Source organism: Mixophyes fleayi, chromosome 1 (assembly GCF_038048845.1).
Source record: "Mixophyes fleayi isolate aMixFle1 chromosome 1, aMixFle1.hap1, whole genome shotgun sequence".
NCBI lineage: Eukaryota > Metazoa > Chordata > Amphibia > Anura > Limnodynastidae > Mixophyes > Mixophyes fleayi.
The window spans coordinates 430,211,169-430,487,348 of record NC_134402.1 but is presented as its reverse complement, the minus strand read 5'-3'; the positions used below and the strand labels follow the sequence as shown (position 1 = coordinate 430,487,348).

Sequence of the window (276,180 nt, the reverse complement as noted above, 5' to 3'; positions counted from 1 at the left end):
TGTCCTGCATTGCAATAGATGCTTCTTCAGCGAATCCATTGTCCACATTGATAAGTGTTCTGACACCCTCAGGCGGTATTCCGTGGGATGGGGGTGCTGGCTCACCACGTAGCTGTTGGGCCTGTTAAAGGATCCTTGCACAGTCCAGACTCTGTCAATCCCGACTGGGGTCTGGATGCGCACAGTCTGCCCCTGGGACAGCGGTCTCAACTGATGAGAGGTTTTGTCGTGATTGGCTTTGAACCGTAACCTAGACTTCTCCAGAGCACTCTGCATATTGGTCTCAATGGTTGGTGTAAGCTTGGCTTTGGTGGTAGGAATGATAGTGCGAGTGCATCTGGACAGAAGGCGTTGAAAAGGAAAAGGGAGCTCATCCCTTGGGGTATTTCTCAAATTAAGGAGTGCCATGAATACGTCTGAACCACCTCTGTAGCATTTGTCTAACTGGTGCTTTGCAGAACTTACTGCTCTTTCTGCTAGTGTGGATAGCGCAGTGACATGTGAGATGTCCCATTCATTGGTGAAGGACTGGAACTCACCACTCATAAACTGCATGGCATTGTCAGTGAGAAGCTTGCGTGCCTTTTGATTTTGTTAATGACTGTGGCACTTGTCAATTTAGGAAGATAGTCTATCTCAAACAACCGGAATATGAGTCCACTAACACAAGGTGCTCTTTCCCCCTCCACACAAAAAGATCTGCAGCAACGATAAACCAAGGGAGGTAAGGTACCTCATGGACAGTGAGCGGTTGTTTGCCATGATAGGGCCATAGAGCATTGCAGGGGGCACAAGCAGAGACTACCCGCTCAATGTCAGCAGGCTTAGAGGGCCAATACAGTGCATCCTTAACCCGTTGCAAGGTGGCCTGCCACCCGGGTGCCCCTGGGCATAAAATCCTTGGAAGCATATGGGTTTACAAACCGCTGACCTCACAAGAGGATGCCCTCTGATACAGTCAACTCGTCCCGGAAAGCAAAGAATGACTTAAGGTCATGAGGCAATTCCCTGGAGGAAGATGACCAAACATGCAGGATGACATGCGACAACCATTGGCAAAGGTCATCCCTGTAACATCACGCAGCTCTTCCATGCGCCGGGTGTAGAGGACATCAAACTCCATAACATCCATGTCATCGTGAGCATTAGGGACACCTGAGTTTGGAAGGTGAGTATGTGATAAAGCATCAACTACGTGAAGGTCCTTTCCAGGCTTGTACACCATATCGAGATGGTATCTTTAAAGCTTTAGCATGAATTGCTAGATACGTGTGCATAGGTTTGCGGAGAATAGTGATTAGTGGTTGGTGATCTGTTTCAACCACCACTGGACGTCCATAGATAAACTCATGAAACTTTTACAGGCAAAGACAAGGGCATGCAGTTCCTTTTCAATCTGAGTGTATCGTGACTCAATGTCTGTAAGGGCTCTGGATGCAAAACTGATGGGTTTGTTGTGCTGCAAACACCAAGACCATGCTGGGAAACATCAGTAGAGATGACCACAGAAACATGTACATAAAAAAACTGGAGCACTGGGCTAGAAATGATCAGGGGTCTTGAGAGCAATAGCATCAGCATTACAGTCAAACCAACACCATTCATCGTCATTGTGTAAAAGGTGGTGGAGCGGAGTTGTGACATCACTGTAGTGAGGCAGAAATTTTGAAAGGTAATTTCTCCTTCATCCACTCTGGGGGACACTGCTACCATGGGGTTGTATGAGGGTGGATGGAGTTGGCACTTAAATAGTTAACAACTAAGTTTGCTGCTGACTCCTCCCCTCTGCAGTCCCACATACATCAGTTTTGTTTAAGTGCCCAAGGAGTTGGGCTGCATTTAGTACTGCTTAGCAGTACCTGCTGCTTAGGTTTAGATTTTATTATTTTTATTACATTATTGGTATGAGTGTAGATGAGGATGGATGTATTTAACATTTTTTTCCTCACAGATTTCAAATGGAGCAATGCTCCGTTTTCCTTTTAAAAAGAAGAAGAAGAAGAATATTTATAAAAGAAAGACCGCACAGCTCAGTGTGGTGTTTATTGATCAAGAGCAGAGACAGCGCTAAGCGACTGTTACTGCACTGTCCCGACGGGTCCGGGACTTGGATCTCTTATAGCCCTAGGAAGGATTCCGAATGGGCATTGATACAGGAGAACAACGCAGTGTGGCAGCCTGAGCTGATAGAGGCTTCCTATGGGCGTTTGAACCATCAGACAGCGGGGAGTGAGTGAGAGACTCTCCGGCTGTCAGTGGTATGCTCCGAGGCGGGAGATATTCGCACCTTTTCCTGTCATCGCAGTCAGACTTCAGAGGCACCTCAGAGAGTTCTCCTGCTGCTGGCTTCTCCTCACAATTCCTCCTTGTGTCAGCTATGTACCTCATAGGGGATATATATTAAAGAAAAAAAAAAAAAAACCACCAGTGCTGGGAGTGTAAAGGAGACCCCCCCCCCCCACCCTCCTGCTGATTGGTGCACTCCAAAGGCGGGAAAATTCAGCTAGAGTTTACCTCAGAGGTCTCCTGACTGAAATAGTGGAGAATCCATCTTCTGCTGACTTCTCTTCATTGTCAGTAGCACTAAGTACCCCAGTTGTTTATGATATAAGTCAGCAGAGTTTTTGTATGTATATATATATATATATATATATCTACTATATAAATGCCTAGTGGTGTGTGTGGGGAAAAAAAACAAGCTGCAGCGGTACCTGCTGGGCAGAGTTATACACTGACCTATATATTTCTTGAAGGAGAAGTGACAGTTGGGAGTGGTTGGTGGTTGCCGGGGGTGACAGTGGGGAGTTTTTAACACCTTAAGTAGCTTGATGAAGGATGTGGCGATGAAGATGAAGGATGAGGTGATGGAGAAAAATGATGAGGTGGTGACATGTGGACAAAACCACGTTAAAAAAGGGCGCTTGCGTCGGGAAGTAACGCTCTTCCCCTGAGGAGGCCTGGGCTAGGCCCAAATGCATGACAAGAACCTTTTTAACACCTTAAGTAGCTTGATTTGACTAGAATGCATGAGTATCATGCACGGGTTAACTTGTATATATATATATATATGTGTGTGTGTTTGTTTATGTATATATATGTGTTTACAAAAGGCATATAGGGTTATAACTAGACTCTATCTGCACTTAGGTGATTTTATACAATATCTTCCACTTTTGTAGTATTATTACTGTTTTGAGGCTATTAGCCAGAGTCAGAACTGGTAATTATTTTACTGTATTTTTATCTGTGAAAGTTGCCTAATCTGTATTTCTTAAAAAAAAAATAAAATGTCTGATAAGAACAAGAGTTATTGTGCAGAAATTTATAGCTGTTCACAATACCTGTCAAATTACCTGTGGGGTAAAGAGACCAGGGGGTGTTTGTGCTCAGTGTGACACTGTCCTCAGCAGCTAAGTACCGAACTGGGGAATAACTAGTTAATGAGGTTTCTTGTGGTAATAGAGAGAAAACTGTAATATATATATATATCTACAGTTTAGAGTTTTATTATAGAAGGATCTAAAGTTAATGCAGACAGTATTTTACATGAGTGTTCAGTCAATGATTATGAGACATAATTTTATTATTCAGAGATTAATTTCCATACTGTTTTGAGGCATTAGCCAGGATCAAAACAAACGTGGTTATATTATCTATTATCTCTGTGGTCTGATTGTTTATGGCCTGTTTGTTTCTTTTTTTAAAATAATAACATATAAAATCTGAGGAGGATCATGTCATTTTCCTATAGGACTGCTCCCCCTTCACAAATTGGTCTGTTCCTTAAAGCCAATTCACGGAACTGGACAGTAGACAGTTGAAGAAACTCCTGAGCAGTTTTAATTCACACTGCTGGTTGCAGGACTGACTTTCTTTTTGTTCTTTACGAATTTCATAGGAGAGGTTGGCCATCCACCAAGCAGGCCATTGCTCGTCGGATCAGATCTATGATTAAGCTTGCTTATGTGTAGAAATCTACCTGTACCTCAGGTTCTTACGGTGCACTCTACTTGTACGGTGGGGGCTTCCTGGGCTGCTCACCATGGAGCATCTGCAGAGCAGCTGGGTAGGGTGGCGACCAGGTCCTCAGTTCATACCTTTACAAAGTTTTGCCAGTTCAACATTTTTGCGTCTGCGGACGCCAATTTCGGCCGCAGTGTTTTGCGAGCTAGTAGACCAGAGAATTCCCTCCCTTAGGGTCTACTTTAGAAGGTCCCCATGGTAGCAGTGTCCCCCAGAGTGGATGAAGGAGAAAAGAAGATTTTTGTACTTACGTTAAATCTCTTTCTCTGATTCAATCTGGGGACACTGCGTTCCCTCCCTTTTGCTGTTCTACAATAAGTTGTGTTGTTGAGCCCTTTTCTTGGGACTTTAGTATTACTGAGGTCTGTGGGATTGCAGAGGGGAGGAGTCGGCAGCAAACTTAGTTGTTAACTATTTAAGTGCCAACTCCATGCGCCCTCATACAACCCCATGGTAGCAGTGTCCCCCTGATGGAATCGGAGAAAGAGATTTAACGTAAGTACAAAAATCTTCTTTTCTCATACCTAGAAATTGCTGCTGTGACTGGATCACTTATAAATAATTTATAGTATAAATTTATTTAAAGAAAATAGCACAGGGCGCTTCTTTATATCATTGCAATGTACTGATTTTACTATATTGTGTGGCACTTTGTAGAGGAATGGCATTAACTTCTGAGGTATTCATTTCTGATACAATAAGCATTTATTGAGGAAGTCTTTTGTGTATTTTGGTGGAGGAAATGTCTTGTTTGGGGTTTTTGTAACTTTGCTAGAGGAAATCTCCAATTAGGCATATGTGAGGGGGGAGTCTGTTTTGGGGATAGCAGGAAATGCTAAATAAGGGAGCCGATGCCTGTTGCCTGGTTAAAGTGAAAGGAAATTTCCGATCAATGGGATTCAGGGTATCGCAGAAAAGTGAAAATTTTGTTAAGGATAAATTGCATTTAAATCCATGTTTGGGTAAACATATTGCATCCACTTACTAAAAATAACTCAGACTTCAGGGGGCTGGCTTACCCTGTGAGGCCGTGTCCAAAATTGTATAAAACAGCACTGGTTTGTAATGAATGTATCATTCTTGTTCCATCTGACCTGATCACTGGTACCTTCAACCAGTGTGAAAGCAAATAAACTTTACTTGCTTTAAAGACCTGCTTGAGAACCTCTCTATGCTGAAAATCATGTGACCTACAGATTAGACCCAAAATCTGATCCGTTCCCGGCTGTCTGAGGCTTGGATCCAGCTTTCCAGTACCACCGATCTGCCCGCTACCCAGCAGCTCTGGCCAGTGTGATAAGCTAGGGGGGATCCATCCATAGCAACCCTGATCCATAATAAGAGGTCAGGGGTACCAGCCCAGGTGTACCAGCAAGTGGGTACCCTAGCAGTGACAGTTAACCAGAAGGAACCCGGTTTTGGAGTCCAGTGGTGGCAGCATTTGTAAGCCCCTCCTATTGCGGTTAGAGAGCGCATTTGGGATAACGAAAGGGAACAGTGACAAAATAAGCCCAGACGGTTCCCAGCAACAACAGACAGGGTGGCATAGGCGGTCCATCCTGTCACAGCTGCAAGCTCAGCTTGTCTGTGGGGTTGGGCATTTGCTGGATAGCCCGTGTCTTGGCTACATCCGGCTTGAAACACTCTAAAGTTACAAGGTGGTCAACATATGGGACCTCAGTAACTCTGAAATTATACTTGTCAGGGTTTAACTGCATGTTGATTTCACAAATCCTGTGGAGGACTTTGCGGAGGCACATGTCATGTTCCTCTCTGGTGCGACCCCTCACAAGGATGTCATCAATGATGATTTCACAAGGGTATTCCTCAAAGAGGTGTTCCATGCTGCGTTGGAACACTTTCCTGTCACTACAGATGCCATAGGGCATTCGGAGGAAGACATGTCTGCCCAGAAGTGTCATAAATGTATTGAGTAAGGATGACTCCTTGTCCATTGTGATCTGCCAGAACCCGCACTTGGCATCCAGAGTGGTGAATATCTTTGCATTTGGCATGTCGGTAATGACTTGCTTCACGGTCCTGAGAGGGTGAAGCGGTCTCATCAGAGCTTTATTCAGATGCACAGGGTCAATGCAGATGCATACTGAACAATCCTTTTTAACTGTAGCAACCATGGCCGACACGGTAGCTTCTAACACTGGAACAATGACACCTAATGAATTATTTCCGCTATCACCTTATCTTTCATGGCCAACGGCACCCTTCTGGGAGCACACAATGTAGGAGGAACAGTCTCATCAAGACGCATGTGATATGCAACAGGGAGTTTTCCAATGGTCTCGCAAGCAACGTCTCTCAATTCTGGAATATCCTATTGCAGCACGTGTACGTCAGCATTTAACATTATTAACCCCAGTTTTATACTGTCCGGCAGACCTAGCAAAGGTTTGACATTACTATCCACAATATGAAACCGCAGCGGGACCACAGTCTTGATTATCTGGCCACCGTAAGCAATTAGATTCAACGTGTGAGAATAGTCAATAGGTGTCTTGGGGTTTTTACGCTGCAGGAGTTCACGTGACATGACATTGCAATTGGCGCCAGTGTCAGTTTTAATTTTGATGGCGTTATTTGTCTCCTTATCAACTATGGTGATAAATACCTTTGAACTGTCACGCTTCAATGCAGAAATCACAGCTAAGGAGCCCGGAATAGGGTGAAACACACAATGTTTATTGCAGTATGGTACAAACCGGATGGTGTAGATATAGAATAAGAATTGCAGGGAGATGCAGAAAGCAAATACCTGGAACATGGCTGATGCAGGAGAACAGGTAATATGAAGAAATCCCAGGGAACAGGTGAACCAGGAGCACAGCAGGGTGCAGCAACAACAACAATGATCAGCAAGGTATACTGGCAATGACAAGTATAAGTAGAGAGAGGTACAAGAGATAATTGGTGCAACAAGTTAACCCCTAGTGAAGAAAGGAAAGGCACAATAGGAGCACCTCTGGCAAACAGAGGCCCTGCAGATAATACATAAAATGCCAAGGTCCAGAAGGCAGGAGCTGCCAATGCAAGCAGCATGCAATGCAGAGGGCTGCATTGCATGCACTGCAGGCAGATCCTGACATCAGCCTTGAGGTCAACACTCTCACAGTGAAGACTGGTGTCAGGATTGTTTTGTGGCGGTGTATCTACCGTATGGACTCGGTGTGGCGGCCTGCTGGAACGTGCACTGTAGTCTTGTCTGTCATCAGCTTTGGGCTTGAGCCTGCACCAGCGTGCAAAGTGAATTTGTTTACCACAGGCATTGCAGCGTTTATTGAAAGCAGGACATTTGTGACGTTCATAGGAATGGCGACTGCAGCAATTCACACAGTGTGTTTGTTGCTGCTCGTGTTGCCGGAGATCAGATATATCAGGCTCTTTTTTTCAACTTGATTGCACTTTTGCGGGACTGCTCATGTAACATGCATATGTTACATAGCAGTGTTATTGTCTTCTCCCACAGGAGTTGCGTAAGAGTGACATCATCATAAGTCCCACACACAATTCTGTCCCTGATAAGCTCACTTGATACATTTTAAATATGACTGGATGCTTTCAAAGGGGCTCTGCACAGCAGTGTTAAATGCATGTCTGTTCATTATGACATTTTTCACTAGTAAGCATATCATCATCATCACCATTTATTTATATAGTACCACTTTTTCCGCATCAGTCCCTGCCCCATTGGGGCTTACAGTCTAAATTCCCTAACACACACAAACACAGAAGGACACACAGATTTGGGTCAATTTGTTATCAGTCAATTAACCTACCAGTATGTTTTTGGAGTGTGTGAGGAAACCGGAGCACCCGGAGGAAACCCACGCAAACACGGGGAGAACATACAAACTCCACACAGATAAGACCATGATCGAGAATCGAACTCATGACCCCAGTGCTGTGAGGCAGAAGTGCTAACCACTAGGCTACTGTGCTGCCCAACATCTCGTGACCATTTGCCAATATCTAATAAGTCATTACCAATGACCTTGCTATTTTCGTCAGTATCTAACAAAATCATTATCCATCACTCAGCTCTTTGTGATGTGGAACTCGGCTCGTCATTGGGATAGTATTTTCAAATCACAACCTTGTTCACCCAAACAAGAGTTGTTCGTTCGTTACCATCCTGTGTCAGTGGTAACAACAGTTTGCTGGTTTCCTATGATATTCTTGGACACAAGGGGCCTGAGTTATTAAGGAGAGCAAGGCAAAAAAAAGGTGTAAGCTTTCTACTGGACAAGCGATGTTACAATGCAAGGGGTGCATATTAGTATATTATTTTACATGTAAGGAAAATACTTGCTGCTTTTTCGTGTAGCACACAAATACTTGATAGCTTTATTTTTACACTGAAAGTTGATCTACGACATGCCCTAACCCAAATATAAATCTGTCCCCGCATTTTAAATTGATCTACTCCTCCAACGCAACATGGTTTTACCAAGGTGCAAAGTTACTCCTTTTTTTTTTTGCTTTGCTCTCTTTAACGACTCAGGCTCAAGGAGCCTGATTCCTGTTCAGTCCATTTGTGTGTTGTATCATGTGCGAAATAGCTCTACCCATGCTCAGAAATGGACCTTACCAGTTCCATCTTTCCACATGGGCATGTGGGGCAATTGCCTGGGGACCCTGCGAGCAAAGGGGGCTCCATAGGCAGGGCTCAGAGTCCTGGAAGAAATAAAAAAAATTCTTATCTCTTCGCGGCGGTGATCCTACTCCCTCCGTCCTCCCCTCCTCCTTGCTGTGCTCACACTGAATGTGACGTCAGCACACCCAACATTTTCTGTGAAGAGCGCACAGAGAGGAGCTGCGACAAGCAAGACAGGACAAGAGACAAGAGAATACTTCTGAAGAAAGGTAAGTAAAGGGAGAGAGTGAAATCGGGGAAAGAGAAGGAGAGCAAACGCAGCATAATGGAGAGCACAGTGTGAAATAGGGGAGACGGAGCAAAAACAGCATGGAGGCCACAGTGTGAAATAGTGGAGACAGAGCAAAAGCAATGAAATTTAGGACATAGTGTGAAATAGGGGAGACAGAGCAAAAGCAACAAAATGGAGGGCACAGTGTGACATAGGGGAGACAGAAGGGCAGCAAAAGCAGCATGTTTTTTAATGTTTAAACACTGGTGTTGTTGCCGGTAACAATAAATATAAGCTTAATTTTATTGATAATTTAAATTTTTTATTTCTGTGAGTGGTTGTGTACGTAGGGGCCCAGGTGCACTGCTTTGTCTGGGGGCCCATAATGGCCCATAATGTTGTTAAAATGGCCCTGGACCTTGTTCCAATTAATGCAATTCATTTCTGGACACAAGTGACACTGAAGACTGTCTACAACTTGAGAGGCAGAATGGGGCAGGGAAGGAGCAGATGAACATAGCCAATGTACAGTAAGGGAGCCAATGACAGGATGGTATCTCAGGTGCTCAGACCACGGCTGACAAATCTTCAGAATTGAGAAATTTGGAATGAAATAGATTCTGCACTAAGACATTTTAGGCTTAATGGACAAAAGTTAAACAAGATAAGACTTTATTTTATCATGATGCACTCAGTAATTAAAATATATCCTTTATTATGAACTGTAAACAAATGTAATTCATTATTTTGCTTATTTAAAATCTCCAGTGAAATATAAGTAAGTGATTAAAGAAGCCATAAAGAGTAATTAAAAATGCTGTGTGTGTTGTTGTATTTGTATATATATCTTATGTATATTCTGTAGCAAAAATTTTCTGTCTGTGCTTAATATTTTTGCAACTATAATATTTTTCCATCATGCCTCTGTTGCATTTCTATTCAAATGTATCTGTCACAAACCCGCTCCCAGCTTTCGTGGCTTTGGGGTGTTTGCTGTATGAGGTTACACACAATTCCAGCCCGCAGTCTCTCTCTCTACTTATTACAAAGGTTATAGACCTACTGAATCGCCCTCACACAGCGCTCTCACACCCCCACACACTTTAGGTTTGCCACCACTTATTGAATAGGGCAATAGGACCCCAATATACTGTCCCACACTGGCACACAAGGCTTCTCCCAACCAACAGGTTAGCAAGGCCCACCCCAGCAATCAAAGGGTTAACTCTTCACACCTCCAGACCATTACACAAATGTATAACCAAGCACACACTAAGCTTGTTAGTCAAATGTTTTAACAAATCACACACCGGCATTAAAAGGGTTAACTTGGTTGAGCTATATTCTTCTTAACAGGCTAATGGATTCATTAGAGTATCAAGGACGACAATTACTAAATTTGAATATTTAATATACAAAGGTACAGGACATTCAGATATAAAAAAAACAATTAATAAACAATTGACTTAGCATACACAAGCAAAACAGGGTTACATTCAGAGTATAACTTACATGAGTTGTATAATCTGTGCCATGGGAGATTGGCTTGGAAGATGTACAATGTGGAATGATTTTCTCAAAACACTGACAATTTGTCCCTTTACAACAGAGGTTTTTATGCAAACTCAAATGGGACGGCATTCACAGGGACAGTGTGGATTCTAATGTGGGGGCGGGAATGTCCCTTCGGTGTCACTTAAGGCTTGTTCAAAACTATTCCTAAGTTTTGACCTGTCTTAGCTTTTCTCAGATATTTGTCCCACAAACATAACTCCCCTGTCAATAAACCGGTCATAATCTCCCGCACATTTGAATACCAAACATGATTTAATCATAGCAATATGAAATACCTTTCCCAAAGACATGTGATTATAGCTCTTCCCGGGTAATGCTAGTAAGTATAATTCACAACCCGGGTGTGTTTTTTGCCTCTTAGTATTTAGTGGCACCCAGATGTCCTAAAATATGAAATATGAAGACATTTTCCTTTTGAAGTTCCTATTTCTATATACCTGTATAGGCAGCCTTTAAATGCTGCCTTTGTCTGCAGGGATGTCAAGCTGTGACCGGCCCCACAAAGTCTATTCAGGTGTCCAAAAAACTAACTTGTGTCAGGATATAGCTCACAGCAGGGGCCCTTTGAAGCTGTCCCAGGTGACACTGCTATCCTCTTAACACTGGGATGTGCAGAGTCACTGAATACACACACAGCAGACTTTGACTTCACATTTTACACTTTAGTTGCTCAAGTTATCAATGGATTCATTTGACATACCATATTTACACTGCAATTATGATTTAGGACGTATTCCATACAATTATGTGATGGGTTAACCATTATAAATAACTGTAAGTTCTCTATGTTCACGACAGTGTCTATTTAACATTGCTCTACAGAGCTCTTCCATTTTGTATAGATCTCTAAATATTCTAGTTTATTGCAGTGGCGGTTTCGAAAGTTGGGACATTATTAATAATTATTTCTGATCTGCCTACTCAAATTCAGTTATAAGTGATTACTCTATTTCCTCTGTTAACTAGTAGTATTATTTCTTTGTGTAGTTAGTATCACAATCTGTGGATCCTTATATTTATATTTTCATTATTCACAAGATTTTTTCACGTGTTCCCCCTTGTGTTTAAGTATAAATTAATGCCATATCTTCCCTAGTCCAACACATATATGTAACAAATCAAATTGTATATTGTTATTCTTTAGATTACTAGTTAGTTTCACCACTAAATATCACCAGACTGTATATCCTCCTTTCGTTAGAATTTCTGCATATAACATCTGTAACTGGGATGTTATTAATTATTTGGTTCTAATCTGAGATATATATTCAAATTCAATTATTAGTGATTAATCTATTTCTTTTATAAAATGATGTTTCTCAGTGTATGGTCAGTATCGCGTTTTGTGGACCTTTTAAATACATCTCTTTTATCTACAGGATTTTTTCATATCCTTTGTTCTATTTGAAATACATGAATATCTTATCTTCCCTTATCCCACACAGACATAATTCAAAGATCAAATCATGTTTCGGTATTACTTTATATTACCAGTTACTATCACCACCAAACAACTCCAGATTGTATTCCCTCCTCATATTAAAAGAATTATTGCTTATAATGTCCAAACTGTTTGCAATCGTGTCAGCAATTCCTATAAATGTTGCAAGCAGATAAAGATATTATAATCTTAACATAGTTGCACACCTAGTATTTAACTAATGCTAGGTGTGCAAGTTCTATATATTTGGTAAAAAGGATTTATTCCATTTTCTAAAATATTCCATCCAACTTCTTGGATTCTATATTTTGTTGCAGGCTATTGAACTATTGTCTATTAGATCATATAGTCTGATTTAAAATTATAAAGCATAGTTGTAGCTGATGTGCAGGTGATTTCTGGCCCTACTAAATGATAATAGGTACTTAAATAGCAATAACGGTGTTAAGTTCCCTATGTCCGAGCAAGAGATCAGGCTTGAATATGTGTGAAAGTGTATAAAAGAGGATTACGTCTTAATGGCCACTTTGGCTTGCAATGAGGTTGAAAACAGACTGATATTTTATATGGACAACGATGCCACATTATCTCCCAATATATAAAAAAGAATATTGGGACAAAATCTACACCTTGATGCACCCTGAATCTGCCAAAACATGCCCCCGTTTTACCAAAGTCATGTCTACATTCGACAAGTCTTGTTTCCTTTTGGGTCTGAAAATCAGGACTGTCTTGTGGATAATGGGACTATTAGGATATAGGTGCATTTATGCCACATTCTTAATTGTTTTCAGGACAACCAAATAGTTTTGTTGTGGCCGCCATGATTTTTGAGCATAGCAGCATAACTAAATAGATGCTCTGTAGTTGAGATTTTTCAGAAATCATATATAATATAAAAAACCCTGCACTTATAGAAATAGACATAATCTATAATATAAATGTCTAGTGGCGTGTGTTAGTCTGTGTGTGTGTGTGTGTGTGTGTGTGTGTGTGTGTGTTTGTGTGTGTGTGTGTGTGTGTGTGGAAAAAATAAAACCAAGCTGCAGCGCCACCTACTGGGCGGAGTTATACACTAACCTACTAAATTCTCAGTGTGTGTGGGAAAAAAAATTCAGAAAGGGGTGAAATTTGGTATACTAAGATGTTTTTAATTTGTTAATTTAATTTGTTAATTGTTAAAAGTGTTTATAAAGATTTTAAAAAAATATATATATATTTCTTGAAGGAGAAGTGACAGTTGGGAGTGGTTGGTGGTTGCCGGGGGTGACAGTGGGGAGTGGTTGCCGGGGGTGACAGAGTGAGAGGAGTGTGATACTCAGGACCGCTGAGAGAGATCCCTGTGTCTGGATAGACATCTGGATAGATGTGGCGATGAAAATGAAGGATGAGGTGATGGAGAAGAATGGGTGACATGTGGACAAAACCACGTTAAAAAAGGGCGCTTACGTCGGGAAGTAACGCTCTTCCCCTGAGGAGGCCTGGGCTAGGCCTAAATGCATGACAAGAACCTTTTTAACACCTTAAGTAGCTTGATTTGACTAGAATGCATGAGTATCATGCACGGGTTAACTTGTTAATATATAATTGTCATTACTTATATAATTGTATACTAGTGAACGCATATAGTCAAACAACAGTAAAATGGCATATGTAATTGACTGTTATGACTGTATAACTATACAGATATAGGATTGTATTTTCGTACAGTAGTTAACACATATAATAAATCAGATCAGTGAATTTGTATATGAATTTTACTGATAATTATAAGCAGAAAAAAACAGGACCCAAAAATTAGGTGTAATAGAAACAATGCTGAAACAAAATCAACCATAAATAAAAATGTCCCTGCATATAGGCTCAATAATGAACACTTATATGATGTACCAAATCTAATATGTAATGATAATAAAAAGTATGGAAAAAGAAGAGTCTTGTAGATTTAATTTTAAATCAGGGGAGATAACTCTGTAAAAGGTGTTAGCGTATTGTAAGTCTCAAATAAAAACTATTCAGTATCTTCTGATGTGGAAGTGATGGGTTTTCCGTCTTGGAAAGTCCCCAACAGGGCAGTCAAATCAATATCAAATAGAGACAGAGACAGAATACATTTGTTATCTTTCTTTGATGTTTAAGTGTTCATAAGGTCCCATATGCTCAAACCATCACAATTTCTCAGATTACTCCCGTATTCTATTTGCACTCAAGTCAATGAAGTAGTGGTGTAAAGATGAGGTCGATTCTGAGTGAGTTCTGGCTTCTTAATAATCAATTTAGTAAAGTTTTGAACTTGATTGTTGATGGCATTGAAGGATCTCACTTGTGAACACTAATTGTTGGTGTTCACTATGGGGTAGGCGTAAATAATGGAGATGGTATTGAAATAATATTGTCTAATATCTATATTTAGAATGCAGAGCTAATTTGATTGAGGAACAAATCCTTGTATAAAATGTTTCACGTATTTATTATAATACCAAGGTGATGGCAAAAGGGGGAAAAGCAAATGACAATACCTTATAAGAGTAAGAGGTAAGAGCAATTGAGGTGACACTTTGCAGAAACAATTAATTATAAATAACTATGTTACCCTTGACCTAGCTATTTGTCAATATCTAACATCACCCATGACCTCTCAGGTACTTCCGCCAATATCTAACAAGATCATTACCCATGACTTAGTTCTTTCCGTCAATATCTAATAATTCGTTATGCATGACATCTCATGACAATTTGTCAATATCTATGTGTTACCTATGACATCTCTGATGTTATTAAGTTACATCTCTATGCAACCTTCCCAAAACTATCGTCATGTACCACGACCAACCAGACAGAATAGACCTGGTTGGGATACATTAATGCACCACAGCCAGAAGTCCATAAGAGCTAGATATACAACTTCCATCTTTGACTAGGCCCTTGCCCCAGTATCACACATGCTTGAAAAGCCCTTCAAGGTAACTAAATATAGTATCACATTCCTTTATTAAACAGTACATATAAATACTTGTATACAATTCACATGTGATGTAATTCAACAGATAAAAGGATCATGTGATATTATTAAGTAATTATAAGAAGCGAGTTTACTGTTTATCTCCAGTAGTGTACTGTCCCTTTCTGTCCCTACGTGGTATTAGTTATTTCTTAAGTATATATGTTCCAGGGTTTTAATTACTATATGTGTTCGTGTATGCATGATTATGTGAGTGTAGAAAATTGAGATAAAATAGAAATAATGTATTTAAGTGAACTATCAGTAGGTCCTCTCGGTATATCCATGTATATGTTATTTAAGTGTGTGAGAAAGAGGGGTCATGCCTGAGAGAGAGCGAGGAGGGGAAGACAAAGATATTAATGGAGGACATGCCATGTGTGTGAAGACAAAATGGAGGACAGGCTGTGTGTGTGAAGACAAGATGGATGACAGGCCATGTGTGTGAAGACAAGATGGAGGACAGGCCTTGTGTGTGAAGACAAAATGGAGGACATGCCATGTGTGTGAAGACAAGATGGAGGACAGGCCGTGTGCATGAAGACAAAATGGAGATTAGACCGTGTGTGTGAGTGTGAAGACAAAAGGGAGGACAGGCCGTGTGTGTGTGAAGACAAATTGGAGGACATATTACACTGCACATTATAGTGAGGTTAATGTACAATATAATATAGATTATTGCAGTCTTAGGCAGTATAGATAATAGAGAGTAATACCCCTTTCACACAGAGGCATGGACCCGAGAATAACTCAGGTCGTGTCTGTGTGAATGGGGCTACCCGGGTCCACGACCCTGGTTGCGACCAGGGTTATTCCCGGGTTGGAGCCGGATATGCTTCTGTGTAAAAGGTGTTCCCGAGTTATTCGACCCGCGTTCACTTTAAAGCAGCCGATTTGGAGTGGCTCAACTTGAAAATGCAGGGCAGACAGGGTTAATCCCCGCTCCATGCCTCTATGTGAAAGGGGTATTAAGGGTTGCAACATGGGTTGAAACAGTGCTCATTATTCCTTGTCTGATCTGGGATTTTGATGTGAAAGGGGTTTAAGCCATGTAATATATTGCAGGAATGTATATATATAGTACAGTGTTAGATAAGATAGATTGCACAATAGTATAAATACACTATATAGATTGCAGGACAGTATAAATACAGTATATAGATTGCAGGATATATAGATACAGTATATAGATTGTAGGATGGTATAAACACAGGTTATAGATTATAGAACAGTATAAACACAGTATATAAATTATAGAACAGTATAAATACAGTATATATTGCAGGATTAGATGTGTGATAGCATATATTGCAGGATGTGTAGCACAATATAGTTAATAGCAGCAATTAGATATGAGAGTATATTGAAGGATATATTATATAATGTATGTAGTATATTGCAGGTTAATGTATAGCTGTTACAGTTGTAATAGTATATAATATAGATGTAGTAATATTGCTGTAGATAGATACCTATACAAGATGCAGAGTGTGCAGGAAAGCGTGACCTGGAGTCAGGAGCCAGGTAAGTTTTCTGTAGTGTGGTGTAAGGGGTCTGGAGAGGTGCCTGTATGATGCACGGGCTTAGAGGTTTTTTAAAGCCTCCAAAGCCTGCACTTTTCCAGCCCCCTATAGAGCTGCATTGTGTTCTACAGGGAACCGGCATGAAGTCGGTTCATATCTTGTAGTCCAGTCCTCGCAATTGCACAGCACGTGTCCTGACAGATTCCTGTAATGGTTGCCACGTCTGAAGACACGGCAACCATTACAGGAATCTGTCACGACACGTGCAGTGCAATTGCGAGGACGCGGCGGCCATTATAGGGAATCCCTCAGGGATTCCCAATGGCTATTCACACCCCCCACTCCAAAATGATCGCTAAAATTTTAAGTTACAGCTCTGACACTCCCTTCTGTCCTCTGCGTTCAGCCAATGAGAATCACCTCTCCTCCCCTCTGATCACCACGTCCCACTCCCGAATCCAAGATTTCTCCCGAGCTGCCCCCCTGCACTGGAATAACCTCTCTCATTCTATCAGACTCTCCCCTAGTCTGAGCAGCTTCAAACAGGCTCTGAAAACTCACCTATTCTTAAAAGCCTACCAGCCATCCACCATCTTCTTATGCCTGGTTACCTCACCCCCTCTAATCCTGCCTCCCTCACTGTGCTCCTGTTGCTCTGATCTTCTCTTGTGCCTCACTTGTGTCTGCTCTCTGTTTGCCCTCCCTTTAGTTTGTAAGCTCTTGCTAGCAGGGCCCTCTTCCCTCCTGTCTCTATACCTACTACTTCTGCTCCAGCTAATCTGATACTAGCTACGCTTTGGGCTTCTTGTAATTCTATTCATACTCCTTTTTGTCTATTGTTCTGTGTTGTCATATCTTATATGGTCTATCTTTGTAATCTGTACGGCGCTGCGGACAGTTTGTGGCGCCTTATAAATAAATAATAATAATAAATGTGCTAGCACTAATTTTAAACAAATATTGATATTATACCATGTGACTCCAAATACCAATTAAAGAATGCAGATAATTGTACATTAATAATAATAACAAAACGGTTATAATAATTACTTGTGGATTAATAAAATATACTAAATAATATAATCACAAACTGTGCAATTAAAATTTTGGTAATGATAAAACAAAAATCCAATAAAAGTACAATAGAATAACGATGTGGTGTTGATGCACCTATTTGGGCTGTTTGTTGCTATACTCACATCGTTATGTGCACAATACCAACAATCAGACTAATCTAGAAAAAGTTGGGTAACTAGTAGCTATTAGGTTACCTTCCCAAGATCAGTGTAGCTGTTAGGGTCAAAATGAAGACTGCTGGATCTCTATACTCTAGATGGAAACCGTTCCGTGCAGTGTGTGGACGTGTATAATCTGAGATGCGATACAGTGGGAAGGAATCTGACATCCGAGTATGGAAGCCTGCGAGGGAACAAATTGTGGCCCAGTGCGTTGTTAAAAAAGTTTGACAGCTGTGGTGTATCTACCTTACAAAGAATCCACAGCAGAAATGATGTAAAGAGATGTAAACAATATATCCTTCTACTACATACAGTGAATGCAAAATTTTGTGCAGCATGCTAATATAGATCATAACATGGCCAAACAGATCAGTAGATATCACTGAGGCATGGGTCACAAAGGGATGGCACTAGAGCCTAGTGATTTGTGAATATTAGTTCAGCCTACAAAATGACTACATATTTTCATATATACTTCACCATTGGAGTCCCCTTCTTTTTTTATTGACAGATAGGAAGGGGTAGGGGTAGGGGCTGTGCTCTCCAAGAAGAGTTCATCTGGTATGCTCAGGCCTTGTGGTTTTCTTTCCAAGATATTCTCGCCCAATGAAGCCAATTATAGTATTGGCTATAAGGAACTTCTGGCTATTAAAGTCGCCATTGAAGAATGGTGCTACCTGCAGGAGGGAGCTCTCTTCACTTCTCAGATCATAAAAACCTTACCTTTTTACAGTATGTACAATGTTTGAATCCTCGGCAGGGTCACTGGTCACTGTTTTTCAGCGGCTTTCAATTAATTTTGACATTTCGTCCGGGCACACTGAACTTCAGGGCTTATGCCCTCTCCAGATCCTTTGACCCCTCTGATTCCAGCTCTTCCTTGGCCTGTGCCAAATATAAGACTCCCAGACGTTCTCCTTCTTCCTCTTCCTGTGCCAGATTCTCCATGGACCAGCATTAGCATGAATTTCATTATGGATCTCCCCAACACTCCCAGCTATAACTTTATCTGGGTGGTGGTTTTCCAAATTCGCTCACTTTATTCCCCTCAGAGGTCTACCATCTGCTTCTAAAATAGCACTTTTTTTCATTAGGGACATCTTCTGTATCCACAGCTGTCCTTGTGAGATCATCTCCAACTGCAGTGTGCAATTTGTCTCCAAATTTTGGAGGTCATTTTGCAAACATTTAGGGATCAGCCTGAAATTTTCTCCCGGGTACCACCCGCAGACAAATGGCCAAACCGAGTGGGTCAATCAGCATCTAGAGTCCTATCTTCAATGATATTGCTCTGAGCAGCAATCATCCTGGAGTGAGCTTACACACAACAACCATCAACATGAATCTACTGGTCTTTCTTACTTCTTTATAATATTTGGGAAGCATCTGGTATTACCTGCTTTCTTGGATTTACCTGAATCCTCTGTAATGGCAGCTCAGAGTATGGTCTGCAATTTTTCCAAGATTTGGTCCAAAGTGCAGTCTAAATTGCAGCAGTCTTTGGACTACTATAAACATTGTGCAGACCACCATCGACTAAAGCTGCCGGTACTCTGTGTGGGTGACAAGGTATGGCTTTCCACCTGTAACTTCAAGCTCAAGGTCCTCTCCAAGAAACTTGCACCTCACTATATTAGTCCTTTCTCCATCACTCATGTTAACCCCCTCTCCCGGGTACATAATACATTCCACATCTCCTTGTTGAAGCCACTTGTCCTTAACGAATTTACCCATGGATCTTCTCCACTTCCTTCGATCAAGACCGCCCAGGGCAAAGAATTTGAAGTAGAACGTATTCTAAAGTCACGTATCCTTAGAGTCAAGGCCCAATTCTTGGTTCACTGGAAGGGTTATGGCCCAGAGGAGAGATCCTGGCTCAACAAAGAGGATCTGTACGCTCCCCATGGCCTTCTAAAAGCGGGGATGGGGGGACGGGTACTGTCAGGCACCGTCCCCGCACTTCTCTTATATGCAGGGGACAGAAACCTGTCTCTCCTTGATGTCTGCTTCCCGTTGCTAAAGCTATTAGGTTTTTCGGGTACACTATGCGCCCATGCGTGTTGGTATCTTGTCCCGTTGCTAGGCAACATAACGCTCTTTATCCCCAGCTGACCGCCGAAACTTGCATCATTCAATCAGGGGGCACTTCCTATTTTAAGAACACTCCAGCTCCACCTTTAAAGTAGCATTAATTTGCTGTCCCTACTTGATAAATGAGTTGTTTATTGACTTACTGGTAATATATTGTCAAACATGAAGGATCACAATTATATAACGTATCGAAGTATATAATTGACTGTTATTTTCTTACATTTGTTTGTAATATTATTAACATGTTCGTTTGTAATATAATTAACATGTTCCAAGGTTGAGATATTAAGTTTGCGAAAGGTCTTTCCAATGTATTGCATAGTGCCTATACAAGTAAACATATATATTATATATTCGCTCTGACAATTAATGAAAGCTTTAATCTTAAATACTTCTCTCATTGCAAAAGAACTGTGGTATTAGAAATATATGTACATGCTTGTAATGCATGCACTTGTAACAACATACACTTCCCTTTCCTATTTTTCTAACTTGCTAGGGCAAAGCATTTGTTTAATACTTGGGGTTCGTGTTTACACTATCCTAGGTTTTGGAGGTAGAGTAGATTCAATCCATTAGGAGTATATCCCATTGTTGCTGGTGTCACTTCTCAGCGGTTTTAATGTGAAGGATCTGGTTTCATGTTTGTTTGTGACTTTAGGACTCCCAAGGAATCCTCAATTTATTTTACCTTATTTAGCTTTCTATATCTTCTTCGTATAGGTGGTGTACCACAGATAAGTCTACTATTAAATTAAAACATCATTTAGTAAACCCATTCATTAAAATACAGTCATATATTTATCTACCTATATACCACACAGCTACCGAAAACATTAAAAATATTGAGTGAAATATGCAGTGTAAAAATAAGTCAAATAAATTTATTTTTTTATAAATATTAAAAAGTATATAGTCAAAATATAAGGCATGAAATGGTTAATTCTGATATCCCAGCAATATTTATGACTTCAGAAGAAAAGTATTACTTAGGGTGTAACAGATTTAAGCCATGTCATAAAGAGTTTATCTAGTAAAGAGGGAAATGTATTCGCCATAGGTCTTATATTAATGAAATTTTCAATTGCTCTTAAATATTTTATTAATACTCTTCTTCACAAGTAGTTTCTCATTTTATTCATTGCATTCACATTTGTTGAACACTTATATGTATTATAAACGCATAATTTCCCATTAATTAATTGCTCAATGATCTCTAAATGACCCTCATTATTATTGCTGCTCCTTAGCTCTATTTAATCTAGTAAACCTATTTGTTACATTAATGTAACACTTTATTATATTGTATCCTGTGTAGGGAGACTAATGTATACTGCCTAATTCATCTTATGACCTGAAATGACTATTAGCATCTGACTGAGTGCAGACATATAGTAATCTGTTTTTTGCCAGTATATTGACATTGGTGATTCACTTGCCGCTATCACTTAGATGCTTTATCTTTAACTAAGTAACTAATATTCTGCCACCCCCTTCCAAGGCTGGGTACACATTATGCAAATCTCTCCTGATACCATATATTTAATGATTTTACCAACCATTAAAAAACAAAAACAAAAACCTTCCTATCAGCAGCTGATTCATAGGTACACACTAAACATGTTTTACAAGATTTACCGTCAGATCTTTGCTCTTCATCTGTCGTAACCATCGGATGAAAAGATCGTGACTCTGCATACTCCATAGAGATCTATGGACACTGCCGGTCCTGAATGTGTACACACTGCAGGATTGAAACAACATTGTTCCATCGTTGAATGAAATTTTTAGTCCGGTTTAAAAATTAAATGAAACAAAACCATGTGCTTTGGAACTATAATCGTTCATCGTTGGAGTGTACACAGTAATGCAATATCTGGCCGAACGGTCGCTTATTGCGTGGTGGGCCCAATAATCGGCTGAAAAACCTGTAGTGTGTGCCCAGCCTTAGTCATGAATTGCTGAACTTTTTAGTCTGTATTTTGTTTCATTGTATGCTGCGGACGACTGTACTAGTAACACTAGTCACACTCACATTTAGCGTGTGCTCCCTTCCTTCTGATGCACATTCCCATAATTTGCCTCTGCCACAAGTGCCAGCACGCTCTGGCAGCCATGGGTATGCTGGCACTTGTAGTTCTAGTTGGCAATATTTTAATTTTAATTTACTTAATTCTGCACAGGGTCCCTTATATTGATAAGGATAAAATGTTGGGTCAGGTTTCAATGAGGAGGGTTTTTTCTCTTCATTCTCTACAGCAGTGGATCCCAAGCTTTCTCAGCTCGAGGCACCCTTAGGGTCTCCTTAACTTTTTTAAGGCACCCCTAAGCCAAAATAATTACTAAGTAGTGCCCTGCCTTGCTTACCACCGACCCTGACTGTGGCACCCCTGTGAGATCGCCACGGCACCCCAGGGAGCCATGGCACACAGTTTGGGAACAACTGCTCTACAGTCTGTACTGCTGTTGTTGTGGTTGTAGCTTGAGAGTACCTCCTAATGGTTAATTTTCCTTATAAATGCATTTAAGTCTACATAAACATTACATTTACTCTTTAGATTTGAAGTTGCAAAATGTAAACCTTTTGATAATAGATATATTTCATCCTATGAATATTGAGAAAAGAGTAAAAACACACAGTTGGCTCAATTTTGTACAACACAGCGTAATTGGTAGCGCCATATAAATAAATGGCGATGATGATGATTTTGTTGGGCCCTCATCTACGGGAATGGGCTGCCCACAGGAGAAAGAGGAAGTAGAGGTGGGTACAATATCTTTTGAAATTGATCTTTTAAACCTGTCCTTGTTCCCCTTTGAAAAATGAAATCCTGAATTGACATTTGCTTACCCTCTTTTGATTCATTTGAAACAATCAGGATTGTAAATTGAAAATCTTTCAACTTGTGATTACAAGACGCCGCAACTCACTCTGACCGACCAGTGCCTCCCGGCAGGGCCATCTTAACAACATTATGGGCCCCCGGGCAAAGCAGTGCACCGGGGCCCCTACATACATATATATATATATATATATATATATATATATATATATACATATAGATGTATAGAGATACAGATATAGATATAGATGTATAGAGATACAGATATAGATATAGATGTATAGAGATAGAGATAGATGTACTTGCTCAGTGACCCTTAAAAGTTTTTTTTGCAGGTTTTTTCTTTTGCAGGATTATTTATTCTAATTAAGAGCCCTGCCTATGGGACCCCCTTGCCCGTGGGCAGCTGCCCATCGTGCCCAATGGAAAAGATGGCCCTGCCTCCCGGCTGTCACCATACTGACCGGGATGTCATTTCCTCTTCCGTTCCTATCGTTGCCAGGACAACGGTCGGGACACTCTCTGCGTCGCGTCCCGGCATGATCTAACAGCTAGACGTGTTTGCAAGTAATAAACAATATATGTTTTGTGGTGCTGATTGGTGCAGGGATGTGTTCTGCTCCGGGTGGAATCCTGCCATTTGTGAGGGTTGCTGGTGTATTTGTTTATACATATTTCAGGGTATGCCTATGACCTATGCAATCCCTAATTAGCAATTAATTAGCAGCCTACTGAGGCTGATTTTCTGCCCGGTGCCTTCTCTTTCCTGATTGGCCCATCATAGTATTTAAGGCAGGGAGGGCTTAGCCTCCTATTCATTCTCAGTACTGGTAGCACCTATTACTGCTCTTACGCGTAAAGGTGCCGATACAGCTAATTGGTCGCCAGCAGCTTAAGCATTTTTTTCTACCCTTAAAGATGCCTTTACATCTGCTCCAGTCCTCAGGCATCCAAATCTGGTTTCCATTTATAGTAGAAGTGGATGCTTCAGATGTGGGGCTTTCTCAGAGGGATACTTGGAACCAAAGGCTGCATCCTTGTGCATATTTCACCTGAAAATTCTCAGCCTCAGAAATTAATTATGATATGGGCAACTGTGAATTATTAGCCATCAAATGGGCTCTGGAAGAGTTACCACACTGGTTGGAAAGTGCCACCCATCAAATCACCATCGTCATGGATCATAATAACCTTCAGTACATTCAGGCTGCCAAAACCTTGAATCCTAGATAAGCTCGATTGGCCCGCTTTTTTTACTCATTTCAAGTTCTCATTTACCTTTTGACCAGAGTCTAAAAAACTCTCTTGGAGCTTCATGTCCTGTTACACTCCGTCTCCGGATCCTCGGCCCATCATTCCGTCCTCCTTGATTCATGCTGGTTTGACCCAAGACGTTGGAATTACGCTTTGTCAATTTCAAAGAATTGCCCCTACTGAGACCCCTACCGACAGGCTGTTCGTTCCAGTGCATCTTAGAAATTGGTACTCGCTGAATGCCATGAAAACATATCTGCTGGGAATATAGGAATATCTAAGAACATCGACATCCTTTCACGTTGGATTTGGTGGCCCACCTTATCTTCTGATGTTCAGAGTTATGTTTTTTCCTGTGAAGAATGTACCAGAAGCAAATCCTACAGAAGCCACCCTTCAGGTCAATTGATGCCCTTGTCTATTCCAGCTAAACCATAGACACACCTTTCGATGGATTTCATTGTTGATCTACGATGGTCATCTGGTCACAATTCCAGATGGGTGATAGTGGATCGCTTTAGTAAGATGGCCCATTTTGTACTGTTATCTAAACTACCTGATGCACGAACACTAGCCTCGTTGTTCATTCAACACATTTTACGGTTATATGGTCTTCCTGAGGACAATGTCTCTGATTGTGGTTCCCAATTTGTCGCTAATTTTTGGAGATCTTTTTGCAGCCTGCTGGGAATGAAGGTTAGCCTATCATCCACTTACCATCTGCAATCCAACGGCCAGATGGAGAGAACTAATCAGTCCCTGGAACAGTTCCTTCGCTTGTATATCTCCTAATTTCATGATAACTGGTCCTCTCTACTCCTGGGCTGAATTTGCCTATAACAATTCTTGTCATATCTCTGTTTTTCTGCAACCTTGTTTTCCATCCCAGGGCGAATTCTCTCTAGTCTATAACGTCTCCTGGTGTTTCTGGAGCTTCTGCCACTGCCTAACAGCTCAGAGTTATCTGGAGGATGGTCCACTCTGCCTTGCTTCAGACCTCCTTCAGATCCAAGTCCTTGTCGGATAGTCATCGTAGTGCTTGCTTCATTACAGTCGGTGATACAGTTTGGCTCTCCACCGGGAACATCAAGTTCAAGCAGCATGGTAGGAAACTAGAACCCAGGTTAATTGGACCATTTACTATTATCAAGCAGCTCAATCCCATGGCTTTCAGACTTAATTTGCCTCCATCTTTAAAAATTTCGAAAACATTTCATTGTTCTCTATTGAAACCTGTTGTCTCTTCTAATAAGTTTATTTTCAAAGACCACACCGTGGCCAGTCAATGTAGATGGATGCCATGAGTTCATTGTGGAGAAGATTTTGAATTCCAAGAAAGTTCAGGGGGAGATTCATTTCCTTGTACACTGGAAAGGCTACGGCCCGGAAGAACGATCTTGGGTTCCACCGAGACGCCTCCACGCTGACAAGCTCCTCATGGACTTCATTAGAAAGTTTCCTTGGAAACCTGGATGTCAGGGTGTCTCGACCCCATCTTAAGGGGGAGGAGTAATGTTATGAGCTGCAGCGGTGCCCCTAGCCACCGCGACTCACTCTGCCCGATCAGTGCGTCCCAGCCCACACCATGACGACCAGGACATAATTTCCTCTTCCGTCCCGACCATTGCCAGGAAAACGGTCGGATGCTCTCTGTTAACTGCGCCGCGTCCCGGCATGATCTAGCAGCGTGTGCAAGTAATAAGATATGCTTTGTGGAGCTGGTTGGGGAGTGCAGAGATGTGTTCTGCTCTGGGTGGAGCCCTGCCATTTGTGAAGGTTGGTTGTGTATTTGTTTGTACATATTTCAGAGAATGCCTATGACCTATGCCAGCCCTAAATTAGTAATTAATTAGCAGCCTCCTGAGGCTGATTTTCTGCCCTTTGCCTTCTCTTTCCTGGCCCATCATAGTTTTTAAGGCAGGGAGGGCTTAGCCTCCTGGCCAGTTATAGTGTCCAGATGCTGTTAGCTTGACTGATCCTGTTGTTTGCTGAAATCTATGGATTGAGTTTCTGTGCATGACCCTCTGCTTGTTTCCTTGATTTTTGATTGTTTGCTTTTTGCCCTGACATCTTCTTAGTTATCTGGACCCCCTTTGATTGCTGCCATCCCAGACCACTTGCCTGTACCTTACCACGTTACCTGTTTTGGACCCTAGACCACAGCCTGTTGCTGACCACGCTTCCCTTTTCATCACCCGCTATCTCGTGCCGCTCTACATAAGACCTGGGGGCATCCAAGTACCTGTGAGCTCAACAAGCTCTACGGGAAAGGCGGCTGCTTAGGTGAAGACCTCTACATCCTATTCTGCAAGCTCATATTAGTAGCCGTTACCGATAACACTTGTTCCTTTTTATTTTACTCAATTTTATTATTTTTTTATTTTATTAGTATTACCAATTCCTGTCTTTTGTAGTGTCTCATTCTTCTGAACATAATCATTATTATCTCTAATGATTTTCTTACTCTCGAGACTCTTAATTTTATTCTTGTATAAGTTGTCTATAAATTTGACTGTAGAATTGACACATTTTTCTATCACAGATATTTTGTCAGCTTATTTCTTATTTTAGAGATCTCAGAAGACTATATTCTTCTTATTTCTTTCTTATTTTCTTGCACGTTAAACTAATAGGATTAAACGAACATTTAACTAAAATCAAATTCCATTCATCAATGAATTTAACTTCCATGGTATTATGTGTGGGCTGTCTGAGAATACACAATCCTCCAGGGACCCTTTATAATTTAGGTCTTGATCTAAAGTGATCATATCCCACCATAATTTTATTTCTCTCTCCAATTTTCGAATCAATCCTTTAATTTGGCTTTCTGTATCTAACTTATCATGATAAGGAACAGAAGATATATCTGAAGTCTTCAAAAAACTTGTTCTTTTAGTTTGTTCAATTCTACTCCCTAATTTAATAAGAAACAATAGGGCTGGCTAGCTTGATTACTAAACATTTAAAATAAAATGGTATCAGTAATTAAAAAAGGCTTAGTAAACTCGCCAAATAATAATTAATAGTTACTATATTAATTTAACTGCTAATGATATCTTAATAACTTGTGAACATTTGACTGAGATCTGTATGTGCTTATAATTCTTAAAACAGATAGTTCTAATGACATGCACAAATACAGTCCTGCAGGTCAGTCCGGTCATCCTGTGGAACATTGTGATATCCCAGTGAAAACTTCATATATTGAATAAAGACTTCCCTGCTTTATTGATGAATGTCAGCCTGTCAGGATCTGCCTCGCTTCCTCTGCAGCGTCGCCACAGGATGCTGCTTCATCTCGGCAGCTCCTGCCTCTGGGATTACATTGGATTATTGTGTTTACCTTGCAGGACTTGTGAACCACCAGAGTTGCTGCTATCGTGCCTTTCTCTTCTCACTACCAGGGGTTAACTAGCTGCACAAAGCTAATCACTCGCACCTAATTGTCTCCTAATTATGCCTGCCTCTCCCAGTTATCTGTGCTGGTCATTGTTGTTTATGATGCTGTTCCTCATTTTTGTGCTCAATTGTTTCTCCTGTTCTCTGGTACTCCTACAAGCTGCTGCCATCAACTCTGTATCTGATTTCTCTCCATTCAGCCAGTCCATTTGCATCACTTGTATTCCTTGTTACCAGTTCTCAGCATCACCCAGAAATCCTTGTTTATTGTCTGCAAAACTCGGTTCATATCATTTGCTGCATTCTCTTGTTCATACCTGTTCCAATAAATATTATATGTTTTTATCATATCCCGGGCTCCATAGCTGTCATATCCAGCGTACAGCATTGAAGTGTGACACAGCCGGTCAAAACATGTTCTTTATTACAAGCCTGTGTGAAGTGTGTTGTTACATTACTTGGAGAGGGTCTGGAAATATATTTCTTGACTGAAGTGCAACATACAGACACAGGGTCCAATTAAAAGTAAAGAGCAAGATCTAATCTCCACAAACACTGAGCTGTTGCAGAACTCCAGTTCAGTTTAGCAGAGAAAAGCACCTGTGAAAATGCAATCACTCTATACTATATTAGGAGCGCCTCCACTCTGCCCAACTCCCCTTTCTGCTTCTGCAAACTACTGCCCCTCAGCAAATGTCCCCATAGCGTGACTCAAACGTATGTGCCCCAGCAAAAGTTGAGGTACACAGTAGAGCCAGATCTGCATTTGCCCTCAGAATTGACTCTTTTCACACTGTTTAAATGACCTACTGTGTGCCTCAGCTAATTCGCTCTATCTTCTTTGGGCACATTGAGCCTAATGGCCCTCTAATGAGTGTTAATAGAATGTTCCAAAATCCAAGGTAAGTGAAAGGATAGAGGCAGGCAGCAGTGAAGTGTGATTTAGAATAACCCAAGTCAGGGCAGATAGACATAAAGTGAACTCAGGAATGGGGATGGGGGTAAGGGGGGTAGATAGATATAAATGGGAAGTGTCAGAATCCAATGTGTGAGGAAAAGCTGCAGTGAGAGGGAGTGAGTAGAGAGACTATCATGTGTGACCAGGGATAGAGAGGATTATACCGCTGCCCAATGTGAGATAGAGCCTTGTATGGCCACTACTGTGATAGAGGTGAGGAACATAATGGCAGAACAATCATGAAAGAATGTCAGATAATTCAATGTTATATATATTACTAAGTAACTAAGATTTGAGCTGGAGTGTAAATTGTTGGATATGTCAATGATGCTTACTGTTTATTTCCATCAAAGAAGAGATGAGCTGGCATCCATCATTACTATAGAGGGCATCTGTACACCGTTACACTTGCTGTTACAAAACCTGCATGTGCAGAGACTCTGGTATGCTGAGTTACCCCCAAGGACCTGAGACATGAAAGATTGAGTTAGATACCAGGTTGCAGACCCAAGTGCCCTGCAAAGGTCGGTGCGGAGAAGAATTTCACCTGTACCACACCACAGACAAGCGGGCGCGCTACACTAACAAAACCATTTAAGCAGCACATGGTCTGATCACAAACTTACAAAATTCTCCAAGTCATTTAGGGGTTAAAGAAAACAATACAAGATGATGTTTTTCCAACTCTTCACTTCTTCTCTCTCCTTGCCCTTTTACATATTTTAGTAACATCTTCCCCCATATATGTGTTATATTGGCCACACACTCTGCGACACCAGCAACAATAGCTGTGTGCATGCTCCCGAAAATACCCTAATGCCTGATTTAATTAGAAAAGTATTCAAACCTTAATCAGCTATGTCAGTAAATGTGGTCAGAAGACGGGCGCTATAGGCCGGTGTGTGCGACATGCTTGCCAACTTATGGCAAGTATGATCTGTGAGCTGCCGGGGGCAGTTGGGCGCGCAGGGGGCGGGGTTCCGAAAATCGCGTCGTTTTGGCCCCGTGACTCAATGACGCAAATGCATAATTTTACAGCTGGGGGCAGGGCCAAATGTCGCGATTCACCAGGAATTGCGGCATTTTGGAGTTAATTCTGCCCACTTCACTAGGAAGCGGGCAGATGTGGGAGACAGTCATACTCTCCCGGGAGTCCGTGAGACCCACCCAGAATTCCGGGAGAGTTGTCAAGTATGGTGTGCGATCAGCCACACAAACAGGACCTCTGGTAATGTCAGAAGTGATCTGGTCAATGATGCCGTCACTCAGGACTGTGGCTGGCTGCCTTTGTATGCATTTGTTTACATTGTTAGTCTAAATTAATTCAGACCCCTTCTGGTTAGTCCAAAATAGTCTGCTCCCAAACTTCACACTTATTGCAGTTACCTGTGCTGTATTAATGGATGTTAAAGGTGTTTGTTTTTGTTTTTAAAAGTCAATGAATTCCCTCTAGATTGTAAGCTCTCAGGGGCAGGGTCCTCTCTACCCATTGTCCCATGTCTGTTTACTGTCTGACTCCCTTGTACGTTCTGTCACATTTTGCTGTACTCTGTGTAAGTGTCATAGCATTAGTCACACTCATCTGTGCTACTTATGTGTATTACCTCATCTATTTGTTACTTGCTTCTGTATCCGGTGCTACGGAATTTGTGGCACCTTATAAATAAATAAATAAATTAATAAAAATAATTAATTAATTTAGCATAAAGGACTGCAGTAGTAAATTAAATGGGAAGTTTGGGAGCAGAGCATTTTGTACTTTTTGACAGCAAGGGGTCTTGTTATAGGGTCTGTGAGATGTATTATTAAGCGTCATTTATGAACTGCATGTAAAGTGTAAAACAGCAGAGCAATTGCTCTTGTGACAGGTAAATGCATTGGGCTTGTGGGCCAAGATAGCAGCGTCTGCAGAGGTGCAAAATGTTTAACCAATGGATGGAAGGAGTTGATGTGAGCGAGAGAGTTCTTTAGTAAATCTTATATATCTATCTTGTTCCTAAACTTATACTGAGATGGACTTTACACATATTAGTTGCACTACTGTGGAGAAGCACATTTCCAGGAGTTGTTCTACCAATGTAAGGAGAATAAGAAATACAGATAATAAACATTCTGAGCTGTCCAGGATTACATGTATGTAAAGAACGACCTCTAGTGGTGACTAACACCCACTTGTTTATATGGTCATGTACCACTGGATCTCACACACCCTGCATCCTAGAAAAAATGCTGCCTGACATTACAGAGATTATATAAAGAACAAGTTAATTAGTGACTGCAGATAAAAACTAGAGGACAAAATAGGCACTAAAAGTTACCACATATATAAGTAGGAACGGTGTAATAGCAGATATGCAAGTCATACGTTTTTTTTCAAGCTACCGGTAACCTGAAAATGGAGAACTAGGGGTTGCATTATTATTTGATTTAGTTATGTTTCTGCACAATTTTTGCCACGATGATGCACAAAAAAGGACATTATAGTGTAATAGACTTAACATTGATTTTCGTTTTCGCCTAAACACACCATGGAAGTCAGTTACTCAGACAGTCTTTGCCTATTTTGACCTACTCATAAATCATTCATGTGTCTTAATGCAGTTTTTTGCTGCCTGCTCAGACCATTACTCTCTACTGGGAAACTGGGAACATTGAAGGAATAAAGAAAAAAAACAGATTTAAATGAAATGAATGGTGGAACTTTTAAGTTATAAGAGAAAAAAAACATTACGTGGGTTCTTGTTGTTTATTTAAATTTTTTTAATTTAAGTCTGTTTTTTTTGCTTGCAAATAAAAATACATTTATTTTTCTGTGTGGACAATGAGTGCTAGTCTCTTTTAATTTTTTGTTATTACACTAGTTTCCCTGATGGAAAAAAAAAATAATGTTCCTGTCTGTCGCTGAGTTGTTTTGTTCAATTTCATTGACTCTATTGACTTTCAAGACCCTTTCATGCCTTTTAAATAGGCAGAAGAATAATTACTTTTTGGTGCAGTACACGATGAGCCATAATAATTTTAAAATTCATCATATGGTCTTGGGGTTTTTGATCACAATCTCAGGATCTTTCAGTCCAGAATCTTTACTGCATGTTTTCACTGACTCTACCCTGTTAGGGGTAGATTTACTAAAAATTGTGTTTGGAGTTGGTGGTTTTAAACTGACACACAAAACTCTTTGTGGCCAGTAAAACATGAGTTAATTTGATTTAATTGCCATCTTCCTGTGCATCACACACCCTGCTGGACACATGCCCAGTGTCTTGCTGACAAGAAGATTTCTTCACACCGAGTAAGTTAACTGTCATACCTGAGGATTCCCTGATAACTATGTAGAATAAGTTATTTTGTGTGGCTAGGGGATATGGACATGGAAAGGTGTTATTATTGTCAATTGGCAAAATGGTGTTGTCAGCTAAAACGGACCTCTTGGCTACAAGACTTAGAAGTGACAATTCCTGGTGAAGTGTGCTTGTGGCGATAAAGGAATGCGCTTGTTAGCATAGGAATAGTATCCTGTCCAGCAGCTGCGGCGCTGTCTAAGAAGCGTCTGCGGCGGTATACAGCACCACCGCGGATGCTTCTTTGACAGCGCCGCGGCTGCTGTATACTACAGTGCAGCCGAAACGGAGCTGCCGCGTATGTGCGGCAGGTCTCCAGGAATTTTTTTTTTTCGGGGGCGGAGGAAACCCCCCCCCGAAAAATCCTCCATGCGCCCCTGCTGTCAGTATCCCTCATAAGCTGCTTATGTATTTAGCTAGAAAATATAAAACCTCTAAACACTCTTCTTCATATTTTATGAAGTTGCATAAGGTGTGTTAATTATTAATAACCACGATTGAGAAAAACTATAGTAATCACATATCTTCCGCAATGAGGCTCATCCTAATATTTGATATGAAATTGTATGGGAAATTATGACCTTTTTATTGAATAGGGAATTATGACTCTGTGATGTGTCAGAGAAAAGATATGACAAGTATAAGCTTTTTTTTTCCCAGGTGTGAAGGTCCTCCCCATATTAGGATATATACTGATCCTCCGAGTGACCGTCTGGGTAACATGGTTTAAAACTCTCTGTATGTTATGAAAAATTATCAGTTTTGGGCATTCAATCGAATTGAAAAGTTGTATATTTCCCCTCTACCTTGTCCAAGGCATACTAAAATAAACATAACTGTTCTATTTATGTATTTTTATCCTATTATTTTCTAACTATATTGCATTTATTTTGTATATCATTTTATCATATGTTTTTTTTGTATTTTATCCAATGCCATGTGCCTTGTTATATTAAATCTAAAATGTAATAAGTCTGTCCTTGCTTGACTGTGTGCTACGGTATGATATGTTAACATTTGTGTGCTAGGGTTAACCCTTTGGCTAACAAAGAGCACAGTGTATGCTGGTATGTACACAAACGTAACAGAGTTTTTAGTGTCTTATTGCCTTAATACAGAGCCGTAACTACGGTGGTGCGGGCGGTGCCGTCGCCCAGGACGCAAGCCTACGGGGGCGCAGCAGCCGCCCGCTACCTACCTCTGTAAATTCAGTCATTAACTTCCACAGTGGAACGCATGTCTGTTCCACTGACAGGAAGTTCGGCATTTGGAACGTTTGCGTTCCAAATGCCGAACTTCCTGTCAGTGGAACGTTCCACTGCGGAAGTTATTTCTGCCAATACCGCAATCAGCTTTGGCAAATCTCAAAAAGTCTCTGGTTGTACCTTAAGGAATCAAGCAAAGATGAGACAGACAAGGTTTTGTTATCTTGCAAGCAGGATTATATTTAAAGAGTCTCTCTCTCTCGACCAATATATAATCGACTGCTATATGCAATTCTGAAAAGCTAACAGCAAAAATATACAATGAGCAATATTACAAAAAAAAATAATTAATAATCTTGACATTTATTTCAACTTGGTTGTGTGGAATGTGACAAAATTTTCAAAAGTGGTAGCCACACCCCCGAATTAGGTTGGCCACACCCACTTGGCAAATGTTACTCCCACTTAGATGGGGGGCGCCGGTGCGCTGTCTCGCAGCAGGGCACTAAAATGTCTAGTTACGGCACTGCCTTAATACAATAGGTGGAGGGAGCAATTAGGTGTGTACGGATGAGAGAGACCTGCTTTGAGGTGTTTTTCAGCTAAATCTGTAACCTGTGTGATAGGTGAGTGCAAGATTGAGTGCTGAATTCCTCTTTAACCACTTGCAGTAACATCCAAATCAGGGTCACGGTGAGCATGTTCGTGACAAACTGCGTAAAGTTTTAAAAAAAGGAGTACAAATTATACTCAATAATGAAATTGGTGTTCACAGTTATAAGTATTAAAATGTCTGTGTGTGTTTGTGTGTGTGATTGGGGAGGTTTCAGGAAACATAAAAAAGGGGGGGACAGTAAAAAATTGATTGTACTAAATGGGATTTGTTTGGCAGGAAAGCACACTACTTTTTAAATTCGAAATAAAAAACACATTTTCAAATAACTTTTTGAACGTAACTCAGTGTAAGGTTACTTTGCACTGTGTGGTGTATTTTTGGATATAAATGTCAGTGTGCGCTCTAATTCTGTTAGTATTGACAACTTGCCAGTGTCTCCTGTTCTCTGTGCTGGATATAATTATTATTATTGATTTGTAAAGTGCCAATATCTCCCACAGAGCTGTTAAAAGTGGTATATAGAGGGCATGATAACAATTACATAATTGTAACATTTACACAGCCATAAAATAGGAAAGGAAACCCTGCCTCAAATAGCTTACAATCTAAATGACTGTCATCATATCTTTATGTGTGGACAGTTGCAGAGTGCCACTACTCTAGTTCTGTAAGCTGTAAGCATAGGCTTCCCCGACATTTCTGAATGCAAAATCAGGGCAAGTAAGGCAAAGCCCAGAAAACATCATGGCGCATATAGGCCATGCCCCTCACAAGGCCATACAGCATTTACAGTAGTCTAAGCCATGTTGACTACCGTAAGTCTGGTATTTTTTAGGTATTTTGCTAGGGCTTTCTTTTCAACATAAATCTCCCCGGTCTAGAGAGAGGTAGCTTACAGAATAGTTTTGGGGTTTCTCTTATTGTCAGTAACCTGCCCTTATTGACCACCCTTACTGGTGGTACTTGATCACCTGACACTCACAGACTGTATGTGCCAACTGCACACTAATTGTAGGATAATAGCTGTTGCCACCATCAGGCTCCTTCACCAGCACCTGGAACCGCCTACTTCTGGGTGTTGTGTATAGCTACTGCAGTACCTCTTTGCTGGCAACTGTGGCTGGTTCTTCCTGACGGCATACTCTGTATCAGGACTGCTGGCTAGCAGACAAAGTATTGACTCAGGTCACTGGATTCAACGCAGGACAGTTCGGACATATTGGAGCTCCTATATTTATGTCACAGGAATAAAGATAATATAGACGTTGTTCAAGAATAGAGCAGGATCTTTAGGAATAGTAGTGTTTATTGCTCAATAGTAGTTCTTAAAAGAGCTGTTACACAGTACTGAGAGGTAGGGATGATATAGAGATAGAATACACACAGAATCAGAAAGTTGAAATGCTGAACATGGGGCTTTACTGCTGATTGTAGACAGTACTTACGCAACGCCTGGTAGGGGGTGATCCAACCCACTGTCCCTTTAATCAGTCCAGGATGATTCACTAATCTGGCACGTGAATCAGTCTGGACCATTTCATACATTTTTACCCACTCAGTGGTAGGGGTTGTGTTGTGTTGTACTCCCCTGTCCACACCCTGGTCCCTGTCCACTCTGGATCCACAAAATCTTGACTGGGATATTTAATATTTAAACCCACCACCCAATTTACTTCAAAGAGACCTGCTTCAGTGTCTATCTCCCCCTTGCAAGCCACAATCTGCTCCAGAGAGAAGGTGGCCAGATCAGGGGGCAGCAGCTTTCTTATTGCCGCTGCTGCTAAAGCCCTTCAAGTTCCAGTGGGGCAATTTGACTCCTGGATTCAATTAAAATCCAGGAGGTGCCATCAGAAGCCCCTGTGATACCGCTGTCCTGCTCTCCTCTGCCACATTACCCAGGGGCTGCACTGAGCCACCATGGATGGGGAACCCTTTGCCACCATATCACTTCGGTTCCCATGAACAGGAACCAGAGCACTGGCACAAGACCGCCAGAGATACCCAATACCCACTGAACCACCAAGGTAAAGTTAAAGCACATTTCCTTTATGAAATGCATTGAAACCATTATACATTTTTTACACCGTGCTGGGCATTTGACTTATAATTTAACACTCAAGACACTGGAGTGCTTCATATTAACCCTTCTGGCAGCACAGATCCAGATATTAGTTAAAACATGCTCCACAGCACATGCAGGGTTTGAGAGATGAGTAGACCCAGCACCAAAAATATTAACCTGACGCCTTATTTTAACAATCATAACAGGACATTAAAGTATATTTAACTACATAAAGTAACTACTAATATTATAATTTATTTATATAGCGCCAGCATACTCTGTAGCGCTTCACAATTAGGGTCAAAAACAGTAATGAAACAAGATTGGGTATTAACAGACAGACACAAGCTTATCACCCCTCACACAATTCTTCATGAGCAAAAAACTATTCCTTAGGAGAAATACTGCATGTAACATTTTATACAGTATATAGAGAACTGATCACACTCTCCCTATATCGTTATGATCTTGAACGTGCACCATCGCTGTGCATTCAAACAGTCCATTTAGCGGTCATTCATAGTTTTTGAACATTCTTCATTAATACTCAGAAACAGATCAAATATTGTGTTTATTCAGAACTTAAAAGCTCAACACATATATACAATGCATGACAAACTCTTATACCCTCTGAATCTTTTTTTTTTTTTACATACATTAATCGCCATTGAATAAAAGATCTATTTTGTTCTTGCAAAAATTAAAAAGTAAGTGAAAAATAGCAAATGACTTAAGTTTAGTATTTAAATTAATCTCAGGATATTCCACTTAAAGCATTAACTACACTCTAACACAGACGTATATGTTTTGCTATGTCAATGTGACCTCTTAACTTAGAAAAATAAAGACAAGCAGTACTAATGTCTGCAACAGCCTCATTGGTTTGTAGTAGCTTAAATGAAAGAATCGGGTCTACTCCAAGCTGACTTAATAGCCTCTTATAACAAACTGTTACATACAATTTTGATATGAAGGTCAAATTTTTTGGGGGTACTTTATTTTTCCTAGAATATTGACTACAATTGGTCTCAGGCCAACATTGTTGGACACCGCCTATGTTTTCTTCAGTTATATCCCACTAAAATATCACAAAAAAAACTTTTTTCCATTAAATATTAATTTACCAGCTTGATAAGGAAAGTTTTTGACTTTTGCTCTGACCATAACTCTGAAAATTTCTGCTGAAAGTGGCAGTAATGTAATTGTGTTTTCTAAAAACAAATTGCATATCAATAAGTTGTTATAAAAAGTATTTTGCTTAAAAAGTGGCAAACTTTTTTACAATGTTCATATTTACAACAATGTATTATTGGGTGTAGCATCCCTTTTCCTGGATGTGGATATGTAGAGAATGTAGTATTGTAGAAAGTTGCTGATGTGTAGCCAGGTATATTCAGTCATTATCATAAATACAATCTGTAAATAGAAAGAACATATATTATTAAGATAACCATTTCGTAGTAGCTTGCCATAGCATGCATGTTTTTATTAGAAGGTATATGACAGTTTAGTAAACGTTCACATTTCTGAATACTGAAGCTTTAGTGTCCTATACAGGGGAAAAATAACCTATCAGTAACCAGGAAAACTTTGTGACCAGGAGAATTTTATTAATTGGATGGGGGCGATAACAATGGACAATAATGTTGGCCACACACAGGTCATTCCTGTCCTAAAATGCTGCTAAAATAAAGCAGTGTTCTTAGCAGGAACATTGGGGTTTTTCCCCCTGCAAAAACTAAGATATGTTGTATCTTCATGTTTTCAGGATTTCTGTCTGTAGAAACAGGTGGGATAATTACTGACACAGCCAAACTGGTTAACTCACCTGTGCATGATTAAGGAAATGCTGAAAACATGAACTGTTGGTAGCTCTTGAGGACTTAGGGCCTGATTCACTAAGGATCTTAACTTGAGAAACTTCTTATTTCAGTCTCCTGGACAAAACCATGTTACAATGCAAGGGGTGCAAATTAGTATTCTGTTTTGTACATAAGTTAAATACTGCCTGTTTTTTCATGTAGCACACAAATATCAACTTTAAATGTCAGTGTACAAATAAGCTATCAAGTAATTGTGTGCTACATGAAAAAACAGTCAGTATTTAACTTATGTGCAAAACAAAATCCTAATTTTCATTGTAACATGGTTTTGTTCAGGAGACTGAAATAAGAAGTTTCTCAAGTTAAGATCCTTAATGAATCAGGCCCTTAGTTTGGACACCTCTGGTTTAGAGCAAAACCTTGCCTCTATGTATGGGTGAATAAAGAGTAAGCGGTGGGCATCGGGGAGCTGTTTTTGCTTTCTTATAGGTGCCATTTAACTTGACTCTTCAGATAGCAGCATGCCCACGCCAGCCCAAGATGCCAACAAGCTCCCGGTCCAATCTGAACATCACCCATCTCTACTAATGGTACTTCCTTCTGAATAACAATCTGCTGGCAAGACAAGTGCAAGTAGGACATAATGCCTTTGTTCTTCGTCATTGATGCTTGCCACCACAGTATTCCTGCCATGGTCTCTTAATATTTATATCCTGTATATACATTCGGTGGTCTTGATTATTTAATTAAGTATCTAACAGTATTATTACAACAGTAATAATTAAGGTCATTTTTCTTTGTGTTGTAGTATATTTTTATTATTCCAACGAGTTTGTGACAACATTTTTGCATCAAAGTAAGGGTGGTAGAACACAATATACATACCTCCTCCTCCAACATCATCATAGATTTCTCCATCGCTGCAATAAAAATAAAACATATGTAATGTTTTCTTCTCAAAATCAATGACAAAAATGGCATAGGCCAGGCTTGGCTAACTTGTGGCACTGCAGGAGTTGTGAAACTACAAGTCCCAGCATATCCTTCCAGCAATAAGCTGGTATATATTGGCAAAGCATGCTGGGGCTTGTAGTTTCACAACACCTGGCATGCCACAGGTTAGCCAAGCCTGGCATAGGATGTGTATAAAACTCTATGCTGTTTCTTATTCAATAAATGTAGTGTATGGAAGCCGATGTGAGCGCTACAGAAAACACAGGCGATGTGAGCACTACAGAGAACACAGGCGATGTGAGCGCTACAGAGAACACAGGCGATGTGAGCACTACAGAGAACACAGGCGATGTGAGTGCTACAGAGAACACAGGCGATGTGAGCGCTACAGAGAACACAGGCGATGTGAGCGCTACAGAGAACACAGCCGATGTGAGCGCTACAGAGAACACAGGAGATGTGAGCGCTACAGAGAACACAGGCGATGTGAGCGCTACAGAGAACACAGCCAATGTGAGCGCTACAGAGAACACAGGCGATGTGAGTGCTACAGAGAACACAGGCGATGTGAGCGCTACAGAGAACACAGGCGATGTGAGCGCTACAGAGAACACAGGCAATGTGAGCGCTACAGAGAACACAGCCGATGTGAGCGCTACAGAGAACACAGGCGATGTGAGCGCTACAGAGAACACAGCCGATGTGAGCGCTACAGAGAACACAGCCGATGTGAGCGCTACAGAGAACACAGCCGATGTGAGCGCTACAGAGAACACAGGCGATGTGAGCACTACAGAGATCACAGCCGATGTGAGCGCTACAGAGAACACAGGCGATGTGAGCGCTACAGAGAACACAGGCAATGTGAGCGCTACAGAGAACACAGGCGATGTGAGCGCTACAGAGAACACAGGCAATGTGAGCGCTACAGAGAACACAGCCGATGTGAGCGCTACAGAGAACACAGGCGATGTGAGCGCTACAGAGAACACAGCCGATGTGAGCGCTACAGAGAACACAGCCGATGTGAGCGCTACTGTCACCGTGAGTGCCTCTACACTGGTGCGAGGTTCTCCATTTTTTCTACCTACACCTGTGTGGAATCGTGGCCGCTCGCTATCCTGCCATCTACGCATGCGCAGGACCCGCTATTAACTTCACCTGTGTGCAGCTTTCTCATACTACAGCTTCCACGCTGCTCTCCTGCTCAACTCAGCGGCGGTTCCCATACCGCTACAACGCTATCACCCTGCTGATCGTGTCACAGCTTCCACGCTGCTTCCCTGCTCAACTCAGCGGTGGTTCCCATACCGCTACAACGCTTCACCTCTCAGCTGATTCCGGATCTACACAACTGGGTATGCTCTACTAACTATTGACTATTACCTATTTTGCTCACATACCAGTTGCATCCATTGTTGTTTGTTGCGCAGGGTACAGGTACCCATATAGACTGTGTTTCCGCATTGCTTCAGTTAGGACAAGCTTTCACTCAAGCTCAATATCTCCTCACGCTACTACTTGGCCTCATTGTGCATAATCTGCTGTGTTCAGCTTCTCCCCACTGCAAGGCACCAACTATATACAGACTAATCATTGTGCCTTCCATCCTTGCCTCTCAAGAATTTGCTCTACTCGCGCTGTTCCCATACAGCCACAGTTTGCCTTTCAACTTCACTCTCCTGCATCTGGACAAGTCCTCACTCCTTCACACAGCAGTGGTACAACTTGCTGCACACAGACCACTGACTTCCCTGCTACATACCTGCACCTGGACAAGTCCTCCCATCACAGCGGTGGTACAACTTGCTACTCGCAGACCACTGACTTTCCTATTACCTACCTACACCTGGACCCGTTTCCTCACCATAGCGGTGGTACAACTTGCTGCACGCAGACCACCGACTACCCTGCTACCTACCTGTACCAATTCTATTCTTCCCATCAGAGCAGTGGTACAACTTGCTGTATGCAGACCACTGACTCCTCCTCTACCTACCATCCCCGATCCACGTCCACTCCTCGTGTCTACATTATCTTCAGTCTCCAGTTTACAGCTCCAAGTCGTTGATTTCCTCAGACAATCTCTACTCTCCTGCTGTTGTGTCGCTCCAATCATTCACCTGCCTGCTTTGAGGTGCGTGCCATATCCCCGCCTCTCCAGCAGAGTTCCATCTGGTGAAACTCGGGTAGCAACTCCTAGTGCCCGTGAGAGTAAGATCAGGCCATGACAGACCCAGGATTGGAACCAACAACTAAGGAGATGCTGCAGCATCTGATCACTCGGGTAGAACAACAGGATGCTCGGCAGCAACATCTGTTCCAGTGTTTCCAGACTCTGGCCACCCGAGCTGCTCCCCCACAAAATGTTTCAGCGACTGTTGAACCTCCAGCACCATCTCCTCCCCCAGTGCCATCCCAGGTGTCTACTGCTTCCACGTTACACCTGCCTACCCCCTAAAAATATGACGGAGATCCAAAAACTTGTAGAGGTTTCCTTAATCAATGCTCTCTCCATTTCGAGCTTCAACCTCATCATTTTGCCACTCATCGTGCCAAAGTGGCCTACCTCATTTCCCTGTTTTCCGGACAGGCTCCGGTGTGGGCCTCCCCCTGTGGGAAAGAAATGACCCCTTATTGGAGGATAGCGCACTGTTCATCTTCACCTTTCGAAAAATATTCAACGAACCTGGCCGCGTTGTTTCTGCGGCTTCTAGCATCCTCCGACTTCGCCAAGGATCACGCTCTGTGGCCCAGTACGTTATTCAGTTTCGAATACTTGCCTCTGAACTGCAGTGGAACACCGAGGCCCTGATAGCTGCCTTCTGGCAGGGTCTAGCAGACAAGATCAAGGACGCTCTGACCACACAAGAGTTACCATCATCCTTGGACGACCTAATTTCCCTATGTCATAGGGTAGACATGAGATTCCGTTAGAGGGAGTCTGAAAGAACCAGCACCTCTAAAGGGTTCACTACTCCATCACCTCCAGTTCGTCAGCTCCCTCCTCCAGTGGAACCCATGGAGGTAGGCCGCTCAAAATTAACATCTCAAGAGAGGGATGGACGAATTAAAAATAGACTCTGCATCTATTGTGCTGACCCTTCTCACAGCTTGAACTCATGTCCCAAGAAGTCGGGAAATGCCAGGCCCTAACCTGTTCTGGAGAGGTAAGGTTAGGGGCCCTGGACTCCTCTCTATCTTCTATGGATGTCAAAGTGTGTGCGTTTGATGTGACTATTCTTTTTTCCTCCAAATCCTTTAGTTCCCAAGCACTTCTGGACTCCGGCGCTGCCGGTAACTTCATCTCCAGTGCTCTAGTCAACCAGTGGTCCTTACCAGTGGTCCCCTTAAAAACCGCCATAGCTGTCACCGCTATAGACGGCTCTCATATTGTCAATGGACTTATCACTAACTGTACGTCTCCGTTAATCCTCCAAGTCGGAGTGCTACACCAAGAGAAAATCTCTTTTCTGGTCCTTCCGGTTACTACCAGTCCGATCGTCCTTGGTCTCCCATGGCTTCAGCTTCACTCACCACAAATTGATTGGAATACTCCCCAAGTCACATCATGGGGTCCGAATTGTCATCACAGATGTCTAACCCGAGTGGTTCCACTTAAGATCAATAAATCTTCCTTAACACCTGGCCCTCCGGGCCTTCCTCCACAGTACGCCCCGTTCACTGACGTGTTCGATAAGGCTCGGTCTGAACGTCTGCCACCTCATCGGGCATGGGATTGTCCCATAGACCTGCTACCTGGCAAAAACCCTCCTAGGGGACGGGTATATCCTCTCTCATTACCAGAGACTCAGGCTATGTCTGAATACATCAAGGACAATCTACATCGCGGATTCATCCGTCCTTCCAGCTCTCCCGCTGGAGCGGGGTTCTTTTTCGTTAAAAAGAAAGATGGTACCTTAAGACCTTGCATTGACTATTGGGGGCTCAATGCCATTACCGTTAAAAACCGAAACCCGATTCCACTTATCACCGAACTCTTCGACCGTATAAAGGGTGCCCGGATATTCACCAAACTTGATCTCCGTGGCGCTTACAACCTAATCCGGATCAAGTCAGGTGACGAATGGAAGACAGCGTTTAATACCAGGGATGGCCATTACGAATATCTGGTGATGCTTTTTGGACTGTGTAATGCCCCTGCTGTCTTTCAAGGATTCGTGAACGAGATCTTCCGGGACCTATTATACGTATGCGTTGTAGTCTATCTGGACGACATTTTAATCTTCTCTCAAGATCTGTCCTCCCACCATCAACATGTGGCAGAGGTCCTCTCCAGGCTACGGAGGAACCTACTATTCTGCAAATTAGAGAAATGCTCCTTCGACTTATCCCAAATTCCATTCTTGGGATACATCGTATCCGGAGTAGGACTGGAGATGGACCCGGATAAAGTTAATGCCGTTCTACTTTGGCCCCAGCCAACTACTCTCAGGGCTATACAACGCTTCCTAGGCTTTGCCAATTATTATAGACGTTTTATTTTGAATTTCTCAGCTATTGCTTCTCCTATTGTGGCCCTGACCAAGAAGGGCCCCAATACTAAACACTGGTCCTCTAAGGCCCTTCAAGCTTTCCAAAGCCTTAAAGAAGCATTTTCTACCGCCCCTGTTCTTCGGCAGCCTGACGTAAACCTTCCCTTCTTTCTCGACGTGGACGCCTCCAATGTCGGACTAGGAGCTATTCTCTCCCAAAGATCTGAGCAACAGAAGTTCCATCCTTGTGCCTTCTACTCCCGGGACCTGCTACCCGCGGAGAAGAACTACACCATCGGTGACAAAGAACTGTTGGCAATAAAAGTCGCATTGGAGGAGTGGAGATATTTACTGGAGGGGGCTCATTATCCTGTAACCATCTTCACCGACCACAAAAATCTCCTCTACTTAAAGACAGCCCAGTGTCTAAACCCTCGACAGGCGAGGTGGTCACTTTTCTTTTCTCGCTTCGAACTCATTATAACGTTCAAACCTGCTACAAAGAACAGGAAAGCAGATGCTTTGGCCCGGGCATTTGCTCCTCCTTCTGACATCTTGGATTCTTCCGATCACCCTATACTGGATCCCAAATGTGTGACTTTGGCCACTTCATCCACCAATGTGCTACCATTTGGGAGAACTCTTGTTCCTCCATCTCTACACAAGAGAATATTGTCATGGTACCATTCTTCACGGTTCTCTGGACATTCTGGTGAACGAAAGACTTTTGAGATCCTTTCCCGGAGTTATTGGTGGCCTTCTATCAGAAAGGATGTCAGAGAGTTCGTGGCCGCTTGCGAGATCTGCTCTCAATTTTAGTCTTCCTGCAGAACACCAGCGGGATTGCTCCAACCACTACCTATCCCTACTAAACCTTGGACCCATATAAGCATGGACTTTGTCACCGAACTTCCTCTTAGCAAGAGATGTAATACCATCTGGGTAGTGGTGGATAGATTCTCCAAGATGGTTCACTTCGTTCCTCTAACCGGATTACCATCTTCTTCTACCTTGGCTCACCATTTTATTAAGGAAATCTTTCAGATTCACGGCTGTCCGTCCGAGATTGTGTCCGATAGAGGGGTACAGTTCGTCTCCAGATTCTGGCGAGCCCTTTGCAAGACCTTGGGTATCCGACTGTCTCTATCATCGTCTTACCATTCCCAATCAAACGGCCAGACCGAAAGGGTCAATCAAGATCTCGAGACCTTCATAAGAATCTTTTCCTCAGCCAATCAAGATAATTGGGTAGAATTACTCCCGTGGGCTGAGTTTGCCCACAATAACATGTACCATGAGTCTTCAACAAAAACTCCTTTTTTCGTGGTTTACGGTCACCATCCGTCTCTCCCAGAGTTTCCTGCCCTCCCTTCCACCCAAGTCTCTGCGGTGGAGAGACTCTGTCAAAACTTTAAAACCATCTGGACTCAGGTGAGATCATCCCTGAGGAAAGCATCAGCCAGATACAAATTCTTCGCAGATAAAAAGAGACGAGCCATTCCACCACTCAAGCTTGGAGACCGTGTATGGCTTTCTACTAAAAATATCCGCTTGAAGGTTCCGTCCATGAAGTTTGCGCCACGCTTCATCGGTCCATACAAGATCACTCAAGTCATAAATCCAGTATGCTTCAAGCTACTATTACCAAAGAACCTCCGGATCTCCAATGCCTTCCATGTCTCCCTGCTCAAACCTCTTGTGATCAATCGCTTTTCTGCTCCTCCTTCTGTACCTAAACCAGTACAGATTCACCAAGAAGAGGAGTTCGAGATCTCTCAGATCCTGGATGCTAAAATTTCGCGAGGATCTCTCCGATTCCTCGTTCATTGGAAGGGCTTTGGTCCAGAGGAACGCTCCTGGATTCGTGCTGATGACCTCAACGCTCCAGCCCTGCTTAAAAAATTCTATCTAAAATTTCCGGGCAAACCCGGTTCCAAGTGTTCTGTTTCCACCTTTAAAAGGGGGGGTACTGTCACTCACTGGACCGTGAGTGCCTCTACCCTGGTGCGAGGTTCTCCATCTTTTCTACCTACACCTGTGTGGAATCGTGGCCGCTCGCTATCCTGCCATCTACGCATGCGCAGGACCCGCTATTAACTTCACCTGTCCATGGAGGTGATTGACAGATCAATCACCTCACCCTATTTGAGGCACCTGCAACCCTAGGTAGGGGCCTGATCTTGAAGTCTCATTCCCAGTGAACTTCTATAGGTGTGTGCAGATTCCAAACTGCTTCCAGCTTTACTCGTTTGTACAGTTTCCAAACTGTGTGCAGCTTTCTCATACTACAGCTTCCACGCTGCTCTCCTGCTCAACTCAGCGGCGGTTCCCATACCGCTACAATGCTATCACCCTGCTGATCGTGTCACAGCTTCCACGCTCAACTCAGCGGCGGTTCCCATACCGCTACAACGCTATCACCCTGCTGATCGTGTCACAGCTTCCACGCTGCTTCCCTGCTCAACTCAGCGGTGGTTCCCATACCGCTACAACGCTTCACCTCTCAGCTGATTCCGGATCTACACAACTGGGTATCCTCTACTAACTATTGACTATTACCTATTTTGCTCACATACCAGTTGCATCCATTGTTGTTTGTTGCGCAGGGTACAGGTACCCATATAGACTGGGTTTCCGCATTGCTTCAGTTAGGACTAGCTGTCACTCAAGCTCGATATCTCCTCACGCTACTACTTGGCGTCATTGTGCATAATCTGCTGTGTTCAGCTTCTCCCCACTGCAAGGCACCAACTATATACAGACTATTCATTGTGCCTTCCATCCTTGCCTCTCAAGACATTGCTCTACTCGCGCTGTTCCCATACAGCCACAGTTTGCCTTTCAACTTCACTCTCCTGCATCTGGACAAGTCCTCACTCCTTCACACAGCAGTGGTACAACTTGCTGCACGCAGACCACTGACTTCCCTGCTACATACCTGCACCTGGACAAGTCCTCCCATCACAGCGGTGGTACAACTTGCTACTCGCAGACCACTGACTTTCCTATTACCTACCTACACCTGGACCCGTTTCCTCACCATAGCGGTGGTACAACTTGCTGCACGCAGACCACCGACTACCCTGCTACCTACCTGCACCAATTCTATTCTTCCCATCAGAGCAGTGGTACAACTTGCTGAACGCAGACCACTGACTCCTCCTCTACCTACCATCACCGATCCACGTCCACTCCTTGTGTCTACATTATCTTCAGTCTCCAGTTTACAGCTCCAAGTCGTTGATTTCCTCAGACAATCTCTACTCTCCTGCTGTTGTGTCGCTCCAATCATTCACCTGCCTGCTTTGAGGTGCGTGCCATATCCCCGCCTCTCCAGCAGAGTTCCATCTGGTGAAACTCGGGTAGCAACTCCTAGTGCCCGTGACAGCTACAGAGAACACAGCCGATGTGATCGCTACAGAGAACACAGCCGATGTGAGCGCTACAGAGAACACAGGCGATGTGAGCGCTACAGAGAACACAGGAGATGTGAGCGCTACAGAGAACACAGGCGATGTGAGTGCTACAGAGAACACAGCCGATGTGAGCGCTACAGAGAACACAGGCGATGTGAGCGCTACAGAGAACACAGCCGATGTGAGCGCTACAGAGAACAGAGCCGATGTGAGCGCTACAGAGAACACAGGAGATGTGAGCGCTACAGAGAACACAGGCGATGTGAGCGCTACAGAGAACACAGCCGATGTGAGCGCTACAGAGAACACAGGAGATGTGAGCGCTACAGAGAACACAGGCGATGTGAGCGCTACAGAGAACACAGCCAATGTGAGCGCTACAGAGAACACAGGCGATGTGAGCGCTACAGAGAACACAGCCGATGTGAGCGCTACAGAGAACACAGCCGATGTGAGCGCTACAGAAAACACAGGAGATGTGAGCGCTACAGAGAACACAGGCGATGTGAGCGCTACTGAGAACACAGCCGATGTGAGCGCTACAGAGAACACAGGCGATGTGAGCGCTACAGAGAACACAGCCGATGTGAGCGCTACAGAGAACACAGCCGATGTGAGTGCTATAGAGAACACAGCCGATGTGAGCGCTACAGAGAACACAGCTGATGTGAGCGCTACAGAGAACACAGCCGATGTGAGCGCTACAGAGAACACAGGCGATGTGAGCGCTACAGAGAACACAGGCGATGTGAGCGCTACAGAGAACACAGCCGATGTGAGCGCTACAGAGAACACAGGCGATGTGAGAGCTACAGAGAACACAGGAGATGTGAGCGCTACAGAGAACACAGGCGATGTGAGCGCTACAGAGAACACAGCCGATGTGAGCGCTACAGAGAACACAGGCGATGTGAGCGCTACAGAGAACACAGGAGATGTGAGCGCTACAGAGAACACAGCCGATGTGAGCGCTACAGAGAACACAGCCGATGTGAGCGCTACAGAGAACACAGGAGATGTGAGCGCTACAGAGAACACAGGCGATGTGAGCGCTACAGAGAACACAGCCGATGTGAGCGCTACAGAGAACACATGCGATGTGAGCGCTACAGAGAACACAGCCGATGTGAGCGCTACAGAGAACACAGGCGATGTGAGCGCTACAGAGAACACAGGAGATGTGAGCGCTACAGAGAACACAGCCGATGTGAGCGCTACAGAGAACACAGCCGATGTGAGCGCTACAGAGAACACAGGCGATGACGAACTGAAACACACATTTAGCTTGGTGGTCTTCATGAAGCGTTCCCTTACAAAAAAGACTTTGATAAAAAAAATAATTAAGCGAAAACTTACGTATCAATTAGGTTGTTTCTTAAAACGTAACCATCTGCAAAAGAGATATTTGAATTATAATGAATATTTATAATGATATTAAATCACATTCCTGATAAATGTATAAAACCAACAGTCAGTTGCTTAGGTCTGTGATATCAAACCCCGCTGGAAACTCTCAGCTTGATACATTTACCCCCAGGACTTTTTAAAAAACGTTTCTGAATAAAGACTTTTTCGAAAAACAAGGTTTCAGAATGTGTAAATGATTCAATTATTATTATTACTATTATTTTGAGCAAGAGATGTGGGTTAACAACGCTGACACACGGGCGGTTCAATGTATTCATTACTCACAATGCCACAGCGCAGAAGGGTTTTTAGAGTAGGGCTGATAACCTGTAGGCGTGGGACTAGTCTGGGAGCCGTGTATAATGGTAAGCGGGATCTCTCTCTGCTAACTTCTCCATAATAGTGTTAATATGCCCAGGCGGCTAGTGCTGGGATTAAATTGTATAAGGGGGCAGAAGGGTGGCTCAGTGGTTAGCACTTCTGCCTTACAGCACTGGGGTTATGAGTTCAATTAATGACCATGGCCTTATCTGTGAGGAGTTTGTATGTTATCCAGTGTTTGTGTGGGTTTCCTCCGGGTGCTCCGGTTTCCTCACACACTCCAAAAACATACTGGTAGGTTAATTGGCTGCTAACAAATTGACCCTAGTCTGTCTGTATTTGTGTGTGTTAGGGAATTTAGACTGTAAGCTCCAATGGGGCAGGGACTGATGTCAGTTCTCTGTACAGCGCTGCGGAATTAGTGGCGCTGTATAAATAAATGGTAATAATATTAATAATAAAGGGTGGTAATTCTGTCATATTTTATGAATTATTTATTGACAGCAGCAGCCCTATTTAAGTTGTTAACTCACAAATTTCAACATCACAACACAATACTTTGTTAGCAATACAGACGAATGAAACACATGACCTGTGTACATTTGTACTTACACTTTCCCTCACTGTTTTTACACAGAAGTATAGTATCGTTTGTGTTCTGTATTAAATCCAATGTTTCTCCCGGCTTTAGAGCTAAGTCTTTTGAGCCCCACTTCTTTGTCGTCAGGTTGTGTTTTACCTGAACCAATGAAAGCGTTCTAATTTCACCTGTGTACTGTGGAATCAAAAATATTATAGATTAATACAACAAACTTCAGAACAAATACAACGTTTTTCAGAAACTGCTGTTGTGATTACTATCTGATGAGAAAATACATTGGAAAAAATAAATAAATAAATAAATGTGCCTTAAATGGAAAATAATTTCTGATTAGAGCAAATCATGTTGGTTGTTAAATTATTTTATTTGCTCTTACAATATATAGTACCCAGCTCCCAGGCAGTAATGGCAGAAGAATGGACAATTACTACTAGGATTTCTGACTATTGCATTGTTTCTCCACCTGCTGCCTCTAGACCCCCAGGCTGGAGGACTGAAACATTTTTTCTACACGGTTCAAATCGAGAGGTGGTCCTCAGTTTTACAGATACCAAATGGAAGGTGGACCAATCCTAGCGCCAGCAATGTCTGAAGACATCCCTTTTAGCAAATTTGTATTTTTTTTGTTTCTGTTTTTTTTGCCCAGTAGTGGGTGGTTTTATAAATGCTAAAAATAAATGAAATTCCTTTGTAATCTTGGACACTGATAATGTCAAAGGGCACTTTTATCATTATGTAAAACATATAGGGATAAAGGTATCAATCCTTCTAAACAAGGAAAATTGGAGGTGTTGCCCATAGCAGCCAATCAGATTCTAGCTGTCATTTATCTATTATGTTCTAGAGAATAGATAGCTAGGATCTGATTGGTTGCTATGAGCAACACCTCCAATTTTTAGAAAGTTTGATACACCTAACCCGTAATCTTATATAAATGAAATATTTTACCTTGAATTTTTTCCTAAATTCTTTCTCTTCTTTCTCAAGTCTTTTCAGAGTCTTATAGTCTGACGATTTCCCGAGAGTGTTAGAGCTTGTAGAGGTAAAGAAAAATTTACATTTGTCATTATCCTCCGCACCAGTAATCAGTTATAAAACACACGCATTTAAATGGCAACTAATACAAAATGACAAGTCCTGATACCATGAAAGGAGTTTTGGTGTTAACATTATATTCAACATTATCTTCTACCTCACTACAAGCTACAAGCCCTTTTCTTTAGTATACTTACTGATAGGAAGTCTGGTGTGCAAGGGAAAAAGGCATCCTTATAATCAAATCTTTTTATAATATTAAAAACTATCCTCAGTCCTCTTAAGATTCTGAAACGTTCATATATATACAGTAGACCTGAGTCATTAAGGAAAGTAATGCAAAACAGGGAGTAAATGTTCTTCAGTACAAACCATGTTACAATGCAAGGTGTGCAAATTAGTTTATTATTTTGCACATAATTCATAGTTGCCTACTCTCCCGGAATGTCCGGGAGGCTCCTCCCAGACTCCTAGGAGAGAAAGTCAACTTCCTGGATCCTAATAATCTAAGTATTAATGTGGCAGGGGCAGGTCTTAGGACGCAAATCGCGCATCATCGTGGCCCAGTCCCCTGCTACAATTGGTCAGAACGGGTGATTGATGTGTAGGGGGTGGGGCCAGATGACGCAACACACCGAGCCCCACCCCCAACATTCCCACCTCCCCCTGATCTCCCGAAGCCCTCCTTGTGACATAAGTTAAATACTGGCTGTTTTTTCATGTAGCACACAAATACTTGATACTTTTACACTGAAATTTAAAGTTGATCTAGGACATGCCCTATCCCAACTATAAATTTGTCTTCACATTTTACATTTACCTCCCCCTCCAATGCAACATGGTTTTGCCCAGGTGCAAAGTTACTCCTTTAAATGCTTTTCTTTCCTCAATCACTCAGGCCCTATGTGTTTTGTAACTCTATATTAGACTTGCATCTAAATTTATATTCCCAAAATTATAACCCAAAAAATCTGGATCCCCAAACCCCAGCTACTAGTACATCCAATGTAAGGGTTTCCGCTCATTTATCCAGAATCTTGTAGTTGTCTTTGGAATTTACAGTTAAATTAACAAATCAGATTTACAAACAGTATGTGCATGTCTAGTTACCAAACGTCGATAATAAAAAAGACAAGCAGTGTGACCTCATGCCATTAAACTGATATTTCAATGACAGGGCACCGTCATCAAATCTGTATACAGTGTACAAGTTCATGATTAAACATAGCTTTTATAAGCATATCATTGGTGGTTCTGCAGCTGTATTTTACTACTACTACTTATCTATAATGTTTCACTATGCTGCCTATGATATGTAATTAGCATCATCATTATTTACATGGTAATGCTTTCTATAGCCTGTAGGGGGAGCACGTAGAAATGGGGTTAACGAAACATTGAATGCACTGATCGCTCCCTCTAACCATGTCACTCATCCGCAGTAACAGAAGTAAAAAAACTAAGAAAGGATTTAGTCCAAAAAAATACAGAAATTATTTTAGGACACAAGATACATTCTGGCAGAATTAGTGTTTGAAAGCTGAGAGATGCTTGGTACATAATGATCATATAAATGATCAATTATAAAGATAATTGTACTAATAACCCTATTATTATGTATCATGTAAGGTAGGGCAATTATATATATATATATAAAATAGAAATAGAACCCTTTTGCTATTGTAACAAGATTTCATAAAAGTAATTTACTAGTCTTACTAACCTGCCCTGTTGCTGGTGCATGTGATACCGCTAATAAACACAAACCTAAGAGATGTTTAGAACTTGAATCAGCCGCATGTGCCTGCGTCTGACCTCGGCACGCTCTTACTATACATTACCTACGTTCATCTTCTTCAAATCGTAGGCATGTCATTTGCGTGTGGACATGAATTGCATGCTATTGCTTTCACTGGCGTAAGTCCTGTTCTGGCGCATGTGCAGAGCTATTTCGCACAAGATACGGCATGACACGGGACTTATTGTACGTCCGAAGATGAATCAGACCCTCTATGTATAATCATTTTATTGGGTATAATCATTGTTACTATAACCAGTATCTCTAAGTCGAGTACATTGTTCAACATTAACTTCAGAATCTTTAGAGTTTTAGAGTTAGCGCAGGTACACCTTAACCTACATTCATCCTGATCCTGAAACAAAACACTATTTATTTTTTAATCATTCTAACCCCCCCCCCTTTCTGTCGCTCTAAACCTGTGGTTCTTAATCAGGGGTGCGTTCACTTCGGGGCTATGAGACAACATTTCTGGGGTGCGAGTGCTCGCGCTAGATTTATAACAGGACATAGTTTTTAACATCATCATCATCATTTATTTATATAGCGCCACTAATTCCGCAGCGCTGTACAGAGAACTCATTCACATCAGTGCCTGCCCCATTGGAGCTTACAGTCTAAATTCCCTAATATAGACACACACACACACACACTCGCTCACAGACAGACAGAGAGGGAGACAGACAGAGAGGGAAAGACTAGGGTCAATTTTGATAGCAGCCAATTAACCTACCAGTATGTTTTTGGAGTGTGGGAGGAAACCGGAGCACCCGGAGGAAACCACCGCAAACACAGGGAGAACATACACACTTCACACAGATAAAGCCAGATTTGTAGATTATCTAAGTAATCCTTAAACCCGATGTCCAAAATGATGGTGCGAGATGGCAGTGACTTGGGACAATTTCTCATTTGCACAATTGACAAAGACATATTGTATATACTGACACTAATTGCCCTTCACCTACCGATGTGAGATGGGATTTCATCACCTCTGCATATGAAAACAAAGGCCAGAATCTGCCTAAATGGAGTTATGACATGCATGGGGATATTTCTAAGAAAAAGAGCCCACTCCAAGGATATTATTATTATTATTATTATTATTATTAATAAACAACAGCAAAATAGTCATTGAGAGTTGATATTGTGCTTAAATTGTCATTTGAATTTTAATAAACATGTATATAAAAGTATTTTGCAATAAATGTATATTTCCCTGAAACACAATCCTGAACATATTTTTCATAGGGGCATGAGAAAATATTTTGAAAATAAAATGGATGCCAGCAACCAAAAAGTTTAAGACCCACTGATGTAAACTAATTACATGACTGATTCATGAAGATTTCTGCTGTACAAAATGGCTGCTTCACTGAGCCTGTACTCAAGCTGAGATATCCTTAAAACATGACATGCTGTAAATATTCAACAAATCCACATTGCTAATAAAGCATTTGGTCCTGCTGCAGAGTTTTCATAGTTCTACCTATTTTGGATCTCCTGCGATCCCTCGCTTATTTGAAATGCTATTTGAAATTGATCCAGAGGAAGCAACCGCTAATCTGTTTCAATTGTGAAAATCCCTCCAGACCCAATATCGCAGTCCTATTTATTCCCTATATCCATTACTATCCTTCATTTTAATTAACGGTCATATCCCTGGATACACTTTTCCACAAAAAAATTGTCCATCCCTTCAGTTTATTTAATTCCCTCTGTAGAGAAGCTACAAGAATCTTGTTCTGATTTTATTACCCTACAGAGTTTAGTGTCATCTGCAAAAATAGAAACATTACTCTCTAAACCATCACCAAGGTCATTAATAAATATATTAAAAAGGAGTGGCCCCAGCACAGAACCTTGAGGTACTCCACTTAAGACTTTTGACCAATTACAAAATGTTCCATTTATCACAACTCTCTGTTCCCTATTCTCTAACCAGTTTTTGATCCAAGTACAAATGTTGTTTCCTAGACCCAGTTCCATTATTTTGCAAACCAACCTCTTGTATGGCACTGTATCAAAGGCCTTTGCAAAATCTAAGTAGACCACATCTACTGTGCTGCCCTGGTCTATGTTTCCACTAACTTCCTCGTAGAAACTAATTAGATTAGTTTGACATGACCTATCCCTCACAAATCCATGCTGATTCCCACTACGGCCTAGGATATTCTACAGTGTGTCAGGTAACTTCTGTAGGCATAGACAAGTGCTGGGGGGTAGAGAGGAGGTTATACGTACCCCAATTAGGCCAGAAATACTGAGGAAATTATGAGCTGGATTTTGTAACATTTTATAATCTCTCTCCTGGGAAAAAAGATTTTTTTCTCGCAGAGTGCTCCAGAACAAGTGTATACATATTTCAGCTTTCACAAAGCTAGATAAAATTGAGCTTGATTGGGGAAGATAAAGATGGATTCCCCAATCCATAGTCCACCTCAGGTTTTGGGCTGCTGGTCTATAACTGGTGTATAGAAAAGTGTGGCAGTAAAAGCTCTCATATCGGGGGTGTCCAGGTTGTCATATGTTCGGGGGTGTCCAAAACACTGAATAAGTGACATAACGTCAGTAATCCAGTTATTTTAATGCCCCCTCGGGAACCACCTGTCACTTACATGAAGAGGAAGCCACCAGTAGCTTCTTACAGGTGAAGCTGCCGGCCGCTGTTCCTCTATGTCACTGTGGCGCTGGGCTATGATGTCACAAGTAAGCGTCAAACCTCCCAGTCTGGGGAGCCAAGGATGCTGTGCCCATACACCAGGCATGCCATGATCCGCCCCAAGGAAGTGATCTGCCCATCAGATCCGAGCACCAAACTACTGGATCTAGTCCAATTTGACCACCCACATAATAGGAGGGGGGGGGGAGGTCTCCCCCAGGTCTTGCACCAACCCTGGATGTGTCAGACATAGGAGCTAAGAGCTATGGCTGCAGAAATAAATACATAAATATAATAATTCTGGAATTTGGTAACTGTTAGAAGTTGCTTTGTCTCAGATGTCTGTTTATGAGGCGGAGGTATAGAGCTCTGTACGGTTGTTTAGTTAGTGCTTAGATGAGCAGGATTTATTTTATTTATGTCTTCTTTAAACACTGATCTGGGGCCTACCTGGACTATTTCATGTCACTGTTCTGTTGTGTCTTATTTCTGTTACAGTAACTGGCAGTATCTCAGTATGTGGGGTGTTATTCTAAGTCTTGAATGATAAACAAAGCTTTTATATATTTCTTACTTGGTGTCTGGTGGAGGAGGAGGGAAGTCTTCTTTGGAATCCACATCATCATAAACATCACTTTCTGCTCAAGGAAATGAGATAAAGTGTTTATTTCTACACAAATGATTAACAAAAACAGGAATACAATATATAATGCATAATATAATCCTTGCAGATGAATTCATCAGGGACCAGTGACATCACGCATGCCTCTGTGACATCATGCCTTCCTCCATGCCTCTTTGATATCACGCATACCTCTGTGACATCATGCATATCTCTGTGACATCACAAATGCTTCTGTGATTTCACACAAACTCTGTGACATCACACAAACTATGTGACATCATGCCTTTCGCCATGCCTCTTTGATATCAGGTATACCTCTGTGACATCACTGGTTCCTAGTGAATTAATAGGTTGTATTCTCATGAATATTGGTCCAGTCTAAAAAATGGCTGCTTCCACTGTGTAGGTGACATTTACACTGGTGCTCTTTAAGGAAAGTTCAATTAACTCCAGCATAGTGGTCAAAACCATAATTGAATTAATAAGCTACATTCTCAAGAACATTGGGACTGCCCAATAAATGGCAGAACAAAACAAAGCAAAGGAAGTGGTATTGAGCACAGACACCACTGAATCTAGTGAGCAACAACTATTGTATAATTAATTAAAAACATATATACAGTATAAAACTTGAAGGCTGACTCTGCCTTTTCAGAAATGTAAATATAACATTCATAATGTAACAAGTTCCTAATAGAAACCTCCTATTTATACAGGTGGCAATAGTGTAAACCAGTGGTTCCCAAACTGTGCGCCTAGGCTCCCTGGGGTGCCTTGGAGATCTCAAAGGGGTGCCTCGCCCAGGGCCAGTGGCAAGCAAGGCGGGGGACTACTTAGTAATTATTTTGGCTTAGGGGTGCCTTGAAAAAATTTTGGAGACTCTAAGGGGCATATTCAATTAGCTTTTGGATTCGCGGTAATGCGCCGGAACAGCCGCGAAACGTAATACACGGTACCGCAATAACGTGGATTTTCGTTCGCAGCCCATAGGGTTGCGAACGAAAATCCGCGTTAATGCGGTACCGTAATACCCGCAAGAACGCACACTTTTCGCGGCAACGCGCGTTACTGCGAATCCAAAAGCTAATTGAATATGCCCTTAAGGGTGCCTTAAACTAACAATTGTAGTCAGAGCATTGGTGGTCTGAGGTACTTTCTGCGTCTACCACCAACATTAGTGATGAATGCCAGTCTCTCTGTGTCTGTCATCTGACATTGGACACTTCATACTGCCAGCGGGAAATAACTATGAGGGGGGAAATCTTTTCCATGCATTGTGCTTTAACCAAAACTATCTATAGTACTCCATTAGAAATAGGTTATGCCGCATTTGAAAATTTGACACTTTAGAATACAATGATGGGAACGGTCTCATAAAAGACAACTTAAAAGTCTGAAAAGCGCATTAACGGCAATTAGTTATACATGAGTCCTCAAGATTTGTTTAAAGGTCTTCTAATATCACTTACCATGTATAGATGAATGTGACCTGTAAAATATAAACAAATCCTGTATTATAAACTGTAGATTGAGGTGTTCTCAGCAAAATTTGTAAATGATTCTTAATAAATATGTACTATTCTATACAAACACTAATGTTTTCAGGATAAAGTCCTTGTTTCCTACACAGTGGTGATAATTTACAATTAGCGCTGTGACCGTCTCAGTTTAGCTGCGTCTGGATGGTCTGCCCAGCTCACGTTCAGGTGCTCTCCTACTCTATTCTAGAGGCAGAAAACTCTACAGACGCACTGTGCCAAAGTGTAAACACTACATCAAAGTCCACCCTCGTACAACTTTAGTACCACCCCTTTGATCAAATCTCAACCTCACATCTGCCCTGAATTTGGCGGCGCAGACCAGATTTGTGGGAGCAGACAAAAAAAAGGGGGCAGAGTATAGTCAGAAAGTGGGCATTTCTTAGTGGATCCAGTGGGGATTTGGGTGGATCAGAGGCGGGATTTGGGTGGATCAGAGGAGGGGCTGATTTTGTATCAACTTTGCTTGTCTAAATGTTGGAGGTATGTGAGCTCTTGCACTGAGAGACGTTTTGCGCTTGGTCAATGATCTCCAGTGGTTCCGTCACTTTGGCTGAACCGATATATTCAATGCTGCCTATGACTAGAGACCAGAGCCGGATTAATAATAGGGCTAAAGGGGCTACAGTCCAGGGGCCTCGGGCATCTGGGGGGCCTGCCGGCATTCATCGGGTCGGGGGTGTCCCTGCCCCCGGCTCCGACTGTCACCTGTTCAAGTAGAATGGCAGGCAGCTAACAGCAAATATTATGCTGTTAGCTGCCTGCTGTCACTGTAGTACTTACGCGGCGCACAGGAATCTCCTTACTGAGGAGATCTCGTGAGAATGAGACTATGAGTCATAGTAAGGAAATTACAGCGCAAAGAGGAAGCACTACAGGGAGTGGAACAACCGAAGGAGGTAAGCTCATGGGGGGGGGGCCCTCACAGTACCTTTAGCCCGGAGGCCTCACTTCCCTTAATCTGACCCTGCTAGAGACTGGTGACATTGCAGAGACGTGAGACTACAAAGTGTGCCATGTAATACATTATATTACCAACTTTCATGACATGAGGGAAACTAGAACGAGCAGCATTTTAAGAGAAAAAAAAGTTGTAACTAATTGAGGAGGTGATTCCGAAGTCCCAGTTGGTGGCGCTTTCCATCCTGCACCTTTCCATCTCATCCCGCAACAGGTTGCACAACTGCTTGCATGGATTCACTGCCTAAAAGGGGGCGTACACCTATGTATGCGCTCAGATATACATGTTATTAAATTAAGCACACTGCACACCTGAATATTCTACCGCAAGGAAATGACCCTTGTGTGTAATTTACCGCAATTTGCTTCTCTTTCAGTGAAACTTTGATACTGTTATTAACAAATGCAATATATGCCTGTAGCATTTCCTTCTTCTCTATCTGCTCTAACTTGTAGCAAATTGATATAAAACTCACGATTTATACAGATATCTACAGAAGCAACAAATATTTGAGTAATACAATAAAATTGGGGAAAAAGCAGAATCATAAAAATAGTACAGTGTTACTGTCAAATCAAATGTTTCAGGAAAACAGAAAGATGATTTAATATTTTAATTATATATAGACAAGCAGCAGTTAGTAGAATCACAGAGAATTGTCACACTACTATAAGTGGATAATACAAAAAGTTATGAGCAGCTGTTATTATAGATTAGAATTTATAGTAGGTTTATAAAAATTCTAAGTACAATAATACTTTGTACATTACAGGCAGTGCTGAGTCTTCTTGTGCTCCAGGCGAAATGTTAATATCGGTAGCCTTCCTCTTTGCATGTGATGCAAGTATAGAAGTGATTGAATTAATTCAGGTATGAGGGACTATGGTCTTGGATCAAAGCTTGGATGGAAAAGGCACCTGAGACCCATTGCCAGGTGTAAAGCTATACATCATACCTTGCCACATTACAAATTGGCACAATATGTGTGTGCTGCCAAACAGGGGGAAGTGTTGGTTCTCAGATACAAAGGGGCTTCTGGTGATCCAGGCTGGACCCCTTTCCCCCCCCAAGGCAAAACACACAGGTGTCAGGTGTGTATGACACAACATGCACCTGTCTCGCTTCCCTCATCTCCCCATTTGTTGAGAACCTGTGCCCTGTTAGGCCTCCGGAGTTCACCGCTCCAGTTCGCCCATAAGTGAGTCTGACCCCAATTCCAGGTATCCCTAGGCAAGACTCTATATATGCGTCTCTGTACCTGCTTAAATTAGAAATGTTAGAAATAATTAGGGCTTTATGAAGGAGTTTGGTGGTTTGAATAAATAAGTGATTTGTGAATAAAATCTTATATATAAAAATCATTGGTCTGTTTGTCTGTCCAGTTATGCATTCGCAGACCCCTGCACCAACTGGGATGAAACCAATGCAAGGTGGTCCAGTTGGATCCTGGCCAGGTCTTAGGGGGTTTAGGGTCCTGGTTGGTCCTCCCATTGGTGTACGCTGGGCAGAATGTTGACCTGGGGGAGCCTGCACCAATTGGAATGAAACCAACTAAAGGTGGTCCAGTTGGATCCTGTCCAGGTTATAGTGGGGTTAGGGTCCCAATTGGACCTCCCTTTGGTGCATGCTGAATGGAACTTTGACCTGAGAAACCTATTCTGCATTCAGACACCCCTGCACTGATTGGGTTGAAACCAACAACAGGTGGTCCAGTTAGAGCCTGGCCAGATTTTAGGGGGCTTAGGGTCTCAGTTGGACTTCTCATTGGTGTATGCTGGCCAGAACTTTGACCCAGGGAGCCTGTTCTGAGCCTGCATTGGGACACCCCTGCACCGATTGGAATGAAACCAATGTGAGGTGGTCCAGTTGGATCCTGGCCAGATTTAAGGGAGGTTAGGGTCCCGGTCAGACCTCCTGTTGGTGTACACTGGACAGGACTTTGACCCAGGGAGGGTGTTCTGGGCCTTCCACTGGATGGATTTGGATGACATTTAATATAAAAACAAAAACGACACTGGGCAGACACCTAATGGGTGTGTTGGAAGAGCTGCTAAGATGCTAATTATTATTAAGAGGTTACATCCAACTCATTGTTAACTTAATAACTTGAAGATTTAAACCCGGACAACGCCGGGTACTTCAGCTAGTATCTAAATAATATTTTGTTACTTTTTTTTACTGACTCAATCTTTTCATGGTTTGCAGTTCAGCACTTTTTATTCTGAGTTTAGCCTCTATTAGACTAACTTTACATACTTTTTTATTCTCCTCTGTTTGGGTCTGTTCTTATTTATAATATGTTGTTTTATTAGCACTTATGGCAACTATCTTGGATAATCATATCGTCTTGCTTTTCCTTTTCCTTTTATGAACATATTGGACACAAAGTTCTGTTGCATTTAAGAATGCATCTTCCTGCTCTTCACCTATCAATTCCCTCTCTGTCAGACATATACATAAGTGATTTCTCATTAAAGTCAGCCTTCTTTAAATATAAAACCTTTGTTTTGGTAAGCTTCTACTTGATGCCAGATTGGACAAGCACTAATACAAATATGGTTACAATAACAATGATATTTCAGACTGAAAACAGGCAAAACTCCTTTTTCCAACTTACTGATTTTTTTTTTAGCTATTCATTCTGTTCTTATTGCATTTCCATTTTTTTTGCTTTCTAATAGAACAGTATAGACAAATGAAAATCATACTTTCCTACTCTCCTGGTACATTAAGGAGACTCTCCCTCATTCCCATCCACTTACCTAGTGAAGTGAGCGAGGTGGGGGCACGGTTATGTGATTCACTGTGAATCGTGTCATTGTGAATAGAAAGGAGGGGTGATAATGTGAAAGGCATCACCACAACCCACGCACTTCGCACTTGCCACTTAGAACTATCCCAAATGCAACATCATATAATTGCTGTATGCACAGCTCACATATAACATACAGATATAGATTCTGCACAGGGGCTGGTTGGGCTGGGGGGCAGGCGGGCGTCTGCCCCATGGGCCGGTCCCATAGTGGGCTACCTTGGGCTGGGTCACTGGACTAAGTGCATTTTTTACCCTTTATAATGTTCCTAATAGGCTGCTGACCCGAGTATTGCCCCCCAGGCTAAAATGTGTGAGCCAGCCCCTGATTCTTCCCAAAATGTGCCAGCGTCCAGCCCCTGATTCTGCCCTACCAGAATCTACAGCACGCATTGTGAGATAAGGGTACTGTTTAAATGCAAGGGTTTTCCCCACACCCACACGTGATTGTGAACCATGACATATCATCTAATCTAGCACCTACGTTCAAACAAGTCCATTGTTATGTAACAGTACAATCATTCTGTTAGTTTGTTTGTTAGGTATTGATCATTGAATTGAAATGATAAATTGAAGTTAATCTTTGATAGGAAAGCAAATAATTAATGGCAGATTGATTTGCATTGATTGGTAACTGGTAGAGCAGTAATGCCAGTGAATTAGTACTGCACGATTGCTGTTAGCAGAGGTGCTCTCCATGTAAAGGTTTTATCATCTTACAAATTCACAAAGTCACTTTCTTCACTATCTTCATGCTCTCCTTTATCCTGTGCATTTTTCTTTTTCTGTTCAGTCCCTTTTAGCTTCTTAAACAGACCCCACGACGACCATGAGCTGCTCTTCTCTTCCTCCTGTGGTACAGAGCTTTGCAGTGTGTAGAATATAGCGTTCAGTTCAGAAATACAGATTGGAGGTATTATGGTAAAAATGAAGACAATCTTAATATTGTAAATTACACCAGCTTGCTGGTTCTGTGTTTGCCTCCGTCCTCTCCAATCAGCTGTGGGAGGAAAGCCACACCCCCATTTCCCCCTACAGAAGATTGGACGGGTGGGAACTTGAATCCAAATAGTTGGTGAAAGTTATAAACTTTAGCAAATCACCTCTAAATATTCTGTAAACAATTTTAATTTTGTAAGTCTGTAAAAAAAATGTGAAGTGAAAATGAGGGAATAGGGTAGACTGTTGTAGTGTGCTAACCAGCCTAAGGAGCAGGATCAATGTAGCTGTGGAAAACAACAAACATTGTGCATATAAGATATAAGTTAATGAATAAATCATTCTATAGACGTTTCAAGCTTTCCAGATACAAAAGGACTTCTGTCAGGTAACCTCGAATGAAGAAAGGATCTTTGTGTCACAAATGTTTTCAGCTTCTATGCAATAAATCGTTAAATGTTATAAACTATATACAACTTTTGCTGTTCTGCATGACTAAAGGGCCGAGCCTGCTCAGCATAATGTCCAATTTGACCACACATGGGGCCTGATTCATTAAGGATCTTAACTTGAGAAACTTCTTATTTCAGTCTCTTGGACAAAACCATGTTACAATGCAAGGGGTGCAAATTGGTATTCTGTTTTGCACATAAGTTAAATAATTAAAAAATAAAAAATAAAGAATTTAACGTATGTGCAAAACAGAATACTAATTTGCACCCCTTGCATGGTAACATGGTTTTGTCCAGGAGACTGAAATAAGAAATTTCTTAAGTTAAGATCATTAATGAATCAGGCCCATGGTGATTAAAATAGATGAGATCTGGCATCGGTGGGGCAGTCGGGAGATGACTACATGCATCAACTGTTTGGAGCCATCTTCTGCCATCAGTCATACCGCCTGCGAGAGCGCAGAGTGTATGGTCAGCATAAACTCGCCTATTACCATGAAATGGAAAAAAACATGGGGAAATAAACCCATTCCACCAATAAATAGTAGCGCCTATGAGACACAAACATTTTTGAGATACAGTCACTGTTATCTGTGAGCCCCTTATCATTTTACATGGAACTCACTCTAGCAAACATCCAAGCAGTGGTTATAAGTGTCTGAAATCTGAGTTTTGTCCTGAAATACTGAATCCACCGTTTCAAATACATTGTCATATGCAAAAGCTGCAGCAACATAAAATAACTGAATATATTTGACAATCTTCTACGGCTCCAATGGCTTCTAGAGGCCATCAGGACAAATAGGTACTACTGTTTCTTCTAAGTTTGAGTGATCTGGAAATAGTACTTAAGATGCATTAAAACAGGCCACACACATTAAAATCTGATTTTAATAGCCATTTAATCAAATTGTAAGAAAATCAGAACTTGCGTGGCTAATAGTAGATATGATCAGATGGAGATGTTGGAATTGTTTGATAATGCAGTCGGGAATAGTGGCAAACTTTAACCTGACGTGGTCCATTTGTAGTTTTTTGAAGTTTTGGTATTGTATTGTACGATATTATAATGTGTGAAGCGTTCAACCATCCATTCTTAACACAGTATGTGTGCCGTGATAGAAAAAATTGTATCCGTATATAAGGCCAACGTGAACAACTGTTTTATCCACGGCGAACCTGACAGATTGCGGTTGCTCCGGATGGGATAGGATTTTGATAGTTTTGAAACCTTACACTTAGGAGTCTCAGCCCGTTTTAGACAAACGCAACCAAATTGGTTCACAAAAGCACTGATGTATGTGACGAGCTGAATATTTGCTGCGTTCGTCAACACCATGCTCAACATTTCATAATGTACACAGTCTGGTTTAATAAAATGAATCCAGGCTAATCTCAAACTAAAGGGGTCTTCTCTTTACTGAAGTAAGAAGCTATGTATTGATATTAGTAGAATGATACATACCTGTCAGAAGGATCCTCCTCAATGCCATCGTAAATCTCATCATCAGGACTGGGTGGAGGGGGGAAAACTATGGAAAGCAAAATATTTTAGCTTAAAGATGAAGACAGAGGTCACTAAGAAATGGGGAAAAGTGCAGGGTTTTCATGAAAGGGAGTATCTCACATCAGTGGAAAACGCAGGATTTGTTTATAGGGGAGTTTCCACACCACGCCACCAGTGGGCATGACCAGCATGCATGGGAGCGTAGCTATAATTTTAGACAGTGCTTGGCTGCTCTCCAACTCTTCCTATCCCCATAATATACATGGGCAATGCTGCGTGCACTACTATTAGTGCGCACAGAGGCGTGTGAAGCGTGGGCAGGGTCAAGCCATCTCAATTATACAGTGCCTCAGGCTTGGAGGGGGGTTTCCAGGCACTAGGACCCGCCTCCCCCCCCCTTGGTTTGCCTATGCACATTTATCTGTCTCCAAAGAGGGATAATGGTGAACTTCTACCAAATCCTACCCCCGCACAATCCCATGTGTTCCATTTACAAAATAAGGAATTATTGGAAGAAGTCAGTAATAAAACGATTTAGAAGATTAAAAGATGTTATACACTTACATGAGTTCCCACCAATGCTGTGACTGAAAACAATAAAATAAAGACAGTTATAGCAAAGCTGTAACACATATATAAAGTTAACTAATTATCAAGATTCAATACTATGGGGTAAATGTATCAAACCTTTTACAAAGTGAGAGTGGCTGTGTTGTCCATAGCAGCCAATCAGATTCTAGCTATCAATTTCTATAATGCAGTAGATAAATGATAGCTAGAATCTGATTGGTTGCTATGGGTAACACCTCCACTTAGAGGGTTTGATACATTTACCCTTATGTGTGCATGTGTGTTTGTTAGAACACTATAAATGTGTAAACCAATATCCTTAGCAATCATACATTTGTTTTCATAATATAATTTGTACAAGACTGATCATAGCTAAGAGAAAAGAAGTCACTGCTGAAGAAAAGCCTTATATATTGTGTTGCTACTTTATAATGATGAACATGACACTATGAACGGCACCACAGCCTGTTCCTGCAGCAGCCATAAACTAACACAAGCTCAGATTTTATTTGACAGCAGCTTGTTCACTATGTGTTAGCTTGAAATATACTGCAAACAGCTTTTTAAATGAAACCTCTAAAGGTGTCTGCATATATCAGTGAGGATGTTCAGACAGATTTGTTTAAATTCATATCTTCAAATTGATAAGAGGATTTGCAAACATGTTTTATTCATGTTTCTGCTCCTTTATAATTGAAAACACAATATATAATTATCAGCTTCCCTGCAGGACTAAGGGTTAAGTGTGGTGTCTTTTGACTTCACGTTTAAAGTGCAGCTTCGCTCCACATTGAGATCGTCCTTTTCTATGATTAAACAGGAGAGGATGTCACACAAGAGCGCTTTAATTACTTGATGGGTTTTCAACATGCTTACAGCCAAAGTGCTAAATGGAAGATTAATCTCTGGATTTATCACTCTTTCTGTAAATAAGGTATGTTTATCAACTTGAAGGTGGGTCCCCTTGTTCTGGAAATATTCTTATTTATTATTCTTATCATATCACCACATGCTCCTTTCTTCTCTCTAAGCTCTAAATGTTCAGCCCTTGAAGTCTGTCCTGCTAAGTCTTTGTTAGGCAGCTCATGCACCATTGTTGTAGCTCATTATTTCATTTTATTTTATTCATGGCTTTTGAGAGATACACAGTATTTGTCGGGGAAGTTTTACCAGTTACCTATAAAGTGGCAATATGACCTCCCCCGTTCTATTACAAATACCAATTCCTATACAACCAAGTGTACTACTGACTTTTTCTATTGCTTGATTACACTGCTTGTTTACCTTCATATCATCTGAAACTATAACCCCAAGGTCCCTTTTCGCTATTGTTCACATTATCATTATTATTATCATTATTATTATTATTATTATTATTATTAATTTTTATTTATAGGGCGCCACATGAGGTCCGCAGCGCGGTAGAGAGAAAAAACAACAAGACATCCCTGGTACAATAGTACAATACAGTAAACAAATAACACTACAATTCTCCAGGGGCAAACGCAGGATTTCTAGAGGGGGTTTCCATATATGTGCTTCTGGAGAAAAAATGATATCTATCTATATCTATCTATCTATCTATCTATATATATATCTATAGTATAAATGTCTAGTGGCGTGTGTTAGTCTGTCTGTGTGTGTGGAAAAAATAAAACCAAGCTGCAGCGCCACCTGCTGTGCGGAGTTATACACTGACCTACTAAATTCTTAGTGTGTGTGGAAAAAAAAATTCAGAAAGGGCTGAAATTTGGTATACTAAGATGTTTTTAATTTGTTAATTTAATTTGTTAATTGTTAAAAGTGTTTATAAAGATTTTAAAAAAATATATATATATTTCTTGAAGGAGAAGTGACAGTTGGGAGTGGTTGGTGGTTGCCGGGGGTGACAGTGGGGAGTGGTTGGTGGTTGCCGGGGGTGACAGATGAGAGAAGTGTGATACTCAGGACCGCTGAGAGAGATCCCTGTGTCTGGATAGACATCTGGATAGATGTGGCGATGAAAATGAAGGATGAGGTGATGGAGAAGAATGATGAGGTGGTGACATGTGGACAAAACCACGTTAAAAAAGGGCGCTTACGTCGGGAGGTAACGCTCTTCCCCTGAGGAGGCCTGGGCTATGGCCCAAATGCATGACAAGAACCTTTTTAACACCTTAAGTAGCTTGATTTGACTAGAATGCATGAGTATCATGCACGGGTCAACTTGTATATATATATATATATATATATATATATATATATATATATATGCACACAAAACTCCTCCCATGCTCATCGCCAGCCGATTTGCAAATCGTATTGCTACTATCATACTATCACACAGACTGTATTGTAGCCGGATGAAACCGTGGTACAGGAGGGCAGGGGCAAAAGAGGAGCTTTGTGGGCCATTTAGCAACATTTCAAAACAAATCACTACTTTTTGAAGACTTTCCAATAATCCCTTTATTTCAGCTCAGATCTCTCCTGCCAATCTAAAGGAGGTGTGATAATCCTTGGTGAAGGACCTGGTGGCAAGGGACATAATTAGGGACAGGGTGTTATCATCATCACCATTTATTTATATAGCGCCACTAATTCTGCAGCGCTGTACAGAGAACTCATTCACATCAGTCCCTGCCCCATTGAAGCTTACAGTCTAAATTCCCTAACATACACACACACACAGACTAGGGTCAATTTGTTAGCTGCCAATTAACCTACCAGTATGTTTTTGGAGTGTGGGAGGAAACCAGAGCACCCGGAGGAAACATTGCTTTATATTCTATTTTTAATTCTTACACTTACATTCTTGTTGTCTCCCCAATTCTTACATTATCCAGTCAGGTTATGGAACACTCAATAGAATATAATGTTTTATCTGTGAAAGGATGATGTAAGTAAATGGTGGCTCTTACTTGCTGATAGAGTCTTGTTCTCCAACATCATCATAAAAATCCTGGTCATTTTCGACTTTTATGGGACGGCTCATTGTTGATTGCTTCCTTTTCAGTGAATCATAGTCGATATTTACCATCATTGTTTTAATATAGCCATCTGGAAAAAATAGGTGTTAAGTACATACCTAGTGAATTTGCCCATATATTCAGATACTGGAAATCTGCAACTCTTTAAACCCTTTCAATTTTAATAACTATATTGCTATTGAGCTACCTTACTGCTGTTGTAGCAGCAACAGCCAAATCTTATTTTTTTCTTTTGTAAAGAGGCTTATTTGTCACAACACTTGTGGCTGGATCACTTATAAATAACTTATTTGTGGCTGGATCATGTAGAAATAATTTATTGTAGAAATATATTTCAATGAGAGGTGCAGGCACCAATGTATAATTGCAAATGCACTTATCGTGCTACATTGGGATGTGTTATGTAGGGAAATGACTTGTTTGGGGTTTTGTAACTTTGCTTTGGGAATTCCCAAGTTAGCAATAGAGTGGAGGAAATGTGTATTCTGCAACTATCTGAAGAAAGGAGCCCTGTTAATCTCATGTTAATTAGACCTTTTGATGCGTGAGTGTCCAACACACCTGCAGGGGCAAACGCAGGATTTTTAAGGGGGGGTTTCCTCCCCCCCCCAAAAAAAAAGAGAGAGAGAGAGCGCTGCTGTAGTACAATACAGCACCGGCGCGGACGCTTCTGTGACAGCGCCGCAGTTGCTGTACACTACAGGGCAATGTTTAGTGCCTGTTTGTTTGCGGAGAGGAGGGATTTCTGGAGAACCAGAAACCCCCCCTGCATGCGCCCCTGACCTGAAGGCACAGGAAGATTTAATTAAACTTGCTGTTAGATTTCCTATGTGTCTAAAACAGGATGCAGGAAATCACAGCAAGTTTTAGGATATCACAGATAAGTGTAAATTTTGTTAAGAATGAACTGCATTTAAATCTGTTTGGGGAAACATATATCGTATCCTGATACTAAAAATAGACGTTGTGGAACCATCTTGGATCAGGGGCTGGCTTACCCACTGACAGGAGTTATATCAGAACTGTATAAAAAGTGAGCTGTTTGAGCATGTAATGTATTATTCTTGTACCATCTATACTTATGGAAAGATTGCTAGTACCACAGACCGGTGTGTGAACTGTCCTTGTTAGGACTACTTGAGCTAATAAACCATCTTTTACTTCAAGAACCTGCTTTAACGACTACTGACCCTGCTGTAAATTCCTGTGACCTACAGATTAGACCCAAATCTAATCCGTTCTCTGGTTGTTCTGAGGTTGACCAAGCCTTGCAGTGCCAACGTTTTGCCTGTGTAATAGGCCAGGGGGGAACCATCCACAGCAACCCTGACCTGAAGGCAAGAGGTCAGGTATACCAGTCCAGGTGTATCAGCAAGGGGGTACCCTAGCAGGTAGAGTTACCCAGAAGGAAGCGGCTCTAGGTGCTGGTGTAGGAGCCTAGTGGTGGCAACAGGCTCCTCCTATTGAGACAGGAGTGGCGTATTTGGATAAAGAAAGGGAACGGTGGCAAAGTAAGCCCAGCCGGTCCCCAGCGACAATAGACAGGGTGGCATAGGAGGTCCACCCTGTCACACCATTCCTACAGAAGGAGAAGGATAGGTAACAGCACTGGTAGTCTGCAGGAACAGGCTGCAGACAAGGTTACATTCCCTCTGGGTTTCACCTACAGCACACAAACACACCGGTGCACCACAGGGGTATAATTGATTTGTTGTTTCTATGATTGGTTTGAAGTGCCTGGGTGGAGGATAAAACACTGTATTGTGCATGTGTGCAGTGCAACCAATGCAAGATAGTGGCCTGTGTCTAGACAGAATGACTGTGTCTCGTCAGAGTTAGGTCTCCTGGTATCATCCTATTTGGAAGTGTGCTGTTTATCTGTGATTTGAACAATTAAAGCACCATTTATTCAGCAAGAAGTTGTTTGAGTCTGATATCTGTCGTGTGTCAATATCCCACTTTCCTAACAAATGCAGGTGATGTGCAGGCTAAGTTGTATGTGTACTCATGTTTTGGGAGTTAGAGGGGTAGGTTAGATATGCCTGGAAAACCCCGTTTCCCACCCCAATTATTAATACCACTAAAAGCAAGCAAGTGGGCAGCATCTCCCAGTTTGTATTTCATGATGTCGCTAGATGGCTGTAATTTAGGACAGCTTTGTGCCCTACCTTTCACATAATCCCCTTTTCACACATATTATACAGTTAAAATCTTGTTACGGCAGCAGTAAATTACAAAGCAGTGTTATCACACTAAGGACAGAGTCCAGCTATCATTTCTGTAGCCATCTCTGTTCCTCGGTTGGTGATCGCAACAGTCTCTTTGTTGGCAGCAGCTGCCGCCACAACTTCTGTGACCATGGGGAACAGGTGCACTGACTCTGTGTCCTGCAATGAGCATGATGCCAGACACATATACCGGGCACACAGCTACGAGCTGGTGGATTATCACAAGAGTGTATATGCAGCAGAAAAGCCAAAACCTTTCTCCATAACCAGAACAGGAAAGAGGGTCGGTTAATGTAATTCATAGATCGAGGTCGCCAGCAACTGACTGTTTTTAAGATTTCCACCTTCCACTATCTCTCTTCATTCCAACTGCACCACTCCACCAGTATCTGCATAAAAAGCTTTAAATTGTGGGCTAATAATGCTTATGCCTTGCTCTAGCCACTTGCACTTTCCCCTCCGCCAGCTACAATTTTATTACGCTACTTTATGTATCAGTTTGCTCCCCACACCTCTGAGATTGTAAACTTATTTTAGTATAATAATAGATCCCAGTGAATTGATGGAAGAATATCTGTAGACAGGTGATGGGTCAATGAACACATACTTACAATTTCCTTTCATTCTACCCAGCCACTTTCCTTCGGGATTGTCTGTGAGGCGAATGACTTCTATCTGATCTCCATTTTTAAAGCTGAGTTCATTTTTACCACCTTTATAGTCCACGCATGCCCTGGCCTGATGAAGAACCTCAATCTTATCGGACAACTGCAGAGGAAAACAAGGGAGCACATAAGGAACGGAGATAATTTGCCCCGTGGAAAAATGTAAAACCGAGGTAGTAATGTAAGTTGATAATAGGGTTTAATAACCCCCAAATCAAACATATCAAACATAGGTACATTTATTAAAAAGAAACACCGTGGCCTAAGCTTTCCCCCAACACACACACACACACACACACACACGTTCCAACAAAAAGAGTATGTGTGCGATCATTGCAGAGGGTGGGATTTAAGCGCACATTGAGCATGAGCATACCTAGTACCACAAGATCATGTCTACTGTTACATTTGGCATGATCCTTAACAAATTTCAACTTTTCCATATGTATTTCATTATACTGCTCGACTGACTCTCATGTAGGTTTTATTTAACTCTTGGGGGTGTATATACTAAACTGCGGGTTTAAAAACCAATCTGCTTCTAGCTGTCATTTTGTAGAATGTACTAAAATAAATGATAACTAGAATTTGAATGGTTGCTATAGGCAACATCTCCACTTTTCCAAAACCGCAATTTAATAAATATACCCCTAAGACTTTTTTTACAAACTTCTGTAGCCAAATTATACTGATTTGGTTAATCCGGCACCATGCCCAACTGGATGACACTGTAGGAGGTGGCTCCTGCATTTCTAGATCCAATCACAATCCTGACAATAGAGGGGCAATCACACACAAACAACATTATAGGAAAACTATTATCAAAATAGTTTATAGATGTGTGAAATTAAATATAGATTAACTTTGCAATGTATTTATTTAAAATTACTCAGTTTTGATAATGTGTAGCAAGCTTGGACTGGCCATTAAGTTTACCATAGAATTATTCCGACAGGTTCAGGGGCTATAAGCCACTTTAGCATGTTTAATAAAAGCAGTAGACAAATATAACTTTGCGCTCTGATATCACAAAGTATTAACCGTGTAAGTCCATGCTATAGATAATTTTATACTTATTGTCAAAATGTGTGCTATAATATTATTTACAACCCTACATTAAGCTTTTTCAGTATAGACACATTTATGGGCCCTGCTTACCCCAGTAAACCATTGATTTTCAGTGATTTGTTCCTTATATTTGTGGGGGGGGGGGGGGTGTTTACTCTCACACTAACCCTCTACATTGACAGTTGTAACAATTTGTTGTATCATGATGCCTGGATTATACAAAGAAACTTACCAAACTACTAATTATAATACTAAAAAACTTTAAAGTATAAAGACACTTAAAGCTAATTTTATTTCAGAAGAAAATAAATTGCAAGTGCAGTTATACTAAATGTGGCAACACTTGTTTATAAAATCTATTTTGATTATCATCAATCAAGAGCAGTATTTTAGTGAATTGCTACTCTACAGTCACAAGATACAGACATTACTGACTTGTTGCACTTGTACTAAGTTAGGTGGCTTTTATCAATGAAGTTTTGTATAATATAAATGTAATGTACCCATCTAACCCTACAACTTGTCTAATTTGATCAGTAAGAAAAATGAGGTATTCATAAGTTATAGGTCAATCTATATAGCCGGCTTTGTAAAAGTTTTGGTGACGTAATTACTTTGAATCGTTTTCTTATCTCCTGCTCCTTCTTTTCTTTTTCCTTTTGCTCTTTCTTCCTCTTTTTATCATTCTTTTCTTGTTCTTCCCTATACGGAGCACAATAAAAAGAAAGGAAAATAAAGTTATCAAGGGTAAAGAATGATTCCAATTATTTCATCTGCCACCTAAGTTCTAGCATAGGGTTTAAGATAATGGAGCTGATTCAGAGTGGAACGTAAGCCTAACTTGCAACTGAAAAAGACGCATGCAAGTGTATGCGTATGCACGCTGTATTTAGAGTTGGAGATTCGTTCTAGGTCTGAAGGAGTAGCAGATGTATCCACTTGAGAGCAGACACTTATGTCAAACTATGAACTTGTACAGAAACTTTTTATTATATATGTTATTAGACAATTGCTATGTGTCACACACCAGATTCTCAGGTTCTGTCACTGTCGCTGCCTTTCTGAGTTGTCCCTGCTGTCCTCAGGCTCTGTTGGTTTCAGACCTCTCTGTAAGATGCTGTCCAATCTGTCTCCACTCCAGAGATTCCGTCCAAAACCAGTTCATGGGAGCTGCCATCTTGGATATAGTCACCTGATCCATCTCGGCATCTCAGAGTGCTGCTTCTGCCCAGCTGACTGCAGTCTCCAATCCGACATCAGCAACAACTATAAACGGACTTCCTGGAGCCCTTACCTGTTGCCATTGCAATGTTGTATTTCAGAAGCCAACCTGGTTCCCAGCAGTTGCAGTCTTGCTATCTATCTTGCTACAGCCTTGCTATTAATCCAGGTCTGACAGTGCAGTCTGCATTCTGGCTCCAGTCTTATTCCAGCATTCCATTGCCATTCCGATTACAGCAATCCTCTTCCAGCTTTCCGGTTTCAGTCCGTTTACAGCAATCCTCTTCCAGCATTTCGGTTCCAGGCCGATTGCAGCAATCTTCTTTCAGCATTCCGGTTACAACAATCCTCTTCCAGCATTCTGGTTACAGCATTCAGGTTAAAGTCCGGTCCAGCAATCCAGTTCCTGTTTGCTCTCCTCTGCCAGTGAATTTACCATCTGCACCAGTCCATTCACTACATGCAGAGGAACATTATCAGGCCACCCAGCTTTGTCCAAGTAGTCACCAGTCCAGTTCCAGAGACACAACCCAGTCTGGGTACAGACAGATCCTCAGGTGTGACACTACGAAGCATCATTTAAACTTGAATAACCTATTGACTACAGCAGGAACAACCTTCCGCCATGCGTACATAACAATAGTTTTTGTTTTTTTTTGCATCGACGCATTCTGAAATCCTAATCTATGACTGAGCGACTAATAAGTGTCTGGCGAATCGTTTGCAAAACTCCAATTAAAAGCATTTCACTGGTTTGGTTGTTAATCATCATCATTATCATCATTTATTTATGTAGCGCCAACATATTCCGTAGCGCTTTACAATTGGGGACAAACATAGTAAACTAATAAACAAACATTTTGCATTTCGGCCCAGCCAGGCTGTAAAGGTAAAAGTGACTCATAATCTAAATGATCCTGTCACACAACAATGTTGGTCAGGGGGTAGTTGTCTTGTGTGAAAATTGTGTAATGGGTGGTAATAGGGTAATGTAGTGAGGTTAAGAGGGTGGTTGAGGAATATTATAAGCGTGTCTGAAGAGGTGGGTTTTCAGAGAACGCTTGAAAGTTTGTAGACCAGAGGACAGTCTTATTGTGCGAGGGAGAGAATTCCATAGAGTGAGTGCAGCCCGAAAAAAGTCCTGTAACTTGGAATGGGAGGATGTAATGAAGGTGGATGAGAGACGCAAATCTTGTGCAGAACGGAGTTGCCGAGTTGGGAGATATTTTGAGACAAGAGAGGAGATGTATGTTGGTGCAGCTTTGTTGAAGGCCTTGTAGGTTAGTAAAAGTATTTTATATTGAATTCTGTAGCAAACAGGCAACCAGTGTAGAGACATACAGAGTGATTTGCCAGAGGAATAACGATTTGCAAGGAAAATCAATTTTGCCGCTGTGTGCAAAATAGATTGTAGGGGTTTGAGTCTGTTTTGGGGAAGACCAGTAAGGAGGGAATTGCAATAGTCAATGCGGGAGATGATAAGTGCATGCATTAAGGTTTTAGCAGTGTCTTGCATGAGATATGTGCGAATTCTGGAAATGTTCTTTAGATGTATGTAACATGATTTAGATATAGAGTCAATGTGGGGAACAAAGGATAGGCGTGAATCAAGGATTACACCTAGGCAGCGAGCTTGTGGGGTCGGATTTATGGTCATGTTATCAACAGAGATAGAAATGTCAGGTATGCTCTTGTTGGTGGGTGGGAAAATTATTAACTCTGTTTTAGAAAGATTAAGTTTGAGTTGGCGAGAGGACATCCAAGATGAAATGGCAGAAAGACAGTCAGTTACACGGGACAACACAGATGTCGAGAGATCAGGAGAGGATAGATAAATTTGGGTATCATCAGCATAGAGATGATACTGGAATCCAAAGGAACTTATTAGATTTCCAAGAGAAGCAGTATAGATAGAGAATAGCAGAGGACCTAGTACTGAGCCTTGTGGTACTCCAACTGATAAAGGAAGCGGAGCAGAGGTGGCCCCAGAGAAATTAACAGTGAAAGAGCGATTAGAGAGGTAGGATGAGAACCAGGATAGAACAGTGTCTAGAAGCCCTAGGGATTACAGTGTTTGTATGAGAAGAGAGTGGTCAACGGTGTCAAATGCAGCAGAGAGATCCAGGAGAATTAGGAAAGAGTAATGGAGAGATTTAAAATGTATTGAAAAGGCGTTTGGGGTTAGAAGCCTGAGCATACATAAGAGAATGGAAGTATGTTTGTTATGCAGTGTCCAGAGTATTTCGATAGGAGCGGTAGACAGAAGTATATCATCCGCTATCCGCTACTTACACCTGCCCCTGACTACAACCAAATAAGACCGGTTTTCAGCTGTATCTGCGACTATGTCCCAGTCTGCCAGTGCAATTTCTCTGATACACCTTTACTGTACGTTGCCCAAGTTAGAATACCCCTTCCCTTCCCATCACAGCTCTGCAGATCCCAATGTGTGCAGGCTTTACCCTAAGTCATCCTGAAAGGCGTTTATATGTTTTCTTTAGTACTTTTCTATTCCCCTTCAGATAGTCTTTGGGGGCACTTTTGTTGCAATATTCAGCCATATTGTAATATCCAGCTGTCACCCCTGAGAGAGCAGCAGAGTAGAACAATCTGAAGAAGGTAGTAAGTAGGGCATTTGGGCAATAGAATGGTCAGAGAAGCTGGGACCCAGGACCGTATCACTTTGTGATGTCACTAAATCTTAATGAATTGAAAGGCTGAATACTAGTGTAGCCCTAAGCTGGATGCCTTTGTGCACACTTTAATCCTGTATTTATATTGAAATCGCCACATACAAATAACAATAAAACCATATATACGTTCAAACCTTTGCTCATCAATCCCTTCATAGCATTCCCCGTCACTTTCTTCTCTCTGTGGAAAAAAAACCAAGGATTGTTCAGAATAAACTATTGTGTCACAGTGTGGGTTAAGTGGATGCTTTGTACCATATTCTATGTAAGTGTCTATCACATCAATCTGTGTCTGTATTGGAATGACCCTAGTTGTATGTTCCTGCCAGTCTTTGTCATGCCTCTTAGTGTTTTCTCTTTGTTTGTCTGTGTTCCTGTCAGTCTTTGTCTACCATGTGTCACTGTCTGTACCATCTGACTTCTTGTCTGTATGTTTCTGGCTATGGGTATGCTGCTGTCATACCCACGATGGTTTTTGGAGTAAACAAAAACATGCTAACATTTTCACCTGTAGCTCTGTTATTTTAAAGAGAATACAGGGAGGGGATCTTTTATCTATCAATTGTTTGACCCACTGTCTTCCGAAAACCAGAATAAGAAATTGCTTCTGTTCTGTGTTGATTTAATAGACACCTATCTTGCAACATTCCCAGAATCAGATTAATTTATACACACTGTGTGTGCGCGTGCGCATATGTGTGTTGCACAGATATAGAATGGGGTTACAGATTAATCCTGCCTGTGATACTGCTGGCTGCTACTCCTCTGTGATGGGCTTTCAGGCGCTCACCATGAGAGGGGGGGGTTCCGGTTGCCCAGAACACCCCACCCCCCCCGACCAAGGAATGTAACTAAAGGAAATACATTCAGCCAATGGGGAAGGGGTGTGTTTCATTTAAATCCTCAGGACAGCAGGTACAGTACAGGGGTGTATCAGGGAACAATAAAAACACTAAATGAGTGAGATGATGTCAACTCCAGTCACTATGAGGAGCAACACCAAGCACTTTCATGAGGAAGAGGATGTCAGGGGCCATATGGGGGAAAGATAGAGGTCAATTCAATTCATTGTAGCTAGGTATAGATTGGGCTGGTGTTACCATTAGCAGCTGCCTAGAGTGCCATGGTTTAGGGATGCCTTAAACTCTGAATGTCAGTGATGTGTTTGGAGTAAGGTGCTGGGCTCTGACGGGAGCAGAACATACCAGTGGTCCCCCTCCAACCTGCTAAGGTAAAAAGCAAGGGGGAAATGGGGAGTGGGGGAGGGGGCATGCATACGGCTCACAAGAAGATGGAAGTGGGTGTGGCAAGGGCGCACGCAGGGGAGGTTTCTGGGTCTCCAGAAAACCCTCCCCTCCGCTAATCCTCCCCTCCGCGGATGCTTCTTTGACAGCGCCGCGGCTGCTGTATAGTACAGTGCTGCTGAAACTGAGCTGCTTCTCTCTCGCTGTTTTTTTTTTTTTGGGGTGTTTATTTTTTATGAAAAATCCTGCGTGTGTCCCTGTGTGGGGGTGTATAATAGATCTCATGCCTGTATATATTTACTGCAGTTGACAGCTTTTAATGCAGGTAGACACAAATCACTATGAACTTTCAATATATGAAAACCAAAGCACTAGAAAACTGTGGTGTTGCCCGTAGCAACCATTCAGATGTTTGCTTTCTAAGTTGAACTACAAAAATGTCAGCTAGAATCTGATTGGTTGCTTTGGGCAACACAAACAACTTACCTGTGCACTAGTTACATAAATGTCCCCAACAGATGCTTGCAGAATGTCTCACTAGCTACCAACTACTACTGACTCTAGAAATAGAGGACAATGACAGCCGGCGATTCCAGCAATATGGCCAAGGCCCTGGCCCTTTGATCTGTTGCTCAATTTGTTTTCAATGTTACGAAAATAACCCTTATATGTAATCCTGTAGGTCCCAAACATAAAAAAAAAATTACTTGTGTAGATGAAGAAATGAAAACAACATTCTTCAGGAAAGTGAAACTTTGTGAAACCATGACAAAGGGTCTGGACTTGAAGGAGTTAAACATATGCCCATGTTGTAGATTATTGCATAAATTATGGTATGAAATATTTGTGCTATGTAAAATACATAACTCACAAAATTCCTTATTGGAAAATCGGTACATTTTAGGTCATGCCCAGAAATCATGAGAACACATGGACGTGCAAGAATATGACCTTTTTTTAGCCACAGAAATCAGTAATATCCTATGACAATTAGGGCTGTTGGAGCGCATAGGAATATATTTTTTTTAAATTATATAAGAGGCAAAATTTTCTGGTGAGAATGTATAACCACAGTTCAATATCTACCGCATAATACATACCTATACATGTAGTCATTTTTCATCAAGTACAAAAATTACTTACTATATCGTTATGTATGGGTCCTGAAAAACATAAATTTAAAACAAAGGTAGTATGATTTATTTGACATAAAGATAATGTTCATTTTACATAAGACATTTTACTAAACATCATTTCTCTTCTGTTCTGTACATTTGAAAAAAGAAAAGTGGAATGAAATTAAAGTTTTATCTCAATAATGTCACTGAAATCTTCAAGGCTAGTCCTGACCAGTAAGGACACCTGGATGTGTAGTCAGGTAATGAGAGTGCACAGTGTAATGTATGGACTTTCATGGTGTGTGTCTGCGTCCTTGGGTCCTATTTATCAAAATGCAGTGAGAATAAGAGTGATTTTATTATCGTTGCAATTTATCAAGGAAATAGCCCCCAATCAATAGATTTTGATCAATAGTGGTGTCAAATAATTGTGCTCTGTGGTTGGCATATTTTAAGGGGAAAGTGGGTGGCACAAAAATGATTGGGAAATTCTAAGAGGAACAAAGATATTAAGAGGAAATACGTTTTGCAATTAGGCTGCTTGTTTTGATAATATTTCTGGTGTTTGTATTTCGAACTGCGGTTGCAGAGCAATCATCTAAATGACAAATGCATTTACAAGAACAGTAATCCCTAAAGAAATACAAGAATTATTTCAATGGAGTATGTATGTCCCACTGCAGGATTAATGCCTCACTGAGTGACCATCAGCTCAATTTGAGACTGACCTGCCTGGTGAAGTGATGGTAAGGTAGAAGAAGATGGTCATATGGTATAGGATGGTGGTCTAATGACATGTGCGGATTGTGTTTCCATCACCAGTCCCCCTCTTGTACTGATCCCATTGTCCACCATAAAAGTATGTGGAATTAAATGTAGTACTCGTGAGGGATGAGGCTTGACAAGACACACATGGGGGACCAGGGGCCATTTAAACCGGCAGAGGGTATGGTTATTGCTTTGCATCCTGGAGTGGAGAGAAGAGGAAGAAGTGTAAACTGGAGAGTACATGGGTGATTAACTAATTGTCATACATGTGCATCTGTGCATTCCTGCACTGTGTTCATCAGTGTGTTTACAAAACATGTATGTACCTGTGTTTTACTGCATGGTCTGGGCGTATTACTGCACTGTAAGGGTGTTTAGTGGTCTCTGTTTCTTTTAAGAATTTTAATTAAGTGAAGCACCCATCCTTTTAAATTGTTACGAAACACATTAAGGATGAACTGTGTGCATCAGTGTATTGCTGAAATATGTGTGTATCTCTGTATCACTGCAGTGTATTTATTTAATAATTGTGTGTATCTCTGTATCAATTATTATTTATTATCATTTGTTAGGTGCCACAAGATTTCCGCTACAAACAGTAGACTATACAGGGTGAAACGGTACAGAAACAATAAACAAAAAATACCAATCCTTCAGGAACCCCAGGCAGGGTAATGCAGTAAAGACGGAGCAAAAGAACATGTATGGAGACAGGAGGGAAGAGGGCCCTGCTCATACGAGCTTACATCCTAAGGGAGGGAAAACAAATCAGGCACAAAGGGAGCCAGTTGAAGCATGAGGGAGAGTAAAGGGGGGCCGGGAGGAGAGAGGGGAGTACGAGCTAAAGAGATGATGAGGTTAGGTGGAAGGTTGGTAGGCTTTGAGGAACAGGTGAGTTTTAAGTGCCCGTTTCAAGGAGCACAGATTAGGAGAGAGACGGTTGGAGTGAGGGAGGTTGTTCCAGTGAAGGGGGGCCACATGGGAGAAGTCTTAGATACTGGAGTGGGAAGAGGTGATCCAAGTGGAGGAGAGTCGATGGTCATTGGCCGAGAGCAGGGAGCGGACAGGAGTGTGAATGGAGAGGAGGTTAGAGATATAGGGAGCAGTAGACTGGGAGAGAGCCTTGTTGGTGGTGGTAAGGAGTTTAAAAAGGATTCTGTAGGGGAAGGGGAGCCAGTGTAAGAGGAAGCAGAGAGGGGAGGCAGAGGAGGAGCAGCGTGAAAGGAAGGTGAGCCTTGCAGCTGCATTGAGTATAGAGTTTAGGGGGGCGACATGGGAGTGAGGGACACAAGTAAGGAGGAGGTTGCAATAATCGAGGCGGGAGATGATGAGTACATGGGTAATAGTTTTGGTGGCATCCTGAGAAAGGAATTGCCAGATGCGGGCGATGTTGCGTAGTTGGAAGCGACAGGCTTGGGCAAGGGATTGAATGTGTGGGGCAAAATAGAGAGAGGATTCGAGGGTGACACCCAGGCAGTGGAGTTGGGTGACAGAGGAGATGGTGGTGCTGTTAACAATGATAGAGAGGTCATGGTGGGAGGAGAATCTGGGGGGAGAAAAGACAATGAGTTCAGTTTTAGAGACGTGAAGCTGCAGTGCGGAAGACCTTTCCATTCGGAAGAACTTGCTGTCAGCATCCTGGTGCCTTCAGAGATGTGCAGCGTCGGGTTTCAGGTAAGTGTGTTTATTTTGCAATCGGATTTTCAGCAATTCGAATTTTTTTTGGAGGGCTTGTCGCTGTCCGATTTGTAGACATCGTTCAAGCGTACCCAACCCCGATTTAACAAGTTCCAAAAAGCCCTTTACACAGGGTTGGGTACGCTATGTATCTGCTGTTGAACAATAGTTAGATCTGTGGTTGATACCCAAAAACGGAATTTAAATAAAAAAAAATATTAATAAATAGGCCTCTCTATATCACTGCAGTATATTTATGAAATACTGTATGTGTGTATCTTTGTATTACTGCAGTGTATTTATGAAATATATAGTGATTTTTGTTAGTGTGAAAGAAGTTTTTTTTTAATGCTAATTGTATAATCTATAATTGTGTGACCATATGGTGGAATTGAAGTGAGAGATAACATACACAGTAGAGGGCCATGAAAGCGTGAATAAAATGAATGAAAGGAAGTGGATGGGAAAGAAAGTATCACTTGCACACACACTAGGTGAAGGCTGAAATTTTAATATTTAGTGTGCTGACCCAGGGGTAGATTTGTCAGACCATCTATAAAGGAAAAGGGGAGGTGTTGCCCATAGCAACCAATCAGATTCTAGCTATCATTTATCTAATACATTCTAGAAAATAGCTAGAATCTGATTGGTTGCTTCCACTTCTCCTTTTAAGAAGGTTTAATGAATCTACCACCCAATAGGAAAGTGAATGCAGTCTATCAATTCACAAGGAAGTCGCATTATCACTGAAGCACTGTGAGGTGAAAGGATGTATTCCAGGATTGGCTCAGCCCACAGAATGGCTGCCTCTACTGAAGTTAGGTTATCTGTACAGTTATACCCCTCCTACTTATCCAGATTATAACTTATAATTATTACTCAAAAACATTAAATATATGTAATGAACCAGAAAAATATTACATACAGTCCAAGATGCATACAGGAAATCTTATGCTGTACATACCAATGTCATCATATGTCTCCTCTTCAATTAGATTTCTGTGGATTAATGAAGCATATTTAGCATTTCAGTTTTTTCAATAAACATATTTATTTATTACTGACATAAATCAATATAGCACCCAACACAAATTAGTATTAGTATAATGCATTATCTAATAGTAAAATAGTATATATAATAGTAATTAATGGATACATTATTTTTCCTATTATAGACTTTATATACACCTATATTTACTTTATTATAGACCTATTTGTAATTCAGCAGGTCGTACTTTTGCTTATAGACAAATATACTACATGGTTGGAAGACAATGGGATTGAGTTAGACGCACTTAATTCCAAAACGCAGACGTAAAATATGTTCCAAAAAAAAAGTCATATATATATTCTTGCACATATTTTAAGTTATAGTATGTTAAATTCATCTGAATTATGAAAGCGTTTATTGCGCGCTACATGTATTATGATGCTGAGACATCAGTCATCATCATCAACTTGATATAGATATGATGATGCAGAACTAAAATTAAAATAATAATAATAACATTTTAAAAAAACCTCCTCTGCCTCCCCTCCCAAAAAAGTGATCTAAGCACCAGCACTTATAGCAAGGGTGAACTCGCGCTTTTCGTTCCCCCGCAATAGCGTCAACCAGCCCAGTCTATGAACGCTGATGCTTAGATCACTTTTGGAGGGAAAGCTGTTTTAAAAATAAAAATGTTTGTGATACAAAATAAGTCCGTGTTGATGATGATGATGATGATGATCGCTGCCCCAGGGGTGAAGCATCTGGCAAACACATATATCGCCTAACAGGTGTACCTGCAGCCGCGTACACCTCTTTTTTTGTTTCAGTTACATAAATATGTCTTTTCTGTACGTGGCCTACGCTTGCCCCCCCTTCCCTCCCCCATTCCACCACTAAGCGTAAGCAGTGATGTGTCTGAATCTACATGTTGACATATGCGCACCATTGTTTGCGAGCATGCTTAATGCAGAAAAGTGTATTGCACGTAAAAATACAGATGTAGGTCCAACACAGCGTCCGGACCATTATATTCAGATATGTAGGGCCTGAGTCATTAAGGAGAGCAAAGCAAAAAAAAAAAAAAAAGGTAACTTTGCACCTTGGCAAAACCATGTTGCATCATTGGAGGGGGAGGTAAATTTAAAATGTGGGGACAGATTTATAGTTGGGGCAGGGCATGTCCTAGATCAACTTTAAATTTCAGTGTAAAAATAAAGCTATCAAGTATTTGTGTGTGCTAAATTAAAAAACAATCAGTATTTATCTTATGTGCAAAATAATAAACTACTTTGCACCCCTTACATTGTAAAATGGTTTGTCCAGGAGCAAATTAACTCCTTTTTTTGCCTTGCTCTCCTTACTGATTTAGGCCTGTAGACAGTAAATACATGAACAAAAGTTTTTGTATCCAAGTAATCCTCAAGCAATGACTGTAAGTCTCAGTGAATACCTTAAATATATAATGCACATGACAACCTGGGCAAAAGATGACAGAGGGCAGACACACTCTCCCACTTCTCATCTATTGAGACATCAGGAACTGCTATTTACTGGCAAGTAAAGCACAGCGCAAAATTATAGTGCCTTTGTGATGCAGTTGTGCTAGCGTTTGGGCTTTAGAGTTATGTGCCAAGATTGCAAATTTACAGTTGCAGAAGAGGGTGTTTTACAGTAATAGAGCTCTGAGACCACTAAGTAGGGGCATTTAAAATACTGTAGATTTCATTTAAGAAAGCTGTTAGTCAGGAACCAAAGATATGTTCAAGATAATAGCAACCAAAGTGTGAAAAAGACCAAAAAAAAAGTGTCAATTTTAACACCATTGTATCAAAGAGATAGGAGATTGCGTTACAAAAATACACATCATGGTTTTAGAGTTCCTCTCTTATAAAATGTGAATTTGCAATGTTTAAAACTGCACATTGATTGTATGTCATATATACAAGAGTAGTGTGATGGTTAAAACAATTGGTAATAATGTGAAACATGGAAGCAAACATTAGATGGGGGTGTATTGTGTATTGTTCTATATAGACATTTCATAATACAAAATATGTAATTAGCAGCAAGCAAATACATATCTGAATATCATTATTATTAATTTTATTATAATAATTATCAGTTTCCAGATACACACAAGACTCAATGTTGTTTAACTGGATACACATTTTTTGCCTGAAAAAGGACACTTATTTTATCTTTATCTTACTTTCCATGCGCCTTGATAATTCAAGGTAGAGATAAGCAAACGTGTGGCAGAGTTCATTGTGGAGCAAGTCGTTTCGCAGAATTGTACAATTTAATCTTTGTGCTTTGTCTTTTCCCACCATCACACAGAACGTAATTCTATGTTTATTTGTAAATTCTGCCTTCCTTGGAATTTCTCGTTTACAAATAGATCTGGGACGGCAATCATGTTATTGTGCTTTGTGGTGCAGTTGGGGTAATCTAAGATGGAAGGCTAAGCGGAAAGAAAATGATCAGGGTAATTCCGCATGGAATACTTAAGGCCAAATTCCACCAATGAAATGTACATGATTCTATGCCCAAGTGCGGAATGAGCCAAATATTCCACAGACAAATTTTGAAAATCTCTAATTAGAGGCATAGGTATTAAGGTCTTAGACGGTATACATTATTTGACTTACTTCTAAACTACTTCTAACAGGCTATTTGTAAAAATAAGTTATTCCACAAGAAATAATGTTTCAGAAAAGTAATAGCTCCATTGAATTTTGGGAGTGATTTTCAGTGAAATTAAAGTTTCACACCTTTACTTGTAGGTATCATAAATGTTTTTTTTAAAAAAATTTTTTTTATTGAAAGACAATACAAAACATGTATAATAGATCAGTGACATTGTACAGAAGAAGGCGGGTGCTGTTTTATCAAATGGAGAAGAGCCCTATTGCCAGCAAAAGGATTAGGGCTTTTTATCACTTCTCCGTATACATCAAAGGGTTAACACTAGGGCTATCGGTGACAGTAACTCTCACCAGCGGTAAGATTTGCTAAATCTGAGTTTTCAGTTCCAATGAACATGTACAAGCCGCTAGTCAGCTCATATATTTGACTATAGGCAAAGATTGCCCCAAAGTGGTAATTTAACCCTTACTGGTCTGGGCCAGTATCACTGGGGCAACTGGGAGCCCTAACTGAAATGGCTTGAAATAGATAAATCAGCTGGGGAAACTGTTAATGTTAATTATTGCCATTTTACCAATCCTGAAGATAAAACGTTAATATTCAGACTGGCTCTAATTTTTGCAGCTAGAGGCTCTATGACAAGGACAAAAAATAGGAGGGGTGAGAGGGCATCCCTACCGGGTACTGTTCAAAATTTTAAATTTAGATGTGTAACTGTTGATAGAAACCACTGCAGATGGATTATGGTGGAGGTCTAGAGCACCATTTAGAAAAAGACCATCAAATTACACAAGGATAAGAGTCTGCATTAAGTTGCATCAAGCTCCAGCTCCTATGTCAATTGTCTTTTCGGCAGTGAAGATTTTTGAGGAGTAGGCATGATGGATTAGGCTTATCGTCATCATCATCATCATTTATTTATTTATATAGCGCCAGCAAATTCTGTAAAGCTTTACAATTGCGGCCAAACATAGTAATAAACAATACTGGGTAATACAGACAGACAGACAGACAGACAGACAGAGAGGTAGGAGGGCTCTGCTCGCAAGCATACAATCTATGGGTCAATGGGAGTCAGACACATGAGGTTAAGCCTACATACTGCATTTCGGTCCACCCAGATTACAAAGGTAAAAAGTGATTAGTATGCTATATGATCCAGTTACACAGCAATGTTGGTCAGGGGGTCAGAGTGTTGTTGTCTTGCATGAATTGTGTAAAGGGTGGTAATAGGGTAACCTAGAGAGGTTAAGCGGTTGGTTGAGGAATATTATAAGCTTGACTGAAGAGGTGGGTTTACAGAGAACATTTGAAGGTTTGTAGTCAAGAAGAAAGTTTTATTGTATGAGGGAGGGAATTCCATAGAGAGAGTGTAGCTCAAAAAAAGTCCTGTAAACGGGAATGGGAGGATGTAATGTGAGTGGATGAGAAACGCAGAACTTGTGCAGAACGGAGTTGCCGAGTTGGGAGATACTTTTTGACAAGAGAGGAGATGTATGTTGGTGCAGTTCTGTTGATGGCCTTGTAGGTTAGTAGAGGTATTTTATATTGGATTTGGTAAAAAACAGGCAACCAATGTAGAGACTAACAGAGTGAGAGATCACACCTAGGCAGCAAGGTTGTGGGTGGGATTTATGGTTTTATTGTCCATAGAAATAGAAATGTCAGACAGGAAGCTTCTGTCAGTGGGTGGGAATATTATTATTTTGAAAGATTCAGTTTGAGTTGGTGAGAGGACATCCAAGATGAAATGGCAGAAAGACAGTCAGTAACGCGGGACAACACAGATGGTGAGAGATCAGGAGAGGATAGATAAACTTAGGTATGATCTGCGTTCAGATGATACTGAAACCCAAAGGAGCTTATTAGTTTTCCAAGAGCAGTGGTGTAGATAGAGAACAGCAGAGGACCTAGTACTGAGCCCTGTGGTACTCCAACTGATAAAGGAAGCTGAGCAGAGGTGGATCCAGAGAAATTAATAATGAAAGAGCAATAAGAAAGGTAGAATAATGATAACCAGGATAGGACAGTGTCTTGAAGACCTAAAGATTGTAGCGTTTGTATGAGGTGAAAGTGGTCAACAGCGTCAAATGCTGCATAGAGATCCAGGAGAATTAGAAGAGAGTAATGGCCTTTAGTTTTAGTAGTGATCATTGACAACCTTGGTCAACGCAGTCTCTGTATAGTTTTGCGAACAAAAGCCTAACTGAAGAGGATCCAATAGGTTGTTTGTGGAAAGGAAGCATGTGAGGTGATTGTAGGCAAATCTCTCTGGAAGCTTGGAGGGGCATGGGAGCTGAGAGATGGAACTGTTATTTGAGAGAGAGTTTGGGTCAGAATTTTGTTTTTTCAGAAGAAGAGTAATCACTGTGTGCTTGTTTAATGATGGGAAGGTACCAGTAAAGAGAGAGATTACATATTTTAGTTAGAGGAGGAATGAGCACAGGAGACAGGGATCTATTGATTTGTGAGGGTATAGGATCAAGAGGACACGAAAATAAGAAGAGTGTAGAAACTTCCTCTTTGTGAGATCAAATGAAGAGATGATGTCAGAGGGGTGCTGGGAAGGAATTGAGCTGATGGCTTGTCGAGGAGGATGATACCATTTTTAGTCTGATCTTATCAATCTTGTACTTGAAGTAGGAAGCAAGATCCTGAGCACTGATAGTAGTTGGAGGGTTTGGGGTGGGAGTATTGAAAAGAGATGTAAATGTGTTAAACAGGTGTTTGAGGATAGAAGCCTGAGCATAGATGAGAGATTGGAAGTATGTTTGTTTTTAGGTAGGTTTAATATTTTCCTGATGTTATGCAAGACTATTTGGTCTAGAATAAAGCCAACATGTAACGGGGGAATTAAGGAGAAGATAATACTTCCTAGTCTCCAGAATATTTACAAATAATTTCAAATTAACATTGAGAAGAAAGATTGGTCTATAACAAGCACAGAAGCCCAAATGCTCGCCTGCCTTATGAACAACCATAATTCTGGGTCATATTTTGCTTCTTGTAAAAGGCAGTTAAAGAGGACTTGCACAATAGCAGCTGTGAATCCATCAGGACCAGGGGCTGAGGTTGATCTCAAAGATTTTATCAATTGGAGAGACTTCTCTATTAGGGAAGACTCTGAGCAGGGTAGTGCAGGGATTCCCTGGAACTGGGAGAAATGCTTTGGGAAGGAAACAATGAAGGCTGTAGGGATATTTGGGGGGAAATATTGGGCCATTTTATGGAGGGAGTCAATGTAGCTAATCAAATTCACAACCAGACAAAGTGTAAGTCTGGGAAGTCGGTAAAACTCCAAAAATATGGAACCACATAAGAGACACCATTGCGTATGACCCTGCACTTCGGATTCAACCGGACTGTTTTGTGAGCATGTCCTTAAATACAAACATTATCAATTAGAGGTCTGCTAGCATATACGTTACAGGGATTGAAATGATCCCTTCCCATGCTCTGATCTTAGTAAACTATTTATTAAGACAGAACAGGGATGGATTTTATAACTGTGTTCAAAGTATCCTGCTGGAATTAATAAGAGATTTAATAAGAGTATTGAGCTAAAACCATTTTATTGTTTAGTAAGAATATTTGTCTGATTGTATATTCTTTGATATTATTATGATTGTATGGCCTAAGTGTCCACTCATAATGATCGGGTCTACGATTTACTGTTTTTAATTGTGTGTAAGTAAATCTGTTAGAATGTATTATTGTAATTGTTACATCATTTTGGGGTTTTGGCTATAAAAGACATTCAATTTCCCTCTCTATCTACATTATGCTCTTGATGAAAGACCAATCAGCTTCAAACATTTAGAGACATCCTTTTGAAGACAGGGTCCCTATTGAAATTTGGTGGATTACTTTGATCATTGCCTGGTACTGCAGACAATGAATGATCCATTGCAGAATCTATAGTATTAATCTTAATATACTACAAACATATTTTTATGATTTTTTCTAATTAAATCAGATTATTCATTTTTTTTTCTTTATGATTTATGGTGTTTAAAGTGCGAACTAATCTGCATTTGTTTTGTGAATGCATGGATTCGGTTTCACTATTGTTAGTAGATGTTATTAAAAGAGTGGGTACCCCAAATGAGTGTTCACCTGAGAGGGGCACCTCATTCAGGGTGGCTATACCAGTTTATTGAAGCACAAACACACTATTGCAGAACATGAGGGAGCAATGCAATAAACATACACAGGAATAACAAACAAATCCAGGAATAGCAGGTAATAATCAGAACACAGTCCAGGTTTAGCAGAATATGGGTGTAGCTGTATAGAAATAAACAGTCTCTGAATGTAAACTGGATAACAGGTAATTTGCAGGTACAAGGAAGGAAGTAAACTTACAATGAAATAGATTACTAGACATAGCCAAATGCTGCAAACCAGATGCTGAAGGAACTAAACTAAGTATGGAACAATGGTAGAAGGTAGAGCCAGAGTTACACATGAACAAACAATGGTCAGCAGAATGTCCAGGGCACAGGATAAGGCAAACAACAAACAATGACCAGTAAGGTGCATGGTGAGGGCAGGAATAAGTAGCCAGGGAAGCAGGTGCAGGTGATCTAACAGAGGAATACGGTTAACTCCTGCAGGTGAGGAGAAAATGTCCAAAGTCTTAACAGTAGCACCTCTGGTGACACAGAGGTACTGCAGGCCTGATGCAGAATAAGATCAGAGTCCTACCAGCATCTTAACATCATGCATTGAAAAGATCTGTAAGCAGACACCCAGGGTTTCCTTGTATCAGTCAGTTCTACTAAAACCACAAATGACAGGAAATACACCCTGAACTCTTCAGCTGTATGTGTCATAAACACTTCTCGTGTAATGAGTTGTCATGGTTTATTACTCATTTGTAACCCATGTTGTTATTTACAAAGTCTTTAATAAGGTTGCCATTTAAAAATAACAAACAGATAAATATACCCCTTAGTGTAATATCTGACCTCTACATCGTTAGCAGGGCTATGAATGCAGTATAACAGATGGTTTTCTAGGATAATTCTATTCAAGATAAATATTTTTTATCTAGCAGTTTTTCTTATTTTTTTGTTTTAACACTAAAACTTTTTTTCAGTATTTTATACCTGGAGAGTTAGGCATACTTTTTATAATGCAATAAATAAGACATGTCCTAGTTCTATAATGCATTAATACAGAGGAGACACCTCAATTCCATGATACATGCTCCCGATTGTACAAAAAATAAAACATGACTCACATAAATTACTGAAAAAGAAAGTGAAGGTGTATAATTGTTTTTTTTTTTATTATATATGTTATTCTTTAGGTTCTTCTTTACTGATCTAGATATTATTTTAGGGACACTAGCCTCAAACATGTCTGTGCTTAATTGTGCCAAGCATAAGGGAATGTATATACTAGACATAGTTGTATTTTACCCTTCTGTGCTATAAGCTAATAAGCCAATATAAGGAGCTATGTCTGCCACTGCTGTTCCTGATCCGTGCCATACTTTCAGACATGACATTGAAGGGATTATCACACTTTAATTACATTGACAGGAGAGCACTGGAAGAATGTAAATGACATTATGGGGAATAGAGTAATAAAACTAAAGGATGAGCTCTGCAAATAGACTTAATAGCACCATCATAAAGGATTGACAAAGTCCCAGTCACAATGTTTACTTTGTGGGTTACAGTCCAGTGGCCAGGATCTGGTTACAGATCAGTGGTAAAGAAAAGGATGTGGTGAACAACAAGGCAGGGTCTGGAACGGAGAAGATAAGCGCTCAAACAGGCAACACGTCATAGTAGTGTAGAAGTCGGTAATGAGGAATGGAGAAAAGCCATAGTTGTAGTAATAGGCACAAGTCATGCACAGGGATGGAGTCAGGCCGTAGTCATAGTATGTAGATGTCAGTACACAGGGATGGAGTCAGGCCGTAGTCATAGTATGTAGATGTCATTACACAGGGATGGAGTCAGGCCATAGTCATAGTATGTAGATGTCAGTACACAGGGATGGAGTCAGGCCGTAGACATAGCATGTAGATGTCAGTACACAGGGATGGAGTCAGGCCGTAGTCATAGTATGTAGATGTCAGTACACAGGGATGGAGTCAGGTCGTAGTCATAGTACGTAGATGTCAGTACACAGGGATGGAGTCAGGCCATAGTCATAGTATGTAGATGTCATTACACAGGGATGGAATCAGGCCGTAGTCATAGTATGTAGATGTCAGTACACAGGGATGGAGTCAGGTCGTAGTCATAGTACGTAGATGTCAGTACACAGGGATGGAGTCAGGCCATGGTCATAGTATGTAGATGTCATTACACAGGGATGGAGTCAGGCCATAGTCATAGTATGTAGATGTCAGTACACAGGGATGGAGTCAGGCCGTAGACATAGCATGTAGATGTCAGTACACAGGGATGGAGTCAGGCCGTAGTCATAGTATGTAGTTGTCATTACTCAGGGATGGAGTCAGGCCGTAGTCATAGAATGTAGATGTCATTACACAGGGATGGAGTCAGGCCATAGTCATAGTATGTAGATGTCATTACACAGGGATGGAGTCAGGCCATAGTTATAGTATGTAGATGTCATTACACAGGGATGGAGTCAGGCCGTAGTCATAGCATGTATATGTCAGTACACAGGGATGGAGTCAGGCCGTAGTCATAGTATGTAGATGTCAGTACACAGGGATGGAGTCAGGCCGTAGTCATAGTATGTAGATGTCATTACACAGGGATGGAGTCAGGCCGTAGTCATAGTATGTAGATGTCATTACACAGGGATGGAGTCAGGCCGCAGTCATAGTATGTAGATGTCAGTATACAGGGATGGAGTCAGGCCGTAGTCATAGTATGTAGATGTCAGTACACAGGGATGGAGTCAGGCTGCAGTCATAGTATGTAGATGTCAGTACACAGGGATGGAGTCAGGCCGTAGTCATAGTATGTAGATGTCAGTACACAGGGATGGAGTCAGGCTGCAGTCATAGTACGTAGATGTCAGTACACAGGGATGGAGTCAGGCCGTGGTCATAGTATGTAGATGTCAGTACACAGGGATGGAGTCAGGCCATAGTCATAGTATGTAGATGTTAGTACACAGGGATGGAGTCAGGCCGTAGTCATAGTATGTAGATGTCAGTACACAGGGATGGAATCAGGCCGTAGTCATAGTATGTAGATGTCAGTACACAGGGTTGGAGTCAGGCCGTAGTCATAGTATTTAGATGTCAGTACACAGGGATGGAGTCAGGCCATATTCATAGTAGGTAGATGTCAGTACACAGGGATGGAGTTAGGCCGTAGTCTTAGTATGTAGATGTCAGTACACAGGGATGGAGTCAGGCCATAGTCATAGCATGTAAATGTCAGTACACAGGGATGGAGTCAGGCCGTAGTCTTAGTATGTAGATGTCAGTACACAGGGTTGGAGTCAGGCCGTAGTCATAGTATTTAGATGTCAGTACACAGGGATGGAGTCAGGCCATATTCATAGTAGGTAGATGTCAGTACACAGGGATGGAGTTAGGCCGTAGTCTTAGTATGTAGATGTCAGTACACAGGGATGGAGTCAGGCCATAGTCATAGCATGTAAATGTCAGTACACAGGGATGGAGTCAGGCCGTAGTCATAGTACATAGATGTCATTACACAGAGATGGAGTCAGACCGTAGTCATAGTATGTAGATGTCAGTACACAGGGATGGAGTCAGGCCGTAGTCATAGAATGTAGATGTCAGTACACAGGGATGGAGACAAGCAAATAGAGAGGCCGAAGCAGTTTTGAGACAAACCACAACCATCTGGCAATGAGAAAAGGAAAGTAGTTTATGACAGGAAATACTTTATTCAAGATTGAGAAGGGAAAGGTAGTGGCTGTAATAGCCCTAGTGGGGAATCGCATGGTCTTTAGGTTTAAGCATAACTAGGGCAAGAAAAGATAATTTGTTGAACAGCTACCCAATACCGGGGCCAACAAAAATCCAGAATTTGAGTGTCTCATGGATCCCTCAGATGCCTGCTAGTTTAGAATCTAGTACCTCAGCCATAAGGCTGTAGGCACATAAAATTGAATTTTAAAAGTCCATAACCCACCCTGTAGAATTAAAGATGAATTCTTTGGAGAATTATTGTGAAAATGAACAGAATAAAATATTTATAGCTAATATTTAAATATCTTATAGCTAATTTACAGTAAATAAGCCTCTCTGGTAGTTTGTGTTTAGTAAATAAGTCACTCTGGTGGCCAGTTTTCAGCAAAGAAGTGGTGGCTAGTGTACAGTAAATATCTCTCTGGTGGCTAGTGTACAGTATATACGTCTATCTGGTGACTAATGTTCAGTATATGTCTCTCTAGTGGCTAGTTACAGTAAATATCTCTCTGGTGACTAGTGGTCAATAAATAAGTCTCTCTGGTGGCTAGTGTACAGTAAATATCTCTCTGGTGACTATAGTACAGTAAGTAAGTATATCTGGTGACTAGTGTACAGTAAATATCTTTCTAATGGCTATAGTACAGTAAGTCTCTCTGGTGGCTAGTGTACAGTAAGTAAGTCTATCTGGTGACTAATGTTCAGTAAATGTTTCTCTGGTGGCTAGTATACACTAAATAAGTCTCTCTGGTGACTAGTATTCAGTAAATAAATCACTCTGGTGGTATGTGTATAGTAAATACATTTCTCTGGTGCCTAGTTTTCAGCAAATAGGTCTATCTGGTGGCTAGTGCACAGTAAATATCTCTCTGGTGACTAGTATACACTAAATAAGTCTCTCTGGTGATGAGTGTTCTTAAATAAGTCTCTCTGGTGGCTAGTATACAGTTATATTCTCTCTGGTGGCTAGTGTACAATAAATACATTTCTCTGGTGACTAGTGTTCAGTAAATGTCTCTCTGGTGACTAGTGTACAGTAATTAAGTCACTCTGGTGGTTTGTGTATAGTAAATAAGTCTCTCTGGTGACTAGTTTTAGTAAGTCAGTCTCTCTGTTGGCTAGTGTACAGTAGATAAGTCTCTCTGATGGATAGCGTACAGTGAAGACCCCACTCTCTGGTGGCTTGTACAAAGTAAAGAACTGTCTCTGGTGGCTAAAATACAAACCACCTATCTGATGGCTAATACATAGAACAGACTTAATTTTGGAGGTCTGGCTATAACACCATAACTGACTTCTGATATATATATATATATATATATATATATATATATATATATATATATATATATATTTATATTTAGTTGGCAAGAGCCAAAGTCTCACAGCGTTGTTGTTAGCCGAGACTGCACCATTTCCTGGCAGCTATTGAAAGTTCGCTGTAGATTAGGAAATGGAGAGCTGTCGGCTGGTGTGATATCTTTTCAGAAATGAATGCCCTTGCATGACCCAATCAGTCCTAAACTCAACGCCGTGGAGAAGCTGTAGTACAATATGGTCTATAATATCAGTCCAAGTGCCAAAATAATGCTTGTACTGCAACAAACTTGCCAATGAGCAAACAAGACCCCTAACCATTTACCCCAAAACCTGATAGACACTTATCCCAAAGTTGGTAACGCTGTTTTGTGGCAAAAGTTGGTTGTTAAATGTTAATTTGAATACTTACTCAAGCGTTTTATTTCAGCTATTTTTTTTTTTACTCTTTTTAAGATACCTGGTGATCGGTAACTAATTTTGGCTTTAAAATTTTCTCTATGAACTTGCAATAAAATACAGATTGGAAAAATATAATTTGTAATCCAGCAACATTTCAAAACGTTCAAACACTCACAGGCATTTACAAGAACTGCTTTTTATAGATTTCCCCTTTTTGTTTGAGAACTATCTCTGTAAAGGATTTCACCGAAGATTGCTTCATTTTGAAGATTCAGCTTGTTACTTCACTCTGCCTGTTTATATGCACGCTACACTGTGCACTTCCACATACACTATCCAATCAAAAAGATCTTTTTTAGAAGTTTCATTTTCCATATTTGATCATTTTGATGGCATAGTACTTGATAATAATTGAATTGCTCTGAGTGTGGGCAGTGTGAACATAATTAAAAACATATCATAATCATATATATCATAATTAAACAATCTCTTTTGTGCACATGCTTATTAAATTTAGCTTTTCATATTTAGATCTTTCTGTGTATGTACAAATCATTACTGTGGGGAAACAAGGTATTAATGTCACCTCAACCAGTCTGCACTTCGTTTCTCACAAACTGTGGACTATAAAAACATATACTTTTTCTAGCCCTCTGGTTCCCCATATTTGTCAGTCATATTTAAACTTGTATATTCTATTTGAAAGTAGTTAAAATGTCTACCAGCATATTTTTGTTATCTTGCAGACTAGTCCATTGTTTCAGCCTAGGCAAATGGATTATTGTCTTGTGCGGTATGAATGTACATCACACCAGGAGGTTTCATGTATTAAGATAGGGAAAAGGTCCACAAACAAAGCTCTTTGTTTAATTACAGAGGACTGCATTGTGTATTTAAATGTAATGTGTCTGGATTGTAACCTCTCCTGTTTAAACAAACTCTGCTCTATAGCCACGGAACAATACCTATCCTTAATTATATCAAGAGTGGCTCATCTGCTATTCCTTTGTCTGTATGTTTACCTGTGAAAAGGACCAATCAGGCAGGTCCTGAAATTGCTGATGAGGTCATTTTTGGGCTTAAAAGAAAGCTCCAGAGGACAGCAAACTGGCATTCACTACCCAGTGATAGCTGAAGTCAGGCTGGTGTTGAGATCCAGATCTCTGCCCTGACAGGAAAGGGACAACCAGTCCCTGGAGTACTGCCTTTGCCCTGATCTACCTCTCCAGGTCTTGGGGAGCTGTGTGTCCGCCAAAAGCTGAGTGACAGTGACTCAGGACCACTGCCTTACTGGTAGCCTCAATGGAGAGAGGCAGAGAAGCTTGGATGATTAGATAGCAGTTCCTGAGTGTGGCTAGGATACTGCTGAGGTGTTTTCATTATACCCTGTATGTTGTCTGTGCCATTTGCTGCAGGTTATCATTTAAATATGTTTATTGCTATTTGGTGCTATCATTTTGTTAAATAAACTTATTTATTTTATTTTGGATATTTGCCTGGGTGATTTTGAACCTTTGGTAGGTACCGGGTAGGCCAGCTGTGCGGTGCAGAGGGTTACATTAATCATCACAATTACATTAGAATATAATTAGAAGATAATTTGGGAAAGATCCTTCAGTGAAACTTCCCTCGCAAATCCATGTTGATTCCCACTAATAATTTTTTTGCGCACCAAGTAATCCTGAATACTATCCCTTAAAATACCTTCCAGTAGTTTCCCCACTACCTGACACTAATTTTTTCTCACTTGATTTGCCTGAATTCAGACACAGTATCATTATGCTTAATTTGGCCAGTTTCAAGTGTTTTTGCAGAGTGCAATGGCTCAACAAAGCAAGGAACACCCAAAAAATGTTAACTCTCCACACTCTTATCTAATTTTCTAGCTCCTCATGCAAAATATTGTTTTTGCATGGTGTGCAATACGAGGTGCACCCTTTCTCCTAGTCCACACTTAGTAACGTCAGAGCTTCACCCAGTTACTCTCCGCAGCTGCCATCTTGTCCCACAAACCTATGCATCTTGGTGGAAAGTTCGGTGAACCAGTACAAATCAATGTGCTTGCTATTACCAAAGAGGATTTTGTACTGTAACTCTAGTCTAGATATCTTCTTGGGGAGGGGTAATTTATACATTGTGGATTCATGTTTAGAAACGCCAGCACATATTTGTGAGGTATAACTGACTGAGCTTTATGGTCACAAGTCCATGGGCGGGCACTGAACACACGTTCAGCCATCTCACAACTAGAACATGGCCAATGGCAGAATGATGACAATTCTGCCCACTGTTCAGGCTTTTCTGCCAATATTCCAGTGCATCATATTCAGGTGGAAGTAGTGTAAGTCTGGGTACTATGGGTGATAAATGGCAGCATTGGCTGGATCTTCATCCTCTTTTTCAAAACACTACTAAGTCATTACCATCAGCACAGATGGTTTTTTTAATTGTTACTAGACAATTGTTTCCACTGGAGAAAATTTCTGTGACAGTTTTCTGAATTGTATAATTAAGTTCATTATTGAGATGAGTGAAATATTCAAGAGAAATGTTTCACCAGCGAAATTTGGTCTTACATGTTCCTAATCTTATCTGAATCACACCACACAGAAGATTCTATATACCGTCATTGTCCGAGATCCACTCATAGAACATACATTTCATAAAATGCTCATTTATATACACAGTGCCTGATTCAAGGGCCTGCATGCAAGTTGTGATTTAAGAAAGAGCACATAACTTGTGCATTTGTCAGATTGTATTAAAAGTGAAACGGGTCTCAAGATACATTTTGATTTGAATCTGTGTATAATTATGCTTCACCTAAACGTCACTGGTTGTATGTAGACAGACAGAACCATCTGCAGGATACACTAAATTGTCTGTGCAAAATAAGGTCACATCAGAATGTGCATTACAAAAAATATATTATAAAATAAATGAATAACTCTTAACAGAATAATCTTTTTTAAATTTACGGATTGTAAATTTTTTTTTTAAAATATTTTATTTACATTAAATTCATAAATCAAGATGGTTACAAACATACTGTACATAAAATGTGTTTTATGGTCTGACTTGTAGACAGGGGCGGGCTGGACCGGGGGGCAGCGGTCACTCGGGTCGCTCTGTCTAATGGCTGTTCGGGCCCCCCCTCCCCCCAATACTCTAACTCAATACTGGCCGAATACTACAGTCGGCCGCATCGCGTGTCATGTGATGTGGCCGCCTGTGCGCCCCCTGGGCTGCAACCTGCCAGCCAGCGCCTGCTTGTAGACACATGTTCTGCGCTATCTAGTGGCACACATACGTGTAGTTTTTAGAACAAAGACATTGGCATGACAGCCATCATTATTGGTCGGCACGAACACCTGCCATTAGCTGGTGCAAATGATATGACTGAGACCAATTGTACTTACTAGAAACCTGAATCAGCCGCATCTGCGTCGACACGCCCTTCTGATCATTGCCTACGTATATATCCCCTTTTTACCTCCCCTGTTCCGCCCTTCAACTAGAAGGAAATAATTCATTTAAATTGTTTTCAGACATGAATTGCAGGCAATGGCTTTCATTAGTGCAATGTCCGTTTCTGAGAATGCCCAGATCTTTCACACAAGATACACTACACAAACGGACGTACATTCGAAAAATGAATCAGGCCTGCAATGCATAGTGGCATTCTGCAGAATGACAGCATACTTGCCAACTTTTCCTCGTTGGCTTCAGGGAGATCCCGGGGGAGGAGGGCGTGCTGGGGCGGGGCTGGACGAATCGCATCATTTTGGCCCTGTCCCCTAAACGATTGTCACAAATTTGTCCAATTACATCACGTGGCGGGTATAAGATGTCACGATATTTGCGCCATTAAGCCCCGCCACCCAACTTATCTATTGCGGGGGCCCGGGAGGTATCCCAGAAATGCGTGAGTCTCACAGATGTTCCGGGAGAGTAGGCAACTATGCGTTAAAGAAAAGCAGCTAATGAATCTCTAGAGACTGAAGTGTTTTTTACATTTCTGTCTCCATTACTGAAGTCATGTTGTCTTACCTGTCAGTCTTTGATTAAATCTTGGTCTCCATGAAAATGGCCACCTGCATAGGCATCAATACATGGACATAGGACACAATTTCTGAACTGTGTCATCATGCCACAGATGGCGAAGCATCAGGGAGAATGCCAGACTCTTCAGGGAGTGAAGGAGATCACCCCTATTTCATGGAGTCTCCCTAACATTCAGGGAGAGTTGGCAAGTATGAATGACAGTGGAAAACTGAAACTCCAAACTTGTGTTGCTGGGACTTTGCATCTCTGCTACACATCCTCTTCTGTCATGAAACTTGAATAGAGAGAAATTTCACTACAACTTCGCTTCTCTAATTCATTAGCCCCGGCACAAGGTTGTAAACACACTGATCAAACTTATTCTCCGACATTTTTCCTTTTTTGCTGTATGAATGATTACAGAGTTTGTGCAAGGGATGTTTTGCAATACGCAAACATTCACCCCTTTCAGATTTGCCAAAACATTTTAACAATTTACATTGGGTTTATGATCATATTTCTAAATGATCCACACAATTGTCTCATGAAATATGTTTGCGTCACAACTGAAAATCAATGTGCGTGTGTGTGGTCTCACGGTGTGTTCGTCTGTGTCCCCCCCATGGAATCCCAATTTCCGAATTAGAAATTACAGAACAAATTAGGCTGCACCCCTGACCCTCCCACTCTGCTCTGACCTACCCATGTCTAATTTCCACAGAGCCACCATCATTCTCTGGTAGGCCATGTCTATTTTGGCAACTTCTGGGTGTATGCACTTTGCTGTAGGCAAGGGGGAACCGATCACTATGCTGATATTGATAAGATCTATTATACATGCATATCGCCATCATCATCATCATCATCAACATCGTCCCAGCAGAAAGTATGGAGCCCAATGGACCTCAGAGTCCCATTCTTTGGTCTTCCCAGCACAATAATTCAGATAAAACATATACCATACATATTGCACCCCATCTGCCCTGCCCTGCGGTTATTAACCAGCAGCACATTATAGTTAAGGTTAAGGTATAGTTACATTGACAGGCCCGTGTTACTTACGTAGGCTCTGGTAGAGGCATGATGTGTCTGGGAGGTAGGCCAGGAACCTGTGGTGGAGCTGCTGGTGATTTGTTGGGGTTACCAGGAGGCGGAGGTGGAGGCAGTGCGGAGGATAACGCTGATGACTTCTGTTCACTGACCGCCATTTTGCCGCCTACTGAAAGACACAATAGATCTGTTACTACATAATGTAACATTGCAGAAAGGACAGAAAAAGGGAGCGGCTACTCAAAGAATCAAAACAAAAACAGGCTTCAAAGGGAAAAATTATCTGAAAATTAAGCACCTCTCCTGGTGGAGGGGAGGTCCTAAGGACACATGTGGAGGGGAAGGGTGACAAAGCAGTTTGTGTCATGGGGAGTCTCCCAGATGTGCCGAGAGAGTAGGAAACTATTGCCTATACACAGTGGAGGCAGCCATTTTGTGTGTCAAAACTAATGTTCATGATAAAGGAGCCTATGAATTCCCAAGAACATCAATTGTATCACTGAGACATGAGGCACTTTGGTTAATCTTAAAATGATCGCGTCCCACACACACAGTAGAGGGAGCCATTTTGTGAGATGAACCCGTACTTATGGGAAGGCAGCCAATCAATTCGCTAGAAACCAGTGACATCACTAAGGTAGGAGGCGCGAGGAATGTAGGTGATGGGCACAAAAAGTTCTTCCTTGATTTGTGGGTTTTCGACAATAGGCGCAGGAGGTACTTGAGTATAAAATATAGCAAAGTGCAGTTTAAAACTATGTGACAATAATAAGCACTTTTCTTGTTTTCACCATAAAAGCTCTGGATATCTTATGTCCGTTTACTCTGCATGCTTCTAGAAGCATACCGTTGAGGTATTTGCAGGTTGATAGCATCTACTACAGAATCTGATGATAATTCTAGCTGTCAGTTTTTGCAGATTTCCACACCTTACTGAGTATCAGCTTACACAGAGGCCATGTTGGAGGAAGTTGAGCAAAAGTACATAAAAGTAGTTGTGGAAGTGATGGGGATTTCAGAAAAGCCACAATTCTTTACACTTTCACAATAGCAGTTGCTGTGTTTGTAAAGTTATTTTTAAGGGACATGCTGTTAAATATACTAGTTTTTCCAGTTTGTTCTGTAATATGCGATCATTTGCTGCAGCTATTAGGAGTTCCCCCATCACAGAAAAGTCAGTGAGCTAGATTTACTAAGCTGCGGATTTGAAAAAGTGGGGATGTTGCCTACAGCAACCAATCAGATTCTAGCTGTCATTTTGTAGAAGGTACTAAATAAATGAAAGCTAGAATCTGATTGGTTGCTATAGGCAACATCCCCACTTTTTCAAACCCGCAGGTTAGTAAATCTAGCCCAGTGTCATTATTAGGAGAAAAAGAGTTTGATATGCACACATGAGTAGTACTATTGTTTTCAAGTAATTTACACTGAAAATGATTAAATTTAGATTACGACAATTCTAGATGTTCCACGATCTTCACAATTGTATGGTCTCATGAAATATATTTGTATCACAACTTAAAATCGATGCGTGTGTATTTACTTGCATGGGGCCTGAGTCACTAAGGAAAGTAAGGCAAAAAACGAGTAAATGCTCTCTGGGACAAACCATGTTACAATGCAAGGGATGCAAATAAGTTTATTATTTAGCGTATAAGTTAAATACTGACTGTTTTTTCATGTAGCACACAAATACTTGATAGCTTTATTTTTACACTGAAATTTAAAGTTGCTCTACATGCCCTACCCCAACTATAAATCTGTCCCCACATTTTACATTTACCTTCCCCTCAAATGCAACATGGTTTTGCCCAGGTGCAAAGTTACTCCATTTTTATGCTTTGATCTCCTTAATGACTCAGGCTCATGGTGTGTCCACCTTTTTGCCTGTTGCACTCCAATGTGTCCCCATTGGAATGCAAAGACTGCCCTGACTTTCCCATGCCCAATTTCCACACAACTAGGGATGTGCACGGGCGACTTTTGAGGTCTCGTGTTTTGTGTTTTGGATCCAGATTTTCTCGATGTTTTGGGTTCGGATTTGTTTCGCAAAACACCTGCCGAAAGGTTTTGGTTCGGATTTAAGGTTTTGGATTCAGATTTTTTTTGAAAAAAGCATAAAAAGTTAAAAAATCAAGTTTTTGGGCTTATTTTCACTCCTACGCTATTATTGACCTCAATAACATTCAATAACAAGCATTTCCACTAATTTACCGTGTATTCTGAACACCTCACAATATAGTTATTAGTCCAAAACGTTGCAACGAGCTATCTTTCTGGACTGCGTAGTGGAGTGGTCCCCACAATATAATAAGAAAACCATCAACTGGTCTTAATCGCACCAAAACATGTACCTGGACTGCGTAGAGGAGTGGGTCACCACAATATAAATTAAAAACCCTGAACTTGTATGATTCGCACCAATAATGTACCTGGACTGCGTAGAGGAGTGGGTCACCACAATATATATAATAAGAAAACCCTGAACTTGTATGATTCGCACCAATAATGTACCTGGACTGCGTAGAGGAGTGGGTCACCACAATATAAATTAAAAACCCTGAACTTGTATGATTCGCACCAATAATGTACCTGGACTGCGTAGAGGAGTGGGTCACCACAATATAAATTAAAAACCCTGAACTTGTATGATTCGCACCAATAATGTACCTGGACTGCGTAGAGGAGTGGGTCACCACAATATAAATTAAAAACCCTGAACTTGTATGATTCGCACCAATAATGTACCTGGACTGCGTAGAGGAGTGGGTCACCACAATATAAATTAAAAACCCTGAACTTGTATGATTCGCACCAATAATGTACCTGGACTGCGTAGAGGAGTGGGTCACCACAATATAAATTAAAAACCCTGAACTTGTATGATTCGCACCAATAATGTACCTGGACTGCGTAGAGGAGTGGGTCACCACAATATAAACTAAAAACCCTGAACTTGTATGATTCGCACCAATAATGTACCTGGACTGCGTAGAGGAGTGGGTCACCACAATATATATAATAAGAAAACCATCAACTGGTATGAATCGCACCGAATAATGTACCTGGACTGCGTAGAGGAGTGGGTCACCACAATATAAATTAAAAACCCTGAACTTGTATGATTCGCACCAATAATGTACCTGGACTGCGTAGAGGAGTGGGTCACCACAATATAAATTAAAAACCCTGAACTTGTATGATTCGCACCAATTATGTACCTGGACTGCGTAGAGGAGTGGGTCACCACAATATATATAATAAGAAAACCATCAACTGGTATGAATCGCACCGAATAATGTACCTGGACTGCGTAGAGGAGTGTGTCACCACAATATAAATTAAAAACCCTGAACTTGTATGATTCGCACCAATAATGTACCTGGACTGCGTAGAGGAGTGGGTCACCACAATATACATTAAAAACCCTGAACTTGTATGATTCACACCAATAATGTACCTGGACTGCGTAGAGGAGTGGGTCACCACAATATATATAATAAGAAAACCATCAACTGGTATGAATCGCACCGAATAATGTACCTGGACTGCGTAGAGGAGTGGGTCACCACAATATAAATTAAAAACCCTGAACTTGTATGATTCGCACCAATAATGTACCTGGACTGCGTAGAGGAGTGGGTCACCACAATATAAATTAAAAACCCTGAACTTGTATGATTCGCACCAATAATGTACCTGGACTGCGTAGAGGAGTGGGTCACCACAATATATATAATAAGAAAACCATCAACTGGTATGAATCGCACCGAATAATGTACCTGGACTGCGTAGAGGAGTGGGTTACCACAATATAAATTAAAAACCCTGAACTTGTATGATTCGCACCAATAATGTACCTGGACTGCGTAGAGGAGTGGGTCACCACAATATAAATTAAAAACCCTGAACTTGTATGATTCACACCAATAATGTACCTGGACTGCGTAGAGGAGTGGGTCACCACAATATATATAATAAGAAAACCATCAACTGGTATGAATCGCACCGAATAATGTACCTGGACTGCGTAGAGGAGTGGGTCACCACAACATAAATTAAAAACCCTGAACTTGTATGATTCGCACCAATAATGTACCTGGACTGCGTAGAGGAGTGGGTCACCACAATATAAATTAAAAACCCTGAACTTGTATGATTCACACCAATAATGTACCTGGACTGCGTAGAGGAGTGGGTCACCACAATATATATAATAAGAAAACCATCAACTGGTATGAATCGCACCGAATAATGTACCTGGACTGCGTAGAGGAGTGGGTCACCACAATATAAATTAAAAACCCTGAACTTGTATGATTCGCACCAATAATGTACCTGGACTGCGTAGAGGAGTGGGTCACCAAAATATAAATTAAAAACCCTGAACTTGTATGATTCACACCAATAATGTACCTGGACTGCGTAGAGGAGTGGGTCACCACAATATATATAATAAGAAAACCATCAACTGGTATGAATCGCACCGAATAATGTACCTGGACTGCGTAGAGGAGTGGGTCACCACAATATAAATTAAAAACCCTGAACTTGTATGATTCGCACCAATAATGTACCTGGACTGCGTAGAGGAGTGGGTCACCACAATATAAATTAAAAACCCTGAACTTGTATGATTCGCACCAATAATGTACCTGGACTGCGTAGAGGAGTGGGTCACCACAATATATATAATAAGAAAACCATCAACTGGTATGAATCGCACCGAATAATGTACCTGGACTGCGTAGAGGAGTGGGTCACCACAATATAAATTAAAAACCCTGAACTTGTATGATTCGCACCAATAATGTACCTGGACTGCGTAGAGGAGTGGGTCACCACAATATAAATTAAAAACCCTGAACTTGTATGATTCACACCAATAATGTACCTGGACTGCGTAGAGGAGTGGGTCACCACAATATATATAATAAGAAAACCATCAACTGGTATGAATCGCACCGAATAATGTACCTGGACTGCGTAGAGGAGTGGGTCACCACAATATAAATTAAAAACCCTGAACTTGTATGATTCGCACCAATAATGTACCTGGACTGCGTAGAGGAGTGGGTCACCACAATATAAATTAAAAACCCTGAACTTGTATGATTCACACCAATAATGTACCTGGACTGCGTAGAGGAGTGGGTCACCACAATATATATAATAAGAAAACCATCAACTGGTATGAATCGCACCGAATAATGTACCTGGACTGCGTAGAGGAGTGGGTCACCACAATATAAATTAAAAACCCTGAACTTGTATGATTCGCACCAATAATGTACCTGGACTGCGTAGAGGAGTGGGTCACCACAATATAAATTAAAAACCCTGAACTTGTATGATTCGCACCAATAATGTACCTGGACTGCGTAGAGGAGTGGGTCACCACAATATAAATTAAAAACCCTGAACTTGTATGATTCGCACCAATAATGTACCTGGACTGCGTAGAGGAGTGGGTCACCACAATATATATAATAAGAAAACCATCAACTTGTATGATTCGCACCAATAATGTACCTGGACTGCGTAGAGGAGTGGGTCACCACAATATTATTAAAAAACCCTACACAGGTCTGAATTCCACCCAAAAAGTTTATGGACTGCGTAGTGTAGTGTTCCCCACAATATTATTTAAAATTTTTGCAGCAACAGTCAACGTTGTTTAATATCTGATACACCCAATTTGGTACCGGGGCCACAATACCTCCTCCAAACATGGTACAGACCATTCGTCATTGAGATTCCATCAAGTATGTCAAAGACAGACAGGGTCGAAGTGTTATTGGTTGACTTTTTAAACCAAAAAACTGTCCCTGTTGCACATAGTCATGCAATGAAGACTGACTTTTTCATTTAAAGGCACCATCTTTCAAGTGTAGTGTTTGTAAGTCATATTATACTTTTGGTAAAATTGGTTTATTTTGTTCCTCTTTATGGTAACTACTAATAGAATTAAAGTATTAAATAGAAGCGGCAGTTCCTCTTTATGGGAATTAGTAATAGAATTAAAGTATTAAATAGAATTAAAGTATTAAATAGAGTGGTATAGAGTGGTAGTGTGGTATAGAGTGGTCCCCACAATATAATAATAAAACCCTCAACTCCACCAAACAAGTATCTGGACTGCGTAGTGGGGTGGCCCCGGTACCCGATTTGATACCGGGGCCACAATAAAATAAATACACCCTCAACTGGTCTGAATTCCACCAAACAAGTATCTGGACTGCGTAGTGGGGTGGCCCCGGTACCCAATTTGATACCGGGGCCACAATAAAATAAATACACCCTCAACTGGTCTGAATTCCACCAAACAAGTATCTGGACTGCGTAGTGGGGTGGCCCCGGTACCCAATTTGATACCTGGGCCACAATAAAATAAATACACCCTCAACTGGTCTGAATTCCACCAAACAAGTATCTAGACTGCGTAGTGGGGTGGCCCCGGTACCCAATTTGATACCGGGGCCACAATAAAATAAATACACCCTCAGCTGGTCTGAATTCCACCAAACAAGTATCTGGACTGCGTAGTGGGGTGTCCCTGGTACCCAATTTGATACCGGGGCAACAATAAAATAAATACACCCTCAACTGGTCTGAATTCCACCAAACAAGTATCTGGATTGTGTAGTGGGGTGGCCCCGGTACCCAATTTGATACCGGGGCCACAATACCTCCTCCAATTTCCAAGTGTAGTGTTTATAACATCTTAACACTACACTAATTCTAGCACGTCAAAACCTCTTGTTTTAAATAATGACAGGGCATTTAACTTTTGATTTAATTTATTGAATTTGTTGGCATTTTCTTTTACTTTTTGAACATGGCAAACGACTGTTGAATGGTCACATAATGCAAAAAAAAAAGTTGCAAGATGGAATTGTCCTTGGGCCCTCCCACCCACCCTTATGTTGTTGAAATAGGACATGCACACTTTAACAAACCAATCATTTCAGCGACAGGGCCTACCAAACAACTGTGGCTGAAATGATTGGTTTGTTTGGGCCCCCACACCAATAAAACAATTCATCTCTCCCTGTACAAACTAAACAGGCTCTACTGAGGAAAGATGTCGTCCTCATCCTCAACCTTTGATTCCTCTTCCCCTACAGTGTGTACTTCCTCCTCCTCACACATTATCAATTCGTCCCCGCTGGACTCCACAACCACAGTCCCTCTGTACTGTCTGGAGGGCAGTGCTGTACTTCATTGAGGAATTGATTATTCATTTTTATAAACATCATTTTTTCAACGTTGTGAGGAAGCAACCTCCTTCGCCGCTCACTGATCAGGTTCCCCGCTGCACTAAAAACTCTTTCCGAGTACACACTGGAGGGGGGACAACTCAGTTAAAAAATAGAGCCAGTTTGTACAGGGGCTTCCAAACTGCCTTTTGGAGTTCTAGCACGTCACTACCTCTAGTTAATTTAGATTGCAAGGCTTGTAAATATAAATACTTTGAAGATAAAAAAAGCAGGCTGCACAGACTGTGGAGCTAGAAAGTGAAATTAAATGGACCACGTTACTTTGGTGGCTATCTATGCCCCCCCCCCCCCCCGCCCTACACTTGTAGTTGAATATAAATAAAGCAGCCTGCATAGACTGTAGAACTAGAAATTCAAATATACAAAGAAATGGACAAAGGCAGTTTGGTATCTGTCTGCATCAGATCCCCTCTCCACTAGGAGTTAAACAGAATACTTTTCAGCCGTTATATAATCTAGAATATAAATAGAAATTGAGAAAGGCAATTTGGTATCTGTCTGCATCATAATCATCAACATCCTCCTCAGCGCCAGCTACATCAATATCCTCCTCCCGGTGTACAACATTCACACCTTCATTAGCCAAATCTGTAACTGGACTGTGGGTGATCCTTCCAGCATATGCAGAGGGCGTGCTGCAAATGCTGGATGGAGTCACCTCTTCCCGTACAGTGATGGGAAGGTCAGGGTTCACAACCAACAACACCCTTTGACTCGCCTTGGGGATTTGTGATGTCATCTGTTTAGAAGGCAGAGTTCTTTGCTGTTTTGTTGTTGTTGCTGACAGCATAACTCTCTTAAATTTTTTGTAGGGGGGGGGAGGAGGGCTTAGATCCTTGGGTGAAGCTGGACCACTAGTCATGAACACGGGCCAGGGCCTAAGCCGTTCCTTGCCACTACGTGTTGTAAATGGCATATTGCCAACTTTACGTTTGTCCTCAGATGATTTTAAGTTTCTCTTTTTGCTATTTTTTGAGAACTTGGGCTTTTTGGATTTCACATCCCCTGTACTAGGAGATTGGGCATCGGGCTTGCCAGACGACGTTGATGGCATTTCATCATCTATGTCATGACTAGTGGCAGCAGCTTCAGCATTAGTAGGAAGTGGGTCTTGATCTTTCCCTACTTTATCCTCCAAATTTTGGTTTTCCATTATATGTAGCACAAGAGAGCGTACCCCTAAGCCACACACACTCGGCAAAGCCTTTAAAAATTATATGCGGCACAGGAGAGTAGCACTGGACTTTTACTGCTGAATCAGTGAACTTTGTAATAGCAGTACCACTGGACTTATACACTGCTGAATCAGTGAACTTTGTAATAGCAGTACCACTGGACTTATACACTGCTGAATCAGTGAACTTTGTAATAGCAGTACCACTGGACTTATACACTGCTGAATCAGGGAACTGTGTAATAGCAGTACCACTGGACTTATACACTGCTGAATCAGTGAACTTTGTAATAGCCGTACCACTGAACTTATACACTGCTGAATCAGTGAACTTTGTAATAGCAGTACCACTGGACTTATACACTGCTGAATCAGTGAACTTTGTAATAGCAGTACCACTGGACTTTTATTGCTGAATGTGTGAACTTGGTAATATTGCAGTACCAATGGGCTTATATACTGCTGGATTGGCTTTGCAAATTTGGTTATAATTATTATTATTTTTATTTTTTATTTTTTTTATAACTTTTTTTTTTTAAAAAAAACAAACTTGGGAATAATGGGGAAATAACTATGCCCTTAGAAGCACAGAGCACAGGACACAGCACCACTGGACTGAACAGGACACAGCGCAGGACCCAGCAGCACTACTGAACTCAGCAGTACAGAGCACAGGACACAGCACCACTGGACTGCTACTGCAGAATGTGTGAACTTTGTAATATTGCAGAACCACTGGACTTTTACTGCTGAATGTGTGAACTTGGTAATATTGCAGTACCAATGGGCTTATACTGCAGGATTGGTTGTGCAAATTTTGTTGTAATTAAAAAAAAAATGTAATTAGTTTTTTGTATTTTTTTTAAATAACTTTTTTTTATTTTTTGAAACACTTTGGAATATTGGGGAAATAACTATGCCCTTAGAAGCACAGAGCACAGGACACAGCATCACTGGACTGAACAGGACACAGCACAGGAACCAGCAGCACCACTGACCTCAGAAGGACAGAGCACAGGACACAGCACCACTGGACTGAGCACAGCACAGCACAGCACAGCACAGAACTTAACTGAACAGCACAGAATTTAACTGAACAGCACGAGATATAGCAGGACAGAGGACCACCTAACACACCCTCCCTCTACCCTGATCAAGGCCCGAGTGAAGATGGCGGCGACTAGTGGGGAATTTATAGGATCCGAGTATCGCGAGATCCGACAACGGGATTATGAGTCAGAGCCTCAGTTTCAGATTTGAATTTGGCGCCAATACCCGGATCTGTCTCGGATCCGACTCGGATCGGCAACGTTCGGGTGGGCTCTGATTTCATAAATCCGAGTGCGCTCATCTCTACACACAACCACAATCATTTTCTGATAGGCTACTCATAAGCAAACCGAGAGGGGTTTCCTAGTGCCTGGAAACCCCCCTACAAGCCTGGGGCACTGTATAATTGAAGTAGCTGGACCCTGATCCCGCTTCACACAGCTCTGCTTGAAAAAGGAGAACTGCGTGCACCTAACAGTAGTGCACGTGGCATTGCTCATGTATACTATGGGTATAGAAAGAGTTGGAGAGCAGCCAAGCACTGTCTAAAATTATAACCACGCCCCCATGCATGCTGGTCACGCCCACTGGCAGCGTGGTGTGGAAACTCCCCTCTACAAATCCTGTGTTTGCCCCTGGCTACTAGGGGCAAACACAGAATTTCTAGGGGAGTTTTTCCAAATGCTTGTTTCAGAAAAAAAACAAAAAACACTTGTTGCAATAATAAAAAAATATATAAAAAGTATAATTAAATAATGTAATAAAGTATGTTAAATAAAAAATGAGGCATAAATTATGCTGTGCATTAAAAAATCCCACACATTAATTTTAATTGCCTTTAAATAAATTATACTTGACTATCTAACCAAAATAGTAGAATATCTTGTAAAGTAATACAGCAGAATTAATGCTAATCTCCCCCCTGACATCCACTTAAATAAATAAAAAATACAGTTAGTGTTACAGTTACTCTTCCAGTGCTTCACATCACTCAGCAGCCAAGAAACAGCAGATTATCACAAGAAACTTAATTTCACTGCAGTTTCCTTTTCTCTGAAGTCACAGAAACGCTAGAGGCAACAATGAAAATAATCATGGTGGCCATTTTGTTGAAGCCGTTTCATTAAAACATAGGCAGATCCCTACAAAAATAGGTCTTAGACTACAGACTGTTAAAGTTTTTTTAATGCAGACAGAGGTGGAGGTTTCTAGAAGCCACTTCCTTCTTCTAAACCTCAGAACTGTCCTGATTGAAGTGTAGGAGGGATTCTGGGTAACTGGAACCCCCATCTAAGTGCACCCCTGGATACTTCTCTTTTGACAAGTTTTGGGTGTATAAATTTTGCTGAAGGCACAGGGATCACTGTGATACTGATCAGAAGCAGAGTTAGATATGGGCTACACAAAATAGCTCAACCTGGAAGGGGGGATATGTAGAGTTAGAGAATATAGTTAGAATATAAATAATGCCGAAATCCAAATCTGCTGATTCGGGACCCCATTTAAAAGCGCTAATTGAACGAAATGCAACACAACATCCTTTTTTTTGGTAGTGCTGTGTGCCTCGATTTGTACAAGTGTGCCAAGCTTTTTGCCAAAGCACATTGGTCTGATGGCATTGTTTGCTGAGAAGCAAACTTCTGCTCCAATCCAGTTGCATTTTGGTGGAGAAACGCATTTCTATGTCAAACATGCTTCAAACAAAAGTGCCACATGTAATAAAGACAGCCCCGATGATTCCGCTCTCTCATTAATTATTTTAGACAAAAATGAGGCTAAAACTCTGAATAATTCAATAATAAAATCAGAAAAGTTTAATTTAGTGGTAGGTGGCTGGATGATGTGCTGTTTACATTTTTGCAAAGTGCACCTCTTCAAATTCTTCCGCCTATCGGCATAATTAGGCACCCTTGTCGGTTTTGGAAGCATCTTCTTAGAGTAGAGAGTAGACGTGCACCTTGATCAGCACAGGATTGTCCATCTAGGCAAACTGGTGCAAAGCCAAAGCATCAAGTGCACATGGTAAAAGAGGTAACAAATATCCATGTGAAGAAATACTGTGTATATTAATAATGGTAGTTGGCCTAACACAAGCGATGATTATAAATATTACTTGAGCTGGCACATCTCTTATCCATTTGGCATGCTGAGTGAAATACAAATATTGGCCAGAGACCAGTTATTTGGGCTTTTGCAGTAAGAAAATTAATATATTTTATTATCTCCAAAACTGTGGTTGTTTGAAGAACATGGGATCACTGTAGTTGGGGATAAGGAATCATGTGGGATATTAAGTCTCCTTGAACAACAGGCACAATAGGGTTAATATTTGCTGGCTCCTTGTAAATGTTTGTAAAGAAATACCCTGGTATATGTAACTGCTGCACACGGCAATATGTCATTTCTCTTATAACTACTTAGTTACATATTGAGCAAGGTTGAGTCCGTCAAGGTCAATCTATTGTTATATGTTCAGTCAGGAAAAACAAAACCTTAATGTACATACTATTTCTAGTGGTATTTACAGTTTCTTTTATCGATCTGTTACAAATTACAGTATCAAATGCTATATTACATCCACTACATCACCCAACTTGCCTCCTCCAAAAAAAACCAAATTAGATTAGTTTGGTACAACTGTTGTTTCATGAACTCATATTGACAGTGTCTTATGAATTCATTATCTGTTCCTCATTTCTTAATAACATCCCTTAGAATTCCTTCAACCCACAACTGATATAAGACTGCTTGGCCATAATTTCCTGGTTAAGATATTGGTCCCCTTATAAATATTGATACCACGTCTGCTTATGCCACTCATGTGGTAATATCCTGATATCAAGGAGTCCATAATTATAAGAAATAGTATATCTGTTACTGAATGCAGTACCATTAGAACTCTATTTTCTTGACATCAGTTTTAATTTCCACAACATATAACCCATATATTGTCCATTCCTAGTCTTTTCTCTCTCTCACATCAGCAGCCTAACCCCCACATACCCCCTCATTAACAGACTGTGGCTCACATGCCCCCCCTCCTCCTCTGTGTCCTATGCAGGGCTGCCAAGAGGAATTCAGGGCCCGGGTACAACAAACTCATGGGGCCCCCCCATAGTTGAGTAAGCCCTAAAAAATTTTTGCGACGCCTAACGGCGGCGCAAAAAACACGACGCGGGTTTGGTCATACATTCAGGGGCGTGTCAATGCGCCATTGGGGCGTGGCTAGCCTAACGACGGTGCAAAAATTTTCGGGATTGTGGTCATACATTTGGGGCCGTGGCAATGCACCGTTGGGCGCATAGCTAGCACATCAAAATCACTAGGTCCTGAATTCACCACAGCGTCACATATGTCCAAGCACTCCTGACTTTTAAGACATCCAGCACCACAGTGTAGTATACAAAGAATGCAGTGTGTACACAAACAGTTCAGTCTTGGCCTGCGCCCACTGGGCTCACCAAACATTGGCATTGTCCCTACTAGAATCACAACATTTCACACACTATGCTGCTCTGTCCTACCTGTTCTTCTCACTTTCTCCACCCGAGGCTGCTGGTTTCTTTAGTTGTGGCTTGCCTGGATCTTGGAATGTAGAAGGACCTATTTGGGAAAAAAATGGCTACATTTAGAAAATTTCAGTCAGACGCAGCGTTAAATCAATAGCACCCACGATTAATAATTAGGCCTTCCTCCAGCCCCAACATTAAAATAATAGAATTCACATGTAATAAATAAACCTATTTCCCGTCATGCAAACAGCCTAGCAATACCTATTTCCCGCAACCATCACTGCCATTAAATAATTCATAGTCACATTTAATAAATAGACCTCATCCTCCCCAAACTCACCTCCACATTCAATAGACCCCAAATCACCCCATCTTAAATTAATAATCCCCACTATTAAATTGCCTCACCATCACCCTACAAACAAAATAGCGCCCATTAATTAGCCACCACCTACCGCACACACACTACATTGCAACAAGCCCCATCACAACTACACTGCGCCCTCCATGCTGCTTTCCCCCCTTTTTATTCACTCTGTGCCTCTTTGCCCCTTTTTTTTATAACTCTGTGCCTCTCTGCCGCTGTTTTCCTCCTCTGTGCCTCTCTGCCGCTGTTTTCCTCCTCTGTGCCTCTCTGCCCCTGTTTTCCTCCTCTGTGCCTCTCTTTTCCTCCTCTGTGCCTCTCTTTTCCTCCTCTGTGCCTCTCTTTTCCTCCTCTGTGCCCCCTTTTCCTCCTCTGTGCCTCTCTTTTCCTCCTCTGTGCCCCTCTTTTCCTCCTCTGTGCCCCTCTTTTCCTCCTCTGTGCCCCTCTTTTCCTCCTCTGTGCCTCTCTTTTCCTCCTCTGTGCCCCTCTTTTCCTCCTCTGTGCCTCTCTTTTCCTCCTCTGTGCCTCTCTTTTCCTCCCCTGTGCCTCTCTTTTCCTCCTCTGTGCCTCTCTTTTCCTCCTCTGTGCCTCTCTTTTCCTCCTCTGTGCCTCTCTTTTCCTCCTCTGTGCCTCTCTTTTCCTCCTCTGTCCCTCTCTTTTCCTCCTCTGTGCCTCTCAGTTTCTTTCCTTACCTTTTGTCAGCTTCTTTCTTTTCTTCTCTTCTCTTCTGTCTTCTCTTCTTTCTTCTTCTTTGGTCTTGTCAGGCTGCGGCGCTCCTCACTGACTGACTGCCGGGCGTGACTTGATGACGTCACGCCCGACAGTCAGTGTGAATGGAGAAGACAGGAGAGGAGGGACGCGGCGCCGCGGTCACGTGAGTATTGATTTTTTTTTTTTTTTTTTATTTCTTATAGCTCCCCCCACCAACGCCCCCCCCCCCCCCTCCCCCTACCCCGCGGGAATTTTTTTTTTAAAAAAATAAAAATACGCAAAATACAAAAAAATAAAATAAAAAAAAAAAATGACAAAAAATAGCAGCAAGGGCCCGGCCCGGGCCCCCTGGCATGGCCGGGCCCGGGTAAAATGTACCCGCTCCCCCCCCCTCTCGGCGGCCCTGGTCCTATGTGCCCTCCTCACTGGCATCTGACCTGCGTGCCCGTATCATCATCTACTTGTGTCCTAAATGCCCCCTGCTCTTTAATACTCCAAACCAGTCCCTCACTTCATTCTGTCCCATCTGCCCCTTTCTCATCATCCAAGCCAGCACCTCTCTCTCCTTCTTGCTCAGAGAAGAAGGGAACATTATAGAGTTCCTGTCCCCTCTGAGCAGAATTTAACTTTGGCTCCTTAGAATGCTGACTTGTATGTACAGCACTCTAGAGGGTAGATACTTCAAAGCTTCTAAAAAGGAAGAGTTGAGGTGTTGCCCATAGCAACCAATCAGATTCTAGCCGCCACTTTCTAGAATGTGCTAGATAAATGATAGTTAGAATCTGATTGGTTGATATGGGCAACACTTCCACCTTCCTTGTAGAAGGTTTGATAAATGTACCTCCAGGGCTGAGAATGCCTCACACATCAGTAAAGGGCCTTAAAGGACTATACCAGTAGTTATGCCCATGAATTCACAGAATATTAAAATAAAACACAGAGACAGCCATGTGACCCGACGTATGCTCAGGCCATAGAATTCATACTGCCTTTTATCTCCCAAATACAAACAGGACTTTTTTTTTGTCATGGAACGCTCAGAACGGCGTTCCGGCACTTTTTATCCATGGGTTTTCAAAGTTTAATTAACTTTTTAACATTTAATTTTTTTTTCTCTGCGGTACTGCTACAGTGCAGCACCGCATCTTAGTGTGTGTCCTGCTTCCAGCTCCGGCAGCGTTGTGACGTCACGAAGCTGCCAGTGAGAGGAGCCGTGATCAAGCAGAGAAGCGAGAAAAGAGACATAGAAGGTAAGTACAGACTACAGAAAATGGGGGAGGGAGCGCAGAAAGAGAGGGCTACAGAAAAATGAGGGGGCAGAAAGAGAGGGCTACAGAAAAATGAGGGGGCAGAAAGAGAGGGCTACAGAAAAATGAGGGGGCAGAAAGAGAGGGCTACAGAAAAATGAGGGGGCAGAAAGAGAGGGCTACAGAAAAATGAGGGGGCAGAAAGAGAGGGCTACAGAAAAATGATGGGGCAGAAAGAGAGGGCTAAAGAAAAATGAGGGGGCAGAAAGAGATGGCTACAGAAAAATGAGGGGGCAGAAAGAGAGGGCTACAGAAAAATGAGGGGGAAGAAAGCACTGAATACAATAGATGAACATATGCCTACTTATCTTGTTGATTTGGGTAAATTAAGAGTTGGAATAATAGGAAAATAAATATGTGCTAAATATATCTGGTGGAAAAATACGGAACTGCCAAAACGGCAAAAGACCACTACTACATACAGCTTTCTGTATGTCTAACAATACGTACTTGTCTGGCTAGCTGAGAAAGAGTAAGAAGGAGAACTATTGGAAGGGGGGGGGGGCACAGTCGAGATGTGTTGTGTATCCTGAGAAAGCTGATACATGAAATTAACTTTGTTCTATAAGAGGAACCGGGAAGAATGTTACAGGAAATTTCAGATGTCTGAATATCATTGTTTTGTGGTCACTGAGTAAGTTAAAAATGTCATGCTGAAAATGGTACCGAATTTGGAGCACAAATGTTTTTTAAAACTGCCTTATAACACAAAACTATATTTTTTTTTATTTTTTTATTATTAATTGTCTTTCCATATTGGATCAACTTATAATTTCATGGAAAATTTCTTTCAACTACTTCCCTTAAATTTAGATTTATTGTGTCAGTTGCTCTTACACTACATATTTTATCTTGTTAAAGTGGTTTACAACAGTATATAAATATCACAGTGAGTACTGTTTGATAATCCTATGTCATTATCTTGTTTCCTATATATTTATGATCAGGGGTTTGTCCATTAAATCATGCTTCCAACGATTCATGTGACAGCACAGAAGACTAATGTAGGCATATATTATAATGCAAAGATATACGGGCTGATTCATCAAGAACGCAAAATGAAAGTATTGTGTGTGTTTTTTAAAAAAACGCACAGGAATCAGGCTTGTGCGCGTCCGTATTACACTACAAGCGGATCTGAGGAAATGTCTCATGGTGAATATGCCGTATTGAGACAGACACAACACACAACACAACACACTGCAGGATACATACATACATATGTGCAATATAAAGTCCCATCAGAATGCACAGAAAAAGAAAGGACTCAATTATCGTCATCTGTTAATAATATAGGGCCTGATTCATTAAGGAAAGTTAAGCAAAGCAAGTAAGTAAGGCAAAACTATGTTGCATTGGAGGGGGAGGTAAATTTAAAATGTGATGGCAGATTTATATTTGGGGTAGGGCATGTCCTAGATCAGTGATGGGCAAACTTTTTCAGGAGCGGGCCAAATAAAAAAAAAAAACTTTAGGCGGGCCAATATAATTTATTAAAAAACTCAAATATCGAAATATATAATACAAATTTTTTGAATGGGACGGGAGGGTGTTATATAGCGGTGTTATCTCTATAAGTGCAGCGATCGTACAGACACAGCACTTATTTCAGCAGGTTGTTGCAGATCCGTCTTTCTGGTGAGCCACTAACTGACAACACAGCAGCCAATCGAAATCTGCCTTAGTATATGGCCCAGCCCATCTCTTCTCATATGACTTTCAGCCATTAGGGGGCGGGCAGGTGTTTGAGTGATTGACATATAAAGTGTCCTTTTAGGAAGGAGGATGAAGTGTAATGGAGGAAATAGCTATGAAGGCAAAAAATTAAAGGTTCTGACACACAGGGTCGGCCCTAATAATTTTATGCATATTTTAACAATTTTTTTTAAATATATTGGCGGGGCGGATAGAACTTCTAAGTGGGCCGGATCTGCCCCGCGGGCCGTAGTTTGTCCATCACTGTCCTAGATCAACTTTAAATTTCAGTGTACAAATAAAGCTATAAAGTATACATTTTTACAGTTGCTTTTGATTACAAACACATGTTCTAACAACACCATCATATTTATGACTGTCGTAGATGAACAAACAGAAACAAGCTAAACACTATCGCAATAAAATTACAGATTAGACAATGAGCAGAAGACAATGCGTTGCAGAGTACAAAGGGTGGGGGATTGCAGAGGAGGGATGGGGACAAAACAGGGTTCATACCAGTGTGAAGCAAAACTTTGCCCAGGAGCATGGGCATTAGAAACAGGGCTGGAGATGCTGAGGGCTTAGAGACAGAGCATAAGGTGCTAGCTAGGGATGCGGATCTAAGTATGATAGTGTAGGTAGGAAAACATAAGAGAAGAGGGTCCTGTTCGTGAGAGATTACAATCCAGAAAGGGGGGCAGACACAAAGCGGGTGACACTGATTTGGGGAGTAAGTGTGGGGGTCAGAAGGTGATGAATTAGGAAGAGGTCTAGTTGATGAAAAGATAAATGAGTTTTTAGACCACTTTTGAAGCCTTGGAGACTAGTGGATAGTCTGAGCGTGGAGAGCGGGAGGGAGTGTGGATGGAAATGATGTTAGCGATGTAAGGAGCAGAGGAGTGGTTGAGGACTTTCTAGGTGAGGGTGAGGAGTTTGAACTGGATTCTGTAGGGCACAGGGAGCCAGTGTAGTGACTGACAGAGGCTCGAGTCAGAAGTAGAGCAGCAAGAGAGGAATATAAGTCAAGTAGTAGCATTGAGGACAGATTGAAGTGGGGAGAGACGGGTGAATGAGAGGCCAGAAAGGAGGAGGTCACAATAACCGAGGCGAGAGATAGCGAGAGTGTGAATGAGAGTTTTTGTTGCTTCCAAGGTAAGTAAGGGCCAGATCCTGTAGATGTATATGGAGAAGTGAAGAACAGCGAGGAATCAAGTATGACACCCAGGCAGCGAATTTGAGGAACAGAGGCGAGGATTGTGTTGTCTAAGGATAGATAAAGGAGGGGAGGTAAGGGGACCATGGAGGGAGGGAGACAATGAGTTCCATTTTGAACATGCTAAGTTGGAGAAAGCACTGGAACATCCAGGAGGAGATGGCAGCTGGACTACTGGGGACGCAAAAGAGTCTGTGATCAGTCTATGTGAACACAAAACTATTCATCCATTGTAGCTACAGGCTGGTATAGGACTGGGATATTTGTCTTAAAAGAATACTTTTTATATAGTATTTAAAGAAGTTCAGTTGCATAGTAACACAGTGATCAGTATTGGGGTATAGAACTTGATCCTGACCAGACTGCCATCGGTGTGACAATTTAATGTTCTCCCTCTTCACTGTCCAAATATATACTGCCAGGTGGATTGGTTCCTAGTATGTGTGTCTGTGGTAGGCAAGGACTATTGTGCCTGAATAAAGTTTCTGATAGTCAGTACTGTGGAATAAGTTGCTGCTAAAAAAATACAGGGTGATGATGATAAATATTATGCTCAGCTAACCGACGCGCATTGCACTTGTGGTTCCATGTTAAGACACTTGCCAAAATCGCTAATTCCCTGTCGTGACACACCTGTGTTAAAATATTGTGATGAACGTATGAATAGCATAAGTCATTGCTTTTATTTAATTTTTTATTAGAAATATGACACCTGAGCTGGAATTATTCTACCTTATAATTTTGATCAGTTGAACGGAGAGCCCGTAAAAAGATCTGGGAATCTGTGAGACCACCACCACCTGCTGCCACATAACGGAGTTGGCCGTTTTTGAGAACACCTAACCACAAGCTGCTTTATGTGTGGGAACTGTGTAGCTACATTTTCACAACTGCTCACAAAAAAATCTCATTCCTGTTGACTTATGTTTGTGTAAAAGTTAAGCGTGTGTCATTGTTATACTGCCCTGTGTGTATAACTTACAGTGCTGCAGAAGATGATGGTGGTTTATGAATTAACTAGAAGGACTGATCCCGCTTGTGGCCCGGTGGGAAGTTTCACAGTATATAAATAATCAATAGAAGATACATTTTTAGGTATTTTTTTTAACTTCTTTGAGTAGCTGTAGTTAAGTGGCTTTGTTAAGATAGGTGTTTGTAGCACATTGGAAGTGTAGCTTTTGTGGTAGCTTTGAGTGGGAGCTTGTGTGTTGTTTAGGTTACAACTTAGTGTAGGTACGTAAAGAGCATGAATGTAATGTAGATGTCAGCATAGTGTGAGTGGCAGTATTGTGTGTTCTGTAGGTCGGAGGATAGTGTGAGTATCAGCATTGTGTGTAGGTTGTTATTTAGGTGGTTTCATAGTCTTCGTATTGCGTGGTACTAGACAGTAGTACTTTGTTGGCTGGCAGTGCAGTGTGGTTTGTAATATAGTGTGAGAACATTTTGCAGGATGCTGTGTAGTATTTATTAAAGCATAGTGTTAGTTTCTATATTGTGTGGGGTTAATAGAATAGCCCTATACAATGCAGTTTGTAGCACAGTGTGGGTACTTGTATTGTGTGGGGTGGTACTTGTATTGTGTACTATAGTATCGGTGAAAGCCAATCTATGGTGCTGTGACCAGAGATTGGTCCACGGGATAACACCACCATCCGGCAGACATTTTTGGCTGGATATCACTTTTAACTAGTCAAATAAGCTGAAACCCATTTCACAGAATTGGAGGAGCCCTGATAAAAACAGCTTAAGCATGGAAATATTGTGGCTCCGCTGATGGAGCAGCTACCATTTACTTGGGAGTGGTCCTTTAAGTGTCTTTATTGTGTATAGTCATTGTATAGTGCAGTGTAGCTTGTAGCATAATGTAGATATCAGTACTGTGTGGGCTGCAATGTACTGTAGGATGTATCATTGTTTGAGTATTAGTACTGTTTGATTCTGCCAGTTCAGTGTATTATTATTATTATTATTATTATTATTATTATCGTTTATTTGTAAAACGCCACAAGGTTTCCGCAGCACCGTACACAGTGCGAACAGTAGACTATACAGGGTAAAACAGTACAGAACAATAAACGCAAAGTACCAGTTCTCCAGAAACTTCAGGCAGGCAAATACAGCAGAGACGGAGCGGAAGAACAGGTGTGGAGACAGAAAGGAAGGGGGGGGCCCTGCTCATACGAGCTTACATCCTAAGGCAGGGTAAACAAATCAGGCACAGAAGGGAGCCAGTGAAGCAAAGGGGGGAGAAAAGGGGCCAGGGGAGAAACAGAGGAGATGAGAGGCTAAGTGGATGGTTGGTAGGCCTTGAGTAACAGGTGAGTTTTAAGTGCCCGCTTGAAGGAGCACAGATTGGGTGAGAGACGGATGGAGCGAGGGAGGACGTTCCAGTGAAGGGGGGCAGCGCGGGAGAAGTCTTGGATTCTGGAGTGGGAAGAGTTGATCAGAGTGGAGGAGAGGCGGCGATCATTGGCCGAGCGCAGGGAGCGGGCGGGAGTGTGAATGGAGAGGAGGTTAGAGATGTAAGTGGGCAGTAGACTGGGAGAGAGCCTTGTAGGTGGTGGTAAGGCGTTTGAAAAGGGTTCTGAAGGGGAAGGGGAGCCAGTGTAAGGCAAGACAGAGAGGGGAGGCAGAGGAGGAGCGGCGTGAGAGGAAGATGAGTCTCGCAGCTGCATTGAGTATAGAGCATAAGGGGGAGAGGTGGGAGCAGGGGAGGCCAGTAAGGAGGAGGTTGCAGTAGTCGAGGCGGGAGATGATGAGAGCATGGATGATAGTTTTGGTGGCATCTTGAGAGAGGAAGGGACGGATGCGGGCAATGTTACTGAGTTGGAAGCGACAGGCTTGGGCAAGGGATTGAATGTGGGGGGCAAAAGAGAGAGAGGAGTCGAGAGTGACTCCCAGGCAGCGGAGTTGGGTGACAGAGGAGATAGTGGAGTTGTTAACAACGATAGAGAGGTTATGGTGGGAAGAGAGTCTGGGTGGGGGAAAGACAGTGTAGTGTAGGTGTCACCAGTATAGGCCCAGTATTGTGTGCGTGTGTGTATGTGTGTGGGTAGGGGGGAAAGGGGGGCTTGACAGTGTAGAGTAGATTGCAATATAGTATGGATGATGGTATCGTGTGGCATCACAAAGGCTGTTCTCTGCCTTCTGCTTTTCTCTCATTATTCCTCTCGTCTCTGTGACACCGTAATGCTCCATGGACCTCCACTGCCACCTCTATGCACACAAGACACCAATCTAATTCACCTCCCTGACCTCTCTTTTTCTCTTTGATCCCATGTGTTTAATTGCTTTTCTGCTATCTCCACTTGGATGTCCCAATGCTACCTTAAGCTCAACATATGCAAAACGTAGCTCATTTTCTTCCCAACTCCTCATGTCAAAATCCCTACTCTAGTCTCCCTCACGGTTGACAACATTACACTCCCCAAACCCACTGCCTTGGTGTCATCTTAAACTTTGCCCTTAACATCACTCCACCCATCTAGTCACTTGCGCTGTCTTGTCATCTACTCCATCGAAATATTGCTAGAATGCTCCACTTTCTCACCAAGGACTTAACAAAATTCCTTACCCATTCTGTCATTATCTCCCGCTTTCACTACTACAACCTTCTACTGTCTGGCCTTCCCCTCATTCTTCTTTCCCCTCTACAATCCATCCTAAATGCTACTGTGAGACTAATCTTCCTCTCTCAATCTTACACATCCTCTCTACCATTCTATTTCCTCCAAAATTGAATTCACACTAATCACATTCAGCTTTAAAGCCTTCACCAACTCCTCCCCTTCATACATCTCTGACCTCATCCTCTTTGAACTGCCTCTGATCTATGCATTTCCTCCTCTATGCAAACCACATCTCACTCGCCTTCCAAAACTTCTCCTATGCTGCTCCTTACTTATGAACTCCCTACCTGCATGACCTGACCCCCTCTCCTAATGTTCAATCTGTCAAACTCTCTCACAAATACCACCATTTCACTATAGCTTATACTACACCCACCTGATTCTACACTGAGTGCATGTTCCAACAGCTCTTTTCCCATGTCCACTCCAAGTCTCACTAGCTCCTATCAGAGGGGTATCTATAGTGGAAGTCGGCGGTACGATTGCTATGGGGCCCAATGACTTACCCTCTATGGGACCTTCTATACCTTCTATGAGGACTTACCTGCTATGGGGCCTTCACCTCTACACCCAGAATTCTGTATTCTTCCCTTTCCCCTTGTTACACCCATGACTCTGCCACCCATTCAGGCATAAGGTTTAAATGTATTATGTCGCAGAGCTCCGCCTGTGCCTCCACCTATAGTGTGTGAATGGTGTACATTTATGTGATGGTTTAACCATGTTACAGTGTGATGTTTTGACTGCTTTTTAAGCCTATTGGAGCTCTGTTGCAGTATGTTTGTGTTTATTTGTTGTTTTTTATCTAATTTCCTCTTCCAGAGGATTACAGTATTATTCTACTGCCTTAGTCTTCAAGAGAGAAAGAGTTAACATACCCTTCCGCTTTTTCGTAGGAAGTTTAAACCCATTACATATATGTTTGTTTACATTTTTACCAGATCAAAGATATTCTTCAAGGCCAATTCCTCAAATAATCACTTATCACTACCTGTGAATAGCATTGGTGCAGGGAGGGGGGGGCAGCTCCTATGGGGCCCACAGCTGTGGGGGGCCCATCTTAACTGTCAAAGCCCAATATGTATGTATGTGAGTTCATGGAGGCCCTCACAAATTTTTGCCCACAAATGTCTAGTTACACAACTGATTCCTATTGCCTGGGGATTGGTGTCCCCTCTATACTGTAAGCTCTCACAGGCTTACAGTCCCTATGTATCTTTTTTCACGTCTGCACCTCCTTCGCCCACCTCTCTTGTACTTGTTCTGTTTTTATGTGCAATTGAATTTTGCATGTTTTGCATGAGCGAATTTCTGGCGCTGATGTGTTTTGCGGCACCTTACAAATAAGCAATGATAAGACTCTCCTCTGGTCTACAAACTTTCAAGCGTTCTCTGAAAACCCACCTCTTCAGACAAGCTTATAATATTCCTCAACCACCCTCTTAACCTCACTACCTTACCCTATTACCCATTACATAATTTCACACAAGACAACTACCCCCTGACCATCATTGTTGTGTGACAGGATCATTTAGCTTATGAGTCACTTTTACCTTTACAGTCTGGCTGGGCCGAAATGCAATTCGTAGACGTAGCCTTAGCCTCATGTGTCAAACTCCCATTGTTCCATAGATTGTAAGCTTGCGAGCAGGGGCTTCTCACCTCTTTGTCTGTTTTACCAAGTTTGTTTAGTAGTTTACTATGTTTGTCCCCAATTGTAAAGTGCTACGGAATATGTTGGCGCTATATAAATAAATGATGATGATGATGAGGATGATAATGTGGGTGTCCCTATTGTGTGAGGTGCAAAGTAGTGTAGGTTGTAGTATTATGTGAATGTCACTTGGGTGTAGGTTGCTGCATTGTGTGGGTGTTAGCCTTGGAGGAGTGGTAGTGTAGGTTGAAGATTAGTACGAGTGTCAACACTGTGCTTGGGTGGCAGTTTAATTTCTGTATTTCCTTATCTTTCTCCCCTGAGAACCACCTTAGCTGAATACTGCTCCCATTACCAGCCATTGTCATCCCACATGCCTCCCACTTCTCCTCATTATCCGTATAAACCTTATAAATCCTCCTCCTCAACATGACAGCAGTTATTCAATGACCTGTTTGTGAGCACCCCTGCAGTATGTGTAATTGCTGCACACTGCATTAATACTATTGAACCCATTTGTGGCTGGATCACTTAAAAATAACTTATTGTATAGATATATTTAAATTATTAGCGCAGTGGGCTAATTTATATATTTGCAAATGTACTGATTTTATTATATTGTATTGTATTTCTGTATGGGAAATGCATTAATTTCTGAGGTACTACTTTGTAACTTCGGAGACAGTATGTCATGATTTGGTTTTGTAACTTTGATAGAGGATACCCCAATTAGGCTAATTAGATCTTTTTCATTGAAGAAGTGACAAAAACCTGCTTAGCCTGAAGGCCCAGCAGGAGGTCGTTACCTGTTGTCACGTCTTGCTAGAGAGACAAGAACCTGTCTGAACAATGTAGACTCAGTATTTGGATATGACAGAGTAATGTAAATTTTGTTAAAGCTTAAATTGCGTTAGCTCCACGTTTAAAGGATATATTACATTCTAATGGTATTTATTGAATGTGATTTATCAGTCTTTGCAGAGCTATCTAAGATCAGGGGGCGGTGTTACCCCCTGCTAACAGTTGTGTCAGAATCTGTATAAAAAGGAGCTCTGAGGTTGGGACACAAAATGCCAATCCCAGCGTGGAGTTGTGTTATACTTGTCTACTAATTGGCTCAAACACAATTGTCTTTGCATTCAGCAATGCCACAGTTGCTACATTTCAGAAACAGTAATGTAGATAATATTTCTAAAAAAAATTATGAAATTAATGAAGAGAATAATGTACACAGCTCATCTATACCCAGGTGCATGCCATCATTGAGCAGATCATAAGACCTTTGGGCCTCTGGTGGTATGTTGTCTGTGTACGTGTTGGCCGCAGGATGGTTTGATTGGAGCACAGAGCGTGCTGCAGACATTTCAGGACTTTCTTCACTCCTGCTAATACCATGTTTATTCCTTTGTGAGATAATTAAACTTAAGACATGAAAGGCAGGCAGACAGGGCTGGAGGAAGGGGAAGGCAGGAGAGGCAGCTGCCTTGAGTATAACAAGGGTAGGATGATGTGGCTCCAGCAATCAACACATAAGGGTCATTTCTGAATGGTGTTGCAGTGTAACTATTTCACAAGTGCTGTTATGTGACCTCACAATAGTCTAGTTACAGTTTGTGCATCTAATACAACAGAACTATTAATGAATGCTCATGTCAAAATACTAAAAGAGACAATTCTGCACAGGAAGATGAGTAGACCGGGGATGAATCATGTACTTCCCACAGCACTATTGGTTAAACATATTTCTATACCTTACTACATGCAAAGGCATATAAATAAACTGGTAGGGTTGGACTGCCCATATATGATGCCCCGTGGATTTTAAGCCATGCCAAAAAAGTTTCACCACCACAGAGGTGGTGGTATGTAATTGTAAGTGCAAGTACATAGCAATACACAACAGTATGCCCTCAGAAACCAATGTATTTTAGGATAGTAAATTAAATTATTTGTGGCTTTATGTAGGGGAGAGTAGGGCTGTTGGAAGTTTCGCTTGCCAAACTGTCACCAAACACACTGCAGTGAAACAACTTATCTTACTTGTCCACAACATCTATTCATTCTTTCCTTAAATACGGTTTTCCGTATACGTGTTGTGAAAAACAGACCATCGTACCTTTCACACGGAATCCGCAACAGCTCACAATGAACAAAAAGTAAACAGAAAAAAATACAGACAAGTAAGGGACAAGCGAAACAATACAATTGGAAAAAGTCAATACAAGAGACAATAGGAAAAGCAACTACATAAGAAGACCCAACTAGGATAAAGGAGACATTACAAAGATGACGAGGAGATAGGAGGAAGAGAGGGCTAAACTTGTGAGAGTCGACACGAAAGATGATTAGGGTAGTAAACTATAGACCAGGGGTCGGCAACCCCCGGCACGCGTGCCAGATGTGGCACGCGTACCACTTCTGACTGGCACGCCGGCACTGCAGCTGTCTCACTAAAGCAGCCGATGACATCTGAAACGGCTGCTTTACTGAAGTAGCTCCCGGGTTTCTGGAGAGGCAGATGTTTGTCTCCAAAAGGTAAGTAAGAGCGGCTCTAAAAATTGAGGGGCACATCCATATGGCATACTATCAATAGAGTGGAGGGCAATTGTGGCATACTATGAATATGCGGGGGCAAATGTGACATACTATGACTAGGGGGACAACTGTGGCATACTATGACTAGGGGGGACAACTGTGGCATACTGTGACTAGGGGGGCAACTATGTGGCATACTATGACTGGGGGGAAACTATGTGTCATGATTTGAATTGGGGGCACAACTATATGTCATGATATGAACTGTGGGCACAACTTTGTGTCATGATATGAATTGGGGGCACAACTATGTGGCATGATATGAATTGTTGGCACAACTATGAGGCATGATTAGAATTGAGGGCACAACTAGTGGGCATGATATGAATTGTGGGCACAATTATGAGGCATGGCGTGAACTGGGGCACTACTTGGTGGCATAACGTTTAGTTGCTGGTCCCATTACTGTTAATATGATGCTGGCATCATAAAATGAAACGCAATGTTATATACATATATATATATATATATAGGTGGAGTGAAAGGGGAAGGTGGAGCGTGAGGAGGGCATTGTCTTAGGATGAGGCCAGGTAGACAAGTAGACAAGTGAAAAGAGGTATGTTTTGTGGGAGTGTTTGAAATATTTGAGGTTGGGGTGAGTCTGATTGGGTGAGGCATGGAGTTCCAAATGTGGGGAGCAGCGGAGGCAAAGTCCTGAAAGCAGGAATGTGAGGTGGTGGTAGGTGATCAGGAGAGATGAAGGTCATTAGCAGAATGTAGTGGGTGAGTAGGGGAGTATTTCTTGACAAGGTTGGAGATGTAGGAGGGGGCGGCATTAAAGAGGCTTTATGCGTGAGAGTAAACTTGAACTGTATTCTGGAGGGAATGCAGAGCCAATGGAGGGTTTGCAAAGAGGCATAGCGGAAGAGGATCTCAGGAGAGGAAGATTAGTGGCGACTCCACATTCAGCACAGGGAGACAGACATTTGTCATGCAAGCCAGAGAGGGGAAAATTGTAATAATCAATGCAGGAGAATAGCAGACCTTAGATGAGGTCTGGAGGCATCCCTGGAGAGGAAAGGGCAAATCCTGACAATGATGCAGAGGTGGAGGTGATAGTAATGGGCATGGGACTAGATGTGGTGGGTGAAATTGAGGGTGGAGTCAACAATGACCCCCAGGCAGCATGCATGGGGAACAGGGAAGAGGTTGAGTCCCTCATCCATTAAAACTGTCCTCATTCCATTCACTAATTTTGCTCATCACTGTTCATACGCTAAAGATGCTCATTACTGCTCATGAAGGTATATGTCTAAGAGTATCACAATATTTATTTGGGGAAGTCAATAGTAGCTGGGTGGGGAACACACCTGACCTTAGGCCTGTTGTGTTAGTGAGGTGCATGTAATGTGGATGTTATGTGTCAGTAAGGTGTGTATAATATGTTAGTGATGTGTTGGTAATGAGTATTTATTTTCTCTTTATATTAGACTCGGCACCAGATAAGACTGTGCGTAATAGACAACTTTGCACACCTGGCAGCATATACACCTCAACTGTATGATTCCAACATGGCTCCAAGCACGGCTCAGCACATTATACAGGATATCAGCTATGGTTTATCTTTGGGTACTTGGTATAACATATAGCTGGCTGTATTACACCAGATATAACACAGTTTACCCATGCCGTTCGGATAACATACCAAAATAACTACTTCTCTATATTGCATGCACTTTTTTTCTTGACACATTTCCCAACCGTGTTATCTCAATGCTGGTAAATATTCAAGTCAGAGCTCAAAGGGAGAAGTGAAATGTGCAGAATCAGCTTACAGCAAGCTTTGTTTTCTGATGGGAAAAACATACATGGATGTAATTGTATATCCTCCTTTTATTACCTTTATTAAAGCCTCATGTGACAAACATGTATGCCATGAAAAATGTAGGTTTTCTCAGCATGCTCTTATTTAACTCTTCATTACACACAATGTAAATGCAGGGTACATAGATGTGACTATTGCGTTCTCCACAAGTCTCACAGTTAGCACACATAGTGGTCGGAACACTACATTGTGTGTCCCCATAGTAAGGTTTGGAGGGGGGCTCGACAATGCAGTCCGACCTTCAGCTGCCCCCGTTTTGCTCTTCTGTGCATGTGCGATGAAGTCCTGTTTCAGCTTTACTGCACCTTCCCCTAGTCTTACCTAGAGGGGGAGCAAGTACAAGGTACCACTGCCTGGGCCTAGCTATGTAGTGGGAGGAGGCACCAACCTGTGGCCCCACCCCCTTGCTAAAATAATAGAGGGTGCAAGCAGTTGCAGAGCTATTGCTATTGCATGGTGTGCTAAGTCTATGGGCCTCAGTTCAGCTCCGGGCTCGTCACCGCTATACCCCCACCCTCCTGCAACATTAGTAGTACCACCAATACACACAGGTCCAAACTCAACCTTTCATAAATTCTAATTATATTGATCCAGAGGAAAGCAAAACAAAATAGCCCAGGGTGACAGTTAGACATTTAACCCCTCAAGGGGGGATAAATGTACCCTCCACCCAAAAACAGTACAAATTCCATTGATTAATCACCCCCACAATGTCCTCTAGTAATTACAGCTACAGATACCATTTCTTGGTTTACAACAGCATTAAATATATTTTATTTCAACCTGAGTTGTTGACACATAGCTCCATTAAATAGCAAAGTACTTTCTACATTTAAAATATGGGATAGGAGTATTCCTGTTCCGTTATTGAGAATAAACTAAAGTTATTATTATTATTATTATTATTATTATTATCCTTTATATGTTTGGCGCCACAAGAGTTCCGCAGCGCCGTACACTGCACAAACAGTAGACTATACAGGGTAAAACATTACTGAACAATAAACAATAAATACCAAAACTTCAGAAGCTCCAGGCAGGCTAATGCAGTAAAGACGGAGCAGAAGAACAGGTGTGGACACAAGAGAGCCCTACTCAAATGAGCTTACATCCTAAGGGAGGGTGAACAAAACTCAGGCACAAAGGGAGACAGTTGACGTATATGGGAGAGAAAAGGGGCCGGGGGGAGAGAGGGGAGAACGGGTTAGGTGGATGGTTGGTAGGCTTTGAGGAACAGGTGAGTTTTAAGTGCCCGTTTGAAGGAGCACAGAGTAGGAGAGAGGCGGATGGAGCGAGGGAGATCATTCCAGTGAAGGGGGCGGCACGGGAGAAGTCTTGGATTCTGGAGTGGGAAGAGGTGATCAGAGTGGAGTAGAGGCGACGGTCATTGGCCGAGCATAGGGAGCAGGCAGGAGTGTGAATGGAGAGGAGATATAGGGAGCAGTAGACTGGGAGAGAGCCTTGTACGTGGTGATCAGGAGTTTGAAAAGGATTCTGTAGGGGATGGGGAACCAAGTTAGTTCAGGTTGATCATCCACGTGACCAGAATGGCTCAATGTATAATTGCCATCCATTAGGCTGCGACCAAGTAATTTGCAATTCTGTCATTTGACTTTGACTTTATTTTATTAACTGATACTGAACTTTTAAGTCACTTTAAACACACAAAGCAGAATTCACTAAAACATTAATGAGTGATTCACAAAACTCTGCATATTGATCTCTCAAGATGAGATCCAAATGTATAACAGCTTAAAAACAAAAATACATTTCACCGAACAGATCTCAGTGACATCCTCCCTTAGAAGAGTTAGGATCGGTCATGTGACTTCCTATTTCTAAATCCCATCCATAACCTATAGATTTATATTACAGATGATCACTTTTTTTTTGGGCAAACATCAAGTGCAAAAGAATGGGCATGGTTAGCAACACAGATGAAGAAATACAGGCAATTAGACACACAATCCATGATTTGGGGTTTCGCCTGATTGTGCCACATGTCCATCTATACATTGTTAATGCTAATAAAGAGTTTGAATATGTATTTTATTTAGTTATCAAATATACAGTACATTTTTTATGTCCAAGTTTTGCTGAACAGAAGAGACTTCTTTTTAAGAAAAAGTTGTATATAAAATTAGCTATATTTTCCCTTCTTCTCTATTCTTTGCTCTTTAACCACAATGTGTGAATGTTGTTCTTATTATAATATTTGCATTTTATTTCATTTGATATTTTTATGTATAGATGAAAGTCCTGATTATTTTGTGCTTAACATCCAACTGCTATAATTCTCCTACAACTCTCTTACTATCACATTTCAGATATATTTTGTTTATTTAAGTTTTTCTAGAAAGTCTGAATATTGGAGCTCTGTGGTTTAGTGGTTTCTTTATTTCCCCGTTTCATTAATCAGTATCAGGAATTTTATTATCAATGTACAGCTTTGTATTATTATCTATATGAGTTTATGTAATTTATGTGGTTAATATACTATACTTATTATATTATGATTCTATTTCTTTTTAGAATGTTGCCATTTTTTAAATATTTTCCAGATGCCACTTAAGCTGTGCTTTAAGTTGTTTTTTCATTGCCCGAAAGCTGTACATATAAAGTAATTTAATAAATAGGTTGATCATCAAGAATAAAAAGTATAAAATAAATATAATTTCAGCTGTGCCAGACTTCCTGGTGACATTTTGTTTTTCACTTAATTATAAATAAAATATATAACCTGTGATGGAATGTGAACGGGGATGACCGGATTTTTTTGTTGTCTACTACTGGGTTAAAATATAGTTTTAACTTAAGTAAATATCTAAAATAGCTTTTTTTACACTTTCAAATTTATATTGATAAAAATGTGACATTCAAACTTACCATTTCCTTTTCCACCTCTAAATCGCTCTATATCAACGTTCGGTGGTCTGGGTGGCTTTGCAGGGGGTGGTCCTAGCGTTGCCAGATGTGGCAGAGGCTTTCGTTTTGGTTCTGAGGGATCTTTCTGTTCCTTTAAGTTGTCCTGGGCAGCGGATACCTGACTCATTGAGTGACCTCTTGGAAAAGTAGACATGAAAGGCGCAGGGGTGCTGCCATTTTGGGTGGTTTTCGGCGGAAACTCTTTTGTTGCGACGTTGGGCTTCGTCCTATCATTTTGTTCGCCCGTGTTTTGCTCTAAGAATCTGCTCTGTAGTGGTTTAACTCCCACCGGTTTTAATTTCACTCCGGGGAAAGCCTGGGATGAAGGAGCTGGTGACTCATTTTCTTCTGGAGATTCTTTTGTCCGCGTCACTAGTTTATTGTCCAGAGAACTTGAAAACGTCTTTGTAGCTAAGTTATGTGGTTTAAAATTGTTTTCACCTGAAAATGCACCAATGTTGGCGGGAGGCTTTGCCCCCAATTGTGGCCTGTTGTTGAAAGTAGGTTTAGCCTCACTCTCTGATGCCGAACTGAAAGCCTTTACCTCTGATGGCTTTCGAAACACTGGTTTCTCTTCATTTTCTTTTGCCTGAGGTGAAAATGATGACTTGACTCCTCCAAACTTGGGTTCTTGCGGAGAATTAGTTGTAACAAAAGGTTTACTGCCAATGGGCTTTGGAAACAGTGGCTTTGATTCTTCTTTATGATGGTCAGGAGGTTTAAAGCTCGGTGGTTTTGGGAACGTAGGCTTCCCTTGTGTTTCTTGGTTAGGCAAGTGAAAAGAGCCACCGATCTTGGAGCCGACAGGTCTTACAAATGAGGGCTTAACGTCTTCTGATGCAGATTTCAGTCCTTGCACCGGTTTTGGAAATGCAGGTTTCTTAGCTCCTGGGGCAGGATTGCTTACCTTCTCAAACCCTGCTCTCCTAGCTTGAATTCCCTTTAAACCGGGTTGGCCTGTGGAATTCTCTGTATCTTCCATTGCACTAGGCACCACATTAAACATAGCAGCAAGCGACTTCACATTTGTGTTATTTTCCTGTGAACCGAAAGGAGAAAGAGAGCTGAAGTGAGAGATCTTGCAGTGCTCACACACACACACACACACACACACACACACACAGCTATCTGAAAGGCTTCCTGACTTGAGGCTTGCAACATAGCTGATTGGTAGAATATATTTCATGAAGTACCTTCCTGTATAGCTATAAAATGCTGTTGCTTTACTTGTCCTTTTGTTCTTTTGTCGTTTACCCTACAATTGCTTATTTTATCAGTAACTTTTCTTGCATTTTATAATACTTTTATAACATAAAGCCTAAATAAAACCAAGGAAGTAAAAGTCAGTAGGTAAGATATTATTACCAAGGAGTATTTATTACACTTTTAGCCCAAAGGTATTTTTTTTTTAAATAATGCCAGTTTTTAATTTCAGAATCTCATTACTGATATATGGAATTTCCTTGTGTTGCATTTTAACTATTAGCTATTTTAAAGAGACACTGTAATGAAAGTAATGAAATGTTTTGTTGTTTTTTTAATGTTTAACCTTTTTTTTATTAAACCCTCTTATATCACTGTTGCAACAATACAATTTAAAGTTGATTGTTGGGAGATTCCAGAGATGCCTCTGGCATTCACTAGACTTTCGTTCACAACTGCCGTCCCCATAGTTCCTCTAGGGCAGGGGTAGGCAACCTGTGGCTCTCCAGGTGTTGTGAAACTACAAATCCCAGCATGCCTTGCCACCTATCTGCAGTTTATCTACTGGCAAAGCATGCTGGGACTTGTAGTTTTACAACACCTGGAGAGCCACAGGTTCCCTACCGCTGCTCTAGGGTGACAGCAAAATGGGCTTATTTACCAAGCTCCGAAAAACTTTTTGAAGCTTGCCCTTGGTTGCTAAAGCAGTATTTATTTTTATTATTATTATTATTATTATTATCGTAGATTTGTAAGGTGCCACAGTTCTCTGCAGCTTCGTACAGAAGGGAAGGCAGGACATACATAAAACAAGGACATACAAGGCAAACAAAATATTTACAGCAATTACCTATTGATAAAGTTCGGGGGAAAATGAGCTTTTAAACCTGGGATGCACATACATTCGGCTGCACGTGCGCAGAAGATACTTGAAGGGAAACTCAGGAAGTGAAGTCTTTTGCCGCTGGATTAAGCTAGTGGCAAAAGGCACCCATGGGGGGGGGGGGGGGGCAGTGATTTGTCAGGGCAGTATGTTTTTGGGGAAGTGCTGTCCTGGTAACCAAAGAGCAGGCATAGCCAGACAATGCTGGCTGCTGGAGCCAATCAAAACTGCCAATGTCAGCACAATTTGTTTATAATTAGCAAATGATTGTGATGGGAGTGATGAGAATTCATGGTACTAATGCAGCACACCAGCTGAGAACCATCAGTCTAAGCACAATTATTACTTTTGTTGATTCCCATTCAGCCATTGGTACCTTACAAAACTGTTGAACGATCTCGACTGTTCAAAACTGATTTTGTGATAGACTTAGGCTGGGTACACACTACAGAAAATTTCTCCCGATGCGATATCGTTAAAAATTTTACTAATTACTGAAAGTCCCGAACAGCAGCCGATTCATGTGTACACACTTTTGACGTTTTACACAGTTTACCGTCATATCTGTCATAACCATCGGCTGAAAAGATTGTGACTCTGCAAACTTTATGGAGATCTAAGGACACCGCTGGTCGTGAGTGCGTACACACTTCAAAATTGGCACGACATTGTTCCATCGTTTATATAGATTTTTAGTTTGTTTAATCAAACGATACAATGTGCGTTGAAATGATAAAATATGATCATAAGAGCAGTCACACAAAATGCGATATCGAGCCGAACAGTTGTTTATCATGTGATTGGCACAACAGTCGAGTGGAAAAACTTGTAGTATGTATCCAGACTTGCCCTCTTTTAGCATTTAAATTTATGCAACCATTTTCCTGCTCATAATGGTTGTGTGCTTAGAAATGCTATAATCTTTGTTGCCCCTCCAACAAAACATTTACAGTCAGTACAGTACAGAGACACTGTTTCCAGAAATCAAACATCTATAAAACCACTACATTTCCTGATAAAGAGAACTGGCTGTCTCAGCAAGAGATAACTGCTGTAATTTGATTTACTGAATGTTTAGATACTATATACTATTGTTTTGGTTTTGTTTTTTTGCTTTTTTAGAAACAATTAAACGCATGCTAACTGATGAATTAAGTACAATCAGCTACATGCAATCAGCTAATCATAAGTTCATAAGGCGCCATAAAAGGTCTGCAGAACCGCAGAGAGCATACAACAAAACAGTCAAACATAACATTACAGTACAGTACAATATAGACAAAAAGAGTACAATATATAGTAACGAATAGCTGAACCAGCATCAAAGAGGTGCAAGGCAGCATATAGAAGACTATCACCTTAACGTGAGGAGAGGGGAATAAAATATGGAGCAAATCATTGCAAGTTGATCCTGTGCACAGGAGGATGGGGGCAGCAAACAGGGACAGAGCCACGTCTTGAGGAAAGAAAAATGAAGGAAAGGGACACGATGGAAGACGGCCGGATTGTGAGAGCGCACAATCTAGAGGGTAAGGGCAGACAAACGGGGGTTCTACAGAGGGGTGAGTCAGTGTGAAGGGATGGTGGGATGGATTTAGAGGAGAACTGGTAGATTTTAATGAAGAAATAGGCTTTGAGAGCACGTTAGAAGCCTTGCAGGCTTACAATCTATTACGCGAAGTATTAAAAACTTAATGTGGGTTAAATAAGCTTGTACATTTTTCTACAGCCACGTCTAGTAAGGCACACCTGCCAACCCCCTGTGTACACCCCTCTTGGAGATACCAACTGTTACCTTATCACAGCTAATCAATCCATAGACACAGCCTGAAGAGGAGAACGTAGTGAGCACACACTGGACATGAGATTTAAACTCCAGCTTGGTTTGTTAATGATGAGCATAAATGTTGATGATTATGTATATACAGCCAGAGATGCAGAGCTACAATATACAGTACAAATTCCACCTTATTAGATCTCATCTGTGAAAGTTCCAATACCTTCTGCAGTGACTTACCAGTTGAGTTGTGGGTGTATGAAAATGCACATGGCACTATGCACATAATTGGCATGAAGTTTTAGAAAAGGAATTATTTTGCATGTCTCCACTCCAAGAAAGAAACTTTCCAACTAGTCAAAATCAAGAACGTTACGAAACGCAAAGTGAGCTGCTAGGTTCCCTAATTCTAGTTAATGCATGTTGAGACACTTAAGGGAAATTTACAGTATATCGAGTACTGTATAACCATAGTGTTAATATGAGGAGTCACTGTAGATGTGAAGCAGGCTAGGGTTACTGAAGCCACTTCCTGATTACAACAGAGAAGTGCTTCTTTCTACATAGAGTCTGTCATTCTGTGAAAACAGTATTTGTACTGCTGGGTTACACAGGAGCATAAACTTTGTGATTAGAATGCCGAGCTCAGTGGTGTATCCACCATAGATGAAGGGTGTGCAGTGCACATGGACACAAGGGGGCCACTGTCTGCTCTATTACTTATGGACCCATCCTGAACCCAAAGTTGCACTGCATTGGGGGGGGGTTCTTACTGGTTGCCCTACTCGTATTAAATGTCCAGCTGCTGACAGCAGGCGTCAGTCCCCTGTCCTGACGGGCTCAGCTCCTTATCACTCTAGGGCAGGATGCTTAGTCTGACAAGGGCACGTACCCATTCAGGACAGTTAGATCCACTCCTCCCTGATGGTCTTCCTTGGTGTGTGTGCAAGGATTATAGTACTACTTGCTATTCAACATGGAATGTGTCGATAATAGAAGAATTAATGCAAATTATTTCCAAAACCACTCACCAAGACAGTGTTTTGGGTGCTCTGGTGGCAATTTGTGCTAATTATTATTAGTATATTTTTTTCAATACATATTGGGGACTTTCACACATGAGAAAGTGATGAGCATATTTTGTTCTTAAATAATTACCATGGTTAATGCGCCTTACGGCTGATGTGTAGTAATCCATCATCTTAGACTGTCATGCCATGCTCTGCACTGTTGGGGATCACTGAAGAAATCAGCCCCCAAAAAGAAGGCTCCACTTTGGAGTAAGCCACAGCCTGTCACTATGTTGGTCCTTCCTGTTATCATGTCACTTTGGGCCACCAAAGCAATGATCAGTGGCAGCAATGACATGACTGGGGAAGAAGAGAGGGCACTGATTTAATCAGCAGTGCAGACGATAGAGGTCCCAGATGGGGGACCTTCACAGTTCAGGTAGCAGGGAGCAAGGAAGTGGATGCAAAGTTTTCTACCTCAAAGGTGGACATATGCTCTGAATAAAGTACTCTATGGACCTGAGTCATTAAGGAAAGTAAGGCAAAAAAAAGAGTAAATGTTCTCTGGGACAAACCATGTTAGGGGTACAAATTAGTTTTATTTTAACATAAGTTAAATACTGGCTGTTTTATCATATAGCACACAAATAATTGATAGCTTTATTTTTACACTGAAATTTAAAGTTAATCTAGGACATGCCCTACCCCAACTGTAAAGCTGTCCCCACATTTTAAATTTACCTCCCTCTCCAATGCAACATGGTTTTGCCCAGGTGCAAAGTTACTCCTTATCCAGACTTCTCCGGTTCTCCCCACTCAGCACCAATGACTCTTGCTGATCAGCAACGTCATTTTGGCTGAAGTGTGGCCAAACTGATGCAAAATTACACATTTCAAGATCTGTGCAATTCAAAATATGAAGCACGCCAAAGTGGCAAGCTTAACTTCCATATGCACGCTTTGCTATAATGCATTTGCATGTTAACATCTCTCCTTTGCCTCTTCGAGCACATGGAACTGCTAGTATGAAATTCAAAACTCTTAATATACATGTATGTTATGCATATGCAAGAATTTTGTGCAAAGATGCATGTTTTTGTTGCGCAAATCTAAATGAGGTATATGATGCCAGTAGATGGACTGCTACCAGATTTCTGCAAACATAGGACAAGAATGACAAAAATAATATACTGTTTTATAGAGTTTAACTGGTAGAGGTGAAAACAAAAACTGCAGATATATCTGGCTGCAAATGGGGCTTGCAAATACCCAGAGGATCAGAAAATATTATATATATTTAAGTTATATAATACTGACCAGCCCTGTTTAAGCGCAAGGAGTCTTAGGCACATTCAGCTCAAAATACTGCTGCAAGTTGTGTGCATGCACAGTGCAACAAATTTTATGTGATGTGCAAATGCACTTGCATTCAACTCTAAATTACCTCCTATTTGTTTAAATACTCATAATATCTCATATCTAGAGATAGCATGTATTTACCATTAGAGAGCCTGCCTTGAAAGAAAAGCTAATACTGATTTAACATTGTAACTGATGTAATTTTGGAGAAAACTGTTAGTCTGCAGAATTACGGAGTTACTGCCAGTTACTGCCAGCTCTTTTGCAATGCAAACGTGGTAAAGAATTAGCACAAAGCAGAAAAACAGGACAAACATGGCAATACATGCAGAAGTCACATAATACACTTGCAGTGTGGTCAAATGCACTACCCAACACAATGTTCAGCTTGTGGAGTATCATATTATAAATAGAAAAGTAGAGCAGGGAAAATGGTGCAAACCATTATAGAGCTAAACTAGCTACTATAGGCTGAAAATTAATAAAGAAATAGTATGATAAATAAACTCTCTTAATTGGTGTCTTAAGACAGCAAATTAATATGCACAGCAACTAGGTGACACCAGGGGGTAAATGTATCAAGCTGAGAGTTTTCTGGCGGGCTTGAAAAGTGGAGATGTTGCCTATAGCAACCAATCAGATTCTAGCTGTCATTTTGTAGAATGTACTTAACAAATGTTAGCTAGAATCTGATTGTTTTTTCAAACCCACCGAAAAACTCTCAGCTTGATACATTTACCCCCTGGCATGCAGATTTAGCCATTGTGGAGACTGGTTAAACTCAAACTGGAACCATAACTAATGCAATAACTAGAGAGGCCATAAGCCGAATGCACTCTAAATCATGTGTTTAGGTGAACGTCATGCACTTACCCATTCGGGGTTCAGTCTCCTGCACCCCCAGCCAATAAGATCCACTGGGAGGGTCCCAGGATTCCCTATATATTTTCTCCCCAGTGGATGCTGGGTCTCTTGTTTCCTGCACTGAATACCTCCCTTCCTCCCTACTACTGTAATGATTGTCTTGCAATCTTGGTGTACTGCTAAACATATTTCTTTCCCTATCACAGAGGCGGCACAGTTGGGCAGGAGAACATTGCAGTCAGCAACTAGTTAATACGGTGCTACCACTGATTGGCCGCAGGTCGCTGCCCCTTTCAAAGCAACCTGACCTTTGGTCCTTTTATGTGGAGGATCCCTTGACCTGCTTTGTCTGTGCACATCATTGTCAAGGCCATAAGGGGAGTAGCCACTCTGACGGCAGAGTTAGCACCAGCCAATCATAGAGGATTATATCCTGGGACCAGTGGTGTAATGCCAATCTGACCTTCCACTGTTTAGTGATTAGTTTTAGCGGACTTCATTGCTTTGGCCTCCACCGTATATATTTATTTATGTTTTGAAAAACTGTGACCTTTTGGCAAAATTAAACTTGTGTCCGCGTGGTTATTATGATATGAAAATCGTAATTTGAACATACAAAGGAGGTTTGGGTGCATGAAAGAGGAGACATTAACACTATGCAGTTTATACTAATTGTTATGGTTAATACACTGGAGGGCATTTAAGAAGTGTAAAATGTTCTCTGCATAGTGCAAAATCAAATTTAACTGCCCCCCCCCCCCCCATGCTCCTTTATGTGAAACTATGGCTAGGTGTTGTGATTTTGTAACTACAGGGAATACACTGGGAGCTGTATGGATGCGATACAAGCGAGAGTTTGTCCTACCGGAATACACTGAGGTGTTTCACACTGTAGGTGAAATGCTGAGGGTGCAGCTGAGCTAAGTGTGGGGGTTTGGTACTCAGCAACAGAATACACAGTGTTTCTAGACACTGCCTGGGCTGTAAACTGGGGTACATGAATGTGTTGGCACTGTTTGAAGAGCTCACAGCGTGCAAATAAGGTATATGGATGTGCTGGCACAGTTTGAACAGCACGTAGCGCGCAATAAACAAATGGACCCAGCAGAGTATATCACAATGACCCTGCAGAACAGAGATATACAGCAGGTGTAGTGGAGTACGCACACACAGATGACAATAGCTAGCAGGCAGGATTGGCACAACCAAATTCACTGGGGCGGAGTCTAAGACCCCCACCGAACTTCACCAGGGAGCGCTTAGTGAGGATCCAGTTCGCGGCCCATTGTAGCTTGTTTCCTTAGCTGGTCCTTAGCTGGAATCAAGACTCTGCCGAAAACACTGCACTTTGAGAAAGCTACATAAAATGGACAATTAGGCTCATTTATTAACCAAGGGCATTTGAGGTGCGCACCTGTGTCTAGTTTACACTTTGTGCTTTTTTTACATTGGTCAATGAGCGTCTAGTCTACAGATATACAACTAGAAGGTGTAAATAATGTCTATAAAATATGGCGACAATACCAAATTTTCGGGAACCTTTATGTAGAGGAGAATTCAAGTCATTTGAGGAGAGGATGTTACTCAACAGGCTCTTTCCTCTTAGTTACTGTCCATCACTTGTCCAGGGCATTCGTGCATACAGGTTGATAGACCCTCTTGTATCTACATGTGGGCAGCACTGTGGCTTAGTGGTTAGCACTTCTGCCTCAGAGCACGTGGGTCATGAGCTCAATTTCTGACCACGGCCTTATCTGTGTGGAGTTTGTGTATGTTCTCCCAGTGTTTGCGTGGGTTTCCTCCGGGTGCTCCGGTTTCCTCCCATACAAGTCATACTGGTAGGTTAAATGGCTGCTATTGAATTGCCCTTAGTTTCTCTCGGTCTGTGTGTATGTTAGGGGATTTAGATTGTAAGCTCCAATGGGGCAGGGACTGATGTGAGTGAGTTCTCTGTACAGCACTGTGGAATTAGTGCTGCTATACAAATAAATTGATGATGATGAGGATGATGATGTACATGTTGAGTGTAATAAATGCTACAAATAGATTACGCTGCTAGTGCTCTAGGAAATCGACCCCAGTGGCTTTACGAGCATTAAGAGTATCTGTAATACACCAAAAAAGGGATCTCAGTGGCAACTGGAGATAAGAAGAAATTAGTGGTAATAATCCATACTATAGTTAGTTTAAGGTAATCGGCACCAAAAATCGTGATCACCTCCCTCAGTTCAATATACAAACAGAAATGCCTACGGTTAATGCCTAGGGGTTATCAGTAATCTTGGGTAGGTTAAAAGTCAAAGGCCTGGTACACTAAGCAGTCGGGATAATATCGAGAGCTCTAGTTAGAACAATAGTCCAAGTGTTAATGGTTATTGCTTTTAAGGTATCTTTGTTCAGCACACACAGGGTTATGGACATTGATTCTGGAGAGGTAAATATCAGGAAGGCCGGTACATTTAGTCAGAAAAAATCCAACGGTCTGGGACACACAAAGACATGAGGAGCAAGTGTAATGCTAGACACCGGTGAACAGGAACATAATAATCTGGCTTCCCAGTGCTCAGCGTGCCGGGTTGACCCAAACAGCACCAATGATGATACCAGTACCAAGTATACAAAAAAGCCTTCTGTGCATTCTGGCGCTGTCTGCAAGTATTGGTTGAACTCATCAATGCCTCCGAACACCGGTTCCCGAATTCAGCACCTCCAGCCCTTTGCATCAAACTGACTGCGGTGTGTGACACCTAGATCTATAACCACTCTGGTGCTATCTCATGTATACTTCTGATCCGTGGGCCTACTCCTTAGACAAGTTATGCCCTCATTCTGCCCATCTAGTCACCATTGGCTGGTGCAAACTTCCAGTCTTGCACAAACATCGCCATCTATCTCTGAACTTGGGCACAGCGCCATCAAGGAGGGTTTTACACTGAGCCTCAGCCTTTTCACACTTCGTAAATGAGGCCAAGTTTATGAGGATCTTGGTGATTGCGGGAATGATGGATTGGTAATCACACAGTTCAATCACCAATTACTTCCTCCTACAGTCAGTAAGGGATGCAGCTGGTAGCCACATGTGGGAAGGATGAAATATGCCTGTCACATAGAAGCAACCAGCTCAGAGATAAAATAAGTTTGTTTTGTTTTTTTAAAACGTGCATCTTTATACCCTATGTTTAAATGGAGCGTGCATCATTGTTGTGACAGTATCCCTTTAATATTGGCAAGTAGCATAATGTTTTCTTCTTCACAGGAAGCTAAACAAGATACATACAAGTATAACAGCATCTCAGTTTATCCTGTCCAATGATATTGCTTCCTGAAATGTGTTGGCTGTTATTATAAAATTATACTTTAACTTCCTTAAGGAATTTGTGTGCTTCCGACAGCGAGAAAGGTGCGTGCAATCAATGGTAGCACAGTTTTAGAGGAAATCATACAATTAATTATAAAGAATTATATTTATAACTAAGGGCGTGTTTACACTTGAAATATAATGTGGTATAGAGTATCAAGAGGGGTGAACTGTCCCGTCTTTCTCTGAATCATTTTGAAATTGTTCACTAAGGGGGGAATTCAATTAGTCGCAAAGTATTTCCAGGACGTCTGTGAGACACTTTGCGGCAGAGATTTCTGTAAAATATCCGCTCATTTTTACTGTAACTGCACAGCGCGATGTCCATGCACCACGTCGCCGGCAATTCAATTTCCCCCTAAGTGCTGCTACAATTGTGTGACTGTCCATTTATTACCCAGGGTAAACAAGCTGCTTTATCACAGCAAACTGTTACATTTAAAATCTTTCGTTTTGTACTGTAGGCTTGTGTATGTATATATATATATATATATATATATATATATGTGTGTGTGTTTATGTGTATATATATATATGTATATGTATCTATAATATAAATGTCTAGTGGCGTGTGTTAGTCTGTCTGTGTGTGGAAAAAATAAAACCAAACTGCAGCGCCACCTGCTGGGCGGAGTTATACACTGACCTACTAAATTCTTAGTGTGTGTGGAAAAAAAAAATCAGAAAGGGCTGAAATTTGGTATACTAAGATGTTTTTAATTTGTTAATTTAATTTGTTAATTGTTAAAAGTGTTTATAAAGATTTAAAAAAAATATATATATATATTTCTTGAAGGAGAAGTGACAGTTGGGAGTGGTTGGTGGTTGCTGGGGGTGACAGTGGGGAGTGGTTGGTGGTTGAGGCCTGGGCTATGGCCCAAATGCATGACAAGAACCTTTTTAACACCTTAAGTAGCTTGATTTGACTAGAATGCATGAGTATCATGCACGGGTTAACTTGTATATATATATATTGCGGATAGATAAACAAGTATGGCGCTCCAATGTGTAGTATTGATAGTAATATGGGAAGATGTAATAAAATGAGTACCATATAGATGTAGTCAATGATCGTGGGGTAGAAACGGAGTTCCTCTTCTGAGGTAATATCTCCCCCTCTCCAACAATAGCGATAATGTGGGTCAAAAAATAGAAAAACACATATAGTGTAATAGAGTTTATGTAGTTAATCACCACATGTGATAGAACCTCCACCAGGATCAATTGTTTAGCCCGGCACCAAATGGGTTAATCTTAAGAGTACACCACCAAAAAGCTTATACTGCGTACCAGATGATGCAGAGTGAACTCTGAGATGGCAATGCCTCAGTCAAAGGTCATCCAGGGCGGAAAATGGATGAAAATAGACAAAGGATGCAGTGTAAAAGTATGAAAATGACAATTTATTAAAACGAGTAGTAGTAACTCACATATAGTAGTAATAACGATGCCAATAGCGACCACAGCTCAACGCGTTTCGTCCCAACACAGTGGGACTTCATAGATGGTATCTGAAATCGAATTTGAAGGCACTCAAATCGAAAATGTTCATTCACTGGACAATTCACTCACCAGATGAAGCAAATACAAGATGTATTGTTAGAGGAAGACTAGACTTTTTAGACTGTGGTCGCTATTGGCATCGTTATTACTACTATATGTGAGTTACTACTACTCGTTTTAATAAATTGTCATTTTCATACTTTTACACTGCATCCTTTGTCTATTTTCATCCATTTTCCGCCCTGGATGACCTTTGACTGAGGCATTGCCATCTCAGAGTTCACTCTGCATCATCTGGTACGCAGTATAAGCTTTTTGGTGGTGTACTCTTAAGATTAACCCATTTGGTGCCGGGCTAAACAATTGATCCTGGTGGAGGTTCTATCACATGTGGTGATTAACTACATAAACTCTATTACACTATATGTGTTTTTCTATTTTTTGACCCACATTATCGCTATTGTTGGAGAGGGGGAGATATTACCTCAGAAGAGGAACTCCGTTTCTACCCCACGATCATTGACTACATCTATATGGTATGCATTTTATTACATCTTCCCATATTACTATCAATACTACACATTGGAGCGCCATACTTGTTTATCTATTCGCAGTTACTACATCCCTCCGGATTAACCATCTGGACCCAAGTGATTCAAGGCTGCCGCTCTTAAACGAGCTATGTGTTTTTATCGGGACTGATTGTGTCTTTTTTGGTAAATCTATTCACCAGTTATTTATACTGGTGGTTACGTTGTGGTTATTAGCGCTGTTTATATATCTGCTGTATTTTAAATTGTATATATATATATATGCATATATATTTATATATATACGTATATTTATATATATATATGTTTATGTATATATATGCATATATATATATATGTATATATATATATATATATATGTATTTATATAAATATATATATGTATATATATATATATATATATATATATATATATATATATGTGTATATATATATATAGTTTTGTTAGAGGTCAGATAATGATTGCAGCACCCACTCGGCAACTGCTGTAATAACCAGCAGTCATATAGATACATATATATGTCATTTTGTGGGAGGAATCCTGAGACAGAGGTGAAAGGGATATACATTTCTCCAGCATTTCTCTCTTAATTTTTTCTGGCTCCAGGACATTTGATTTGTGTTGGTAACACAAGTGCCTTGTGTAAGACTTAGCTATCACAATCACTGGAAGAGAGTCCAGGTGGTAAATGTATCAAGCTGAGAGTCTCCGGCATGTTTGAAAAGTGGACGCGTTGCCTACAGCAACCAATCAGATTCTAGTTATTATTTATTTAGTACATTCTACAAAATGATAGCTAGAATCTGATTGGTTGCTATTGGCATTTCTTGATTCCATGTTGAATAGCAACATGTCCACTTTTCAAACCCGACGGAAACTATCAGCTTGATACATGACCCCCTGGAGTGAGGGAATAGTGTCTCTGTCTGTGTGTGTGCGTGTGTGTGCGTGTGTGTGTGTGTGTGTGTGTGTATATGTCTGTTAGGGAATTTAGACTGTAAGCTCCAATGGGTCAGGGACTGATGTTAATGAGTTCTCTGTACAGCGCTGCGGAATTAGTGGCACTATATAAATAACTGATGATGATGTTGATGATGATGATGATGATGATGATGATGATGGATGTACATGGAGTGGAACAGCCACTTGATAAGCCATTACAAGTTTTGGTCTACCAAACCAATTAATTGCCTGTATCTGTCAGGCTCTTATAAAGATTGAGACTGTCAACCAACATTTTGCTCCCAGACTGGAGAAAAGAGCTTGTACTGCACAAATTGGGCAATTCTAGAATTCCAGAGACAATCCTCACTAAAAACTGAATTTATTTGCACTGTTAGGGGGAGTTTCAATTGCCGGCGATGTGGCGCTTGACATCACGGAGAGCACACTGTCGGCAATTAGGGTGCAAATCTCAGCTCATTGTCCCACGCACCCTAGGAAAAATCATCAGATATTTCTGTCGGATCTCCCCCGCGAAGTGTCTCACAGACGTTGCCCGAGATACTTCAACGCTAATTTAATTCCCCTAGTAGTTGGAGAACTGTTTATAAAAGAACTGGATAAGCAGGTATTTTGTTTTTATGTCTATTTTGCTTTAACTCCATGTGTGGAAAAATCTCCACCTATTTTCTACCATTACCTCTTAATAAAACTAGTTGCTGTGCTCTGCCTGTGTTCCCTGTGTGCTGTCATATACCATCTACCTCAGCAGACCTGTTGGGCTTATTCCCTCATAGATGGTGATTTTTCTCTCTTCCCTCCTGTTCTCATTACCTATAACTTTTGCTCACCAGTTATACTGTGCACCTCCCTCCTCCTTGGGCTCTCTGCCCATTAACTCCACTCTTCCAATGTCTTTTCACCTCTTTCAGTGGTGCTAATCCTGTTAGTGGCGCCCACGCTAGTGGACTCATGTTTCAGTGTGCGCTGAATATTCCCCTTGCACCCCAGCAGCTGTGTTGAGAGTTGTAGTGTTATTTGTTTGCTGTATTGTACTGTTATACCATGTACGGTCTTGTTGTTTTGCTTCTGTATGACTCTGCGGACCTCATGTGGTGCCCTATAAATAATGATTATTATTAATAATAATAATAATAATAATAATAATAATAATAATAATAATAATAATTTTCTGGCACAAAAGTACAGCATAAAGTAACATACTGTGGAAAAACTGTTCCAGGCACCTAATTTACTATTTGTGCAAGAAGATTTGTTCACAAAGACTCTGCTGATGGAGATTACAATACAGCATGTACATGTGAATGCCTACCTGTAGCTGATCTGTGTCAGTCAGCAGCAAATTAGTGCAAGAACGGCAGCATGTGAATGCCAAACAGGAAACCAATCACCTGTTTGCAGAGACAAGTACAGTAACCCTACTGTTTTACGTAAGAGGATGCAAGCTTCTCTGCAAATAATGCGGAGGCGTTCCTCAACATGTATAAAATGCGACAATCTCCAAACACGTTCGTGGTCTTATGTTACTGATCCATTCTTGACTAGTGTCACATAGAATGCTTACTTATACTTAAGTGAGCAGGATGATCTGCAATATCCAGTGCTGGATCCCAAAATACTCACTCTGGGATCTTCGGTCAAAGGTCACAAAACCCTTGCATGCAAAAGTTTGTGCACCGCTAGTCAAATTGCATTTTTCGGAAAATCTCTAAGTGAAAAGGAGTTAACTCAACCTCTGCATGGCAAACATGTATACACATTTCTGTACAATTACTATTTTTTTGCAGAATTTATCTTAATACAAAAAATAGAAAAAATAGGGACTGAGAGAATGCGGCAAGGACATACGTTTGGGCACACTTCCAGTTGATTTATTGTTATTTTATTTTAAAGGACTCAAAACTTGATTAACTTGTCAGTCCTTAAATTAAGCCAGGTAAAGATATTTCTAGAGCTGAATAAATACCCTTCTAGTCTTTGAGTTTGGTGTGCCTAATCTCCTAGTATCTGACTAAGGACCTGAACATAAAAAATATGTATCTATTACAAAGTAGGGAAGGTTATAAAAAGATATTTATTCTGATTCAGCTTGAAATTTCCCTTGTGAGAAAGATCATTATCATCAAGAAGTAGAAGTTAAAGGGGGCAGCACGGTGGCTATGTGGTTAGCACCTCTATGTCACAGCGCTGGGGTCATGAGTTCAATTTCCAACCATGACCTTATCTATGAGGAAATTTTATGTTCTCCCCGTGCTTGCGTGGGTTTCCTCCGGGTGCTTCAGTTTTCTCCCACACTCCAAAAACATACTGGTAGGTTAATTGGCTGCTATCAAAATTGACCCTAGTCTCTCTCTCTCTTTCTCTCTCTCTGTCTGTCTGTCTGTCTGTCTGTGTGTGTGTGTGTGTGTGTGTGTGTTAGGGAATTTAAACTGTAAGCTCCAATGGGACAGGGACTGATGTGAGTGAGTTCTCTGTACAGCGCTGCGGAATCAGTGGCGCTATATAAATAAATGGTGATGATCATGATGATGATGAGCTGTGAAGGCATGATCTGAAAGACCCAGAAAGGACTCTGATAGAGCTTTTAAAATAGTTAAATATGGAATGCAGAACACATATATCAACGCAAAGGTCATGCAAAAAGGTTCAGGTGACACCAGAGTAATGATCTACAGGTCTAAAGTATAGTATTATTTACACGAAAATAATTCTCATGAAGAGTTGTCAGAAATAGACCTTTCCAACAACCTCACCATAAAAGTTAATAACTGAAGCATACAAAACAGTACGTAACTTAGCCAGAAACATTTTGGTAGTGCTGTGGACTAATGAAACAAAAGAAAACTTTTTGACCACAACCACAAAAGATAAATTTGGTGAAAAATAAGTAAGAACATCTTGCCTGCCATTAAGCATGGGATGGACATTGGGGTGGTGTGGCACAGGAAATGTTATGTGGGTAAAAGGAACAATGGAATTATCTAAATGATAACAAATATCCTGGACTGCGTGATAAAACTAAAGCAAAAAAGGAGCTTGAATATGTCAGCAATAAATGATACAAAAAATAGGTCAAAGTCAACAAAAGAGTACCCCCCCACCCCAAAAATAAATAAATAAATAAAAAAAATAGAGCGAGCTGCCGCGCATGCGCAGCAGCTCCATTTCGGCAGCACTGTACTATACAGCAGCCGCGGCGCTGTAAAAGAAGCGTCCGCGGCGGTGCTGTATACAATACAGCACCGCCGCGGACGCTTCTTTGACAGCGCCGCGGCTGCTGTATAGTACAGTGCTGTATGTAGGGGCACTTCAATAGCGGAGGGGAGGGGTTTCTGGAGACTCAGAAACCCCCCCTGCGTGCGCCCCTGCAAAAAAAATTAATAGCAAAATATAACCAAGTAAAACCAATACAGACATGGTGGTGGAGTAGGCATTTTACTCTCTCCAAGCTGCACCTTCCAAAGTCATACCTTCTGAACCCTCCCTCTCATACTCTTCCTTTGAAGTCCACACTATCCGTCTAGTTTATCCTCTCCACCTTCGTGTTGCTGACATTTATCGCCCCCCCCCCCCCCCAGGTCCTGTTTCCCAATTCTTTGACAACTTTGTGGCCTGGCTTGCATATTTCCTGTTCTTTGACCTACCTACACTCATACTTGGTGATCTCAACATTCTCATTGATAATTCCACTGTCTCTTCTGCCACTAAACTTCTTTCACTTACTTCCCCCTTTGGTCTCACCCAATTGACCTCATCTCCCATCCACTGTGATGGACATTCACTTGACCTTATCTTCTCCAGCTACTGCTCCATTCCTTCAGCCTCACCTTACCTCACGCCCTTCCCCCTGCACTGAAATACACACGTACACACTGAAACCTAAGTACTCTTAACGCAATCCACTTCTCATTTTCACTAAAACAATTATTTTCTCCAATGACTGCATTGTCCTGTCCTGATCAGGCTGCCTCTTTCTATAACAAAACACTCACTTCTTCCCTAGATGATGCAGCTCCAGTTACTACATATAGTCTCCGACAATCCAAACCCCAGCCCCGATATTTGCAAAAGTGCTCCAGCACTGCAAAGCGCCACTGGAGAAAATCTTGTTCCTATCACGATTTCCTCCACTATAAATTCATCCTTTTATCTTACAGCACTGCCCCTTCAATTGCCAAACAAACATTCTTCAAGTCTCTACTCCAGAATCCAAGATTTCTCCCGTGCTGCCCTCCTTCACTAGAACGACCTCCCTCGCTCCATCCGTTTATCCCCTACCTTTCCTCAAACGAGCACTTAAAACTCACCTGTTCCTTAAAGTCTATCAGCCATCCATTTAACCCTTATCTCCCCTCTCCTCTCCTCCCCTTTGTTCTTTCCTCCTAGGCAATCCCCTTTACTGACTACCTTCTGTGCCTGATGTCTGTTTACCCTCCAATAGGATGTAAGCTCTTATGGGCAGGGCCCTCTTCCCTTCTGTCTCTATACCTACTCTTCTGCTCCAACGTCACTACCATAGCCATGCCTAAAGTTTTCGAAGTCTTGGTATTATTTTATTATTGTTTTGTATTGTCTCACCCTGTGTTGTATACTGTTTTGTATTTGTACGGTACTGCGGAAATCTTGTGGCGCCTTATAAATAAAGGATAATAATAATAATAATCTCTAATATCCACCCATTCTTCTCTGCCCACCTGCACCTCCTCCTCCTTCCTGCCTTACTGCCATTATTTTGCCACCTATTCCAAATACAAAATTGACACCATTCGACAAGACATTTCCTCATGCCAAATTCCACTCACTCCACTCACTCTAACCACCTTTAACTACACTTACCAATCCACCGTTACTTCATTCTCTCTAGTAATTGAACACAAAGTCTCTGCACTCATTTTATCATCTCACCGTACAACCTGTCAACTCAACCATATTCCCTCCTAACTTCTCTGCTCCCTCTGCTCCACTGCATATCTACCTCTAACTCACCTCTTCAACCTGTCTCACTCCACTGGCACATTTCCATCCTCCTTTAAACATGCGCTCACCTCACCTATTTTAAAGCAACCATCTCTCGATCCAGCCTCTCTCTCCAGCTACTGCCCTATTTCTCTCCTCCCCTTTGCCTCCAAACTACTTTAGGGTTAAGTGTACAAGCGCCTTTCTCACTTTCTCTTCTCTCATTCCATTCTCGCTACTCTGCAATCAGGCTTCCGCCTCCAACATGCCACTGAAACTGCTCTCAAAAAAGTGACCAATGATTTACTTACTGCAAAATCTAAGGGTAATTTCTCTATAGTCATTCACCTGGACCTGTCTACTTCTTTTGATACTGTTGATCACCCTCTTCCCCTACACACCCTTCATTCCATTGGCCTTTGTGACACAGTTCTTTCCTGGTTCACTTCCTACCTATCAAACCACTCCTTCAGTGTTTCTACCTCTGGCACACTCTCCCCTCCACTCCCACTATCTGTTACTATCTGTTGGGGTCCCACAAGGCTCTGTTCTTGGCCCTTTTATTTTTTTCATTGTCTACAACTTCTCTTGGGGCATTAATTCGCTCATTCGGCCTCCAACACCATCTCTACACTGATGACACCCAAATCTATATCTCTTCCTCTGACCTCTCTCCTTCTGTACTATCACGTGTAACCAACTGTCTTTCTGCTATCTCCACATGGATGTCCCAATGCTACCTAAAGCTCAACATATCAAAAACAGAGCTTATTCTCTTCCCTCCTGCAAGTGTCACCACCTGCCCTCATATCTCCCTCACTGTCAATAAAACCACAATTTCCTCAGTCTCCCAAATCCACTGCCTTGGTGTCACACTTGACTCTGCCCTCTGCTTTATTCCTCACATCCAGACTCTCTCCCAGTCCTGTTGACTCCATCTTAAAAACATTGTCAGAATATGTCCTTTTCTTGCTCAACATGCTACCAAAACTCTTGTCCATTCTCTCATCATTTCCCGTCTTGACTATTGTAACCTCCTGCTATTTGGCATTCCTGACACCCATATAGCCACACTTCAATCCATTTTGAATGCTACTGCAAGACTGATCTCCCTCTTCCACCGCTCTACATCTGCTGCACCACTTTGCAAATCCATACACTGGCTCCCTGTGTCCACCAGAATCAAATTCAAATTACTCACCCTAACCTACAAAGCCCTCAACAACACTACCCCTGCATACATCTCAAATCTCATATCAAAATATTACAAATCTACGATAATAATAATAATACATACGCTACGCACTGGATCCAGTAACAGCTCATCAATCCTGAAACCGTGGCTTGCTACCAAGATTTAATACAGCTTTAAAGATATCTGAGTGATAGACGTCAATGCAATATATTGTCTGATATCATACCTTATGTTTGCTATATACAAGTGGTACTCCAGTCTTATACAGGTTTCTCTCTCTTTAATTGTAATATGGTAGACACCCTGTGAGTCTATTAGACATTACCAAAAGGGACTTAGGAACAAGAGGCTAGTACAGTACATAGTACAAATGCAGGGCAGGAATTCCCAGGTCATGGCAATTGTAAGGTAACACTGCTGGACCAAGAGGACCACTCAAGGGTTTAATAGTGATATGCCAACATAAGCGGCAGGTCTTGGTGCTAGTCCCTACAATACAAAGCAAATTGTTGGCCAAGTGTTAAGACCCTTATGAGATTGGAGAGCTGGTTGGGGAAGGAATCAGTGATAGTAAACTCTGAATCTGATTCTTAGTCCGATACCCAGATCAGCCTTATAACACTTTACTTTAAGCTTGCAATTTGCTTTACACTTTTATTGAATGCGCCCAACTCTAGATTGGTCTGCTGCTGGTTGTGGATCCTCTGTGTCTATACACTTATTAAATCAATATTGCATTGTAACATAATATATCATCTAATGTTTGTGTGCGTGTGCATGTGCTTATGTATGTATGTATGCATGTATATGTACATATATATATATATTGCCCTTAAAGTGTGAGGCACTGTTACGAGCCGCCGCGGCTCGCTTCCTGGGTCCTCTGGGGACGACCGGGACGTCATTTCCAGTTCCTGGTCGGCCGTTGCCAAGGCAACGGTCCGATGCTTCTAATCTGGTGCTGCGTCCCGGCGGTACTAGTGGCCGGGCGCATGCGCGCAATTTAACACAGCCTGTGGGCTGATTAATTTAATATGGGGGCTGTGTGAGGCTCAGAGCTAGGCTCTGATTGGTGGCTTGTGGTATTTAGGGCAGTGAGGTCTGCAGCCTCACTGCCGGTTATAGTGTTCTGCCCTCAGTCCTGCTGCCTGCTTGTTCTCTCTGTTTGGTTATTGCTACCTTGGATTGACTACCCGTGTTTTGACCTCTGCTTGTTCCTGGACCTGAGAACCTTCTCTTCTGACCTTGACCTTTTTGCCTGGATTCCGGATTTTGCTTCTTTGCCTGTGTGTCTGACCCTTCGCTTGTCCCTGGATTTTGTATCTGTGCTAGTGACCTTTGACCTTGGATTCCTCTTCTCTACAGCCCGCCAATCACTCCACTCCTGGGTGCTCCTATAAGTCAGTATACGTTACTCGACCCTCGGTCGGCCCGCAGCCAAGTCTGTCCCCACCACTAGGGGCTCCAGCGAACACTGGGCCTTCAGAGTAGTCCCCGAGTTTCACTGTACTGGCTTGGGAGTTCCTAACAGGCACATATAGAAACCGTTGTAATTCCTACACCGTTCACACGAGTTTGAGGTAAATACCCTGAAATTAAAGCTGAAAGTCTGCAGTTAAAGCACATCTTGTTAGTTCCATTTCAAATCTATTGTGGTGGTGTATAGAGCCCAAAATATGAGAATTGTGTTGATGTCCCAATATTAATGGACTTGACTGTATATATATATATATATATATATATATATATATATATATATATATAAATATATATATATATATATATATATATTTACAATGCTACTGAAAAAATATTTCCATGGATTAAATGTCCTTTTACAGTATCTTACCTAACTCATAAAGATGTAATTTCTAAAACTATGTTTTTCATTGTTTACTTTAAATGAATACATATCAATGTATTTTATGCACACATGTATATATACTGTGGTGTTACTCCAACAGCAGGGCATGTATAAAATCCCGGGTGACAGTCCTACTTTTTGGCAGCTGAAAAGGGCATGGTCTTTAAGGGAATTGAATGTGGTCTGATCTGGGCGTTGTTTGGCTGGATCAGAGGAATGGCCTATTTTGCTCAGTCAGGGTATTTTGTTAGTTATTCTATACTACAAAGACCTTTTTGTTTCTTTTGTTTCATTTTTAACTTGCAACTTTATATTGTTGGAATGTGTATGATAGGAGTGACAATGAATGTGTTCAGTTTGGTTGTGAGTCTGGATCTTTTGAAAATGAGAGCGACTCCTTGATACATGTCATTATCATCATCATCACCATTTATTTATATAGCGCCAACAATTCTGCAGCGCTGTACAGAGTACTCACTCACATCAGTCCCTGCCCCATTGGGGCTTACAGTCAGACACACATACACACACAGACTAGGGTCTGATTTGTTAGCAGCCAGTTAACCTCCCAGTATGTTTTTGGAGTGTGGGAGGAAACTGGAGCACCCGGAGGATACCCACGCAAACACGGGGAGAACATACAAACTCCACACAGATAAGACCATGGTTGGGAATCGAACTGAGCCACCGTGCTGCCCCTGTACATGTTATGTAACTTTATATGAGGAGGCCTGACTGAATGAGCCCACCCACTCACTAAACGATTGTCATGGGTGCATTTTATAGAAGCAGAGGAGACCCTTCCTACTTATTTAATGTCATGTGTTAATAGCGTTTATTGCAATATTTCCATTATGTTGATTACAGAAGACTGGACATAATTAAGGGGTTGCCAGTGAGTCCCATTTATACACATGTAGATATGTTACAATAATTGTGTGATAAGCAATAGTGACCTAAAAATGGCAAGAAACACATCAGGGTTTTGCAGAACAGAGGGAATGCCCACAGCCTTCAGTGAATTTTAAAGTTATATTGTGTCCAGAAGTATGTTTGTGTATTGGAAAGAATACAATGCAGTTATCCCTGGATATACAATGATAATTCATACGTCTCTCATGCAAGATTCTCTTCTCAGAGACAGACCATTTGCCTGAAGGTATAAAATGTGAGGAGGAAGTGACAGTGTTTGCAGCACGCTATGGGTGTGTGGATCTTTCACTATTAGCAAAGGCTTGTCCTGCATGATAAGCGCTCATTGTCTTTCCTGCTCCCTTTTCTTTCACGTTTTATCCCTTTTATCATCTTATGTGTTTGCACTGTCTCATGCCCTGTGCTTTGCTGTTTATTTATCATCCTGTGTGTTTTACCATACCTCCCAACATGCCTGTCAACACCAGCGGGACAGGGCAGAATGGGGGCGTCACGACTGTCTTGCTCATCCCATGTACCTTCACCGTCTCTTTTTCATTCTGTGTGATTTTACTGTCTCTTTTGCATCCTTTCTGCTTTACTGGCACTTTTTTCATCCTATGAGTTTTTACTGTCTCTTTTTCATCCGTTTCATCCAGTGTTTTTGTACGGTCTCTTTTTAACCATCTATACTTTTACTGTCTCTTTTTTATGCTCTGTGCTTTAACTGTGTTTTCTTCATCATGTGTGCTTTTACTTTCTCTTTGTTATCTTTGCTACTTTCACTATCTATTTTCATTCTTTTACTGTCTCTATGTCATCTTTTGCACTTTTACTGTCTCTTTGCCATCCTTTGTACTTTTACTAACTATTTTCATCTAATTCTTTGTCTATGTCATTTTTTGCACTTTTATTGACTCTTTTTTATCCTGGGTGCTCATACAGGACCTCATTTAGAGTCGGATGCAAAGTCCGTGTAAGAAGTGTAGGAGTGGGAGTGTGCCACACCCTTTTTTGACGTGTGTTGCGTCTGCGACCTCGCTGCGACTAGGATGTATTTACATTGTCACACCTTCACAATTCCGCATTCATCCCATTCTCTCGCAGTGAGCCGCAAACTGTCGCAAGTGTTAATTGCGTCCAAGATGCAGGCGGATATGGTGTTTTCTGCACATGCGTGATTTTTTGTTGGATGCGCCTAAAACGGACTTTGCGTCCGACTCTAAATGAGGTCCACTGTCTCCTTTCATCTGGTGCGTTTGACTGTCTCTTTGTCATCCTTTGTGCTTTTGCTGTCTCTTTTCTATTCCATGTTCCTTTACTGTCTCTTTTTCATCCATATGTAATTTATTATCTCTTTTTTATCTTGTGTATTTTTATTTTATTTTTTGTTTTTTGGGAAAAAAAAGCCGTTATTTTATTTTTTATTTTTAGATAGTAGAAGTTTCTCCGTGTTCTCGTTTAAATAGTAGAAGTTTCTCTGTGTTCTCGTTTAGAGCTGAAGGTTATCTCTATGGATATAGTCCATAACTAATTATTACCCTCTGTCATTTTCAACTTTGCTTTTTTAGAAGGGTGGATAAATTTATCCACATGTGTCCTGTGACAGCTACACTGCTTCTCCATTGTGGAAATATTGAAAGATAAATGTATATTAATTAATTCCTTTCTGTCGGAAACCAGGATGTGGATTTATTATTTTCCACTGCGATGAGCGAGTATATCGGCAATTTGCATATTTAATTGAAGAATTTCTTTAACCTAAGTTCTACTCTCAGGGCCTGAGTCTTTAAGGAAAGTAAGGCAAAAAGGAGTAAATGTTCTCCAGGGCAAACCATGTTCCAATGCAAGGGGTGCATATTAGTTTATAATTTTGCAAATAAGTTAAATATTGGTTGCTTTAATCATCTAGCAGACAAATACTTGATAGCTTTATTTTTACACTGACATTGAAAGTTGATCTAGGACATGCTCTACCCCAAGTATAAATCTGTCCCCACATTTTAAATTTACCTCCCCCATAAATACAACATGGTTTTGCCCAGGTGCAAAGTTGCTCCATTTTTATGCTTTGCTCTCCTTAATGACTAAGACCCTCAGCGACTAACTGGGATCGGATCTCCATCTAAGTGTCACTATTTTGGGAATATATGGTTCTCTAATTAAGGCAATGGTGGATCCCTGGAGAGAATATGCTGGACTTCAGGTTTGAAGGCTATATATGTTTGGTTATATCACTCTTCTACGTCCAAGGAGCTTTGGTTTTCGACATCTGCAATAGGTTTTTATTGTATTCTAATACTATCCTATGTGTATTTTTTTATGGTGTTTTGCATTAAAACCTTGTTTATTATCGGAACCAATCCCTAATTTTATTTCTATTTATATATGAATTATTGTAATCCTTATTAATATTATTATTAGCCACTTCCTACAGCGCCATTCTTTTTTTATATGAATTAATTCACCATTAATTAGACAGACTTTTTTCGATGCACTAGACTAGGGCAAGAGTGACTGTTTCTATTTTCAGATCATCAGAATGTTTTAAGCAGCACAGAGTATTTCATGAGACATCATGTTGGAGGCAGTGACCTTTCCATTTTTGTGATTGTGTGAGGAAAGAGCTAAATTAATCATATAGGGTATTTGGGGGAGGGGGGCTGGGTGCAAATATGTATAAAATGTATATGTGATAATGCTCTTAACAGCCTATTTAGCATAATTCACAATTTTGCCCTATTAATAATCATCTGTCATCGCAGCACAAAGAAATTTACTATTAAAGTCATGTCGGAGGAGCGCATTCCAATAGGAGGCTGTCCTGGTGGTGACGCTGTAATAATGAAAACTCTGGGTTCTGACCCGGAGTCATTACTGCGCACACGTGACCTAAGTAACTTCCGTTAATTAATGCAGAGAAGAGCAGGAAGGCTGTGTAAGTGGGGTCCGAAGATCCCTCTCCACGATTACCCTCTGTCATTTTCAACTTACTTTTTTAGAAGGGTGGATAAATTTATCCCTATGTGTCCTGTGACAGCTACACTGCTTCTCCATTGGCATGCTCCACTAAAATGTCAATTAGTGCCATATAATATTCATAACCAGATCACCTATTTGGCAACCCAGGTTCTCGTCTATGGCCCAGCGGGCACAGAGGGACCCGGATTACCCTAACCCATTGTTCTGGGTTTTTTTGACAAATGGAGGTTAGAATGGGGCCCAAACCAGTATGTTGCCTATGGATGTTAATCCAGCTTTGATAATGTTCATGTGAACTCCAAGCTAATCCGTCTAATTTCATTCCTCTGTAATTAGGGTGTTACCTATGTCAAGCATTGTGGCCAGCTGTCAGGAAATTTGCAGACTTTTAAGTTTTCCAATGTTTGCCCTTCGGTAAGAAATTTATAGTAAAAATATTACACCCTCTGAAAATATCACCTAGCGTTCACCACAGCAATGTCTAAATAGAGTTACGAGACCTCTGTTTGAACTCCCCGGATCCCTATTTCCTCCAGATGCTATGATTTCTTCTTGTTGATATATTTTAGAATGATATAATGTGTCAGTAAAAATTTAGGCTGTCAGTCTTTTTTTAAAAAAAATTATCAATAAGGAATATTTTTAAGGGTTGACGAATATGATGTGGAGTTTGTTCAGTTGGTGATGATATTTGTAATACACAAATCAATCAGGGGTGAGAAGAGAGTGGGTTGATACTACAACAATCGTGCGAAATGTTGTCAACTACGGTAGAATATGTACGTGTAGGAAGCTATGCATTAATTATCTGATTGCTTCTATCACACAATGAGTAAATCACATCCTACAGGTAATTTTGCAGCTTTGAGTTAGAGCAGTATTTAAGGACTATCTGATCTGCAAAACCTCATTTCTTACATGTGGTACTTTTAGTTTGACTGTTAAGGTGTAACCATCTACAATACACGGTAACAGAAGCTATTTTTGTGGGATAAACCAATATTGTTTGCAGCTTATCCAGTTATCTAGGCGGCTTGATTTGCACTTTAATGTTTTAGACATTATAAGCATCCAATGTCAAATATCTTCACGAGACCTCAAGATCAGACAGTAACAGCACCTCTGCCTCACAGCACTGGGGTCATGAGTTCGATTCCCGACCATGGCCTTATCTGTGTGGAGTTTGTATGTTCTCTCCGTGTTAGCGTGGGTTTCCTCTGGGTGCTCCGGTTTCCTCCCACACTCCAAAAATCATACTAGTAGGTTAATTGGCTGCTGACAAAATTAACACTAGTGTGTGTTAAGGAATTTATTCTGTAAGGTCCAATGGGGCAGGGACTGATGTGGGTGAGTTGTCTGTACAGCGCTGCGGAATTAGTGGCGCTATATAAATAACTGGTGATGATGATGATTTTCTGTCATCCAAAAAGGGCAGCAGCATAATGTGTCTAGATTTTCCGATTGGGCGTACTATCGGATATGGATTGCAACATACATACAAATGAAGATGCCCATAATTTTGAAATGTAACATTAAGACATCTAATTGACTGAAAGTTTGATCAGGACATAAAAACTCCATATATCCTTTTTATGGACAAAAAACTATATAAAAAAAACAGTGTTGTAAACCTAGTCCCACTTGTCCTGTTGAAGTGGATGCACTAAGAGTTTGTATTGAGAGAAAAAAACATTGTGAATTAGATATTTCCTGTGGAAAAAAAGTACTGTCCTATATATATAACCTTCAATATATCCCTTAAAACAGGGACATATAGAAGGTTTACTCATTGGAGAGAGCTGACAACTTTTGGTATGGGTGTTAGGCAGAGTGGCACAGTGTATAAAAGCTCAGGCTACATGTTTATAATAATAGGCTATTATGTTAATGATAGATAGATAGATAGATATTAGATAGATAGATAGATAGATAGATAGATAGATAGATAGATATTAGATAGATATAAAATAGATAGATACTAGATAGATAGATATTAGATAGATAGATATATAGATAGATAGATAAATAGATAGATAGATATATAGATAGATAGATATTAGATAGATAACAGATACATAGATAAATATAAGATAGATAGATATATAGATAGATATTAGATAAATAGATAGACAGATAAAAGATAGCTAGATAGATAGATAACTATGAGATATATTTGAGATAGATAGATATGAGATATATTTTAGATAGATAGATAGATAGATAGATATGATATGATATAGTTATTAGATATATAGATATGAGATAGTAGATAAATAGATAGATAGATATGAGATAGAGAGACAGACAGACAGATAGGAGATATATTTGAGATAGATATATATTAGATAGATAGATATGAGATAGATAGATATGAGATAGATAGATAGATAGATAGATAGATAGATAGATAGATAGATAAATAGATAGATAGATAGATAGATAGATAGATATGAGCGAGATAGATAAATAGACTAATAAATAGATAGACATGAGATAGATAGATATTAGATAGAGAGATTGATTGATAGATAGAAAGATAGATATGAGATATATTTGAGATAGATAGATAGATAGATAGATAGATAGATAGATAGATAGATAGATATGAGCGAGATAGATAAATAGACTAATAAATAGATAGACATGAGATAGATAGATATTAGATAGAGAGATTGATTGATAGATAGAAAGATAGATATGAGATATATTTGAGATAGATAGATAGATAGATAGATAGATATGAGATATATATGAGATAGATAGATATATAGATATGAGATAGGTATGAGATAGATAGATTTTAGATAGATATGAGATAGATTGATAGTTAGATAGATAGATATGGGATATATTTGAGATAGATAGATATGAGATATATTTTAGATAGATAGATAGATAGATAGATAGATAGATAGATAGATAGATATGATATGATATAGTTATTAGATATATAGATAGTTATGAGATAGGTATTAGATAGATAGATAGACAGATATGAGAGAGATGGATAGGTATGAGATAGATAGATAAATAGATAGATAAATAGATAGACATGAGAGAGGTAGATAGATATATAGATAGATAGATAGATAGATAGATAGATAGACATGATAGATATATATATATATATATATATATATATATATATATATATATATATATATTAGATAGAGAGATAGATTAATAGATAGATAGATAGATAGAAAAATAGATCTGAGATATATTTGAGATAGATAGATATGAGCTAGATATATAGATATGAGATAGGTATGATATAGATTTTAGATAGATATGAGATAGATAGATAGATAGATATATATAGATAGATATAGAAAGTTATATATGAGATAGAAAAATAGATTAATAGATAGACATTAGATAGATAGTTATTAGATAGAGAGATAGATTAATAGATAGATAGATAGATAGATAGATAGATAGATAGATAGAGAAAAACCACAGCTGACAAAACGAGTGGAACAAATATGATAAGATACCTGGTAATACAGAAATTACTCACATAACAATCTGCATCCAGAACCACACCAAAGTAACGTCTAATAAAGAGCAGGTGAAGCCGCTTTGTGACATTTATATTTGAAATGCCGCTTACTTCTGAACTAAATAATATACATAAAATAACTGGAGTGTCTATTTTAATTAAATACTGTATAACCACCTTGTTCTCTTTCCCTCCTCCGCAGCAGATTACCGTGTTAGGAGGGAGGTGTGTCTATAACAAAACAAGCAGACAGTGACTGGTAACACTGAACAATGTACTTCATCTTTGTGGTTCCTATCTACAAATTTAAATTTTCGGATTTAGTGGCCCTCTAAAGTTGTATATTTTAGTGATACAAACTGCAGTCAGTGGAAGTGAATTGCTGACAATACAGCTGTCAGTGTAGATGGCCAACAGCACCATATAACTGTCCTATTGCCAGTATTGTTGTGTATGAAATGACACTACCTTCTCACTGTAATATTTTGAATATATGTTATTTATATAGCATCAGCATATTCATTGTCTCAGTGTAATAGTGATTTCCATAAGGTGACAAATACAGATACGTGTATTAACCCGCTGCATGGATGCACCCAGATTGAAGGCTGAAGGTTTTTGAGCTTGTAGAGAACACACATGTAAGATAATGATCCAGAGAAGGCGATCTGACATTGGTAGAATGTTTGTTCATATCCTTATTGCATCAGCTACAGTACTGTATTTGGTTTGTAGTTTTGTTATGTTAATAAAGTTTTTTTTCTCATAAAAGTCATACACGACAGGAAACTGGAAACCGACAGTATGCTGAGATGAGTGTTCCAGCAGTGTCAGAACCAAGTAATAAAATTTTCTCTATAATTAAAACATCTTTAACTTCAATATTCTTGAATTGTCTGCTACTAACTTACATAGTGACACAATACACATAATTATTAACTAAAAAACTAATAATATAAAGTTTACTCTGACAGACTCGAGTGTACATTGGCACACCCAACCAGCAGGAACTCTGCCAAGATTATCACATGAAAACATAGTAAAATGGACTTTATTTTATCATTTGCATAAAATGTATCGATTGCATTAAATGACTAAATCTTGGCCTGGCCCTGGAGCCTTCTACTTTACTTTGTGACTCTGCAGTTTAACACTGAATGTACTCAGTTGTTTATTTTTGTGCTATTTTCTGGAAATTAACCGTATGCAAATTTTCCATATGCAAAAGTTCCACATGCAAATGCGGAAACTCTGCTTGAGAAACTTCCTGCATTCTATGCTATCCTCATTAAGTAATGATGTGGTAGTGCTTGGGATTGATTGCAGCAGAGTTCCTACAGCACACGCTTTGATTCTATAATCTCTGGAAGGAGATTAAAAAAGATAGATTTTTATTTTTACACAATGCACTTTAAAAAAATTATTAACTATGTGAACAATTAGCCAACTTAAAATAGCGCAGTCACTGTCAATAAGAGCACGAACAAGACAGTACTATAAATTAAAGATGATAATAATAATAATAATAATAATAATAATAATGATAATAATACTATGCACTACTTCCTCAGCAGTGATATCACAGGAATTTCCTCCAGCAGAAAGCATTGCATGACAGACCTACATCTCATTTTTCTGCCTGCTATAAGCAGTAGATCCAGGATAACTGAATGTGGATCTAGCTGAAAAAACTGTATTAGATCCAGTTTACACTAAGGGCCTGATTCATTAAGGATCTTAACTTAAGAAACTTCTTATTTAAGTCTCCTGGACAAAACCATGTTACAATGCAAGGGGTGCAAATTAGCATTCTGTTTTGCACACAAGTTAAATACTGACTGTTTCTTCATGTAGACTTAAATAAGAAGTTTCTTAAGTTAAAATCCTTAATGAATCAGGCCGTAAATCTTTTAGCACTAACAAAAAGGGAGACCCATAAAAACAAAGTATACCCAGTTAAAAATGAAGTGTAATAAAAAATATATATTATTTGTATCTATAGACCTTTCAGCACATACATGGTATTATTATACTTGCAGACCTAGCTTATTAGTATATTATTGTCTATTATTATCTCATCTGGGAGAGACCTCTGCTGATTGGCTGCCCTGCTAGTAAATCGATGGGCTTACAGGAATTTATTGGCGTTGGAAGCTCTTTGTCTCTGTTTTGTTTTGTTTTTTTGTTATTATTTTTGAATGGATCACATTGGATCAATAAACTGAGAAGATTTTAGGTATTTATTAGGGACACTACACGGAAAAATGTATGGGGGCTACTTTTTTTTTAATGATAACACTATAATTATTTAATTTTAATTAAGGGGTCACTATTATTCATTCTTTCATTAAGAGGGAACTACTATTTACTTTTTGCATAAAAGCGGCATTATTATTTATTTATTTATTTATTTACACTAAGGAGATACTATTATTTTTTTTTAAATTAAGGGTGCACTATTATTATATATTTAATTATTGTGCCACTATGTAGACATTTCTTATGGTGACAACACTGGTAGTGCACATTTGTGGAACACTGGCGCCCATGTGCGTGCTGGCGCTTGTAGTTCTACAAGCACCTATATACAAGAATCTTACACAGTGTAGGGTAAAACTGGATGGTACAAGGGGTTTGACCACAAGGGATTTTAAAACCATCAGGCATCAGATCTTATTTGAGTTTTCAGGCTGAAACCCTAGGTTAATAAATGACATTGGGTTTGAGTTGAGAACCTAACCTGATTTATGCCGATTTGAAAATTGCCAACTAAACCCCCCCTTAGTACATTTATCACTAGATCCCAACCCTAACACAGTTACATGCTCAGCCTGAAACCACTGTGTCATTACATTAAACCCCTTTAATACATCAAGGGTAATTCAGTTTAAAGCCCGCAGGACTAGATGATCCTGGACTTCTGGCCCTCCACTCGTCCCGCTCAATACCTTCTTTAGTTTTAGTATCCAAACCTGCGAGTCTGGAAGGTCAGCTTTTAGATCCATCCACAATTGGATTTTTAAAATATCATACAACTTTTTATTACCTTTATATTGGTTGTTTTTTTGTACATCTAAGATGTAAAAATGTTTCTAAAGTTTTTCCAGGGAGTTTGCTTATGGACTGTGGTGCTTGGACTATGTATATGTTTCTTGACTGTTTTTTGGGGATTTTATTTTCCGCAGTAACAACAAAAACTCCCCCACAGATAAACACTATACGGATAGAAAAAGCAATAATCGTAACCTCAGGTAGGAGAATGCACAAATAAAAGAGCAGGAAAGCAAGAAAACCATAGACAAATTATTCTACACAACCCTTCCTAGGGCTCAGATTAACGTTCTGATACTTTATTACGTGCCTCAATTTTATTATTATTATTATTATTATTATTATTATCATAATAATAATACAACAGAAATATTAATATATCAATACAACTACAGCCATCTATTTAGAGAAACATATATAAATGATAAAATTAATATAATTATTTCATATGCAGCACGGATTTGCCATCACATATCTTTCAATCAATTTTATTTAAAATATGTTAAAATGACAAAACATTACTGCCACTGATTAAAGATAAACATAAAAATAAAAATACAGGTAAACAGATATTTTTAATGCTGCATTTAATGTAAAAGGCCTGCTAATCCCTTTATCTCACTTAATTGATCATATTTAGTAATTATTATAATATATAGGAAGGACTTTGCAATTCTCACCACATGGAGGCAATATGAATCTACATCCATAATTTAAATACGTATAGACAAATTATTGTTTCCTTTAGATATAATATGAATAAATCTGAATAAATATGGGCAGCACGGTGGCCTAGTGGTTAGCACTTCTGCCTCACAGCACTGGGGTCATGAGTTTGATCCCCAACCATGGCCTTATCTGTGTGGAGTTTGTATGTTCTCCCCGTGTTTGCGTGGCTTTCCTCCGGGTGCTCCGGTTTCCTCCCACACTCCAAAAACATACTGGTAGATTAATTGGCTGTTATCAAAATTGACCCTAGTCTCTCCCTGACTGTCTCCCTCTCTGTCTGTTTGTGTCTGTGTGTGAGTGTGTGTCTACATTAGGGGAATTTAGACTGTAAGCTCCAATGGGTCAGGGACTGATGTGAATGAGTTCTCTGCACAGCGCTGCGGAATTAGTGGTGCTATATAAATAAATGATGATGATGATATAGAAAATGTATAAGGTTAACATTTTGTAACACCCACATGGGAGTCTTCTAATTATTTTATAAATTCAATGTTCCTCACTTTTAAATTGAGTTAACTTACAATATCTTTCATTGATATCAGGTTTAGTGAACTTAGTGCACACACATTTTTAATGTAATGGGTCACAACTGTGAACCCTATCAAAATATGTGAGTATATTTAGCAGAGGCTGGCTCACTGACTTCTCCTTTGAATATTCTTAATATTTATTTATATGCTACAATAAGTGCATCTTTAGCTTTCAAAACGTCTTTCCTATGTATTGTTTATCACACGAACATATCAACAAATAAATGACCAGTTTGACAATGAATGAAATATCCTATATTGTATTCATCTCTTGTACTGTGGAAAGAAAATATTTTTTTATATTCAGAATGGATGAGCAGGGTTTACAATGGGTGCACTTAAAAGAACTTTTATCCATTTTTTTTAATAGGGGATAAGATTTTGAGCATAATAAGGGGCAGATTCAATTTTAAAATGAAAATTACTGCGTAGTGTGCCGGAATGCCCGTGAGACGGTACGCTGCAATTTTTTTAGTGAAAAATCTGCTCACTTTTGCTCGCTCTCCATAGAGACACGAGCAAAAATGAGCGTTACTTTTTACCACATAAACAGTAAAATATGCAGCCGCAATGTTCTGAGGATAATTGAATCTGCCCCTAATTGTTTCAATTTCCCATTTTTCTTTAATTCTATGTTGGGAATTGAATTGTGTGATTAAAAGGGGTCATGCTTTTTGCCTATGTTTATTATGATTTTTGCTGTTAATACTCTTTTTCTATTCATCTCACTGACTTTATTATTAGCTTCAGAGATTAGATTTTTGAGATATACCTTTTCTAAAAATAGTTTTTTAAAAAAAAATCTGTTATGGTTATGGTATTATCCTCACAGTTTTTTCTCGATTGTAAAAATTGACTATAATAGATGTCCTTCAAACACCTTCTTTGATAGATAGGAATTTAAATTAATGTCTTTAAAGTGCATTTTGGTAGTCAAGGTTTTATTCATAACACTAATATCGAAATATAAAACGTTATTAACTATTGTTTAATAATTATTGGTAAATTTTACATGTTATAATCCATGTAGGAAATCTACCAAAGATTCTTCTCTGCACTCCCAAGTAATCAGAATGTCACCAATGCATCTTCTTTAAAGAACTAGATGTGGAGGAGATAAATTACCTTACACTCCATTTAGCTGCCACCAACCGATATATAAATTGGCAAAAGACAGGGCAAACTGAGTCCCCATGGCCGTCCCATAAATCTGGAGATAAAAGGTCAAATTGAAAAATAATTTTGTGTAAGAATAAAAGTTAAGGAATCTAAAATAAACTGTTGATGATTTGTGGTCAGAGAATTAGCTTTAAGAAAACATGAAACTGCTAGGAATAATAGAGTATAATGACTGTATGTCAACAGTTGCTAATAAATATTGTGGTGACCCAGGGATGGTGGAAAGTACAGATATACATGGTAACATAGTAACATAGTTGATGAGGTTGAAAAAAAGACACCAGTCCATCAAGTTCAACCTATTTTGGATCTCCTGCGATCCCTCACTTATATTTGAAATTGATCAAGAGTAAGCAAACGCCAATCTGTTTCAATTGTGAAAATCCCCCCAGACCCAATATTGCAGTCCTATTTTTTTTTAAACATATCTATTGAATCTGCCATCACAACCTTCCCTGGCAGTGTATTACATATCTTGACTGCCCTTACTGTAAAGAACCCATTCCTTTGCTGGTTGTGAAATTTCCTCTCATCTAACCTTAGGGGGTGACCACGAACTCCTAGGTATAGTCCTTGGGGTAGAAAGTTCCCATGAAAGGTCTCTGTATGGACCCTTAATGTGTTTGTAAATAGTAATCATATCTCCTCTTAGACACCTCTTTTCTAAAGTAAACATGCCTAAACTGGCTAACCTTTCCTCATAACTTAATGACTCCATACCCTTTATCAATTTTGTCGCCCTTCTCTGAACCCGTTCTATTTCCAAATTATCTATTTTATAGAGTGGTGCCCAAAACTGAACTGCATATTCAAGATGAGGTCTTACCAACGAATTATACAGTGGCAAAATTACACTGTATTCCCTTGCATATATGCCCCTTTTTATGCATGTCAATACTTTATTTGCCCTTGCAGTTGGAGTTTTAAACTATTGTATAGTAATACTAATTATAATAATAATTCAATAATACAACAGACATGTTTTAGCAGTCATATAAATTAATGTCAATATTGAGATTCGTTAAAGTGAATACTACAAACGATAGTGATGTGCAGTACAATGTCAGTTTATAAGGGACCCTCAGGGAGACATGTGTCAGGGGCGCTGGGCAACATTTGGGAAAAGGGCCTGCAACTGGGGTAAGAATAGAAGGGATGGAAATGAGATAGGTGAGTGACAGAGGGTGAGATTCAGGGCAATACAAAAGTAGGTGACTCAGAGAAAAGGTGTACAGTGGTGTAAGAAGGAAGGGGAGGGGAAAAACAGGGATGAGGATAATATGCTAGTATAGGGAAGTCCAGCCTACAGCTGAATATAGGGGCACATGCTGATTTGGACTCATTTGCACAAAAAGATGCACATATGAAATAGTGCATTTGCGTCCATATATCCAGTCGGAAAACTGATCAAGATGCATTCAGCTGTACAATAATAACCTCCAAGACTTCTCATGTGCTACTCACCCTTCATGCAACTCCCTATCCCACTTGATCAGACTCTCCCTCAACCTCCACATTATCAAACCCAATTCTATAGCCCATGTTACCTTCACCTAATACTACTCCCTCTAGGCACTACGTGGTGACTTCTTTATATCACCATAGCTCCGCCCCCACTATAAAATGCCAAAATTCACAGCATTGAAAAGCAGGGGGGGGGTGGAGCTTTATGATGTGATTAAGCCCCACCCCCGATATTCAATGCCGTGAATATCAGCATTTTTTAGGATCCAGGAGGTTTGCCTACTCTTTCAGGGGTCCACCAGGACTCCCCAAATTTCGTGAGCCTCCCGAAAAATTCCGGGAGAGTAGGCAAGTATGTACTTAATACATATAGCGACTTTGGGATTCAAATCAATGGTTATCTTCCGCGATTTGCTGTGATTTGAAATCGCAGAACAAAATCGCAGCTTGATACATTTACCCCCTGGGGAGATCCGAGTCCCGGCGAACATTTCTGGTTCCATGGGAAAGAGTGTTGCTAAAGGTGGAGCTCTCGTCTCAAACAGGTTCTGATAACTAGTAGGGTGATTAGTGAAAACATCACTTGTGTATTATAATGAGAAAGTAAGCCATGGGCTAGCAGCTCTGCAGAGCAAACACATTATAGACAGGAAGCAAGAGAAATGTCACACAAGCTGTACTGACACAGAGGGGATATTCAATTCGGAGCGATGTGCGTCCAGAACAGTCCCCACAAGATAAAATTTAACTTGAAATCTACGTTCATAGCCTCCCATAGACGTGCGCAGAAAATTTAGCGGAGATTCCATACCATCACGGTGATGACCGGCGGCACATCACTTTAAATTGAATCTCCCCCCAGTGAGTAAAAAACCTGAAATTGGTGATATAGCATTTATCTTGGACATCTAATTTCTGTACTAATGATAAATAAAAAACTAATAATTTAATGTGCAGATCAGAAAAAACAGCTTAATTTCATGGCAGTAACCAAGTGAGTCGAAGACTATTAACTGAAGCAGATTTTAATGAAATAACACATCCTCAAAGTGTGGGAGCTAGCAAGAGTGAGAAGACTTCCGGGGCTACAACTCCCAAGCAAACAAGTATAGGAAGGAAACAAGGCAGGGTATTGTTAGGAATGCCTTCAGTCAGCACGACAAAACCCAGAGTCTGCTCCGACGTCTGGTGTTCGCTGGAGCCCCTAGTGGTGGGGACAGACTTGGCTGCAGACGAACGGAGGGTCGTGTAATGTGCACTGACTGGGGAGAACCCTGAGGTAGCGAAGTAGAACACAGCAGTGTGAGATCCAAGCAAAAGGTCAAGGGCCGGCAGCAGGCAGCGATACGAGATAACGAGCCGAGATCAGGGGTCACAGGCAATACAACGAGGTCCAGAAACAAGCCAGAGGTCATACACGGGAAATCCAAACTAGAAAACAGTACAGGAGCAGGGAAACAGGAACAGGAGCCTAGCTACACAGGAAGCTATAACTGGCAATGAGGCTATGTCCTCACTTGCCTTAAATAGTGAGAGGAACCAATCAGGCAACGTGCAGAATCTCCTCCCATACATGTAGCCAATCCCAAGTAAGCCTGGCAGAAATAATAGTTCCTCTAAGCACTGGAATACAAAATAGAGAGACAAGTATAAAAGCATACCGCCTACCGTCCTCCAGAGTCCCTGGCAGCTGCAGCTGTTTAATTCATAATTTCCTCCTGCGCCCGGCTGTATGACAGCCGGCCGGGCGTTGCGGCAGGCGAGTCAGAGCATCCCGGTTGTTGCCTAGGCAACCGGGACGCAGGAGGCGGAAGTGACGCCCCGGTCGTCATAGAGACGGCCGGGACGCCTGGGACCGCCGGAAGTGAGTCGCAGCGGCCCTTCGGGGAGCCGCGACTCATAACAGGTATACAGCTTTTTAATTTTATATCATCAAAGTAAAAGATTGGTAAGACTGTGAGTTGACAAGCATAGTTAGTGCACAATGTTTTATAACGATTCTTAATCTTCACCTGTCATCTACACTCAGCGCAAGCAGCAATTTTCTTTAGCTCAGCCACGATTCAGTCACCAGAATTATTATTATAGTTTAATTATAAGGTGTCACAAACTTTAACTGCGCTGTACAATGGGGAGGTGGAGCATTAGTAACACAGGGAATACAACACGAGATACATAACATAACTCAAGTTACATAAATAACACAGGTAACATAACTCAAGTTGCATAACAGAGTGAAGACCAGCATGATACAGCAAAAGACTGGACGCATAAAAGTGGAATACTGAGGATAGGCAGGCGCGGACTGGGAGAGGGATGGCCGGGGGGCACACAGATACCGCATCACATGACAGGGGATGCGGCCGCGTCATTGATAACGCGGCCGCTTCCCCTGTCATTGTGATGCGGCCGCCTGTGCGTTGACGCGGCCGCATCTGTTGTCATCAGATGCGGCCGCGGGTAAAAAGGACATATATTGCATCCGGGGGGCGGCCGGCCGGCCTACCCCCCGGCCCTAATTGTGTTCTGATAGAGCGGCCCGGGGGGCCTCTGCCCCCCTGCCCCCCGGGCCAGCCCGCCCCTGAGGATAGGGCAGCTGGTGAAAGATTACTCCCAGAATGCAGTCTATCAGTTTACTAGGAACCAGTAACTACCGAGGATAATGATGAGGGCGGTGTTGTGGGTGTAGATTGCAGGTGCCAGGATCTAGGTGAGAGAAGGGAGGTAGCTGATGCTGGACTGCTTGTTGTTATTAATTTAGCCTAAGTTTTAGATTTTCCCAACAGCTTGCCATGAACTTGCTTCAAATGGTGTAACATGGATGAGGTTCCTAGATTATTAAGGTTCCTACGTCTACTGACTGTGGCTTTACACATGCTACTAGTGGCTAAACAACTGTTGTCAGGATTTGGGTAAAAATAAATTCACGCATAAGAGGTGGATTTTTTGGTCTTATGTCCAGGCATGACAATGGCCTTCTTCTTATCACGTGCAAGAACTGCTTCCAGTGGTGCAAGAATTACACAAACAACATCATCCTCATCAACATCTTCATTAGTGCCATAGCCAGCTACACAAATATCCCCCTCATCCTGTTGCAATTCCAAAGTGGCATCCTCAATTTGTGTATCCCTGGCTACACTTGTGCTGCTCATCCACATATCTGCAGAAATGCTGAAAGGAGGCTTCTTTATGAGTATAGTATCAGAAAGGTCAGGCTTACACATAGCACTCGAGGATAGACTCTCCTCAGGGATTTGTGTCCTTTCTGATTCTGAACATTCTGTGTCTTCTAATGCCTTACTGTTTTCTTGCAGCTTGGCTTTTACACGTTAAAGTATTTGAGCACCCCTTTTTTAGTCAGAATGACTAGGGGCTAGATTTACTAAACTGCGGGTTTGAAAAAGTGGAGATGTTGCCTATAGCAACCAATCAGATTCTAGCTTTCTTTTATTTAGTGCATTCTACAAAATGCTAGCTAGAATCTGATTGATTGCCATAGGCAACATCTCCACTTTTTCAAACCCGCAGCTTAGTAAATATACCCCTAGGTCTTGTATCGTCATGACTGACCTTACAAGAAGATGGCTCACTGACAGTTGCACTCATAGAGAAAGGCGAAGGCCTGATTCTTTCCTTGCCACTGCGTGTATAGAATGGCATGTTGGCAATTTTTTTTTTTTTAGCACTCACCTTTGCCTGGATTACAGGTGTTTTTTTCTTTACCAAGGTAAAAGGTGCTTTTTTACATTTTTGTTTCCCTGGCTTAAAAACACTATGCACTTTAACATAGGCTTTACCGAATGACGTAGAGGGATTACTATCATCATGACTGGTGCCAGCTGCTGGTTAATGCTCCTGGTCTTCTGTGGACTGATGTGAATCCATTTTGATGACATAGTGCAAATGTGACTGTAGACTTTTAATAACACTACCAGCTCTATTATTATAATTTCGGTTTCAGCACTGAAAACTGCCACCTCTCCTGTTTCTGGGTGAGCTATGGCACAGTACAATGTCACTGTAGACTTTTAATTACACTGCTAGCCCTATAATGTGTCTTTCAGCACTGAAAACTGCCACCTCTCCTGTTTCTGGGTGAGCTATGACACAGTACAATGTCACTGTATACTTTTAATAACAATGCCAGTCCTATAATGTGTTTTTCAGCGCTGAAAATGGATACCTCTCCTGTTTCTGGGTGAGCTATGGTACAGTAGAATGTCACTGGAGCCTTTGAAGAACACTCCCAGCCCTATAGTTTGTCTTTCAGCACTGAAAACTGCCACCTCCTCTGTTTCTGTGTGAGCTATGTCACAGTACAATGTCACTGGAGACTGCCAAGAGCATTGCCACCCCTCCTCTTTCTCTTTCATTAATGATGCTGCCCAGCTGCACTGGAGACTGACAACAACCCTGCTACCCTTTCTGTGTCTCTCTATGAAATGGTGCTGGATCTCCGTGGAGGGCGTTACTTATAGAATCCAAAACTTGCGGGATCCGACGACGCAGCAATGACGTTTTGCCTCATTTTCACTTCTGAGGGCGCGAAAGTATCGAGCCGAGCTGGCTCGGTACTTGGATCAGTGACGTTCAAGTGGTCTCAGTTCTCGGAGCATCTCTACCTAGAAGTAATCAGCAGAGCCTTGCAACCTAGACGTAATCAGCTGAGCCTTGCAACCTAGAAGCAATCAGCAGAGCCTTGCAACCTAGAAGTAATAAATTGAACTTTGCAACCTAGACGTAATCAGCTGAGACTTGCAGCCTAGACGTAATCAGCTGAGTCTTGCAGCCTAGACGTAATCAGCTGAGACTTGCAGCCTAGACGTAATCAGCTGAGACTTGCAGCCTAGAAGTAATCAGCTGAGCCTTGCAACCTAGAAGTAATCAGCTGATCCTTGCAACCTAGAAGCAATCAGCAGAGCCTTGCAACCTAGAAGTAATGAGTTGAACTTTGCAACCTAGACGTAATCAGCTGAGACTTGCAGCCTAGATGTAATCAGCTGAGTCTTGCAGCCTAGACGTAATCAGCTGAGACTTGCAGCCTAGAAGTAATCAGCTGAGCCTTGCAACCTAGACGTAATCAGCTGAGTCTTGCAGCCTAGACGTAATCAGCTGAGACTTGCAGCATAGACGTAATCAGCTGAGACTTGCAGCCTAGACGTAATCAGCTGAGACTTGCAGCCTAGACGTAATCAGCTGAGTCTTGCAGCCTAGACGTAATCAGCTGAGACTTGCAGCATAGACGTAATCAGCTGAGACTTGCAGCCTAGACATAATCAGCTGAGACTTGCAGCCTAGACGTAATCAGCTGAGACTTGCAGCCTAGATGTAATCAGCTGAGTCTTGCAGCCTAGAAGTAATCAGCTGAGACTTGCAGCCTAGAATTAATCAGCGGAGTCTTGCAGCCTAGATGTAATCAGCTGAGACTTGCAGCCTAGATGTAATCAGCTGAGTCTTGCAGCCTAGAAGTAATCAGCTGAGACTTGCAGCCTAGAATTAATCAGCTGAGTCTTGCAGCCTAGACGTAATCAGCTGAGTCTTGCAGCCTAGATGTAATCAGCTGAGACTTGCAGCCTAGAAGTAATCAGCTGAGCCTTGAAAGCTAAAAGTAATCAGCAGAAGAAGCAAAATAATCAACAAAAGGGAAAATTGCTATAAAAAGCATTTTTGAGGATGACTGTAGCACCAGTTTGGATGCGTCATTAAATCATGCATGGTGTATTGACTCCGGAGCCACAAGTCATATGACAAATGGTAAAAAAAAATTCTGTTACTTTGACCAAAGTAAAATAGAAAGAGATACTACAGATACTGGACAGTATATGACATCAGACAGAATTGGGGAAGGTTACTTTCTACGCATAGGCTCCCCCACAGAAGGAAACTAATAAACAATTACTATTTGTATCTTGTCTGCAAAGCAATCTTGTCAGTGAAGAATCTCACAGAGCAAGGCAATGTGACATCTACGGGTGACACCTGCATCATCACAAAAGGGAGCCACACTCTTGCAGAAGGAAAACCTTTGGTGAATTATAACATCTGAAATGCAAGGAAGTGGTCAATACCGCCAAGCAGAAACAACACAGAACTGAACTGCATCTGAAACAACACAGAACTGAGCTGCGTCTGTATGTGACACTGATGTCTAGGAGACAGAAACTCCACAGCAATAAGGAACCTAGGAGCAGCTCACTAACGGTATGAAGACAGATCTGTGCAGTCGGATGACAAAGTGCTCTGGCTGCTTAAAATGGAAAATTACAAGAATATATTTTACAAGTAAATAAACAGTTTGATGCACACAGATGCACTTGATGCAGACTTGATGCACACAGATGCACTTGATGCACACAGATGCACTTGATGCAGACTTGATGCACTTGATGCAGACTTGATGCACACAGATGCACTTGATGCAGACTTGATGCACACAGATGCACTTGATGCAGACTTGATGCACACAGATGCACTTGATGCAAACTTGATGCACTTGATGCACACAGATGCAGACTTGATGCACACAGATGCACTTGATGCAGACTTGATGCACTTGATGCAGACTTGATGCACACAGATGCACTTGATGCACACAGATGCAGACTTGATGCACTTGATGCAGACTTGATGCACACAGATGCACTTGATGCAGACTTGATGCACTTGATGCACACAGATGCACTTGATGCAGACTTGATGCACACAGATGCACACAGATGCACTTGATGCACACAGATGCAGACTTGATGCACACAGATGCACTTGATGCAGACTTGATGCACTTGATGCACACAGACGGCCTGAGTCAAGTCTGAATGCAAGTTGGCTATACTTTACGTGTTTGAAAAAAGCAACTCGTAATGGTAATGCGTAATTCCTCCATGTTCAAATCAAAGTGTATCTTAAGATACGATACAATTTGAATATGGGTGGAAATATGCTCTGTATAAACAGTACTTTCTGTACAAAGACACACATAACAGATTGAAGTATAAGCACATGCAGTGTAGCTGCTAACAATATAACACATTTAGAAAAGTTAATTATTTCACATTAACTAAATAATTAACTGTTCAATGCATACATTGCATACAATGCAGTTTGTAAATTAATGCATACAGTTCTCCTATGATACCTACTAAGACGCATATGTGTAATTTTTTGTTAAAACAATGCTATCGGTCATAACTATCACCTGGTATTTACACATATTCTGTAGCAGGTGTAAACGATACAGTGGAAAACAAGCGGACTTGCAATAAACACAAGATTTGAATTGGCTGCATTTGAATTAAAACCCCATTAATGTACATGGGGTATGTCTGTCTGTTCCCTCCTCTATTCCACCTCTCAAGTCATAAGAGGTCATAAGTGTCAGATGCATGTGGATATGAATTACCTGCAAGTGCGCTTATTGGTGTAACGTCTGTTTCTGGGCATGCGCGTTGCTGAATGATGCTATACAAATGGCCACACGTCCGGACTTGAATTAGGGTGTGTTGACTAACAAGTATTAATGTTCATTGATGATTAGTCTAAATACACAATAGTTTACCTGCTTCACACAAGGATGAAATACCATAGAAACTTGAAGAATATCATGCATAAGTAAGCAAGAAGTTTGGGAGGTGGCCAAAGATACTACATACTACACATACTACAGATAATGGGACACACAAGTGATATGACGCAGGCCATCTTCAAAAAGAACATAAGTGTGTTCCAGACCACAGTGCCATACAAAGCCAAACAATACTCTCTGATACCATATTCTCTGATAAAGCAGGCACAATATGTGCTTTGATGCAGATATACCAATGACATATTGGGGTGAAGCAGTAATGACTACCCATTATCTCTAAGCTCATTTAACCATTAAGGCTAGAAAGAAAGAAACCTGAGCTGCAACATATTAGAATATTTGGAGGCAAGGCCCATGTACATGTTCCAAAAGAAAATAGTAGTAAGTAGGGAATTTAAGCAAAAGAAGGAATTCTGCTAGGCTAAAGTGTGTTCCAAAAAGTACAGAATTCTGTACCAAGACACCAACAAGATAACAATTACCAGAAGCTTGATAATTGTCAAAGACTCTGTACCACAAACCTCTCATACACATCTAATCACAGCTCATAAGAAAGACAAATTAATCACTAAGTCATGCAGAAAATGTTTCCTAGGTGGTAATGCAGCTTTAAACATGCCTGGACATTGTATTGGGTCATCTGCCGATAATACTTTTCTATACTGTAGACACTACATTTGAAATGTATAATATAGTAAATCAAATACGAATCAAATTTGCTCCAGCAAGTCCTAATTTGATATACCTTAGGCTGCATGCCACTAGCATTTCTTAACTACATTTTACTTGTATTTTTAAAATTTAAAAAATGCATGTTAACTGATGAGACACCAGATCCAGAGGGCTGCCTGGCTCTCTGTGCTCTTCATCAATGTCCTAGTACAAGTATACATGTCTAGAGTATTACAGTCACACTTTCAGTAATGGGGAGTCACAAATTTGTTTAATGGTGAACAACTCACTGTGGATGGGATCAGACTCCTGATTGCTCCCCTACACTTATTGTTCCTGTATCTAGTACAATATCACAATTATCAAAGAAACCATCCATAATTTATATATGTGAAATACTAACAGAGATAAGATACAAAGAGACAATTACTGTTGTCTCTGAATCTGCCGGTAAGATCAATATATAACACTATCATTCTCTTTTTATTATAACCTCACTAAAGACTATACAGCAAATGTTTCAGTGTTATTTCATCTACTAATCTATTGCCAAAAGTGAGTGCAGAGGATTGCTTCTTGTTTTTGTCAGAACTACAGGATGCTATATAATGCACAAGGCTGTTTAACTATGTATCCAGTACTGAATCAATAAAGCAATATATTGTATATTATATACTTTATGAATGTGCAATAAGAACACACTTCCTAATGGTGGTGTTATCATATAGTCCTTCAAAGATACAATATCAGGTGACTGATTGCTATTTTACGCCTTATATATGTGATCCAGCAATAATGTTACAGCGTTCTAATAATTATATATCTCTCCAGTTATCCGCAGATACACTATCCATAGTATGATTCCAGTAATACACTTATACACTGATACACTTATTGTGATGCAATCTCATGCAACAGTCTCACATTGTAACATTACTGTAATGTAAATTAGTAGTACGCATATAGACAATGGCATGTTGTAGTAACTGATTCAAGTAACTTGCTACTTACATACACAGACTCACAATTTCGTAGGCGCAACAATGGTGTCCTGCAGTACTGAACAGTGTGTGCTTGTGTTTTCAGGTAGCAGAGAAAACCTTTGCTCGTGTTGTGTTTGAAAGGAATTGTAGTTAGTTGCCAATTGGCAAACAATTACACTTTTAATTAAGGAACTGGTTTTAAAAGTGAAGCTGAAAGTGAAATTAAAATGTATTTCTGCCTATTACAAGTTTTGCAAAGCAAAAAGTATGTTACCAATGGTACTTGTTAATTATAAGAGTGGCCTTTACGCCATACTTGCCTACTTTCCTGGAATTTCCAGGCGGCTCCAGAAATCCCGGGAGAATAGGCAAACCTATCGGATCCTAAAAATTGCTGAAATTCACGGCATTGAATATGGGAGGTGTGGCTTAATCATTAAGCCTCACTCTCGCTATTCAATGCCATGCATTTTATAGTGGGGGCGGAGCTGCGGTGACGCAAAGACATCACCACGCCCCCTCCCACTATTGTCACATGACCCATCCTCCAGGATCTCCCGGAGGACAGAGTCACAAAGTTGGCAAGTATGATTTAGGCCAGCAACCCGGAACCAGGACCATTAAAACTTAGGATTTGATTTGTTAAACCTTCTAAAAAAGAAAAGTGGAGGTATTGGCCCAACCGTTGAAGCTGGAGCCAGGCGTGCGGCCCTCTTCCCGGGCTGATACTGCCCGGCCCTGCTGGCTCCCCCCTTTCTATGCCTTGCTCAGCGCTTTCCCACCCTTCCAAATGTGACAAAGGAATTTGAGCAATAAATTATATTCACAAAGCAGACAATGACATCGCTTGTCAACCATTTACAAAGATTACACATATAAAGTGCTTAATATATAATATATATTTTTATATTTTACATTTTATTTATTTATTTTTAAAGAAATACCTGCATGTACTGTAGGGGATGGGTGGGTGGGAGACTGAAAAACTATGTATAATAAACTTCTTTCCTCACTCCTTTAACTACCCTCACCTTGTCCTGCCTCCTGTCTCGCCCCCTCCTTTCCCTAAGTGGGTGACTGCACTGCTCGGGTGTGACAAAATAGGATGGACTTCATTGTCGGCCCCCCTTTCTTCATGCCACTTGCATCGGGCCGCCTAGCGACCATCCTCCCATCTCCCTCTATGGCGCCATTGCGGCGCCTGCGATTCCTTTGAGATGCTGATTCATCGAATGTTAGAACAATGTTCTAAAACCCTCACCCTGTGTGCCTCTCCCTCCCAGAGCCGTAACTATAAAATGTAGCCCCTGAGGCAAGAAGGAAAATTGACACCCCCTAGTCCTCAACTATAACCCAATTAACCTAAAATATTCATATTCCTGCTCCCAGTGTCTCTTCTCGCACAGTGATAGTTACGGCCCTGTCTCCCCTTCAACATGTGAGTCTCTCCCTCAGTCTCCTTCTCAGCATGTCAGTCTCTCTCTCCCCCTCAGCATGTGAGTCTCTGTCTCACCCTCAACATGCGTGTCTCTTACTCTCTCTCCCCCTCAGCATGTGAGTCTGTCTCCCCCTCAGCATGTGAGTCTCTGTCTCACCCTCAACATGCGTGTCTCTAACTCTCTCTCCCCCTCAGCATGTGAGTCTCTGTCTCACCCTCAACATGCGTGTCTCTTACTCTCTCTCCCCCTCAGCATGTGAGTCTGTCTCCCCCTCAGCATGTGAGTCTCTGTCTCACCCTCAACATGCGTGTCTCTAACTCTCTCTCCCCCTCAGCATGTGAGTCTGTCTCCCCCTCAGCATGTGAGTCTCTGTCTCACCCTCAACATGTGAGTCTCTCTCTCCTTCTCAGCATGTGAGTCTCTGTCTCTCCCTCAACATGTGAGTCTCTCACTCTGTCTCCCCCATCAGCATGTGAGTCTCTCTCTCCTTCTCAGCATGTGAGTCTCTGTCTCTCCCTCAACATGTGAGTCTCTCACTCTGTCTCCCCCATCAGCATGTGAGTCTCTCTCTCCTTCTCAGCATGTGAGTCTCTGTCTCTCCCTCAACATGTGAGTCTCTCACTCTGTCTCCCCCATCAGCATGTGAGTCTCTGTCTCCCGCTCAGCATGCAAGTCTCTCAGGGCCACCTTAACAACTTTATGGGCCCCCGGGCAATGCAGTGTACCGGGCCCCTAAAAATAATAATATATATATATATATATATATATATATATATAAGAGCCCCCTTAACTTACCTTAAGTCCGATCCTCTTCTTTTTTCCGCGCCGCTGAGTCTCTTCTGCCCTCTTCCATGCTGTGGTTGCAGTGAATGCTGGGTGTGACATCATGCCCAGCAGTCACTGCGAGCACAGCACGGAAGAGGGGACCAGGGAGGGAGCCGGATCACCGCTGATGTGACCGCAAGGTAAGTATTTAAAAAGGAAAAAAAATATATATTTTTTTTTTTATTTTTTTTTAGGATTCGGACGGGCCCCCCTTGCCTGCAGGGCCCCCGGGCACCTGCCCATCCTGTCCAATGGAAGAGACGGCCCTGGAGTCTCTCTCCCCTTCTCAGCATGTGAGTCTCTGTCACTCCCTCAACATGTGAGTCTCTCACTCTGTCTCCCCCATCAGCATGTGAGTCTCTGTCTCCCGCTCAACATGCAAGTCTCTCTCTCCTTCTCAGCATGTGAGTCTCTCTCTCCCCCTCAGCATGTGAGTCTCTGTCTCCCCCTCAACATGTGAGTCTCTCACTCTGTCTCCCCCATCAGCATGTGAGTCTCTGTCTCCCGCTCAGCATGCAAGTCTCTCAGGGCCACCTTAACAACTTTATGGGCCCCCGGGCAATGCAGTGTACCGGGCCCCTAAAAATAATAATATATATATATATATATATATATATATATATAAGAGCCCCCTTAACTTACCTTAAGTCCGATCCTCTTCTTTTTTCCGCGCCGCTGAGTCTCTTCTGCCCTCTTCCATGCTGTGGTTGCAGTGAATGCTGGGTGTGACATCATGCCCAGCAGTCACTGCGAGCACAGCACGGAAGAGGGGACCAGGGAGGGAGCCGGATCACCGCTGATGTGACCGCAAGGTAAGTATTTAAAAAGGAAAAAAAATATATATTTTTTTTTTTATTTTTTTTTAGGATTCGGACGGGCCCCCCTTGCCTGCAGGGCCCCCGGGCACCTGCCCATCCTGTCCAATGGAAGAGACGGCCCTGGAGTCTCTCTCCCCTTCTCAGCATGTGAGTCTCTGTCACTCCCTCAACATGTGAGTCTCTCACTCTGTCTCCCCCATCAGCATGTGAGTCTCTGTCTCCCGCTCAACATGCAAGTCTCTCTCTCCTTCTCAGCATGTGAGTCTCTCTCTCCCCCTCAGCATGTGAGTCTCTGTCTCCCCCTCAACATGTGAGTCTCTCTCTCCTTCTCAGCATGTGAGTCTCTCTCTCCATGGCCGGATTAAGGGGGGGGCACAGGGGGCACGTGCCCCGTGCCCCCCTCTCTCCAAGGGCCCCCCGCTGCCCGCATCATCTCACCTGCCATGTCATCTCTATGCGCACACGGAGCGATTCACACACGGAGTGTGTGCATGCATCAGAGGACCCCCGCAGCCGCATCTATCAGTAACGTCAGATGCGGCTGCGGGGGTCCCCTGATGCATGCACACACTTCGTGTGTGAATCGCTCCGTGTGCGCATAGAGATCGTTACGATCTCTAACTGTGTGCCAGTAGTACAGCAGCACCTGCTGGAGGAGCTGCTGTACTGTCTCAAATGGCCGAAATGGAGCTGCTGCGAATGCTCAGCAGCAGCAGCTCCTCCAAGACATCAAGTGAGCAGGTGAGTCGTTTCACTGGGCTCATATTCATACTGTAAGTCACAAAATATATAATATATAAATAAATATAGCATGTGTAGAAGGTCAGTGGATGTCCCTCAGTAGTGGAAGTAATGGAGTTTTACAAAAGTTCATTATATATATCCCATATCTTAAAATTGGTTTTGCTTGTAGAATTATGTAGTTTATTTTGGAACACTGATGGCAACACAACAGTAGTAGTATGTATGGAGTGGTTTGAAAATAGCTGAATGGGTTGGAGGCCTGAGAAGGTGGAGCAGTCTCCTATACTGCTTCTTACTGGTAATTTCCTCCTATAGTAACACTGCATGTGCTTGTTGCCTTCCTACTTATGTTGGGAAATGATCTGGCATTTTGCATTAACATAATCACCAAATTTGTTTTATGCCTGTCCCGGGCATTCTGTAATAAATATATTGTTTTAAGTTTATGTCACCTAGGGGCATATTTAAGAAAGCACGATATTGCTCTTACGGGGTAATTAAGGTGCCTCCGTGTCCTCCGCAAATTTATGAAAGGTGCATCGCAGCAGATATCGTGGATATCTGCTGCTTTGCACTCCTCTTCATTTTTGGGAGCAGTCACCATTTAACAGTATGGTGACTGCTCCCGGCTGCAATCTAACAAGTTCAGAAAAACATTTTTTTTCACATGATCCCTCCCTGTCACTCACCGCTTGCTGAATTGCAAAGACAGAGCAGGGATCTTTGTGCGAACATGCGCAATTGAAGGAAGAAGAGGAATGAAGATGACCAGTAGGAGATCCTAGAGACATCGCGTCCCGAAGAGGGGGGTAGGTATGATTTTGTTTATCACAGAAACAGCAGTTTATCGGAACTGCTGTTTCTGTGATCCGTTTTTAATAAATTTGAGAAATAGTTCAATCCTTATACATGCGATAAGGATTGATAACTATTTCTCATTTCTGCCGATGATTGATAAATGTGCCCCCTAGTGTGATAATGGGAGGTGTGGCTGTACAGTAACTATACGGAGACCATGCTGTAATACTCTTAATAGAAAGCTAGGTATAAAGTTTGTGTTTGTAAGCCATGTTCTAATGAGTATGACCTAGAGCGGATGTTAAATGTGTAACGTTGCATTTCGACAGTGTAGGGTGATGGCTTTTCACTGTAGATGCCTACTTATGCAACAACTTTTAATTGCAATGCAATTATATTTAATTAGACCATATACACAGATGTCCAGATAATGAATTGGTATGGGGCAGCACGGTGGTGTAGTGGTTAGCACTTCTGCCTCACAGCACTGGGGTCATGAGTTCAATTCCCGACCATGGCCTTATCTGTGTGGAGTTTGTATGTTCTCCCCGTGTTTGCGTGGGTTTCCTCCAGGTGCTCCACTTTCCTCCCACACTAGAAAAACATACTGGTAGGTTAATTGGCTGCTTTCAAATTGACCCTAGTCTGCCTGTCCGTCTGTCTATCTGTGTGTGTGTGTGTGTGTGTGTGTGTTAGGAAATTTAGACTGTAAGCCCCAATGGGGCAGGCACTGATGTCAGTGAGTTCTCTGTACAGCGCTGCGGAATTAGTGGCGATATATAAATAAATGGTGATGATGATGATGAAATATATCAAGAAGACCCCTCATAGCATGTTTATTGCTTGAGAAATATATATATATATATATATATATATATATATATATATATATATATCTCTATTACACATACATACATAACTACACAGACATTTATAGTCAAAATTGGTGTTATGTTATCAATGTTTTTTTTTTATGTTAGTTTTAATGTGCAGTATCATTGCTAGTTTTAATGTGGGGTTTTTATGATTGTTTTAATTTACAGTATTTTAGCTTGTGTAAGCAATGATTTTTCTTGTGCGTACAACCTAGGCGAGCCCTCTGGATGTCATATAGTGGGCTGTAGGTGTCGGAATTCAGGATGTGTTAATGCTAATAGCCTTATACTCAATGGCGTTATATTACATGCGTTTTATACGGAGATGCCTGTACAATTTACAAGTACCTGTACTAATATTAATATATATTACGTCTAGCCATCATACTTTCACATCTTTGTGGACCTAGCCAGCTTTCCAGAAGAAGTAGAGGTAGCTGTAAGTAGTTGTAACATATATAAATATATATATGTATGTATACATATGTATTTGTGTTATTGTATATATGTGTGTGTGTGTATAGATACATATAATATATAAAACATTTTAATTTTTCATTATCATGTTTAGATACATGTTAAATAAATATTCCTTTTATGATAGAATTGGTCAGATTGTCTTTTTAATATTCACCACCTACTTGTAACGCTCTCTCGTGCATGATGACACTATGCTCTTAATTTCAGATCTTAGGGGCCCCCCTGTTTTAAGTGCCCCGGGCCCCCCAAAGCCTTAATCCAGCTCTGTCTCTCTCCCCCTCAACATGTGCGTCCCTCGCTCTGTCTCCCTCATCAGCATGTGACTCAAAGTAATGCTAAACTACTGCCAAATTCTTCTGCAATACAGTGTGTGTTGGAAGTGTAAAGTGACCTGTTTATATATTTGATTTACTTGTTTTACATTAAACAGCAGGGTGTATAGCACCTACCGTTTGTGCTGTTGGCCTGCTCCCATAGGAAATAATGGTAGAGCAGTGATGTTTTGCAAATTAATTTGCCCATCTCTGTTTGCTATAACAACAGAACAGTCCCTTAAAGGACAATGTCCACAGACCAGTTACTCATATAGGAAAAGACTGAAAGAGAAGAACACTGAATTGTTCGCTGCATCTCTTGAGCACATGGGAAGACAATTTGTTGTGTTTCCCATTCGCGGTTCATGTTCATAGTTTATGTTCGATGTCCGCAGATCATGTTTGAGGTTTGTGGTTCACATTTCCAATTCATGTAAAAACTTGTGTTTTAAAATATTTTTAAACACTGTTTAAATAAGATTCATAAATAAAAAGTATTAAACAGGTTTTTTTCATTTGATCTGCGAACACTAACGTTAGCATTCAATGCTCCTCATTCTATTCTATTTAAAACATTTATTTTGAATTGCAATTTGCAGCAAGCATAAGCTGTGTGAAGTAGACGAGCCCTCTATAAAACTTTGGACTGCAATGTGGTAAGAAACAAAAGGAAACTTCTCTCTGTATTTAGAAAGGAAATTAGTTGTGAAGACACATCTACTTAATGTAATGTACAATGGCATGCAAAGATAAAATATGAATGTATTTCTCATAACTAGAGCCGTAACTAGATATTTTAGTGCCTGGGGCAAGAATGAAAATTGACGCCCACTTGCCTTCAATATTAAGGCAATAACCCTTTAATTGGGCTACAATTAAACTAAAATAGTCATGTCCCTGCGCTCCCTTCATCTTTACACCCTGGGCAGTTATCCCTCTCGCACAGCCTTAGTTACGGCCCTGGCTAGGTTTGCTCCAACATGTAGAGGCTACGCCCTCTTTTTAAAGGTCTTACGCCGCAAAGCATCAGGGCAATGTTGGGAGCTTTGCATAAGTAACAGGCAACTACATTATGATGACCATATGCCACACTTGCCAACATTTTGGCGTTAGCGTCCGGGAGTGTCCCTGGGGGAGGTGGTCATGTGGGGGGCGGGTCTCCGAAAGTGCATCATTTTTCCCCCCGTGACGTAATGATGCAGTGGGGGCAGGGGCCAAATGCCGTGATTTCCAGAGAATCGCAGCATTTTGGCCCTAATTCTGCCCAGATGCGGGAGATTGCCATACTCTCCCGGGAGTCTGTGAGACTCACCCGAAATGCGTGAGTCTCCCGGACATTCCAGGAGAGTTGACAAGTATGCCATATGCAGTGTCAGTTCAGGGGCCCATGTATCCACATTCATGACCCCGAAGGGGCATTGTCAGCCTGTGGAGGGTCACGAATATAAAATTACAGTGGAATGTGGAGGCATGTTTCCACCACATTTATTCTATATGCAGCAAAAATAAATCAGGGACAAACTCAAACACCATGATAACCTTTGACTCACATGTCCAAGGATACTATAGCAATCACTAAAGTGGCATGCTGGGACATGGCTAGTTTCCACCATGCATCCACGGTCCACAGTAATTCTACATATAACCGGACACTGGAGACGTCGCTCGCACAGGACAGTAACTGCACCCACACACCCTCCCATCACAATGGTCCCCAATCCTCCCGCATAGTTGTCATTGTTGTCATTTCCTACATCACCAAATTCTTCACTAGACTTTTTACTGCAATGTGCACACACACTATGGGTCTCATGTGGAGTTGCACCTACATCTGATTTATTTGCCAGCTGGGCAGGGTTGCACTGTGGGAGAGGCAGTCCATCAGCTCTGCTCTTAATATAGAGGGTGGGCTGTGGGGGATACCACAGGCAGAGGGGTGCAGCTGTGATTTCCCTGGTGCCCCAGTGGGCCAGTCCAATCCTATATACATAGATGAGTAATCAGACAAGTATGATAAGTAGTGCTAATGTTTAATCTAATTAAACTACATTAAAAAAAAAACTGTAACAGATTTTAGATGTTTTATTTTTCTAACAATGATAAAGATCCTAAATGATAGTAACAAGCACCAGGATGTCCTCTGCGTTATTTAAATAGTTAGGACATTGTGATCCATTGATGAAATGGTCAGATTAGATTGTGCATTGGTTCCTGTTGTACATATACTACTAAGGTATATTTCTAAAGTAGAGTTACTGCTCATTGTAAAGAGTGTCTATTATTTAGCTCTGTAAAGCCCACATTGAAACTACTTGTCAAAGTCAGTGGCGCCCGCAGGGGGGGGTTTCTGAGTCTCCAGAAACCCCCCCCTTGCGCTAACTAAGTGGCCGCTATAGCTGCCCTGTCCTATACAGCAGCCGCGGCGCTGTCAAAGAAGCATCAGCGGCGGTGCTATAGTGTATACAGCACCGCCGCGGACGCTTCTTAGACAGCGCCGCGGCTGCTGTATAGGACAGCGCTGAAGAAACGGAGCTGCTGCGCATGCGCAGCAGCTCTCGCGGGGGGTGTTTGTTTTTTTTGGGTCGGGGGGAAACCCCCCCCCCCCTTACAATCCTCTGTTTGCCCCTGAAAGTTAGATGCAGCAAGTTAAAATCCCCTACCTAAAATGCAACTAATTCTCCTTTGTAGCCTGCTGCCTTCCATTGTGCAGCCATGCATCTCTACAAAATCAGGATTGTAACCTAAGGCAAACCATATGCCCACGTTGAATACTGTGCATACATGCCTACCCCTAAGCTCCCACTCCATGACACATCATAATTGTTACAGTCCACAGCTTAGCTTCCCTCACCTCTCCATGAACGCGGGCGGCATGAGCAGTGGGGCCCATTGGGGATTTCCTTGGTACCCCTGTGGGCCAGTCTGAGCCTGAATATATATCTGAATAAGTAGGTATGGATGCTCAGTCCAGATTCCCACTCATTTAGGCAGCCGAACATGACACCTTCCAACTGGTACAAAATGTTCTGCACCTGAACTTTCACTTATTTGTCTATCGCAGTTATTGGCATGAATTATTTTATGTCACAAAACTCTCTTCACATTATTCTAAAATGCTCCCTCCTCCTGCTCCACTGACCTCTCTCTCTTGCTTCCCTCCACACCTATCATCTCCATTTACTTTCCAAATCCGTTTGAAAATTAGGAAGTTTGGCCCTTTCTACCTCCTATCTCCTCATCCTCTTTGTAATGTTTCCTTTGTTCTAGCCGTATCTTCTTATGTAGTTGCTTTCTCTATTGTCTATTGATTTTTACCGATTCTGTTGTTGATCTTTTCCCTTTTTATTCTGTTTATTTTTTGTTGATTGTGGGGCGCTGTGGATTCTGTGATGCCCAATGCAGAAATAAATATGATATATATACATTTTTTATAATCTAAAATAACATGATGATTATTCAGTCCAGGTCACTGCAAAAAGAAAATAAGTAGGAAATTCAGTTGCAGAACATTTTGTACTTGGTTGGAGGGGTCATGTTTTCTGTAAGGTTACCAGACTCAGAAGAATACATTTGAAGACACCTGAGCTTATATCTTGACCATACACCACTTGTAATCCACACCCACGATTGGGGCACAATAAAACATGGACTTTTTAACATAAAAATATAAAATTAATAAGTCACATTTAAAACCTCCAAAAATGCAAACCTGCGCTACTTCCTTATTTGTGCAAGTGTACTTACTTGTCCTTTAAGTGTGCTAGGACCTGACCACAGAAAGTGTGTGGTATGCTTATCCACCCATATAAATTGTTCTTCATCATCTGCCCAATTAGTAATTTAAAAGCTTTAGGACTTTGGTACTTTTTCGTTTTTCTCCTCAAATACTACACAGTTTAGCCTTATTTATCTCTTAAATGAATTACAAGAGTGATTGTAGATCGAGACTGTTTATATTGAATGTAGCACTTTTGTGTTTTCACTAGATCATACTTGCCTACTTTTGGCAAGTTGTATCCGAGAGAGGGGTGTGTCTAGAGGGCGGGAGAGGGTGGGGCGAGGGAAATTGCAGCATTTTGGCCCCGCCCCACGCTACAAATATGCAGTTTTGTCGTGGGGCCAAAATGATGCGATTCATTCGCTGTGAATCACGTCATTTTGGCCCCGCAATTGCGGGATGCGGGAGATTTGCCAGCTCTCTCTGGAGTCTGTGAGACTGACCTGAATTTCGGGAGTCTCACGGACATTCCGGGAGAGTTGGCAAGTAGGCACTACATTTGCCCACACCCACAAATACACTTACCCATAAAACTGCATATAATGTCATAAATGAGCATTTCACTGCGGTTTTGGACTTCTGCATGGATGGAAGCGCTAAAATATAATATATTCACCTATTATGCACGGCTTAGCAAAAACACCACTGACTATTTCACTTTTGGATAGTGACTAGAGGCAATATTTTAGCCAGCACATATTAAGATCCTTCCTCTCTTGTAATTGTCCATACTACAGAGCATTGTTTATGAAAACATGGGATGATTAAAAAAAAATAAAAAAAACATGACTCTAGTTCCACTTTATACACAATGACCTTCTATGTTTGATGTTTGCATGGCAGACAACCAACTGGGACCAATAACTGTTCAGGTAAATCAATAACAAAGAATCCATTTTACCTTGAAAGTCATATGCAAATATTTAAAACTGTATGGTGTACTGTAATAACAACTTATACGAACACAAAAGGCATGTTAAGCAAATGAATATGAAATCCAGCACGTTTATATGAGTAAGACTTTGCATCTAGGTATTTTATTTTGTTTTCATTTGCCTCAGTTTCTTTCACTTTATTCTTAAATCTCAATGTATAACAACTTGATTTTCTTATTATACTTTCCTGGCATTAGGTTTAGAACTATATCATCCTTCACCCACCCTGCATCATCATCATCATCATTTATTTATATAGCGCCACTAATTCCGCAGCGCTGTACAGAGAACTCATTCACATCAGTCCCTGCCCCATTGGAGCTTACAGTCTAAATTCCCTAATATAGATACACACAGACAGACAGACAGAGAGGGAGAGACTAGGGTCAATTTTTGATAGCAGACAATTAACCTACTAGTATGTTTTTGGAGTGTGGGAGCAAACCGGAGCACCTGGAGGAAATCCACGCAAACACAGGGAGAACATACAAACTCCTCACAGATAAGACCATGGTCGGGAAGTATCTACTTCCTTCTTATCTTCCTACTCTGCCACCTGTCATCTTGACCCTATACCCTCTCAAATTGGTAAATTCCTGTTTCCTGTGCTAATCCCATCCCTAACTAAAATCTGTAACCTCTCCCTCTCTAGTGGTATATTTCCTTCATTATACAAGCACGCAGAGATCACTCCTATTCTAAAAGAACTAAATTCTGCCATAAACTCTCTCTCAAATTACTGATCTCTCAGCTCCCATTTACCTCCAAGCTTCTCGAGATAATTGCCTACACTTGCCGCACATGCTTTCTTTCCTCACACTATCTATTGGATCCTCTTCAGTCAGGCTTTCATTCTCAACACTCCACAGAGACTGCATTGATTATGGTTGTCAACGATTTGATCACAGCTAAATTTAAAGGACATTACTCACTTATATTTCTGCTAGATCTCTCTGCTGCATTTGACACTGTTGACCACTCTCTCCTCATACAAACACTACAATCCCTAGGGCTTCAAGACACTGTCCTATCCTGGATCTCATCCTATATATCTAATCGCTCTTTCAGTGTTCAGTGTTTCTCTGGGTCCACCTCTGCTCCACTTCCTTTATCAGTTGGCACACCGCAAGGTTCAGTACTCTATTGTTATCTAGCTATACAACTTTTCTAGGAAAATTAATAAGCTCATTTGGATTTCATTATCATCTCTATGGAGATGACATACAAATTTATCTATCATCTCCTGACCTCTCACCACCTGTGTTGTCTTGCATTACTGTCTGGCTTTTTATGATGTCATCTAGGATGTCCTCCCGCCAACTCAAACTCAATCTTTCAAAAACAGAATTAATAATATTCCCACCCACCAACAGAAGCTTCCTGCCTAGTTCTGTTGATAATAGAACAATAGATCTCACCCCGTAAGCTTGCTACTTAGGTGTGATCCTTGACTCAGAACTATCCTTTGTTCCCCACATCGACTCTATATCTAAATCATGTTACATACATCTAAAAAAAAAATCCAGAATACGTACATATCTCACACAAGACACTGCAAAAACTTTAATTCATGTATTCATCATTTCCCACATGGCTAGATTAATATTCCTTTCAAATCGTTCTTCCTCTGTTGATCCACTCGGTTATTCTCTACATTGGTTGCCTCTTTTTTCTAAAATCCAATATAAAATTCTTCTACTAACATACAAGGCCATCAACAAAACAGCCCCAACATACATCTCCTCACTTGCCTCAAAATATTTTCCAACTCACCTCAGTTCTGCACAAAGTCTACATCATCTACATCTGCACTCAATAGCTGCTCCATTCACAGTTACAGGACTTTTGTTGTGCTGCACCCACTTTGTGGAATTCCCTCCCTCACCCTCTAGTTGTCAAACCTTCAAGTGTTCACTAAAAACCCTCCTCTTCAAGCAGGCTTATAATGTAACTCAAACACAGTCTTAACCTCCGTAGCTTATCTTATTAGCTCCCTTTACACAGTTCACACAAAACAACAACCATTTGACCATTATTGTGTGACTGGATCACATAGCCCACTAAGCATTTTTCTAAGCTGAACCAATATGCAACACCACAGCACAGCAACACCAAAATACTCTTGACCAAGTCTACTTCTCATCTTCACTAAAATTAATACTTTTCCGACCTTGCTGCCTCTTTCTACAATAACACATTCAATTCAGCTATTGACAATGCAGCTCCAGCCACCACCTCTGGCGATCCAAACCTCAACCATGGCAGACCAGGTAGACCCACTAACTTCAAACGTGTTCCTGCACTGCTGAATGCCACTAGAGGAAATCTCACTGGCTTCTTTAACTATAACTTCATCCTTTCATCTTACAACACTGACATTTCAATTCCAAAGTGAAAACCTACTTCACCTTGTTTAATATCCACCTCCAAAGTCTTCCAACCTCCAAAGCCTCTTTGACACATACAAATATCTTCTCTGCACCACTTCTCCCTTCTACCTTCACAGCCCATGACTTTGCCACTTGCTTCAAAGACAAATTTCACAATATTTATTAAGATATCTTCTCCTTCCAGACCACAAGCCCCCCACCCATCTTATCCTACACTCCTCGAACTATCTTCAGGTCATTCTAATCAGTAACCAAGGGCAAAGTCTATGCACATCATCTCAAGCAACCTTCAACCCTATTACCTCCCAACATCTCAATTTCTTCTCCCCTACTGCATGCCCACATCTAACTCACCTCTTCAACCTGTTTCTTTACACTGGCACATTGCCATCCTTCTTTAAACACAGACATATCTCACCAATCCTAAAGAAACCATCTCTCGATCCAGCAATTCTCTAGTTGCTTCCCAATTTGCCCAAATTGGCCTCTGCAACTTCTGGACCCTCCAGGACTCTGTACCACCTAGGCCCCTGCACCATGATGACCCCACGTAGGCCTCCCTACATCATGGCCTCAGTGGCTTGCAGACCTGTGCAGCATAGTGAACCCTAATATGATTATTGTTCCATTTGCTTCTTTTGTCTATCATAACCCCCTCGATTTAAAATGTAAGCTCTCATGGCCAGGGTCCTCTACCCTATGTCTCATATTTGCCTACTCTCCATCCTCCTGTCCGTCCTGTTTTATCTAATGCTGAATTGTCCCTGTATGCCATGTGATTTGTTCTGTTTATTGCATCCATGCATGTATTACTATGCTTATCCGCACTCATTGTTCGTATCTGCATGTGCTTATGTGATTTTGTAACTGTTTTGTATGTTCTTGCCCACTATGTACAGAACTGAGGTAGCCTTGTGATGCCTTATACATAAAATATAATAATAAAGATAATAAAGGGGCACTATGATGAATACATTTTTATGTTCTACACCTTCTGATATGTCTTTCTTCATCCATTCATTTAACATGACTCTAAGGTATAGACAAGACTATCAGCTAAACCAGAGGTGCACAAGTGTTGTCCCAGCATCTCATTTTTGCCTGATTGTCACTTATGCAACACATTCTATTCTGCCCCTCTTTGGATCCAGAAACAAAAGCTTTCTGATATTAGGCGGCCCCAAGGTGCAGCAACACTGATATAAACAGCAATAAAGCTACTTATTGTTTCACAGCACAGAGAAAGGTGACAGGACAGTGACACTGGAGGATATTTCGTCCCCAAAAACACAGAAATTAGGCCTAGTCATAGGCGTGTGTCTAGGCTGCCAATGGTTTGGGGGGACCTAAAACACTGACATAATGTCACTCATCTAGTATTTTTAATGCCCCTGACTTCGCCCCACATGGAATTTGCCCCCTGCTGACATGAAGGCAAAGAAGCCAGGAGTTTCTTACATATAAAGCGCTCCTGGCAGCAGCTCCTCCATATTAGAGTGACGCTGGGACTGTGGCACTTGGATATGATGTCACAAACAAGCGCCACACTCCTGGAGGATGCCGCCGCCCACTTCTCGCCTGCTAGGGCACGAAGCAGCAGGGATGGGAAAGCCGCTTCCAAGTAGGGGGTCTTGGTTGCAAAGCCCCTTTATATAGTAATAATAAAGTGCTGCATCTGTAATTACAGTTAATAGTTCACTTATTTAAGGAACTGTATTGCCAGTATGCATGGGAAGGAAAATATACATTATCATAACTTCCTCTCAATGCATATAATTTAAGTGTTGATTTTTATGGTGACGATGACAGAGATGAAATACTAACTGTGTTGTACAGAATTGATTACATAACACATTGATTAATAAAAATAATCACATTATAACGTACAGTATATTAGGCAGCTTATGGTAACAATAGGCGGGCATGAGTAAGAACTGTCATACTCTGTAATCATTATGCTGTGTTATTATATAGAACTTGTTCTGTAAATAAGCATGGGCTAATATAAACAGATAGTACATGATGATGATGCAGATATGAGCGCCAAGTGTTTCTTCTTCTTACAGTTACTATGAGGAGCTCTGCTAAACAATTTAATGAGGAGGGGAATGGAAAGGAATTAATGTCTATAAGTAGATTTTAGGCATGGTGCTCCAAACTGCTAAAAAAAAATATAATATATGAAAATATAAACTTGCAAAAGAACGCACAAAAAAAACCTATTCAGTTAAGGTCACTCGTTAACAATATAGGCATTAACGATAAAACATTTTTTTTTAGTGGTTTTTTTCTTCTTCCTTCCATGAAATACATTTATTATGATGTAATTAATGTCAACTGCGCATAAAATGCAGTTTTACAGTTGCTCCTCATTGCAAAGAAATATCCTAGCAGACGTACTCAGCCGTCCTCACTAGTAATCAGTACTTACACAAGACCTGTAGCTGGAGCAAGAGATTCGGCTAATAAGCGACCTTAGAGATGCCCAGAGCTTGAATTGGAGGCTATAGCAGGTGTTCTTTGCACTCGAAGATAAATTGAACGTTGTCACGTTCTGGGTGTATGGACTGGTTCTGGGCATGTGCAGAGCAATTGTGCAGATTACTGTACTGTACTATATAACAATGAAGAAGAAAAAAATAAACCGTATTTGTATTGTAAAAGTTTTTGTCTATTATTATTAAATGCATGATGCCTTGGAAATAAGATATTTAATTTAAATCTGAATAAAATAGACAGTGTTCAATATTGCATCAAAAAGGAGATTAACTTGGCAGTCTATTAATAATTATTAAAATAACTTTCACAAAGCACATTTCATGAACCTCCATTTGAATATACCCCCCTCATCTCACTACCTCATGAAGGCAGAGTTCACTGGAGGTGCACCATGATATGCCACCCAGATGGTCCGTTCAGCCCCCCTCTGAGCAAACTGTATTTACAGGATGTATTTGAAATGTCTACATTCACAATGTCTACACCAGGGGTGTCCAACCTTTTAGCTTCCCTGGGCCACATTGGAAGACGACGAGTTGGTTTGGGCCGCACATAAGATACACTAACAATAACGATAGCTGATCATCCAAAAAAACATAGAAAACATAGTTAACATATATATATATATATGAGAGAAAAAAAGTGATATATATATATATATATATATATATATATATATATATCACTTTTTTTTCAAATCCCCCTATACTTACCTTTCAATCGCCCTGTTCAAAAAATCCTCTCTAGTTATTATACTATAATCACTTTTTGTATTGTTTCGATGCAATATCAATAAAGTGCATTTAAGCCAGGCATTGTATATCAGGGTGCCCTGACCAGGCCTGCGGTACCTGACATATACATCACTGTGACCCCAAATTGTGATCTGTTTTGCTAATTACACCACTATGTTAGTTAAGGGATAACAACTTATAATGGGCCAAAGAGAATAATATATAATGCCCCATTAGTATTACAAGTAGAAGTATGTAGCAGGGAGATAAGGTCCATGATGCTCCAGGAACAGGTGACTTTTATTCACTGGTCAGCGTCCCTTGAAATAATAAAAAAAAATCCCCCTTAACTTACCTTTTAATCGGCTTGTTCTCCTGTCCTCTTCTCTTCTTTTCTCCAATTCTGTGCAGCTGATTGTTCTTCTCGCGCGGGTGTCTCCTCTGTGCTGCGCTCCGCAATGGATGTTGGGCGTGATGACATCATGCCCGACATTCACTGCGAGCACCGCACGGAGGAGGAGACAAGGGAGGGAGCCGGACTACTAGCTGACGTGACCGCGTGACCGCAAGGTAAGTATTTTCTTTTCTTTTTTTTGCAGGATTTTTTTTTTCCATTAACAGTGCTGCCCCCTTGCCACAACCAAAACTTCTGGGCCACATTTACAGGCGTGCTGGGCCGCATGCGGCCCGCGGGTTGGACAACCCTGGTCTACACCATAATGTCAACAGTCATAATGTCTACATGTGCATGATGTCTGCACAGTTAAAATTTTGACAAACATAATATCTACACATTCTAAATGTCAACATGTAAACTGTCTACACATTTAACACACTATCCTTATGTCTACAGCGCTGTAATGTTGATCTTCAACAATCGCCCTGTTCATAAATAAAAAGATCTAAAGAAAAAAACAAACAGCAATACATGTAAAATGCAAAATGGCAATTATTGTAAATAGAAAGAAACCCTGCATGCCATGTATTGTTCCTTTTTTTACGTGTTGATGTTTTTGTTGTTTACATTTAGTTATTTATGTTGACATTTTCAATTTTGACATTACAACCCTGTAGACATTAAGATCATGTGTAGACATTTACATGTCAACATTTTAACAGTGTAGACCTTATGAATGTAGACATTTCATACCCAACCTGTATTTACTGCAGGCCAGAGCTCGTACATCAATCCCCTCAGAGTGCAGAGCGTTGTGCAGTAGAGTTGGACTGATGACAGAGTGCCCAGATGGGAACCAATGAGCAGTATTCTGAGAATTCTAGAATGCCAGTTTCGCAAGGCACCAGGAGCTCACAGCAGATAACTAATGAGCCCTACTTCAATATGATTCCTAATTAAATAATCAGTTCTACACATGTAATAGTAGTGCCTTATATACACACCTAATGTAACACTCAAACATTACTTAACATTTAAGTAATAGATGTTATAAAGCGCAGCTAATTTGCATTTAGTGTTGCTATTTACCTATGTACTTTATAATATCTCTTACATAGTTAAGTAAAGTACATCCAAAGAACCTATTAGTATTGGGGAGACCTTAAAAGCATTAATGATCATTTAAGGTCTACTTAAATACTATAATGGAGTTTAATAATCTGGGTCAATGTTCCCTACATTGCGGTTGACAAGTCTTAGCTCAAAGGAACAACGGGGGCATAGAAAGCTCCCATGTGTAAGACCAAAAATTATGTTTCTAGCAATTTTTCCTCTAAAGAACAAGTAGGAAATGTGAAACATTCCAGTACTGCTAACAACAAACTTGGCATTGACTTTGCACACTAGTCAAAGTCAAAAATCAAAGAGAGCAGTGAAATCGCCACAAGTCATAAACAAATATTTAACAAATGATTAAGTAAAACATTTTCTTACATTAAAGTGAGGACAATATAAAACATCAAAACCTAAACAACACTGCTCAAACTGCCTAGAAATCAATGCAATTCTATTTGATAGAAAATACTGCAAGCATTTCTACTTAAGTGAAATGAAAATAATAAAACAAAAAGTGACAGATCCTAAAATGTCAGTTATAGCTGTAAAAATACAAATGGCATATTATTTGCACAAATACACCTATTTGTGTGTTGCGTACACAGCAAAATGTCTATTTCCTGTCCACATAAGGGTCTTTATGCTGATGTTTTGCAGGATTGTGATTGTGATTGTGATGCACATGGGGGTAGATTTATGAAACATTCTAAAAAGGAAAAGTGGAGGTGTCGCCCATAGCAACCAATCAGATTCTAGCTATCATTTATATAGTAAACTCTAGAAAATGATAACTAGAAACTGGGTGGCTGCTATTAACAACAGCTCCACTTTTACTTTTTAGATGGTTTGATACATCTAGCCCTTAGTCTTAGGGCTAGATTTACTAAGCTGCGGGTTTGAAAAAGTGGGGATGTTGCCTATAGCAACCAATCAGATTCTAGCTTTCATTTATTTAGTACCTTATACAAAATGATAGCTAGAATCTGATTGGTTGCTATAGGCAACATCCCCACTTTTTCAAACCCACAGCTTAGTAAATCTAGCCCTTAGTGTTTATGTTTAACTACTTCTCTTATTTTTATGTTGGGTGTTATTTTCATTATCTGATCTTGTTCTCTATACTGCACAATTAAGCACTAATTAAAGCAAAGTTTACTCGGAAATTATATTCCCGTCTTAAATTGTAATGTCATTTGGCTGCCCATTGTATTTGTACCAATGAAAAAATTGCATATTTAAAGATTATTATACGCATGTATGCCCCTATACAAATACAAGCGGATCTCAAGATACGTTTCGATTTAAATCTGGGTATAAGTGTGAGACAGACAGAACAGGCTGCAGGATACATACACATGCACATATACAACATAAAGTCCCATAAGAACACATGCAGAAAAAAATTTAGAAAATAAATTAGCAACTTATAATACTACAAGTTAACCCGTGCATGATACTCATGCATTCTAGTCAAATCAAGCTACTTAAGGTCTTAAAAAGGTTCTTGTCATGCATTTGGGCCTAGCCCAGGCCTCCTCAGGGGAAGAGCGTTACTTCCCGACGCAAGTGGCCTTTTTAATGTGTGTTCATGAGGTAAAATTACCTCACGAAAATGAGTTTGACCCCTCAACTCGTAAATTTAGCCTTTACTACCCCTCCCACGGGGGGAAGGGGGGATTATGGAAGTTAACTGACTTGACTATTCTAATTTTTTTGTCAAATAATGTCAGTATACCAAATTTCAGGTCAATTGGATGAGCCCTTTCTGAGAAAATAGTTTTTTCCACACACACACACACACACACACACACACACACTAACGCACGCCTCTACACATGTGTGTTCATGAGGTAAAATTACCTCACGAAAATGAGTTTGAGCCCTACCAAATTTCAGCCCTTTTTGAATTTTTTTCCCCACACACACTAAGAATTTAGTAGGTCAGTGTATAACTCCGCCCAGCAGGTGGCGCTGCAACTTGGTTTTTTTATTTTTCCACACACAGACAGACAGACAGACGCCACTAAGCATTTATATATTAGATAATCATTAATAAAAATGTGTTTAAAAAATTATCATTTTTTTTTTTACATTAAATATTTAAATCAGGATGTTCTTCATGCACACTGTACATACAATCCATTTCTATAGTTTCTCTTCCTTGAATACACAAGTTCTGCGCTGTCTAGTGACATGCACACGTGCAGCCATCACTATCACTAGATGCCCTGTAGCTGGGGTAAATGGCATGGCTTAAAGACACGTACATATAAGATGCCCTGAGCTTGGTTCAGCCGCATCCGCGTTGGCACGCCCTCACTGTACAGTGCCTACGTTCATCCGTCTCTTCCCTGCCCCGTTCCACACTTCAAGTCTTATGCAGTCGTAAGTGTCATTTGCGTTAACACATGAAGTGCACGTATTTGAGATAATTGGTGTCAAGTCCGTTTCCTGAGCATCGCAGAGCAATTTCACATGAGATACGGCAAATGTACTTGTGTCCCAAGATGAACCAGGCCCAATGTAAAATTCTTATCGTTCCAAAAATGTATCTGCATTATAGACATGCAGTATGTGTGCCGTGTCACAGAACCGATCAATACACAAGTTTTAAGCAACTGCAATTAAAAGCTCAGCTTAAAAAAAATATATAAAAAACTAAACTGAGAACAATATTCAAGTCTTGACCACTGTCAAATTACTATCACAACAAAAGTATAGTATATCTACATTTTGTCTACATATGCTCCAGATCATAGAGTATATTATATTAACATTTCACAATCATTCTGTTTGCACTTTGGCAACTGCTCATCCCATAGAGAAAACTATATTGCTCTGCTATTTCCAAAGTTGTTGTAGCAGTTCAAAATATGTTTAACAATAAATATAAAGAAAGTAAATGCACCGTACTCACCATTGTGACTGGCTAGTTGCAGAATGTAGTTATGTAGTTTAATGATTATTCCCTTGTGTGGAATTGTAGTTAAGGACAAAAATCTTCCTTCCTCTTTTTTTTGTTTCGTCTTGTGGTTTATTTACCCTTATCAGACATCATTATCTAGGTTTAGTACTGCTGAATGTCCTCTGCCCTCTTATACAGTGATACTAGGTGTTTGTTGGTTAGAAATGTCCGGAAATAATCAGATCACTAGTACATAGTAGTGTAACAAATGGATATAGTGCAAACGAGTGACTCCTCGTTTCTCTGAGTAGCCATCTGTTTAGTTTCCTCTTTATTTTCTTCTGTATTCATCATTTACATATTCAAATATGCAGAACTTCACTTTTCTGATGAAAACAAGATATTATTTCATTTTCTTAATAGATTACAGATGTTTACTCCCCGGCCCAGATGCACGGGCATATTATTACTAATAATCATTAAGAATGCCATTTATGATGGGTACAAATACAATGGGCAGGCAAATGACATTACAATGAAAGACGGGAATATCATTTCCAAGAACACTTTGTTTTAATAAGCGTTTAATTGTGCAGCATAGAGAACAAGATCTGATAGTGAAAATAACATCCAACATACAAAATAAGAGAAGTAGTCATACATAAACACTAAGGGCTAGATTTACTAAGCTGCAAGTTTGAAAAAGTGGGAATGTTGCCTATAGCAACCAGATTATAGCTTTCATTTATTTAGTACATTCTACAAAATGACAGCTAGAATCTGATTGGTTGCTATAGGCAACATCCCCACTTTTTCAAAACCGCAGCTTAGTAAATCTAGCTATAAGACTAAGGGCTAGATGTATCATAACATCTGAAAATAAAAAGTGGAGATGTTGTCATAGCAGCAACCCAGTTTCTAGTTACCATTTGGTAGAGTGTACTAGATAAATGATAACTAGAATTTGATTGGTTGCAACATCTCCACTTTTCCTTTTCAGAAAGAAGAAACACAGTAGAGACATAAATATTTACCAGTTCTTACTGTTTATTTAATGCACCACACAACCAGTTAGACCTTCTTTGTGTGACTCTGTCCATTTCTTTCCCTCTCTTAGCTTGTCTGACTTTGCCCCCTCTATCTTCCCATCTGTCACTCTTTACCTCTCCCCCTTTTGTATTTGTGTGTCTCTGTCTCCAGATTGTGGGTGTCTGTCGTTTCTTTCTCCCCGTGGTCCATAAGACTGTCACCCTTTACCTCTTTTATCATATCTTTCCTGCCACTTTCTTCTACCATGTACCCCACCACCCACTTTTGCCCTGTGCCGCTCACAACTCATTTTTCCTCTAGTCCTGCACCTTCTCTGCCTCCCCCTTCTTCCACTTCCCTCCTCTTCATCCATAACTTTCCTCCTCCTCTTCAACCTAGTCCTGGCGGCTGCTAATCAGAAGTGACGTGGGGATGTCAGGGAAACACGATCTTCTGATTTTTATAATGTTCTACTTAATAGCAAAGTTTTCTTATTCATCAAGATCAAAACCTTGATCTGTTTTTTTTAAGACACTGCCCATTAGATATCCCTCATTGCAGATAAATGAACCGAACAACAGATTTCCCCGCAATAGGGCTATTTTCATTTCTCCCTTTGCATCAAAGGTTTATCGCCAGCGATAACCCTGGTGGTAAGATTGGCTGACTTTTGCAAGTGAATGCTTCCCATGCGATTTTAACATTTATTATGGTGGTGATAACACATTAAAATTAGAGATGTTCACTGACCCCTGTGTTTTGGTTTTGGATCTGGATTAACTTCGTGTTTTGGTTTTGGTTTTGGCAAAACCGTCCTCGTGTGTTTTGGTTTTGGATCCCTATTTTTTTTCTAAAATCCTTACTTTTCTTTGCTATAATCACATAATTTGGCTCTTTTTTGTTTCTACATTATTATTAACCTCAATAACATTAATTTCCAGTCATTTCCAGTCAATTTTTGTCAAGTGACAAGAACACTGCTACCCCTCCTGTTTCTGTATGAGCAATGGCACTGAGCAATGGCACTGGAGACTAGAGAGTGACAAGAACACTGCTACCCCTGTTTCTGTGTGAGCAATGGCACTGAGCAATGTCACTGGAGACTGGAGAGTGACAAGAACACTGCTCCCCCTGTTTCTGTTTGAGCAATGGCACTGAGCAATGTCACTGGAGACTGGAGAGTGCCAAGAACACTGCTACCCCTGTTTCTGTATGACCAGTGCCGCTGGATCTCCTGTGGAGGGAGGTACTTATGGAATCCAAAACCCGCGAGATCCGACAATGCAACAATGACGTTTTGCCTCTATTCAGATTCGAGGACGCGCAAAAGTACTGAGCCGGCTCGCAAGCCTACTCAGATCCCCTAAGCGGTTTTCGGAAAACTGAGCCCGAGCATCTCTAATTAAAATTATTTAAGAAATTCTTTCTATTTTCAGCAAATCTTTTTAAGGGTTTTTAAATACTGTTTAATTTTTAAAAAATACATTTTATATATTTTTAAACTTTTTTTTAAAAAAAAATCTTTTCCATTTTCATGGGACTGATATTCCAAACCTGTGCGCACATCTCCAAAGGCTGGACGGTTAATATGGTAAGTTGACCCTTAGTTCTCCCACCCAGTATGGCAGTTGAGTATTTTTGAGCTGCCCTGGTGATATTTTCTTGATAAATTGATAAATTGTGGAGCCAAGGGATTTTTTATCACCATGATGAGTTATCCAAAGTATACGTTACAGTATATTATAGAGGAGAGAGCTACATGAAACCATGGGTCAGACATGTCAATTTCTTTTCAATGCAAACTGGAACAATGTGGAGTGATGTCTACAGGGCCGCCATCAGAAATCGTGGGGCCCAGTACAAATGAAGCAGGCAGGGCCCCCCCAATGGCCACCTCCTCCTCCAATGAACCAGGGCCATCTTTCCAACTGCGCTCGATGGGCAGGTGCCCGGGGGCCCAGGGGAAAAGGGGGCCCATGGCAATGGAAAAAAAAATCACTGAACTTAATTAGTTAAGTTCAGGTAAGTTAAGGGGCCACTAATATATAATATATATATATATATATATATATATATACATACATACACACACACCAAATATTGACATTGTCCCTACTAGAATCACAACATTTAACAGACTCTCCTACCTGTTCTTCTCACTTTCCCCACCTGTGGCTGCAGGTGTCTTTAGTTGTATGGATCCTGGAATGTTGGGGGCCCTATTTGGAAAAAAAAATGGGTACATTTAGAAAATGACAGCCAGCTTCGGCGTTAAATCAATAGCACCCACGATTAATAATTAGGCCGTCCTTCAGCCCCAACATTAAAATAATAGTATTCACATTTAATAAATAAACCTATTTCCCTCCCTACAAACAGCCCCAGCAATAAATTAATAGTATTTACATTTCAGAAATATACTTATCACTGACATTAAATAATTCATAGTCCCATTTAATAGAGTAACCTCATTCTCCCCCACATTCAGTAGCCCCCAAACCACCCCATCCTAAAATAATAGTCTGCACTATAAAATTGCCCAACCATTACCCCGCAAACAAACTTGCACCCATTAATTAGCCACCACCTACCTCACACTATATTACCCAAAGCCCCCTGTGCCATCACATACATATTACTGTGCCCCTTCATCACCATGTTTTGTCCCCTTATGATCACACTGCGCCCTCCATGCTGCTTTTCCCCCTTCACCTGGCTCCCCATTATCACACTGTGCCTTACTGCCCCCCTCTCCATCACTGTGCCTTCCTGCGCCCCTCTCCATCACTCGGTGACTTTCTGCTCCCCCCCACCCTTTTTCTTCATACTGTGCCTCTCTCCCCCCCCTTTTTCCTCATGGTGTCTGTGCCTCTCTTCCCTACTTTTTCCTCATGGTGTCTGTGCCTCTCTTCCCTACTTTTTCCTCATGGTGTCTGTGCCTCTTTCCCCTACTTTTTCCTCATGGTGTCTGTGCCTCTTTCCCCTACTTTTTCCTCATAGTGTCTGTGCCTCTCTTCCCTACTTTTTCCTCATGGTGTCTGTGCCTCTTTTCCTACTTTTTCCTCATGGTGTCTGTGCCTCTCTTCCCTACTTTTTCCTCATGGTGTCTGTGCCTCTTTTCCTACTTTTTCCTCATGGTGTGACTTTCTCCTTTCATTTACTTACCTTTGTATTAGCTTTTTTCCCACTCTTCTCTTCTCTTCTCTTTTCTTCTGTCTTCTTTCTTGTTCCTCTCTGCACAGTTCCTCACTGAGTGTCAGGCGTGACTTGATGATGTCACGCCTGACACTCAGTGTAAATAGTGCAGAGAGGAAGAAGCAGGGACGCCAGCGCTGTCATCACTGGTGCGCGAAAAAAGTTTAAAAATAGTTCAAAAAAAGAAATGTGGGCAGTGAGGGCCCGGGCCAGACAGGGGGCCCTGCCGCCGGGCCCCCTGGTAAGCCCGGGCCCGGTACAGGAGTACCCCCTGTACCCGCCTGATGGCGGTCCTGGATGTCTATACACCATTACAAGAGCTGGATCACTGGAGAGGTGAGTTGAAATAAAATGTAATGACCATTATATATGTGGGTGGAGGGGAAGGGATGAAGGGGTGGGGATGCGGAAAGTTAACTGTAAGCTCTATAAAACTTTTGCATATTTAGTTTTGAATGTTTTGCATAAGCTTTTATTTTCTGTTCTAGTTGTTTTCTATTCTGCAGTGTCATCAGGAATGGAGGAGGAAGTTGTCTGGAAATTCCTTTATATTTGCTTTGTCCACCATCAGCAGAATAGGTATGAGCATGTCTGTACTGCTAAGATGCTAAGACTTTGGAGTAAATGTATGAAATATCAGAAATCATCGACTTTGCAGGGGAAATTCCATGCACCGGGGTCAATAGCTCTAGATCCAGCTCTATATATATATATATATATATATATATATATATATACACATACTGTGATCAAAGTGGAAATTAAGAATAGTTTTACAATGAATGCAGTAGAAGTGGTGGTATGGCACACTAGCATACTACATAAAACACGTCATTCTGCAAGCATAATAAAGTGTTACAGTAAAATTCTGTATTCAAAGTTAAACAGATTGTGTCGCTCTCTCTTACCTGATCTTGCAGGGTAGACTGCCTGATGCTCTCTCTTGCTTGTTTTTGGAGCATTGTTGTTAGTTGCTGGCTTCCGGAAACTTAGGGTCCTGTTTTGAACATGTGCAAAAATTGTATTATAATGCAGAATGTTAACACACTTTGAATGATTCAAACACAAACACAACACTCCAGTATGACCAAATAAAACAACCCCCTAGTACAGGCATATTTAAACAATAAAATATATGAAAATTATTATAATCATATACCCTATATAATCATATGCCCTGTCTGTCTAGTATTTAACATTCTAGTGACCACTGAGACCACAGAGAGCATCCACGTCACTGCCACACAATACAGAGAACATGCCTCCTCCCCCTGCCGGCCAATTTATTAACCCCCCTAACCGCCAATGCATTAACCCCCTCCCCCCAGTCAATTCATTAATCCCCCCTAGCCATTTAATCAATCTCCCCTAGTCATTTCATTAATCCTCCCAAGCCAATTCATTAACCCGCCATTGCTATTTCATTAACCCTCCTAGCCAATTCATTAATACCCGCTAGCCAATTCATTAACCCACCATTGCCATTTCATTAACCATCCCAAGCCAATTCATTAATACCCCCTAGCAAATTCATTAATCCCCACTACCAAATTCATTAACCCCCCTCAGTCAATTAATTAACCCCTCATTGCCATTTCATTAAACCCCTTAGCCAATTCAGTAATCCCCCCTAGTCAATTCATTAACCCCCTTCTCTAGCCAATTCATTAACCCCCCCTATCACTAGCCAATTCATTAACAAACCCCAGTCATCTCCTTCCCTCCACAGCCAATGAGTACACCCCCACCCCCCAATATTTATCAAACTGCACTTACCTTGCTCTTTTCTGCTCCTCCTCTCTCCAGGCTCCAGGACTTCTGTTTTCGTTACAGGCAACTACAACAGAAAATCAGATGCTGTTAGCTGCACTGTCAGTGTGAGCGTGGCCTCAATTATTAGTGTGGTCACGTGAGATCTCACGTGGCCACACTAAGCAGGACACCGCAGCCGCACTGGCAGGGCAGCTAACAGCATTGTTAGTGTGGCGGCGCTGCACCCTCCCCACCCAGGACCCAGCTCTTCAGCCTGATCAGCCTAATGGATGAGAATATATCATATACTTTATATACCCATATAGGCTCATTTGCCACCATGTTGCCTCGTCCACCTTTCTAGCCTAATAGGTAACCTGAGTACACCATGTGAGAAGTTTCACCGTGAGACTGTGTGACACTGTTCCATACCATGCGTCACACTATGAATTGGTAAGTATGGCAGTGGGTTATAGAATCTTTGGTGATGTTTATTCAAATGTGGCTTTCAGCATAGACTGTTAATTACCAATTGCATCGCTAATCCACACCTATTACCTGCTCTCATTCATGGTTACAGGAGTTTTTAGGCCTGCACCCGCTCTGTGAAGTTCCCTCCCTCTCACAAGAAGTCTCCAAACCTTCAAGTGTTCCCTGAAAACTTATCGTATCTGGCTTAAATTCCCAAACTACCATATTAACCTCCCAAGGCCATTCTACGTGATAACCCTTTCTCTGTACAGTTCATTCAAAACATAAACATGTTCACTTTCTATACCCAACAACCCTCTGTGTCCCCAAAACAACATTGCTCTGTCTGGATCACATAGCCCCGCTAAGCACTTTATCCTTTTGCAATCCGACTGGATCAATATGCAATCTGTGGCACTAAAAGTTATTTAGAAAACCCCTATTTTCCTGTGGAAGTTTGAGCTTACGAGCAGGGCCGTCTTACCTCTTTATCTGCATACTAATACCCAGTCTACAATTATAAAAATTGAAGAAAAACTGGAAAACTTGGGGTAAATCTTAAAAGTGATGATAGAAAAGCTTACTTATCTGACCAAGTTTAAGGTTATGTGCAAGTTATTCTCTAACATTTCTTGATGGCAGATTGCTTATAATACCAATGTAAATGCCTTGTGAAAGTATTTAGACCATTTTGGATTACAATTGACACTTAGGGGTACATTTACTAAACTACGAGTTTGAAAAAGTGGAAATGTTGCCTATAGCAACCAATCAGATTCTAGCTGTCATTTTGTAGCATGTACTAAATAAATGACAGCTAGAATCTGATTGGTTGCTATAGGCAACATCTCCACTTTTTCAAACCAGCAGCTTAGTAAACATACCCCTTAGGGTGGCCAATCGGATATTGCAGTCATTTTGGGAAACACACTCTGGGATATCAGATCAATTGCCTTATATAGCTGTCGATAACACAGCATGTATGGCCACAGCATGTATATTTCCAATCTGCATTTACACTGATATGCTAAAATAGTTCTGCTGCCATAAACTGTGTGATTATAATGGAAGTGCTGTTATGGATATTCATATTCATAGTGATAGTCGGGGTATACAGATTTTATTAGTGTGAATTAACCTTTTAAAACTATGCAGTATAATATGAAATATATTAAATAATGCAAGCTTATCCTTAATATTTTTTATTTAACGTTTGTAATAAATTTCAAATGCTTTTAACTTTAGTCATTTAAAATTTAGAAAAGTGAGTGTTAGCTGTGTCTATGCTGTGCTAAATATAGACCAATTGGTTGAAAAAATTGTAAAAAATAACATGAAAAGAGCAATACACAGTATTGTTTCTAGCAATGGTTGTATAAAGTACCAATGAATAGAGGTCTGGGTGCAAATGTATGATTGTTCATGACTTCAAGTTTGTCAATATATAGCAAGCTAAGTATATGGAATCCATAATGTCCACTTACTTTTAAGTCATTGGCTCTTGGTGTGTTGTGTCATTATTGTTGTCCAGTATGGGAGGGGAGGTGCTTCCGGAGGTTGAAGGAGTGGCCATCTCCAATTTACTGGTGCGCTTATTGAGTCCCGATTTGCAGTACCAGAATGCTCTTGCGCTGACGTTACTACAGGAGTCCGAAGCTCCCAAGAAGTTAGGAAGGTAATTCTTCCAAAGGTTCTCACATAAGACCCGATTACTTGTCTGCAGTGGTGTCTGTTAATGCCCACATGCTTCTAGAGCATGGGAGCAACTTCAAATGGAGTGGAGAGAAGAAGTGCTGGTATATCAAACCAGCCAATTTAGAACAGTAGAGGTGCTGCCATATACAGTGTGATTATAATGGCTGTGCTGCCATATACAGTGCGATTATAATGGCTGTGCTGCCATAAACAGTGTGATTATAATGGCTGTACTGCCATATACCGTGTGATGATAATGACCGTGCTGCCATATACAGTGTGATTATAATTAGAGATGGGCGGGCTCGGTTCCCAGAGATCCGAACCCACCCGAACATCGTCTATCCGAGTGCCTCCCGTTCGGTATCAAAATCGTGATGTATTCGTATTTCTGAGCTCTGTTCTCGCGAGATTTGAAAAACATAAATACCCGCCTTCACAGCAATCCATCGCCATTTGACAGAGGGAGAGAGCCGGGTTAGGTCAGAGGCTGTATTAGAGCAGGGACAGAGCAATAATTGTACACATTATTGTTTCAATTCTATTCTATTCAATTCTATTATTATTACCAATTCTATTAGCAATTGTTAGAGCAGGAAGAGAGGAGGATAGAGGAGGCTTTTTTTTTAAAAAAAATTGCACAAGTGCTTTGGGGTGTCCCATATTTCCCAGTGTTTTACACTAATTTTTCTGGCTGTCAAAATTCATATTTGTCAGCAGTATCTAAAACAATTTTTTGCACTACAAGTGCTTTGGTGTGTCCAATATTCCCCAGTGTGAAACACTAATTTTTCTGGCTGTCAAAAGTCATATTTGTCAGCAGTATCTATCTAATACAATATTTTGCACTACAAGTGCTTTGGGGTGTCCCATATTCCCCAGTGTGAAACACTAATTTTTCTGGCTGTCAAAAGTCATATTTGTCAGCAGTGTCTAAAACAATTTTTTGCACTACAAGTGCTTTGGTGTGTCCAATATTCCCCAGTGTGAAACACTAATTTTTCTGGCTGTCAAAAGTCATATTTGTCAGCAGTATCTATCTAATACAATATTTTGCACTACAAGTGCTTTGGGGTGTCCCATATTCCCCAGTGTGAAACACTAATTTTTCTGGCTGTCAAAAGTCATATTTGTCAGCAGTATCTATCTAATACAATTTTTTAATAATGACCGTGCTGCCATATACAGTGTGATTATAATTAGAGATGGGCGGGCTCGGTTCCCAGAGATCCGAACCCACCCGAACTTCGCCTATCCGAGTACCTCCCGTTCGGTATCGAAATCGTGATGTATTCGTATTTCTGAGCTCCGTTCTCGCGAGATTTGAAAAGCATAAATACCCGCCTTCACAGCAATCCATCGCCATTTGACAGAGGGAGAGAGCCGGGTTAGGTCAGAGGCTGTATTAAAGCAGGGACAGAGCAATAATTGTACACATTATTGTTTCAATTCTATTCTATTCAATTCTATTATTATTACCAATTCTATTTGCAATTGTTAGAGCAGGAAGAGAGGAGGATATAGGAGGCTTTTTTAAAAAAAAAATTGCACAAAAAGTGCTTTGGGGTGTCCCATATTCCCCAGTGTTTTACACAAATTTTTCTGGCTGTCAAAATTCATATTTGTCATCAGTATCTAAAACAATTTTTTGCACTACAAGTGCTTTGGGGTGTCCCATATTCCCCACTGTGAAACACTAATTTTTCTGGCTGTCAAAAGACATATTTTTCAGCAGTATCTATCTAATACAATATTTTGCACTACAAGTGCTTTGGGGTGTCCCATATTCCCCAGTGTGAAACACTATTTTTTCTGGCTGTCAAAAGTCATATTTGTCAGCAGTGTCTAAAACAATATTTTGCACTACAAATGCTTTGGTGTGTCCAATATTCCCCAGTGTGAAACACTAATTTTTCTGGCTGTCAAAAGTCATATTTGTCAGCAGTATCTATCTAATACAATTTTTTAATAATGACCGTGCTGCCATATACTGTGTGATTAAAATGGCTGTGCTGCCATATACTGTGTGATTATAATGGCTGTGCGGCCATATACTGTGTGATTATAATGGCTGTATTTCACAGGAACCTTACATCACTATCTTGTGATGTTGGAGGACCCTGCTCCATCCATTATATAACTCTCTGTCTCTGTCTTCCCACTGGCCTCTGTACTCCTTCTCCTGTCACTACACTCTCCCTGTCACAGGCAGCCCTGTCCTCACACAAGCATACAGGTTACAGGTGGGCAGTTATTACAGGATCAGCATACTTTCCTGTAATATTCTGTACTGCTATGGGCGATTTAGACTCGTCCTCTGGGGACAAGCGAACAAGCAGGAGATGAATAATCATATTCAATTTATTCTGCACTTTGCTCTCATTATGACTCAAAGAGCATGACAGTTGCATAATAAACACATGGGCTAAATAAATTAAGCAGTGGATCTTGATAAACCAGCAATTTTATTAAAGGCAAAATGCGGTTGTGCCTTTATTAAAATTGCTGTTTTAAATATGGCAGTCACAATCTCCGAATATTGTTGATTTGACGGATCTGCTGCTTAATACATTCACCCCATGATGTGTGTTTGAAAGTGTTGAATACGGGATAGATAGTGATACATTTATAAAATGTCTTGATAAACAGGTAAATCTTAAACAGACCAAAGGTCTCGGAATGTGGGAAATGGAAAGTTCCAAAAAATGGGAAGATAGTTAATGACTCAAGGTACAGGGGGATAACAGGACATGCACTAAAACTGGAGTGTATCAAGTTTAAGAGAACTTAAAGAATAATTACTTAAAGAATAATTACTTTACTGAAAGGGTAGTAGATTGGTGTAGTAGATAGGCGGAATAGCCATCTAAGAGAGGTGGTAGAGGCTAATACAGTAGAGGCATTTAGACATGCTTGGTGTAGGCATAAGGCTGTCCCTGAATAAAAGTTAGGAATCAAATAGGATCTGCAGTTTTTAAGGAAAAAAAGGAAAAATCCATGGCTATTGGTTGATTCTTGCCATAGATGCAGGGCCGGATTAACCCGAGGTCTAACTGGGCTATAGCCCAGGGGCCTCGGGCACCCAGGGGGCCCTTCAAACTCCTCAGCAGCATTATTGATCGGTCGGGGGCGGGGGCGCCCCCGGCCCGATCGATGCTGCTGAGTACTGTCAGTGCAGTCCTCCGTCCCGGCGCGCTGTAGTCTGCTTACTGAGGATATCTCGCGAGAGTTCATGAACTCTCGCGAGATCTCCTCAGTAAGGAGCTTACAGCGCGCCGGGACGGAGGACTGCACTGACAGGTAAGTGCTTGGGGGGGTCCTCGCGGGGGGTGGGGGGCGGCGGACGGCTCACATTGGGGGCCTCGCGGGGAATGGAGGGCCCCTTAGCCCAGGGGCCTCCATTCCCTTAATCCGGCCCTGCATAGATGCAGTTAAAGTTGTTTTATTGAAGGGTTAAGGAGCAGATAAAAATATCAGGCAGCCATCTTGAGTATGTCTAAACTAGTATAGGATGAAGACGGCTAACAATAAGGAGCTCACATCCTAATCGAAAACACCATAATGATAAACCTTATTTGCATTACACACACTTGGCACTTTTACTAATAAGGACAGACCAAGGTATATTATATAATGCTGATACCATAAACAGGCATCTCATTCTCTCATTCACATCATGAATACAATGTATTCTATTAATGCTATGAACAGAAGACATGTAACTAATATGGCACCTGATTGGAGTGAATGTGGGCCCTTTACATTCAGGTACAGCTTTAGATACACACCTTACTCTGGACTGGTTTGAATTATCTGATCAGATTTGATTGAAGTGAGGAGAGTGCATAATGGCAGCCATCTTGGCTGGTGGCAGCCCCCTCACATATTATGGGGGGACACTACTGAATGAAATGAGGTTATGCAAAAGTGGGTAACCCCTTTAATAAATTTGGATGATCCTGAGTATGGCGTGGCTAGTTAAATATCAGAGAAAGTCCTATTTTAGTATAAATAGGTTTGGTTCAGAACTATTTAATCATGGATTACACCGGATAGAGCTGAGCTTTAGATTATGTCATTAAATATTATAGCCCAAGGAACACTGAGTTGGCAATCTATTAAGAAGTGGTGAAAAATAAGAAGAAGTTTATATGCAAATAAATGGAACTGATATCATCACACAAAACTGCACTGGAGTTCTTACTGAGCCTCTATAAACTTCTAATTACTGCTCGTGAGTCTCTTGAGTGAGTTCATCTTTTTTTTTTACTCTTTTTCTTGTTATCACTGGTGTATCTATTAAGGAGGAAGCCCAATTAGAGAAGTATCCAGAGTCAATTGTATTGGATCTCCGAGGCAGTTTTTCTTCTAGAAATTTTGCAAAATCTATTATTACTCTTTCAACAAATGAGACAATGTTTTCACTTACAGCAGAACTGGGTATTCCCCTTGTAACGTACATGAGACATAAATATTTAATGTCGCAACAAGACCAAACCACAATCACGCAGATTAACCAACATCATTTTATTGTACGAGGGACAGTTACAAAATCCTTTCTGGTGCATTGCATACATTTGAAAAGATAGGTCATTATTTGACATAATATTGAAAAATGAAACCCAGCAGACCATTGCACTCTTATGGTGTCATCCACCAAACAGGTCTAGATGGCAACAGAAACAGTTTATGTTAGTCTCCCCATCATGAAAATCCTGAGCTTGCATGTTTATTTATTACGGTTTAGGACAATGCTTACTAGGGCTGATGCTACGTTTGAACCTATTTGCATCCAAATTCGCAGACATTAAATCTGTTTATTTAAAATATACCCCGAGAACCGAACACACCCAAATTTAGCAGATCCGGGTACCGTGCAGAGCCAGCTCGGTACTTTCGTGCGCCCTTGGAATTGAAAACGAGGCAAAAAATATCATTATGTCATTGGATCTCCGGATCTCCGGATCTATAAGTGCCGCCCTCCAAGGGGATCCAGCGCCATTTCACAGAGGGACACAGAAGGGGTAGCACAGTTCTTGGCAGCCTCTAGTGCAGTTGGGCAGCGTCATAGGTAGAAAAGAAAGAGGAGGGGTAGCAGTGTTCTTCAAAGTCTCCAGTGACATTCAGGAGAGCTCCATTGCTCCATTGCTAATTGTCATTGATGAAATACAAATAATAGGTCTGGCAGGCTTGGTCTTCTAAATCTGCAGTCACATTGTACTGTGTTATCAAAATGGATTCACAGCAGTACACAGAAGATCAGGAGCACCAAGCAGCTGCTGGCACCAGTCATCATGATAGTAATCCCTCTACGTCATCTGCTAAAGCCTATGTTAAAGTGCATAGTGTTTTTAAGTCAGGGAAACAAAAATGTAAAAAAACACCTTTTACCTTGGTCAAGAAAAAAGACCTGTAATCCAGGCAAAGTTAACTGCAGAAATAAAATAAAATGCCATTCTACACACGCAGTGGCAAGGAAAGAATGAGTTTTTCTCCTTTCTCTATGAGTGCTAGTTCTACAACTGTCACTGGGCATCTTCTTGTAAGGCCAGTCATGACCAAGCAAGACCTCGTCATTCGGACTCCAAAAGTGGTGTCCAAATACTTTTACTGTAAAAGCCGAGCAGGAACAAAACAGTAAGGCATTAAAGGAAAATGTATGTTCTAATTCAGAAATTATTATTATTATTATCATTTATTTGTTAGGTGCCACAAAGTATCCGCAGTGCCGTACATAATACAAACAGTAGACCATACAGGGTGAAACAGTACAGAACAATAAACACAAAGTACCAATGCTTCAGAAACTCCGGGCATACGAATGGAGTAAATACAGAGCAGAAGAATGGGTATGGAGACAGGAGGGGAGAGGGTCCCTGCTCATTCGAGCTTACATCCTAAGGGAGGGCGGACGAAACAGGCACGAAAGGGAGGCAGTGATGCAAGGGGAGAGTGAAAGGGACCAGGTGAGAGAGGGCGGAGGAGATGAGGGGTTTATGTGGAAGGCTGGTAGGCTTTGAGGAACAGGTGAGTTTTGAGTGCTCGTTTGAAGGAGCACAGGTTGGGAGCGAGACGGATGGAGCGAGGGAGGTCATTCCAGTGCAGGGGGGCAGCACGGGAGAAATGACATAAATTCCTGAGGAGAGTCTATCCACGAGTGCTATGTGTAATCCTGACCTGTCTGATAGTGTAACCATAAATAAGGGTCTTTTCAGCATTTTTGCAGATGTGTGCATGAACATTCCAAGTGAAGCCGGTGATACACAAATTGAGGATGCCACTTTGGAATTGCAACAGGATGAGGGGGATATTTGTGTAGCTGACGAGGGCGCTTATGAGGATGTTGATGAGGATGATGTTGTTTGTGTAAGTCCTGCACCAGAGGAAACAGTTCTGGCACGTGATAAGAAGAGGGCCATTGTCATGCCTGGACATAAGACCAAAAAATCCACCTCTTATGTGTGGAATTATTTTTACCCAAATCCTGACAACAGTTATCTAGCCATTTGTAACATTTGTAAAACCGTAGTCAGTAGAGGTAGGGACCTTAACCATCTAGGAACCTCATCCATGTTACGCCATTTGAAGCAAGTTCATGGCAAGCTGTTGGGAAAATCGGAAACTTATGCTAAAAAATAACTACAAGCAGTCCAGCATCAGCTAGATCCCGACACCTGCAATCTACACCCACAACACCGTCCTAATCAATATCCTCAGTAGCGATCGGAGTTATTCCTGCATCCAGGTTCCTAAGGCTAAATGACTCCTCCACTATCCTGGATTCCTCAGAAGAATTCTTGAGCTTTAGTTCTACTGCTGCAGCTGCTGCTGCTGCTGGGAGTGAATCTTCATCCCAGAAGCAGACCAAGAAGAAGACTACCTGTAGTTTACAACAATTGACTGTTAAACAATTCTTTGCAAGAGGAAACAAGTATGAACGCTATCACCCAGTTTGCAAAGTGGATCACAGGCGCCATGGCGACTATGCAAGAATTAGATCTGCGTCCAATATCCACTATTAATGCTGCTGGTTTTAGACAATTACTTGAGGTCTTGTGTCCCCGTTACCAAATTCCATCACGACACCATTTTACTAAAAAAGCTATTCCTCTCCTCTACCAGAAGGTTCGTAAAAATGTAATTATTGGGCTACAAAATGCCATTCTACTCACTGTACCCTTATCCACAGATATGTGGACAAGCGAAACTGGGCAAACTAAAGATTATATGACTGTGACAGCCCACTGGATTGGTGATTCGCCTTCACCAGCAGGAACAGAAGCAGCATGTACCCAAGTATGTCACATTTTTCAGGGGCAGGCTACTCTGTGTATCACCGGCTTCACTAAGAGGCATACAGCTGACAATCTGTTATGAAAACTAAGGGATGTCATTGCAACATGGCTTATCCCGCTTGGACTTTCCTCAGGATATGTCATTTCTGATAAAGCCACCAATATTGTGAGAGATTTACAGCTGGGTGAATTCCATCAAGTTCCCTGTTTTGCTCACACAATAAACTTGGTGGTGCAGAGGTTTTGAAAAACTGACAGGGACGTGCAGGAGATGCTGTCTGTGGTCCGTAAAAGATCTGGACATTTGCGGCATTCGGCAACAGCGTGTAGGAGATTGCAACAGCTAGAAGAGCAATTCAATTTGCCCTGCCACCAACTGAAGCAAGAGATGATGACAAGGTAGAATTCCACCATGTAAATGCTTCTGCGGATGGAGGAACAGCAAAAGGCCATCCATGCTTACTCCACAAGCTATATAAAACTGATAACCTTCTAACTAATCTCTATTAGTTGTATAGAGGGATGTCACTTCCGGGTTACTGTCCATTACGTTCCATGTCACTTTGTTCAGGGCTTTAGAGACAAGAGTACAAACAGGAGTCAGCAGTGTGCTGGGGGGGGGGGGGGGAGAGATCCGCCCCTGGATATGGTATGCTGGGTTGAGAGCTACACAGTATCGAGGCATTGTGTGAGCCTTTGTTTTTTCTTTTAGGTTCTGCTGGAAGAGTGACACAAATATGGTTGATCAGTCACTACTACATTTTCTGGGAGGCACAGCATAAGCTGGTCCGTCATTGGTCACCTCCCTCCGGGAAAGTGAATGTGCTTTGGTTAGGTAAGAGAGGCATGACTTGGACAGCCTTTCTGCCTCTCCTTTTGGCTAAAGTACTTGCAGTAGGTCCCCCCGATGTTTTAGAGGTTTGACCGGTAGGTAATAACTTAGGGACCTGCGCACAATCCACAATAAATGGCCCGGAGTGCGCTTGTGCTGGTCGGAAGTGGTCCCTAGATTTTCTTGGAGGAGTGAGGTTCCTGGCACCGTTATAAAAACTTGCTGTAAAAAAAAGCTCAATTGCCCCACAGCCAACATAGTTAGGTCACCTGGGGGAGGGGGGTAGTGATCCACCACCCGTTAATTGCAGTGGAGCAACTTCGCCAATACAGACAGGGCGGGGTACATCTCTCTGTGTAAGGTAATCGGCTGTTGATAAAACAGTTGTTTGGGGAGTTGGATAGTGTAGTAAGACCACTTGGTGGTGAGCTGAGGTCACAGATCACTGCCCTTTTCAAAGCACCCTCTTGGTCCCTTTGTGTGGAGGATCCCTTGACATGCTTTGTGTGGGTACATCATCGTGAGTCCAGAAGGGGAGCAGTCACTTGGATGCCAGATTTAACACCGGCCAAATCGTAAATGAGAAGCCCTGTTTACAGTGTTGTGCCATACACTTTTTTGGGTTTGGGTATTAGTTGGTAGCTGACCTGCAAAGTATTTCACCACCACCATAAGAGAATTAAGGTCAATAAACCTGCAGGGGGATAGGTGAGGGGACAAGATAGAAGATGGTGCAGAAGGTAAGGTGAGGGGGACAGGGGAAGAATATGGTGCAGGGGAATGGGATGGAGCCAACGTTTTGAGAAAAGTTGGTAATGTTTTTTAGTCATAGATAAGTATTAAAGAAAAGGAAAAGTACTACAGGCAAAACATAAGAGACAGAAGAGAGGACCATGTGAAGTGAAACATCTGCTTGAGCAACCTATGGCACCCTAGTTATTATTAAACTACAAGGTAGGGAAAGACATGCTTGGATTTGTAGTTAGACAGCAGATGAAATTCAACAAGATACATTGATGCTAGAGGGGCACATACTTCAGACCTGGAAATATTCCGGTAATATTGTGTCAAATGACTGCTGATGTCAAATTTTTTTGTGTATAATTTCTTTTGATTATTCAATGGATGCACATACTCCCTGGATTCTTAAACAGACAGGTTTCAATGTATAGAAGAGATGTAGCAAAAACAAGGATGGGAGAGCTGGATCACAGGTAAAACACAAATAGTTATGGAGGATGGGTGGAAATGCACAGACACATATTTGGGGCAGATGGGGGGAATATTTTGAGCAGAGTGGGAGCAAGTATTTAATAATAATAAAAAAAAAAATCAAAGTATGAAACTCCATTCACTTATAGTGTCCATACCGCCACTTCCCAATTTCCACTTCATCCACTATCTCTCTTTCTCTCTCTCTCTCTCTACTATATAAAAGCCTAGTGGCGTGTGTCTGTGCGTGGAAAAAAAACAAAACCAAGCTGCAGCGCCACCTGCTGTGCGGAGTTATACACTGACCTACTAAATTCTTAGTGTGTGTGGGGAAAAAAACTCAAAAAGGGCTGAAATTTGGTATATAAGATGTTTTTAATTTGTTAATTTAATTTGTTAATTGTTAAAAGTGTTTATAAAGATTTAAAAAAAATATATATATATTTCTTGAAGGAGAAGTGACAGTTGGGAGTGGTTGGTGGTTGCCGGGGGTGACAGTTGGGAGTGGTTGGAGGTTGCCGGGGGTGACAGAGTGAGAGGAGTGTGATACTCAGGACCGCTGAGAGAGATCCCTGTGTCTGGATAGACATCTGGATAGATGTGGCGATAAAGATGAAGGATGAGGTGATGGAGAAAAATGATGAGGTGGTGACATGTGGACAAAACCACGTTAAAAAAGGGCGCTTACGTCGGGAAGTAACGCTCTTCCCCTGAGGAGGCCTGGCCTAGCCCCAAATGCATGACAAGAACCTTTTTAACACCTTAGAATGCATGAGTATCATGCACGGGTTAACTTGTACATATATATATATATATATATATATATATATATATATATATATATATATATAGGTAGATCTCAGGAACCTTGTTAAAAACCTAAAAACATAATTTTGTCACTTAGATTTTGTGTAATAGCCTCTTACTTCCTTTTTTTTTTATTGTCCCTGTATTGTTGTTGTCTACCTCGGTGTACAACACTACAAAATATGTTGATGCTATGTAAACAACATTCAATCACCAGAGTTTATTTTAACATGTATACCACAGGAGGGAGCTGTTTTATCACTAATTATTCCATTACAATAAATGTTATACTCTCTCTAAAAATACTTGCCAAAAACAATATTCAGCAAAACTTTGCCTTTCATCGGGTGACTGTCTGCATGGCATAGCTAGCACGTAGCACACTATACCACACTGGACATAATCAGAAAATAACTCTACTATGGATTAAATGTTGTTATTAATACAATATATAGGCCTGATTCATTAAGGAACTTAGGCAAGAAATTTATTATTTAAGTCTCCTGGACAAGACCATGTTAAAATGAAAGGGGTGAATATTAATTTTCTATTTTGCACATATGTTAAATACTGACTGTTTTTTCATGTAGGACACAAATACTTGATAGCTTATTTGTACACTGAAATTTAAAGTTGATATTTGTGTGCTATATGAAAAAAACAGACAATATTTAACTTATGTGTAAAATAGAAAACTGATTTTTACCCCTTGCATTGTAACATGGTTTTGTCCAGGAGACTTAAGTAAGAAATTTCTTGCCTACGTTCCTTAATGAATCAAGCCCTATATCACAAATTGTCACAAAATCATTTATTAATAATTAATATTCAATTATATATATATTGGATTCTGATAAGTGTCTTTTATTTTTACCCTCTATGCATATCGGTGGAAAACAATATCTGGATTCACAAGATCAAAGTATGGACTGATTTATTTACCTCTTTGGACATACAGAGATACGGAAATTTCATATATTTTGGACAGTATAACTTTTGGATCTATAGACTCATGCATGAAAATAATCATTTGAGTTATATATGGATGTAATGTTTTATATGTATTAGATCATTAGCGCCAATTCTATTCACCAATATTTTTATGTTTACATTTGTGCACATATGTTGATGGAAGTGAATAGTGACAGCTGTGTGATTTTGTCAGCGTAGACATACCATTATAATTTGATTCAGTGGTACAGTAATAGACTATAAATTATAATGACAATTTAGGGGTGGGTCCAAATGACGTGATTCGATGAGCCCTGCCCCCAAGCCCCCTCCCCCCCCACCCCCGGAGCTCCCGGAGGCCAAATTACCAAAGTTGGCAAGCATGAGCTTAACAGAAGGGCACTGGCAACCCCTAAAATAATATAGATTAAAAATCCAAACAGTGAATATTGACCAACACTCACTGCATAAAAATAATGGTTACTGCTAGCCTAAAAAAAAACAAAAAACACATACAACTAATGCACTGAGTATAGATTAATGAACATAAAACACTAAGGGGTCTGTGTATTAAAGTGTGACGAGCCATTAAAATGGAGAAAACAGAAGTTTTCTCTGTAAAATGGGCATCGCAAAATGTATGAAGGGCTTATGGAGGGAGAAATCAAACGTTTCTCCTGCCATAGCCTATTTAACGTTTCTTAATGCAATCCCCATAGATTAATATGGGAACTGCGAAATTCTGCAATGTATAAAGCTTTGAAAGGCTTAGCTTTTTGCAGCAAGGTAACGCCATCTCAGTAAGGCTCTACCCGTCATTTTCTAAGGGATCCTGCTGCAGCTTCTCCGGCTTCACAGAATCTCTTACTGTGGAAGTGCTATGAGCATGTACATAGCAATTCTACCTTACACCAGCAGTGCTAGGCTGTCGGTAACTAGTTAAAACATTTTGTGGAGGTGGGTGGACTTCGCCAAGGCTCCTAGAGCAGCCCCGGCATGGTACATTTTAGTAGTGCTTAAATATGCATTGCTGCAATTTGATGGACTTTTAATACATAGACCCTTGAATGTGAAATTTGTAACGCAATATAATCAAAATAGATCCAATCATGTGGCTCCATCAAACTGATATCCAGCAGGATCACCAATTGTGTAAAAGGAAGCACACAGCCCGATTGGAGCACTGTGGAATAAGCACTAGTAAAAGGATACTGCACAATGGTGCCTTGATAGATAGTATTTTACATACACTATATGGACAAAAGTATTTGGCCACATCTGTTTAATTATTGAAATGAGGTGTTTTAATCAGACCAGTTGCCAGAGGTGTATACAATCAAGCACCTAGCCATGCAGTCTCCATTTGCAAACATTTATGTATACAAAATAGATCGTACTGAAGAGCTCAGTGACTTCAATCGTGGTACTGTGATAGGATGCCACCTTCGCAATAAGATGGTTTGTGAAATTTTATCTCTGCTGGATATTCCACGGTCAACTGTAAGTGATATTATTAGAAAGTGGAAGCGTTTAGGAACAACAGCAACTCAGCCACGAAGCAGAAGACCATGTAAAATCACAGAGCGCGGGTCAACGACTGCTAAAGCGCATGGTGCGTAATGTTGGTTATACCTTTTGATGTTGATTTAAGATGTTCAGCAGTGTTAATGTGGATGTTAAGCCACAACGCTTTTGTAACTTAAGCAGGTTACTGTTTATTAAAGATTATAACAACTAGAGATGCTCACTAACCCCCGTGTTTTGGTTTTGGTTTTGGATGTGGATTACCGTCGTGTTTTGATTTTCCCAAACCGCCATTACGTGTTTTGGTTTTGTTTGGTTTTGTTTTGCTATTTTGTTGGAAAATCAAAGTTTTTGGGCATAAAATAACCAAATTTAGTGCTCCACCTGTTTCTTGGATAAGTAATGTAATTGTAAAGCTAATAAATTATCCAAAAAACAGTTTAATTCCTGGTAGGTAGGCCTTCATTAATTCTACACACAAACCATATTGTCTTCCTCTCCATCTATGCATATTGGCAATGCAGCCATCGTCTTTGGGTGTATATTACACCCTACACTTATAGTTAAATATGTAAAAAAATGGACAAAGGCAGTTTGGTTTTTGTCTCTATAGCTCCCCCCCCCTGCACTTGTAGTTGAATAGAAAAAAAACAGCCTGCATAGACTGAACCCAATAAAAAATAAATGGACCAAGGTAGTTTGGTATTAGAGATGAGCGCACTTGGATTTCTGAAATCCGAGCCCACCCGAACGTTGCGGATCCGAGACGGATCCGAGACAGATCCGGGTATTCCCGCCAATTGCAAAACTGAAAGCGAGGCTCTGAGTCATAATCCCGCTGTCGGATCTCGCGATACTCGGATCCTATAAATTCCCCGCTAGTCGCCGCCATCTTCACTCATTGATCAGGGTAGAGGGAGGGTGTGTTAGGTGTGTTAGGTGGTCCTCTGTCCTGCTATATCTCGTGCTGTTCTGTTCTGTGCTGTGCTGTGCTCTGTGTCCTGTTCAGTCCAGTGGTGCTGTGTAGTGTGCTCTGTCCTTCTGAGTTCAGTGGTGCTGCTGGGTCCTGTGCTGTGTCCTGTTCAGTCCAGTGGTGCTGTGTCCTGTGCTCTGTCCTTCTGAGTTCAGTGGTGCTGCTGGGTCCTGTGCTGTGTCCTGTTCAGTCCAGTGGTGCTGTGTCCTGTGCTCTGTCCTTCTGAGTTCAGTGGTGCTGCTGGGTCCTGTGCTGTGTCTTGTTCAGTCCAGTGGTGCTGTGTCCTGTGCTCTGTCCTTCTAAGGGCATTGTTATTTCCCCATTATTCTCAAATTATAAAAAATTTCAAAAATAGTTATAAGAAAAATTACAAAAAAAGTAATTGTAAAAAAAAAATATATATATCCCAAAACAATCCTGCAGTATAAGTCCATTGTTACTGCCATATTACAAATTTCACTGATTCTGCAGTATAAGTCCAGTGGTACTGCAATATTACAAAGTTCACTGATTCAGCAGTATAAGTCCATTGTTGTTACTGCCATATTACAAATTTCACTGATTCTGCAGTATAAGTCCAGTTGTACTGCTGTATAACTCCAGTCCAGTGGTACTCTCCTGTGCTGCATATAATTTTTAAAGGCTTTGCCGAGTGTGTGTGGCTTAGGGGTACACTCTCTTGTGCTACATATAATGCAGAACAAAAATTTGGAGGATAAAGTAGGGAAAGATGAAGACCCACTTCCTCCTAATGCTGAAGCTGCTGCCACTAGTCATGACATAGACGATGAAATGCCATCAACGTCGTCTGGCAAGCCCGATGCCCAATCTCCTAGTACAGGGCATGTAAAATCCAAAAAGCCCAAGTTCAGTAAAAGTAGCAAAATGAGAAACTTAAAATTATTTGAGAAGAAACGTAAAGTTGCCAATATGCCATTTACGACACGGAGTGGCAGGGAACGGATTAGGCCCTGGCCCGTGTTCATGACTAGTGGTTCAGCTTCACCCATGGATCTCCTCCCCCCCCCCCTACAAAAAAATTGAAGAGAGTTATGCTGTCAGCAACAAAACAGCAAACAACTCTGCCTTCTAAAGAGAAATTATCACAAATCCCCAAGGCGAGTCCAAGGGTGTTGGTGGTTGTCAAGCCTGACCTTCCCATCACTGTACGGGAAGAGGTGGCTCGGGAGGAGCCTATTGATGTAGCTGGCGATGTGGAGGAACTTGATGATGAGAATGCTGATGTGGTTATTGTAAATGAGGCACCAGGGGGGGAAACAGCTGATGTCCATGGGATTAAAAAGCCCATTGTCATGCCAGGTCAGAAGACCAAAAAATGCACCTCTTCGGTCTGGAGTTATTTTTATCCAAATCCGGCCAACCAATGTATGGCCATATGTAGCTTATGTAAAGCTCAAATAAGCAGGGGTAAGGATCTTGCCCACCTAGGGACATCCTCCCTTATACGCCACCTGAATAACCTTCATAGTTCAGTGGTTAGTTCAGGATCTGGGGCTAGGACCATCAGTACAGGGACACCTAAATCCCTTGGTCCTGTTGGATACACACCAGCAACACCCTCCTCGTCAACTTCCTCCACGATCTCCATCAGATTCAGTCCTGCAGCCAAAGTCACCAGTGAGACTGAGTCCTCTTCAATAAGGGATTCATCAAAGGAATCCTGCAGCAGTACGCCTACTACTGCCACTGCTGCTGTTGCTGCTGTTAGTCGGTCATCTTCCAAGAGGGGAAGTCGTAAGACCGCTATGTCTTTCACAAAACAATTGACCGTCCAACAGTCATTTGCCATGAGCACAAAGTAAAACAAAATTAAAACCAATTAAACAAATTAAACCAAAAGTTAAATGCCCAGTCATAATAAAAAAAAAGAGGTATTGACGTCCTCGAACTACTGTACTGTTTATAACTTAGAAACACTACACTGAAAAGCTTGAGCCTTTAAATGAAAAAGTCACTATTCATTGCACGAATATTTGCAACAGGGACAGTTTTTTGTTTAACAAAGTCAACAAATAACACTTGGACCCTGTCTGTCTTTCACATACTTGATGGGATCTCAATGATGAATGCTCAGTACCATGGTCGTCTAAAACAAGAGGTATTGACGTGCTCGAACTACTGTAGGGTTTTTAACTTAGAAACACTACACTTGAAAGTCGGAGGAGGTATTGTGGCCCCGGTACCAAATTGGGTACCGGGACCACTCCACTATGCAGTCCAGATAGCTACCTCGGTGAAACGTTTTGGACTAAAAACAATATTGTGAGGTGTTCAGAATAGACTGGAAATTAGTGGAAATGATTGTTATTGAATGTTATTGAGGTTAATAATAGCGTAGGAGTGAAAATAAACCAAAAAAACTCGATTTTAACACTTTTTATGTTTTTTTCAAAATAAATCCGAATTTAAAACCTTAAATCCGAACCAAAACCTTTCGTCAGGTGTTTTGTGAAACAAATCCGAACCCAAAACCTCAAGCAAATCCGAACCCAAAACACAAAACACGAGACACCAAAAGTGCCCGGTGCACAGCCCTATTTGGTATCTGTCTGCATCATATCCCCTCTCCACTAGGAGTAAAATAGAAAAAAAGCAGCCTGGATAGACTGAACAATCTAAAAAATAAATGGACCAAGGTAGTTTGGTATCTGTCTGCATTACGATTAGACATCCCACTGTTGGATGGACTCTCCACAGGGATTGGCCTTACTGTTTTCTTGCAGCTCGGCTTTCACACGTAACAGTAGTTGGCACCACTTTTGGAATTCAAATTACTTGGTCTTGCAAAGTCTATAGCGTGTGTTAGAGTGTGTGTGTGTGTGTGGAAAAAACTATTTTCTCAGAAAGGGCTCATCTAATTGACCTGAAATTTGGTATACTGACATTATTTGACAAAAAAATTAGAATAGTGAAGTCAGTTAACTTCCATCATCCCCCCTTCCCCCCGTGGGAGGGGTAGTAAAGGCTAAATTTACGAGTTGAGGGCTCAAACTCATTTTCATGAGGTAATATTACCTCATGAACACACATGTGTAGCGGCGTGTGTTAGTGTGTGTGGATAAAACAATTTTCTCAGAAAGGGCTCATCCAATTGACCTAAAATTTGATATACTGACATTATTTGACAAAAAAATGAGAATAGTGCAGTCAGTTAACTTCCATCATCCTCCCTTCCCACCGTGGGAGGAGTAGTAGAGACTAAATTTACGAGTTGAGGGGTCAAACTCATTTTCGTGAGGTAATTTTACCTCATGAACACACATTAAAAAGGCGCTTGCTTCGGGAAGTAACACTCTTCCCCTGAGGAGGCCTGGGCTAGGCCCAAATGCATGACAAGAACCTTTTTAAGACCTTAAGTAGATTATTTTGACTAGAATGCATGAGTATCATGCACAAAAATATGTATTTGAATTAGGGATGAGCGCGCTCGGATTTCTGAAATCCGAGCCCACCCGAACGTTGCGGATCCGAGTCGGATCCGAGACAGATCCGGGTATTGGCGCCAAATTCAAAAGTGAAACTGAGGCTCTGACTCATAATCCCGTTGTCGGATCTCGCGATACTCGGATCCTATAAATTCCCCGCTAGTCGCCGCCATCTTCACTCGGGCATTGATCAGGGTAGAGGGAGGGTGTGTTAGGTGGTCCTCTGTGCTGTTTAGTTCTGTGCTGTTTAGTTCTGTGCTGTTTAGTTCTGTGCTGTTTAGTGCTGTTTAGTGCTGTGCTGTGCTGTGCTGTGCTGTGCTGTGCTGTGCTGTGCTGTGTTCTGCAGTATCAGTCCAGTGGTGCTGTGTGCTGTGCTCTGTCCTTCTGAGGTCAGTGGTGCTGCTGGGTCCTGTGCTGTGTCCTGTTCAGTCCAGTGGTGCTGTGTCCTGTGCTCTGTGCTTCTAAGGGCATAGTTATTTCCCCAATATTCCCCTGTGTTTAAAAAAATAAAAAAAATTTTTTTTTATAAAATACCAAAAACTACTTTAATATTTTTTAATTACCACAAAATTTTCACAACCAATCCTGCAGTATAAGCCCATTGGTACTGCAATATTACCAAGTTCACACATTCAGCAGTAAAAGTCCAGTGGTACTGCAATATTACAAAGTTTACACATTCTGCAGTATCAGTCCAGTGGTGCTGTGTCCTGTGCTCTGTCCTGCTGAGTTCCGTAGTGCTGCTGGGTCCTGTGCCGTGTCCTGTTCAGTCCAGTGGTGCTGTGTCCTGTGCTCTGTGCTTCTAAGGGCATAGTTATTTCCCCATTATTCCCAAGTTTGTAAAAAATAAAAAAAAAGTAAAAAAAAATAAAAAATTAAAAAAAAATAAATAAATATAATAATTATAACCAAATTTGCAAAACCAATCCAGCATTATAAGTCCATTGGTACTGCAATATTACCAAGTTCACACATTCAGCAGTAAAAGTCCAGTGGTACTGCAATATTACAAAGTTTACACATTCTGCAGTATCAGTCCAGTGGTGCTGTGTCCTGTGCTCTGTCCTGCTGAGTTCCGTAGTGCTGCTGGGTCCTGTGCCGTGTCCTGTTCAGTCCAGTGGTGCTGTGTCCTGTGCTCTGTGCTTCTAAGGGCATAGTTATTTCCCCATTATTCCCAAGTTTGTAAAAAATAAAAAAAAAGTAAAAAAAAAAAAAAAATTAAAAAAAAAAAAAAATATATAATAATTATAACCAAATTTGCAAAACCAATCCAGCATTATAAGTCCATTGGTACTGCAATATTACCAAGTTCACACATTCTGCAGTATCTTGTGCTACATATAATGGAGAGCAAAAATTTGGAGGATAAAGTAGGGAAAGATCAAGACCCACTTCCTCCTAATGCTGAAGCTGCTGCCACTAGTCATGACATAGACGATGAAATGCCATCAACGTCGTCTGGCAAGCACGATGCCCAATCTCCTAGTACAGGGCATGTAAAATCCAAAAAGCCCAAGTTCTCAAAAAACAGCAAAAAAAGAAACTTAAAATCATCTGAGGAGAAACGTAAAGTTGGCAATATGCCAATTACGACAAGTAGTGGCAAGGAACGGCTTAGGCCCTGTCCCGTGTTCATGACTAGTGGTCCAACTTCACCCAAGGATCAAAGCCCTCCTCCCCCCCCCTACAAAAAATTTAAGAGAGTTATGCTGTCAGCAACAACAACAAAACAGCAAAGAACTCTGCCTTCTAAACAGATGACATCACAAATCCCCAAGGCGAGTCCAAGGGTGTTGTTGGTTGTGAACCCTGACCTTCCCATCACTGTACGGGAAGAGGTGACTCCATCCAGCATTTGCAGCACGCCCTCTGCATATGCTGGAAGGATCACCCACAGTCCAGTTACAGATTTGGCTAATGAAGGTGTGAATGTTGTGCACTGGGAGGAGGATATTGATGTAGCTGGCGCTGAGGAGGATGTTGATGATTATGATGCAGACAGATACCAAATTGCATTTCTCAATTTCTATTTATATTCTAGATTATATAACGGCTGAAAAGTTTTCTGTTTTACTCCTAGTGGAGAGGGGATCTGATGCAGACAGATACCAAACTGCCTTTGTCCATTTCTTTGTATATTTGAATTGCTAGTTCTACAGTCTATGCAGGCTGCTTTATTTATATTCAACTACAAGTGTAGGGCGGGGGGGGGGGGGCATAGATAGCCACCAAAGTAACGTGGTCCATTTAATTTCACTTTCTAGCTCCACAGTCTGTGCAGCCTGCTTTTTTTTATCTTCAAAGTATTTATATTTACAAGCCTTGCAATCTAAATTAACTAGAGGTAGTGACGTGGTAGAACTCCAAAAGGCAGTTTGGAAGCCCCTGTACAAACTGGCTCTATTTTTTAACTGAGTTGTCCCCCCTCCAGTGTGTACTCGGAAAGAGTTTTTAGTGCAGCGGGGAACCTGGTCAGTGAGCGGCGAAGGAGGTTGCTTCCTCACAACGTTGAAAAAATGATGTTTATAAAAATGAATAATCAATTCCTCAATGAAGTACAGCACTGCCCTCCAGACAGTACAGAGGGACTGTGGTTGTGGAGTCCAGCGGGGACGAATTGATAATGTGTGAGGAGGAGGAAGTACACACTGTAGGGGGAGAGGAATCAGAGGTTGAGGATAAGGACGACATCTTTCCTCAGTAGAGCCTGTTTAGTTTGTACAGGGAGAGATGAATTGTTTTATTGGTGTGGGGGCCCAAACAAACCAATCATTTCAGCCACAGTTGTTTGGTAGGCCCTGTCGCTGAAATGATTGGTTTGTTAAAGTGTGCATGTCCTATTTCAACAACATAAGGGTGGGTGGGAGGGCCCAAGGACAATTCCATCTTGCACCTTTTTTTTTGGCATTATGTGACCATTCAACAGTCGTTTGCCATGTTCAAAAAGTAAAAGAAAATGCCAACAAATTCAATAAATTAAATCAAAAGTTAAATGCCCTGTCATTATTTAAAACAAGAGGTTTTGACGTGCTAGAATTAGTGTAGTGTTAAGATGTTATAAACACTACACTTGGAAATTGGAGGAGGTAATGTGGCCCCGGTATCAAATTGGGTACCGGGGCCACCCCACTATGCAGTCCAGATACTTGTTTGGTGGAATTCCGACACGTGGAGGGTTTTTAAATTATATTGTGGCCTCGGTACCAAATTCTGTACCGGGGCCACCACACTACGCAGTCAAGATACTTGTTTGGTGGAATTCAGACCAGTTGAGGGTTTTATTATTATATTGTGTGGACCACTCTATCTATACCACACTACAACTCTATACCACTCTATTTCCTACTTTAATTCTATTTAATTCTATTTCCTACTTTAATTCTATTACTAATTAATTACCATAAAGAGGAACAAAAAAAACCAATTTTACCAAAAGTATAATATGACTTAGACTTACAAACACTACACTTGAAAGATCGTGCCTTTAAATGAAAAAGTCAGTCTTCATTGCACGACTATGTGCAAGTGCAACAGGGACATTTTTTTGGGTTTACAAAGTCAAACAATAACACTACGACCCTGTCTGTCTGGGGTCTGTCAATGACGAATTGTCTGGAGCATGTTTTGAGGAGGTATTGTGGCCCCGGTATCAAATTGGGTACCGGGGCCACCCCACTATGCAGTCCAGATACTTGTTTGGTGGAATTCCGACACGTGGAGGGTTTTTAAATTATATTGTGGCCTCGGTACCAAATTGTGTACCGGGGCCACCACACTACGCAGTCAAGATACTTGTTTGGTGGAATTCAGACCAGTTGAGGGTTTTATTATTATATTGTGTGGACCACTCTATCTATACCACACTACAACTCTATACCACTCTATTTCCTACTTTAATTCTATTTAATTCTATTTCCTACTTTAATTCTATTACTAATTAATTAACATAAAGAGGAACAAAAAAAACCAATTTTACCAAAAGTATAATATGACTTAGACTTACAAACACTACACTTGAAAGATCGTGCCTTTAAATGAAAAAGTAAGTCTTCATTGCACGACTATGTGCAACAGGGACAGTTTTTTTCTTTACAAAGTCAACTAATAACACTTGGACCCTGTCTGTCTTTAACATACTTAATGGGATCTCAATGATGAATTGTCTGTAGCATGTTTGGAGGAGGTATTGTGGCCCCGGTATCAAGTTGGGTACCGGGGCCACCCCACTACGCAGTCCAGATACTTGTTTGGTGGAATTCTGACACGTGGAGGGTGTATTTATTTTATTGTGGCCCCGGTATCAAGTTGGGTACCGGGGCCACCCCACTACGCAGTCCAGATACTTGTTTGGTGGAATTCTGACACGTGGAGGGTGTATTTATTTTATTGTGGCCCCGGTATCAAGTTGGGTACCGGGGCCACCCCACTACGCAGTCCAGATACTTGTTTGGTGGAATTCTGACACGTGGAGGGTGTATTTATTTTATTGTGGCCCCGGTATCAAGTTGGGTACCGGGGCCACCCCACTACGCAGTCCAGATACTTGTTTGGTGGAATTCTGACACGTGGAGGGTGTATTTATTTTATTGTGGCCCCGGTATCAAGTTGGGTACCGGGGCCACCCCACTACGCAGTCCAGATACTTGTTTGGTGGAATTCTGACACGTGGAGGGTGTATTTATTTTATTGTGGCCCCGGTATCAAGTTGGGTACCGGGGCCACCCCACTACGCAGTCCAGATACTTGTTTGGTGGAATTCTGACACGTGGAGGGTGTATTTATTTTATTGTGGCCCCGGTATCAAGTTGGGTACCGGGGCCACCCCACTACGCAGTCCAGATACTTGTTTGGTGGAATTCTGACACGTGGAGGGTGTATTTATTTTATTGTGGCCCCGGTATCAAGTTGGGTACCGGGGCCACCCCACTACGCAGTCCAGATACTTGTTTGGTGGAATTCTGACACGTGGAGGGTGTATTTATTTTATTGTGGCCCCGGTATCAAGTTGGGTACCGGGGCCACCCCACTACGCAGTCCAGATACTTGTTTGGTGGAATTCTGACACGTGGAGGGTGTATTTATTTTATTGTGGCCCCGGTATCAAGTTGGGTACCGGGGCCACCCCACTACGCAGTCCAGATACTTGTTTGGTGGAATTCTGACACGTGGAGGGTGTATTTATTTTATTGTGGCCCCGGTATCAAGTTGGGTACCGGGGCCACCCCACTACGCAGTCCAGATACTTGTTTGGTGGAATTCTGACACGTGGAGGGTGTATTTATTTTATTGTGGCCCCGGTATCAAGTTGGGTACCGGGGCCACCCCACTACGCAGTCCAGATACTTGTTTGGTGGAATTCTGACACGTGGAGGGTGTATTTATTTTATTGTGGCCCCGGTACCAAATTGTGTACCGGGGCCACCACACTACGCAGTCAAGATAGATAGATGCGTATCATAGATAAAGTACATTCAGTGGTGTGGGGCAAATTGAAAAATATTCAAAATGCACTGACATTATCAAAAACAAGAGGTTGTCACACGCTAAAACTCCAACATGTATATGATGGAGAGGATGGAGGAGCAGCCGTATGTGTAGTGTAATGCAGACCTGTTGAAGGTTTTTTATATATTTTATTGTGGTGCCCAGTGCCCACTCCTCTACGCAGTCCAGGTACATTTATTGGTGCGAATCAAACAAGTTGATGGTTTTCTTATTATATATATTGTGGTGACCCACTCCTCTACGCAGTCCAGGTACATTTATTGGTGCGAATCAAACAAGTTGATGGTTTTCTTATTATATATATTGTGGTGACCCACTCCTCTACGCAGTCCAGGTACATTTATTGGTGCGATTCATAAAAGTTCAGGGTTTTTAATATATTGTGGTGACCCACTCCTCTACGCAGTCCAGGTACATTTATTGGTGCGAATCAAACCAGTTGATGGTTTTCTTATTATATATATTGTGGTGACCCACTCCTCTACGCAGTCCAGGTACATTTATTGGTGCGATTCATAAAAGTTCAGGGTTTTTAATATATTGTGGTGACCCACTCCTCTACGCAGTCCAGGTACAATTATTGGTGCGAATCATAAAAGTTCAGGGTTTTTAATATATATTGTGGTGACCCACTCCTCTACGCAGTCCAGAAAGATACCTTGTTGCAACGTTTTGGACTAATAACTATATTGTGAGGTGTTCAGAATACACTGTAAATTAGTGGAAATGCTTGTTATTGAATGTTATTGAGGTTAATAATAGCCTAGGAGTGAAAATAAGCCCAAAAACTTGATTTTTAAACTTTTTATGTTTTTTTCAAAAAAAATCCGAATCCAATACCTTAAATCCGAACCGAGACCTTTCGTCAAGTGTTTTGCGAGACAAATCCGAACCTCAAAAATAACGAAAATCCGGATCCAAAACACAAAACACGAGACCTCAAAAGTCGCCGGTGCACATCCCTAATTTGAATACAATATCATTACAGTCCCTATTGGTGTAATGGTCAAGCGTCCGAATACTTTCGTCTATATAGTTTATGTATAATGTAGTCTGTGGTCAGATGTAATCAATTTGACTGATACAAAGTAATTTACTGTCTCTAAGCAATATTTGACTGGTCATATTGCTTGGTAATACTCCATATTTAGGCAATCCCAATCAATAGATATGTTCACATGATTGATCATAAAGCAACGTTTGATTCTATCATAGTCAATATTTGGAAAATAATTTCCATGATGAATTGTAAATCAGACTCTCTCACGAAACACACAGATAGAAACCCCTTTGATTAATTTATTTCACTTTTTTGTACTGATATAGTGTAATGTGTCTTGTAAAGAAAAAACACCAATGAATTGTTTCATAGAAGATGTATTTGTTTATTCATTCAGTACAGTAACAATACACTTTAATACCAAGAGGCCCAGATTTGTGAATAGGCTACAAAGGCATGGGCCTATGGCGGCAGGCTACTCTGTGTGCCGTAATCACATCACATCTTTTGTGTTATGTATACTTGCCAATGTAAAGGAGCAATGATCAATTACAGGTAGAATACACATATTTATTTTATATACGTGCAATGACACATTAGAAATGGGAGGTTAGGGTCCATACAGTATAATGGAATCATCAGAAGTGGTCTAGAATTGAATCCTGAGGTGGGGGGGTGTACTATATTTTTTAACATTCAATTGTTTTAGTACTTTCTCCAAGGCATGGTGTACTATGCGACTGACTCGGGGAGATGCATTTTCGGGTTCTTGTCGCTATTCCATTTACACAGGGAGACAAAGGTGTCCAGCATCCCCAGTGTCCTACTATGGGTCTGTCAGTCTCTATAAGTACAAGCATATTCTCATTAATTGATCACTTCATGTCAAGCAGTCATTGCCAATGCTATTACACAACTTTCTGGACTACAAATACAAGCCAAGGCGTGGTTACTATGTATTATTATCAACAATCCGCAGGCTACAGCAATGTGTTTTTTTATCACAATTCTGTCTGTTATTTTAGTATTGTGTTTTGTTTTACTATGGTGTGTGTTCCAAATCTCAAAGTGCTGTGCAGTATGCGTGGCCATTGGATAATGTGAGTAAGGTTTACATGGAACAGAGTTTGGTTTGGGTGGGTCTGGTAGTTGTTTTGTATCATCTTTCTTATTTGTGTCCTGATTTTGCTTTTTGAAAGATTGGGAGGTATGCAGTAGGGATGATTTAGAGTTATGTGCAAATTTTGCACCACAATTAGTAATTGAGTGAATCATGTTTCAATGCAACATGATTTGCAAATGCAAATAAGTTTTGCGTGCAGGGCAGATAGTGCATGCACTTACTGGGTGCCTGAGTGATTATCAGCATTTTTCCTTTTGCACAGTATTTGCTATCGCCAACCAGTCCATGGTTAAAAAACTTAGCATGGGGAAGCCTTTACCAGACAGACACTGCGATAGCTGGAGCTTAATTGAAGTTATCTCTGGTACAGAGGGCTTCATAAATAGGGAGCAACCCTATCTTGGGTTTTCTCCCTATAATTATTAGGCCTCTTAGTGCAGCTGCTACATATTGTTAATAAAAAGAGCAAGCAGCGATGTCTGCCAGGCCGCTAGCAGACAGCATATTGAGCATCCAGAGTCTGTCTTCTACATGACAAAGAGTTTAAGGTGTTGACTTGGCCCCAAATTCCCCAGATCTCGTCTTGGTGCTAGATACCACAGGACACCTTCAGAGGTCTTGTTAAGTCCATACCTCGACGGATCAGAGCTGTTTTTGAGGCACGAGGGGGACCTACACAATATTAGGCAGGGGGTTTTCATGTTGTGACTGATCGGTGTATGTAATATGTGCTTTCTTTCCACTAGAAGGCAGCAGAAAAGTTAATAACAATAACTTTAAAATCTTCTAATTAACATTTGGGGAACAGGATAATAAAAAAATGTGTGCAATTCCCAGTAAAGTAAGCTTATTATTTCCTCACACAATTAATGCCTTATATGCTCCACAAATGATCCGTACATAGCGGTTTAACAAGTACAAATTTAACAGTATTACACAATGCACAAATAGCTGCGAATAATGCATAATAACATAAAGCAAAATTATACAATGACCAGTCAACAACAAATTAACAGAGTATAAACAAAGAACATAGATTGCAGATACAACTATAGACAAGACAGTGAGCATAAGTGATAAGTACCACCCATGTGAAGTTGGCATGTGCCCAGGAGCATGGGCTCAAGAAACAGGACTGGGGAGACAGGCCAAGAAGTGCAATGGTAGATAGGGGGAAAGTGGAAGAGGGAGACGCTAATAGGGTGGCACTGAGTGGGAAATAGATATTGTAGCAAAGGTAGAGAAGTTAGGAAGAGGAGAGCTGGTGGCTTGACTTAAGAGATTAGATTTTAGGGCACTTTTGAAGCCTTGTAGACTAGTGGCTATTCCAAAAGGACGTGGGAGTGTGTTCCACAGGTCAGGAAAATCACAGGTAGGAATGCGAAGAGGTAATTAGTGTGCTAATGAGGCGGTGGCTGTTGGCAGAGTGGAGGGGACAAGAGTTATTGTTGGTAAGAATGACGTTGGAGATTTAGGGGGGAGAGGAGTGGCTGAGGGCTTTGTAGATGACGGGGATCTAGTGTAGCAACTGGCAGAGAGAGTCAACAGAGGTAAAGTGGCAAAAGCAAAGAGATGATAAGCAGCAGTGTTGAGGATTTACTGATGGGGGTGATATGGGAGTAGGATAGGCCAGAAAAGAGGAGGTTACAGTAGTCTAAGTGAGAAATTACGAGAGAGTATATAAGAGTTTTGGTTGCTTCCAAGGTGAGAAAGGGATGGGTCCTGTAGATGTTAGGTAGGATTTGAAGAGGTACTCGATTTGGGGAGTGAAAGAGAGGGAGGAGCCTAGGATGACATCCAGGCAGGGGACTTGAGAAACAGAGGAGAGTTTATTGCCTTCAACGAACAGGTGAAGTGAGGTGAGTGAAAGTGTTAAGACATCCAAGGTAATATGGTCAAAAGACAACTGGAGACATAAGAGAGTAGGGGGTGAGTGGTCAGGAGATGAGAGATAAATGTTGGGATGATCAGCATATAGATGATATTTGAGGCCAAATGAGCTGATGAAATAAACAAGAGAAGTGTAGAGAGAGATGGGTAGATAGCCAAGATCCTTGCAGTCCTCCGATAGGTAAAGTAATACGGGGGGGTTGATGTGGTCAGATGTAGAAAAAGAAAAGGAGCGGTTGGTGAGGTGAGAAGTAAACCAGTGCTGCGGCAGTCAATGGAATGGAGTGTTTGCAAGAGGAGAGGTTGGTCAATGGATCAAAGACAGCAGAGGGGACATGACAATTAAGAACAGAGAAGTGACCGTTAGATTAAGCAATGAGAATATTGTTGGTGACTTTTGTGAGGGGGATTTCTATGGAGTGGAGTCCGTGAGAGCCAGATTGAAGTGGATAAAGTAAGTGAGTGAGGGATGAAGAAGGAGATAAGATGGTTGTAAAAAAACACTTCAGAAGAGGGAGATATGGTGGTAATTAGAGAGTGTTAAGGGACAGTTTATTGACTATGGGGGAGACAAAGGCATGTTTGAAGCAGAAGGGAAAGATGCCAAAGAAGAGAAATAGGCTGAGCAAGGTGGCAAGCCTCAGGAAAGAGGGAGTGGATGAGGTGAGATGGGATTAAGTCAAGGGGGCAGGTGGAGGTGGGAGATTAGGAGAGAAAGGTGCAGGCTTCATCCGCAGCATGAGCGGGAAGGAGGAGAGTGTGGGTAGGTAAGAGGAAGAGTGGGAAGAGAAGGGTGCAGACCTTATCCCCATAAATAGGGAGGAGGAAGGGCAAAGTGAGAAGGCAGGAGGTAGAGAGTGGGTGAAAAGGGACTGATGGGAGGAGATGTCATGACATATGGATTTTTAGAGGTGAGTGGAGTCAAGAGCAGAAATTGAGGAGGTGAGGGGAAGGGAAGGAGGGCAGAGAAGGGAGTTTAAGTTGGCAAAGGAAATGAGAGTTTTAATGTAGGACTGTTTAGAGTGTGATAGGGCAGAACTGTAAGAAGAGAGAATTAATTTGAATTGCAGAAAATCTGTGTGTGAGCGCCAATTCCTCCAGCGGCACTCCCCTTTACGGGAGCATTTATGTAGGTAATGGGTAAGTGAGGAGTACCATGGTTGATGAGAGGCTTGATGAAGTCTATTAGTGACAGTGAGGATGTTTATTGAGAGGGGTGGTTCATGTGAGGGGAGAGGGAAATAAGTTAAGAGACAGCAGGGTCAGAATCATTGTCAATAGGGATCTTAAAGTCCTTCAAGATTGAGAGAGATAAGGTTGGAGGAAAGGAATTGAGGGAGCCAGGTGGTGAAATTATCAAGGAATAGGGAGACAGGACAGGTTTTGAAACATTTTTTTTTTTATAGTTTGAATTAATTACTTACTTTTCAATTGATCATGCTTCAGTGTCTCACAGGCGATGCCTTTGTATTCCAGAGGGCACTTGCACACACATTCCCCATCAAGTAGCACCACAGTGCCACCATTCAGGCAAGGCTGGCATTTACATACATTATATTCATCAAGATATTCTTCAAGGGCTCTTTCCAAGTTCTTTGTCTTGTTATAGGCTTCGTGTAGGTCAATTGGAATAAGAGTATAAATTGGAGAGAGCTGTGGAGAGAGAAAGAAAAGAAATCTCTCCTGAAGGCACTTATATAACAAAATTATGATTATAAAGTTCTAAGGCTTTTGATCTAATCTGCTCTGTTTAAAGTAGGTGCTAAATTACTGGGCATACAAACATAGGTGAGTATAGATGGGAAACAGACCTGATGAAGAGAATAGCTTATCTTAAAAAACAAACTGCTAGTATGCAAAAAACAATCTGCTAGTACATAGAATGGGGCAACTGTGTTCAGTCACAGATTAGTAACCCCATAGGTTTAATTTAGTATGTACGAACTTCATTTTATATAGAGGTGTGTTTGACACTACATTCTTCCAACATCCCTTTCACGGGAACCTTAAATCACAACTCTGTGCTGTTGGAGGACCCTGCTCCTTATCCTCTCTAACTCTCAGGCTGTGACATCCCACTGGCCTCCATTCTCTTTCTTATGTCATCATTCTTTCCTGATTTCCCACTATGAATCCATTAGATTGATAGTTGCATAATAAACACATGATATAAATTATAGATTAGGTGGAAAAGTGTTGAATACTGGACATAATGGGGGAGATTCAAATAGTCACGAAGGTTCCCTGTTAGATGCATGCAAAAATGAGCAGGATTTAAAAAACTGCCCTCATAAATGTGATTAATGTTCTACTTACTGCAAAATGAAAGGGTCATTTCTCTATACTTATTCTCCTGGACCTCTCTGCTGCTTTCAACACTGTTGATTATCCTCTTCTCCTACACACCCTTCACTCCGTTGGTTTTAGTGACACAGTTCTTTCCTGGTTTACTTCCTACTGATCAAACCACTCCTATTTCTATCTCTGGTACATCCTCCCCTCAGCTCTCACTATATTTTGGTGTCCTGCAAGGCTCTGTTCTTAGCCCTTTACTTTTTTCACTGTACTCTTGGGGGACTAATTTGCTCATTTGGCCTCCACTACCACCTCTATGCTGACGACAACCAAATCTCTATTCCTTCCCCTGACCTCTCCCCTTCTGTACTATCTTGTGTAGCAAACTGTCTTTCTGCTATCTCCACATGGCTGTCCTAAAGCTACCTAAAGCGCAACATGTCCACATGTCCAAAACAAAACTTACCATCTTTCCTCACTGTCGCTAACACCACAATTTCCTCACTATCCCAGACCCGCTACCTTGGTGTTACACTTGACTCTGCCCTCTGCTTTATTCCTCACATCCAGACTCTTTCCCAGTCCTGTTGACTCCACCTTAGAAACATTGCTAGAATACACCCTTTTCTTACCCATCATGCTACCAAAATTCTTATCCATTCTCTCACCATCTCCTGTCTTGACTACTGCAACTTCCTGGTATCTGGTATTTCAAATGCCCATGTATCCCTACTTCAATCCACCCTAAATGCTGCTGCAAGACTTATCATCCTCTCTCACCGCTCCACATCTGATGCACCACAAATCCCTATATTAGTTCCCTGTGTCCTCCAGAATCCAATTCAAATTACTCAGCCTTACCTACAAAGCCCTCAACAATACCATATCTTCATACATCTCAAATCTCATATAAAAATACTATCCCTCCTGCCCTCTTAGATCTACCTCTGACCTGGGGCTTGTCTCATCTCTGGTAAGCACCTCTCACTCCGGCCTACAAGACGTTTCCCTTGTTGCTACCAACTTATGGAATTCATGACCATGTACAATCAGGCTTTCCCACAGCCTTCAGATCTTTAAATACTCTCTGAAAATCCTCTTTTTAAGAGTTTATCTTATCCCTGATGATATTACTCACACTAATGTACCTTCACAACTGTCCTAATCTTCCCCCTGAGCCACACTCACTCCTCTTGTTTTAGCTGTGCCCTCTTCCACTTAGAATGTAAGCTCTCTAATGAGCAGGGCCCTCCCTACCTTTTGTTTTCATGTCTGTGTTTATTTTGTCTTCCTTGTGTGTCCCTGTTTTATGTATGTCCTGTTATGCCTACTTTACAGTACCGTGAAGTTCCGTGGTGCCTTACATATCTACGATAATAATATTATTAATAATAATAATAATAATAATAATAATAATAATAATTACCAATAACATTCTGCGTTGTACAGGGTTCCAAAGGGACCTTGCATCTAATTGAATCTACCCCCTAAATGATGCATTAATCACATGGCCTAGTAAATTGTTAACCATGTTTTAAAAACCACAGGAGAATGTTCCTCTCAGATTGTGCAAGGCAGAAAGTTCCAAAGAGTAGGTATATAGTTAAAGGCTCAAGATACAGGAGGAAAGCATTATACAGAGTAAAAAAAAATTAGAACAAAAGGACATGGACTAGCAGGCTGGAGGGTAGTAGGCTAAAGGGATATTTGACTTTACTAAAAGAGTAGTATGTTTATATATAGTTCTATGTGATGTTAAATACTTTTGTGTCAAAAAAAACAAAAGTATTATAGGAGTGATACCTTTATTGACCAACCCAAAAAAATATTATTATATTTGCTAGCTTTCAGAGCACAGAGGCCCCTTCATCAGCCAACTTTATCTATGATTCATTTGTAAAACTTGCCTGATCCACGCAACAGAACCTGGTTATATTTGCTTTGTAGACATGGGCCTGATTCATTAAGGACCTTAACTTGAGAAACTTCTTATTTCAGTCTCCTGGACAAAACCATGTTACAATGCAAGGGGTGCAAATTAGTATTCTGTTTTTCATGTAGCACACAAATACTTGATAGCTTATTTCTACATTGAAATTTAAAGTTGATATTTGTGTGCTACATGAAAAAACAGTCAGTATTTAACTTATGTGCAAAACAGAATGCTAATTTGCACCCCTTGCATTGTAACATGGTTTTGTCCAGGAGAAATAAGAAGTTTCTCGAGTTAAGATCCTTAAAGAATCAGGCCCCATGGTCTTATTTTTGTGGAATACACCTGATTTTGCTTCAGTTTTTAGATGTGGTTTTTGAGCTTTACATAATGTTATTAAATACTATATCCACAGGAACACTGAGTTGGCAGTCTATTAATAATGGTGAAGATTGCAAGAAGTTCATATGCAACCCAATGTTCCTCATATCATAAACTAAAAGTGCACTAATTGTTTCTTGACTGCTCTTACTGATTTAATCACTCTTGAGTGGTTCCATAATTTTTTTTACCTTTTTTTTTATTATCACGGGTGCATCTACTAAAGAAGAAGCCCATTTGGAAAAAAGTTGAACGTCAATTTGCTCGGTTCTCTGAGACAGTTTTTCTTCAAAAACTGCTGCAAAATCTACTGTTCCACCTTCAACAAATGAGACCGTGTCTTCAATTACAGCAGATTGGGTTGTTGATCCTGTAACACATGAGACATTTATAAATATTTAATGTCACAACAAGACTAGGGGGTAAATGTATGAATCTCCGGATTCTTCATCTCCGGCGTGTCTTCCCTTCCCTTTACAATGCAGCGCCGCTTTAAATTTAAGCGCTGAAGAGGCTGAACACGCCGGAGATGAAGAATCCGGAAATTCATACATTTACCCCTAGGACGCAGTCATGGATTATGGTCAATACATTTAATTGCAAGGTACTGTCAGCAAATGCTTTCTGGCGTATTGTGTAAAATTATCATTATTAGACAAAATATTAAATAATAATCCAACCAGACCTGAAAATTCTAAGACCATGGTTATATTACCACTTTTGTGGGATAACTGATTTTGTGTGGCTTCTACCCAGTTGTGTGTAGCTTGGTCGACTTGACCTTTCTCACCACTAATAGTCCCGCCATAGTAGCTGAACTTCTAGTGTCATTGGTGACCATTATAGTACCCTAGAACTTTAAACATCCTTTTTTTTTCACTTACTGGACAAGGTAATATAGACAAATATAGCATAAATGCCATAAAAACCTACCTTCTGTATTTTCGAGAACCGTTTTACAAACATCAGGTTTTACAGAAACTGAACCATCAATCTTTTTCACTGCCGCTGATATTTCAGCTTCAAATCCAAGACACGTTTTTACAGTAGAAGAATCAATATCTGCAATGAAATGTACAAACAGATTACATTATCAATGTAAACAGATTTACATAGAATCTAACATCAAGTACGAATTTAACTTGTTTTCCAGATTTCACCAATTTAGGGGCATATTCAATTCTTGGCGTTAAAGCCAAAAATCCTGCGGCGCGTGCGCTATTACCATTATTAGTTTTCTCGCTGGATGTCAACTGGCGGGTCAGGGAGCCGCGAGCTGAAATCCAGCTTACTATTACCGTAATAACGGTAATAGTTTTAACGCCACGGAAAACACCGAGAATTGAATATGCCCCTTAAAGTATGCAGCTGATATAACATGTCACATAACCTTTATATCATGGATAGCCGTAATTATCACTCACGCAGAGTATTTGTTGAACTAGGGCCGAAACAGATTTTATGACACCTACAATCCTCTTGTGCTTCAAAGATGGCTTCCTTCCATGATTGGTCATTAATGAGCTGGCGATGGAAAAGTACAAGAGTCCTATAAGTGTCACTGTGACATCCTAAAGCTGTAGGGCCATAAACCCCTGGATTTGTGCAGTGAATTAGATACACAGATTTCCATGGGAGGATGATGAGTTGAATGGTCCTCACTGCTATTCCAGATTATGCACGCAGTCCACAAAAATGACACTGTTTTACAGAACAGTATATTTAAATTATCGGGACAGACAGAAACTATCCATACTTAGAGGTGTAGATGATTTAGCCAGGCACTGCATTTTAGCCACATAAATTGATTTGGAAGTGGCATAAATCAATGTTCCCCAGTACTTTCAGGTTAGTGTCTCGCTCCTTTGAAGCACAAATACTCCTCAGATAAGACACAATGCAAACCAGTGTAGTTTGAAAATAAAGGCCCTTTATTCCAAGGGGTATATTTACTAAACTGCGGGTTTAAAAAAGTGGAGATGTTGCCTATAGCAACCAATCAGATTCTAACTATCAATTATTTTGTACATTCTACAAAATGACAGCTAGAATCTGATTGGTTGCTATAGACAACATCTCCACTTTTTTAAACCCGCAGTTTAGTAAATATACCCCCTAGAGTTATATTTACATGGTTTACTATTTGTTTAATTAAAAAGTTTACATTTCGAAAGAGCAGCTTAAGTTGAATGCTCCAGAGATATCACTTGCATTATATCTCTGCTTAAAAGTTTGCACAGTACTTCTGCAGAGTCTATGTTATTATGACCAGTTGACCTCTCAGGATGACTCCATCAGACAGAGTAAACTTATTTCTCATGGAAAAGAAGGGGCACAAATCTTGTGTGATATCCTTAGAAAACTGGGGCCACCCTTGTAATATAATTTGAGACAGCCGTTGGCACAGATTGTGTGCCAAGGTTTCTTGCTATAGCTCATCCATTCGTTTGGAGTATTTGCACAGACATGACATCATCCTCAACTAGTGGGCACTCAGTGTGAGGCAAGCAGGGCAGAAAGAGGGCATCAGCCACAAGCCACGCTTGTATACGACATCCAGATGGTATTTAATGCCATGCAGGTGGGTGGTGCCCACCACAGTTTTGGCGCTGCATGTATTGTGGTGGTGTGCTCTGTATACTACATACTTCTGCCTCCTTTCTTAATTTCTTTGTACTCCTCTCAGACTGTTTATTAAGCGTACAGATGTGAATGGCAGTTTCTAAAGTCAAATCCTTTTCTCTTAACAACTGTGTGCATACAGTATCATTATGAAGACCACAAACAATTTTGTCTCTGATTTGTTTGTTGGTGATGGCGCCAAAATCACATTTTTTTGCTAGTAGCTTTAATGTTGACACATGATTGCATATCTTCATCACACTTTTGGTTTGTGGTATTAAAGATATGTCTGTCCATTATTAAATTCTTTAAGGGTAAACATATTTCCTCAAACCTATTTAGAAGCACTTCGGGAGAGGATCAATGTGGCGGAGACCTTGAGCCATGTATGCAAACTACTGACACCATGTAGGTGTGGGTGTAGCAACACTAAAGTGACAACTCTCAGGAATAAAACATTTCCTGTGTGTTTTTTTGGGAAATTATAATCCACATATCCCATACTTGCCAACTCTCCCTGAATGTCAGGGAGACTCCCTGAAATAGGGGTGATCTCCCTCATTCCCTTAAGAGTCTGGCATTCTCCCTGATGCTGAGCCAGTACAAGACGTGGTTGGCTTCGCCATCTGTGGCATGATGACGCAGTTCAGAACCTGTATCCTATGTTCATGTATTGATGCCTATGGAGGTGGCCATTTTCATGGAGACCAAGATGTAATCAAAGACTGACAGGTAAGACAACATGACTTCAGTAATGGAGACAGAAATGTAAAAGACACTTCAGTCTCTAGAGATTTATCAGCTGCTTTTCTTTCTGGGAGACCTCCCTGGCTCCCAGGAGAGCAGGGAAACCTCCCGGTTCTCGCCCCCCCAATATATAGGTTGCCCTATGGCTACGTTCTCATACTGTGCCCAACAAACACATCAGACATTTAACATAGGATATACTGTACCTTTGCTTTTCATAACAATGGAATCCAACATATATACAAGGTCATATTTTCCTCCGATGACACCGGAGACTGCATAATGAGTTCCATACATTTCCATAAAGGCAAGATATTCTGCCTTTTCATAGGCTAAAGGGAGGCTGTTCAAGTCTTCGATGAAAGTAGATGATAATATGATGTTTCTAGTTCTCATTTGGAATGTTCCCAATTGCACAGATCCTGTCACTCTTAAGTATTGTTTGTTCTAAAAACAAATAGAAACAAAGTGGTTAAATGAGTACTGGACTATCTTATTGTCCTGTTGAACTAAAATGTGGTCCTCCTGGGACTTGTACTTTCATGAGTCCTGTTGAACCTTCCCTATATCTGTTATTCTGTCACCAACAGGACTTTTCAGGTCTCAGCATATAGCTACGATGGAGCTTGTAGATCCTTGAGAAGTAAAGAACCACTGAAAGTCACAAGGCAATAACATGACTTGCTCCTAGCAGGGATGCCACATGGATGAATGAAGGGGTCAATACACGATCAGCTAATCAGCTTCTGTTTGACTTTTGTGCATTGTCCAATCAAGGTCAAATAAGTTCATACATTCGTGAAATTGGCTCCACTGGGGGCAAGCCATGTTGTTCTCATATTTTTATTCCAATTAGATTATTTCATGATGGAATAAAGAAGATTCTAAGTATTTTGTGAAGTATATTTTAATTAAAGGACTTAAATAATTGGTTTGTGTGTTTTTTGCTATACGGTACTATAATGGAGCAGCAATATCCAACAGGTCCTGGTTGCCAGCGCCTACTGGTTTTTGTAATGCCCCATGTTCCAGCATGTTCTGGTAGCCATGAAAATGCTGGCACTTGCAGTTCATGCTCAAGCTGTCAATGGCTGCCAGGACTTGCTGCGATTTGTAGTTCCACAACAATACCTAATCTCTTTTTATTACAATACATTATTGCACTGGCACCCACTATCCAAAGGATGCCAGGAAGAGCTACAGTGCTATTCAGCACTGTTCTGGTTTACAGGGCCTGCATATTATTTAGGTGCTCGATATATATACAGTAAAGGCATGGCAGTCATCAACATCAAGTTGACTGTTTTACTGCACTAATGATACAAGACTCTAAAGAAGTGAGCTTTCAGCGTCTGTGGGTATTATTATTATTATTATTATTATTATTATTATTATCTTTTATTTGTTAGGCGCCACAAGGTATCCGCAGCGCCGCACACAGTACTAACAGTAGATTATACAGGGTGAAACCATACAGAACAATGAACAAAAAGTACCAATACTTCAGAAACTCCGGCTAGTCATATGCAGTAAAGAAGGAGCGGAAGAACAGGTATGGAGACAAGATGGGAGGGGGCCCTGCTCATACAAGCTTACATCCTAAGGGAGGGTAAACAGACCAGGCACAAGAGGAGCCAGTTGAGGCAAGAGGAGAGAAGGGAGGACGAGCTAAAGGGAGGAGATGGGGGTTAAGTAGATGGTTGGTAGGCTTTGAGGAAGAGGTGAGTTTTGAGTGCACGTTTGAAGGAGCACAGAGTAGGAGAGAGACGGATGGAACGAGGGAGGTTGTTCCAGAGAAGGGGGGCTGCACGGGAAAAGTCTTGGATTCTGGAGTGGGAAGTGATGATAAGAGTGGAGGAGAGGCGGCGGTCGTTGGCCGAGCGCAGGGAGCGGGCAGGAGTGTGAATGGTGAGGAGGTTAAAGATATAAGGGGCAATAGAGTTGAAGAGAGCCTTGTAAGTGGTGGTGAGGAGTTTGAAAAGAATTCTGTAGGGAAGGGGAGCCAGTGTAAGGCAAGGCAGAGAGGGGAGGCAGAGGAGGAGCGGCGTGAGAGGAAGATAAGTCTTGCGGCCGCATTGAGTATAGAGCGGAGGGGGGAGAGACGGTAGTGGGGAAGGCCAGTGAGGAGGAGGTTACAATAATCGAGGCGGGAGATGATGAGTGAGTGGATGACAGTTTTGGTGGCATCCTGAGAGAGAAAAGGACGGATGCGGGCGATGTTGCGTATTTGGAAGCGACAGGCTTGGGCAAGGGAATGAATTTGGGGGGCAAAAGAGAGAGAGGAGTCGAGGGTGACACCCAGGCAGCGAAGTTGGGTGACAGAGGAGATGGTGGTGTGGTATGGTGGGGTATGTTTCTGAGTCTGTGTGTAGCAGGGTGGTCTGTGCTTAGATTGGTATATAGAATGTGTGATTGGAGGTGTGTGTTGGAGAAATCTAAATCCATGGTCAGGTTACTTTCCACCACATACTATGTCCTGTACTGGACTAACACTCTGCTAATTTGCTTTAGTATTATGATAAATTATGTCACTTAATATGGACAAGTCTGCTTCAGGGTATACTCTACAGACAAATACATCTAATTGGGATTAATTTGATGTTGCGAGTAATTTCTGTAGAATTTAGAAGGACAATGACTGTGAGCTGACAGTGTGTGAGGTGCAGTGAACTAGTTTTCCAGTCTCTTGGTCTCAGTGTTGAGAGACCAAGAGGTTAATGTATGAAGCTCCGGGTTCCTCAACACCCGCGAGTTCGGCATCTTCAGCGCTTAAATTTAAAGTGGCGCTGCCCTGTAAAGGGAAGTTTCCCTTTACAAGGCAGCGGCACTTTAAATTTAAGCGCTGAAGACGCCGAACTTGCGGGTGTTGAAGAACCCGGAGCTTCATTCATTTACCCCCAGATCTATCCATTTTGGTCACTGACGTCATTGGCCAAACTGGACAGAGACCTGCCACTAACATATTATATATATATCTACTTAACTTATTATTTTATTGCTGTTTGGTCTATAATTATTATTATTATTACTTTAATTATCAGCTGTGTTTTCTTCTCACTTTTAAATTCTTTATTTGTAAAGGAAACATATGTACAGAGCAGTAGTAAAACATAATAAACAAACAGCAATTTGTCTGCTATGTCTTTTGTGATCTTTCTAAGAAAACAGGTGGAGGGAAAGGTCCAGGAGGACTTTCCAGGAGTCCCCCCCCCCCCCACAAGGATCTCCCGGACCCTTGTGGAGGTGGTAGAGTGGTGGCAGCATAACCCCCCCCCACTATAAAATTCCAACATTTACTGCACTGAATAAGGAGGGGCACGATCGTGTCATTAAGCCCCTCCCCCGCTATTCAATGTCTTGAATTTTGGCATTTTATAGTCACATGCCCAACACTTACACAATGTACTAAGCACTGTGTAAAAATATATTTTGAAAGGTCACCTTTACTTATTCTTAACTGCTTTCCCCTATAAACAACTAGTACAAATCAATTTAGACTTGAGAAAACAATGAGTAAAAACATTCAGCAATAAATTGACCATACTGACATTATAAGTAACCTTTTTTCTACCCTCTAAGGGAGGAACTCAATTGGCCGCGATGTTCTGAGTTACACTGCGGCTGCGGATCTGTCCTGTTTATACAGTAAAAATATCCGCTCATTTTTACTGGCACCTCTATAGGGCGAGAGAAAAATTGAAGGATATTTTTGTGAAAAATAATCTGCGCAAAGGTGTCTCGCAGCCGCTCCGGAGACACCTAGCGCTGATTAATTTAGAATCTCCCCCTAAATGTCTCTTTAAACAACTTTTCCTGTCACAAGAAAGATTTGTGAACCGCTCATATCAAGCTGACACTAACTGGGTCTCATTGTCGTTGAGGTATCATAGATAACAGTCATGGTGGCATTGTGGTTATCCCGCTGCCTTGCAACACCGGAGCCTCGTGTTTGATTACAGGTAGGGAGCCATCTGTGTGAAATTTGGATGTCTTCCCTCATTGGTACCGTTTGGGTACCTGTTTCCTCCAACAGTCCAAAGGCATTCAGGTAGGTTATCTCACTCCTGACAAACTGGTCTCAGGGGCGCACGCAGGGGGGGTTTCTGGGTCTCTAGAAACCCCTCCTCTCCGCTAAAAAAGTGCGCTACATAGCGGACACTTCTTTGACAGCGCCGCGGCTGCTGTATACTACAGTACTGCCGAAACGGAGCTGCTGCGCATGCGCGGCAGCTCTCTCTCTTTTTTTTTTTTGGGGGGGTGGAGGGGAAACCCCCTTTTAAAAATCCTCCGTGCGCCCCTGGGCCTTGGTGCATATATTTGTATGGCAAAGAAATTAGATTTCAAGTTTCCCCTTTTTGCAGAGGGAGAATCGGGATTAGCTCACATAAAATGCAACTGTTAAGGGAAATGTGGGGAATCCAAAAACTTAATTTCCTCTTTCAGGGTCCAGAATTCTGAAAGGAATAGGTCCTCGATATTTACCAGCAGTATGCAAAGGGTGATTATCTAACTGTGTACAGCAGAAAGACTGGCAGTTTTGTGATTTTGTTTTCATTACCTTTTTTGTAGAATACTGTTTGACTTTCTCGATACTTTTTTTGTAAGAAACTTTCCCTCCCAGACTCCCACCGATTTTAGTGTCATTGCTCTCCGTAGGCGTCACTTTCACAGCGAATGTTGCCGCAAAGTCCACTGTCTTCTCTTCTGCAATCTTAGTCAGCAGTTCCACGCTGTCTTCAAAGGTGTCTGTTGCAAATTTTTTATCAGCTTTTGTCTAAAAACAATAGAGCATAATGTTATCACAAAAAAAGCAAACCACACACATATCAAGGAGCTATCCACTTATTTATTTTGTATTAATTATTCCCTAATTAATTATATAATTATCTGAAATTTATTTATTTATTTTCTGATGAATTAAGATTGGAAAACAACATTTATCTTCAGCAGCTCCTCCACAGTACTAAGGGGTAACTGTCTTACAGAGAGCTGCAACACTTTTGCTATTGCCATGTGAGAAAATGCACTGCTAACTGGATATACATATGATACACGTCTGAAGTCTCAAGGACACAAGTAGATGGGTTACAATCATCTTGAATCTTGCTTTTCCTCCTGAAACAAGTGGCAGAGCAAATGATTAAGTTAAAGTGAAGATGAAAATTATATATATATATATATATATATATATATATATATATATATATATATATATTATCATTATTATTATAGTCGCTCAAAATCGACAGATACATCCCATGATGAATCAGGCCCTGTATGTTTGTGTGTGTGTGTGTGTGTGTGTGTGTATATATTAGAGATGGGCGGGCTCGGTTCCCCGAGAACCGAACCCACCCGAACTTTGCCTATCCGAGTACCGAGCTGAGTTGAGTAGGCTTGGTACTCTCCCGCCCGCTCGGAATCCAAATCGAGGCCGAACGTCATCGTGACATCGTCGGATCTCGGGGCTCGGTTCTCGCGATACTTGAAAATTATAAATACTCGCCTCCATCGCCATTTGACAGAGCGAGAGAGCAGGGTGTAGTCACAGGCTGATTAGAGCAGGGACAGACAATACAATTCTGATTCCAATTCTGATAATAATCGATAGAGAAGAGAGGAGGATAGAGGAGTCTTTTTTTTCAATATTTGGCACTACAAGTGCTTTGGGGTGTCCCCCATTCTTTTGCATTAATATTTCTGGCTGTCAACAGTCCTGTTTGTCAGCAATCTGAAAAATAATTTTTAGCACTCCCAAGTGCTTTTTGGGTGTCCCCCATTATTTTGCATTAATATTTCTGGCTGTCAAAAGTACTATCTGTCAGCAGATTTAAAATATAATTTTTAGCACTCCCAAGTGCTTTTTGGGTGTCCCCCATTCTTTTGCATTAATATTTCTACCTGTCGAAAGTCCTGTTTGTCAGCAATCTTAAAAATAATTTTTAGCACTCTCAAGTGCTTTTGGGGTGTCCCCCATTCTTTTGCCTTATTTTTTGTGGCTGTTAAAAGTCATATTTGTCAGCAGTATCCAAAACAATTTGTAGCATTACAAGTGCGTTAAGCTCATAATGGATTCTAAGCAGTCCACATATGAGCAGAATCAGCAACCAGGTTCTGTCACCAGTCCTGATGGTAGTGTTCCCAGTACGTCATCTGGGAAAGGCGATGTTAAACTACACAGTCTTTTGAAAGCAGTAAAAAAAACACACACCCAAAAAAAATTGACCGTGTTGAAGCGCAGAAGAAGTGTAACTGAGGAAAAGTTAAGTGCCGATAAAAAAAAATTACCAACATTCCATTCTATACACGCAGTGGCAAAGAGAGAATAAGGACTTCACCTTTGTCTATTAGTGGCAGATCTAAAAATGTTACCGAGTCTACAAGTGGTGCACAACTACTGTTACGCGTCAAACCGAGATGCAAGATAACAGTAAGGCATTAGAGGATAATGTTTGCTCTGAATCACAAATGACACCAACCCCTGTGGAGAGTCTATCCAACAGTGGGATGTCTAATCGTGAGCATTCTGATAGTGTACCCATAAAGAGGGGCCCTTTCAGCAGTTCTGCTGATGTGTGACTGAACAGCCCGAGGGTAGCCGGTGATACACAAATTGAGGATGACACTTTGGAAATAGAAGAGGATGAGGGGGAGATTTGTGGAGGTGACGAGGGCGCTAATGAGGATGTTGATGAGGATGAGGTTGTTTGTGTCAGTCCTGCACCAGTGTCAGCAGTTCTGGCACGTGACAAGAAAAAGGCCATTGTCATGCCAGGCCATAAAACAAAAAAATCCACTTCTTATGTGTGGAATTATTTCTACCCAAATCCAGACAACAATTGTCAAGCCATTTGTAGTGTATGTCAAGCCACAGTCAGTCGAGGGAGGGACCTTAACCATGGAACCTAGTCTATGTTATGCCATTTAACTAGAGTTCATGGCAAAGTGTTGGGAAAAGCTGAAAGTTCTTCCACCGACATCCCGACGGCTACAAAATACACCCACCACACCATCCTCATCAATATCCTCAGTAGCGCTTGGAGTTAGCCCTGCATCCCACTCATTAAGGCTGGATGACTCCTGCACTCTGAAGAAAGCGTTAGTCCCACTGCTGCTGCTGTTGCTGCTGCTGGGGGTGAATCGTCAGCCCAGAGGCAGGTCAAGAAAATGAGCAGTCCTACATTTCAGCAATTAACTGTGAAACAATCATTTGCGAGGGGAAGCAAATATGACAGCAGTCACCCAGTAGCCAAGCGAATCACAGACACCATGGCTGCAATGTTAGTGTTAGATGTGCGTCCAATATCCACAATAAACGCAGCTGGTTTTTCACAGTTAATTGAGGTTTTGTGTCCGCGTTACAGAATTCCATCGCAACACCATTTTTCCCGTAAAGCAATTCCACAACTATACCAAAAAGTGTGTAAAAATGTAGAGATTGCGCTGAAAAATGCCATTCTGCCCACTGTCCACTTAACCACAGATATGTGGACAAGTGGAAGTGGGCAAACCAAAGACTATATGACTGTGACAGCCCACTGGGTTGGTCATTCACCTTCACCAGCAGGAACAGCAGCAGCATGTACACCACTACGTAACATTTGTCACAGGCAGGCCACTCTTTGTATCACTGGCTTCACTAACAGGCATACAGCTGACAATTTGTTACGCAAACTAAGAGATGTGATTGATATGACTTATACCTCTTGTACTCTCCCCAGGATATGTCATTTCTGATAACGCCAACAATATAGTGCGAGCATTACAGCTGGGTGATTTCCAGCACATTCCCTGTTTTACTCACACCATCAACTTTGTGGTGCAGAGCTTCCTACGAAATAACCGTGAAGCGCAGGAGATGCTTTTGGTGGCCCGTAAAATTTCAGGCCATTTCAGGCATTCAGCCACAGCATGTAGGAGATTACAGCAGCTCCGAGAGCAGTTTAACTTGCCCTGCCACCAACTTAAGCAAGAGGTGGTAACTAGGTAAAATTTCACCCTGTACATGCTTCAGAGGATGGAGGAACAGCGCAAAGCCATCCAAGCATATTGCACAAGCCATGACATTGGGAAAGGAGGGGGGATGTATTTCACTCTTGCACAGTGGGGAATCCTTTCAGTGCTGTGCAAGGTGCTGAAACCATTTGAAGTTGTAACGTGTGAGGTGAGTGCAGACTCTGCTAGTTTGAGCCAAGTCATTCCTTTAATTAGACTATTGGAAAAGCAGCTTGAGAAACTGAAGGAGGAGCTGAAAGCAAGCAATTCAGCAAAGTATGTTGGCCTTGTCGATCAAGTACTTCATTCGCTTCACAATGATCCTTAAGTTATTAAGATCTTGAACTCGGATCACTACGTTTTGGCCACTGTGCTTGATCCAAGGTTTAAGACCTACATTGAGTCTTTACTTGTTAATGAGCGAGATGTGAACTTTTGCAAGGAGCTATTGCTCAGCAAGTTGGCCGCTGAACTGGGCCTCGGCTTGACTACGTGTCCTCCTTCACTTTCTCAAGCTGCTGCTGCTCGTGAAAAATTAAATTTCCGAAAAAAGAAGCAGGGAAGACGCAGGGGGCAGACCAGAACAATTTAACATCTGGGCTGGTTTGAAGGATTTTTCTAAAAAATGTGTCACCTTGCCCATAACTCCATCCAATACGAGTATAAACATACAAAGGATGGTGGAGGATTATTTTCAAGAGGTAATTGATATGGAAATGTCAGACAGTCCCTTTCCTTACTGGGAGGAAAAGCAGGCCATTTGGAAACCCATTTACAAACTTGCTTTGCAATACCTAAGCTGCCCACCCTCCAGTGTGTACTCTGAACGAGTATTCAGTACAGCCGGGAACTTAGTCAGTGATCGCCGTAGAAGGTTACTTCCAAGAAATGTGGAGAAAATGATGTTTATAAAAATGAACTACATCTTCCACGAGGAAGGCCTTCACCATCAAAGACATCCAAGCACTGACTGTTCTCTAATGGCGGATTCAATTAGCGATGAATTGATAGTCTGTGATGATGACGTACACACTGATGAGGGTGAGGATGAAGATCCAGATGATGACGATAACATCTTTTTAAAACTTTCAATTTGAGTCTAAGGTTCAATCTACCCCCAAAGAGGAAAGGGACTTGGGGCATTTCCATATCACGTACCATCTTGAAAGGTTGCTGTTTTGGCAATTTATCATCATGGGTAGGGTGTCATACACAGACTGACCCCAAACTGCCTTTGTCCATTTCAAATAATATTGTACAGTCTATAATGGCTGATTTTTTGGGTGTTTTCTACAACTGGAGGGGGGCCTATAGAGTCAGAAACCAAACTTCCTTTGTCCATTTCTTTACATATTTAACTATAAGTGTAGGGTGTAATATACACCCAAAGACGATGGCTGCATTGCCAATATGCATAGATGGAGAGGAAGACAATCTGGTTTGTGTGTAGAATTAATGAAGGCCTACCTACCAGGAATTAAACTGTTTTTTTGATAATTTATTAGCTTTACAATTACATTACTTATCCAAGAAACAGGTGGAGCACTAAAGTTGGTTATTTTATGCACAAAAACATTGATTTTCCAACAAAATAGCAAAACAAAACCAAAACACGCAATGACGGTTTTGCAAAACCAAAACCAAAACCAAAACACAACGGTAATCCAGATCCAAAACCGAATACGAAACCAAAACACGGGGGTCAGTGACCATCTCTAGGATAGATATATATATATATATAATGTATGTATATCATACTTGCCAACTCTCCCAGGATGTCCGGGAGACTCCTGAATTCTGGGTGGATCTCACGGACTCCCGGGAGAGTATGACAGTCTCCGCATCTGCCCACTTCCTAGTGAAGTGGGCAGAATTAAATCCATAATGCTGCGATTCACCGGGAATCGCGGCAATTGACCCTTTCCCCGCTGTAAAATGATGCGTTTACATCATTACGTCACTGGGGTGGGGCCAAAATGATGCAATTTTTGGAGCCCCGCCCCCTGCATGCCCACCCGTCCCCGAGAGCTCCTGGATCATACCTTGCCATAAGTTGGCAAGCATGATGTATATATATATATATATATATATATATATATGTATCAAAATCGACAGATATATGCCTTGATGAATCAGACCCTGTATGTGTGTGTGTGTGTATATATATATATATATATATATATATTGTAACAAAGGGAGGCATTTATCTGACAAGATGCAAAGAAAACATACAAGCAGAGTAAGACATTTGCGCAGTTATGCACCTAGATTCAGGTTAAACCAAGTAAAGACTTATGTGTAGTTTAAAGTTGGTTAACTTACATGATTTGAAAGCTGCTTCCTCTCAGCAAACAGACAGGGTGTGTCTGTTTGTTCAAACAGAGCCAGTGATGGGCGTTTTCTCTTAAAGAGAAGGTGAGTGTGTCACCTGTTCATCAAGCTAAGGCTGGGGGAGGAGTATCATGTATAAAAGCTTGTTTGTGTCATTTGTTCACTGAGACCAACGCTGGGGAAGCTGGCTCTTCCTGAGAGAGAGCTGGTCTATGTATAGCTAGCGTTTAGGGTCTCCATAATTGCTGTGAAAGTATACGGTGTCAAAACATTTACCATCCTGACAATAAAGCTACATAAAAAGGAAGAAGTTGTTCGCGTGTGCTTCTGCAGTAGCGGGCTCTTGCCACAATATATATATATATATATATATATATATATATATATATATATATATATATATATATATAGCAGTATGGTATTTTCCTTTTATTATGAAACAAGATGGAGTCTATCATTGATTTCTATGTGTCTCTTTATGAACAGATACTAAGTCTGTGATGTTTCGTCACATTATTTACTTGTCTTTTATGGCCATGTTTTCCCTAAACCTAGTATAGTGGACTATGTCCTTCAACTCAGCTCAGACAATGGTTATTTACCAACTGAAGGTAATGTTGGTTTTACAACAGACAGAGAGTATTTGTGTATTCTTAAATATTTGTTGTAATGTTTGTTGTTAAGCAATATATGGATATAATTGCTCAGTTTGTAAACTTAGCTGTTTTACTCAGAATGATACTGTCATCAACTGCCCATATTGCATCAGCATTCACTTTAGTGTAAGGAAAAGGATTATAAAAGATGGCACAGTTCAGACCTTCTTGAGACCTCACTGGTGAGTCAGGAAGGCTGTGCCAGATCTCCTCCATCAAAGTATTCTAGGATGCATGATTCAACTTGCTTGTTGAATGTGGGGTCTCCATGCTGAAAATCCGGGGAATTACGTGTGTGTCTAACAACCTATCGAAGCTAAGTATTTTAATTGACATATTAATCATAAAATCTTCTTCTTATACATAGTTTGTGAGTGTATCATTCCTTCTTTGTGCTAGTATTTCATGATTGTAACCTTGCAACTTGATACAATATATATATATATATATATATATATATATATATATATATATATCAGACTCCCACCAAATTTCTAAGCTAATCAGGCGCTTATAAGTGCAGAAAACACAAAAGGTGACAATAGTGAAAAATTGTAACTTGTATACTCAGTACATAAGATGGCAGCTCCCAGTACATTCGACACCTATCTGCAGGTGTCAGCCTAATAAAACACAAAGAGAGAAAGGGGCACCAACATAGTGCATTAAATGCATGACATAATCAGAAAACTCCACACATGTGCAAATGCCCGTACCAGAAGTTCATATACCAATAGCCTTAGATATATGCTCATAAACTTCCAAAAGGTATTAGCTGCAGCGATCCGCTGAAGTGTAACGTCCTGACTCTGACAGATGCTCCTCCCAACATACCAACACCACTCCCGATTGGCTAAAACTCAGAAGAAGCCAATATAGTGTAATACCATCAAAACAAATTAAATTGAAAAAAGGTTTTAATATAAAAGAGGCAACATAGCCTCACACTGCGGCTTAAATAATATTATGCTCGTACATAAAATATGATATAAACAGCTTATCTGTCCAGTGTCTCGTGCAATAATGGATCAGCATGCAGGGCAAATCCGGCCAATATCCAAACTGACACACAAGTCCGGGACAGCATACAAACGACTACCCAACGCGTTTCGTCCTCTTAGTAAAGACTTTCTCAAGGGATCATAGGTATGATCGCTGCAGCTAATACCTTTTGGAAGTTTATGAGCATATATCTAAGGCTATTGGTATATGAACTTCTGGTTCGGGCATTTGCACATGTGTGGAGTTTTCTGATTATGTCATGCATTTAATGCACTATGTTGGCGCCCCTTTTCTCTCTTTGTGATATATATACCGTATATACTCGAGTATAAGTCGACCCGAATATAAGCCGAGGCACCTAATTTTGCCACAAAAAACTGGGAAAACTTATTGGCTCGAGTATAAGCCTAGGGTGGGAAATGCAGCAGCTACTGGTAAATTCTGACAGATCTCTAATAGAAAACTTGTATAGTATAAACTGATTAATAATAAGACAGCCCTAGTGTTACGATACTTACCATTCCACGCTCCCCCGCCGCTCCGTCGGACCCGGAAGCCGCACTTCCGGGTTCAGCGATCACGTGATCGCTACCTAGGGCAGTCACATGATCACCACCAGGGCGGGGAATTCAAATGGGACTCTGCATAAAAACCTAGCTCTGACACTTGGAGAGTGTCAGAGCAACTTACCAGTTCCTGGCTCCTGATTCCTGTGTCCTTCTTCCTGCTTCGTGTGTATTGACTCCCAGTGTACCGACCCGGCTTGTTCACTTCTGGATTCCGTTGTCCTCTGTGTACTGACCCGGCTAGCTGACCTCGCTTCTGTTCTTGTGACCCGTGTACCGACCCGGTTTGATTGACTCCGAGACCGCTTCCTGATTCTGTCTGCATTGCCTGCCTGTGTACCGACCTGGCCTGTCCGACTACTCTCATCTTGCTCCTGCTCCGCTGTACTACACCTTGGGGCAAACCTGAGGACCGCGACCTGCGACTCCTGGCAGCAAAGCCCATCCCGCCTTGCGGCGGTTCTTGGTGAATAACGGGGAGATCGTTAGACTCCGCACCTCTGGTAAGCCAGCGTTAATCAAGGTTAGTAGAGAATCCAGTAAATCCGTTACACCTAGCACGGAATCCTGAGTTTCCAATTCCCTGAGTAATGAGTAGTAAATGCTGCTAGTATGTTTGATGACTCGAGTCCTCCTCGTTTAACCGATTGAGTCCTTATCACCCACGAGCTAAGTTATTGTGATCTGTGTATATTTCAGTATCAGAGGTTATAACCAAACTCGGTATTAATAAAAGGTTACAATACAGTTACATCAATAAGTAAATACCGTAGGTTCCCTCCGTGAATAGTGGGCAAGTGTTGTTACTCCGCATAGACTGCCCGGTAATATAATCTGTGCCGTCGTTACAGCTCAATTGTCAGATAGCGCCGCGAGTCACTCTCCACAATTTCCTTCCATAAACTGGTCAGATGTTGAAAGACATTGATATCCTCCACAATGATCCCTGAGGAAGTCGCCAGGGCAAAACTCGTTGGATTGTATTTATTACGCAAACTCACAGACTGTGGACTTTTAGCTTAACAACCGCTTGATCAGCGGCACCACGTCACACGCTTGCGCATGCGCACTTCCACCACTGGAGAATCAGGACGTCCGGCCGGCATCAGGACGTTTGAGCGTCCCCAAGGTAACAAGCCGTGGTCCTGGAGCATGACTCGAGTATAAGCCGAGGGGGGGCTTTTCCAGCACAAAAAATGTGCTGAAAAACTCGGCTTATACTCGAGTATATACGGTATATATATATATATATATATATATATATATATATATATATATATACACACATATATATATATTTATGCTATACAAGTTAACCCGTGCATGATACTCATGCATTCTAGTCAAATCAAGCTACTTAAGGTGCTAAAAAGGTTCTTGTCATGCATTTGGGCCCAATCCAGGCCTCCTCAGGGGAAGAGCGTTACTTCCCGACGCAAGCTCCCTTTTTAACGTGGTTTTGTCCACATGTCACCACCTCATCATTTTTCTCCATCACCTCATCCTTCATCTTCATCGCCATATCCTTCATCAAGCTACTTAAGGTGTTAAAAACTCCCCACTGTCACCCCCGGCAACCACCAACCACTCCCAACTGTCACTTCTCCTTCAAGAAATATATAGGTCAGTGTATAACTCTGCCCAGCAGGTGGCGCTGCAGCTTGTTTTGTTTTTTTTACCACACGCGCCACTAGGCATTTATATAGTAGAGATATATATATATATATATATATATATATACATACATATATATATATACTGTATATATATATATATATATATATATATACATATATACACATATATTTACATATATACATATATATTATATAGATATATATACATATATATATCTATACATATATATATATATATATATAAAAACTATATATATATATATATATATATATATATTTACACATACATACATATATATATATATATATATATATATATATATATATACACATACATATATATATAAATATATATATATATATATATATATATATATATATATATACACACACACACATATATATATATATATATATATATATATATATATACCATATATATATATATAAATATATATATATATATATATATATATATATATATATATACCATATATATATATATATATATAAATATACCATATATATATATATACCATATATATATATATATATATATATATATATATATACATATATATATATATATATATATATATATATATATATATATATGTATATATATATATATATATATATATATATATATATATATATATATAAATACATACATATATATATACTATATATAGAGATATATGGTTTACCATGTCGTACTTTTTTCTGAGCCGATATATTACTGATAAAACATTGTATACATTATGGAGCCGATTCCCGTGACGCGGAGTGCGTCAGGAATGGTTTGCTAAGGCACTCCGCAGCTAAGCAACATCGCAGATCTTTCCTCGCACCTCATAGAAGATCTGCGATGTTGGGGTACCGTAGTACCCAGAAATATGTTCACATTACCTTGAATTGAATTGGCCCCTGTGAGTGTTATAACTATTTTGAGGGACGGACCTTGTCAGATTATAGCAGTTTTAGACTAACCCCGCACAGACACACCCTAATTAGATTAATCTGAGCGCGATTATACCATCTGCAGTTCTGGTCATGACATCAAAAGGGATCAATAGTCAATCAAAGTACATACAAAAATAGGACGATTGGTTGTACCAATTGTACTTCCAGGTTAATAAGATTTTATGATCCATAGGATCCAATAAAATAGGGCTGCCAATGACCAAATTGTCAACCATGTTTTTTATTCTGTTATGTTGATTGCATTTGTGCGTTTGTTTTCCTTCCCCCATCATATTGACGATACAGCAGCCTATTACCTGATAAACAAGAGCAGCAACATTCCATGGCTTGCGGTAGTAGGTCCTTGTGTTACCATCGCGGACTCTGTCACATATCCCATTATAATATTCATTGTCAAAGGCGTTTCTCTTAGTTTCCATTCCGAGAAAGTTGAAACTGAAAAAAAAAAGGACATCAAATTATTACATTAATTACAAATGAATATCAACTTGGACATGTATTGGTAGGGATTTTCTGGTACAGTACATCATGTACATCTGTAGTGCTTTACAAATGGAAACAAACACAGTAATAAAGACTGGGTAATACATACAGACAGAGTGGTCCCCCAAAGAGGGCCCTTTTAGCAAGCTTACAATCTAAAGGGCAATGGGAGGTTGATAGATAAGGTTAAGAGCAATTATTTTGTATTGGATCGTTTTTGTTATAGCAATATAATCCTAGTAATGTTAAATAGACTTTCCTACATTACACACCTGTCTCCGGCTGTTCTTCCTATTTCGGACAATTCAATATCAGTTGTACAGACCCGTTTGGGATCTTGTCCATCATCACAAAGTTCGTCTGAGCTGTCTCCACAGTCATTGTCCCCGTTACACAGTAACCTCGACTTTATACATCTACCTGCAAACAACAGGAACATGTTGAGCTAACAGAAACTGCTGAGAACGCTGTAGACATAATTATGATAAAAATAGCAAAGGGTGCATGAAAAATCTGCCATTATTAAAAGATTTACATATTTTTATTTGTGTTTTATATTATTTATTTTAGGATTAATCATAAGTAAGGCTGGGTCTTGTATAGGGCTCAATAAGTTGTGTTTAGGGGCAGTGATGGGTAAGATCCCATACCCAATGACGTAACAAAAAACATATCTTTTACTAGCATTTATAAAGCAGGGACCACTTATGAAAACGTAATGCTCCTGAATGCAAGTATGAACATGAGTGGGTATGATGGCACTGAAAACAATGGGTTCCAATGTCACTATAAGCGCTCACTTCATACCAGTGTTTGGCAGCATTGTGTTTGCAGTGCCGTTTTCCTGCTTTTCCTAGCACACTGTGTGCTCAATTTCTTCTTTTACCAACAAATGAAAATCAACTCAGGGTATGAAAGAAGTCAACTGTTCTTTTAGAAAAGCACCACGGCATCAAGTGTTATGTGCTTGAAAACTTGAATTATCCTAATCATAGTGCTCACATACTGGTGTCCAAATATTCTGCACAAACATAGAACAGGTGAGAAAGTGAGAACTTTGAACACATGTATGGATGCCAAATTGCCAGACTCCAGTTGAAGCATTGGGCCGAACACCTGGCTCACAATCCATGCATTTTAACCTCAACTTCATGGTCACACTCTGACCCAGATTCTGACAAAGCAGAAGTGGCATCATTGTATATAGGATGTACTGTGTATGTATATACACCGAATAGCCACAACATTGAAAGCACTGACAAGTGAAGCAAATAAAATTGATTGTCTTGTTACAATGGCACCTGTCAAGGGGTGGGATATATTAGGCAGCAAGTGAACAGTGGGCAAGAGTAAGGAACTGAGTGACTTTGGCAAGGGTCAAATTGTGACGGCTAGCGCATCTCCAAAGCGGTAGGTCTTGTGGGGTGTTCATGGTATGCAGTGGTAAGTACCTTCCAAAAGTGGTCCAAGGAAGGACAACCGGTGAACCGGTGACAAGGTCATGGGTGTCTAAGGCTCATTGATGCGCATAGGGAGGGAAGGCTAGCCGGTGTGGTCCAAACCCACAGAAGTGCTACTGTAGCACAAAATGCTGAAAAAGTTAACGCTGGCTATGATAGAAAGGTGTCAGAACACACAGTGCATCGCAGCTTGCTGCGTATAGGGCTGCGTAGCTGCAGTCCAGTCCCATGCTGGCCTATGTCCACTGCCAAAAATGCCTACAACGTGCACGTGAGGCCAGAACTGGACCATGGAGCAATGGAAGAAGGTGGTCTTGTCTGATGAATCACGTTTTCTTTTGTGGACAGCCGGGTGAGTGTGTGTCATTTGCCTGGGGAAGAGATGGCACCAGGATGCATTATGGGAAGAAGGCAAGCCGGCAGAGGCAGTGTGATGCTCTAGGCAATCTTCTGCTGGAAAACCTTGGGTCCTGGCATTCATGTGGATGTTACCATGACACGTACCACCTACCAGAACATTGTTGCACACCGAGTACACCCCTTCATGGCATCGGTATTCCATGATGGCGGTGTCCTCAGGCCCGGCGTTCCCATTAGGCAACGTTAGGAAGCTGCTTAGGGCGACAAGCTCTGGTGGGTGCCACAGAAGTTAGATGCAATTAATAATGTTGTGTGGCGGCGGCTGAGCATACCTTCCACGGCCGCTACACAGTTTCAGAGAAATCCACAGGGAGGGGGGAGGGGCTATTGATCGCCACCGCCACCCTCCCCTCCAACAGAAGATGGGTCGCACCGTCCCTCCATCTCCTCCCCTCCCTTCTCCTCCCCCCTCCCCTGTCGGGCGTGACATCATCAACACGTCGCAACAGTGTCAGTGAGGAGCGCGGCAGAGAGGTGGATCTTCATCTTGGAGGCAAGTTTCAGGTAAGGAAAGAGAGGGGAGGGGGACAGTGGTATGCTACAGGGGGGGACATTGGTATGCTACAGGGGGGGCACATTGGTATGCTACAGCATGGGGGTCATTGAGACCCAGGGGGGGAACATGTGATTTGGGGGGGTACATTGAGATGGGTAGGGGGCAGTGTGCTGGTCAGGAGACAATGTGATTCAGTGGGGGTGGTGTGATGGAGTGGGGGACATTGAGATCCGAGGGGGGCAGTGTGCTTGAGAGGGGACATTGTGATTCAGGGGGGCAGTGGTGTTATGCAGGGGGGCAGTGGTGTTATACAGGGTGAGCAGTGGTGTGATGCAGAGGGGGGCAGTGGTGTGATGCTTATTGTATCAAGTTGATTGTTCCAAAATCTAACACTTGGATACCTGCCCTCTAGATATCCTGTGTCTGCAGTGGAGTCTGGACAGCTTTCTTCATCAAACATCACTGCATCTGGACCACTGGAGGAGGTAAGGATTACCTTTTTTTTTAAACACAAAAGCACAAAGTCAAGCATGTGAGGGTCTGTGAAGTGGGTATTTGGTGTGTTCGCGGGAAGGGGGGAGGAGGGTGTACTTTGAAATTTTGCCTAGGGCGCCGAGAACCCTAGCACCGATCCTGGGTGTCCTCTTTCAGCAGAATAGTGCGGGACATGACAAAGAGTTCAAGGTGTTAACTTGGTCTCCAAATTCCCCAGATCTCACTCCGATCCAGCATCTGAGGGATGTGCTGGAGAAACAAGTCCCAGCCATGGGGGCCTCACCTCGTCACTTACAGGGCTTAAAGGAACTCCTGCTAACATCTTGGTGCAAGATACCACAGGACACCTTCATAGATCTTGTGGAGTCCATGCCTCGATGGATCAGAGCTGTTTTGGAGGCATGAGGGAGACTTACACAATTTTAATGTTGTGGCTGATGGGTATATATCTCTCTGTATATATATATATACTCTGACAGAAGCACTTTGAAAGTAATAAACGACAGATATTTATGTCCCAGTCTTTCTGTCTTACATGCTTTAAAACCCCAGGGAGATAGTTTGTTTGGGAAAGAGCTTCCCAAAGAGTATTTTCAGCTGTAGGAAAAGCTGTTATAAGGGTCAATGGGATTATGAATGGAGAGATAAGGGCGGGATCAATTCCTAAATAAATGTGTGTACTTGTAAGGTGTTTAAAAGGTTGTCAGTGTGGTCAGTATCTCACTCAGCCTGGGGAGCAGGTCAGATGCCTGCAGAAAGAGACAAGAGACATCTGTGTTTAAGCACACTCAAAACACTACCCAAAACCTAAGCCGACTGACAACAGAGTCTACCAGTTTATGGGTAACTACATAAGAGGTCTGTATCCTATGACAAAGTCTGATTCATCAAGACACCCATTCTGAGCACAATGTATGTTTGTTTAAAATACGTGCACTGATGTATTCAATCTCCCCTGATCTACTACACAAGACACTGTATGATACGTTCAATACCTTTGTAGAATATACATTGACAGAAGAACACACAGAAAAAAAACAACTATTGAATTAATGTTACCTGTTAATAATATAATGATTAATGACTAAATAGTAAAAAAAAAAAAAAAAAAAAAAATGTTGCTTTATATATTGTTCTTTTCTATGACATACATTTATTAGGGTGATCTCAATGTCTACTGAACATAAAATACATTTTTACAGTTGCTCCTTATTGCAAACAAATGTTACATCATGCATAGGAGTCTGTCATCACAAGTACTCAGGACTCAGACTAGCCCTGTAGCTGGAGCAAGAGATACGGTAGAAAAACAAGTACCTTGCCCAGAGCTATATTTGGACAAGGCTGCGTGCCTTAGAGTTTGGCATGCCCTTACTGTACAGTGACTACAGCCAAAGCTCTCCTTTTCCTCCCCGCACACTCCCAGAAATTGTAAGCTGTAGTAAGTGTGCTTAGCGTACGTAGATGCAGTGAACATTGCTGTGTTCACTGTTGTGTGGTCCAGTTCTAGGCATGTGCAGAGTGATTATGTGTACAATACACACAAAATCAGCAGATACGTGCCTTAATGAATCAGAACTCTCATGTGCAAACATTTACATATAATAATATAAGCAGCATTGTAGTGAATGTTATAAGATGTGTTTTAGTTTAAATCCATAAAATAATTTAGGCTTAGTGTTACGACTCTCTCACCTGCGTCCTGGCCGTCGCTATGACGACCGGGACGTCACTTCCTGTACCCGGCCCGGCCGTTGCCAGGGCAATGGTCAGACGCCGCGCGCTCTGTAGCACGCCCCAGCAACACTAATCAGCTGGGCGCATGCGCTAGTCTTGTGCAAACCTGTGGGCTGATTAAAATCTCCCATTAATTAATTAGCTGGGGCCTGGTGGTGATCACAGAGCTAAGCCCTGATTGGAGAGTCTCTGTATATTAGGCAGGGAGGGCTTAGCCTCCCTGCCGGTTATAGCTTCCAGACCTCTGTGTTGCTGCCTGCTGCTGTGCTGTTGGTGTTAAGCCTTTGGACCTCTGTTTGCCGTGTATTACCCCTGCTTGTACCCTGGATTTGTCTTTTTGCCTGTGCCATTGACCTTTTGGCTTGTACCTCCGATTCTGCTGATTTGCTCGTGACCCCGACCCCTGGCTTGTTTTCTGACGATTCTATCTAGCAAGTGACCCCTGACCTCAGCCTGTTCTCTGGATTGCTGTCTGTCATTACCCTCTGCTCCAGGGTTCTCCACAGTCGGGACACATCACACGACCCTATGCTAGTCTGCGGCCAAGTCTGTCCCCACCACTAGGGGCTCCAGTGAACACCAGACTTTCGGAGTAGATTCCGGGTATTGTTGTACTGGCTGGAGGGGTTCCTGACATTTAGTGATTATAATTTCTGTTAGTTGTCAGAATGATCGGGCTTACTCAAGTCTAGAGATGACGATGGCCTTAGAAGCTTTTAGATAGATCCATTTTTTATTGTATTTTTTCTTTTTTTAATGTAGAAGAAAATTGAGGTACACGATGGGATTCACCAATGACTAAACAGTACCAAAGAAAGCAAAGCCAAACAGTGACCCCTGCAAGTCATGAGAAGGCACTACACTCCATCTGGTAGAATGCTTATGGATTTGTGCATGACTTCTCAAAGGTGTTGTCCAGCAATGGCTTACCCCTCATTATAGTGTGCAGGCCAGCTATGCAGCATATATATGTTTAAAGATCTGCCTTTAAAGATATTCACTAAAAAGTGACACAGATGAGGAAATTGTCAATACCTGAGTCACACTCAAAGTCATTTCCACAGTCAACAGGTCGTTTCTCACAATGTCTATCCGTTTTGCAGCGTTGAATTTCTCCCAGGGGACTCAGACATACTTTACCGCCATACTGGCCAAACTTCACAATGCTCCGAGAACGGTACTTTAAAACAGAAACAGAAATATTTAAGAGTGTTTTAACTTAACAGTTACCTTCTAACTAGTACAGGGGGTGAACATGGTAGAAATTGTTCTATGTTATCATTCTGTACAATCTATGAATAAACAAGGAATTTTCTCTGCCTTTATAATTACCAGCTCCTTATTATAGTCAGAGGTTAGCAACCTTTGCCACTCTCCCTCTGAACCAAATGATATCACATTAACTCCTACCGGAACAGGAGCAGAAGAGAGAATCGAATGCCATTGAAGAAGGAAGACATAAATTCCTTGGGGATTTTTAAAATGCATTTATGCAAAAAAATTATCTACAGTAACGGCACAGATACATATATTCAAAAGTTGATCACCTTAAATAGTTAGTCCTGTCCTCCTATATCTTGCTCTTAGTTTAATTTACTTCTTCCAGCCTATCTTAACATTCTATACACCTGACCTGGTGGGTTTCATCCCCAAGTGCTAATATTATATCACTGTGTATTATGTTATACATCAATTCATTAATTCAGCAATGTTAAAACCAGTCACAGAAATACATTTCTAATTTAAATATTAATACCTATTTTGGAAAATAGGAATTACAATGTATATAAATATAACAACTGTGTTCAGTGTGCTAGAATTCAGCAGTTTGGACCAATTTATTTTACTCCATTTGTTATATTAACTAAAGACTTTCTCCTAATTACTGGTATGGACACGGTTTACCTTGGCTTGTCATATAAGCCTAGGAACGCCCCCTACATTTCAAGAATGAATCGGATCATTTGTGGGCAGTTTTATAGCGATTTAAAGGACTCAGTCCCATGGAATTGCTCATTGCACTGAGGAAGCCCCAGTGTTATTGGGGAGAAACGCGTTGGTCTAATATTAACACTGATTATCATTTATTGACATACATTTACTGTGGTATCGTAGAACGTATATCATAGATCTATTCCATCTATTTGAACTCTCACCAGATCCCGCTTGTTTGACTGCATGTAGTGAAAGTAAATGACAGCTAGAAGCGGGCTGAAGTCAAACCCATCACTGTGCATGTGCGAGCTCTCGCCGCACACAGAATTTAATTCTCTCAGCATTGGACCTAAATTTTCATCTGCCACCTGGACTATAGGGGGGTAACTAAAGGACCACTACTGAAAGAGACACTATCCCTCCGGAGACCATACTACGCCACAGCGGAGATCAGGAAACGTGAGTTGGAGTTGTTTTCTATATAACGGAGTTCAGTGATTTACTACTACTATAGTGGAAAGTTCTATTTATAACACTGACGGAACTATGTGATGGCATTTGTCTTTTGAACTCAGAACATTTACAAGATTTATTCTGTTGGTGCATATTTTGAATTATAGCATTGGACTATTGTCCTATATTTAAGGACATTTTCTTGTTTCATATGAACATTGGTTTTGGCCAGGACTAACTATTTAAGGTGATCCCCCTTTTGAATATATGTATCTGTGCTTTTACTGTTGGTTTTATTATTGCTAATTTATCCATATAAATATTTCCATATATATATATATATATATATATATATATATATATATATTTGTATTATTATTTGCATTTCCATTAATTTATGTGTCTTTGTGTCTTCTTCCGCCTTGGGTTTATTAAATTTGTCTATATCGATTTTAGGAGTTTTTCTGGAATTCACTCCTCCCCCATCTTTCCCATACGGCAGCAGTATATCTCACATTATACACAGAGCTGTGCTGATTATTAAATCCATTTGTTTGGTTTTTAAAAAAAATAAATAATATATATATATATATCTATGCATGTATAATATTTTCGCCATTCATAAAGCACAGGGTGCCATCACTAATTGCAATGCTCGCAATGCGTCTGATTCATCAAGGCATGTATCTGCCAGTTTTGAGAGTATCCTACACAAAATCACTCTGTGATGCCCAGAACCGGAATTTATGCCACTAAACGCAGCCACGTCTGCTCCGTCTTTGAGCACAAATGACACTTACTACAGCCTACAATTTCCGTGAGTGAACAAGGCAGGGAAGGGACATTTTGCCTTAGTCAATTTACAGTAAGGGAGTGCCAATCTCAACCGTACACAGCCACGTCCGAATCAACATGAGCATGAAATGTGAAATTGTTTTAGGGATGAGGTGTCTAGGAAGGTGGAGTAGTGCTACCATTGGGTAAGGTCCAATTACCCGTTAGTAATGTTCTGTTTGCCCGGTACCCAGCCTGTTATATACATCTTTACCTCTGATGAAACTGCCAATTAGGGCAGAGAAACGCGTCAGTGCGAGTGACATCACATTTGGATATTCCATCGGCTGTTAAGGATACCATCAGATGTTAAGTGCAAAGTTACCACAAACTATCTTTTCGGATTGAATGGCCATTCCAACGCATGACAGCTTATAGGATTCTCCATAAAGATAAGTCATACTATTGAATTTAGACATTGGATGTGTTATGGCATCCTAATTCATCACTTATTGGAGATTTTACATACTGAATGAGATGCTGCTTTGGAGCTAATAATTTTCTAATGATGCCTATCAGCCATGAATGTATAATCAATTTTTGCTCAATGGACTGAGGAACAATGTTGTTATAGTTCAAATTTAACTTTTGGAGAGCATTTATAATATCTTGTTTTTTTTTTAATATGGCATGAGAATTTTATATTTTTAACATCATGATGTATTAGAAAACTATTGATTACATGCATGTTTAAGTATATTCAACATTCAATCCGGATTGATTTCATTTTTGGGAGAAATTGGTAATAATATATCATCAAATATTCTTTTGTTTGTTTAATTTAATAGTATTAATTTATATGGATTCTTATTGTGTGTGTAAGACTTGTGAATAAACTAATTGATATTTTTATCAGCGCTCTCCTCATTAATATCTACATTTTTTGTTATATACCTGAATAATGCAGAATGTGCAAAAACCGATATGTCCCGCCAGCCTACCTATCACTGTTGTTTGCTTAGTTGTAGTAAAGGTTTTGTTATCCTCTGCTTTTGTTTTTCCATATAAGGCATAAATATAGTTTAGAGCAGCTTGATGCATCTGCTTTCGTTAAGCATATTGAAGCATTTTGGGGATATGGTAATTTAGGGAAAATACTCTTTAGTATAGCCACTCTTACCAGCAGGTACACATCTAAACATTTCCAGTAAGCTAATAGTTTGATAATCTTTTCTATGATGGGTGGGATTGGATTTACTGTATATAGGTCTCATAGATTGGAAACAATGAATTCCCGCAAAATATTTTTAGCCATTCTAAATTGTGATAGTTGAGGAGATCTAGGGCCTGATTCAATAAGGATCTTAACTTAAGAAACTTCTTATTTCAGTCTCCTGTACAAAACCATGTTACAATGTAAGGGGTGCAAATTAGTATTATGTTTTGCACATAAGTTAAATACTGACTGTTTTTTCATGTAGCTTTCATGTATGCTATGTTCAAAAAAAATAAAAGAAAGATGATAATTACATAAATGTAAAAAGAAAACACTCTATAATGGCCCACTGCTACTCATCATTGGGCCCAGTCCTTTGGGGATGGCAAACAAACATGTGTGCCCCTGCAAATGGAGTTGTCCAGCCCAAATAGCGCTAGGCCCTCCTGGTACTCCTGGTTGGTGGGTACCAGGGAAATAATAAATAATTGTAAAATATTATTGTATAATAAACAATAAATCATAAATAAAAAGTAATTATTTGTGCCCTCTGATAAGAAATAAATATTAAGGGCACCGTACATAAGTGAAATAATTTTCCAAAGTTTTCTGTACAGCATATGGATTTTGCAGTGGTTGAGCCGTTAGTAAATCCAGGGATCCAGGGATCCAGCGGATCAGGGAGGGGGGGGGGGGGGGGCGATCGGGGCGATCGCCCCCCCTAGCAGGGGCTTGCTGCTGACGGCTGCACACTGTGCAGGTCCGTTTAGCAATGACAGTGTGCTGCCCGGCTGCTCTGATTGTGTTTTAAACACAATCAGAGCAGCGGGACAGCACACTGCCAATGCTGAACGGACCTGCACATGCTGTGTAGCCGTCAGCAGCCGTAGAAATTAGAAAGGGGGCGGGGCCTAAATCGCCCCCCCCTAAAATCGCCCTGGGTAGAGCAGTTGCCTAGATCCGCCCCTGGCACCAACATACACATTAACCTCACACTTGATGATGCAAATTGCAAAATGTAAATGAGTCAAAGTTCATCATTACCCTCTGATTAGTACATGGGTCACATTCGCTCCACTCGCCCCAGCCAGTAAGCTCGCAGTCGACCGCAGCAGGTGGGACATTAGCAGATCTCAGGAACCTCTTTGAAAACCTGAAAGAAAACATAAGTTGGTCAGCTTTGATTTGATGTAATAACCTCTTATTTTCATTGTCAGTCCCTGCATTATTGTTGTGTCCCTGGGTGTACAACACTAGAGAATAGGTTGATTCTGTATAAATAAAGGATAATAAGAATTGGGCTCAGTGTATTTCTACATATGTACCACAGGAGGGAGCTGTTTTATCACTAATTATCCCATTACGGTGAGTGTCATATTTTTTCTAACGACTCTTGCCAATATTTGAAAACTATTTTTTGGAACACTTTGGGTGACTCAGTATGGGGCGCCTAACACATAGTATACTGCACCTATACCACATGTGATGACCATAGGACATAATCAGAATATAAATCTACTATGTTTTCAATGTCACAGTTACTGAATATTAGGTTAGGCAGCATGAAAAATAACAACAGATGCTGCTGACAATCATGTACAACAGTCACCAAATCATGGGCGTTTGTACTGGGAGATTCGTCATTGTGCCTTTTAATCCTATCTCTTATAAGTCTATAACATGTTAACATCTTTACCACTTTCAATACAGTTGACCACCCTCTTCTCCTGCACATCCGTCACTCCCTTGGCATTCACAGTACAGTCCTGTCGTGGTTCACCTCCTACCTTTCTGTAGGTTCCTTCAGGATCTCTACCGGCTACTGTTTGACTACTCAAGGCTCTGTTGTTGGCCCTCTGCTGTTCTCTCTTTTTACTTATTCCTTTCATGAACTAATACGCTCATTTGGCCTCCACTAACACCTACCTGCCCTTCTGTCTTCACTTTTATCTGTTTCACTCATCTTTCCACAGTGCAATCTGTCTAAATGGCACAGCGAGACTGGTCTTATTGTCTCACCACACTACATCCACTGCACCACTCTGCAAACCCCTACACTGGTTGTCCAAAGTCCAAATCAAGCTGCTCATACTCCCCTCCAAAGCCCAACAACCTCTCATACATCTCTCACTCCCGTATCTACCTCTGGCCTGCTGATCAAACCCTCTCTGATTACCACCTCTTACTCCCACCTACAAGACTTCTGCTATACTATGCATCCATTAATGTAACCCCTACCCCATCTCACCAGAGTCTTGAATGGATCTACTGCAATGCCAGTGCCAGGTGGCAGGTGGCAGTGTAACATTAAGACTGACAACTGCATATTATTTTTCACTTACAGCAATCAGCACTTTGCTAAAAGTCAAATCAGTTAGGACTAAGAGACCTCATCTGAATTCAGCCTTTATAGGGCCCTCACTAATACCAGTCTTTGCACGAGCAAAGTTTTAATTTTGTTTCTCTGCAGTTGCTTCAAGATACTTCTTCTGTTTGCCTGTTTATTGGGCTTTGTTCTCACAATTCTACAATCTCCAACCCATCGACTTCGGATTCATTCCTTGTGATTCTATCTTTTCCAACCCATCGACTTCAGCTGAAGTACTAAGTGGCTTGGCCAGTCTCTGATAACAACCAAAGTCAAGTAGTTCTCTCCTGGGAGCACTGTGACTGTTCTCTCCCAACCTTCAATTTCAAACGCTTTCTCTGGCTCCTATTGTCTCAGCTTTGCCCTTTCCCTGCAGATTGTAAACTCTCATAAACAAGGCCCACTCTGTCCTCTGTATCATGTCTGCACTTTATCCATCAACCTCATATGATCCTGTTCTGTTTTTATGTATGATTTGTGTTTTGTATTATTGTATTTCCCGCCAGTCCCTGCAGAGTTTTCTGGTATCTTATACATAAGCAATGACAATGATGTAATGGTAACATAAACAGTCATGGGATCTAATATTTGGAAGTATTGGGTCTTTCGGGGCTTCCTAATAAGAGATTTCCTGCAATTTGGAGCACTGTTTGTAACATATATTACATTTCATTTAAAACAAATGACATATATTGCAATGCACACACATAAAGACATTTGTTTCTCATATTTGTATGATTTGCACCAAAATCATTGTGAAATCATTATTTATGTGCAACTGTTATCCTAGTTACAAGTGCACCATTTTAAAGCAAATGAAAATTGTCAAAATTGCTGACAAATTTCTATACAATTTACTATCTCATCTGCCATAATTTATTTTTAATTTCAATTAGGCACCAATTTGTAAACATGCTAGAATTGCTCAAGTATCATACAAGGAAAACATCGTAAAAGTGACTTTAAGGGGCATATTCAATTGTTTAAATATCCCGCCGCGTTAAAACTATTACCGTTATTACGGTAATAGTAAGCGGAATTTCAGCTTGTGGCTCAGGGAGCTGCGAGCTGAAATCCAGCGAGAAAACTACCGTAATAACGGTTTCTACGCGCACTATTACCGTAATAACAGTAATAGTGCTCAGAGCGCGAGATTTTCGGAGTTTCCGCCGACAACAGAATATGCCCCTAAGTGACTGAAAATCACAGTGGGGCACAACGTGTCCTGAGAGACCGTATATTGGTGCTCAGACCGCGGCATCGCCTCTAACCACGTTACACTCACAATATGGAGTGGACAGTCTTAGGGCTGGATTTACTAAGCTGCGGGTTTGAAAGAGTGGGGATGTTGCCTATAGCAACCAATCAGATTCTAGCTGTCATTTATTTAGTGCCTTCTACAAAATGACAGCTAGAATCTGATTGGTTGCTAAAGGCAACATCCCCACTTTTTCAAACCCGCAGCTTAGTAAATCTAGCCCTTAGTGTCTCCTCACTGCAGAAGGGGCTGGATCAAGAGGCAGTTAAATTTTATTTATACATTTTCTATAAGTCTAGCCCTTGATATTCTGGCATACTGTGACATACATGTTTTTCAGTAAAGTAAATGTACATTATATGAAGACTTCTAAACGTACCTGGTCTCTTCTGATGCAGACACCCCACAATACAGAAGACATAATGCAGAAGTCAGTCCCAGTAAAAGCTGCAGTAAAGTCATGATGTCGGGAGATGATTTCTGGGCAAACGACAAGTTTTCCCAATGTCACCTATATATTGTGTCCACTGTCACTTATTAACCGAAACACAAACACAGTCCTCAGTCTCAGACAAATAATGCTTCATTTGAGAAACCATTTGTTTGTAGTGTTAACTGTCTTCCTAAAATGTAGCAGTTAGAGATATGCGCTGACCCCTGTGTTTTGGTTTTGTAACTGGTTTTGCCAAAAAATCACAAAAGGTTTTGGTTTTGGATCTGGATTTAATAAAAAAAAATTGAAAACTAGGTAAAATAATGTCATTTTGAGCTGTTTTTGCTCCTATTTCACTATTTATAGTATTACATTTTTTTCCAGTCATTTCCAGTCTATTTTCTAATGATCACTTTACAACTGTCCAAATTGTCACCAATTTTGGCCAAAGTCTGCAGTGAGGATTTTGTAATTTTGCCATTGTTGCATTTGCTTTCTCCCATTCAATTCCAAAAATAGTTAATCAGTTCTCCTACTCTGCCAGTTAGCATAAATCATCAGCCATGAGATCTCCAATATATATGTATTCTTTACCAGGGCCAAAATCTGTCCTCTTAATTTCTCAGAATGTAGACTTTCAATAGTATTGTCAAGGCATGTTTTGGACACCCAAATCTGCATCAATGTGAGTATTATACATATTTACTTGTGTGGGAAGGGCAACTATTTTCATATCTAAACTGTCTGTTTTACATATTGCTTACACTTCACTAATAGAACATATACATATTATTTATATGAAAACAGTAAAAGGTCCACAGTGCGCACAATAATATAACCAATATAGCACCAACAACAGATGCAAAAAATTCTAAGATAAACAAAGTAAGCAATGTCCGTATTAACCTATATAATTAATTAAATATCCAAGTCCAGCAGACGATAGTCCGCGCGTCTTCCCCTTCGTATTCCCGATCTCCACGGGTGAAATGATTATCTAAAATAATTAAAGAGATGGGGGCGCTTCCATGGTGCATTAATTTTCATATAATTTATTAATATAAAATCACAAAGATGCACGTACCAGAAGATCATAAAATCAAAACACATCACACACAGTGGTCTGGTCGCTCCCGCTGTATCCATAAACAGGGCAGACCTCACACGCAATGAACACCTTTCAATCCCGCTACATGTTTCGTCTATGGCGACTTCGTCATTCCATATTTATATACATGGGTCTTGGAGACCACCTGCACTGCAAGTCTCAGGCAGTCCGCTTTACACCGGGGTTGGCCGAAGCATCCCCCAGGGGAACGCCAGCATAGACAACCCCCCTCACCAAAACATTTTTCCTCTCCAGCAGCAGTCTAACGCTGCCGACGCAAATGACACAAGACAGTGGGCCCACCATCAAACCCCCATTATAATGGAGCCTGGGGAGAAGAGGGCCTAAAATTGCTTTGATCTCAGCCCACTGATGTCCCAGGGAAATTAGAGGTAATTATAACGGACATATTAAAAGAAAATCTTAAATATTAACCAACTGGACTAGTATTAATCCTAATTCTAACAAATCCCTACCAATAGCCCAAGCTCTTCAACCAAATATAAAGGTCTCTTTTTGCATGGTGACTTAGTGGTTAGCACTTCTGCCTCCCAGCGCTGGGGTCATGAGTTCAATTCCCGACCATGGCCTTATCTGTGTGGAGTTTGTATGTTCTCCCCGTGTTTGCGTGGGTTTCCTCCGGGTGCTCTGGTTTCCTCCCACACTCCAAAAACATACTAGTAGGTTAATTGGCTGCTATCAAAATTGACCCTAGTATCTCTCTCTGTCTGTGTCTGTCTGTGTGTGTATGTTAGGGAATTTAGCCTGTAAGCTCCAATGGGGCAGGGACTGATGTGAATGGGTTCTCTGTACAGCGCTGCGGAATCAGTGGTGCTATATAACTAAATGATTATGATGATGATACTGCTCTATCCACGTTGCAGTGGGTGGAACTATATTTTTGCCTCATCCTGTACTTTATAATAAGTCCTCTTTCAGTGACATGCTTTGCTTTGGAAGGGCAGTTTGGGGCTCCAGAAACACACTACAACCAGCATTGATCAATCATATTATAACAACAGCCCGTGTGTCCCGTGGATCCTCTTACAGATGTTGTAACTTTTTTCTGTATAGTGATTGCATATTTAAGCCTACTGATTAGATGGTATAAGTAAACAACCTATGACCTGTCCAAATAGTAGTTAAAAAGTTAACTGTGACTCTATGAAGGACGATATAAACATACAAACCTAAATCTCATGTGTTGCGTAGAATAACAGAAAGGACATTTTTTTATTTTGTATGATGAAAAGTAGACTTCTCTATGGATTCCAAATGACTAAATTCATTATTTCTAACTCAGTACTTAGAAGTTTGTGCTGAGTTCTGAAGTGAGGTTACAATCCATACTTGCCAACTCTCCCGGAATGTCCGGGAGACTCCCGCATTTTGCGAGAGTCTCCCGGACGAGTGTGGCAATCTCCCTGATAGGAAGTGGGCAGAATTCGGTTTAAACGCCGCGATTCACCCGCAATCGATTTGCGTCATTCCGTCACGGGGGCGGGGCCAAAATGATGCGATTTCGGCGCCCCGCCCCCTGCACGCCCACGTCCCAGCCGGCATCTCCCGGAAAAAGAAATACAAATGTTGGCAAGTATGTTACAATCTTGTCATAGGCCTAGAGCTGGTAGGGGCTGTGTGAAGTTAAGGAGGGTGAGGTCTGTTCTTATAACATGTCCAGCACTAACAGGGCTATGCTCACATAGAGAAGATTAAAGTTCTATTGGTAAGAGAGTGTTTTTCATGTGTTTTCAATGTCTCCATGAAACACTTTTCATGTACTTTAAATAGTGTTTAATTTATGATTATAGCATAAAAAATGTCTCTAAAATCAACTACATAGGTTTTGAATGTGTTTATCGCACAGCCCATTGTTTGTTGTTTGCTGTAAAACAAATACAGTAAAGGCTAACGCTTCGGCAGGCCAGTCTCCGCTGATATGCGCATTTGTGAGCCCGCTAGCCGGCTCCTGTCTGTGCAGCGGATCTGAGAGCCGAGATTTGGGCTTTCAGTTCCACTAATAATAATAAAAAAAAAAAGAAAACAAAGTGAAAAACCTTTAAACATTAAAACGTTTTAAAAAAAAATGTTTTCATCTGTTATTGCCAGCCCGAAATTTTGCAATAAGTGCTGTTGCAATACTTGGGGAAGCTGTCACTGAAACCCTTTGTTGTATTGGGCAAAATGGAAAAAAAAAACGTCTGGCCTTTAAATAAATTGGCTACTTAGATTTACATGAAAACAGTGAGTTATAAAACAATACTGGGTATTACCGACAGAGGTAAGAGGGCCCTGCTTGCAAGCTTAAACTCTATGGGGTATATTTACTATAGCAACCAGTCAGATACTAGCTGTCATTTTTTAGAATGTACTAAATAAATGCTAGCTAGAATCTGATTGGTTGCTATTTGCAACATCTCCACTTTTTCAAAACCGCAGTTTAGTAAATATACCCCTATAAGACAGATATGAACAAGTCCTAAAGGTATATATATATATATATATATATATATATATATATATATATATTTATAGTATATATATATATATATATATATATATATATATATATATATATATATATAGTGAAAGGCTAATTGAACATGCACGACAATTAAAATGAGGAAGCGATTTTAATGTGATTTTTACACATTGTGGTTTGTAATTAAACCCCTGGCTTAATCTCTACATTTTACAGCCTTCTGGTGGCATTCCGTCAACCTGACAAACACTGCTATGAAATAAAGTTGTAGGAAGCCCTTGGTGAGGTGCTAGAAGCGGAGGAATGGTCCAAGATCAGAACACATGTCGCCAAGAGCTCTATCTGTGTGAAGACCAAGAAGAATGCATATAAGCTACTTTATAGATGGTATTTGGTCCCCACCCATCTAAAAGCCATATATCCCGACTCCTCTAGTTTATGCTGGAGATTCTGTGGGTATGAGGGCTCGTTCCATCATATTTGGTGTCATGCCCCAAGGTGATGAGATTCTGGCAAAAGGTCCACAATCTAATTCATAGGGTCAGCACGGTGACTTAGTGGTTAGCACTTCTGTCTGACAGCACTGGGGTCATAAGTTCGATTCCCGACCATGGCATTATCTGTGAGGAGTTTGTATGTTCTCCTCGTGTTTGCGTGGGTTTCCTGCGGGTACTCCGGTTTCCTCCCTCACTCCAAAAACATACTAGTAGGATAATTGGCTGCTAACAAATTTACCCTAGTCTCTCTCTGTATGTCTGTCTGTGTATGTCTGTCTGTGTGTGTGTGTGTGTGTTTGGGAATTTAGACCGTAAGCCCCAATGGGGCAGGGACTGATGTGAATGAGTTCTCTGTACAGCGCTGCGGAATTAGTGGCGCTATATAAATAAATGGTGATGAAGATGATAGTCACCTCACTACAAATTCCCCCCTGTCCTTCCTATTCTCTCCTACACAGACCTGTACCCGACACTGACAAACATACAACAGCGCTTGTGAGCCATATACTTAATGATGCCAAATGTGCAGTAGCAGCAAACTGGAAACAGCCTAAAACCCCTGCACTACCCGAAGTGATCAATAGAATCTGGCAGACTTACCGCTGTGAGCATATTACAAGCATAATTAATGATCGACCCATCAAATTTCAAAATATCTGGCAACCCTGGCTCGCCACTTACGGAGTAGACCAACCAAGAACTTATTAAAGCAGAGATTGAAACTATGGAACTAGTTTCAATTCACATGCTGAATATCTAACAACGTCCTTCTCTCCTTTTTTCTCATTAGGTCCCCTCCCCCCTTACTCGGCTCTTATGTTTTACCTTATTTCCATCCTCAACTCTGCTGTTTAGCTTTATAACAAAGTTCTTAATCATTTTTTATATTAACAAACTGTTTGATTTGTAACCTAACCTGTATGCTGTTAAAACCAGAAAATGTTTTCAATAAAATATTTTTAAAAGAAAAAAAAATAAGAAACAGCATTAACATTCTAGAATGCATTGGTGTAAAATACACATAACTGCTACATAAGTATTACTTGACTTTTTTTTCTCCTAACAGAGATATACAAAACACATGAATAAAAAACAGTAAGAGACAGAGTTTAGCATGGTATTTACTTAGGGCTGTTTGCCTTGTTTCAAAACTCAGAGAGGACTCAGAATTTGACCTAATGAACAATCTAAAAAGATAGAGCTGCATTTAGAATGTAATAAAACCTGTTGTGTGTTACGTTTCAGGGACTATTGCAGATGTAGGTTAAAGCTTTAGATGTGCTCATTGGTGTCTTACACAAGTGATTGCAACATGTGTGTTTGATTAGTATTTAGTTAACAAACACAATGGAGGTATCAGCTGGCATCAGTTTCAACAAAAGCATACCTAGAGGTTCGTGGGATCTTCTGCAATTTTGCTCCCATGCAGGGCCATCTTTTCCATTGGGCACGATGGGCAGCTGCCCGGGGGCCCCACGGGCAAGGGGGCCCCATAGGCACGGCTCTTAATGAGAATAAATAATCCTGCAAAAGAAAAAAACCTGCAAAAAAAAACCCTACAAGGGTCACTGAGCAAGTACATCTATCTATATATCTATATCTGTATCTGTATACATCTATATATCTATATCTATATCTCGGGGCCCCAGTGCACTGCTTTGCCCGGGGGCCCATAATGTTGTAACTTTTTACTCCAAATATCATGCCAGGCGTTTGTTTACAACAATTTATTTTTTTGTCATTTTCACAAGACAGCTTCACATTGTATTTTAATTAGTTTGCAATCATTTTACAGGAAAGAGTCAGCTGTAAATTGTGCACTGATTTATTTCAGGACTTTGTAAATCTGTTTTTTTCTAATCTTTTCAATTACACAATGGGGAGACCGAGCAGGTAGTAGAGATCACGGCCTATGCCACTATCAGAGGTTAATTCATTTTGCTACACTGCTCAGACACATTGCAAGCAGCTTTTAGCCACAAACTGCAGGATTTTCTATGTTGCAGTTTGTAGGGTGAAAATGAAACCCCTGGGCAATGTGTGTCAGTTTAAACACCCCAAAATCCTACACCGGTCACACATGTTACAATCAGGGGCAGGCTGGGCTTGGGGGGAAGTGGTTTTTTGGCCCCCAGGCCGGACCCATAGTAGGCTCTCTTGGGCTGAGTCACTGGGTTACCTGCATTTTTTTTTTCCCTTTAAAATGTTCCTAATAGGCTGCTGAGCCGAGTCTCGCCCCCTCCCCCCCTTCCCCCACCTCTCCAGGCTAAAATTTGCCAGTCGGACCCTGTCTACAATGCAGTCATTGAGCATAATTCCGAATGATTAGATCCGTGTTCGATTTAGTCACACATAGGACAAACCACAGATATTTTGCATCCGGTGGAAAATTGACACAATACACTCTAGTCAACCGATTGCAATGTGAACATGGATGAGCCATATTTTTCAGCCTACCTGAATGAAATTTTATCTAAGCATTGGTGGTCAATCACCACTTTATACATACTGGGCTGATTTTGATCAGTGACAAAATGCTTTGCAGTAACCTCGAACATTTTGTCAAAAGGAAAGGTATGTGCATACAGCATACTTGCCAACTCTCCCAGAATGTCCAGGAGACTCCCGAAATGTCCAGGAGACTCCCGAAATTCGGGTCAGTCTCACTAGATGATAACAACAGATGAATGCAGTTACTCACAGTTACTTGTAGTACAGCAGTATTCAGCAATAACAACAGTTGCAGCAATCAGGCGATACAGATATATATGCAGTACACACGTGTATGTTGATATGCTAGTATGCAGATGAAGTCTTATACAGATATGATGCAGGCAGGTTTGCTATACTGCACAGCCATTCAGCAGCTTATATTGTGGTGGAATAAGACTCTCCTATTTATTATGGGCACAGTAGGCAGCTTCCGGTTCACATATATGGGCTTTTGGGGCTTTCTATATTATGTGGCACGCAGCTACTAATGCTGTGACTTGTCCCCTCAGTGTCTGAAAGTAAGTGCGGCGCGAAAGGCCGAACTTACGGTTTCGGAGGTCTGGACATGTGCAGTAGCACAGATCGGACATTGGAGTCCTGCCCCACTTCCTGTTTCCTCCTAGACCACCAGGAAACTACGGTTGCCATAGCAACCACAGGAGACGGACACCAACATTAGCCACTTACTAATTTAAAAGAAGTTTACAGTTTGTTAGGAAATAAATCGTGGCACTAGTATTGTTTGTGAGAACTCCAACTCATAGTCTCATAGCATTCATCATATTATCAATATTTATTACAGATGTCATAATTATCTTTGGAGATTGAGGTGCAACCAGCCAGAGGGAGCAACAGTACAAAGAAAGCAAGCAAAAGACTGGACTAATTGTTGGTGCACTATGGAGTTTTACACACAAACAAATAAAAGTTTGAAGAATGGACCAACATTGCTGCGTGACTGATCACACAGCCCACTCAATAATTTTACCTTTGCATTCTAACTGGTCCAATGTGCAATATGATGTAGCAAATGCCCTTGTGTATGAAACTCCCATTGTCCCATAGATTGTAAGCTTGCGAGCAAGGTTCTCTTACCTCTCTGTCTCTATGTATTACCCAGAATTGTTTTATTAATGTTTGTTCCTAATTGTAAAGCGCTTGTGCTATATAAATAAATGTTGATGATGATGATGATTGTTACATATTCATATTAAAATCTAACTTAAAATCTAACTTTTATTAATTGTCTAAACAAGAATAACATTTATTTAAAGAAATTAGTGAGTGATTAGTGATTTAAAATAGCTGTTCCATCTCCATTGCAATAAAGTATATATTTTATTCTCCAATTGGACTAAGTTATCATTTGTCTAACAATACACATCACTGCATGCTGAAATTACAGCTAATAGTAAAGTTCCTATCTGCTGGGTATTCTAATCAAGTCTATTAGGCTTCTGTGATAACATAGTCTCTCATTATGGACATTCTAATGCGGTCCTAAAATAATAGACAGTGATTAATACAGTCTCTCTGTTATACAGGTTATATGTTAAACTTTTGGACGAGATGATTTGCTGAACTGCCTAACATACGCTAGATTTGGGATTGGACAGAGAAGTCCAAGTATTGTAATTTGAGTTGCGAATTTTAGTCCAAATATAGCAGAATTATTATTATTATTATAATAAAGTGGCAAGGAGAGCGACAGCAGACACCAACGCGCTTTTCAATGCGGATTGCTTTATCTAGGTAGACTTGCCTTAATACAGGCAAGTCAAAGAGTCTTGCTTTATCAAGACTCTGCCTTGATAAAGCAATCCACAGCGAAACGCGTGTTGGAGTTTCCTGTCTCTCTCCAATTTGTCCAGGATCTGAGGTATTGTAAAAGACTCCATTGATTTAACACACTTAATACTCCATGTATGCCAACTCTCTCGGAATTTTTTGTTTAAGAAAATGAAGACAGACAGACCAACACCTGAAAGGAACGATTGTTCCAAATTATAGTTTATATAGTTATAACCAACATGCAGCCAATCTCTAATAAACCTTAAAATATATAATTATAGATTGGGAAAATTAATGCTACCCTCAGACATACTTTGCTGAAGCTTAAATAGTCCTTTTCTAGGCTGCTTAGATTTCCAAATACAATTTTTAAATTCTCTATTCAATTTTTTTTTCATCTGATGATGATATTAATATAGGTAGCATTTCTAATGGATACAATATTTTAGGAAGCACTATTATTTTAATTAGATTGGCCCGACCCAGATAAGAAAGAATTAAATGTTTCCCGCTGGCCAGTTCATCCACTGCAGCTTTAACCACCCTTCTCATATTAAGACAATACAATTCATGGATGTTCTTTGGCAGTTGAATGCCGAGATAAATTAGGGATCTATTAGCACAGACAGGGAATAAGACCTGCTCCACCAAGGCCTATTCTCTAATCCCAAGGTCATCGCCACTGGCTTTGATTGATCAAACAGAAAGCCTGAGACCCTACCATAATCTTAAATTATTTCCAATAATGAAGACAAGGTTAAGTGGGGGTCAGGTAGAAACAATACAAAATCGTCAGCAAACGCAACTTATCAATGTAATTTCCTGGCTACCCAATTGTCCAAAAGCCCTCGTTTCCAATATTAAATGAAGACGTTGCCAAGAAACCATATCAAAGGCCTTTTTGGCATCAAGGCTTAAAGTGATCTGAGTAGTGTGTGATGGCACTGGGCTTGTGGCAATGTAATGTGTTTGTGATGGCACAGGGGGCTTTTGGCAATGTAGTGTGTGTGTGATGGCACAGGGGGCTTGTGGAAATGTAGTGTGTTTGTGATGGCACAGGGGGCTTGTGGCAATGTAGTGTGTGTGTGATGGCACAGGGGGCTTGTGGCAATGTAGTGTGTGTGTGATGGCACAGGGGGCTTGTGGCAATGTAGTGTGTGTGTGATGGCACAAGGGGCTTGTGGCAATGTAATGTGTTTGTGGTGGCTCAGGGGGCTTGTGGCAATGTAGTGTGTGTGTGATGGCACAGGAGGCTTGTGGCAATGTAGTGTGTGTGATGGCACAGGGGGCTTGTGGCAATGTAGTGTGTGTGTGATGGCACAGGAGGCTTGTGCCGAATCTAGTGTGTGTGATGGCACAGGGGGCTTGTGCAATGTGTGAGGTAGGTGGTGTCTAATAGGTGTTATTTGTTTTGTTTGTGGGGTGATGGTGGGGCAATTTAATTTAATAGTGGGGTTGATGCAGACTTATCAATGTAGGGTGGGATGATTAATTTAATGTTGAGGTGGTTTGGGCACTATTAATTAAATGTGTGGCAGAGTTTTGGAAAAAGGATTGCTATTTCTTAAAAGTGAATGGAAGTTATTTAATGTATGGTAGGAAATAGGTTTATTTAATAAATGTGATTACAATTAATGTTGGGGTTGTTTGGGGGAAATAGGTCTTTTTATTAAAGGTGAATAAAATTATTTTACAGTCAGGCTGGTTACAAGAAAGGGGTACTAATAATAAAATATGAGTTGTTTTGATTTAATATCTGACTGCATAGGGGCGTGGAGGCCTACTGTCATCACTCATTGCTGGCATTTCTATATCTCATGTACCTATTCTATTTCCAAACAGAGACCCAACATTCCAGGATCCAGACAAGCACAACTGAGCTGAAAGACAAAAGCTGTAGCATTGAAAGATAGATAATTCTGCAAATAATCTTAAGAATAAAAATCCTGTTTTATTAATTACTTGCTGATGTACCCAGTGTTGTCTGGGTTTAAATCTTCAAGCTATCAATGAGTTGGA

The 276,180-nt window shown here is 41.0% G+C and overlaps 2 protein-coding genes and 1 non-coding gene across 5 annotated transcripts; 1 reads left to right on the top strand and 2 right to left on the bottom strand.

The window, feature by feature from the left end:
• Nucleotides 1–36,005: 36,005 nt before the first annotated feature.
• FYB1 (FYN binding protein 1) lies at nucleotides 36,006–194,648 on the bottom strand. Of its 3 annotated transcripts, XM_075184194.1 has the most exons (19): nucleotides 194,426–194,648; nucleotides 128,252–129,329; nucleotides 97,366–97,522; nucleotides 79,986–80,020; nucleotides 76,602–76,621; nucleotides 74,349–74,395; nucleotides 70,915–71,002; nucleotides 69,179–69,335; nucleotides 66,271–66,409; nucleotides 63,365–63,387; nucleotides 62,759–62,825; nucleotides 60,623–60,766; nucleotides 56,061–56,080; nucleotides 54,541–54,604; nucleotides 49,420–49,504; nucleotides 48,483–48,645; nucleotides 47,499–47,532; nucleotides 38,162–38,196; nucleotides 36,007–36,869 (listed from the first exon to the last, which is right to left on the bottom strand). In XM_075184194.1, exons 1-19 carry the CDS (start codon nucleotides 194,426–194,428, stop codon nucleotides 36,847–36,849), a joined length of 2,382 nt encoding a protein of 793 aa, XP_075040295.1. In that variant the 5' UTR covers nucleotides 194,429–194,648; the 3' UTR covers nucleotides 36,007–36,846. The 3 variants fall into 3 exon arrangements, with proteins under 3 accessions (XP_075040290.1, XP_075040295.1, XP_075040302.1); XM_075184189.1 differs by lacking the exon at nucleotides 194,426–194,648 and having other exon boundaries at nucleotides 36,006–36,869; nucleotides 128,252–129,491; XM_075184201.1 differs by lacking the exons at nucleotides 36,007–36,869; nucleotides 38,162–38,196; nucleotides 47,499–47,532; ... (3 more) ...; nucleotides 56,061–56,080; nucleotides 194,426–194,648 and having other exon boundaries at nucleotides 60,627–60,753; nucleotides 128,252–129,491.
• On the top strand, nucleotides 177,445–177,564 carry LOC142137259 (small nucleolar RNA SNORA47). The gene has a single exon (XR_012687901.1). It is a non-coding gene; the product is annotated as a small nucleolar RNA SNORA47 (small nucleolar RNA).
• Nucleotides 194,649–226,461: 31,813 nt separating the features above from the next.
• C9 (complement C9) lies at nucleotides 226,462–265,854 on the bottom strand. Its single transcript, XM_075184183.1, has 11 exons — nucleotides 265,737–265,854; nucleotides 262,776–262,884; nucleotides 258,389–258,533; nucleotides 253,018–253,165; nucleotides 252,559–252,697; nucleotides 241,650–241,865; nucleotides 237,298–237,538; nucleotides 234,656–234,784; nucleotides 233,914–234,092; nucleotides 230,538–230,766; nucleotides 226,462–226,944 (listed from the first exon to the last, which is right to left on the bottom strand). The coding sequence occupies exons 1-11, from the start codon at nucleotides 265,817–265,819 to the stop codon at nucleotides 226,790–226,792; spliced, it is 1,773 nt and encodes a 590-aa protein (XP_075040284.1). The 5' UTR covers nucleotides 265,820–265,854; the 3' UTR covers nucleotides 226,462–226,789.
• Nucleotides 265,855–276,180: the final 10,326 nt, after the last annotated feature.

Excerpts from the sequence above, each read along its gene's own strand:
- FYB1 (XM_075184189.1), bottom strand. The coding sequence starts at position 129,476 with ATGAAATATATTCTACCAATCAGCTATGTTGCAAGCCTCAAGTCAGGA. Across the intron at positions 63,388-66,270 it reads GAACAAGACTCTATCAGCAA|TCACAGCATTGGTGGGAACT; the intron begins GTAAGAGCCACC and ends TATTGTTTTCAG. Across the intron at positions 47,533-48,482 it reads TAAAAACAGTGAGGGAAAGT|ATGGTTACGTTTTAAGAAAC; the intron begins GTAAGTACAAAT and ends TCTCTTTTGCAG.
- C9 (XM_075184183.1), bottom strand. The coding sequence starts at position 265,819 with ATGACTTTACTGCAGCTTTTACTGGGACTGACTTCTGCATTATGTCTT. Across the intron at positions 241,866-252,558 it reads TTGCTGCTCTTGTTTATCAG|ACAAAAGCTGATAAAAAATT; the intron begins GTAATAGGCTGC and ends TATTGTTTTTAG. Across the intron at positions 226,945-230,537 it reads GAAGCATGATCAATTGAAAA|AGACTGACAGACCCATAGTA; the intron begins GTAAGTAATTAA and ends TTGTACTTATAG.